Source organism: Achroia grisella, unplaced genomic scaffold (assembly GCF_030625045.1).
Source record: "Achroia grisella isolate CSIRO2021 unplaced genomic scaffold, CSIRO_AGI_Agris_v1 utg544, whole genome shotgun sequence".
NCBI classification, from domain to species: Eukaryota; Metazoa; Arthropoda; class Insecta; order Lepidoptera; family Pyralidae; genus Achroia; species Achroia grisella.
In genome coordinates this window covers 3,297,226-3,577,013 of record NW_026712929.1, presented here as the reverse complement: position 1 = coordinate 3,577,013, position 279,788 = coordinate 3,297,226, and the positions used below count along the sequence as shown (strand labels likewise).

The window sequence follows — 279,788 nt, the reverse complement described above, 5'->3', positions numbered from 1 at the left end:
TTGATCTCCACGCGTTCTCAAAGCTGACTTCAGAATATCTGTCCAACTTTAAAAAAATCACTCTTATTACAGCTTTTATCTTATTAACCAGTACCTAATCTGAAGGAAAATATCGTTCAGGATTTATAGAAATTACCTTTACTTTGTAGTTGCTCAACAAGCTGTATTGTCGAATGCAATTGTGTTGTATTTTGGAGTAGAAAAAAAACAAATATTCTCTCTCACGTGCCTATACTGCCCAACGAGCCAGTCATGATTTATTTGACAGCTCTCCAAGTAATTGACACTGTTAGTCACATCTGTGAGATTCCTTCCTAGTGACAGCACTGATGGACCAGAGTGATACATTATTGGCAATGTGCTCACTATTCCGCATTACTAGTAATCTTCCTCTCGCCCTAATGTTTATAATCAACAACTTCACATACCTTTATATTACTACAGTATACAAGTTGTTACATGCGACTTGCATCTGCGTGGAATTTCAGCTTTTTTTATTGAACTAAAATTTCTTAAATAAAAGTAGCTTACTAGCATAGTTATACTAATTATTGTTGAACATAATTTTAATATTCATGTACTGTTTGTATATTGGTAATAAAGAATATATATCTAAGTCAAAGTTCCGTCAAAATCGGTCCAGCCGTTTCTGAGATTAGCAACAGAAAAAAAATCAATTTCATATGGATTCAGTGAAAAGCGGTTAATTTGAAATTACAGATAGTTGAATTTTATTTATTGGAATAAATTGCTTAACATTCAAAAAAGTTTGAATGTTAAGCAACGGAGTTAAGCGACGGAGTCAGCTTTGTCAGTACTTATATATATATTATACTTTAACTTATTTTTACTCATTAATAAAGGTCGTATTTTTAGACAATTTCAACATATTCGATACCCACCGAAGCTACTTAATTTCTTTCATACATTTTTTGTATATACATATCAATCAAATTCAAATAGTATAGATTGATCCGTATATCAATTATATATATGGATCAATCTATACTAAACGTATATGAAATAAAGGTAAAAGAAATCGTTGATAGTGGACACTACTGGTTCCATTCCTAACAATGTAGGTACCATCATGTCAGGTCGACCTCCACGAAATTTACCATCAGACCCCAATTCAAACTTCATCCTCATCCTGCATTGGTGTCCCCCGCCAACCAGGAGGGGTAACCAAAAATTTAACCATTCCAGATCCATCTAAAAGAAATTGTCGATATCTAGAATTATAAATCGATTTTGACAATTTCTATTTGAATCGAACATTCTATGACAATTTATAAGGTTGTAAAGACAAAAACAATAGTTTGTAACTATCTCTCAAGGAACAAAAATAGTAAAAAAAATTAAAATTATTTCATTTAATCTTTGTTACCATTATAGCTTAGCACTAGCAAATCTGTAATCCAAAAAAAATACACAACTCGTGTTTCCAGAATTTTAAGTAGGTAAATTATATATGTACGTAGGAACTTCCAGATATTTGACAATTATGTAAAGATGTATATATGAGGTATATCTGAACAAGGTAAAATAATAAAACAAGTGTATTTAAAAAATATTTATTTCGTAAAATATTAAATAAAATATAAAATTAAATGAAATTTAATTAAAATAATTGAACACAAGACTTACCTGTAGTTGAAACAACCTTGGCAGATTCAAAGGACCTCGACGTCCCCGTAGTTTGCCATGGAAATAAAAGTAATAATATTAGAAATTAAAATGAAAATAAAAAAGACCCATGTGTTGATTTACAGTAATTTCAATCAAATCTTCCGACATATCCAACAATAGGTAGGAAAGGAAAAAAGAACTAGAACACCTATCCTATGTTCCTAGGACTAACATTTAAACATCGATACTAGGTAATTACAGTCTATTGAAAACGTATGCTTTATGTATAGTAAACAATAATGTCAATTTCGTGTTGTTCATGGCTAAGGAAACCTACCTACCTGAACTATAGGTTGTGATTTGCTATATTTCTTTGGTCAAGTTGAGTGATGAATTGATAAAAATTACTGGAGTAAATTTCATTATAAGAGTACAGGTAAGTAGATGCCTACTTAGATATTGTTTTGTCACAAATTACTGATTAGTCATAATAAATAATTAACTACAGTAACACAATAACTTTACTTTTCCGGTAATAAATATTAGTTGTAATTCTAATTAAACATTACATACAGTAAATATTATACTAAAAGGTTATGGTTTATTAAAAAAAAAACTATATACCTACCTAACTTTTCCGTAGGCATACGTTCTTAAAATCCTGTTTATATTTATGAGATTAAACAACAGCGCACTTGAATGAAATTCATCTTAAGTTACTCATTTCTACCAACAATGTTTATGTTAGTAGGTAGGAGGATATATGTTAAGCATCGAGTTATAAAATTAAAATGAATGATGAATATAGAGAATCTACTATTTTTAACAGGCTGGTCAAAGGGTGGAAAAGGAAGGATGCACAGCGGAATAGGTGTGAGAACAGAAATCCCTATTTAATTAATAGATTTACTTCTCAATTTAAAGCACTCTGTACTACTAGTTGAAAGTTATTTTGGGGAGAAGTGAAAATACGATTAAAATTTATAAAATATCTTCAAATTATAATATTTGATATGTTTTTTTAAACAGAGTTTATCAAGTTCCATAAAAACTTGGGACGATTGAGTGTTTTACATACAGTGTAGTGTATTATAAAAAAATATGCCTATGCAAAGATATCTTGTTATAATTCTGGCACTAAATAAATTTTAACAGGAACCAAGGAGTGATAGGTGTGATTATTTTAAACTGTTTTTGTTCGATTTCATTATTAGAAAAGACGGAAACTGCATATAAACTGAATTGAAGAGGTAATCTTTCTTCCGTATTAGTACATTTAAATTACTTCCATACGCTAAATGGCGATAATACTTAATATAATTTTACGTTCAGAATACAACTATAAAATAAAATCATACCAATTCATTCATTCTATAAAATCTTTTTTCTAGAGAACGCCACACATGCGCAGACGATATGTTTTTAATCGTGCAGTACTACAGCAACAGAAGGAATTGCAATGATCAGCTAAATTGTCTATGGGCAATACTCGTTATAGCCTTGGTCTTTATTAGAATTAATCAGGGTATAATACTATATTTCAATGACCTTTCATTACTGTTATAAATGCAACTGTAATTGTTAACACTTGGCGCTTGTAGTAGATTTGGCATACACGCAGAATTTGGATCAGAGGACATACCATTACTTCTTATGACGCACAATTATGACATGTATTTACATTAAATTACATCATATACATATATGTAGTCAACTTGTAGAATATTAGGTGTAGTTGAAAAACACGGCTTTGTGTATTGAAAAAAAAACTTGTCAAAATCACATATCACGCTGTACACAATACTTTATATTTTTCTAAAAATATGGTAACCCTATAAAGACAGTTTTTTTAATGTCACACGGGAAAGAAAGTACGTGTAAAGGTTACTTTTTTCGATCAATAAAATTATGCTTCTGCCTGCAATAAAGGTATAAGCCGTCGGGGAAATAATGGGCGATGATGTAAATGATGTCAGGACAAGTATTATCAAACCCTAAGAAATTCAGATAAATTAAACATGACATTTCTATTGGAGGTATCTGGTATAACTGCCATCACGTAGCATGTTACAAGTTACGATAAGTGGGTAATATTTGAAACTATTGAACATAATTTTATTTGATATCAGTTTTATTATACTATCTAGATACATTATTTATCCTAGAAAACTAAATTGTGTATTTTGATTTTCCTAGAATGGTGCAGTAAACAGTAACATTGTATTGTGTGTGCCAATAAAATTACTGTTTACCATAGAAAACTAGATTATTCTGTATATCGATAACCACATTTTATTTTTCCTAGTACGGTATAATTGTATTATTTAACAACACTACTATTATTACCGAACCGAAACTTAATTATTCTATACTTCGATGATCCTCTAATTTTCTATAAAGCAACATGTAACAGCACGGTGAAGTTTGAACGCGCATATAGATGGCGTTGACTTAGGGACCGTTATTCCGATGCCCTCGTTTTCTTTCCAGTAGCGTAACTGTTTATTTCCAAATACAGTTGGAGTGTCAAGCATTCTATACTGACACGGTTAGTCACTATTCACGATTGTAAATAATAAAGGTCAAATAATAAAGACGTTAAATACCTATCTAATTTAATTAATTTTAGTAATGTATTCAGTAACATCATGAATATATCATCTAGGAATAGAATATAGTACTACATTTAAAAAAAATAAAGACATTTTTTAAATTACAATAAAATGTTAGCATTCAGTTTATTATTGAATGTTGCAAATTCAATAATCACATTACTGTGTATCACTGATATATTAGAGAGAAGAAAATGAAACAAGGAATATTTACAAAAATCTAAAGAAACAACCCTACTGATTTGTATTAAAATTTATTTTACATTATATTTAAATTTAACCTATAAGTCATAATTCTACACCTACATTCATTAACAGTTATTTGAGAACTTAATACTGAGTAATCTATAGAATTTTTTAATTTAAAGAATGAACAAGTCTAGGTCACACTGATATTAATAAAACTGCTATTTAGTTTAGGGATCACTTACACGAATTATCCTAAGTTGTACTTAATTACTCGTAAACACGAAACTAATTCTCATTTTACATAACTATTTCCTTATTAAGTATGTCAGGTAAGTACCTAAGTACTACAATAAATAGAAGACCAACTTACAATATCAGTACACATTAAAAATACTCTAATCTTTTTCTATAAAGTAAGAGTCGAAAGACTCCAGCTACATGTCTAATGGTTTCCTGACGGCTTCTCCTAGGTGGTCTCGCGTGTGGACCATGAGGTGTGTATCTAGAGTGCTCCGGAGCGTACTGCCTACACTAGCACGGTTAACACTGCTTTACTAGTGTACTTAGCACGAAACCTAGAGATTGAAAAAACCTTTAATAAGTCATGTACAAATAAATACACTAACATAAGGGGCCTACCTGCATAGCATTAATCAACGAACTATCAATGGATAACATAGATATCTATCTCTTCCTAAGCTCAATTAATGCTATGTAGTGCTCAAGGCCTAAATTATTATATCTAAAACTCAAGACAAATAACCATATTTCCTATAATCAACAGGAAGAACAGATATATTAACATTTATAATGACTCATGGAGTAGCTTTGGTGTGAAATAAATGAGTGATGCTGTATTGGAGTGAATAGTGTTGTACTTACATTGTTTAGAATCGACCTCCTCGCCCTTGGCCACCGCCATAGTTTCCACTGCCGTAATTGCCGCTACCGCCTCCACCCCCACCCTGGTTCATGTTGTAAGGAGTAGACCTGTTATTGCTGTATTGCTGATTCCTAGTTGGCCCCCCACTGTATCCCTGTTGATTATAATTTCCAAAATCTTGATTTCCCCAACCCCCACCTCTGGCATTGCCACCTCCATAGCCGCCGCCACCACCACCCCCCTGGTTACCACCCCAACCTCCCTGATTGTTGTCCCATGGATTGGAATTGTTCCAGCCACCCTGATTACCACCATAACCACCTGAAACAGTAAAATTGTTATTATAATATGCTTGATTTTGTGGGTATAAAACAATACCATAAAATTACAAAGTATCTACCTGAATTACCCCAATTATCATTTCTGCCCTGTCGTCCTCCACCTCCTCCTCCTCTTTGCTCAGAGCCATCTTTTGGAAGTGCTTTCTTAACATCCAATTGTTTCCCATTAATTTTATGAGGTACATTCACTGGTGATGAAAATAAATTTATGAACAAATGCAGAAGAAAAATTCTTTGTGAATCAAGTTAACAGTACTTAGTGAAACTTGTATTTTATAAACATTAATTTTTGTTGGATTGGACAATGAAATTAATTGTATAAATTTAAATGTACAATGACTTGCGTACCAAAACTACCATTATATCTAGTAGTATGGTATAGCTAAAGTCAATTAATAATATCCACAGTCAGAGAAGCCAGTTTAGGACACATACTTCCATTCTGGGGCAAAACTGTGGAAACAATTTAGAGTTTAATCAGTTTTAAATTAAATACTTACAACAAACTTTGTCAACAGGGTCATAATCATCAAACTCAACAAAACCAAAGCCACGCTTCTTGCCGGTTGCCTTATCAGTGACAATGCTGACGTTCTGTACATTTCCATAGTTAGAGAAATATTCACGGAGTTGATCCTCATCATGATCATCCTTGATGCCACCAATGAACAGTTTTTTAACTGTAGCACCAGCCTCAGGATTTTTAATATCTTGCCTAGCCACGGCACGTTTGGTTTCAACAACACTGCCAAAAATAATAGTAAATTTAATCACCTAACATTCTAATAATGATATAAATGACAAATATATTTACAAGGAGAATAATTGTTGACGCTGCAGAAAACGCCACGTTTAATGATACGACGAGACATTCACCATAGCAACATCATATGATTTTTGCAGTTGAAAACGATATGAAAATGACTAAAACACTTCCATATAGCTGGACTGCAGTGAATAACGCGATTAATAATTACAGTACAAAGGATGAACTCACCGGCCATCGATGCGATGCGGCCTATTGTTCTGCGCGTCATCCACCATGTGCGCCTTAGAATACGTGATAAAACCAAAACCGCGGGATCTTTTGGTTTTTGGATCCTTCATTACCACAACATCCACAATTTCACCCCATTTTTCAAAATGAGATTTTAAGGAGTCATCAGTAGTACGATAATTTAATCCACCAATGAAAATCTTACGGTGAACTTCTGGCTCATCCTGAAAGGTAAGTAGGACGCAACATGAACAAAATGGCGGATGGCGTGGTGTTTACTAAGAACAAATTTGTATGAATAATGCGTAATAGTGCTATTTAAATTGAAATAACTAATTAAAATTAAATTGAAATTGGTATGTATAAAAATAAGAGATTATAAATAAATAATTAGATTACAAATATTAGGAATCTGGTTTCATATTAATACAGAAAATACTTACGAATTCATCATCACCATTTTGCTGGGGCCTCATTTTGGTAGATATCACTATTAATTACAAATAGAAAAGTAAAGAAAGACCTAATTAAGAATAATTATAAGATTAAAACACTTTCTAGCAGAATGACGTCTGCAAATATACACGACCGTTTCGATGCGACGCCACGCCAAAAAGAAAGAAATAATACGCGATGAAAAGAGAATGGATGAGATATCAGTGTTGCCAACAAAGTACGAACGAATCTTGCTAACAATACACGGAGTAGAACAATATAATCCCAATTCTGAGACATATCAATTACGAAAATACAGTCTAGTTTCATTTTGTTCAACATGAACATATTGACAACATAAGCACATTAATAATAATGTTAAATAAATTTATCATATTACTACAGATAAAAAAAATTGTCTAAATCATTCTTGTTTAAATTTTACTAAGTAGCTGACTAATTATAAAAATAATGAATAAGCTACGGAGTAAATTAAAAGTAATATTAAAACGGATTGGGCAACCTCAATAAGCAGAAAGAAAATAAAATAAATGTGTGACTACAATATAATACATAATTATGATGATGGTATGGTATGTAATGTAAAGGCCATTTCTTAAAAAGTACACAAGTAATCATTTTAAAACCAACCACATACTTTAAAAAGTGAATAGCGTTGGCTACTTTACATAGCAGTTTTGCGCTTAATAGTTCGCAACTGGGATTGCTCAGTTAAGTTTGCTCTATTTCAACGAACGAGCGAACAAAATAGTTCGGTCTCTGCTGATTTGAATAAGACAAATGCGATATTGTGATCAACGTCTAGGCCTATGAGTATTTATATCCGCAAATGGGTATATGTTCTTGTTATTTTAAGATCTGCGAAATACTTCTTAATTGGCAGTTCCCAGTGAGAACGTTCCCGACCTCCACAATCTAATCTGCAATGTTTTTACTGCCAAAGCTTGGCACATTATATCATTACTATTAACGTAATTAAATATTATTTTTAAAAACATTTACATGCTTATTTAATTTCTTATTTATCATTTTTTTGTTTCAAAATGTATTTAATGAAAATTAAATTTTTATTGGCAACGTACCGTTTATGGTTCTTGTTTTTTGTTTGGACTTAATATCGACCTAACCATATTTTTTAAAACTTGATATGGATGGCAAAATTATTTTATTCCTCTGAATATCGTTTCGATGATCTGACTGGACAGGACTGATAACTTTATTGATAGCAATGTACCATGTCAGGTTGACCTCCACGCGGTTCCCCCTGGAAACCATCGTGATAAATTCTTGAATTTGTCACGATGGGCTATCTAACTTGACCTCATGCTCATCTTATCATCTTCCACTGGTGCCCCGCCAGCGTAAACCGTTAGAGCAGGCGGGTGCACCATTCCATTATCATCCATAAAAAAAAATACTCTCCAACGGGTAATCATGACATTTGCGACACGAGAGATATAAAGTTGTTCTGGCAAGCGAGTATTAGCCTCAGGCACTTCCAGTTCATTATTCTTTCAGTTGACCACTTAGACGTAACGGGCCCAACTAATAGGCGAAAACGAACGAAGCTCGGGTGGGTGGTTCACTCCAGCAGTATCATGAGGTAAGGAGCACGAGCATATGCTCGAATCCGATCCATAATCCATAACCAGCGGCGCGTAAAGGCCTGCGGATAACGCAAACTGGAACATCAACTATGTTTTTCTTTTAGTTTGTAGACGACACTCGAAGTTAAGAAAATTGAAGGGAAAATAAAATGATTTGCATCTAGGTTCATAAAATAATGTACATAAAAACTATTCTTCAGTATCATAGACAGAAAATAAAAAATCTTCTGATCTATGCTCTTGATTGACTTTAATAAATACAGTACTATTTAATTCCACTATATATTTTACTGTCTTACTGTATTCTTTCTAATTAATAAGCTTTTATGGTAATTTTAGTCTTTGACTGATTAATGTAAGCGTATCTGAAGGTAGTTGAGCGTCACGTCAAGTATAAAAAACAAAATGAAACCAAGCGGCAGCGGTGACGAATATGTAAGTATAATTTATTATGTACATTTCTTCTACATTTTCTTATAATAAATTAAAAACAGTAAATGATATTTATTAAACACGTTATCTGACATAAATCCCATGGTTTTTAAAAATATTTTTAATAATAATTAACTGTAATTAATTTTTTTATGTTTAGTAAATTGCTTATGAATAAAACATTTCACAGGAGGAACCAGAGCATACGCGTAAGTTGTTCATAGGAGGCCTAGATTACCGCACTAATGATGACTCACTGAAAGAATTTTATGAACAATGGGGTGAAATTGTTGATGTAGTTGTAATGAAAGATCCACAAACTAAGAGGTCAAGAGGATTCGGTTTTATCACTTATTCTAGAGCACACATGGTTGATGATGCCCAGAATAGTAGACCTCATAAAATTGATGGCAGGTAAGTTTACTTTTCGCAATATTTCATCTATGACTGTCTAATTGGTAGGTATTATATATAGATATTCATATTGACTATATAATTGATAGGTTGTCTATGATTACATTATAATTTAATAATTACTATGAAAACTATTTATATCTATACATTTTTTGTTATGGTACCCATAGATTTAATAAAAAAGGTATAGTATTGTAGAAAAAAAATGTTTAGATTGGGAATAAGATTTATATTTGACACTAAAATCAATATACATTTAACTATTGTATGTATTCTGTGTTTAATATGGTATAGGCAAATACTACATTAAAAGATAATTGGTTGTCTTGAGTTAACATAAACTCACTGTCACATTCTAATATTATAATACATTTCTTAATGACTTGATTTGATCCCCCAACCTCTTGGTCTTCTTCTTTTTATTAATAATAATACAGTATTAAAATTAAGAAGAAAAAATATTAATTTAACTCTAGGCATATTTTTCCAAGATTTCTTTACCCTGTATGATGAACTATATTTAACTACATCGACTGTGAAAATTTTATTAAATTTTTTTTTTATTATTATCCTAATTAGCTGTTTTATGTCAAACTTTAACACACTAATAAATAGACTGTTTTTGTCTGGATGTTAAGATTTTATTATATATGAGCAAGTGTGAACTTTAAAATATGTAGTTTTAATATAAATTGTAAATATAGTGATAAAGAACTATGTAATGTAAAATAAAATAAAAATATTAGTTTCATACTACTGAATTAATTAATATTATGGCTACTACTATTAGAATAAAAATTATTAGTATATGAAATTTATAAATAAAAAGTGTATGTACCTTCTTGGGCACACAATGTATTTAAACTGTATCTTACTTTTGTTTTTTCGAATTCATAAATCACAATTCCTGCATTTATGTTACACTGCAATATGTTAAAATATTATGTTTATCTGACTAGAGTTGTAGAACCAAAGAGGGCAGTGCCAAGAGAGGAGATAAATAGACCAGATGCCAGTGCCACAGTAAAAAAACTATTTGTTGGAGGCTTAAAACAAGATATAGAAGAAGAGGACATAAAGAATTACTTTAGTTCTTATGGAAATATTTTATCTGTGACTTTAGTTACCGAAAAGGATACAGGGAAAAAGAGAGGTTTCGGTTTTGTGGAGTTCGACGATTATGACCCTGTTGATAGAATATGTTGTAAGTTTTTGTTATCATTTCTTTATTAAGGCCATTATTTTATACTGTGTGTGGGAATGGGTGTCTTGAGATTCATTATTTAATCTCTTAGATAGATTGAAGAAGACTATTTATAGGTTATTGCTACTTTAAACTTTGTCTGCTTTTTTGAGATTAAAAGTAGCAGCTTATCCTCAGAATGCACCATCTATCTTCATGTAAAATTTTATGGAGATTTATTCTGCTGTTTAATTGTGAAAAAACAGCCAGACATACTTTACTATTATAATATTAGTATAAATTAACAATATTATTAATTAGTGGATTCATATCATTCTGTTCACTGTTTGGCCACAAAACTGCAACTTCACAGTCACACTAAGCTTCCAAGCTATATCCCAACTCCATTCATTGCCTTAAGATGCCTTGGTCAGAGGCAAAACAAATACACAATATGGGTGTAGATACAATAATGGTGGAAATTTAACCCTAATCAATAATGTTGTAATGCTTCCTGTAGCAGTGGTCAGGTTGCACCACTGAATATTAGATATCTCAATGAGTGAGCTAATGGTAGCAGAATTAAATAAAATTATGTAAATCCATTAAGTAATGAAAAGAATACCTGATCTGATAAAATATATTACTATAAGCTGTTATGTTTATTCATATGTAAATATAATATATTTCTTATAAGGACTTAGTCTGATATATTTATATATAATGGAGAATAACATAGTTGCATATTTTTTTTATTTCAAACTTTGATTACCTATTCAAGGCGTGAAACTGGTACATACATTTGCATAGTATACATTTTTACTTACAATTTATTGTCTATGATATTATTCACGTAGCTGGAAGAGGAAGAATGGCGAACCTATGTTCGCTAGGAGTACACATGGTTGTCTTTGGAGAAAGTTTAATACAACAGTGCAGAGATACAGGCTGAGATAGATCATGAATGATGTTTATTAGGAATAGTTTTTATTAACAAAACTGCAGTAAAATCGTTGTAATAAATTAAATTTCAAATTTTATAAATGCAATAACGACATTTCGTTTATTTTAAGTGCAACAGAATCACAAGCTCAATGGCAACCGGCTAGATGTGAAGAAAGCTCTGTCTAAGTCTGAAATGGGCGGTGGCGGTGGAGGTCGCCGCGGTGGCGGACGTGGCGGCGGTGGCGGCGGTGGCGGTGGTGGCGGCGGCTGGGGGCACCGGCAGAACCAGGACTGGGGTAGTTCCGGTACGTATAACTAGTATGAATCTAGCTGCCCTCGATTTCTCTAGCGCGAATTTGATTGCTTGTGTTATTCTGATGTATAAGCTATATAATGTAAAGTTTCATTAAAATCCATTAAAAACTGTTATAATAATAATATCCAGGAATCTGCCCTGCGCCAACTACTAGACAACTGATAGAAATCCTTAATATATTTTGTTACATATATTTATTATGCATAGAAAACACCCAACCCAATACAAATAATCATACTTAGGACTACAATTGTTTGCACCGTGAAAGGAATCGAACTCGTGACTATTGCAAGTAAAGTGTTCTAAACTACTAAACCGCCAAGTCCCAATATTGCTATTCTTGGAACCTATAACTAATAAAAACCAGCAATCACATAAGTATTTACAAATATACCTTTCTTTCTTATTGCACTACATTATTGTCCATTATATATAGATGATGGTGGATATAATTCAGGATATGGACAAGGAGGATGGAGCAACCATAATCCATGGGAGTCCAACAATTCTGGAGGCAACTGGAGCAATCAGGGTTATGGCGATCAGGGTGGCTGGGGCCAGTCATCAAACAATTTTGGAGGTGGCTATCAGCAAGGTTTTGGAGGTGGTCCCATGAGAGGTAACTACAATACCTCAAGGGCCCAACCTTATAATTCAGGTATTATATAAAACAAAGTAATTTGCATTACTACCTACTTAATGCAGCTATGTTTGTAAATTTACTTTTGTCATTATATCTTAATATGTAATTCTGTACCTAAATAAAATATTGTTTCTCATAATATATACAACTCAAAACTGACAAAGAAATGTGAAGTTCTCAGCTTCAACAAATTTAATGCAGATTCCAACTGACAATGGGCCAAGAAATAACTAATTCCAGCCATATTGAAATGAAGTCTTACTTGTTAACTTGTTTTGTTACTTATTTTTTCAAATATGGCATGCAAAATATGATAATATTAAGAACAGTTTTTTTAATAACCCAACCTTCTAACTTATCAATGTATACCATATAATCATAAGATAGATGGATATAGGAGTATACAAAAATTGCAGGTCAATAGGAATTCTGTGCTTTGAAGTTGTATTGAAATAATTGGTTTTATGTTCGATATGGCATAAGTATATTTATGTATAAATAGAAAAAAATAACGTCACTTGTAAGAAAACTAGGTATTAAAAAAAACTGTTCTTGTAGGGGGCGGCGGAGGTGGTGGATATGCAAGCGGCGGCGGCGGTAGCGGTGGTAGTGGTGGCAGCGGAGGCTCCGGCCCTAGCTACAACACTGCGGGCAACCCATCTGGTGGTAGCGGCGGTAACCAGCGCAGATTTTAAAGCAGCACTAACTCCTCTTGTAAGTACTTACACTTTGCTCAAACATACTTATCAAATATACACATTAACACCAACTATTGTTTAGGACATAAATATAAAAAGAAAAATACCGATAATCAATTTAATATTCGGTTGGATGCATTTAAAAAGTTTTCATCTCAAGTATTTGTGATATACACTTGTATTTTTCAATGTGTAGGTCTCAAGTTACGCTTAGTTGAAGCTAGGCAGGCAGGCAGGCAGGCGGTAGTATAGTGATGGGAGGTAGGCCACGCAACAACTAGCTAGTGAGGGCCAAGCGGATTTAGTGAAGCGACCACATTTAAAAGTCATTTAATGTTTTATTTCTCCTTCAAGTAAGGTTTGTTCACAATAAGGTACTGTGTAGGCACTAGAATCGTTTATAATTTTTGCCCATTTCAGCACATCACAGTTTTTACATATTAAACATATTAAGCACACCTGTTATGGTCAGCAGTTTTACTAAAAATACTGAAGAAATATTTTCGTTCTCAATCTATATTGTAAAAGCTGTGGCTTGAAAGCAATACTTATGTTTCTAGTCTGTAAGAATATATATTTTATATATTGTGTTATAAATGTTGGTCACTTTATTTTTTATGAAGCTCAGTTAGCTATATGTAGCTATGACATTCCAAAATAATTTGAAAAGACCTATTGCGGTGAATTTACATAACTTTGTTAAGACTGTTAATCTGATTATTTTTATCTGAACGTCAGTGTATTAATCTAAACCGTATTTATATCAGGTTAAATATTCTAAATGTAGAAATAGATTCCTTAAATAAGTAACAGGTAATGTTATATTCGAAAATTACTCATGTTTGTTCATTATATTATTTTTACTACTTAGTTTAATCGGTGTTAAAGATGTTTGCCTAATTATTTTTATGTTGTAAAATTATTTAAAATGTAAAAGTTATTATAATATAAATTATACTATTGTGTTCCTGTTATATTCACACGATATTTTTGATTTAGTCATATTTTAAAAGTGTGAAGTAAAATGTTTTATTATATTTTGTGTGCATTGAATTAAATGTATAATGTTTTCCATGGACTCTTCTACATGGACGAGACATTCGAGTGGAAAAGGCCATGGTAAGTCGACTTTGCCCAAATAAAAATATTAAATAACGAATATTCTTTTATTTCAACTTGATATCATATATTACAACACTATATATAATATATATTAAAATATCATACATATTTACAATAAATGTTAATGGTAATAATTGATTAAAACTACATAGAAACCTCGGTAGTATTACATTCTACTACTTTGATAATACTGACATTATTAAAATTATTAAATATCTCATAGCGTTTTGATTTATATGTCTGTGTAGGCACATACATTCAGCAACGGAACACAGAAGTAATTCTCTATTTTGTGCATTCGCACTGGAATTGCACACGCCCATGAATAGCAGTAACCCATTAATAACTGGTGTGATTATAATGATCTCAAAACATAAGCATCTGTTCTGAATAGATGCAGATACAGATTCTTTTTAAGATTCAAAAAGAAAAATAATGCAGATGTTTTATAGGGCCTGTTTGCAACTACTGTTCACTGTACTATATTTTAAACCCATTTATTTATACTAAATAGTGAAGTATTTACAATGAGTATTATAAACACTTATAGTAGGATAATTATTAAAATTTTATGCATTTAAACTTAAAGGAAAATCCCTATCTCGACTTATCTACCTCGTTCGAATCTGGCCATCAGAAGAAGAGGAAAAGAGGAACTTTGTGTATCAATATATATTTTGAATTTCCGATAATGGAAACATCAGTAAATAAACCTTACTGCGATATGCTCGCTAAGTCGCTACATGCTGTTGGATTTAAATATGCCCAGCGAAATGTGAGCATACCACCACTACGGGAAGCGTTACGACCTCTATTCGACTCGCATGTCATAGCGCTTCCAGAAGTAGTGGTCAGGTACGGAATATTTGTGGTCTCACACATACTGATGGTAGCGAAATTAAACATAAATCCATTAAGTAATAAATGGAATTTCGCAAAATAACACGTAATTCGATAAAATATATAACAGGTTGACAAGTCACAGTGTCTCTCAATACGCGCTGCTGGTATACATTTCTTAGAGGTACATGATTATTGTTTTATTTAGAAAATTATAACATTACGCTGATTACAATATTTTTTAGTTATAAAGACCATTGGATACAATGGAAATCAGCAAGTTTACATTTAAATATTCTAATAGCGTACTATTATACATTTAAATATCTTACGTAGAGTTTTCTTTGAACCAGAGTGCATATAGTTGACGAAAATGCTAAAGCCGATAATAAACTAAAAAGTTTACTCGAGTAATATATTAAATCTTGTTGACGAATATTTTTTAGTTGATTTCTTATACGGGTACGACTATCGCTTAATTGTCGCTTGTTCACGTTCCGTTACACTCAGTTAGAGCTTGTTGATTATATTATTTGTCTAGCGGTGGCGGCGGCAAGCAAGGACACGGCGGTGGACAGTAAGGAGCACCTAATACTGATGGAAATAAACCCGATGCAGCTGCTAAATGTCTGTAATCAAATAAGTTGTATATATATACACCATCTAATATTAGTAATTGTTTCCTTTATGGCTAGTTCAGTAGGTATATGTGGTACCTGTACTGTTGATCAAGATGAGCCTTCTCTATTCTTTTGTCTTTTGCTCTTCGGTTTTGAAACCAGATTTTAACTTGTGTTTCACTCAGTGATAGAGCTGACGCGAGTTCACACCTATAACAAATTAAATCAAAACATTTTAATCATGTAGGTCTATTACAGGCACTCAAGACAAGTAGAACCACCAGTATGAAATGTAGGTTGACTAAACATAGTACTGAATCTATATTTAACAAGCCTGTTTACTTATTACTTAGTTAAAAGTAATCAAAAAAACAAAAATACTTTTTACGCTTCTCTGAGATAAGCGTACATAAACGGTCTTATTCATTTATATGCGATTTTAAATGATATAAACGTCCCTTAAAATGTGTTACTTTATTTACAATTACAAAAAAAATTGCCTAAATATCTATGACTATAATAGGGTAATTAGAACTGTCTACATTCTAAATGTCGCCTTCTAACATATGAATAAAAATACCTTCTCGCTCTTGCCACATATTCGCCTCTTGCATATTCTAATTCTAGTCTAAGAGTTTGATGTGCCGAGAATGTCGTTCGTTGTCGCCTCGGCCGACTTTCTTTTCGCCTTCGACGAGCCACTATAAACACATAAATTTATATTAAGTAGAGTTACATACATATCATTATTATTTTGATAATGTTTGAAATTATCGATGAGGGAAGTGGTTTCAAAACTTAATTGTATTAAAAAAGCCTACAGAAATTTATTCATAAGTCTTATAGGTATACATACCTACATAGTTCCAAGGTTCAAACACGATCAATGGTTTGAATTAAGAAAAATATTCTAAACCGATGCAAATGGAAAATAAAATAGAAATCCCGGTAGACACATATCAAAACTCAATCGTAAAAATATATATTATATATATATATATCTGTTTGTTACAATTTTATGATCTTATAAAAAGCAGACGAAGTCACGGGAAACAGATAGTAGAATATGAATAATAATAATACCTTTTTACCATCGCCCGGGAATTCATCCCCACAAGCTAGTACCTAAGTTATCTCGGACAGTACGATTTCAGAGGAGCTTTCTACCGCGTACACTTAGATTGTGGAATGAACTACCTGCCCAGTTTTCTCACGAGATTACAACATGGGGTTTTTCAAGAGAAGGGTACCTAAGGTTTTTTAAGGATCGGCAATGCGCACGTAACACCCCTAGTCTTTCAGGCGTAGACTACGGTAACCATTTACCATCAGATGAGTGGTATACTTGTTTGCCATCATAGTAGTATTAAAAAACCTAATATATGCTTATATGTATATGTATTATCATTTTCACTTCGTCCGTTGAACTGTAAAGGCCTCTAAAGATCCACAATATTAGAATAGTTCTAAAAAAACTTTTTCATATTATATTCCAAGGTTCAAATTAATTCTCATTCGATCAACTATAAAAGTTAAACATAAGGTTTCATTGTGGTTCCTGTAGGCATCATTTTGCGATTGAGTCCTGAGAAAATCGGGCTTGTAGGAGCTCGGATTGCACGACATATTGCTACGGAAGTTACTGCCGGGTGAAACCCTAATCGCGCCGGATGGGTTCAGTAGTACGATATGTTAATAATTTCAATAATAACCATTATTCAAGTTATTTATAAACTAGCTGACCCGGCGAACTTCGTAAACCCTGACAGAAGATTCTTTAATTTTTTAGTTTGTTTAATACTTATTCTGCTATTCGGGACGCCGGGATAGCTGGTAAGATAAAAAAAGAAAGTTAATAAGTCAATAATTACCTTATGTTAAAAAATAAAACTTAGGTGTTTTACACCTAAAAATCTTTTAATAGCCATTAAAAATCACATTGAAAATTACAATTTCACATTTTTATGTTAACTTATTCTAAATTAAATTTACATTAGTAGATATTACAGTTTGTAACTCGAGAAATCTTCAAATAATTTTGTAAGCGTAAGAGTATGAATATAGATAGATGTATCTATAAATTTAGATACGGTGTAGGTAGGTCTATTTTATTTCTAATTAATTTAAAAACAATCTTTATTATTGAATAAATCATCTAGAGACATGACATTTATTTTAATATATGGTAATGGTAAATGTACGCTGGTGGGATAACAGTGCGATGGGGATGAAGTCACTTTCCCATATAATATTCGCCACCTCCATATAAAAGATTATAATGAAAAAATACGAAGATATTGAAACTTTTTTATTATGGGAATTGTAAAGCGTCCGTGTAGGCAAAACCGGGGAATATAGCTAGCAATATATTCAACGGAAATAAGAAATCTGTCATGCCAACTGTTACCGGACTCCAGGTCATGTCACATGTATAGACAAGGTAATTGACCGTGGTAGTGTCACTGATGAGATTGAAGCTCTATAACGTATAAGTGCCGACCTGTACCATATGGCGTATCAATGGTGCGGTTTACGTTACGCGACCGGTGAAATACTGATTGAGTTTTTAATTCAGTGCACACCACTCATAGGTACCTACATTAGGTAATTTATTTTTTCAATTTTATTTCGTTTTCGTATACTTTAACATAAAATGGTGATATGCCCACGTCGTTATAAATACCAATTAATAGTGATTGTAATAATTTTTTAATGAATGAATTTGGCATAGCGCCTTCCGGTATACCACGGCGCTTTGCCGTGGTATATTTGCTAGTGGAGGATTATAGGACGAGCATGAATTCAGTTAGTCCTAGTCTATAGGCATGAAGTAGCAAACACCAGCTAATGGTGTCGCCACAAAGAAAGCGACAGATATAACTATAAAAAAATTATTTAGGTATATCTAGGTCGCTATGTATACAAACATTTATTATCTATTCCATTGTAGTCTATAATAATTTGAGATATAATAACATTCCATGCAACCACTAGAAAATAATTTCTTTCTCCATTACAGCTCTGAAAAGGTTATGATTTTCTAAAGGATCACTAATAGAGATGTTCACGAGATCGTTAATGGGGAGCGTTGCGTGCAAGATTGCTTTCATTTTGTTTGTTCTCAATCTAAGAACTGCCTACATATGTTTATTGTACTAGTATGAGGAGACCATTCGCTTAATGATGAAAGTGGAGTCTCTATACAATACCTTTACGATTAGAGATTCCTAACTATATATCAAAACGTTATATAATAACAATGGGATAATAGGTTAATTCTATACTACATTAGATAATTTCCACAAGCCAGTTTGCAATTTTTTAAGCTATGTTGGCGACTAGTCCTGACGAAAATACCTACTTGGTTATATATTCAATCTCTAAGATTAATTTTGTGCATAATTATTTCTATAAATTACTACGTATGCAAATAAACAATTTACATAATCTAACAATAAGTATTATGTAGGTAAATTGTCGATTTTATTTCTATAAATTTAATTAATATTGTTTTAGAAATTGTAATAATAATAATAGTTCTACTTGTTAATAATAATAATATAATCGCCTCGTTGTAATAGACCTGGAAATTCTATTTTTTTTTTAATTAATTAGAATGGCAAACAAGCTTTCAATCGATTTGTGGTAAGTGGTAACCGTCCTCCAAAAGAATATCTACATGAACAGCACTACGGACATCGTTACCACCTTATTAAATACCCCTTATTACATTATACCATATTAAAATCAACTGCGATGTTTAATAGATCTAAGCGAGAGCGGTACAAAAGGTTTACAACATACAGCTTACAAAGCAAGCTGCTAGGCAGCTGAAATAGGTAGACAGAGGTAGATACTAATGCAGGTAACTTTTTACAAAGTGTATCTCGATATTTCAGCTCTACCTACCTACCTCATTTCACAAGTACGTTTGTACTAGTAAATCACATTGTCTATAGACAATCTATTTTGCGCTGAATAAATAAATCTCATTATAATATCATTCTTTGTTTTTATATTTAAACTGATCATGATCAAATTTGCAGGAACTATGAGCCCTATTTACCATACATTATATGTGCATAATACACCCTCAATTGTGAAATCAAGTGTGGACAATCTGCTAGAGATAATGTTATTGGCTTTGACAATGCAAACTTAAAAGGGTGGATGTCGCTTGCGGTGAGATCCGTCAGCTGCGGATACCCTTATATCTGCGTGATGGGTCCATCGTGGGGTCCGAGTACAACTGTTGTCACATATCGTCACGCGCTCAATCGAGTCGAAAGTTGTACTTATTAACAGTTATTTAGTAGGGTTTTAAAAGGATTAAATCTGTCATCGTAATAGCTATTCGATTATTATGGGATTTGGTATGATTGTTAGATTAAAAAAAAGAATACTCGTTAAAAATATATCTGATTAATTGAATATATGTTTACATAGAACTTATATTTAAATTAAATTTTCGTATAGCAAATTTGGTGTAATTAAGTTTTAGTTACTTATTTATTACCTATACCCTCGTTTATTTTCTTTCTTTTTATTATTATTTTGTAAAATGTGTTATATTTGATATAGGTAAAAGTATTGTTTTTAGGTACCAATTAGTTTACATTTTGCAGTTATCCATTCTGGTTTTCTTTTGCTCAAAAACAATCTATTATCTATTATTTCAGAATATGGAGTTAAGCTACTCATTTTTAATTCACCTTTAAACTATCTTCCCTCTATCAAAACTAAAACCCCTTAATATTTTTTTTCTCAAAACTGTACTGATTAATCAATGATCTCACAATACCATAAACGAAGCGAGTACGAGGGTCAGAACCCTTAAATATTCATTAACAAGGATCCCCTAATTACTTACCTACTCGACCATAACAGACCGAGATTGGAGGGACTGCCACACCTGACTTGTTTACTTTTTGTTTTCAATAGGTACAATTCATAGATATTGATATTGCGAAATGCAAGCTTCAATGCGTTTCAATTGAACTTTATAGCTCGGTCTCGAATATGAAAGTATCTTCAGGAAATTGTTCATATTGCTTGGGCACACAAAGAAATTATTATGTAAGTTTCTAATTGTAATTTAGTAATGATAAACGGAAGAGGTAATGTTGAAATGTAGAAATTAATTATTATCTTAATTTTTATAGCTTCCGGACTGTTAATGAAATTGTGTTTTAAATATGAGAGGTATCGGCACACGGCTATACTAGGTCTCATCTACTGTAAGCGGTATATTGAATAACTGTATCTAGATAAAATTTATATTGTTGTAAAGTGCATGATTATTTCACATCGATTAGTATTTTTAGTTCTATTCACTATAATTATATAGAACCGTTCTTCGCCTACCCCGTAAGGAATATGACGTGAACATAGATGAACAGATATACCTAGTATTGTAAGCGATTACAATATAATACTAATTACTAACTACTAATAATCTTAATACCACAGATAAGATAATATTACATCTAATACTATCCATGGTATTACATATCTATATCTATTGAAAATATCATGAATGTGATGTGAAATGAGGATGATACAAATAGCGGATTGCTGCTAATATAAATCAAAATGTTATGTTTCCAGTTAAACGCGCGCAGTACGGATCGTATGCATACGTACACGTGTTATTTCCCACGCGTCATTGTGCAACAAGACCATTATTATTATAGAGATACAATACGGGGTTTAAAAATGCTTCTATAAACTTTGTTTTGTAGATAATTATAGTGTCCCAAATTTCGTAATTCAGTCTCAAAACCAAGAAACAAAAATAACCAGGTATCAGAACAGTGAATGTAATTAGAGGGATAATGTAACTATATTAATATTATTAATTGTAACAATAGTCGGTAAATAATTATGTATAGGACTGACAGTTGCTAATTAAGCAATATGTGATACAAAATGATTTCCTTCCAAGTTGTCTAATGACTTCCTATAAAATTGGCACCCACCTTGAAACGCCAATTACTTGGAGCCAGTTCATGAAGTTGATTATTTTATTTCTTACGCTTGTAATAGTACAACCTGCAAATCCGCACATTTATCTGTCTCATTAATCCAAGTAAGTTTTGTTGAAAAGGGAGGGTAAGATATCCATTTATCTAAATTAGTAAAAGGAAAAGAATAGCAACATATCATTACAAGAATTTAAAATAAAATCAATGACATTTAAAAGCAACTGTAAATAAGTTGTTTAAAGACAATTAGAAATGTGTGGTGTTTTTCCACATACAGATATAAAAATAAAAAATATTAATGGTTTACTACAGCACATGACGGCCGCTGCCTCAGATCGGCTAGTTTATAGCTGTAAATCTCTCGAGAAATGGAATCTTTTTCCTGTCACATGTCTCTACTGGCGTAGGTACTTAATATGCTCGTATATAATATATATTGGAGATTTGATAGAAAAACGAACTATTAGCTCTATTGCTAGCAATATAGGTACCATGTTATGTCGACCTCCATATGGAAACCATCGTAGGTAACTACTAGTGAATTCGCCACGTTGAACTACCTAATTCATGTTTGCCCTCTACTGGTGTACCGCTAGAGACTATCGTTCGTAAAAATAGTATATTTTACCTACTACATAACTAACATACAGTTTTGATCGAGTAAGTAATATCTATCCAAGAAGTTTCCGCTTAACACAACAAAAATTGTATTATCTTTACGAAAATATTTCCATAATTTATTTTAAGCCTATAAATAATTTTCGGCGGTGCAAATAATACCTATTCAGTTAAATGTTTCATGGATTGTTGTTTCGTAATAGTTATTTGAGTTGAACAATGGGCAGATTTTCTAGCGAAGTAGCCGAACAGTGCCGGCAATTTTCACATGAGAACAATTTTGAATGGGCCCCGGTTCGTCGCTATTGCCGACCACTGAGTCGTGGCGTCATAATCGCATCATGCATAGCGGTAGGCGAGCGCCAACAGCCCACGTCACACCACCGCGTACCACCACGCCGCGCCACGCCGCGCCACGCCGCGCCACGCCGCGCCACGCCGCCCGCTTCCAAACGGTTTTTCACCGACGCGACAAACCATTATGATTCTATTTTCATGGCAATAAGAATCCCCACACAGGGAAACGATTTTCACGATAATAAGCTTAAATTTAAACTGTCGAGGTTTTGCCGGTTTGTTGGAATATTCCCTTATGAATATACGTACTTAGATATTAATTTTAATTCTACGTTAATATTCATTTGATATCTCATGAATTCTCAGGTTATTATGATTATATTCTTCGGATATATTTTCTGTTGGGTTCATAGGTTTCGTTTTCAAGAAATAATAGGCTTACAGTTTGACTTCAGGCAATTTTAGGGTTCTGAACCAAAAAGTATATTTGTCCGTCAATTACACCGATAGGTATATACTATAATGCTATTTACTTGAATCTTGATTATAATTTAGGTAAGGTAGGGATTGATCATTAAAATGAATAATTTATAGGCATTACATTTTCAACTGTCAACATTTCAATCACAATATCTCACATTTTATAGTCCTATAAACAGTTTATTATTTTTATCAGTCCCCAATATCCAATGCTGCAAATAAAGAAAACCTTTTTCAAATATTATTTATTGCGTATCAAAACACAGATAAAAGATATCTCGTCTATAGTGTACTCATATCCCTATTATAATATGAACAGATTTTCTATAAAATGTCTACACTACCCGACTATGAAACACACAGCATCTATAGCGTTGGTCGAAGGGATTAAGTGAATGCTCCTCGCAACGGAGCTTATCTACGTGGACAAACTCCATTATATTCAAATATTTTTGTTGCTATATTTTATTTTTATAACCGAGTAAAACGGACCGTATCTACTAAATATCTTTGATCTCTGTTTCCATAGCGAATTGAGGATCTGAAAAGTATTTCAAAAGATTATATTTTTATTAAATTTTAGTACTTGCTTATTTATGGAATACTGAAGCTTTCGTTAAAATTAATTTCATGATAATGAATTTTTATAAGGTATCGTGTAGAATCATTGGTATCTAACGTCAGAGTTAGAATTACTACGGGTTGAAATCATATTTACCTAACCGCAGTACCTACGCGATCTGCGCTATATTGTGACGTAAATGAAAAACTGATTTGAAATAAAATTATGTCAATTTTTTTCTTAAAACTAATTTTTGGACAATAATAATAATATTTGGATTTTTTGTATGACTATCATTTTATAATAATAATAATCCACTGTGAAAAGACCTAAGTAGTAATGTATGTACAGCCATCCTATAATTCCACAACAAGAACGCGTGCTTAAAGTTGTAGGTTGACAGAGAACATGATTATGTCCAAAAAAAAGCATTGATATTGCTGTTTTCTTTATTTTCTTTTTTGACAATTCACGCAGGGCCATCTAGACCCAAGTTAAGCTAGCTAAAGCTTGTATTATGGGTGACTAGATATCTGATACAAATAAATTCTGATAAAAATATACATAGATATATTTTTTCGTAAATAATACATAGAAAACAGTCAGACCGACACAAACAATCATGACTCATGAATACAAATGTTTGTACTGGTTCGAAATTATTATATTGAACGGAATACATAACAATAAATCTCATATATCTTGGTAGATACATTTATGTAATTATATTTTTGATGTTTTAATTGAGGAATTTTATTTATTATTTTATTTCATCATTTGAGTCACCTTGTTATGCACCACCATATGTTATGCATTATGCTATCTGTGGTTATACGTAACATTAAGGAAACGATAAAATACTTAATTTAATTGTTATATTTAATTAACATGAAAAACTTCTATCATCTACCACTGTTGCTCCGTCGTTTTCATAAGCCGGCGCGCTATAAAATAATAATAATAAAGTGCAGCTTTCTATATGTAAAAGAATTTCAAAAATCAGTTGACAAATTTTCTGGCATACCGTATGCTCACATTGTCCCCGTTTTTACAGTATTTTCATTGCTGTTCCGCTCCTATTAGTAAAAGCCTGATGCGTATAGTGTTAGATATAATATAGGCTATTATACCTTTTTTTAATAAATGAGCTATCCAACATTATTGTATCTTTTAAATTTTATGTAGTGATTCAACGAAACGGACAAACCATTTTATTTTTATTTATAAATTAAAGTATTCGAGTCTGTGGGGTTTGCATGTAGATATATGTTTGCAACAAGCTTTCTACGCTTTTGCTTTCTACATTTATTAATTTTTAATTTAATTAAAATAAATTTAGTTAACTTTTATAAATTTATCACTTTTGCATTAAATAAATATTACTCACTCGTTACTATTCATACCATTCTGTTGAATTGTCTGACAGATTGATCTCTATATCTATAAGTCCGGCTTTGCTCACATAGCCTCTAAATTATATTTCTTACTCTATTTTATTTTCTAAGTGCAATAAAGATTTTGTAATAACCAATTTGAAAGAAGGGGGAGGGGCAAAACAAGATAAGATTCCCATGCTTTCACATTACTTCAAGTCTCCGTTTAATGTAAAGGTAGGTAAAATTTATACCGCATCTGCTTATAGGAACGTAGATACTTATCTAGACAGGTGTTAGAAATTTGCAGAACCTATATTATGGATGCTAAACAATTAGTAGTAAATAGTAATACTGAAATATAATTATATTTATAACAAACCTGATAACACACATAAAAAACACCCAGACTAATAAAAACATAGAATACGTCAATATTGTGCTCGTATCGAACCCTCGATCAGAAGTTAAACCGGTATGTCAAGTTAAAACCATCCACTAACGAAGAATTTTGTAAAATCCTACCCTTGCAGAGGAAAATTAGGGTTGAACTATTGCATAGAAAGCCATCGGTTTCATAGTTGTATGCATGAAATTTCTACCCAGATGTTTTAAAATAAATATATATCTAAATACTTTTAGCGTTCTTAAAAATATCGACAAAAATAAGCAAGTTTAATATGATTATACGCGGGGTAGGTACGTCATTTTTATGGTAAGGAAAATGACACAACTTATCAGAAAAATTCAGGTTTTCATTCAACTATACTAAGTAATAACTTACAAAAAAACAGAATTCACTTATTAATGTACACCGCTATATTACATTTTTGCTATTAGGTTACCTATCTGCTGATAAAGTTGGAAGATTCCTATCACGGAGATTATACTCGTACTATACAGTTAACAGTACCCGTAACCATAAGTAAAAACAATCACTACTGAAGGATATTAATGAAATTTCTAGACGACCAACCTGTTAAGAAACATATTAAATCAAATAAAAATATTCTTTTAAAAAATAAAATATTTTTAATTTTTCTAAGTTCTAAGGTCACAAACATGAAAAAAATACAGCTGAATTGAGAGCCTTCCTTTTTATATTTGTTAAAAGACTACGTATTAAGAAACTGTGCGTATAGTAGGTACTGGTAGTTTTTTAACACATCGAGGACGAAAGAAATGCCCTGAAACTTTTATTAGAACGAAATAACAACCTGTAATAGATAAACAAGGGGATGTTAAAAAGACCGTACAATTTCTGTAATACTTTGTTCATAATGTTTATAAGTAGAAATTTTAAATACCTAGTCTTATAAAATTTTAAACGACTATTTAATTTTACGTTAATACCACATTGCGTTTTTACACTCTAGATATTATAAAGAATATTAATTTGATTTGATGTACCTACTTATAATAAATAATTAAATTCTATTAACGTAACTACCAAAGAATCACAAAATTATACGATTTTTACGTACTTATTAATTAAAATAAAAAAAAGCAATTACTTACAAAATGCTGCAAGCCCAGCACCGAATGCTAATTGTTGGTGTGGTAACAGCATCGGACGAGGACAAAGCGGTAGAGGTGGCGGTGGCATCCACAGCGGCGGACTCCTCACCACCGGCCCAACTGCTTCATTATCCCCAATCTCAACGTCTGAAGACGATTCGCTTTCAAATTGTAATCTATCCACTGCTTCATTTGTCTGTTTCGTAACTCCAGACTCCTCCAGATGACCGTAAATACGAGCGAAAAATTTTCGTGGTGAAGACGGCCGCGGGATTTGAATTGGCGTTTGCGGATCTATTTCATTGCTCTCCATTTTATTATCGTTACTCATAATTTTATTAATAAGTTCGTCGTTCTCGTATGGGGTCACTAATTTAAGTACATGTGCTATCCAAACGCAGGGATCACGTGTATTGAAGTCGCGTCAGGTGCGGTGACATCCTTTGAGAATACGGCTCCGCCCCCTAAATAGCGCTTCGACCCTGTCTCATCTCCGAGTGGAAAGGGGTTGGGGAGAACAAATTCGACCAATCCGAGAGTTTATTGCACGCAAAGCCAGCCTTGATAGGCGTATTTAAAGTTTTCCGGCAATGGTATTTCCGAACCGATACGATATTGAAACCTTCAAGAAAAGAGCTTATTCCTTTTTAAAAGGATACTATTGTTACTTATAGATGAATTTGCTTCACGTTCAAAATTTTCCCAAAAATGGTACACATATATATAAGAATGGAACATCATGTAATTATTACATATATAAATAGGTACAATAAGCCTCTTAATGTATGTAATAGCAAAAGAGTTTAATAAGTGCGATTTTCTCTAAACTTTTTTCTCGACTTACCACCTATTTGGGCTGTATATTTTGCGGCAGAATATATAGTTAGTATGTATAGAATAGTATGGTTATTTAACGCAATGCAAAAAAATCATTTACTGTAAAACTGCCATTGAAATAGCGTATTGTATCGAATAATCTATGTGTCGGTCCTACGCGCCGTTCGCGATGACTACTTTACTTGTAGGTAGGTACCACAGATAATATAATATTGTTGAATGCAGACTTGTTGAATGAACATGGAGGTGTATTTAATATATTAAATTTTGTGAAAAACAAATATATTGAGACATAAAAATTACATCACGTCGTCCGTATCTTGTTAACAAATCCTTTAAAATCTAGTTCATATTCCTCGGAATATCTACCAATTCAAACTCAGTACTCAGTCTCACCCTGCCTTAGCATCTCTACATAGTCTGTGGTCTAACCTATTTCAGCCGCCAAGCAGCTTATTTGTAAGCCGTTTATCGATTGGAAGAGTGAGATAAGGCAGTGAAATTACGTAAGTATTAGGTATAAGACGCATGACATCGAACTTCTGCGGAATGGCAACACATGTGGATATAACGCGATGTCCGTAGCGCTGTATGTTGACGACGGTTACCACTTATCATCATCTGGACCGTCGTCAGCTTGTTTACCTTACCCTGCCTTTGTTTGCTTAAGAAGTTTCAAATATATATCAACATCAAATTATGCCTTTACAGTTGATTATTTAAAAAAAGAATGTAAGTAAATTATGTTATAAATCTATACATCTATACATATAAATATAATTGGAGTGTCTGTTTGTAATATTGAAATAACCGTAATAGTACGGTGCATGCATATACCAAAATAACATTTTTTTACAATTTTTGTCTGTCTGTCTGTTTGTTTCGGCTAATCTGTGAAATGGCTGGACCGATTTTGACGGGACTTTTTTTGGCAGGTAGCTGATGTAATAAGGAGTAACTGAGGCTACTTTTATTTTAGAAAAATAAAGTTAAATTCCACGCGGACGAAGTCACGGGAATAGGTAGTCGTTAATAAAAAAATTATTAAAAAGTAAAAAGATTAACGCACACTCACATAACTACGTGAGTACGTACTTAATAAAAAATATATACTTTGACAGCTCTTGCCGGCCAATTATTATTACCTATGTATTTCTTAACACGAAGTAAAATCTCTTTACAATAGTCGTCATCACCGTCAAAATATTAATGTAAATGTTATTAAAATATTTTCTTGACTGTATAATGCAGAAAAACGCCGCTGTATTCACTATCGTGTGTATCTTGTTGTGTTTGGCTTTCAACTATACTTTTCCTCTTCACAGAGGCACCAATATGAAATGGCCAATTACCCGGGTATATAGAAATCGTAAGTACAAAAAGTGAATATATAAAACGTAAGTTACTAAAATTCATAATATTAATACACAGTAATTACTGTTGTCCTAGATAATGTATAGTCAAAAAGATTGTCAACTGTCGATGCCTGCTGAACGCAACACTTGACATGGCGGTTGATAGAAAGACTAAAATTACTTGGTCTTTTGGATATACTTTTTGTCTCCAGTGCGTGCCTCTGATACATGACGCTGGCATAAATGGTCATAAAAATAACGACCGATTGCCATAGAAGAAGAAGAAGAAGATATGTAGATTGTAGATAGATACCTATATTTAATCCAACGTGTCAGTCAACATGAATACTGATATGTTTTTGTTTGTTATTGGTATTTCCATCAACGGAGAGTTAGTTAGTAATATAAATTGAAATACACAACATTTTTGGTGTCAACCAGATTTTAACTGTCACGACTTTTCTGCGTAAGAATTACTGGAAGTGCAAGCACCGTAGCCAAATAATAGATGCTATTTGGCCAAGCCGCTCACACTTAGATACTAAATTTACACACATCTTATTCCATCTACATATGTTTCAAATACCTTAGGCAGTAATAGGATAGGTGTACCCAACTCAGATACTTGGATACTTGTAACTTTTTCTTTATCCACTTTTATAACTCATGTATACAGGATGTGTGTGTTGACTCCAGGATCAGTAGGTACATAATATTTTTTAAATTATCCTTATTAAACCAATGTTCAATATTATACTATTTACAGATTCTCAATTTTGTAAAGCTTTACATCACGTAGACATTGCCGAAAGAACCAAGAAAATGGCAAATAATGTGGAAAATGCAATGAAAAAAATAAAACATTCAGCTAGCGACATTTATTTGAACGGAATAAAAAAGCTCCCTCGCAAATTCAAGCTTAGTGATGATGATTTTCGACAATTCGAATTGTCAGTTCTCATGAAAAAGTATCCCTATTTAGATTTAAAAGAGCTCGAGCAAAAATTGAGCCCATTGTCGAATAAAAATACAAGGCAAACTTATCATGCTCTCCAAGCTGATTTTGGAAACGATCCTAGTCTTTGTGAATCAGAAGAAGACGTTATTAATGTCGAAATATCAAACAGAGGTCTCTCAGGTTTTTCTATACCACCAAAACTTGTTAAAAGTGCTAGTATAGATGAGGGTAAATTGAATTTAAACAATTTCAAAAGAAGGATTGATAAGGATGAAAATCTCCTAGACGTATCGAAGACATCAAAACGGAATGTGTTGAATAGTTTAAAAGATGATATAATGGCATATGAAGAGAAAAAAGAGATAAAGTAGGTTATAATATATATCTATATCTGTTTCTATATTGTAGTTTAATTCCGCATGAGTTTTAGCGCTTGACTTTATATTAGGTACATTTACTAACAACTCACTTTAGACTGAAATAGTTTTGTAAGTATAAATATATCGACTTGTTAGAGTCAGCTGCAAGTCGTGCCTACAACTCAGTTTGTAACGTTGACTATTAGGCAAAGGTTACACGTTCAATAAATATTAGGATCCATAGATTTTGATAATTATTTTTTGAAATAAAAGGTGCCTTAAGTATATCTGTACTGCTCATAAGTACAATCTATTTTTATGTTATATTTCATTGAGAGTCGATCAGTCGTGAATAAATCATAACAAACAGAAAGTCAGACACGCTTTTACATTTATAATATTGCGAACAAATGGATGAGATAACTATTTTCGGATGCACGACATATGTAATCTGAAAAAATGACCGTTTACTTAATCATGATCTTTTATAATGAGAAAATCATTTTCTATTACAAAAAAGTGGGTTTGACCTTGCATCTTAATATGAAATACTATCTCTATCTATTTATACAAATGTGCTTCTGATACTTACATTTATAAAAAAAATAATTAGGTAATATTAAGAATCCGAAATATAGATTATAGATCATTTATTAAAGAAATAATAAGCATCTCATTAACTTCTTCCTGAAATACTTATATTGTAAAAGAAATTTAATATTAAAACAATTATTGATTAGCTGCATACCTATAATTACAAATGAAGCCTAGGATGCTGCTGGACTGAACCAAGTGACACAGTGTACTTTTCGATATCTAAAACATATTCAAAATTAACAAAACACAGCAAATGTATTTAAATGGTTTTAAATACATTTGTTTCTAAATTTATTACATACATTAACCCTTGTTGGTAGGAGTAGAAAAAGACGACGCAGACGACAAGGACAAACTCACAGCCCCGGATGGAGAAGATTGATAAGATAGTATGTAATATTATCTTATCTGTAAGAGGGACCTGTGATCCATTGCTAACATGTGTCCTATTAAGCCGAGCCCCACGCAATCCCTCTGGAGACTGTCGTGGCTAATTCTGGTGGTATCGCTACCATGACCTGACGAACCTGTGTTCATTCTCATCATATCAACCTCTATTGGTCCACCACTAGTATATAACATTAGCTAACTAACGTTCCATTTTCGTCCATAAAAATAGATTCCGAGCATAGATTTATAAATATGTCTATTACAACATCTATACAAATAAAAAAAATTGGTGTCTGTTTGTTTGTTCTTGTTAAACTCCGAACCTTAAACAGCTGCACCGATTGTGACGGGACTTTCCGAATAAAGTAGAGATAGAGATAGAAAGTAGGTAGATAGCTAATGTTATAAGGAGTAATTTTTTTATGGATAATAATGAAATGGTGCACTCGCCTGCGCTAACGGTTTACACTGGTGGGGCACCAGTGGAGGATGATAAGATGAACATGAGGTCAGGGCAGTTAGCCCATCATGACAAATTCTTGGTGAATTTGTCATGATGGACTAACTGACCAGACGTTTCCAGGATCGCGTGGAGGTCAACCTGACATTAGTCCACATTAAATCACACACATAAACAATCCCCTTCGGCCCTAAGGAGTAATTTAATCTTAAGTAGATTAAATTACTCCTTACTCCTTATTTTAGAAATTTTATTAATATAATGAAAAAAAGTTAATTTCCATGTGGATAAAGTCGCGGTTAACAGAATAAGAAAAATAAACATAGATAAAAATATTAAACCAACTATTAAAAACGTGATATAAGTAAACTCGATTCTTATATCATTTATAGCACTTATATTTTAATATATTTTATATAAAAAATAATCTATAGTACCTACTCACATATATTTTTTTTTTAATCTAGATTTATTTTGGGGTTGTTGTTTTTAGACATGTCAACCCCATTATTGCAAACTAATCAGAACAATTCTTAAAAATAATAAACAATCAAATAATTGCCAACTGCGAGGGATCTATTTATTAAGTTGCTTTTATCAGCGCACACAAACGCAGAGCAATATCCGTAGTAGGGGCATGTAGTATGCTCTGAATAGTACCCACATCAAATATTTTGTTGATTTTAAAATCTTTAATAAATAGTTCCCTCTCTACTCTATTCCTATCACATCTACTTATATTTATCGAATGCATAATACGATATTACGAATATAGGGTATTTAGAAACACAAAATGACTTGTAAATAAATAGGGACCGATATCTGACGACCTAAAAGAAGGTCATTCGAATTTAAAATATAACGTAGACGATTTAAAACTAACAATGAGTTATAATCTAATATGAAAAAAGCAGAGCTAATTTGTCGTATCTCTGTCAATCAATACTTTTTATTTTAATCCATACCATTTTGAAATACAGTTGTAGCCTCTCTTTCACACAGTGCTTACTTTTTTTTAGTTTTTCTTACAGTGCTTACTGAAGATAATATAAAGCCGTCATATGAATATCTGTCAAAGTCAAAATGACAAAAATGTCAACTTTAATCCACAGATCATTTAATAAACTTCAATCACATCTTTGAAATTTTCATTTGATTTGGAATAATTCTTAACTACTGAAAGTGACTGATTGTTTGCTATCTTATCAGTTTACCATAAAACCTAAGGTGCGTCTCCGTTGAAAATTGGTAATCCTGTTCTAGTGTAATTACAAAATAAATATAAACGTAATTATTTATAATTAAACATTGCTTCTTTCTTTTTAGCAGTTTCAAGTCAGTTAATATTTTTTATTTCATACAGTAAAATTACTATTAAATGCTAATAATAATAAAAATATATGTTTAGTGTAATATATATGTTTAATGAAATAACTTAATAAATTTTTATTCTCTATTAAATATCTAAATAAGTACCTAATACAAAAATAAGTTAACATTATGATTATAAACACCTACGTACACGTATAGACTTCAAGGAAAATAAACACGTTTATTAAATTACTTATTCCGTGTCTGTGAACAATCTGGTTAGTCTAGATGTTTTTTAACAACACTGTTATTTCTGTTATAATTTCCATTTATTTTTGGTCATGTTATATTAATTTATGTTTATGAATTGTATTTTAAATACATATACCACCAAGATTTCATCAAACCTTTTATTTTACTTGTTGATGTGCTTCTGTGCCCTGAAGTATAAGTGAAATAGTAGTGTAAGTAACCAGAAATTAAATATAAATGAATAAAAGGAAAAGTTTAATAATTATTATTATACATTTTAGTAGGTTAGCTTCTTACTATATTAATTATAGATGTGGTTGCTGATATATAGACAGGTTAAACATTCCACTAACATTGTCACTTGAATGCAAGATTTTTTACTTTAATATCTTTATGTATTTACCAAATAAAACATAGTATAAAAGCACAAAAGATAATGTTTCTGAATGCATATTATTCTACTATGTTAGTAGTCTATTCTATATCATCCTACATTGTTAGAGATCTAATATATGGTCATAGTCAAGTAATGTAAAAATGTATACACTACTTCAACTAGAGCCAAAGTAAGTCAAATTGGAGAGCTGATGCATATACTTCAATATCAAAGTATTTAATATCTGCTTTCTTATTCCAGGTGAAATGGAATTGCAATGCAAGGTACAAAACTATGAATGGGGTAAACAGGGGCTTAACAGTAAAGTTGCCAATTTATTAGCAAGCGCTGACCCTAGTGTAACTATTGAGCCCGATAAACACTATGCAGAGTTGTGGATGGGTACTCACTCAAATGGACCCTCGCTTATTATAGAACGAGGTGTGTTGCTGTCTGAATATATACAGAACAATCATGATGCAATAGGACCTGAAGTAAAAAAGAAGTTTGGTATACAAGTACCATTTTTGCTAAAGGTCTTATCAATAGAAAAAGCATTATCTATACAGGCACATCCAAGTAAAGTAAGTTGGTTTCATTTATATTTTTTGTGTAAGAGAATAAAAGAGTGAGCTTTGGTGAGCACTGGCCACAATGTTAAAAATGTTATGAAATATTTTTACCAGACTAGGGAACTACCATTCCATTACTTCTCTAATATTTCTGAAGAGAAAAATCTGAATTTTTACAGTTAATGAAATGAAATATTGTGTTAGACATATGTTTACATAACATTATACTTAAATAATTTAGACAATATTTCTATTTATTTTTTCTATAATGTATTATTGGCCATACTTTATATCTACTAAAAATAATAATGTATATAATATGGGGGGAGGCAGAGAACTCAGAATTTACAATTTAGTGTCGCACTTAATTTGAAGATAATTTTATAATACTGGTGATAAATTGATAAGGTGTCACGGAATTATCTGCCTATAATAGACCATGACAAACAAGGGATTAACTAAATAGTAAATTGCAATATGTATAAATCACTAAATTTGGAGTTACATAATTCTCCACATATATGGCTAATATTCTAATAAATAAGTATATTAGTATATATATAATAATATGTTTTCAGTCATAGTTTATTGATTTAAATAAGATATTACCTACATTCTCTATTACATAATTCATTACAATAATGTTGATTGTTTTCTGTAATTACTTTGGACATTCACAACATAGTTATAATGTGCCTCTTAATAGTATTATCACATATTTTTTTAACTTAAAATGTAATGTGGAACAAAATTTATTTAAAAGAGCAACACACAAGTTTTTTTTGGTCATTCAAGTTCTTCTTATGGTGACACAACTTTTCAAATGAGTGGTAGAATTTTAAAAATAAAACTTCAAAAGTGTTATATTTTATATTTTTGAGAATAAAGGTTTTTTCTATTCTGTTCTATATAAAAATAAAGAAAAATATTAAGTTATTTATATTATACATTGATGATGTATGTATTGCTTCTAATATTTCAGGAACATGCTGAACAGCTTCATCAGAGTTGTCCTGAAAGGTACACAGATTCAAATCACAAACCTGAGTTGTCAATTGCATTGACACCTTTCGAAGCCTTGTGTGGATTCAGGCTGTTACCTCAAATTCAGTCATATTTATCTAGTAAGTAATTTATTAAAAATAGTGTTGAATTTATTTATTTTATATTATTTATCCTGCTTTGTTTCTGTCCACCTGTACAAAGGAAGACTTATGCAAAAGACCAACTGTGCTATAAAAGTAGCTAATTTCTGGTTTAAATTTGTTTAGGATTTGGTTTTTTATGACAGAAGTAGACTTTTTAAATAATCTGCCTTATACAAGATTATAATACTATTTCGTAAATGTTGTGCAATAGTTACATATATAGAATATAATATTATGCAATAATCTTTTGCTGTTGAATGGAATTAGATATAACCATATATATAACAATATCAATAACTGAAACATTATATGAAATATGTACTACTTACTATATGTTTAGTGTATGAAATAATAATGTAATGTATAATTTTTTTTTGTTTTTAGAATTGCCAGAATTAACTGAAATATTGCCACAAGATGCTGTAAATGCTATATTGGCACATGAGGAACAAGGGAACAGTAATAAAGTCTTAAAACAAGTTGTTCAGGGCTTAATGTTATGTGACAAAACCGCTATAGCAAATAGCTTAAAGAGCTTGGTAACAAGACTAGAAAACGAGGGTAATTCATACAGTTATTTTTTATTTAAGATGTAAAACAAGTCCTTTGATTTATTTGTTTTGAAGTGTTTTCTGACTTTAACATATATAACCACAGCAAATATTTAGATGAAAGTTTTGAAGGTTCTGTTATGTTATTGAGAAATGTACACTAATAACGCTATATACTGTTAATGGAATGAGATGAAGAAATGTTTCACAATTATGTCGGTAATTGGACTCAAAAAATTCTTTTGAGCAATAAGATAGATGCCTTATTAATAGATGTATTAATTTAATATTTAAATGTACCCATTTTTTACTGTATAATGCAAATAGTCTAAGCGTATTCTATCTATCTATGTAATCAGGTCAGATAGATGATCTAGACACGCGGTAGCGTGTGAGTTTCAAGTAAACTGGCAAGCAGCACCGTGTGTATATTTACACGAACCATTTCACAATTAGAAAAACTCTTTCACACAAACCTGTCAAATTTGGTTCATACATTGAGACTTGGATAAATATGTGTTCCAAATTTCAAAAACATTCTCAAACGGTTATTTAGATATTAATGTCCAAAAATCGTCATTTTTATCACTGATCAACTATAGATCAAAATTATAACCCACTTCCAGATGACCTAGGAAGTTCAATGGTCTGTCCTGAAATGTATTTATAACAATATAAAATATCATTTCTTCTTATTTTTATACTGTATAATCTAACTTGCAAATATACGAAATATACTGTAAGCTAAACATGTTATTGTCGGTTCCTATTTTAATATTAGTAGTAACTATCGAAAGTAATAATTGTATATGAGAACTGGCAGGAACTTAGATATATTATCCTAAGTTATAAGAAGAAATGATATATTATATTATTATAAATACATTTCAGGACAGACCATTGAACTTGGCACCCATTTAGTTCTCATCTCTTTTGTCGTAGAAGTCAACAATCAAGGTATATATCATAATATTAAACTCGGCTATCATTAATTTATGTTTTTGATGGGATATATTATTACATGATTTATCTATAAGATTTATCTATTTCTAATTCTATTAAATTCTTTATTTTAATCTGTTCAGATCCAGAGACGCAATCAACGTTACTGTATCCGCTGATACGTCGTCTCCACCAAGACTATCCCGGCGACCTGGGCTGTTTTGCGCCTTATTTCATGAACTATATGCAACTTAGGCCGGGGCAGGCGATATTCCTTAAATCAAATTTACCACATGCTTATATTAGTGGAGGTAATTAATATATATATAATATATAGTTTAATATATTTTTTAAATAGTTGTGAATATAGTCTACAAAGTGTTATTGCCTATGATTTCACGATGGACACAATCATTATAGTAAATTACTTATCCTGTATTCTTTGGAAGCAGCTGTTATTTATTCATCTTTTATTTATATCATTACTAGCTGTGCCCACGGCTTCGCCCGCTTGATATTTTTAGACTATGTGTTATTCTGATGTCTAAGCTACATTATTCTGAAGTTTTAGCAAAATCCGTTCAATACTTTTTATGTGAAAGAGTAACAAACATCCATCCATATCAAACTTTTGTATTTATAATATTAATAAGATACAATAAGTAAAGTTGACTAAAAAAAATTTTGATGTAGTAGATTTAGTATCATCGATTACAGATACCAAGCAGCTTAATTTTTAAACTGTTTTGGTAGTTAAGTGAAATTAGGCAGTGAAATTACAGGACTCTTATCCTGTAATTTCACTGACATGACATCTTAGTCCTCTGTAATGAAAATGCATGAGTAGGATTGAGTATTACATGGAAATGTTATACTCGTATTGCTGTTCATTATATTATACAGAAGATAAGCAATGGTTACCACTTACCATCAGGTGTCTGCTATTCCAATTCCATTACCTACAGAACATTTTTAAACATATCACTTTCCACTGACTGTCTATTCACGTTATATTTTTCTTAATAGTAAATTAACAGCAAGCAGTTGTTTACATATTTTTTATGTATTTTTCAGACTGTGTGGAATGCATGGCTTGTTCCGACAACGTGGTACGTGCCGGTCTCACGCCCAAGCCTATTGATATCGAAACCCTCATAGAGATGTTAGACTACAGCAGCTATGCGCAGGAGCAATTGCTATTCAATCCACATATGGAGGATGTAAACTGCTGCATCTGGAGACCGCCGGTACCTGACTTCGCTATAGTCAAAATTAGGGTAAGTCAATTTTACAATTTATATATTTTTACTAACTTTCCGGTGATGGAAACACTGATAACAAACCAAATTAATCTGAAAGGCAGCAGTAGGATCATACCTTGCCATGTTAATATAAATATAACCATTGAAATGGGTGCATGTCAAATACTGTGTTTATCACAATATCGAAACCTGTTAATATCTGGGATAATAGTTGTGAAGGTATATTAATCACGAGTACTTAAAATTAATTTCTATACCCATTGCTATAAACTAAATTTTATCTTAATCATGCAGGTGGAGAGCGATGGTGATCCTTACAACACCATAATCAGAGCTAGTCCAAGCCTCATTCTCATCATTTCCGGATCCGGAGAAGTATGTGATACATTACCTATCACAGCTAAGCCAGGAGTAGTCGTGTTCTTGAAAGCCAGCCGCCAGTTGACAATAACACCATCCCCAGGGGATCATATCGAAGCTTACCAAGCTATATGCAATGTTTAACATCTTTTTCAATAACACAACCAAATCTATCATATACTAATGTTCTGTACATATCATATACTAATGTACAGAACATTAGTATATGATAGATTTGGTTGAAACTGTAAACAATAATGTCAGTAATTTTGATTATTATTCATTCAGAAATTCTTGCCATAACAATTTTTTTGTCATTTTATTTGTCTACATAGTAGATTTAAATTAGTGGGGCATAGAGAAGCAGTACACTCCACTTAAAAAAACATATACTGCGATACCTAAATATTGTAATGTCCCTCTTAAATGTTTTGATTTCACTTATTATTATAATTGTCTTTATCACATTATTTGGGATCAGCGCAGTATGTCATCTTTCACTGATCTCCATTGTTCGTTATATGTGATATCATCTTTGCTTTTATGCATATCATCTTTAACATATTTCAATCATGTTTAATTAATTACAATGATAGTTGCTAATTTATATGTTATCTTCCATGTATTCAATATGGTCTTAAATCTACATATAAAAATGTTTGTAACTGTAAAGAAAGTCTTAAAGTAAAGAAATCTCAGGACATTTTACTCTATTTACTCAGACCCAAGTTATACTAGCTAAAACTTGTGTTATGGGTACTAGATAACTGATAAAAATACATACATACATATTTTTTTTCGTAAATATATACATATTATACATAGAAAACACCCAGACCGATTCAAGCAATCATTCTTATGTGCACAATTGTTTGTGCCGTGCGCGGCATTGTATCGAACCCGCGACCATCGAAAGTAAGACGGTGTGCTAAACCGCTAGACCACCGAGGTCGTCAAAAACTAAATTTATATAATGAGTATTTTTATTTCTAGGATAATGAAAATTAAATCAATACTTCTATTTTAATGGACATGAATATAGACATTGTAATAAAGCATTTATAATTAAATAACGGTATCAGAAAATAATTATCGCATTTTAAAATTTTATTACATTAAGTGTTTAAAAAGTGCATCTTATGTATTGGTATTTGTATGATCTTGGCTGTTTCATTCTGCCATATAAAGTGTTTTCAGTTATTAATCGTAAGCTTAAGTGTTTTTAATAATTAATATTATTGTTTATGCTTAATAATAAATAATTACTTATATTGCTCGTATAAAGAACTTAAATTACGTAAAGTATTTTTTTTGTGTGGACATGTTTAAATGGAATCTGTAATATATTACGCATTTCTTTAAAGGTTAAGAAACATATTCTACAAAGCATTTCTTTAAAGGTTAAGAAACATATTCTACATTCTTGCAGTCCGTTTTTTCAATGATTGGCTTTCTGATATAGATGATATGATGATATAGATATTAGTTTTATGAATTTAATGTTTTCTGATAAACACCGTCCGCTATTTTTCTTGAGTCTGGACAATAAAAATAAGGAAACATTCTAAACCTTCCGTGTTTTTATTATAATGCGTTCATTTTGTTTTACCGTGGAATGTTTTTGATGGCATTGATTTTATTATTATGAATACAAACAAAATCGCATGAGAATAACAGCAGCAACCTACAAACAATTCAAATTCAAAAATCATTTATTCATGTAGGACATTTTAGCCGCTTATGAACGTCAAGTTTTTACATTATAATTTTTTTTCCCTACTGTCCAGTTCGGTATATAGATCCAATTGAGAAGAACTGGCAAGAAACTCAATTGAATTACTTCTTTTTGAAAGCCAATTTATTTACAATCTATAGGTATTCAGGAGTTCTTTTTATTTTTATTGAAACAACGTAATTTTTGTTTTAAATTATACAATTCAATATTTTTTATGTTCCTTAGTTGATTATAATGAATATGGAAGGTTACAATATGCACTAATCAAATTAGGCATTTTTTTAAGATTATTTTTTATTATTAGCTAATGAAAATGTATATCCTCTGTTTATATAATCTATAACCTACTAACCAGGAATGCCAAGCTTACGAGATTACTCGTACAATTACGAGATTTATACCTACGGGAGTCGGTCGAATAGTACCTAATGTTAGACAGCCAAATTGAGTTGAGATTGAGATTAATACTAGATTTTATCTCTTAGTCGGACGAGGCAGAGTGTTTTAAGGTTGGCAATTCTGCTATAAAAAATTAAACTATAGATTTTATCACTTCTTGTTATGAAATAACATGAATGAAAAAGATAAGCATGCAATACCTGAAATACTTTTCTTACACGTTATAAAGAGGATTGTTAAAGTTTACAGTATCTGGGCTACAAAATATTGCCTTTAATTTTATTAGCTAGTCTAATAAAAATAAAGGCAACATGAAGGCCTTCTGAAATGAAAATTTCGTAAATTTATATAGACATGTAGGTAAATATATCGTAAGGTATAATAAATTGTAGGTACTATACTTTTACAGAATATATTTTTTTAATTGTTATATAGAATTAAAGAAAAGTTCCTATTAAAAAGTGTTGTTTTAATACTCCTGGAGATTTATAGGATTTAAAAGTATCATGTCCTAATTATCAAAATAACTAAGTTGTTGAAAAGAATTGTATGGTAAAAAATAAGCATTAAAATCTTTTACCATCGTAATTTTAGCCACACAGAGTTGTAGTGACCCGAGCTGAGCCAATTTTACCTGCACCATCTCTGCTTCTCGTTATGATTTTAGTGTCTGTTTAGACCGTTTAGATCATTTTTCTGATATGAATATACGCAATATTTGTACAAAATGTAGGTATTTAGATAGAGAATGTGTAAGCACGGAAATAAATAGTTCGGAACGTCTCGCCAGTCTGTTACGCGGTCGAAACTAATCGTGTAATCACATGGCTCCCAAACCATTTGGTTAGCGTTTCTTATTCAATTGTATTTCGATACACGATTCTTGCTTTTTATTGCATGACCCGAACTAACGAATCCAAGATCGAATTTCTTGTTCGTCTGATTTTCTATACTTATTGGCAAATAGATTTTGATACTTTGGATAGTGAAGGAAAGCACCAACTACCATAGGAAATGCTGACAGGTGATTTTATTTTTGAATCATTTAATAATACTATTACTAATTATCTACATTGAATATGAGCAGCAATAACATAGTCTCTCACATGCGATGTATGTAAATTGAGAAAAGTTTTGAGAATAGTTTCTTCTTTCTATTGCTCATTGTTGTATATACATATTAATATATAATAGTCTGTTTTTTTTCTCTGAGGAGAATAATAAAGAATTTTCATTTCATTTCATTTCAAAGTCTTGAAGCTAGCTTCAAACGTTTATATGTAGAGTTGACTACTAGTGGCTTCAAAACTTTCCTGCTCAGTGTAATCAATCTCTAGCTGTGTTACAAGTCTGCACTGTATCCTTTCGCAGTCAGCAGTCAGCAGTGGATTGTCTAATTCATTAGTCGTGGTAAATGTAAAATTATATCATATTTTCTGCAAGTGCTTTGGATGTTTGGTATGCGCTTGCCTTCAGGTGTGTAACACATTTCCATCCCACCACGTTTTTAGAATTGTCTGTTATTTGTGCCATACGTATTGTATTAGGCTTTTCGTAACTTTAGTGTTTACTTAATTCCAATCGGTTCACAAATAAAAAAAAACAAAATCTATTGTTACTCCAAATACGCTTACGACTTCGCGAGCAATTAATTTTATAAATATATATGTACTGAAAGGTGCTATATGTGTTAAGTACATTTATATATATGGACTTCTATAAAATGAGATATTTCTTTATGCTTAAAATTTACTGAAGTAACTCGAGATACCTCGACCAAACAGCCATATTATCGCCGTATAAGTCCATGAACTCATATTAAGTATATTACATAGTAGGTATATGCGATATATGAAGGATAGTAGTGGTGGTTCGCCAAATAGGTAAGTTCGATATTTAAGTGTTTTTCTGCAATGACTAATTATCAGCTAATAACAAGTAATTATAGATACCAATTAGGTATGGCACAATCATAATCGATATGATTGGTAAATAGAAACGGTTAGATTCGAATATTTTCAAATTTGCCACCTTTTTAGCACGCCTATGCCTACTTTAGAAACATTTTATGTTACCTAGTTCACATTTATCTAATAAGGAAAATTATAAACTTGTCTATGTGTATCGCCTGCGTCAAGAGTGTTTCGTTATAGTTGACTAAGCACCAGTGGACTAATGATAGGATGAGGATTAAGTTTTGTAATTAAACCAATCATGGTATATTCCCCAGAAATTCACAACGGTGCAGTGGTTTCCAAGGGAGTCCGCGTGTATCCCCATCCCATGAGCATATAGTGTTGTATTTATTTATATCTTACTAAAAGAATCTAGCCGAGACATTAAACATTTTTAATAAGAGGAAAGGATACTTTTGCCCAGCGGCAGTCTATGGGGTATTGTACTGATGTATACGTCGTAGTTGACGGTCTCGTTGTCTCTATTTATATTCAGAACTAGGTACGATAGATAGTAAAAAAAAAGGAATTTAAGAACATAATATATACATTTTTATTGTCATTGTATATTTACTTATTTCCAAAAAAAAAATTTAATTACTACCTATGCCCGTGACTTTGTCCCCTTGTTATAGTAAAAAATGATCATCCACTTTTTACCAATATTTAGAAAAACTAATTCAAATAGAATTAATTTTAAAAAAATGTTCATTATCCCACAGTGCCTACTTAGGTAGCCAGCTAAGTGTAGTGAATATCAATTTATCGCTAACTGCGCGTGAAATTTGCATTAGATTTGAGTAAGTAGGGCGAGCACAGAGTCACCAAAAATAAATAGGAGGGTTTTGTAAACAGTTTCCTCATTTTAATTCGCACAGATTGTTTCGTTTGGAAACAACGTAACACTAAACTTGCGATTGCGTACCTCTTATCTTGATCGTTGACCGTTGCTAAACCAAAGGTTGATTTAGCTATATTGTTCAGTACAGTCCAAATCGTGGCCCGCGGCCACATGAGGCCCGCGGTTTGAATTGATGCGACCCGCAAATTTTTTTCCTTTACGTATTTATTATTTGTTTTTTTTTGTCATCCCAAATGATTTGATGAGCAAAATATTTTCGCTTCTACTCTTATAAGCTTGCACTGCATCTAGCTACTACCTACATCGATGTTGATGTTGACAGATTTGTAAAAGATAAATCAATGAAAAAGTAATAGAATAATAAAATAATGATATTATGTCTGCATTTTGTTTTTACAAATATTTTGCGACCCCTCAATGGATTTTTTTGTTTTTATTGGCCCTAGATCATATCTAGTTTGGACAGCTCTGATATAGTTCATTTAAGTGTAATACTAACGCTGATATTATTCCTATCAGTGTTATAAAATATACTAAATGATAGTAAGTTAAAATTTTTATACCTATAAGGTGCTACCAATTTATCTGATATAGGGCATGGTGTTTTTTTTTATGGAATGGTGCACCCGCCTACGCTAACGGTTTACGCTTGCGGGGCACCAGTGAAGCATAATAAGATGAGCATAAGGTCAGGCCAGTTAGCCCATCATGGCGAAGTCACAAGGAATTTATCACAATGGTTTCCAGGGGGAACCTCGTGGAGGTTCAACCTGACAAGGTACATTGCTAGTAATGGGGTCATGACTCCACATTACTAACAATCCCCTTCCTCCCAGGCCATCGTGTAAGTCTATGCTGGTATATTATGATAATTAAAAAATATAATGTCTAAGAATACTAAAACTACTCTTGATAGTCTTAAGTTTTTAGAAAAATCACACCTAAATTTTATCACTGCATGTAAATAGATCTTTATATAGATACTAAAACAGTTAATTGATCTCTTATAGTAGCAAAAGTATATTCGGACCGAAACGGCAGCAGGTGTTTTTAAAGGCCAATTTACACAAAATGGAATATTTGCATTTATTATGGATATTTCTTTTGTATGAAACTGAAAATGACACATTACTCAAAATCTAGCATTACAGTAAGGTATAGCTACATTGAATGCTATACCTTGTTGTAGAGAATCCAGATAATTTGGTAACTTTCTATAGCTATATATTTTGAAACGATAAGACATATGGTAATGTTTCCTTGTAAAATTTTTATAGATAACTTCGACACAGGTCATCATAAACATTGTATTACGTTATATGATAAAATTATAACGCTTTTTATTACCATAAAATATTACGACAATGCTTACTTCTACCATGGAATAAGTATTACTAAATATATTTACATTTTACAGTTTACTGAGCAGTAACTAAGTATGGAAGGTAAATCCGGCATCAAAAGGGACGGCAAGCACCGCTATATCTTACTTTATATTTCAGTTGAAAAGTGAGATATAGCCATGATATTACAGGGTACAGAGGCATGGCATCTTACTCTTTCGGAAGAGTAACGCATGAGGGATATAAGAACAACACCATGACGGTTGCTACTTACCTTATTTTTTTATGTAAGTGAAATAGCAAATAAACCTGTTAGGTTAACGGCCTCGGTGGTCTAGCGGTTTAGCACACCACTTTACTTCCAATGGTCGCGAGTTTCATTCCTCACACAGTGCAAACATTTGTATTCATAAGTATGGTTGTTTGTTTCGGTCTGGGTGTTTTCTATGTATATTATGCATCTAATTACAAAAAATATTTAAGTATTTATTTATATCAGTTGTACCTACCCACAAGACAAGTTCTGCTTACCATGGGATTAGATAGCGCTGTGTTAATCCAGGGTTATTTATTTATTTATTTAGTTTAAATAAAAAACTTATTTCAAACTTACCTCAACCCAGATCAACTGAGTGAACTCGGCTGATGGGTTTATTAGCCGCTAAACTCTGCCGTCATAGAACTCGCTGTAATATTAAAATACCATTAACACTGTTTCGATAATTGGCCGTCCATAGCCGACAAAGTAACATTATATAGATACGTGCAAATGAGGATTTGACATAGCTTTCCAACAGTCACGTGACCTACGATCGTTAAGTTTTTGTGTACATAATGTTAGGTATTATATGTAGTTGTGATATGTATTCTAACCTCAAATAAATCATTATCATAGGTACATTTATATTACTTTTGCAGTAGTGTGGGTTCTAAAAAAGGGATGTTGTCAGTTTAATTTGTGTTCTGTGTCGGTCCAGGTCGTCAAAGAAACTTTTATGAAGGAATTTTATTATGTTTGAAATTGAGGTGGTTGTTGATTTACTTTTAATCACTATTTTAATATCTACTTTGAAAATACAAAACTAAACTACAATAAAAAAGGAATCTTATAATAGAGCAATTCACTGAATTGGTTTTCTATAAAGACTTATCTGCCTCTATAAATGTGTTAAGGAATGTGTAATAGCAAATAGCAATCACTGCCCTACCCAAACGTGTGCTTACAGTGCCTAAGGCCACGTTCATATCGGCCAAGTAGTCGATCTATGTCAGGTAGAATCATTATTGGTTCTTTCAATGTGTACGCTAGGTTTCAACCTCTCGAAATCATACAACAGTATGTTGTGATATCGCTCTTATTTTGTTCACAATCTTTATTATCATTCTTGATCTGACTTTCAATTTTGCTACATGCTCAATGTGTCCCTGATTGTAGGTACTTGGTTACCTACATGTTATCGTGGTTGGGTTCATTGAATGCAATTTAAAATAAACTGTCTAACAAACAAAGGAACATGTCTGAGATCTTATGATAGATATAAGTTCGTGAGCTTTACAACTAACAATCGATAAGTTATGTTAACCGTAGGCCAGTAGAAGTATATTTTCACAAGATACAAGCAGAAATGATAGTAAGTAAATAGAATTATAATTTAGGTAATATATAATGTCTATCTTTATAGGCTATTCACACTTATCTGCGTGTTATAGATAGGCCTTTTCTGTCTGATTTTACATATTTCATTAACTCTAGAGGTCAACAAGGTATAAACCTACCTACTTGAACGATGTAATATAATGCACTAGTTACATAATTCGTTGGTCCTTGTTCATATGAAATTAAACAGGTGCGCAATTTATTTATCCGTCATTTAAAATTGGAAAGACAATATAATTTTTCACTATTACTCATTTTATAAAAGAAAATACAGCAAATATATCCAAGAAATAATATATAGATATACTATTTGTAACATTATGCAACATTGAATGATGCTTAAATCGCAACTGTTACATCAGAATGCTTTAAGTTAGCTAAAAGGTTATGTACAAACTGTTGGAATGAAGTATACATACATCACTCCAACACCTCGTGAATTGTAATTTGTTGTCAATAATATAAATAATCATAATTAAAGCATTCTGATGTAACAGTTGCGATTTAAGCATCATTCAATGTTGCATATAATAAAATATTATATCTATATATTAACAAGGTTATATTATATAAAATATTTAATAATCAATGACTTAAACGAAAAATAAATAATTATCATTTACCAATTTTTGGAAATCAACAAAATCAAATAAATTGCGCACACTGTTTAACTTCAGTATGAACAAGTGTACGCAACGAACATACAGTAAATGTCAGACTCATATGATAAACAGAAAATAGACATTATATTAAAACATCGTTCAAATAATTCCTTTTCAAAGTTATTGCATTGTTCATGCCACCAGAGTTAATGATGCTGTAAAATCAGACAGAAATATGTATCTATAACACAGTGGGCAAAATAATTCCTGCTCATCATTTTATTTATTTTCATAAAGATATCTTCTTTTTTGGCATTATATATTCCTCTTGTTTATAATTCTATTTATAAGGACTTACTATCATTTGACTTTTTGCCTTGTATCTTGTGAAAATATTCATCTACTGGCCTACGGTATTTCATGGATGACTTATCGATTGTTTCATTCCTGTAAATGTACTCACGAACTTATATCTATCAAATTAATCTTTTAACAGGTTCATGTTCCTTTGTTTGTTATCCGACATTTATTTTATAATCGATTTTTTATGTTAATTAAACTCTGAAATAACAAATTGCATCATAAATACAAAGTAACCAAGTACGCATACAATCACATTCGTATGCGCACACTTGCCCCAAACCATCAAAATAAAATTGAACCAGAACAAGCAATATTAAAGAATCGTGAACAAAACATTAAACACGGCGATATCACAAAATGTACTGTTGATGGTATAAAGATAATTTCAAAATATAAATATATTACAAAGGAATACGTCTCTCATTTAAGAAAAAATCCAATATTTCATTCTAAAAACAATACTCACATAGGAAACAAAATGGTTCACCGGCGGACATGAAAAAGTTGCACTAAGTATAGCCTGTTGTGCGCTTTGAGGTAGGGCAGTTCGATATAAACCGTTTTTGAAATACTAGTGCGTACATTCCTTAACACATTTATAGACTCTAATTGTTAAAGTTGATACCTTTAAATAAGACGATTATAAATTGCCTTCGTAAATGGATAATGCTTTTGAAATATTGGAAAACAATTGTTGAAGGTTAAAGGGTGAAGTTGCGCGTCACATCGAAAAATATTACAACATCAGAATGAAGTATAAATTTCCTTTGGGAATTAGCACTCCGACGTCAAGAGGCAATAATGTAACGAAGAAGTGGAGATAATAATAGTACTGTGTGAAAGATGATACAGATTTAAATAAAATGATTATCTATGATACAGACCCCAAATCATATAGAATAAAGGAATTGCAATGATTATGATATGCCAAAGGGCCAATTAATATTTTAGGGCCAACAATCCCAATAATAAAGATTTTACAATATAAAAAACACCTATAAAATTGATAAACCTTTAAACAATATCAGCTTATGGTCTGAGGTTTAACATACATATCACAACATTTAACAAGTATAATAAAAAACATTAGTTGTGTTTGTGTAGTTTCTATGTATCAAATTATCTTTAAATATATAAGTCAGTTTTAACTTATAATACAAGCTTAAGCACAGCTTGTATTATAATATGGTCTAGATGGCGCTATTTGGACTATCCTGTGTTATTATTATTAATGTATTTTCATTAGGTAATTGGGATTGCACCATACCGACGGACCACTGTTTGACTACATGGGTTGGAAACAATCAGTTAATGGATTAATTTTAATACATTACAGCGAATTATGAACTATGTAACGTATGCAGGTCGTTGACAATGTAAATACTTGTTATTCATATTTCATATATACAAGATTCTACAAGCACGACAAACATATTAATCATTTTAGAAATGACCGGATATTGCAACAACGGATTATGTGCGAAATACATATGTACCATGGGAAATAAATATACCTAAATACAATGCAATAAAACCGAAAAAATATTACGAACTAATAAATGAATTAACTAATAATGTTGTGTGGTTAACTTATATTCGGAGTGGGAGCGAGACTTATACCAGCGAAATTTCTCTAAATCTTCTAAAAGATTTTACTCTGTCTAGAACTGCAGTAAGTTCTATACTAGAACGCGTATCTATAGATAAATATCTATAGCTGCATTTCAAGCAGGCTTCTACCTGACTTGGCTAGACAGGGAGAGATGCACGACAGGGAGAGATGCACGAGCAGAGAAGGTGAGTGTTGACGTACAAGGGATCCCTTAAACATATGTATACCCAAGTCACAAGATCCGAGAACTACTCGGATCTTCCCTCTCTGCCACACGATGGACTCGGCTCCCGCACGATGAATTTTCAGAATCAATTCACTGTTTATGATGCACATAATCATCTCAGTGTTTATCTCTGTACGAGAAATAAAATATCAAAAGATCTAATATAATATCTACAACTAAATGCATCTAAATAATGTATCTAAAGTATTACTTATTTATTTCACAAGACTTTAATGGTATTGTCATATTATTACCAAATGACAGAATTATTAATGAACCAGTTTAGGACGAGAACAAGGTTGACTTTTAGGAGCAGAGTAATTACCAGATCTTATCCATCATTAAGTGACAGAGGTCGACAGCTTGCACGAGAGAAATATAATAAAGCATAATTAGTAAAGAGAGTACTGCTATAGAGTCATGTGCTGCGGTACTATGAATCGTGTCATCTAACTAACTACTTACAGGTATACCGAAAGGTCTTCTCATTGTTGAACATATCCAAACCAAGAGGAGTTTGACATTGAGTATGATGCTTTTGGTGATAGTGTATAAATGTATAATGGTGTATATGGTGATGAAATTAAGTAGCTTTGTGTCCTGCAATAAATTCCTATAAATTGTATATTATGACCAGAATAAGTAAATAGTCAGAAAATTCAGGCAATCCATAGACTTCATAATTAGCCTTGAATCTGGCATAAGCGACTATACGTTTCGTAGAATCGTTATCTAATAGTAGAACCTTAAAAAGGTTTACAAACTCTACTCGAGAGCGACAACCACAATTACAAATGAGTTGCGGGGAGTTGACAGATGCAGAAGACTTAATTCCTTTATTTCCTATTGGAGTTGAACAGTATTGATGAGAAAAAACAAAGGAAACAAATACTTTTCAGCGTTTAATAACCAGTTCACAAAGACTTGAACTAAGTTTAATTACTGAAAGAAACTAGTTAGTGGTTTACAAAAGATTAGTCAATATATCCAATTTGTCCACACTCGACACTATCTTCTGATCCAACCGGCCATGATATAGATACTTTAAATTTTGACTGCCAATAATTTGATCATGAACAAGTCATGCAAAGATCCTATCGATGACATTTTTGTCAGCTAGTTACGAAACGACGCATTATTTAAGTCAATAAATAAGTCGTATAATTATGAATTAAAATCCAGTTTAGGAGTACTTAGAGGTGCATATCATGTGGACATTGAATAATGCTGCTATAGAGTTAGTTATGAAATGCATACGAAACCAAAACCTAGCGATAGTAAACGTTTATGAAAAGTAATGAGAAAAAGATTTCTAAGAAACGTAGTTGAAACTAGCTGAGCTCGCGGTTTCGTACAAGAATAACCATTTTGTTTGTTTACCGGTTGGCATAAAACAAACACAAAATGTTAAGTAGAAGAAAGAAGAAAGAAGAAGCTTAACACAATAAATTATTGACAAACACAACCAAATCGGCTAAGCGAGTACAAACTGAAAGACAAATTTCTATTGCTATTATAAAATTCCCAAATAATCGTGTTTCCCTTATATGTTCCCTATATATATAGACACCGATCATTTATATTTCTGTTTTATATATAGGTCACATATATAGACATAGATTTTTACCTATAAATGAGAAACACCTTCAGGCAGATAATGTAAACACCTAGTTCAAACTAATTATATTTAAGATCAATACAGTTAATGACTTAAATAAGAGGCTAATGCTGCTAATAATTTTTTATAGCTACCTATTAGCTAAGAGATTATTAAACTTTATTAATTTGTTGTACATACATACAGTATTTATAATTTTTTCGGCCCACGTGATAGAGAATACAATTAATATATACCTACTCGTATACCTATGTAAGATTTTGTAACAGAATAATATTTGTATATTGTTTGTACATTTTTAATATATATTATAATAAAATATAACTTGCATCCATGAACCATTGATATATCTAAATTAAGTTATACATGATATTTAAAATAATTTACACCGATTATCTTTGTATTTAGGGTATAACATAGGTTTTAGGAAAAGTTTTTTATGTCTGAGTTTGCCAAAAAAATCATTACAGTATTATTATTGTATACCTACAATGCCGTTACTATTAGTTTTAAAAAAGAATATCTTTCCAAGATATATAATGACAAATAATGTTTTCTTGTATTTGCGACATTATAACTCACAAACTTTGAGGTCTTAGTCGCGGCTGTAAACCCCTATGATAATATGACATACTCTCATATATTAGTGGTGATAATTTTGATTCGTATATTCGTTAAACCAACTTTGCAACAGTGACCAAGCCGTAGGGATGTGACATTCTGTAAATAAAATCGATTATTTATTAATCAATTGTTTATTATACTAATAAATAGTATAATAAACGATATAAAAATTAACGTTTCTTAAAATAATCGATCAAGAAGTTAAAAACTAAAGATTAAGTTTTCATTTGGTCTTATTTAAAACCGCAGGATTGGTGCGTAATCTTTGGTTTTCCTTAAGCGACTTGGTCGAATAAAAAATATATAATCGTAATAATTGTATTAATAAAATAAAAAATTAACAGTAATCTATTTTTCGATTATTTTTTCACATCCTTAGCAAGCCGAGCTTACAGCGTGACCTGCACTTACGAAACGCCATAAACCGCCCACTGTGCACCGGCGCGGCGGCCGCACCCGCGCACGCCTGTTGACAATCAATTACATGTATTGTTATGTTACACATTCAATCTTAACCATAGCGACATGTGTTCGGTAATTATCAAGGATCTTACGGTCACTTCGATAGCTTCCAACCACTTCGAATTGCTAAATTCTTGTTGCTGAGGGAAATCTATTACAAAGCTGTGAACCTTAAAGAGCAGCTACGGCCAACAACATTAGAGTAGTTCGAAAAAAATAGATTTCATGAATGCGTTTTATACCTGTGTTAGAGTTTAGCATCGCATACCATGCATAGTAAAATTTATGCATAGTAATTATCTAAAGTTATGAGGATTTGTCCATTTATCTATCAACTTGTATAATAACATTTCCTTTACTTTTTTTTATAAAAGTTAGACCTAAGTCTGGGTCTTTCATTAAGTGTTACAATCCTTCTTCAATCTCTTGGGATGTATAATAAAAACTATACACTTTTTAGGAAGATCTATGCATTTATAACCGTCTCTAATGGTTGGATTACTTGATTTTATTCGATATTAAACTCGTCTAAAGCACAAATATGAAAGCAAAAGGTTTCCACACACAAGAGTTTTTATGATATAGTATCCACAACTAACACAAGCTACTGTTGTGGTACTGTCTCTCCTTAAAAGGAGGATATTACATATCTCTCTACATCTTTTCATAATCCGTTGCCATACGGAAATAAACTTATTATGGATATCATGGCCGTTTTAAAGTACGTAAGTTGTCCCAAGTGATAAGGCTCAGATTATGACGGAAATACACGACCCCCTTCCTTGTCATGTAGGTAAGCTAAAAGTATCAGATATGTGAATCATATAAGCAACAAGTAGCTTATGTCCCTGGCGTTATATAAATCACGTATTCTATATACCTATTAAATATAGATGTAGCTATACTTATAAATAGTGTAAAGATTCGTAATACTTGGTAATCAAATTATCTTTATTTACTAAAACTTAATGTAACTAAATATGAAATGTTTCACTGTATTCATGCTAAATATTAGCTTTATTCATTATGTATTACACATATACTAACATACAATTGTATTTGAGAGTAGTGAGGGCAGAGTTTCTTGTTAATTTTTATTGATTGAAGTTTACTTGTAGATTAGATGGTAGATTTGGATACCGGACTAAAAATGTGTCTACATTTTATTATTTACAATTCAAAAGAATGTAGAGAGTCTAATAAAGCCCATGTAGCGAGTTGAATAATGTGTTATATATAATGTAGGACATCAATGATTGACGATGATGTGCACAGCAAGTGGAACAAGGTTACCGATGATATCTTTGTTCGTAAGTGTTCATACATTTCTACGTGATTTAATAATGAGCAGAAACGAGGCGCACAGCGTTGCGTAAAAACTAGACCTACCTCTTATATTATACAATTTTAATATTTATACTCCAATGTAAAAAATAGTTTGTTGCAATTTACCTACGACAAATAAAAAATTGAATAGATATTTTCTTTCGCTTTATGATTTGCCAATAGTAAACTCTTATTATTGTTACATGACTGACTAGATTAGATAACTTTATAGACATTTTATTTTGCGTTCATTTACATTCAGCAATAGTAACCGTGTTTCTTCAGTTTTACGATTTCAAAAGCAAGGTTCACAAATAAATTGTATTTCGGTAAATACAGTATGTACATATACATATATCACTTATTTCATATTTCTACTTTATTGGTGGAGTGATTTTGGTCATGTTTTTTTTGCTCTCGTGTTGGTCTGTCTGTATTTTTTCAGCAAGTGTACAAAATTGTTACCTTTTTTATAAATATTAATATTACCTTTTTTAATAAATTTATTATCATTTATACAGTTTTCAAAACCACAAATAATTTGTTAACCGCAAGTAAATGCAGAGCTTTCTGTAATATTATGAAATAGATCAATCAACTATGAGGTAAACAACTTTGTTTTTTGTCGTAGTTTGTAACTGCTATAGATTACGTTTTTTTTTCTTTCTCGTGCAAATACGGTAACATAGGTAACATGATGTACGAATGTTTTTTTTTATTATGCAAACCACCAGGTTCATATATGTATGGTGATATTTATTATCTTACGTATTCTGTGGTTAAAGCACACAAAATTAATCTTTAATCACTTATATAAAAGTATATATAATTACACCTATTTTTGTACATATGAATAAATTCGATTAATATTTTGTTATTTAAGCTAAGATGTATTGTAAATCAAAACCCAGTATGATTTCAATTTCACTATTGGTTATTTCAAAATAAATAGTGATAACTGATAACAAACAAAAAATGAACATTTAAAATATTAGTAAGGATATATGCAAAATATTATATTAATAAATACACAATGACTCTATTGTTCTTGAAACTTGAAATGTAAAATTTACATAATATATACTCGTTGCTGTAAAATGAAATGCCACCCCGATCGAGACGTGTAGGCGGTAGACACAAGTTTCATATCAGAGCTAGTCAGATCATTTTAATGTCATCCAAAAAATGCATTTTCATTTGTAGATATTTTTTACAAACATTACTTATTACTTACATGTATATTTTTTAAACATACTGCTATATGTTATGTTGAATAAAAAAATATTTTTAAATTCTAAGAAATAAAAAAATAGACGAAATAAATTCGTATAATTCAAACAGCTACACAGTGGTAATAATGGGATCTTGGTGGTTTAGCAGTTTAGCACATTGTTTTACAACCGATGGTCGCGGGTTCGGTTCCTCGCACAAACATTTGTATTCATTCAAGTATAATAGTTTGTATGAGTCTGTATGAAAAATGAATCTAAATATTCACATCAGTTATCTAAAACCTATAACACAAACTATGCTTACCTTGGGACTAGATGGCGTTGTGTGAATTGTCCTGAATAGTTGTTATATTGTCTCTTCCCACTATATACAGTCATATTTTGTGTACTCAGCGATGGTACATTAATAACCTTATTAAGAAAAGATTTGATATTTTAAAAATTAATTATTAACTCACATTACCAATAATAAAATCCATAAAATAATGGACTGCTTTTATGGCATAGTAATTAATGCTCAATAAAATTCAAATAAGATGGCTACGCTACTGAGCGACTACGATATTTAAATTTATGGTTACCCTTGAACTGTGTAGGTATATTTTGTAAGCTGTTGAAGCAGTTGTACAGTTAAATTTTATCATTAGCCGCCAAATATGTTAAAACTATACGTTTTACCTATGTGCAATTTGGGTACACCTTATGTCAGGTATACTTGCTGACAGACAGACACTTAAAAGTGTAAGTGAGTTACCTAAGCAGAAAACTTCAAGTCTCCCTCTGGTAAAAAATAGAGTATTGACATCTGTTTAAAAATATTTACATTATTCTGATACTCTTTTCTTATGTCACTCTTGTTGCGATCTCTCTTGAGCATTGAGTAACAAGAATAGAATAGAATAGAAAATCATTTATTCAAATAAACTTACATTGAAGCACTTTTGAATAGTCATAACATTTTTTTTTTTTTAATCTACGTCATTCGGAATGCTGTCTCATCACAAGAAGAATTCAAGCAAGAAACTTGTGTGTTGCTCTTTTAAATAATTTATTCTTACTTACAATTTAAGTTTAAGTGTGTGAATACAAACCATATTAGCACTAATTCAATTAAATACTCAAAAAGAAAAAAATATATTGAATACATAACCAACTGGTTAAACAATTAATAAGAGGAAATCAGTCATAGTGATTAGATCAGACCAGTCCCTAACAGCACCCGTTCACGAGTTGACGGATGAGCCAGCCATCACTGCGCTCGACCATATTTTAAGCGATGACCCGGCCCACCACGCCACTACAAGTCTGGACATTTTAGTGAGCATGACTACTCAAAACACCAGACCACGTCATGTTACTTTGCCATCTGATGTTTATAGTATTCACATTTCACATAAGAATGCATGCGGCAATTAATACAAAACCCGCTACGCTTTCATATATTCTAAAATAATTGAATAAGAAAGCAATGAGATAAACAAATTATAACGTTGTATGCTAATAAACTAATTATTTACTTGATATGTTGTCGTCTATGAATTCGTCTATCCTGTAATAGGCTTTCTTACAGAAAAATTGTTTAATATAAGATTTGAATTGCCTCTCTGTCAGATTTAGTGCAGATTCTGGCAGTTTATTATAAAATCTTACGCAATTACCATAGAATGAATTACTGACTTTGTGCAGGCGGCATTTAGGTAAAATTTAAGCTTATTTTTATTGCGTAAGTTTCTATTTGTACAGTCTTTAAGTTTTCTAAAACTGTCTAAATTCTTCCGTGTATATATGATATTCTCATAAATGTATTAAGTAACGGTGAGGATATATTGAATCTTTAAAACACTATACGTAAAATTCTCTTGAACCCATACCATAAATAGAACGTATGGCTCTCTTTTGTAAAATAAATATAGTATTTGTATCGGCTGCTTTACCCCACAGTAGTATACCATATGACATAATGCTATGGAAATAACTAAAGTATACAAGTTTAGCCGTCGCCACGTCTGTTAATTGCCTAATTCTTCTAATTGCATATGCAGCTGAACTGAGTCTATTGGCCAATTTTGAAGTATGGGGCCTCTTTTATGTAATTTCGAGTCACTGTTATACCTAAAAAAACTGTATCATTAACAAAATTTAATCATTAAGCAATAACTGTGTATGTATTGGTCTTACATTAGGAAGTGTAAATTTTATACACTTTGTTTTGCTGGAATTTAATAATAGGTTATTACATGTAAACCAAATTAATATAGCAGACATAGCACAATTTACATCGTCTAATTGATTATTTAGACGTCATTTTAAACAGGTAACGAAGATATCATCCGCAAACAGCACTATATCTGCAATTTTCTCTAATAAAGGGATCATTTATGTAAATTAAAAAGAGAAAGGTAAGATTGACCCTTGTGGAACGCCCATCCCAATATTAGCTCCAACTTAGATTTTAATACCGTTAATATCTACAGTTTGATGTTACCTATCCTCTAAATAAAATTCTCATTAATTTTAGATCATTATCTTTTATACCATAATCCATTCGAGTTGTACAAAAGTGTTTTATGATCCACGCAATCAAATGCCTTTGATAGGTCACAAAAAACTTTCCTGTATTCTCCCATGAAAAATATGTGTAAGCGCTACACCTGTCAGTTAGACTTTATACGCGGTGAAACCATATTGTTGACTGTGAAGCAGTCGGTTATCCCTGTGTTGTAACATTTGATTTAAATAAAATATATCTTTTCAAACAATTTACTTTTAAAATAGATATAGGTCATAGTTCCACTGGCTCAAATTTATCTCCTGATTTTAATAGTGGGATTAATTTGCTAAATTTCATTAATTGTGGAAAAGTATTATCAATAGATTTATTAAAAATAGTAGCTATAAGCAACAATATCTATGAAAGAACTAACTACTTTTACAGACATGCCCCAAAGGTCTTCTGTATTTTTTAAATTTAGATGTTTGAATATTTTTATGATATGAACGGGGCTAACATGTGAAATGGACTTAAATTTAAAGCACAACAACCGATATTAGACTCTAGTAATATTTTTGCTCGAGATGGAGATGAGTCCAGAGAAGATGTAATATTAATTTTATTAGTCAAAAAAATCTTCAAAAACATTAACTACATCTTTTGTTGCTGTTATTAATTTATTATCATAATTTAATGCAAATTGATTATAGGCTAATTTAGATCTTCCGGTTTCTTTATTTATAATGCCCCAGATAAATCTTTTTATTTTGTCAGAAGACTGGTTAATTTGTTTATTAATATAATTAGATTTAGCCGTAATACAAACTTTTTTAAAAATTTTTGAATAATTTTTCACATAAGTGGTGAATTTGTCACCAAATCGATATTTTTTTTGATCGTATAAATCAAACAAAATATTTCTACTTTTAAGTATACCTACTATTTCCGTGAATTTAGATTTAAATATTCTTTTAATTTAAAAAAATAATTGTTCATAATTCTCCTGATAGAATAATAATTAGCTCTTGGTAAAGATAATCAGGATTTTACTATATTTGCAAAATTAAAATGTTTATTTTTAATTGCGCTTTGAGTAACATTAATATTGTTTTATTTATTTGTCTTTTTGATTTTTTTAACTTATGACATGCAACGAACTTATTGATCCTTTCACTTAACAACTTGACGATTACACAGTTCTAAGGAAGTTTATTTATTATGAATTTTTAATCTGTATACTCACAGTTACAAAAAACATTGTCAAGACAAGTAGCAGACGTTTTTTACACATAGATATTTTCTATGAAAGACATGACTTAAATCAAATGACTGAAATAAACTAATATTTTTGTATAGTGGGTGTGTTACAAAAGATTTGATATATATTTTGTCTCCATATACAATAATTTTTTTTTATATATTAAAGCAGTTTTTTAAAATATCCTCCATCACCCCTTCAAAAACATTGTAATCACTATTAGGAGGCCTGTACACACATAATAAGGATATAATTTTCTAGTTCTATACAAGATAATTTATACAACACTCAATGAAAATGAAAGTCTAACAATGTCAGCACGTTCCTTTACTTTAATATTATTTCTTGCAATTATCATAGACCCGCCTCTGTTAACTGAATTTCTATATATGAAGCAGCTGACAACGTTATAATTATTTAAATTGAATGATCATATTTTTCTCTTTAAACCAATGTTCTGTGAAACAGACAATATCAATATTATAATTTTCTAAAAATAATTGTATAATGCTTAGTTGATAAAGAACACTTTGTATGTTCTGATGAGGTACAATTATTAATTCTATACTGCTTTCCAACAGTTTGTGTTTGTGAGCAGTTTAAAAACTGCAGTCATAGTATTTATGTCGGTCAAATATTAATAGAATTATTTGTTATGTCTATTTTTATGTTTAAGTTTACCATGTAAACTGTTCATGTAGTCAATATTATAAGCCACTAAAGTGGCTATTTTATTTTTAGATGATTTAGAGAACATTGATCTGCTTGTCAAATAAAAAAATCACTAATAAAACTATTAGTATCAAAAAATGTAAAAATGTCACTATGACGACATGTCAACATATGTAATAAGTTATTCAGGTAATGTACCTTACTGTTAATTTTTTTATGAAGATGTCTATTTGTGTAAGGAAAAGCGCACAATACAATCTTATACACATTTAATTGTAATAACTGTATAATTATCCCGTTCCAGTTGCAAATAGTAAACATATTTTATCGAAAGGTCATGAAAATAAACAAATAAAAATAGGAGACCTGTCCCCCGAAAAATACTTAGTTTATACTCACTTTCACAAATCCATTAATAATATATTCTACTGTAAAGCAATCTATTCTTGCTAATTTATTTGCAAAATTAGAATACTCCACCCATGTAATAAATAACATGGTAACTCAAATATAATAAACTAATTTATTTATCACTTTTATCAGTATGTAGGCATGCAACGAGCACATAATATATGGGCACAACTTACATGCATGTGAAATACATGTTGGTACATATTTTAGTCATTATATCCGAAACTTGTCAGTTTGTAGAATTATTAGCTATTGAAGGAGAGTGGGTTCGATTAGAAGGCTAAATGTTTTAGGACCATACTAAAGTTAATATTTTATACGTATGTAGGTTAGGTAGATAAATTAATATAAGATTAAAGTTAAGTAACTATAAAATGTTTTTTTATAATATTATACATATCCTTTTTTCTAATCTTTTCGCTGATCACATTCGCTGCAATGATAATGATTATTTATATATTTAGTTCATCTGCAGATAAAGGTAACAGATCGGAACTCAAGTTATGAAAGCATAAGTGATTAAAATCCAGTTTTGGCCGCATGCAAAGTTAAGGTCAACATAGCTAATTATTAATGCCACATGTAGACAACTTCGTTCAAGCTCAAATCGTTTCACATATGTATGTCGGTACGTTCAAAGAAACAAGGTTTAAATAACATTTGTAATCTTAAATAACTTTCTTTATATTTATTTTAAAAATTGATTTCAAATTATACTTAGAAATCGTAAGCAAAAATTAAATAAGTAAATTGTTTCCTTTAAATTATTAATTATTGTTGTAACTGGCTAATCCTGTTAATATTTAAGTTTTTAGTTCTGTTAACATTTCATAGTTGACTTTTTGGTAATCCTTCAAATAAATTTATTGCTATTTATTACTTACCTATTTAAAAATTAAACTGCAACATTTATTATAATTGTTATTTACAAAAACTATTACGGATACAAATTCAAATATTGTCGATAAACTCGTAATATGTCTCCTTTTGGGATTTTAATTATGATTGAACTAATGTTACAACAATTACTTTCCCTTAAAGAAACATCGTCATCATCCTTGCTTTTATTCCATTAGTTATTTGTTGTTGGCGTAGTCTGTATATCTTCTTTCACTGATCCCTATCGGCCATCATATCTGAGATTACTCTCTTTTATGTATATCAAGTTTATAGAAACAACTGTATTTATAACTTCAAACCTCTACAATGCATAGTTGTAGGTAATAGCACAGATAATATAATATTACATAGTAGTAGTGACTCTGAGACTTATCTCGGGATTTACAACGAGTTTAGAATAACTCATTGGATTTCATCTCTGCATATATTACATTGATAATCTGAAATTGATCTGAATTAATATGAACTGAGCAAATGCTACATTCGAAATTCAGAGTGATCGCAGACCTATCATTTATATAGATCTCATGGTCATTGGATAAGTAGGTACAAGATATGCATGTTTAAAATAACCACCTTAGTATCTAGATCGTAATATAATAGCGATGTAAGCTAATATAAGAAATTGTATATTTTATACTATTATTTCCAATATTTATTTGAAAACAACTACCTAATAGATTTTAATTTATTTAATTTTCTTTGATGTTACCTAATGCTTTTCAAATTCGAACATAAATTTCAACTCATTTTTCCATAAAGTCTATTATTCAGTTGAACAATATGTGATCCAATGTTTGTACAATTTCGAAGCCCTCAAGCAGCCCTTAAAGTTCGATTAATTTTACTCTTATTTCTTAAAAGTCAGTGTAAAATTTCTGTAGCAAGGATTTATTCTCGTACTTTATACGCGGATCTGAAGGTATCCGAAGGTATCCGAAGGTCGCCTTCTCACTGTATCAGAGAGTAAAAAACGGATGTTAAATAAAATATTGATACTTTGAAATCAATACAATTATATTTTTATAATTGAGATTGACGTTCATAGCCACAGGCCCAGTTGTAAGGTCATTTTATTGCATTTAAATTTATCTCAATGATGACTATAATGTGATAAAATACTATGATCAGATTACATGTAGGTTTAAATGTAGATAAATACAATACATGGCAATAAATAATAAATTATAACCTCTACATTTTTAACATATTATATTCTTAGTACGTATGTTCTACTTTTTGTGTTTTAACTATATCTCACAAGTCGAACTGGTTTTCATCCATTATATTGCCCAATGTTTATAATGGATATTATAATCAAAATGCGTATTTGTAGGCATTCATCAGAAAATTATTGATTAATTGAATTTGTTAAAAATATATTCAACTCCAAAAATAGCTTTACATTCAGTATAATTTTGTTAATTTTAGTCATTTGGTCTAACACTACGCAATTTTAGCATTTAATATGTTAGCAGCGAAATATCTAATTAAAAATTAAGATTTCATGTAAAATTAAAATTTAAGAGTAAATGTTCTTGTCGGCTAATTGTATCTTAGCCGACACGAACATAATTAACTACCTTAAGAAAGATATATAAATCTTATTTATTACCTACATATTAAAATCCAGAACTGTATCATTTGCTTTAAAAATAAAAAAGATATTTTTTGCAGTTTTTATTAAATAACTAGGTGTTCAAGTAACTAAGTAAGTTAACAATTACAAATCATAATAACGAAACGTAGGTAGATATAGTTATCTAATCGGCATACTATGGATATATTCCATAGTATGTAAAAATCTATAAAAATATGGATTTTTAGCATGTGCTAATATTTACTGTGGAACATAATGATGAAATATATTCACTATAATAGTAACAAATAATAATATGATATAATTGCTAAACAATTTAGGAAATCTTGCGATGCAAGTATTGCGTCCAAAATAATTTAATATTTGCAATAATTAAAATGTTTAGTTCTTGTTTTCTGTTGTTATATGAGTTACATTACATATTTTTTTATATTATTTTGGTAATTTGAGTTGTTAATTTAACTCCGTAAGTTAACTGACATGCAACGAACTTCGCTTCATCCTTTCACTCAATAGTTTGAAGAGATCACGATTACAATTTCTAAACAGACAAGTAATGTAGGTTATATCTATAATAATAATAATGTAATCTGTGCACCATGTATCGTCTCTGAATAAACATCAACTTAAAAAGGTTACTGTCAGTCGTTTTTTATACATAGATATTTTTTTTACTTACCCTATTTAGTAAACATAAATATAGCTGTACAGTGTGTAGTATATTTTCAGTGGATATAGTAAACAGTAAGAATTAAAACAAAAGTTTATTTTAATATACATTTTGTCATATCTATATAGGTTTTTCTTTTATAGATTATTTAAAGCAGTTTATTGTGATAAAATGATAAGTTAGGATTGTTAATTAAATACACTATGCTAATTATTAAAAAATGGTGGTGAGATTACAATAACAATAGTCGTATACATGTTGTTTGGCTTATATTTAATATATATTTTTAATGATGAAAATGGTCAAACTGTTACAGTATGCAGGGTGTAAATGTTACTGGTGCTTGTTGTTAGGTTCCTATTACCTTTCGGTACATTATAATTATGAATATATATGTGAACATTTGGATTATAAATATAGATTTGAACATAATGATGCTGTTATTTTTTACTTGTATAAAATTATATTCATTCGAACATAGCTTTGTCTTTCTCGATTATTACCCATTAATTTTAGTAGTTTTTCTTTATCAACTAAGCATTGGGCAATGCTTAGTTGATAAAGAACACATTTATATGTTCAAATGCAGTAGGTACATAAAATAAGAATACATATACTTTTGAGATACGCAACAGTTAAAGTGTGTTTTGTATCGCTTTACAGAAACGTAGCTACTTGTTATTGTTGCGGTCGCCTTTTATTTCCGAATATCTTAGTGACCCTATCTACTTTAGAGGCAGTGTAGACAGTGGCGCTTGTATCATCTTGCATAACAAGTTCGCGTCGCGTCCGTCCCGCTGTAGAGCAGTATTTGTACATTGCGATTTCGTAACCCAGACATGCTCTTACCCAAACTGATTGCCGTAAATCGCCCAATAAAAATAAGTGAAACTGGAAAATCCATGATGACGTACTACTTAATTAATTTTCTAACTCTCGCCATTAGTTACGGCCGATGGATCTATTGTCTAAAGTTGACATGACTTAATTAAAAATGTTTATTGCATCTCTAATTCATAAATTGAAGAGTGTTTCTCAATTAATTTAGCATACTTTAGTAGAATTGCTCTTAGTAAGTAATAACAATCTTATGTAATCTGAATTATAAACTCTTTTACCTTGTCATATTTTTATGTAATAAGCCGGTACGTGAAGATAAGTGATACTGCGATATAGTATTTACACGTTATTGTTTATAATCATTACTGTCCTAAAATAGATTATTGTATCGTAACATAAACAAAAATTATATATAATAATTATGTTATTACGAGAATCATTACTTGTACTAATAATAAAATTATTTATAACCTGTATACGAAAGTACTTTATAAACCATTTTCTATAGGTGTAATATGAATGGAAGCTTAGTCTTCAGTTATTTGTTTATTAAGTAAAGAATTAATAATATATAACAAATGTGCGATCTTGATTGAACGAAACCCAGGAAATAAGCTTGTTCTACGTACATATATATGTCGCTGCAGTAACATTATTCTAGTCGTACTTGAACGCGAGTCAAGTTGCTTCCAGCAGAGTATAGTTCCAATTTATTGGTGAATTAATTTTATGTAATAACATTTAATACTGATGTATAATAAATAAAAAAAATTGATAAAAAAAACTATTTTGAACAAAGAATGGCAGAAAGCAAAAAAATAATAACAGGAACAATCGAACAGGTGAGCGAAGGGAGTTGCTATGCAGGTGCAGCGTGAGATTGCGGCGAGGTCGCACTCGAGCGCGATAGGAATAAAGCCATGTTTAAGCGAGATTTAATATCTATTTTAAAATGCACACAAGACGAGAACTTGCACGAAGCACGTGTGACGTCTGCTTTGTACGTTCAAAAACTTGGAGTAGTTAGGGTCGAATATAACAATAGCATTAATTCAGAGTGTGGTTGAAGTTTTGTTTACTGCATTTTCTTCATGCATCAAATTTGCATTGGTTCCCATTATTATTTTGTATTACGTAGAGCCCGATATCTCACCCATTTCTTGTACCATGGGATTTCTAATTAGAGGCAGTAAATCGTAAAATCAGTAAGTCAATTACGTTCTCTAAGATAAATAAAGTTAAGGATTTTAATATGATAATGTAACATCAACTATTAGTCATTTACGACAATTACTTCAACTTTATTGACAGCAGACTTCTTTGCGAGGCGAGATGCTGTAGGGAATGCACAGTACTTGCCCTAAAATAGTAAATTGGTAGTATTTACTTTTAAAATATGAGAGTAAAATTAAAAATAAGTTTTAAAATAGGTTTACGTATTATTGTTGAATTCGTTTACTTTATAAAATAAATATTACAGAATTAAATATAATTGCAGATTCTAATTAAACCACTACGAATCACATTATTAAATACTGTCTCTCTTACGAGTATCATATCACTCTATCAACAATAATATTTTAATACATTATTCTTTATATAGGTACATACTGAGTATATATATATATTCAGGCATAATTATGTAGGAATAAACTAGATCATGGAATACGAAAAGTAGGTATTTGTTGTAAGTAGGTAACTACGTAGCAAATAATACTAAGGTACTGCCTTATTTATGTGTGTAGGATCTGGAATCCATATAAAGAAGAAATAAAAATAGATAGTGGATTCTATTTTACAATTGAATTTTTCTTCTAAATTCGAAATTTAAGTGGCCAAAAGTTTTTATTAGTGGTCAATATTATCAACAACTCTTTGCTCCAGTAGGCAAGCCGGTGATACAACCTGCTTAGACTATGGAAGTATTTGAAATACGGAACAATGTGACCGGATTAAAAGTAGTTTTGAATTGACTTGCAATGCAATGTTTTTATGGGCTAAGATATAACTATATCTTAGCCCATAAAAACGTGTAATAATAAATAACGTTGATAAGCATATTAAATTCTACTATTTATTTTCTCAAACTAGATATGACACATCATATCTGCAAAAACATTCACAAAACTAGATTTATATGAATTTAATTTAATAATTTAATAATATCAGACCTCTTTATTGCGTACCTACTAAGCTGTAGCAAATTTTATACGAATATACTTTTATATAAGAGGATTTATCGCTAAAAGCAATCTCTAGCTCTATTTGATACGGGAACTAGTGGCTCTATTGCTCGCAATATATCACGTCAGGTTGACCTCCACGAGGTCATCTGTGATAACTATCGTGGTTCATTCCTGATGAGTTTGCCACGTTTGGCCGATTGATCTGACTTCATGCGTATTGTATAATCCTCCATTACCCATTAATAGCGCGACATTGCGGCTATTTTCATCTATAAAATATATCTCTTAAACAGAAGAATAGATTTCCTCAAACCTATCTCATTATCAACTCATCAACAATATCGATTAATTTTCAAATGTTAAAAGAAATTTTACATTGACTGTGAAATAAAATTACAAAATATTGTATTAGTGTTTCATTATTTTACACTTGAATCCTTAAAACAACCTTGCATTTTATAATATTTTTTTGAGTGCTTTGTTGGCGCATTGCGTTACATCTATATAATTACATACCAATAGGTTATCAAATTACGTACTTACATACTGTTGCGGATGTTCTCAAGGTGTACCTGAAGTAAATGTAAATTAAAGCATGTTAAAATCATAATTTGGTAAGTATAATTTATCATTAAGTGCCGTATAAATGCACGTCATATTAAATGATTTAAAGTAGGAAATAAGGTGGGAGAACTTATTTATTTACAAAATTATTTATTTAATTCCTAGTTATAGTTTATTTATCTACTAAAATGTTAAAGTTAAATAAAAATGTTAATGTGAGGTTTTCATATCACTGTTGTTTGCATATATTTTTTTTATCTAATATTCTTTATTATTATTTTTCTCTATTATTCTTTTTTAATAAACTATATCTTTCCAAGTGGAACCATTTTGATAGTATATCTTATTCTAAGGGCATTTGGTACAAGACAATACAAAAAGAACCTCCAATTATGTGAGGGGTACACGATCTTACATTGTAAAAATGCATAGACATAGAAAGATGCATAGAGATGCATGGATATTGTCCATCAGAATCTTTGTCATATCTGATGATGTATGTGTAAGTATGTGGTACAATAGATGATGTAAATCATTTGCTGATGAAGAGTGTCAGGTACGAGAGTCTACGACGTTAGGCCATAATATTGGATGTTGGTGCCATACAAAGCGTTTTAGCCAATCCTTCAAATAGTGCAGCTAAAGCAATTTACTCATTAGTGAAGTAATGTAGTAATTAGTTTTAAAGTAAGAGTACCCAAATTTTATAAGTAATAAAAATAAAAAATCTTTCCAAGTGCAAGAATGCTTTGTCAATCAAAGTGAATAATCAATAATAATAATATAATTCCACTATCAGTATCATCTGATTTTTGTGTGAATTATTTCAGCTTATTGGTCCCTTCATCCAATAAAATACAAGTTAAATAATTAAATTGAATTATCCTTAACACTTAAATGTACGAACAAATCAAAACAAAAAATACCTCCTAATAATAATTTCAAATAGATCAACTTTGACACATTTCTATTACTAATTTATGTTAATTATGTACCGAAACATTGATTGAAAGTCACTGACAACCGTATATTAGCAACATATGATGGACACCCCCCACGTAATGTTTACGCACCTTAATACTTGACTTCAATGACGTGGGTGTTAATTTGTTCGTGCATTAAATCATCGCCGCTAAATCTGTAATTGGTCCAACAAAGAAGGTCAATGTCGACGACATTTGACTAGTAGTACTTATATTAGTGGTTACCTATAATACGGTGTGGTGCAGCCGATAATGCCCTGTATTTGTTTAACACCGCGCAAAAATAACAAGGATTCCGTATATTTTTCCATTTTTTTAAAATACCATAGATTTACTTTTCTTATATCCGTCTATTCCATCTCAATAACAACTCGGATGTCCATTCTCCTTGTATGTCATCAGTCTGTTTGTAATTTAAAAGTTTTTGACAAAATGTCTTAAAAGTATACGGCACTTACATGAAAAAAATTATTGAATAATTTTTTACCTGTCTGTTTGTTTTGGCTAATCTCTGAAACGGCTTCATCGATTTTGACGGGACTTTCACTCGCAGATAGGTAATTTATAAGATTATGTAAGAAAAGTAAAGTAAAAATAGCCTAAATAACTTCTTATATGGAGTAACTTAGACTAGTTTTATTTTATATTTATCTATTTTAATAAAAATAAGTTAAAATCCACGCAGACGAAGTCGCTGGTAACAGATAGTCTTTCATTCAATCCATGTCTTATAATATCCGTTTCAAACAAATGTCATAAATAGGGATTTCTTGAGTTTCACTGACAATATTTGTTCGCTATCACTCACTTTTTATTGCGGCTAAAAATAGAGCTTTTATTTATAAGTTGAAATACTTGCATTTTAAAATAAGTGTACTTATTCTGAACTTGATATTATTAAACTTGTAATAAAGTCAATACTTTATTTCGCGGTTATTTGACGCAACAGTCAATTTGTTTAAAATATAGTTATAATCAGTTGTTTTAAAGAGTCATTTTCAATATATCTCAGGTTAAATTATAAAATTTATATTATTCATATTAAAATGGCCTGACGACGAATGACGACGTATGATATGAATTTGCACTGAAATATTTATTATGCCTTTTTAAAAATAAAAATGTGTGCATACATATCAGATTTTATACACGGACATTATCACTTTTCATACTTACTTTTATTAAGCGCGAAAGTATAGATGGATGGATACATGTTTGTTACTCTTTCACGCAAAAACTACTGAATGGATTTTGATAAAACTTTACAATAATACATATATATGTCAGCTTGTATATCAATATAACACATAGGGCTTTTGTACGTGGACACAGATGTAGACATATGAATATGAATCTAAATAATAAGTATATTGTAATTTATTAACATAACATAAGTTGTTTACTGACATAATATGGAAAAATATCCGAAATATGAATGATATATAATAATGAATAAATAATAATAGGCTACAATTTAAAATATATTATTTAAATTGGGCGAGATAGAACGGTAAATATAAAGTAAGTGTGATGCAGATAAAGTTGCCCCGAGCAACTTCGTCTGCATCAGCTAGTAAAGAATAATAGTGTCATGGATGTTGAAGAAATTATTATTTTTATTATAATTTAGTCATGATACCATGGCTGCGCTTGTATGCTGTCCGCTAATGTTGTTTCTAATAGAACCCTAATGAATGAAAACGGCCACACCCATAACAACTTTATACCAATAACATTTATAACATAAATTGGTAAAAATTTAATTAAATATTGCTTCATTTGAACGCTATTTATTTTAATACTGAGTCATATTATTGTAAATGTATAATTCACACGCCAAAAAAATAAAAATTATGACTTATTAAAACTAAACAGAATGATATTTGAAGTTGTTATTCTAATTTTATCCTTCGTTTGATTTTTATGGCAGTTATTATAGATAGTGCTAAGTTAGATCAGAAATAAGAAAATATTAAATACATTTTGTTTTTTAAATTATTTGGAAAAACCATGTCATGATCTCATATTTAAGCACAAAATTATGTGGAGAATTTTGAAAATTTAATAACAGATAAGGAAAATTTGAATTGAAAGGAAATTAAACTTTTGGCCTTTAGTTCCATGAATCATTAGAAGTTGTTATGGAGGAATGAAAGAAAACGATATTATTTACACACATTTCTATGGGCATCCTTGTATATCATCCTATAGAAATTCAAGTAAAAATCGTTTACCTAATGCATTTACTTGCGCACGAGTAGTCCGGATCCGTTTAGAGCCATTAACATTAGCAGGTTTATGCGACCTTATCAAATTGATTAATGACAATTGGGAGCTCGTGTCCTGGGGCTGGGTTACGACAGACGGTAAGACAAATCAGCTTTTAACGGGCTAGTAGAGTAGAGATCGACCTCGGACTACATTACTGTTCTTGAATCGTGTGTGAGCTATTTGAATTAATACATGCATCGATGAAGGCTACGAATTCTGAAGGACATAAGGATAGATTTGAAAAGGGCCGTCTCTATTGCACAAGGCGATATTGCCGCTAACTACAGATATTAGCATAGCGATAATGTTAAACTATAACTATCTACTCTAAAAAATAATGTTATTTATTATTGTAAATATTTATCCTCATATTAAACAGTAATTGTACTGTTGAGACAAATCTATATGAAAGAAATATAAGAAAAACTATTATTTATCTATGCTTTTGAGTGCGCTGATCCTTAAAATTGCCTAACTGGATTGAATTTGGATGTGGTAATCACTATAATATCTATTTAAAAAAAAAAACTATTTGCTCAGAACACCAAGGGTAAGAAGTAGGGAGCTCAACCAGTATCTTAAATATAACATATAGGATTCAGTTATGGGAATATTATTACTACCTGTATCATGCAACTTTATCTCCGTATTAGGATAACGTAAGTCTCCTAATACGTTACCATAGACAACCTGGATGAAATTAAAATGTAAATAATACGGGAATAAACCGATTGAAAAAAAATATCCTCAAAATTGTTAAATAATTGTCGATGGTAAAAAATTCCATCGAATTTTGTTCACGTCCCTCAAAAAGTCAGTTGAAAAAAATTTTGATTGATTGATGCAATGATAACAGACTTGGCTGTCTAATCATCTAGTACCGACCAGGGTCGAGAGCATCAGGTAACATAGTTACTAGTACCTCCCACACAAATATTTATTGCTCTGACAAATCGTGATGTTCGACCGTTTATTATATCTGTGAAGCAAGTTGTTCGAAATTGATGTTGAAACTACATATGTATGGCAAGAAACAATGCGGTTTAACAACCGAGATGAAGGCATCGATACATTTCATGCATCTCGTCGCTATTGTCTCCGTATCTTTCAATTGTCAAGGTCACTATCTAATAATGACTATAAAAGTTAAATATCACACTTTTCAATTTAGACTAAAAGTCAAGCGACACACTCATGAAACTGAATAACTTTCCCATAGAAGGAAAATTGAAATTTTTAATTTTTAATAATTTACGTGAATTTTTAAAAAATCTGATTTCCACTTTGCAATTACGTGACTTTATCTAGCACTAAGTCTATATCGTAAATTGATAGATTTTAGATATTTATTCTCACAAATAATTCACTTAACATGAGAACTAAAAGCATAAACTTATACAAAATTAAAGATTAGTGGAAATACAAAAGTGTACATATATAATGCGGACGGTGCAGTAACAAAGTCTACGCAGTAACTACCCGCATAAATGATAACATTTATTGGTTGCTTACCGCGCATAGATGGCCTCAGCGGTACTGGGTTCACATGTACACAGATGTATCAGATCATCATGTACTAGATGTGGCATATTAGAGAGTTTATTTTTTTTAATGTTTTTTATTATTTTTTTTTTATTTTTTTTTTAATATTAATTTTTATTTATATTTTATTTATTTATGATATTTACAAATAAAAATAAAACAATTATAAGAAAAACACTATATATATCTATAGCGACATATTTCCTAAGATCACTAATAGTGGTTTATTATATAGTATTTCAATAGTTTTTTAAATGTAGTTATTGATTGCGATTCTTTAATGTCTTTGGGGAGTTTATTATAAATCTGTGCGCCTTCACATACAATGGTTTTTCTGCCAAGTTAGTTCTCGGTGGCCTTAATAAATTTGCGTTTCTCAGTTGCATTTTTTGCACTTGCTGTTTTTTAGTGAAGCTCATGTGCGTATGTATGTCTTTTGTTAATATTTTTCGTAGTGTAATATTTGTATGTTTGTGTAATATTTAATAAATTTGTTTCTCTATATATTTTTTGGGTAGATGTAAGAATTGTAATGAAAAAGTACTTTTAACAGTCTATTTTGTGATTTTTGTATTAAGTTTAAATAATAATAAATTTCTATTAAATAATCGATGTGAGGCTTAACAAGAGAATTGTAAACATAATAACGCACTTTATGAGGAAGACATCGGGTTATACCTCGTAATGCTCCAGTAAGGGAAGTCAATTTGGATTTAACCTTTTGAATGTGTGGTTTCCATGTGAGAGTACTATCAAGAAGAAGGCCAAGATATTTTTCAATTTCAGTTTTATTAATTTTTATATTATTTATCTTTAGGTCTATAGTATCTACAATTTTCTTGTTTTTTGCTTTGAATATGATATAGTTTGTTTTAGATATATTAATAGTTAGAAGATTATATTGAAACCATTTGTTTAGCAAGTTTAGATCGTCTTGTGCATCCACAATTATAGCATCTATTGAATGACCAAAATAGAAAAAGTTGATAAAGTCATGTTACTAAACTAATATAGAAACAATAGTAAACTCTCTTAATTGAAAAAATGCCACATTGCAACTACAACCAACGTAGGTGGGATTTATATAGGTAAATGAGAAACAAACTACTACTAAAATAAATAAATGTAATATAATATATAAAAAAGGAGGTTAAAAGCACAGAATTACGTACAGTATGTATATATATCCAATTAGCGATCGAAAATCGATTCCGAATAAAAATAAATAAAATCAAATTTCGAAGCTTATCAGTTTTAAAGTTGATGTTATTATAATATAATATTATACAGTCATATATAGCTAAAAAGATGGTGTAACTAATCCATACATATTTTATAGTCTGCTGTGGTATGACTACCACCGCTAAACAACCATTTGCTATTATGATTAATGTAATACTAAGAATATCTACTGACATTCAGCAATAAATATGATGACAATCGTTACGATAATATCAACAGCACATTGTCATAAAAGCCGTAAATCAGTCGGATGATCCGCGAGATGGAACAATGAGATGCGGTTGCATAACCTGTAAGTAACAACATATAATTCGCTTGTGAAACTGGTTCACACCAATGATTGTATTGCAAATTAACTTCGTTATCATATTGCAGTCACGATTGATGTATAATTTTTGAGATAGATATGTAAATGTTATTGAACTGATATAAAACTCTGTTCAATTTAATAATTTTTAATGAGTTAGGTGTTTTCGACTGAACAAAAAATTTGCTAATTTTTAAAAATGCTTTCGTGGTGGTTTTTTATTTATCAAATTACATAAGGTGTAGATATATAGGAATATAGAAACATTTCGAATGGAACCTGCCCTGATCTGTCTATATCACCGCTATTAAAATACGATTTGTTCCAGAATAAAACTAAATTTCTTTTAGTTACCCTAACATTGTTTTTGGTTTAATACACATCTAATACTGTACATAACGTTAACATATTTGAGAGAGTATCAAATATATTATCTTTATGTAATAATATAGGTAGACAAAAAACCTACTTTATTTACGCAAAAATCTCACAGTCCGAATCAAAACATTGTATTGCTATAAAGCAATGATTAGAAAATTAGTACTGCTCATTTAAACTTTCTGTGCATAAGTTTTTTGCTCTCAGCACCGAATTATTTTAACAAATGTTTTAGAAATCGGAATAAATAAACAAGCAATAAATTTAGAAGCAGTAAAGATAAAGAAAACCAGGAGCAAATTTTATAGTTGCTTCTGGTTCTCTCAGTCCCCACAATAACACGCCAAGTTAACTCCCTCGCTGTCTAGCCCCCATGGGTCACACAGCATATTAATGAGTTTATATTTATAAATAGAATAAATACATCATTTACATTCGCTTTATTTGAATTTATATAAATAACGAAAACAGTGCTGTTTTAACAGTAAATAATGCAATTACTGTCATCTGTGCAAGGACCAATGTAATGAGACACAATTCATCATAATATTGCAACTAAAACCATTTAATATGTAAATATACATTATACATACTTATGTTAAACAGGTTTTTGATAAACACACATATATACTGTAAGTGTCTGTAATATGACATGTTCATAAAAATTGCAATATAATATAATTACCATAAGTACCTTTTAGTGATATTACTTTTTAATGATAATAATTTATTATATATAAAAATATTATTATTCCTTTTCTTACCGACCAGTTCAGGTTACAGATTTAGCAGAAAAATACTGTCAAGAATATCAAGTGAGCTTATAGTTTTTAAGTTCAATTGTATAGTATTTTTCACCAATTGTACATAATATCTACTAAATATTATGTACAATTACAATCTACTAAACATAATATTTAGTAGACTGTTTTTATTATACGTTTTAGTTAAAACTCATAAAAAGAAATGTATGTTCAGAAAATGTATAAAGTGATTTTTTTCCATCTTGCAAACAGTCGAAGATTATGAGTAGATGTGGTAAGAGTTTCGCCGTAGGTAGAGATAATTCTCAGTAGAATCATCGTCTCTCCACTTGTTCTTGATGGATCATCGCCTTCCAGTAATCGACGTCTTTCTAGAGAACGTACATTTTTAGACATTATTATTTTGTTTGCCAGGACATTGGGATGATTTTCTACCCGTGCCTTATATTTGAAGTTGCAATGAAATTAAAAATTATTAGAAATAAAATCTTTTAAATACTGTAATAAATACCTAAGGTTAATTTATACATTAATATCACGACCGTATAATTATATTTTAGAACAGGTAATTAGCTAGTTTTTTATTTAATTATTAAATATAATTTTTGGAATAATTATATTAAATGTTTCCTAATTGTACAGCAATGATTAATTTATAACCTAATTTAAATGCCATTACCTAAAAATTTGAGTGTTAATTAATTTAGAAAGGAATAGGTACATACGAAACATTTTATATTTTGTGCTACCAAGCTAGATACATAATTTAATTACATCTAGGTATAATAAATAATACCATATAACCTTCTACATTTTAAATTTTTAGGCTAATGGATTTTATTAAAACTATTATATTTTTTTGTACCGAAGTTCAATGATTATTTGCAGTATATATTTAAAAAACTTTTCTTGGTATTGCACTGACACTCTATGCGTTATATACTAGGCATCATACATATATCAATAAGTGTAGGTATTTATTTTGCTATAGGGGAGAATTCTATAGATTGATCGTCAAACTGAGTCCAATTCATTCGCACATGCTAGAATCTAAGTGGTGGTGTGGTGGACAGTACAGTTTCAGAGAAGCTTCCTCTCGTTAACACTCGATTGTGGAATGAACTACCTATCGATGTTTTCTCACGAGACTACAGCATGGGGTTTTTCAGCAAGGGTATATTAAGGTTTCTTAAGGATAGGCAACGCGCACGTGACACCCCTGATGTCTCTAGCGTCCATAGGCTACGGTAATAATTTACCATCAGATGGGCCGTATACTATTATGCCATCATCGTAGTATAAAAAAAAATTAGCTATAAAAGTAATATATTTAGTAGGTATATGTAATGATTAGTATCATTATGTCACTAAAAATGTTATAAATAAAGTGATTGTTCGAATACCACACGTCACATTTTAGAATGTCTTCGGTTGATGAACCACTCGGTATATCGCCAGTATAATACGCCGATAATGACGGCTGTTAACAATGAATGAATAGGTTGAACTTTTTCTATCTTTCATTATGTGAATTATGTTCTAAGGATCTCGATTTACAACTGTTTTTATGTATCACATGACAAACGGAACTTCCCACGTAGGTTGCCGTAATATTACAATTATCTCATTCTACTCAATTCAACAATAATATAACACATAGCGAGGGAGACTGTACAAAGTTGTATGTGTGTGTTCGTCTTGAAAAACAAGCTGCTGAGTTTGTAAGTTATGTTCCGGTATAAAGGGATATGGCAGTCTATCATTGACAGCTACCACGTGAGTGGTCGTCAGCTTTGCCATTCCAAACACTTCTCTTCTCTCTCTCTCTCTCTCTTTCAGCATCTATTAGTCCACTGCTGGACGTATACATCTGGCATAATTTTCTAATTTTTTCGATCTGTGGCGCATCTTATCCAGGTCGGCCCGGCCGTCTACTTGATGTCATCAGACCATCTGGCAGTTGGTCTGCCTACGCTTCTGCTTCCCATCCTAGGTCGCCACATTAGGGATCTGTATGTTAATCTGCGTTGACATATATGAGCGGAACATCACTTAGAAAAGAGATATTGAAAGTTTCCAACTTTAATTACAAGTGTATAGGTGTCCTCTATAAATAAAATAATGAATGCATGATTCAGAAGTTCTATGAAACCTTACCAAACCTATAAGAGTTTTAACGTACCTATTCGTTTAAGTGCACTAAATACAACATAACGTACCTACTCTTAGGTTTTCGAAATCAAAGCTGCTGATAATACAAGTGTTTTATAGGACAGGTATTTCGTAACCTGTGCGTGGCGTATATGCCCGTTCATATAAGTATATTGGTACGTTCATAGTTTGCTTTAATTAGCCGAGCCCGGCAACAGGTTCCCCTTCGCATTCCACTATTGACTAATGTACTACGTACAAAAAGGACTTCTTATTTCGATTGCATTTTATTGCATTGTTTTTTTTAATCTGATTTCTAATTTCAAAAACGTACATAACATACCGTTACGCCTATTGTCCCCGAGTGTAGTCAGAAGCATTGTCAATAGTAGCCATAGTGAACGCAACGCGAACGAACGCACTTGATATGTACCTATACAATACGTGGGGTATATTTTAAACGCGGCAGTTTCTTTTTTATGTTTGTTATCAATGTTTCTTTCCCCGGAGAGTCAGTTATAAATATACATTAACACATAATTGTTTTGCGTCAGTCATATTGGAACTAACGGTATTTTGGGTGTAATTGGGATAGTAAATCGGCAACGACACACTCAAGTCTTAATTCCAATTTTATTAATTATTATAATTTATTTCAAAATCAATAGCTAGCAATATTATGAATGTGAAAGGGAATCAATTTGTTTGTACCTTCATAAAGCCTTAACGGTTCACTTCAAACAATTATTATGAAATTTAAAATACATACCTTTTGGAATGTACGTAAAAGAATTTTATTCTAATCTACAAAATTTACAAGATCATAGGTCAGAAAAGTGAAATAGGAGAAAAAACTAGTCTATAGTAATTATTCTTCTCGCTATAATGGTATAATATTAGCGTGGGTTCGACTTGCGTCTATATTTAGAAACATATTTAATTAAAAAATCTGGGTCTCACTCGATTTCTAACTAAATTATAATTGTAAATATGTACTCATATTTCACGAAAGTAGGTATAATAACATTCCAGGAGCCACTTTAGTTCTTTGTTATATTTACATTATTGACAATGTCATTTTGAAATAATAACTCCCTGTAGAGTGTTACTGTGACAAAGTTCGTATTTTACTGATAACTCTGTCTACATACTTGTATATAGAAATAATATGTGTAAATCGCAGTAGCAGTGGCAAGTAATTACATACCTACCACATTACACATTTAATTTTTATTGAAACGTAGGTATGTAAGTAATTACTGTCTATCGCGTAACGGATATGGCGTGAATATATATATGTAGGTATACTTAACTTCATGCTAACCAAAATCAAGTTACTTTACGATATGTAAAAAAAATGGAAAAAACCTTAACTACATTAGCTCAATATGGATTCCGACCGACATTATCTTTCCGGAGATAGTAATCGCTATGACTACACATAATTGCTTAGATTAACGCCAACAGAGATCCCAATGTGGCCTTCGATTCAACTACATATGACAAAATGTGATTTGTGCTAACCATAGCCAATTGGTATACCTTCCATATAAGAAGTTTTAAGAACCATTATCAACTCCGTGGACATGTGCTAACGGCGCTGAACATATTGGAATTCAACGTGGTTGGAGGTATTATTTTTCATTTTAACTTTCGTCCTTTTATGGTATATTAGTATATTGGCACTATTCTTATAGATGATAATAGAATGGTACACCCGCCAGACCTAACGGTTTATGCTTGCGGGGTACTAGTTGAAGATGAAAAGATGAGAATGAGGTCAGCTCAGTTAACCCACCGTGGTAAATTCGGCATGAATTCATCATGATGATTTCCAGAGGGAACTAGGTGAAGGTCAACCTGACATGGTACAGCGCTAGCAATGGTGTTATTAGACCACATTACTAATCCCCTTTCTCCCTATATTAGCCCTATTAGGCCACTAGTCCTTATTATTAACAGTCCCCTCACCCCACCCTACGTTAATTAAATTATAATTTATTTTTAGAATAGATAAGCTGTTAATATAAGAATAAAGTATTTTTATAGAACCATCAATTAGAGAGGGCTAGCACGTGATGAGCTCGTGAAAGGAACTTCGCATACATAACAGAGAAAGCTCTGATACACAGTTTATTATCTTAAAATTATTTTATAAAGAATCATTCTCCACAGATTATGATATATTGTGAAATATGTTATTTAATTCAATTACATTGGTAGGTAATTATAAAATGTACTAATAAAATAAAACATAATGTCAAAAATGTTATTTCAAAATTATACTTAATAAAATATTCTGTTCTATTCTATATGAATATATACATAAGCAATTAGGTATGGTAGTTATATATATATAAAGTAGTAACTACTGATGGATGCAGGTTTATATCATGATATGTAATTAATTAATTTAGCTTTATACGCCTAGTTTATACCTTTATTTGTATTTTGTATATAACTAAATATCATAGCGAGACTTATATACTATCTATACTTTTTATAACAATTGGTAATTTATGCAAAAGTTACTAAATACTATAAAATAGTGTATATTTATTGATATATGTATAATTAATAAGAAAATCATAATCAGGTTATTGTGCAATGTTTATATGATTTGAACATTTCTGTTAACTTCTTTACTTGCAACGAACAATTTGCATTAACGTTAAATTTATTTTTTAGCGGACGCTTGATGGCATTTCGAAATTGACACAGATAACTGCGTACCGATTTATTTGGCGCAACATCGTTTAGGATGTAACTTGAATAAAAACTCATTGAATCCATTGCATCCAGTATTGCGAAAACGAAATTGTGTGTGCAGAATTTACATAGCTTCATAAAATCCCATATGTACAGATCTTCTTAACTAAAGCCTAATATCGCTTGGCATCACAAAACATACATGCAAAACAAAATTTTATTAAATACAATAATACATAAAAGTAATTCTACGAATGAAGATAATACAAATATCACACTATAACACGTCATTTATATCTGATATTATAGATATACCTTTATAAACACCTTTATGACAACATGTAAGTATTTAACGATCAATTTATGTTATATTTGAATATTCTAGAAAAAAACTCGAACCCGAGTGCTACTCATCAGTAATAAAATCTATCTTAGTGTCTCTTTTATACATAAAAAATAACTTATAGTACACATTATAATTAAATCCTATGTTGCAATTTAGTGTAAATTAATTTTCTATAAATGTTTATACCATATACAGAAGTAATCACTGAAATAAAAACAATACCGTAACAAGAAATATTAGTTGAGAATGGCCTCAATAAAATAACTTAAACACAAAAGGTGATAAAATGTCGCTTAAATATGTTTGAAATTTTATTAATAACCATGTAAGATATATATATGTATGACACACTTTTCTTCTATACTTTAATGCTTAGGTAGTTAATACAGTCTTAAAATTTGTTGTTAAAATATTTTGCACTTATTTGAGATTTTTGCCATAGTGTCATAAAAATTGTTTAACCTCTTTTTTGTTAATACTTTTTATACATTTCAGAACTAGTCAAATAAAATCGATAAATTTAGGGAATGGGGATAATGGGATGTTAGGAATAGGGACAAGTGGTCCTATTACTGTCAATCTACCATGTCTGATTGAGTTTTACTCGTCCAGAAGCATAGTGACTGGTTGTATAATCTCTGGTGAATTTTCCACAATGTTCTAACTAAGATAACGTCATGGTAATCCTATCATCCTAAACTGTTACCCTTCCTAAGTATACCTTTAATCAGATAATAAAAAACATAAATTATATTAATAATAACTGTTATTTAATTGAAGTAATAATTTAGAACCATAGCTTCTATCTAAATAAGTGTTTTAATCGTAGGTTTATTATTTTATTATTCAAACAAATAACACTTACCTCAATATTATAACAAAAATCTTAATATTAGTGATCAAGTAATTATTGATGATTTTTTGCTCGTGCACAGATGTTATACAGAAAGTAAAAACTGTGCATTACTAATATACTAACTTAGACTAATTTTTATTCTAATAGCTCTTTTCATCTTCGTATATTATGCAAATTAAAAGGAATCTCAGCATATTCTGACGTCGTTTCGCTTATGCGGCATTAATATGAATGTGTTTTACTTTCTGAATAACATATGCACCAGAGCACTATCGCCCTGACGTCATACTTATTACGAATACAATACACACCTTTCTCCCGACAGTATACAACTCACATAAATTGACACTTGTTTTCTAATTGCTCGTTAGTAAAAAAAAATATTTCACAAATTTTATTAAAAGATAGGACTTTTATAAACAAAATTTTTATTAAACATAGGTTAAACTACATAAAAATATATAAAGTATATAATATTTTGAATATCTAAACTAATATTATAATTGCAATGTGTCTGTGTATCTGTCTATATTATATTTGGCCCTGTATTTTCTTTCTTTCTTGACTTTTTTCGTACTACTCTAATGCTGTTGGCTGCAGCTGGCCATTACAGCTTCGCCGGACGATAGAGGACGAGAGCAGATAGCACTCGCAACCCGCGAAAGGACTTATGGGGCGACTGAAGGCCAATTTCCGCCTGCCGGATACGATTTTAGTCTGAAGGCATCGCTAGGGAACCTCGGCTCAGGCCGTCGTAATTTCAATTCCCGTTTGAATTGGACGTGGATCGATCAGAGAGGCTCTTGCTTTGGCGTGAAGATAAATTATATCACAAGGATGGACATACTTTTCTTAACAAAAAAACAGATGACGTCGCGGATAATAGATAGTATTACCCGTGATCATGTATATCGTAGTAGTTTATATGATAAATCACAGCGGCAGCTAACAAAACAACCATTATTGGTCGAGTCTTACTTTAAAAGTGAATTCCTAATAATGCGATAATTGAAGACGAGAATGCAGTGAAGTAACTCATATTAACTAGATGTATCATTCCGCTTTCTTCGTCGTAATAATATATGTTTACGATTAAACTCATCTAGATCCGAGTTGCTTGTGAAAAGGTAACAAACAGACAGAAAGACGCACTTTCGAATTTATAATATTAGCATGTATATATGGATACTAGTGATCGTTCAGTGGTCGAAATTCGACCATAATTAATTTAAATTATAACTTTGAACATTATTAAGCTTTTAAGTTCAAAGATACGTATTAATACATATATAGATTACTTTGATTTGACAATTAACAATAAAGGCAAGGGACTCCTTTTAATAATATATTTTAGTTATTTTATTATATTTTTAAGGTTTTTAATTTTAGGTTCTTAGTTGTACAATTAAGTTATGTAAACATTATCATTACAACATATTATCTGTATTAATAATATTAACAATATTGACATTATTAGACATTCACGTTTTGTTATCAGTTATCAGTGTAGAGTTTTTTTTATTATTTTAATAATATAATTTAAAGAACATTTTATAAAAACAATAATATTCTGCAGTCCTTCTCTACGAGTATATAAACTATAAATGTGCTAAACTTCATCGTCCGTGCAATTTACTTATAAAGGGGCAAAGTTTTTGCCTCACGTACTAATGTAACGATGTTGAATTGTTGAAATTCGTATGACATTCGTATATGCATATATATATATACATGTGGATTTCAATAATTCAATTGAAATGTACGTCAACAAATTGACAACCGTATAAAATTAAATGATATAGCCATCAATGGTTCTAACTATACGATGATATGCAACAATTACATGAGATTGTCGACTTCTAATATATGATGAATTGTATGATCTGATGTCATAACCCACATAGTAATGCGGGTTATGACATACGGGAAATCAGTACATTTACTAAAAAAAGAGTCTTGTCTTCTTGGTCGAATAAATTATAGATAACTTTTCAAATTTATTCAATTTTATTTAGTCCAAGTATGTCGTATACTGTCGGATATTCTATATCCGGATATAGAACCCCGGTTCCAACTATTAATTTGAATAATGTGTCACATTTTTTCTGAATACAAAACTTTTAAGTGGCATCGTGATCGCCAGATTCTTACAAGTAACTTCCAATTAGGTAACATTCGTCTTGTAAATGAGGTACCTAAATTGAAATAGCTTAACAGATTACTAGAGTAATTCTTGAGACATGAATGGCCGCCTTGCGTCCAGCGGTCGCCGTCATCTCGATTACTTTCGACGCCGGCGCAGCCTTCGACGCGCCTCCGTCGTCAACAAGCCACAGTGCACACTCCGGCGCACCGCCGTTAGCACGCAAACAAAGCTTCAAAGCCTTAACAAATGACTGTACTAACTTAACCAAACTTATTTGTGTTAGATATTGTGCCCATGCTATTAGTGACCTAGTGAAGATACGACTTGTGATCAGTGAGAAGTGATCTACTATGATGCTATCAAGGTAAAGTACAATAGTTACTTAAAAAATTAATTATTTCTAGAATAGAATAAAAGCTCTACAGTAAATTTATAAAAAATATTTTTCATATTATGCATTCCTTCAAACACTGAAAAAATTATAAGTATTATTTATACATTTAAATTCTATATTATTTTCAATAACTATTACTTATAACTATGCAAGCATAATAACGGTATCATGTAAAATTTTGCAGTATGACTGAAATTAATGATTTCACGTTGATGTCTATTATGAACGCGACGTAGCAGCTACGCGCGTTAGCTACAGCGCACGTCGTAGCAACGTCTACGTTTATATCCTTCGTAACATATATTTTAAGTATCTTTGTATAAAAATACTTGAAATTTTCGGATATTTTTTAATTGTTATAATAAAAAAAATTGAGAAGAAGAATTATTAAGTTATCCAATACAACATATTTTATTTTAGAAATATTTATCCATATTCAAATCCTAATGAATAAGATAAAAGTTATCAATACTAACTAGTATTATATCTCTAAAAAGTCTTAATTAGGTTGCATTTAAACATATTGCTATAAATGAAAAGAAAGTGAATGCAATTTATACTTACAATTCTGTAAATAATATCAAGTATGTAATACTGACTATATCTATATACTAAACCTATATTAAACTAAACTAAGAATCAATTGACCATATCTCAATAATGATATACTTTCACAATTTATAATTCAAATAAACATATTATATCATCCATTAATGGACATAACTCTTATATACGGTAATATGTGTGAATTTAAATGATTAGAAAATTGTATAATGTAGTACAACTAGAAGTTAACTGATGATACCTGATTATAAATCGAACCGGTTTCCTACCACTGTTAAAAGGATTATTAAAAGAAACATTCTTAAATTCACTAATCCATTCACCTATTTTTTACATTCTTCTAACGTCAACATGTTTCTATGTATATAAGATACTGTTTCCTACTATTTCATTTTGCTTAAACTGTCATCCCCTATTTCACCTCCTCCGAGAATATTTTTTGAGATAAAAGATAGCCTATGTATAACCCTATGATAGATTCTATATACATATTAAATTTCTTTAAGACCTGTCCAGTCGTTTATTCCTGAAAAGGCAACGAATAGCCAGACAAAAATACTATATACTTATTTTATATTATACTATATATATTATATTATACTTATCCATATTGATTATTAGTTAAAAGATCCGGGATACAAATAAAATTCTCAATTTATGATAGAAACATTTTTTTTATTGTTGATTATACATTTATTCATTGGCCAATGATCGTTCATTCCCAGAACCTATTGGTATAGCTTCCTAATATCATTCTTAGTGGAGTTGAGTAGCGGTTGTTTTAACTAGGATCGATGTTAAGAAGACGTTATGCTACTTATTTTACCGCTAAATTAATTTGAATAATAATATACCTTCATGGTAGTGAAGCAATGCGTTTATTTTTAGATTTGATGGGATGGGAGAAGTAGAAAGGGAAGTTAAACATGGTGTCTCAAAATAAACCATAAAATAAATTAATATTTTGTTATTTTAGATATCACAGTTTCATAATATGGAAGTTGTTATGCAATTTACGACAGCCGAATTCCGATTAGATTTTTTAATAATGCATTATGTAAACTAATTCGTTTTTATCTCATCATATGGTTCTATACTATATATTACATATATACATAATTGAAATTCAACCATGATAAATATTATAGTGTTAGGGTTAAATTATATAACAAATTAGAATTAAATTACCAAATTTGAAGATATTTAAGATAAGATACTTAAATATCTTCAAATTTGGTAATTTATCAACGTCAGTTTAGTGGCATTGAAAATACACTACTTGTTGTGGTAAGCTTATTAAATTTATATTAAATTTAATTAATATTTATATTATTTATTTAATATTGTTTTATAATTAATATTTATATTAATTAATGATTTATAACACTTCATTACACCAACATATAAAGGATATTATCAATAATTTAAAACATTGAAAATTAATCTAAGTAAAATATTTTATATTATTTCTTCTCCCATAGGAATTGTTACAATTTATCAAAGATGGACTTACAAAGTAGTACATATAAAGTGAATAGGGTAAAGGTAATATTTAACTATTAATTTATCGGTCTATGGAAGTCGATTGCTTATAACTAGTAATGAAAAAAATATAAAGGTAATTTTAAAAGTACAGTTTTAATCGATTGATTAACCCACATTTTATATAAAATTAAATAACGACGCAGCATATATTAGCTACATTAAGAAACGTAAGTACGCGATAAAACGATTTTTTTATATGCATCCGCAATAAATATATCTCGATCTTATTAAGATAGAGTAAGTCCTACCAACACGAATCGGAGAGCTGGAATGCATAAGTTACGTAAGTCGGCAGTCTCGTCCTACTCGTTTAGTCAAGCCAAAAATAGCCGAGAGCAAGTGAAATCAGACATTATTGTAACAATAAATAATAAATAGAAAACTCACAAAATACCGTTATGGTACGCGCACACCAACAACTTCATATTATAATGGACATAGTGTCAGTGTTATAAAATAACAATACATTTTGAATAAATACGTAGGTACAGTTGTATATTTACATATATGTAAATGTTTACCTATATATATTTATGGATATTAAATATACTCAATCTAAAAGAATGATGGCATAAGAACACGTATAATTGAGTTATCGTTTGGTTATTTAATAGTGATTGTAAAAATACAATTTCTGATAAGTGACTGAATTATTTATATACTTAGCTACTTGCCCTAACTTTGCACGGGTGTATATGTATTAGGTATACATATAAACCTTCCCCTTGAATCACCCTATCTATTAAAAAAACCGCTTTAAAATCCGTTGCGTAGTTTTAAAGATTTAAGCATACATAGTCTGTCCCAGACAGCGACAGCAACTTCATTTTATACTATGTAATGACAATGATACACACATATGTTAACAAACTGCTCTCCAGCTTTGAATATTATATTAAATAAATAGAACTTATCTTTTTTAAACAAATAAATAAAAGAAAACCTATAGTAATGTATTAGTCAAATTTGCAAAAAAATGGGAAAGATTTCTTCATATGTAGTTGTTAGACGTTAACTGAATATCGTTCATTTTAACTATAGTAGACTCTTTGTATCAATATTGTATTACTTCTCTCATAGAAAGATATTTTGTACACATATACGTTTATGAGATTACAGTTTGAATTATTTGTTATACGGAGTTTTCTAATTTCTATTCTTATTTTCTTATTTATATTCTCAACATTTAATTTTTTAATAAATGATCTAATCAACTTTTATTAAATATATAACTTGTACACAAATTTTACAACATTGTATGCTTCGTTTAACATTTTCATTATTTGAACAAATCTAACAACACTCATTTACCTATACAAATTATTTTATTACCTTATTAAAAATTCCTGAAATCCTCTCTTCGGACGGTTAAACATAGACTGTGCATTACTTTCACTTTAAACAACATGACAGTTCAAAAATTAATTTCTTTAATCACTTAACACTTTGGTTCTAAATTTACGAATTCAAATGCTAATTAAGCATTAAATAAAAAGAATATGAAGTTAAACTTTCGGTATATACTTACTTAAAATAACTTAATAAGTTTATTTGTAACACTCATGAAAAAATTCAATGTTAAGATGTTGAAGGCTATTGATTATGAAATAGTAGAACTTGTATTTCTACCTATACATGTAGATGGGAAAAATAGATGTTTACTTTAACTCAATCTCTTATTTAGTGTAAAGCGTGCTTACAAAAACACGGCACAAACAGTTAATTTTTTCTTAGGTCTAAATATTCATCTAGAATATTATACTTACTATATAACATACGTCTTAGTTTCTTCTTCTTTGTTTAAATATAATTATATTTGACTATTATTCTTTTTATTTATGTAGTAACTAAAACAATGAACCAAAATAACCTGACTAAAATAGAATGATTAATTAATTTTGTTTACATGGAAATTACCATAGTGAAAGTCAACGTCATAAAGCCAACATAGATGGTATAAATCAAAATTTCACGGCCCAAACATCGTTCTGCTTCGGATTGAGTTAAAAGGTCAATCATTAAGAATAAACATTATTTTATTTTCTTAATTTAGTAAAGCAGGCATATTCAGATTTAAGCTTTAATGTTATCAACATAAGTGTTTCTTTGACACTTGACTTTTTGTAAGTACGTATTTTTGATGTATACAAAATATATAACTTCATAACACAGTTAAGTGAATATTAGATATTTCTAAGATTTTAGGTTTATTCAATTAATCGTCTATGAAAATAGGATGGACACCGTCTATAGAGCGTAAGTCTCTAACTAATCCAATTTGAATAGTTTCATTAAGTTATTGACCTTTATTAATAGCATTATGCTAGCCGAATTTCTTATGTCATATTCAGTGTGCTGTACAAGATAAAGATAGATAATGATTTGACATAATTCTCAGATAATAGCGAGTAGTTGACATGAACTTTAACATCGAATTAAGTGTAGTGAGGGGTGGTGACGTAACAGTAAAGTGCACGGCGCATCGCACTAGTCCGTCGATGGCTACACGTTGCATAATCGACACGACGAGTTCGGTAATAGCCAACAGTATATGGTATACCAGTATTATTTAAAGTTTATGACTCTCTTTTATATCCATATCACGAAATTAAATTTGGTGCAACGTATTATATCTTAATGGATTAAACCATAATAATAAATAGTGAAATCAATGGGAATACGAGTATTAGGTTCTTATATGTTTGTATTCAATCGAATAATAAGATAGTATATTGTACCTGATTTTACTTACTAAACGTTATTCTTTACATGCTCTATATTATATTTTACGACGTAAAGTGTTAAGTTTACTATATTAACTGTCTAAATAACAGAATATAATAATAATAAACGGTGGTACAAAAGACGGACTATTTTGCGAAATAAAATATTATATTATTAGATTTGTTTTATTACTCTGACCTTGCGGTAATAAAATATTTTATATTTTTCTCAATTAATTAAAGTGACATATAAATTATTTAAATTTAAAGAATTTTAAGTTGTTGTGTACAGTAAAAGTTTACTAGCATGTTCTGTGGACGCGATTACCTACATGTTACGTTGCCGTAGTATGGTCACTAGGGCGAGTTACACAATTATAAATACTTATTATTAAAATGAAATTTCCGAAGGTTCATCTTATTGCAAAACAACATATGTGCCGGGTATATACATAGTCATTAAGTATTCAAACAATTACTGAACCAAGAGGCTAGACAGATGTGGAGGTCAAATTTCGTAAAAGGTAATTATATAATTAATATTCGCAACTGCGAAGCATCTGGTGTGAACCTCGATGCCATTCTGTTGCGCTTTGGCACACAATTTACTTAATTACAATTATTCAAAAGCGCTGTGGATATATAATAATGAAAGAATGAACATGAGTGAACTAAAACAACAATTAATTACAGGCCACTATATTCTCGTTGCATAACGTAACACTGATAGTACACAATTTGCCATTGTAAATACTATGAAATCATAGACCGCTTGTTCTGGTGTGTGTGTAATAACAAATTTTATGACTTGAAACCATCCCAGAAACCATTTAAATATGGACACAAAATTTCATCGAAAATTCAATACGCCTTTTAAGAGAATGTGATATCATTCTCTTAAAAGGCGTATTGAATTTCCCACAAACACGTGAAAACTGTTTAAAATTAATTGAGCAATTAGTTAAAAATAATGATTAAAATATTCAGCAAGTGAACAATATACAATGTTACTATCGCAGTGGCATATCTAGATGTTTATCATTTTATTTATAGTTCAATGACTGTCTCCCATTTTGCAACGAAAAGAAAGATAAATAAAATAGAAGAGAATATTTTTATTAAAAAATTTGTATTTTCAAATAATGTTCCAAATTCTTTATTTAACCAGTATAATTTCAAAATAAGTAATTCAACTAGGACAAAATTACTACTTATGAAATACAGAAGTTAACTCTATCGATTGTAATCATGCCTGTTAAGTCGTTCAAAAATATAAAAATATAAAATAACAAAACTATTAATTTTATAACTTCACATGACGTTATACTAAGCTAGTTTGCAATCTTTTTTTACTAAAATATACATTATATTCTTAAAACTTTTAGTGTATTCAAACTAAATCCTAAATTATGTTGTCATATATAAAATCGCTGACATTGACATTTTTGCATGTGACGATGTCACAATAGTAAATGCCCCTAGAATACGACAATACGACAACAATATATTTTGCGAAATATTTTTAAATATTGTCTGAGCTTCACTGCTCGCTATAACAAAACTTATAGAGTATTGAAACTAAATCTTATTTTATGCTGTAATATACAGTTATAAAACGTAACTGACATTGACATTTTTACAGGTGACTATGTCACAGTAATCCAATCAAAAGAAATCAAACAGAATCCTAACAACTATTTCAAATATTCAGATTGTCCGCTCCAGAGACACAGAATATCGTTGCACTGCTGCGGACCCAGTGTTTCTGGACGTGGACACAGATATATGAACTAAACATATATTTTGTGATATATATTAATACTAGCTGTGCCCGGGGTTTCACCCATATGAAATTGATAGCCTATGTATTATTCCAATGTAGAAGTAATATTACTGTAAAGTTTAATGAAAACTTTCATAATATTATTAAGATGGTACGGGATTCACTCTCTGCCATTAAAGTAAACCTATAAATCAACTTATACATCTCTATAATAAAGGTATAATTATGAATTAATAATAGAACTTATTCTTCCCAAATAGGAAGGTTATAATTATGAGATTTTTAGTTGATAATCTCGATTGCGATATTAATCCCTAGTTAAACACATTCGTAAATGCATTTTCCTTAAGCAAAGACGGACATTCCATACAAATGTATGTCTGTGTTCTCTACTTATTTTAAGAGTACCCACTATTATTTAACTAATTAAAATGTAATTGCTACGCAATAGTTTTTATGTGTTTACCTCGATATTTGTTGCTGTTCGTACTTGTAATGTGAACTTGACCAACTTTTTAAATGTTTTTAACTTATACGTTGGTAAGCATATCTTTCTCAATATAAACAAGCTCTCACACTCCTCGTACCAGTGAAAGGATTAATGATAAACTGTCGTTTTTATTAAAGCGAGGTTACCCAGTACTACGTCGTCGCAATTAGCGGAAACAATTATTTCCACATACATACAGGTAGGATTCGTCACCAATATTCTCATTAATTTACTACATAAAAGTCCTGATCGTCCGGCAACATTAATATTGCAAAATAAACTATGATAACCCTTCACTTGTCTTGAAGTTGATAGGATTAAATATATTTAATGTTGTCGTTATTACCACATTCTTAATTAGTAAATACAAATGATTTTTAAAATATTACTTAAAAAAATTTATTATATTACAAGTAATAAATGATATTAATACATTATACATACAGCGTCGAATTATAATTATATTCTCAAAGTTAAATTCTGATAGTTTCTCATTTCTTCTATTTAAATTGAGAATTTACGTAACTATTTGCCTGATTATACCAAACCAAAGTACAACCATGTATGTAAAAAAACAGCAGTACCTAATTAATATACAAATAGACTGACACTATAGCTACCTACAAATTGGAAAATATTAGAGACTATGAGATGATAGTGTATTCCTACTTAGTAGTTTAATAAGTCTAAATTACATGATGATTAAAGAAGTCATTAAAGTTCGAAGAGGTTAAAAACAAAGTCACTCACTTTCACATTTATAAATTAAAAATGCAATCTTAGTTCTCATATTAGATAGTATTTGCACAGGTAAGAGATATTATTAGATATTAAGAATATTTATCATAATTGCGGTAAACAAAAATATCTCTGTGTTTGATTAACAATTAAGAACTTATCTCTATACTCTTCATTCTTATGTTCAAATATGTATATATATATTAATAAATCTTTATTATAATACAAGTACCATTTCAATGGATATTAGATACCTATTGAGTGATATTTTTACTGCTATATTTGAGTTTAAAACTAAGGTAGTGAAGATGAAATGGACATACAGGTAAGAGGTTAAACATCTCTCAATAAGAAAATACCTAATATTCATTAAGTAATATTTTGTAGCACTTGTTAATTCCTCTGATTACTTCATCCGTGATTTTAGTCGTTATGATAATCAGTTATATTTTTCTTTCGTATTTATTAATTTCTAGCTTTCTATGATAGTGAGAATATGCCGGTATCAATCTCTGCAATACTCGAGGCAATTATAAAGGTGTTGTTTATTACCTACATAGACCAGTGGTTTAAAGGTTTCTCGAGTTTCAACTAAATCACTAAGGGCCTTGATTACCTCATATGGCTGTTAGACTTGTGAACCAATAAATAAACTAAAGCACCAATTTTGCAAGTAGAACGTTTTATAATACCCTTTTTAGGAGTAAAAGATTGAGTAATGCAGTGTATATCACCTAATGAAGCTATGTTTAATGATATTTTATCATTTAATTAATTATATCTGTTATCACTATTGTAAACATTATTTATCTAGAATAATTGCACGCTTGTGAAGCTGAGTTATAGAATTAATGATAATGTTAATATAAGAACAGCGAAGCAAATAGGTATATAGATAGCATATTTATTATAAGCTATAACTAATTATAAAAATTATATATACGTCATTGTATTCGTCACGAAAGTAGTTGTAAGAGTAGATAAAAATAAATATTACAGGATAATGTAAAACCACGCTTTACACTATCATTTATATGAATGATTCCTACTGTGTCACATCTCTCTTTTTAGCTTATCCTCTCTTATCGCATATTCAATTATGTTGTAAATGTACGTTTATATTTAGAATTATGTAATATTGTAGTAATGTAGAGTAACTTCATGAAATACACTTAAGTACTATAAAGCTTTGTATTTATGAAATGTCACTTTAGTTCTAAGAGTGCTCTACTTAGTTGGTTACGAATTACGGAATTGTACCTGATATTTTGAAATACATTTTCTGCTACTTATATATGGATTGTTCAAGTGTTTGTTTACGAAAGAAGTACTTATGCATTGAATAGTAGTAAGAATACTGCGTAAATTCTTTGGTAATTACAGAATGATACTAATTTCTGTTATTAAGCTCAAATATTTAGAATTAAAGCAAATATATTTACAACGATTATCCTTATAAATATATTTGCATTATTTTATTATTTCTAAATAAGAAAATCGATCAATTATTTACGTATTCACCTTATTATAATAAATATTATACATTTCACCATTTTAATAAAAGTAAATTGAAGTAGGTATTACCATGTCGGTAATATTTATCAGTGACCTCTTCCAATTTGTTGAAACATATTCTATCTAGTGATTATAATAAAAAAACCACTGATACAATAGTAACTTAGGTATTAATTAATGTATTTTTTCTTTTTAGAGCGCTACTGCTAGCGCTGTGTTGCGCATACGCAACGTCATTGACTCCGCTGTCGGCAGCCGGCGATGACAATGACTGCGCTCTATATCTGAGCGGACCCGGCCGCACATCCGCCTACGACTACAGCCTCAACCTACTCAAGGGCAACTTGTGAGTATGCACCCTGTAATATCACTTCACTGTAACCAAATGGAAATCGAAGTTATAATTGTTATTTTAATCCGCTAAACAGAGAGTTCAATGTACTTAATTTAGGCAATAATGTGTATTAAGCCGCAAAGTGTAAACGTTAATAAAATCTGAACTATATACTATAATAACCTATTGACACATGTCTTTTTAGAATGTGACTAGAATCGCAAACAAACAAAGTGTTGATGCAAAGTTCTTGATAAAACTTTATCCTATATAGATAGATATGTACGATTCGGACGTAATACAATAAATTGTAACTTCTTGTGTGTGCGTATATTCTCATCATCTGGAATTAAAGATATGCTGTGTTTCTGTAGACATCTAATTTCTAAGCTTTATATACTTCAAATTGTGTCAAAACTTGTAAACTAGCTTGGCGACAGAAATGTGACATAGACCAAGACAACGTTATTCTTCTATGTGGTGTCTTCAATATGTTTTAGTCTTATGACTACTGATTTAATTAAGTATACCTTTCATAGTACAAGCCAGATAACAAAAATATGCTGATGCTAAGGATCAGGCAGAAGTAGCAAATTCATAATTTGCAGCTTAAGTCGATTATAATAACTGTTTACGATCGCAAATAGCCTTAAACTTAAAACTTAAACATTTAAAAAATAGCATTCAAATATAGAGAACGCCACGCATGGAGCATTGATATTGTCTTGTTTTACTTTTTATACATTTTATAACTTCTTCTCGAATATTCCTTGGTGTCAATATTAAATTCAATATACAATGGATTCTATCCGTATCTATCCGTAATAAAAATTCAGTACATTATTATAAGAACTTAAATATAATAATACTCCAGCAAACAATAACTTACTGTACTTTTACAAAACATTTAGGTTCTAAATACATAGTCCATTTGAATGTCTCTCGAGTATCGCAGACATAGACGCTAGATGTACAAATTCAACACATTCACTATACAAATGTTTGCTAACATTAGCCATATTATGATAATCACATATTTGAAGAGGGTCAACTTTATACAAACATTAAATTGTAAATAATCGGAAATCTGTAACCCACATTTCCAACACCCTAGGAACTTTTGCAGCTTCACCTTAATATGTACATGTATAACTTCTACACAAACATAGAATCGTATTACAACCGAATATTATAAATTTTAAATATATTAAAACATTTTCAAGATGAGTAGGTTTAAAAGACAATAGACTATTAAGCATTCATCGATGGTTCCTGTACTAACCTTGAGACAAGTCGCGGAAATGCGGCACATTTCAATATATTCGCGACGCGGCGACGTCTTGATTTCCGTTACATCTAGGGTTACCTTTAGTTAATAAATAAATAATAGATAGTAGAGATTTGCGGACATCTATAACCCTACGATATTATTAATATTCTTAATTTGACTGTGATTTTTCTTTTCCAATTATTTATATTTAAGTGACTGTTACACGAAATACAGTCTGCCATTTATTAAATAATTTTAATGTATAATAAGATACTACAAACATTTATATGCCAATGGAGAGTAAATTCATTAATATTTAAACCGCTTTTTGAACGTTGAATTATATAAGTATTACTATCTCAATTTGTAATGTCAATTAAGATACATAATTATCTTGCCATATTATTGAATTAACATCTTGATTTACGGTAATTCTTAATCTGATAATTATAAAAATCTCAGATAATATACCGTGGGTGCGGTAGCCCTAATGTAACGTCCAATGTCAACCGGTCGAGTGCGCGGGAGTATTGGGATCGACGTCTTTCACACTGTCGCCGTTGCGTCACACGCCTGCGCCGCGGCCGCGGCGGTGTGACTCTGCCTAGCCACCTTACCGCTTCAAACTTGACACACTTCCGCGACATACTTTACTCTCACCGACATAGACATCTCTACAATTAATGCCGAGCAGTTTACCTTTTGTTAGTTTATAAACTGCGCATGCTCGGGAATAGTATTGGATGTTGATTCGAATTTCCTAAATATTCCTTGACACGCACATCTCTTGCTGATTCTTGTATCCAATTGTAATGTTAAACTCTTGTTTAACGGTTGCCGGATTGCAAATGACAATTGGTTGCTGTATGCATGAATACAAGTATAGTTTTAGCAGATAGATCAAATATATAAAATCAGATTCCCAAAGCGCAACATTTCAGTTTTTTGCAAAGAAAATATTTATATAATAGTGTAAAAATGCCTAAAATATATAATTTTTACTGATAAAAATAGCTCACAGCTAATCTGGTAGGCATATTTCTGGAAATTTTAAATCAAAGCCAACATACTTCTATCTAATTTTATCTTATTTAGACACAGTAACTTGCATGGGATCTACATCAATCTTAAAGCAGGCTTATATAAAACTATTTGTTAAAAGCTATAATATTTAGGTATGCAATCATAATCCTATGTAGACACGGTACGGAACATTTTAGCGAATACACGACGTTGATACCGTAAAGTAAACGTACACAAAGACGTCGTTAGACGTAATTATATGCACTATGTTAAATAGTTTGCCGTTATAAAACCTACCTACAGATTACATATCTGTAAATATATACGGACAGGTACATACAAATAACCATCTCCAAACCTGTACATATAAACGAATGCTGGCATACATTAACAATCTAATGCGTTTATCTAATTAATTGTGCAATATGTAAATAAAACCCAAACATTCTTCAACACGAAACTTAGATAACAGTGTATTGCACATTACAATAAATATACAAGTCATTAATTACAGAATGATGTTACCGTTGTTTAAAACTTCGTTCCGTGATGATCTTGAATTGTAAATTGAACCGAAATATGTTGTAATACGTTGGCAAGTATCAACAATTGCTTTCGTCTCGAAGCACGCATCGGGTTAAGCAATGGAGGCAACGAGGAATACACGTTCACTTTCAAAAATCCTTTCGCTAGATCATTATTATGATACACTATATCTGTATAAAACAAGTTACAAGTGTTTATTAAAGTGACTACGCATTTACTCCAATTAAAAGCAAAGTAGTTTTTAATTTAAGAGAGAGTATTAACATAGCAAGTTCTATTTGATTTGTTTAATTATTATATCCTATTGCCATTATTCTAGAGTTCTAGCAGTATTATTATTGTATTTACTGGAACAATTGTATGGTATATGATTCGACTAACTGTAGATATTAATTAATAACTATTTTATTATAATAATATAAAGACCTTCCACATTGTAACAAAATTTTTATATTGCAACTAAATAACTGGATAAAAATGCACTGAAAAATGGACCCACAGGTCACATTGATATAAAATAATCCACATAATTCTCAGATCTGGTAAATGAAGTTGTAATTAAGTTACATATCGTATAAATTTTACATTTTTGTGCCTAATCACTTCTTTACACAGAATTAAAGTAAAAGGACCAAGTCCTTTTACTTTAATTCTGTGTTCGACTTTATCATAGAACTGTTTATATCTTTGTCATAAAGCATAAAGACCTATTTATGAAAGCGATTAATGTTGACCATTCATAACATTGATGTCTATGGACTCGACTCGGTCAGAGATATCGAAGTAACGGTGCGACCCTCTATTGGTGCCCAATAGGTGATTCAAACGCCGTGGAAGATACGACCATGACAACTCACGGCCGCATCTTGTGGTCAAAAAATATAATAGAATAATCTGTGGTAAAAATATTGCATTATTATTTTTTTCCAAGGTAGACTTTGTACAAAGTCATCTGAGTGGATTAATTATCTGGAAGTTAAATATATAAATACCTCATAATAGTTAAGTGCGGAATAATTTGTCAAAAGTCAATTTCGCCAATGGAGATCGTAAAAATTCTATGCTATCTACCACTTTCTAGTATTGTTGATGTGGTCAAACCCGATTAATTAAATCGGTCCACTATATCATGCCTCTCTGTACATACTGTTACTTATTTAGTACGTCAATCGAGAGGTATTTACTGTACCTACAATATATTTTGAATTAACTTCCGAAAGGAGAGACTATTTTTGTATGTACGTGACGTAATATTTTTGAAAACCTAACTTCTTTTAACATTGAGTACATTTTATTAGAGCTGGTAATAAGTATTATTAATCAAGCTTTTTGAAATAAATTTAAATTATTGTGCGTTCATCAAAAAATCATGTTAAATAGTCTGGACGAATTAAAATTAATTTTAGTACACAGATAGATCACATCATGTATAGAAATTCAAAACACTAACGCTGAGGCACGGAGTTAAAATACGTGATAGGATTTCAAATTAATGTTATATAATAGAGAAAATTAGACTTTATTGCGAATACTCCAATTGACTGTGGAAAATCGACGATGATTAGATTACACATAAAAAAGGTTTCCGTGCTTCGATGTTCTGATTACAGAAGTACTAATTGTGAGAAACTATACCGGCAGAATCCGGCATCCGGCACCACGTGGGAACTAGTGTTATTCGGTAATCTGTATGACACAACAACAACAAGATTGTATGATAAAATACAAAAATTATTTTTACCGTCTAGTTAATTCGTAGGCTAAACAGACAAATATTTGATGTTTTGTTCTTTAGTAATAATTATCTGAGTAAAACCAGTAGGTACATTTTGCGTATTTTTTAAAATTGTAACGTATTAACTAATCATCATGTAGGCCACCACTATTTATCTCGGTCAATCATTGTCATACGGACGACGTCGTGGGCAAAAGTTAGTACTGCAGTATTCAACCTATTGTCTAAAGAATAGAAGCCGTACTTGGCATCAATCAGTTCAGTTCAGTTGTCGATTGAATTTCTGGGATAAAACTGAAGCATACTTTATTCATATGGAATAAACACAACATAAACACTGATAATTCATTTATTTATAAAGACCTTAATAAGTAGATAGTTTTGTTCTTTTTACAAATAAAAGAGTACATTTTTATCGTAATCTACGCGTATGAGTCCTTTTATGAAATATCTTAGAAAGATCTGCCAAACAAAATGATAAACTACAAAATAATATTCTACAGAACCCTAAAATACTGCATTTAAGGAAAAAACCAATACTTACTAGATGTTTCTTTTTTATGAGGCATTTATGTAAATTAGCCGTAGCCGTCACGTGACTGCATAACCGGAACGTAATTTAAATGGAAACGTATTCAGTTCAGTCGTTGAATTTGTAATGTAAGGATTACAAATCCGCTAATTTAAATCTACACGAAATACATTATAGAATATAAGTGTATGTAAATCATTTGAAATTTAATTGACATTTTCTCAACTTATATATTTTGTTGAGATTTATATAAGAATTTTATTATTATTTTATATATAAAAAGTTTTTTGACATAATTTCTTATATTTTCAACAAAAAAACAACTAGTACACTGGTAAACGATAATATTAAACTAAATTTAATACTGTCCATAGGATAAGGCTGCATTTAACAATATTTAATAGAGTTTAATTAGTTATTGTAGAAGTGTTTCATAGTAGCAGGTTTTGTATGGAGATGGCTCGTGGACATATAACCTTAAAGTAGATTGAATTATTGAAGATAAATGCAAGCAGATTGTCGGCAGTCTTGACAATTTCTCGACGAGTTCGATGACACTTATTAATTTTATGCGCATGATAAAATTATGTAAACATGAGACGACTGAGTATTACAAATTTGAATGAATGACAGGGATAATTTTATGATTCTTTTAAGGAATGAACTACACTCTATAGGTAATTACTAAAAAAATCAAACCTAATTAAAGACCATACTCTAATATGTACATAGAACGTTTAAAAAATATACGAAAACTGGCGTATATATGAACGTCAGTTTTATTTTATTAGTCTTCTCAACCCTACCGTCTAGTTCCAGCATTTAAGTTGATATTGATAATTTATTTTGGTAATTACTTCTAACATCTATTACAATTTCCCAGATTGATGAAACAAATACTAATACACACGGTTTATGTAACCTTGTAATTTAAGTTATTGTGGTACTAAGGATTCGATCAATATAGTGTGTTCAAACAATAATTTAACATTTCTCTGTGAAAAATTTTCAAAATCAAATCAGTACTACTTATCCGATTTTTAAATTTAGTTTGGTTTTAATTTAGAGAATACCTCCAAACAAAGACACAAACTTTACCTCTTTATAATATTATTTATAGATAGTAAACCTTCATATTTACGATATTATTGCGTGGTACAATTAGATGTGATTGTCACTCATGAACCTTTAGCCCGAGATAATAATCCAATGTAGGTCATATCGTGATGTCAATAGGCGTATGTTACTCATAGTCACGAACTTCATAAATACCTTAATTTATAGGGTGTGAAGACATAGAGGACTATTTCAATTCAATTTTGTAAAGTCTGCTATTTTTCTATTCTGATCTAAAGGTAGATTTTGTAAAAAGTTGTCTACGTAGGTCCTCTGTCTACCTAATTCAGCAGCCAAGTGTAGTGTGTATTGTTATTTATATTATTTTTTGGGATGTGTGCATTAACATCAAATAATATCGTTCCGTAGTATAAAATAAAGTAAAATCACAGGGTAAGAGACAATATATTTTATTATATTAATACTCCGAACAGTGGTATCACAGATGGCACATGATGACGTAATGTCATAATACTGTTCATGTATATAGGTGACGTTTACCAACAAGTGGGTCGACAGGTGCTTTGGCATTCTAATTACATAAAAAATTTAATTAATAAAAAAAATATTTAAAAACAATTAAATAATAGGTAAACTATACATGGGAGTAACTTTTGTCTAATTAAGTAAAATTCTTCCGATCATTTTATTAAAATCTTTATAATTGTGTAAAAATAATAGCCTCAGTTTTAAAGGATGTGTGTTGTGCTTTACTTTTTATCTCTCTCTTTCTTTTTATCTCTTATTTAAAAAAACTAATTAGTATAAGTTATTACAGTAATAAACATAATTGTAGTTTTTAAAGGTCTACAGGAGTAAATACCTATGTCAAATTAACGTGATATTGTATGCCGGAACAATTCACGCTTGACCAGTTTTAACACACTTACTTAATACTACAGTATATATTACTTTAGCCCACGGCTATTGTTTTTTTTTTGTTTGTAAACCGATACGAAAAAATAATAAACACTAAATATTTAGTATAGATTTCCACACAGACAAAATTCCAACTCCTTGTTTTTGGTTCTATTACGTTGGTAAAGTTCCCAAATAATAGTTTTTCTCATATATCTTCCGTCGGCCGGTTACATTTAAATTATACATGTGTATAACTAACATAATTGTAATATCTATTTTTGTTTCAGTGGTTATGAAGGACAACACACGTGTATCACCTACGATGCAGTTAATCAAGCATATTTGGAAGCTAGAAACAGAATTGGTTAGTACTCCACTTACTACTATTTATTACCATGTTAGAATTACAAAATTCTTTTTTATAATTATTTTAATTTTTGATTATTTTACAGTGGTAGCTCAACCAAAAGGCGATTGGAAAGCTGAGGACTTTGCAAGCGTCGGCGAACTGTTACTAGATATCTCTATCAACTTAGCAAGAATGTAAGTAGAACATTTTTTTATGTTTACCTAAGAATGAACCAAATAACTCTACTATAACTTAAACATCAGTACATTTATTGTATATAGATAATAGCATAAGTTCGAAAGACATTGAATAGAATATATGAACTAAACCATTGCATTATTTAAAAAATTCAATTGTAATAGGTATGTTAAATTCAGTCAAAAGTCGTTTGGCTAAAGTTAGTAATTCGTTTTATGGCAATTGCGTAAGGTTTTACAATAAAATACCAATATGATAAATCTGCAGAAAAAAGATTTAAATGTCAAATAAAACATAGCAAAAAAGTTACTATAAAATTGAAGAATTATAATAATGTTTTTGTAGAAAAATTTTAAGTACATAGCACTGACAATATTATCTGATTACACTAATAATGAGTGCATAAATGTTAATTTTCTTTATATAAAAAAAAACATATCAAAAAGAGCAACACACAAGTTTTTGCTCATTCTTCTTGTGATGAATCCATTCCGAATGAGTGGTAGAATCAAAATGATATTCAAAAGAAGAGTTTATTTGAATAAAGATTATTTCTATTTCTATTTCTATTTCTAAATATTACAATTGTTTAGTTACCACCCCAATATGATGAGATGGTTAATTTTCACAAATAGTTTTTTTCTAACCTACTGATATGAAGATTAAAATGATTAATTGTACCAGATTATTCAAACACGTGTGTGGCGTTGTACTTATAATTTCTAAGGGGTAAAAAATAATTTTTCACTGGTACATATCTACATTTATGACGAAATATTAATTTATAACTTATTATCTAAAACCTTTTAGATTTTTATTAGATTCTTATTCGTATACAGTAATGTAATATGTAGGTTATTAATGAAATCTTAAATTAACACTTCATATTACGTACCAACTAGGTATCTAACTATTACCTGTCCAATAATACCTAATCTAGAATGCATGTTACAGAAGTTGGGTAATGAAACGCTAAGGCAATTTTAACTTGCACGGTGATAAGATTGCAAACAAGTCATAGCAAACATAACCTAATAACATTTAGTTGAACAATAAACTTTTATAAAACTTTGGTACATATCCGACCTTGCAATACGTGGCGTGTTCTCATTATCCTTTCGGGTTGATATGTACAGATTAACAATGGTTGATCACTTAGAAAGGTTTTCAAGGCTGGCCGGTCATCTGATCACACGAAGCCAAGATCTTTTGTCTTCTCATTTTATTTACGGACAATGAAGTACTCACGACGCGGAAAACTGAACATGAATGAAGATCACGCAACGACTGTGACAGTTTACAAACGGATACCATTATGTAATAATAACTTTATTTGTCTGGCTGTTGACTATGAACAAAGTAGGTATATATAATGTCGCGATCACACGTTTACTAAAATAATTACTTAATTAAGTACAAAGTTAAGGATGGAATGGTTATATAACAATCCTCTGCAAATAAATTGGTTCTTTACATACATACATGTTCACATATCCATAGAGATTCATCGCTTATAGCCATAACTCTTTTCATGCATGAACTCCAATTTTAGAGAATTTTGTCTTATAAATTATAATGCATTCATATGAGATCAGCCTGATTCGTCTGCATTTCAGATCAAAGTCAGTAGCAATTCACTTTCGCAGTCCACTTTCGCATCGTATCTATTTCTTCCATAATTCCATATGTCCGACACACCGTATCATGGCCTTTCTCAATTTTACATCGACACTTTCTTGTTTCTTTCAAACTTTCGCACTCTCTTGCACTTCTATACATATATTACTATATGTATAGAAGTGCAAGATATTCTATACATATACAAAAGTTACGTTAATTATACATATATTGTATAAAAATAACAGTAATATTTTTTAATAATATTGCGGTATTTTGCTGATCTCTATGTTTTTACCGCATCACTCGTATTTCAAGCACACCTTATATATTTTGTTTTATTTTTCATATATTACAATTGAAAATATAGTAAAAAAGTATACATTTTTATGTGTATACAAATACTTATTTTTTAACATTGTACACAAAGAACTACTAATTCCCAAACTGAACAAAACTGTAGGTACTAGGCAACTGTTCATAATTTATGAACCACGTTCTTGTCGGCGGACCTCTGGATATCTTATAGACAAACAGATATGCCCATGAACTGAAATAACAGTAACCGCCTTACACCACCAAGGTCGTTAATGTAGATTTCGTTATTCAATTGTAATAATTAACAATATTATCTGCAACAAGAAAATATCAATATGTTCTTTTCACCTTACCCCACTCGAGCGCCCACATACCCTACAGTGAATGCTAAACACTAGACTTTTTATTCTGCAGTTGGTGTACATGAGCCCTTGATCTTAACATTTGGTATCCGTCACTTATACAGGCTATGTGCACTGACCTTTTTAAGTGAACGGATAACGTAAATGTCATCTCTGTTCACTCATTAGCGCAACTAAAATACCTACTTGTTTCTGAATCAGTCCAGCGCCAATGACTCAGAAGCCGACAGCCGGAAATATGTCAAGAAGTGCATTAAATCGTCAATAGGTCCAGTTCCTTGTCTATTCAGTATAACTATTCATTAAATCTATTCACAAAGTTCATATGCACAACATAAATTACTGTATGTATTTATAAAGCACGTATAGAAAGGACAAAGTCATTAAGGGTAACGATTAACGAAATGATAAATGGTTTTAACAGATGAGGAATTTAAATAAAGATTATATGTAAGGTATACCTCCTAAATAGTGAAGGGCGTGTGGGTCACGGTACGATAGGTTAACACTGATCCAATAATAATAGTTTAGGATACCTACCTTATAGCTACCTTAAAGGCAAAGGTACATAGATACTATCAGTATAAAAATAATCTATTAAACATTGAAGAGTTTTCATGGTGGAAATAATAAATTATACAAAAAATATTTTTTATTCGTCTTATTATAAATTAAACATAACTTTAGAAGAAAAATATAAAATTTAATATTCAACACTTCTTGAGTCGAAATACTTTTATACTGTATCTACCTGATAGTTATTAATGTTAGTTAGATATTAACACAAATTAATTTAGTAACTTCTAAATAAGTATCTAATTGCATAAAACAATATACCTACAATTATTTGAACTATATCTAATAAACGCCCATATTTAGTGAGTTAAAATTACTTTAATTTTAGAAATAAAATTTACAATTCCACAGTAAGCTGGTAGGCTGACTTTTATAAGTGCCTATTACTTCTGGTAATAACTAATTGCCCTAACTATGCAACCTCTGTAATATTCTACATAAATTGCAAATGTCAGCCTATTCAAGGTTAATATTCGTCGTATAATTGTATTAGGTAAGTCTATCATAACTTGAACTATTCAACTAATTTATTTCATGTAGGTATCACGCTTATCGTTGCGTATCATCATGAAGGTCGATAACTCGATACATAGAATTTAATTTAACTTCTGTCTCTACATGATTGACATATCTAGGCCGCGACTACATTGATACTGAGATAGATACATATTGTTTTATTATAACTTGACATACAGCTTCTGAATAATGACAGTAATGTCAATGATACGGGCGTCTAAATTAGCAATACATTCTTATATGCAAATAGTACTCTATATTAACATTCTATATATATACGGCATACGTAACATGTACATATATATTTATTTTGACCGTAAAATATGTCCAACAAGATGTTGTGTGTCTGTTTCTAATATTGAAATAACCGTTTTTTACTACATGCATATGAATATAAATACGATACAAACAAAACACAAAATAACATTTTTTAAAAATTTTGTATGTCTGTTTTTTCCGGCTAATCTCTGAAATGGCTGGACCGATTTTGACGGGACTTTTTTTGGCAGCTGATGTAATAAGAAGTAATTTAGGCTACTTTTATTTTAGAAAAATAAAGCTAAATTCCACGCGGACGAAGTCGCGGAAACACTAGTAGATGAATAAAAGAACAGATCCTTTTTTACCTTTTCTAAAATGTTTGGTCGTTCTGTCTTAAATCGACAATTATTTCCGTATGCGCGAACCGCCATATCAATTTATATATCGACACTCTGCTTTTAAACTATCTCACTCTCGGACAATAATAACAGAACATAACAAATAAAAAGCCAGAACGAATCTTGTAAAGACCAAAAGTCACTAGGTAATCTCGAGTGACTTGCTTCACAAATGACTACGTAATAATATAATGGCAACATTGAAGCACGAGGACTTGTTCGAAATCATCACTTGCGCAATAAGAGTAGTGGAGAGAGGTATCTACCCATCACGTGCTGGGCTATACTTACTACGTGTACTTTTATAAATTTCATATTATCATAATATTCTCGTTTGGATGCATTGGTACATATAAAACAACAATATTGTTGGATTATGGAAAACAACAACTAAAAATGTTGTTGTATAATAATTATGTTACAAGTGCTTTGTAGTCAGCCGACGCTTTCTAAAGTATTCTTGCACAACAAAACAGAACGTTATTAACCCTCTTCTATTCTTTTATGAACCAAATACGGTGTTCAATGGTTGTGTACCTTTTTTAGTCTGTATAGAACATAAATACACTAAAAATATTTTGTAAGCATAAAAATTCTTAAATGACAGCTTAATAAATGTTACGTTTTCTACAGATATGGCTTGACTTATGAGGAAATCGAAAAGGGTCTGCCCCTGATCGATACATCACGTACACTCATCCGCGAAGTGTGCCCACCAATATTCTCCCATGTTGAATGTAGAGCTGGTAAATATAGAAGATTCGATGGACTGTGCACCAACCTTCAACATCCAACTTGGGGTGCTACTATGGCACCTTTCCAAAGGTAAAATTTCATTCATTTTATTTTTAACTAGCTCTAGCAACTTTGTCTAAGTGACTTTTAATTCATACTTTTCTCCTATTGGTCGTAGCACGATGTTATAATTAATTTTCCTTTTTATTCTGAGTAATAGTTATTGAGATTAGTATGTAAAACTAAATGAACTCTTTAGCTTTTTATAATGTTAGTATAGATTTTAGAAGTGAAATAGGTATACAATCTGATTAACCAAGAACGTAGAGGATATCATGATCCCACTGAAGCGTAGCCATTTCTGAAGACTAAGGTATTATGTCTGTGAATTTAGAAACATTTTTCACCTTTCGAACTGAAACAAATAAAATACTCTAAAATATTTGATAGCGTTTGGCAGTTATTTTTTATAACTCTGTAAAGATATCTAGCCTATCCTACAAAAAGCTATTTACAGGACAAACTATGCCTAAGAAGTATTAAATAATTAATTAAATTAAAATTAACTTAACTTAAAATATAAAAAAACATACCAATTATTTTGTAATATGTAAACTAAAGTATAGAAATACAATTCAATGATTTGTTATCAGATTGATCGGCCCACTTTTTTCTGACGGCATCAATGCTCCGCGCATTTCGCACACTGGTCGTGACCTCCCGCTCTCCAGAGTGGTCTCGCGTACCATGCACCCTGATGAAGGTTTCCATGACCATGCTGGTACGGTGATGGTCATCGCCTGGGGACAGTTTATGGATCACGACTATACACTCACGGGCACACCGCTTGGTAAGTTGTATTTTTCATTAAATAATTATAGTACGAAATATATTATTACCGAGTATTTGTTTAATGGAGTTGATGACTTATATGATGTGTTATATTGTATTATATAATGTTCGTGTATAGTAGGAATGTCTACGGAATTCTAGTAATGTTCGGCGCCAATTAGTATAAGAACTGATGGTACGCCTTTTCTGTCCATATATTTGTCACACATAAATAGTGAATATTATCATAAATACTTACTTAACATTTAGAAAGCGCTCTTATGTCGATATAGCCACCGTATTAAAATTCACACCCATTGCAGAAAGTACTTAATATTATAGAAATAGTAATATTATAAGTTACACAGGTGCAAAAGAAACAAAAAAATAAATACTAATTAAGTTTGAAATTCATAAAAGAATTCAATTATAGGATAATATGGGAGCTGCAACTCGTAATCCCTTTGGAATTGCTAAAAAAATACATAAAAATTGGCAGAATTCATGGAGATATCAAGTGCCTAACTAAGAATACCTGCAATTCATTTTCTTACTTTCTAGTTGCACCTAAATAACATCAAATATTAAATAGTTTCACAAGAATTGATAGTAGATGAACGCAACATTAAATACATGAGTAAGCTAAACCTAAATCGATGTAAATATTGCAAATCACTATTCGATCTGCAGATCCAATAAACCGTAATGACCCCGAAGAATGCTGCAAGCGGCCCCAGCATTTGAAGCACCCGTACTGCAATGAGATCCGAGTACCTGACGATGATTATTTCTACCGTCTCTTCGGCGTGAAATGCATTGACTTCGTACGAGGATTCCCTTCGCCGCGTCCCGGATGTAGATTGGGTAAGTCTAGTCTATGAGTCAGATTAAAAGTCAAATATTTTTATTAACCAATTTTTCGATTTACCACGTCACTTTAATTTTATCGCCACTACATTGCATATTGTATTCGAACATCAACTTAATATTGCTCAAATAACCTACCTATTTTTATTTTTTGTGTAATATTTATATTCTCCTTGAGAGATATCTAATATCGTCACAAGTAACGTAATCGATAATATCTATAACTAATTAAACGTATCTAAATGCATGAAACTAAATTCGATGAGCGATTGGTACTCTTCTTTAGTACATATCTATATTTTACTATCATCTATAGAAAAATAGAAGAAAAGAATACTGTACCAAAATTATCTATGTAACTAACATTAATAAAAAAAAGTTGCGCAGTTTCATACAAAAATAGTGTAATTTTAATAGTGTAACTTAAGAATAAATGAGTCTAGTCACTCTTTTCTACTACCGCTTATTGCTGGCAGCTTGCCATTATTTTTATAAATTTTGATATATCTCTCCTTCATGAAATCAATGTACACATATTATTATATCATGTTTTTTCTTCAATAGTATATTCATCTGGCTCCAGTCACACCGCTTTATAATTTTAAAGTGTACAGTAATAAAATTAAATTGTACATACACCGAGGTTTGACCTGTCAACAAACTTTATGTAGAATGGTTGAGCAACCACAGCTGACCACTCTGCGGTTGATTTACGACATTATTATACAAAATTTGAATCTATTATTGATACGTGAAACTTACGTCTGTGCGGTAATTTACACTATGTATTCTATTTTTGCAGACAACTGTACTCATTCATTTTTCTTACCGCTAATAATTTAATAGTTAATTAGAATTTCTGGAAATTTCATTTCATTTCCTGTGTGTTTCCGGCCTATTCATCTCCCAAATGATAATAATTATCCAGGACAATTTACACATGCCATCTAATTCTAAACCACCTAAAAAAATACTGAAACTTTTTTTTATAAATACATGCATATAACACATATAATACATCTATCTATAAACACACCCAGGCTAAAACAAACAATCATAGTTATTTTTAAACTGTCGATTTTGGTACACATTAATAATATAGTTAAACAGGACTATACCATTAACTATACAAATACTATTGTAGGACTACTGGTCCTACAGTAGTATGGTTAATAGTATTTGCTTATTTAACTCGTGACCACGGCTATTGCAACCTAGTCAAAAAGTAGAAACTGATAAATACCCATAGTTTTCATAAAATTATTGAAGTTAAGAAGATTAAATACAAATAATAATTATTATTATAAATACAAATGTTTGTACAGTTCGATAAATCGAACCCGCGACCATTGGAAGTGTAGAATGCGGTGTGCTAAGTCGCTAGACGACATCTGGCGCTGTCCAAAATGCTCTTTGTAGGATAATCAAAGTTTGTCTGGTCCAAATATTTGTTTTAAGTACCTAATTGGGACAAACAATATTATAAATAAACGTAGGTAGCTGTTTAAAATATTTTCTTCGATCGAGTACACAAATGGATATAAGAAAAAATCCGTGGGCGATTGATGCAGTCATCCTAACGGTAAATGGTGTGAAGCGACCATTCAAATAAATACTAGCTGACCCGCGCAACTTCGTCTGCATCACACTAGCTCAATTTACATAATATCTTTTTAGGTTATAGCCTATGTTTTATTCTGATGTATATTTAATTTTATTAAATAATATAAGCTATATTACTGTAAAGTTTCAATAAAATCCGTTAAGTAGTTTTTGCGTGAACGAGTATCAAACACCTATTCCGTGATAATAAACTTTCGCGTTTATAATATTGGTAAGATAAACTGTAACATACGACGTTTTTCGAATAACACACAAACCGGTCACAGAATAGCCGGCCCTCGACCTTTGAACCATCTCCTAAAGAGAGGGAAAGTAAACCGCGCCGGTTACGTACACGTTCCCAGATTGCGTAATCTAGTGCAAAACATTCGCCAAACAACTAGTCGCCACTACTGACTCATGTATTAATTCATGCCTTTCTTTCACACTCAACTTAAAAAATATGAAATTCACATTCCGATGTTAATGAAGCGAATACTTATGGGCGATAAAATTAATGGTATAATAAAGGTACGTGTGAGATTTATCAAACATTGGATACAAATGGTAAATATTATGTAGGTACGAACAGTGACAATAAAAAATAAGACAATTCTAAAAACTGTAAATTTTTTATGTTTTTTGTATTCAAAATTGGTATACCTAATAATAAATATATAAAAATGTGCAAAGTGTTTGCAATAATACCTATTATTTGTTCAATTGACAAGAACTTAAAGTTCTTTACATTATATACATTAAACATTCATTATATAACAATTTATTTTAAATTATATATATTGGAATAGGTACTAACTAAAGACGACGAAGCTAAGACTATTGTCTTTTTAAGTATATGAAAGCTTTTATCTATTGTATTTTGGTTGTTAACTATGAGTCTAGATACTAGAACAGAACTCTGTTAAGTTTAAATAAGAATAAATTCTGAATAATTTTAATTAGTTAAGTATAACATTATGAACCTAATATGCACGAATATTTAACTATGTATAAAATCGAACAGAAACTGTAAAAACATTTATTGATTACATACTAGAATTTAATGTTTTTACCTTTAATATTAATATCGTAATAAATTATAATACTTAGCAAGATACTGAAGACAAACTATACTAATTAGATATGATTACCGTGAAGGCTGTCTTGTCTGTATAATATGCAGTGATTGGTTACATTTTTATAATTAAATACTGAGATACGGAGACAGATTGATGAATGTGACTAAGTATGTAATAGTTTAAAACTTTTAAAAGCTTTATAATTTATTTAAGAACTATAAGATATCGTAAAATAATAAGGTCACGATACCTAATCGGTATGCAAAATGTATGCTATATTAAAATGTTTTTAAATTTTGCACCCATAATAAACATCATAACATCGACACTCGCAGTGATATCAGCATATTACTATAGTAAATTTTAATTATTATAACAACATTAACAATGTTTTATATTTCGAAGGCGTGGTTCAATTATGATTCTTCTTTAATTTTATTATTAATTATAAATTATTAACCGGGTCTTAACACGAAGAATTTTATGGCAAATAAAGGTATGTACCTCTCTCGACGTTTCGACTAGGTTGCACTAGCCGTGGTCACGAACTGACTGGAGTATAGGAGGATTTTAAGGGACCTTTAAAGTAGGTTCCATGTGCATTTGGATGTATAATTAATTCTGTATGTGTAGAAATTCATGCGGGTTGAGATATTAGGTACTAAATATGAGGAAAATAACCTGGAAATGATCACTCAAAACTAACGCGTGATTTGCTATACTAACGGCATCTGTTTGAACACATAATACCACGCTTAAAAGCCTTTTGTGAGAGCGGTTTAATGTTCTCATTATTGAAGATGTTTTTTTCTTGCAGGATCAAGAGTACCATTCAACACATTAACTGGAGTACTTGATGGGAACACTGTATATGGTGTAACAGAGAAATTCGCTAGGTAATGTGTATATTTATAATTACAATTGACTAATCTTGAATACCACCAACAAATTTAGTGGGCATGATGGATCCTTTATTGCCTTATACCTTAATATTTATATATCTCTCAACAATGTTATTTCAGAAAGTTACGTACAGGATTCGGTGGACTTCTACGTATGAATCCAGTTTTCAAGGATTATGGTCTGAAAGACTTGTTGCCACTGAAATTAGACATTCCAGATGAAGGATGCACTCGACCAAACAAGAATATGTACTGCTTTGAAGCTGGTTTGTAATTTTTACTCTTTCCACTACAAACTTATATATGAACAATATTATTAAATGCCTTTTCTCGTAAAAATATTTAAATTATTATTTATTATAATGTTTTCTAAGTCATGAGACAATTTTTGTAAAATGTCTCCTTATCTACTTTTCCAATATAAAATATACTAAGAGAGATAGATATTACGAATGTCACAAAATGTTTTATGAAATAATTTAATAATATTTATAAGTTGTATATTATAGATTATTTAATCTCTATTTAAAGTAAAATGATGCTTGAAACCACTTGATTATAGAAATTTATAATTAAAACCGAGGTGCCGATTCAGAAGACCAGCTATAAAGTCTTTTTATTTTTATAAATTCAGGTGAAATCCGTGTGAATGAACAGTTGGTACTGACTGTGATGCATACACTCATGGCAAGAGAACATAACCGTGTAGCCCGTGGTTTAGCGGAAGTGAACCCACACTGGGACGACGAGACTCTGTTCCAAGAAGCACGCCGTATCAATATCGCTGAAATACAACATATCACTTACAACGAATTCTTGCCTATTCTACTAGGAAAAGATGTTATGGAGAAATTTGGTTTAGTGCTACAGAAAGAGGTAACATTTTGACGTTTTGTAACCATTTATTAATTTTTTATCTGTAATGAAAACCGAACGGTGTACACCGGTGGCCCCGATCGTCCCTCTGATCGATAAATTACGACGGCCTGAGTCGAGATTCAAGCCCCTTACCCCCGTCAGGTAGTTGGCTTACAGCGTCCTTAATTGGGTTTAAAGTAAGCTCACCACTCGCCCCCCATCGTTTGGTGAGGCTGTAATGGCAAACTGCGGCCAACATAAGAATAGTTTGAAAAAAAAACTGTAATTCAGATACTGCAATCGACTTATTCGTTCAGTGTAACGCCTCTAGAGAAAATATATGTTGACTCGAAATGAAATTTTTAATCATTTCATTTCTTCCTGATTACTCCTCGTTAAGTAGGTGATCGCAACAAAGCGTAGGTCATAAATTAATATAATCCATGTCGATATCATATATCGTTGAAATTATCTTAGATACTTAACGATTTGCATATATACATCGTAGCTACAGTAAACAATATTTTACTATGATTATATGATAAACACATAGTATGCATATAAAATAATCTTCAGTCTATAACTAAGTTAATTGAGTTGAGTACATATAGTATATATATAAAATAATTGTAGGGTTATTGGGACGGTTACGATCCCGACGTGAACACCGATGTGATTGATGCTTTTGCCGCCGCCGCATACCGCTTCGGACACTCGCTGTTGCCCACAGCTGTTGAACGATGGTCCAAAGCCCACAAATTCATTGGTAAGTATTAGTTATAATATGAATACAAAAAATAAAATATAAACTCAAACCCATTCTTATAAGTAGAAACTAAAAACTTATGAGTTACTAAAAATAACTTATTGATAAAATGAGAGTAAATGCAATAGCAACACAAAATGGCTTTTGAGGTATTACGAGTTAGTATATGAAACTATGCTTTCTAAAAATGATAATTCAATACTACAATACATAATTTCATATTACAGTAATTGGCAAAGAAAATTCCAATAATCTTTGTTATTATATACTATAAGGTTTTTCTTCTGTCTAATTTACAGATTTTTCTATAATTTTCATATGATTCATTTTTTGTTTCAGCATCAAAGAGATTGTCAGATCTTATTCGACGACCGTACGACTTATACAGAGCTGGTGTCCTCGACGAATACGTAATGGGTTTGATGAACCAAGTAGCTCAAGCTATGGATGACTCCATCACACAAGAAGTTACAAACCACCTGTTTAAGAAAGTAGGCGCCCGATTTGGCATGGACTTAGTCTCGTTCAATATGCAAAGAGGTCGAGAATTCGGTCTACCTGGTTACATGGAGTTCAGAAAGTTCTGCGGTTTATCTGGGGCTGATAGCTTCCAGGATCTCTTTGGCACTATGTCGAATGATACTGTACAGAAATACCAGACAATATTTGAACACCCAATTGATGTAGATCTCTGGTCCGGTGGTGTGTCTGAGAGACCTTTACCAGGTTCCATGTTGGGACCCACGTTTGCTTGCGTTATAGCCACACAATTCTCTTACTCCAGACGAGGTGACAGATTTTGGTGAGTATTCATTATATTATATTAATAATCGATTTATTTTAATACTATAAAAAAAATTAAAACTGTATATTACAAGAATTTTATCGAGGTAAACTTTAATGAGTCGTCTGCGTGGGAATCCCTGTCTACCTATTTTAGCTGCCAAGCGGCTTACTTTATAAGCTATTTTCTTTGAAGGATGAAATAAGGCAGTGTAATTACATAGAAGAGAGAATAGATAAGAATGGTATCCCAGGTGTCGCATGATAGTGTAACGTCATAGTCTTGTTTGTATATATCGACGACTGTAACTACTTACCATCAGGTGGCCTTAACTTTATTTACCGTTTCAATTATATAAATAAATCTATTAGTTTCTATGGGTACATATCTTTATATCTTTGCGACGTCTATTTAGACAATTTTGTTGTATGTAAAATCTTAATATTATAAAATACAAAACAGTACAATCTGCTAGCAGTTAATAAAGTTATTGATAATAAAATTTATGTTTTGTAGGTATGAATTGCCAAACCAACCTTCATCGTTCACACCAGAACAACTAGTAGAAGTAAAGAAGGCTCGTCTTGCTCGCGTCATTTGTGATAACACAGATATCATTGATACTGTCCAGCTTTATCCCATGGTTTTGCCTGACCATGAACTGTAAGTATACTATATATCTCTTTTATAATACTGGAACTGGTCAAGTTATAAATAAGAATTTGATATGAACCATTGAGAACATATCAGAATATTATATCTTATTTAATCGAATGAATATTAATTGAAATATTAATATTGTTTTCTACCTACATATTAATTAAAAATTTCAATAATAAATCGAACATAATTTCCATGTTTTAAAATTTTATTTCGAATATGAAAATAAAATCAACAAATTACGACTAGCTTCATCTTATTTTTCAGAAATCCTCGTGTACCCTGTAGAAGTGGTATAATTCCCTCAATAGACTTCACAAAATGGGCGGAACCCGCGCCATTCCATGGTGCCGCGAAGCAATTCGTGAGTAGCTTCACATACGATCCATATACAGGAAAAAAGTAGTCACTAGCACTTAGACTGTAGTGATCAGAATAAAATGCACCTATATTAGGTATCGGGAGGTTACTATGTAAATATTACGGTACAGAGGCGTCAGTAGTGAATTAAGGGTAACAATCGTTATACAGGTACAAAAAATCCTTATTTGGTATCTAATCTTGTGATACATGTAACTTTTTATTTTAAATGATATATGTAGTTATGTATAAGATATATTCTAGCTTATGATAAATCTGGTTACCCCTGATACACTACTATATGTAGACTAGACATCAAGTCAAAATTTTGTCAATCCGCTAAGTATATACCTTCAAGTCAAACTTATAGTCAAGTCAAGTAAACTTAGAGTCGTGTATAAAGAAAAGTAAATCGGAACTACCTCCAGGGTCGATATTGATTTCACCTAGATTCACTTAACCCAATAGGGTTATATACATATCGTAACAATTTTGCAACATATGTACCTATAAACGTTACAATTTGATTATTCTTAGTGGACTGTCAAATGACTACATAATTAAAAAGTATTAGCTCTCCGATTTTATCCGGTACCATAAAATCGGCATTAGCAAACATCTTGTAATATACTTTAGCTAGTAAGAGTCAAAGTATATTTAGTGCGATTATTAATTATCTTATTTATAAAATAGATTAAGTGACGTGTACAAAATTAATGTAATAAATGGCTTAGCAAAGGCCAATTTGCTTGATTGCCATATATTTGTAGCTGAAATACCTACATATGTAATGTTACTGTTTTTCGGATTGATGCTCATCTCAATATTCTTTTTTAGTCAGGTGACGAGCAACAATACTTTGTGTTCTATTAAATTTAGATAATTATTATACACAGTATCGTAAGAAAACATTTTCATAAAAACTACAATAATCAATATTGAAGGTTGCTAATAGACATTCTTGTAAAGTGTGACCATTTTTTTTATTGATTATAATGGAATAAAGCATCCACCTGCGCTAACTGTTTGCACGGGCTGGATAGAGGATGATAAAATAAGCATGAGGTCAGGTCAGTTTGCCCATCGTGATTATATAACCAAGAATTGACCGAACCGATAATTTCCAAATGCAACGGCAAATGGTATATTGCTAGCAATGGGGACACTAGACCCTATTACTAACAATCCCATTGCCCCCAAAAGTAAACATTTAGTATACTTTTTAAATGTCAAATGTTCATATGCAAATTGCACGTTTGATATTATTACTGAAACCAATTTATTATTATGGTACCTAAGTACATGCCTCACACGCCACAGATGCCATCCATTAGATATGTATATGGCTGAGAGGAATACTATTGGTGACTTGAGAAAAAAACGAGCCAGAACGTTTTACTTCACTGACTGGAGGTTGCTACATAAATATGCTCGAATATTATTATATATACATAATTGTTGAGAGTCAAAATCTCGCAAATCCCGCTCTCTTTTTAGTCGTTGTTTTTGGAGACGGTTGGTTATAGTACTATTACTTCTTGAATTAATATGTAGAATCTGTAAACACCGTTAGTATGTAATATATATATAATAAATAGTTTCAGTAAAAACAAACAAATAAACATAAGTAAATGTTATTTTTTTATACTAAAATGATAATATTTACATACTATTATGTATCACCTCCAGTTTTCGTAGTTTTATTAGACCTATTAGTAGTAGTATCTAGTAGAATCTTGCCTGTTTCAATAGATATAGTCAAATATTCTTGTGTCTGATTAGGTACATAATGTTATATAACTCTGAATCAAATATTAGATACTATCACCATGAAAATTGTGGTTTGTCAAAAACTTAGCAGTATTCTCATACTTCATACTTAGGAACATATTACCTATTTATGATTCAGCATTGCCAACCTTAAAACATTGAGTCTCATACGAGGGAGTAAAAAATCTCGTACGAGGATGACATGTCCTTATACCGATGGTTAAAAATCTCATACCTCTACTTACGAACGTACATTTACGAGAATTTGTATCACTACTATGATTATTACACTATATATTGATCAGTTAATATATTTTGAAGTTTTGTGTGAAAATATTACTGTTTAGTCATATTTTGTAGGTGTTTATTTTTATTTATTTTTAATATAGTCACACTGCACATGTACCTAATTTTAAGGCCTGCATGGTGTGTAGTAGGTACACACGGATATTATGTAGGTAAGTTTATGTAAATACAAGCAACGTAAATAAATATTGGTACCATTAAATTTTGGTTTTATTATCAACTTCACAGCTAAACCCACTATATATACATTTGTAGTTAGAAGTAGATAGTTTTATTGTACACTTTCATAGATGGTGCAAAAAGCAAATAAGCACTAAGGTAGTTTTTTTTGTGGATGATAATGGAATGGTGCACCCGCCTGCGCTAACGGTTTACGCTGGCGGGGCACCAGAAGCACTAAGGTAGTTAGGAGATTGTAGAAATTATAGTCTAATAAATAGCAACGCTATAATTGTATGAATGTATTGATAGCAGAGAATCATATGTAGGTATATCTAAAATTCAAGACAATATTAAAGAAATTTGTTTTAGTTTTAATATTGAAACGACTTAAGTTTTTCATTACATTCACGGAAATTTAGTAGTAATATAGGTACAGATTAAATATATAATAATTAGCTGCCCGTACACTCCATCTACGGCATCACTATATTTTATAGTGATGCAGTTAATAAACGAGTAATCTTATTAATTTCCTTACGTACATTTATCTCGAGATTTCAGCTCATCACAAAACTTTTTTCCATAGATGCTGAAACATCTATCTCTTATAATAATGGCAAGATTTCAAATATACGTGCTACTAAAAATTATCTCCTATATTTACTAACTTGACGTATGTTTGTAGTGCTGTTCACGTGTATAGGCGATGATTGCTATTGTCTGTTACGTTAGAAAATTGAAAATACATAACTTTTAATATATTACATTTGTTAATGGACGTATTTTAATTTAGCTTAACTACTAGTACAGATATAATTAGAAAGAAGAGGTCTAGTGATATCAAAACGGTTATTAGGCAGTAAAATAAAGAAAAGGGAACATCCGGCACGACAAGTTACCGACACAAGATAGAGTGGATGGTGAAATGGTGAACTGAAAAATAGAAATACGAAAACAAAAGAAAAAAATCAGTAAGAGTACGAACCATCAATCTGTGGGAATAAAATGTGATGTAGCGCTAAGAGTTTGACACTAGAATTTATATATCCATTAATACATATAGTTACATACATTAATGAATTTAAAAATGGACCGGCACTAGCTCCACGGTAGTAAAATCTGTTAAAAGTGTAAGTACTGCATGCAAAGCAATTGAACATTATTAATAATAAAATGTATTTTATCTTCATAATAAGGTGAGTGGATCATGGAAAACTATACTCCTTATAGGGCCAATTGTTAATATATATATATACGTTTTTTTATTAATTGGTAGTAGAAATTAATATAATAGTAGTAATATTTTTTCATGCAAATATTATATTTAAAGTTACCAAGCACTTAATACTGAAAAGATTTATGTTAACAATTAATTATGATGAGGAAGATCCGAGATCAAGTTCTGTTCCATATAATATAAAACATCTATATGTAGTAAACAAATTTTACAGATCCAACTTATTATATATTTACAGATTACTGAAGCATACGTGACCACTGACAATAACAAAATTCAAGACACCAATGTTACGACATTACCAACTCAAGATTTTGATTGTATTGAAACTACAGTTTCCAGTAATATTCCTCAATTAGATTCCCATATAAAATTAAACTTAACTATAGCAATTAATACTTCTCCTAAAATTCTTTCTAACCGCACCGCTGAAGATTGTGCAGACAGTGTGGATATTAAAACTGATGGTAAAACTAACAATCTTACGCAAAACTTTATTAAGGCCAATGATACAGTGTTAAAATATGTTTATAAAAAGAATGATGACATTAATTTAATACAAAAACTACAAGGCCATCCAAAAAATAGATTAAAGAGAAGGAAACGTTCAATTAGTAATCAGAATATAACCGAAGATATAAAAGCACATGAAAGTCAAATTACTCCATTAATAGTAAATTATGAAACTTCTCATGATTTACATAATACCCGTACAGAGCCGTTGGAAAATCATGAAACAGGCAACATTATAAAAAATTCTAACTTAGCGGATTTCAATATTGAAACTCTACATGAAAATGCCGACACGCCATTGTTAAACAGCGACAACACCAAAAAAGACCCTAAACAAGAATTTGTAAAAAATAATCATTTACCATTAAATCAAAAAGACAGTGATGAATCTATTGAACGAAATGCTAAAGATACTCGAAATCAGTTTATTGAAAATGATGATAATAGTGAAATAGATAGGTACAAAAATTTTGAACGTCGTCCTCATACGATTGAAAAGTTTAAAAGTAATAAGAAAAGCGAAGAAAGTGAAGAAGATGATACGCAAAATGACGACAGGTATAGAAAAAAAGATTCCTATGAAGACAAAAGCAAAAGTGAAGAAAGTGAAGAAAATTCACAAAAAGATGGCAGGTATATAAAAAAAGGTTCCTATGAAGATAAAAGTAAAAGCGAAGAAAGTGAAGAAGATTCACAAAAGGGCGGTAGATATGAAAAAAAGGATTCCTATGAGGATAAAAGTAAAAACCAAGAAAGTAACGAAGAAGACTCACAGAGGGATGGTAAATATAGAACAAAAGATACTTACGACGACAACAGTAAACAATATAATAAAAATTCTTATGAAAATAAGAATGAACATTATAAAGGAAGCGAGAACAGCAATGAAAGAAAATATTTCAAAAAAAGCAATGATAGAAACGAAAATCAGTCAAGCCATGAGAGTGAAGAACAAAATTCTTCTCGAGATAATCATTCTCCTTATATATCAGGATCTGAAGACAGCAATGAAAGTAAGAAAAAAATATATCCAAACAGCGATAAATTAAGTGATACAAAATCGTATTTAAGGAATGATGATAACGATGAAAAATATTCTTCTAGGTCAAACGAAAAAGAAATTAATGAAAGAAAAGATAAAGATTACTTAGAAAAAGAGGATATTTACAATAATAAAGAATCACAAACAGAAAAAAACAGGCAAAACTTTGAAAATAGTTCAGAAAAAAAATTGAATCTAAATAGATATACTGACGAAACATCTGTGGAGAACAGTAATGAAAGTGAACGAAAATTATTAAACCCAACAATTGACTATAAAAATTATGACCCAATCTATGTTCAGAATAAAAGTACACTGCCTATTATTCAGGACGTTGATTTAAACGACTTCAGCTATGAAAGAATTCAAATAAATAATAAAGGACAAATAGAACCAACCAAAGACATTCACGAATATAATGATGATAGTAATATTTCAAAAGAAGTTTCACAATCAACTACATTTAAACCAGAGTCATTAGAATCAAATGAAAAATATTCAGATACAGGACTGAGTAGTGAAAGTAAAGAAGAGAATAAACAGCCAATACGAATAAATGATGGCGAAATTAAACCGGTTGTGGAAATTACAGTAGAAAACAATAGCGAATCAAGCGAAGCTGAAAGCATTAAAGATACAGAAGACAAAAGCCTTGAAACATTTCTGGGAATTAAAGAAAATAGCGACCATAGCCAAAATGAGAAAATAGTTACACAGAACGAGAAAGAACTGGAAATTGGTGACGTTAAACAACAATTTGAACGAATTCCGTTAAATTACAAACATGATGAAAATAATGTGTCAGAAAATAATGAAAACAATCTTCATGAAACTACAACTATCACTAATAATGAAGACAAAACACAAAACGAAGGTACTTTGGATACTTTGTCAGCTACAGATCCACAATATGATAAACACTTAAACTTTAAATTCGATGAAATTGCAATCAAATTACCTGAAATAAAATTACCAGATGATATTTTAGCATATCCATATGATGAATCTCCATATGGCATTGGAGCTCAAAATAGCAAACAAAAAAAAACACAAGAGAATACAAAAGCAAGGTTTTATGATTACGATGATGACGAAGATAGAGATGAAAATGTAAGCGAAAAAAAGAAAAATCAGGACGTCGATGATTATGGATACCACGGATATTATGGCAAATCTAAAGAAAATGACGAATACAAAAAGGAAAGAAATGAAGAAGAAGAGGAAGATGATGATTACGTGGATTTGTATGAAAAATTTGTTCGAGAACGGTTTGGAAAAAAAGGATCATTTGAAAAACGCTCTCAAAAATTAAAAGATGCAACGCAAATACCGGAAAATACTAAATTGTACCAAACTGTACATGATGTTCTTAAAAAAACACAAGACGTCCAGAAACAGGCAGAACGTAGTGGAGATCCAAATGCAGGATATATGTGGACTCTTGAGTATGGACAAAATTTATAACCACAGCTTAAAGTTGTGAAAAATATTAAATATAGGAAAATTTTATTATTAAATTATTTAAGGCCATACAGTATTTTGAAATCTGGCAAAGCATTCATCAATCTAAAGAATAATTAAGTAGTTACTTGTAGAATTAAGATCATCAAACTAGTCCTAGAACATGATTTCAATTTCATATGTATTGAATTTTTAAGTTCCTTTATCTGTAATTATAAAAATATATGATAGAACACTTCAAACCACTGATGAAAATAAAGATTACCTGCTTTTTAATGTATTAGTGACCTAACTCAGCTTTACACGAATATACAGTGTATATGATACTACATAATTATGATTCTGTAACTATGCGCTAGTATAGACAATTAAATATAAACTTTCCACCAGAATATTCTCAAAAATTATAATATTTATGTCTACAGTCTGCACCCTTTCATTCATTTATAACTCCAAGTAATTTAGATTTAACGTCAGTGTAAAACCAGTCCACATTACGACTTCACGTAAGTGTACACGTTAGTTATAAACTTACGTAACAGCAAATTAAATAATAGTAATAACTGGACACTACAACAACAATCAGGGGGCTCTTTTAAAACAACTTTATAATATCAAAATATCTACCGAATAGATAAATAATGATAGCGCGTCGTGGACTAGTAGTTTATTACCACGACTTAGACCGAAATAGTCGTGAGTTTGAATCTGGCTGAATAGATTTAAAGTAATAGCCACGAGATGATGACTAGTTCAAAACACTTATATATTACCTACGTAGGTAAAATTTTTTACCGTGACTTTTTATAATTTATATTTGTTTAACAATAAACTAATACAATTAGTTATCTATTATCATAACTTATTTTTAGTTATTGCTTTCATATAAATCTAATTAGTTTATATTATATATAATATGTAATCTATTTATTAAAATGTTACCAAACTTAAACTTAGTTTTATTTATTTCGTCAAATATTCTCCGATCTGTAGCACCTATGTAAGTAGCACCTATGTATCTGATAGATACATACTAGAATTTCGTCGACATGTCATCAGAAGGATTTCTTAAAGCCGCCTATCTAGTGAACAGAATCCGAAACCGCCCGCAGAATCTAGTGAACATTTTTATTGTGAAAATTATATCTTCATTCACAATAGATGTTATATTATTGTTTTTCTGAAGATACCTGTCAGTGTATAAAGTTCATACAAAACAGTATCATTATAATAATATAATAATAATAATGTATTTATTATCAGGCTTAATTGCCCACTTTGTTAGTATTACAGATTTCTTATAATTAATGTTAGTACGTACAGACTACAGACACAAAATACACACACAAAAATAATAATAATACAAATAATATCAAAAATTAATATTAAATTAAGTTAAAATATAAATTAAAATACATTCACATATAAATCAGTATAAAAATCAGTATAAAAATCACCGCCATTAGAAATAGTACAGCAGTAATTAACATACGCACAGTCCAGCCTGCCCGCAATCATGCTCAGGATGCTGTTGGTATTGGTACGTACCCTCCGCACCAGGGATGCGCATCTTTTCCGCATTGTAGCATAAAAACAATCCACACGGTACTCCGCGAACATCCCTGATGCACTGCAGCATCGCGACAGCCCCATCAACACCCTGAATGCGTTGTTATACTGAACGCGAAGCCCGCTGTAGGACTTTCGGGTGTATGCAGCCCACAGATTGCAAGTATAAAAGGATGTACAAAATGATCTAAACAGAGAGTGATCTTGACATCCCTAGAGCACCGCGCAAATCTGTGCGCTATCATATTCGCCCTCACCGCCAGCGCTCTCCTTTCTCGTTCAATATCGTCGTCATCTCTAAGGTCAGAGTTCAATAGATGTCCCAAGTATTTAAATTTATACACCCTTTCTAGCACTATGCCATTGAGTTTGACTTCGGGAAAAACATCTGTATTATTGCCTCTGGCCTCGAAGACCACGACTTTACTTTTTATTGCATTATAAACCAGACCGTGCCGACGCGCATATGACTCACAGATAGTCATAAGTCCACATACTGACGCACTCAGAAGCTCCATGTCGTCCGCATAACTTATATTATTTACATTTACACCGTCTATATGACAGCCGACATGAGTGCTACCCAATGCAACTATCAGTTCATTAATATACAGATTGAAAAGTATCGGCGATTATGTATCATTATCTATCATCTAGTATCATTATGTTGTTTAAATATGTAGGGCTTTGTAGTATATTTTAGGATAAACAAAACTTGACTGCTTTTAGTGACATTCCTTTAACAGTCAACCGTGGATAATTTGAACTCGAAATGTTAGAAAGTATAGTAGAGACATCGATTTGAAAACATCGATGTTTATCGAACATCCCTAGTCGAAGATTCACTGAAGTAACAAATTTTTTGGCCAAATGTCTTGTTACCAAACCATAAAAGTATTAAAAAATATATGTAACCTATAATTTCCTTTAATTTTAATGAAACAAGATCTTGAAAAGAAACATTATTAACTGTCTGTCTTCTAAAATATATCATTGAACCAGAATATTTTAAGTATAATGGCGGAGGAAATACAAAGAAAATTACAAAAAGAGTTAGAAGTTTTGAGTGGAGTGCAAAAGGAATATCATAAGGCCATGGCTCAAAAACAACAGTTAGATAGTCAATTGAATGAAAATAAAGCTGTAAAAGAAGAACTGATGTTGCTGAAAAAAGATGCTGAAGTGTTTAAACTCATTGGTCCAGTATTAGTAAAACAAGATTTAGAAGATGCCAGGCAAAATGTTGCAAAGCGCATGGAATACATAAACAAAGAAATCAAAAGAACAGATACTCATATATCGGGACTAGAAAATAAACAAGAGTCATTGCAAGAAAATCTGAACAAATTAAAAAATGATCTCGGGAAACTTAAAATTAAAGCTTAATATCATATTAGTCACTGCTTATTAATAGTATTACAGCCCTATCTATTAAAACTATTTTGTATTTGTTGTATCTAACATAAAATTGATATGAATATGAATGTTATTATTTATGGATACCTAAGTTATGTATGTCTATTTCTAATAATTACATTAATTACATTTGATAGAAATAAATACTGTAATATTTATGTATGTATATAACCATACTGTGCAAAAATAAAAAATTGGATAAAAGTTCTCTCCATACCAATTTTAGCAGTTACCTATTTTGATACTATGAATAATAATAAAATAATCTATATAGGTTTCCTATAAAAATATCTCTGTAGGTACTATCAGTATGGTTTCTACCAGTTTTATCAAAATATATATTAAACATTAAATCAATTGAATGTATTAAATAAAATATTGAGATATAAATTAAATGTTCATTTTAGTTCTTTCAAATACTTCTGTTCAATAAGTCGAAATTTATGATAATGCCACTGCCAGATCACTTGTGTAGACACAAGTGATCTGGCAGTGTATTGTAATATTTCTGGCAATAATCGAGAATCTTACATTAGTACCTCTCCAGATGACAGAATTAAGTTCAGTTTAAGGCAGTCCACATTATGACTCCGCGTCGTATGTATGTGTTAGTAATAAGTCATATAACATGCTATTAAATAAACTTACTAATGTACAATGAATAGTACAATTATGTAGAGATACCTCATTGTATCATAATGCTGTAGTGGTGAGATGTTACCACTGCGCTACATCACTATATTTTTTTAAATATAATTTAGTTTGTGTTATGGTACAGTATAGTATATACATATTTGCATGTTTTTCTTAACAAGAAAAATATTTCATGCATACTACTAATTATCAATTTTTTAAATGCAATGCAAAAAAAAATCATGAGTAAAAAGGCCTTTATGAAAAGAGGTAATTCTTGATTACACTTGTACATTCAATTTAATACAATGTTGTTCAAATATGATTGATAGGAAGGTGATGTTTCCATGAACAACAAAATTACACTGTATCGGCTGTGGATTAAATTATTTATTATCAAATGTATTGTGCTTAGTAATTGATAATGGTTGATTCAGCCACTGTAAAGTATGTTAGTAATAACTTTATCATAGACTGGTAATAGTGCTAAAGTTACAAATAAATTCATAGTCTGATTCCATCTCGATCTTTTAACAGAGACTTTTTTTAATAAAACAAAGTTAATAATTGTAATATAATATATTTTCCCAATTATTACAAAAATATCTGCAATATTTTCATAACTTTATGATAATGGCACATTCATAAGGTAGTGTAGACCAATATCACATATGTATATCACACTATACAAGCCATTAGGCAAGTTCTGAAAAACTTTTAAATACGAAAAGCATGCAGTTTACATTTTTTTAATCTGTATTTATAACAAATAATGTAGTATTAACAATAATATTTTGTGACAATATTAATAATAAATGCATATTAGATGGAATGTTCATTATCATTTAAATTTCTATAAATATAATTAGTCATTTAAAATCACATTAATACAAAAATAGATGCCAATATCATTAAAGCCTACATCAGTATGTCATGGTCCCATAAAGTAATATCATGAATAAATGGCAATTTTTTTATTATTACAAATTTTTCCTATAAGGAAGTAAATTTAAATACAAAACCATCTTCATGACATATCATATTTCTATCGTTTTTTTTATAGCAAAATATTTCTCATTATAACAATATAATTTATAATACAAGAACCGTACAAAACCAACTTCCTTAACGTCTATATAGTTAATAGATAATATCGTAATTGATATAGTTTTAAATGTATAAATATATAAAAAATGTAAATATGTACTTTTCTAATTTTATCAATAACTTCTATAATATATGTGGATATCACTTCTTCTCAACTGATATTCTGCTCTGTACACAAGGTACACTACAAAAAGGCATTTCTTGCTTCACAACGAATCTGCCACTTAACAAACTCTTACCACACATTCGGCCTGAGCATATAAAGCAGTCAGCGTGCCAATGCATGTTACTCCAGGACACCCCTTGTTGCTCAGGTCCAATGACGCCACCGCAAGCACGACAACGCTCTGCATGGAACTGATCATAACAAGAAAGACATATAGGCAGACCAGTCTTATCATCTGGAACATATTTTTGGCCACCAAGTGGTGCATCACAGTGATAGCAGCAAAAGTGCTGCACATGAAAAGCTCTCCCTTCTGCTGCTGTATAGGGTCTCGTAAATATCAATTCATCACAGCCAGCACAACGTGGGATCTGCAAAACATTAGCCAAGTCTCTAGCACAATAGATTTCCCCTTCATAAAAGAAGTATACAAGGTCGGCAAGCAGTTCTCCACACTTGCTACAAGTGAAACATTGCGGGTGCCAAATTGCCTCTTGTCCTGCTCTTTCAGCTTTAACTGCTACTTCACCAGCGAACATGGCCTTTTTACAGCGCTGGCATGGTACTCCTTCATTATAAAGTTTCCTGTTAAATTCCAATTCATCTGGACTTAAGGACATATCACTCAATTGATCGATTACAGGATTTATTTGCTCCACATAACTATTATTATATGGTGAGTCCAAATATGTACCATCAGAAACTTGAATGTTATCAATTGGATTATCCAAAGGTAGAGCGCCAGGATATGTATTATAATTAGGCAATGGTGGAGGTGGTAAATCTTCATCAGAATGGCTTCTCAGGTACTCCCGCAAGGGAGCAGTTTGCTGTGGCTCAACCTGGTTTATTGGTTTAGTGGTAGTAGAATACTGTGGATTAATTTTTGTTGAACAAATGGTTCCGCTGTGTTCAGGGGTGGTCGGCTCATGTTTCCAACTCCAAATCTCTCCATTAGGTGCAAATATTGTTCCTTTCTGAATCCTACTATCCAATAATTTCGCAGTTCCCATAACATTATTATTCGTGGTTGACCATAAGTCAGGCATAATCTGAACTCCTAGAGAATTACTTGCAAACTCATTTGTCTCTTCCTGAAATTGTGGATTTTTATTATATTCCTCACGGAAAAGTTTAATGGGTTGTAAGTATACATCATCTGTAATAGGTATATGCAAGTCATTCAAGTTCTTCAATAGTTTATCATACACTGCTCCGTGTTCTACAGCACTCTTGATTCTGTCAGATTCAATACGCATTATGTGAAGTTTATCTTTGACGGTGCGGCTTAGAATAGGACTTGACTTGTAATCCGGCAAGTTTGCAGCACTGCTTACAATATTTCCTTCGGAGTCAAGTACTAATTTCTTGTCAGAAGCATTCTTAGGCACTATGTTATATTTTACACCTCTAGAGATATTTGATATTTTTAATGGCAATGCATATGATTTAGTTGTTGTATGTGATTTGCTATTTTCCACTGAATAAATTTCACCATTCTGAAGCGGACCAACTCTCACTACATTACCCATTCCAACGACATGGTCTTTTATACGTGTGATGTATTCCTGCAAAAAAAAACATATAACAGTGTAAATTTCATAATAAATGTACTTTATTTATTAAATTTGTATCTGTCATTACGTACATTTATAATTGCGACAGACCAAGAAATTATTCGACGTATTCAACTGTATTCGAGAGCGTACTACTCTGGTAAGATCACATTCAATTCACGCCATAAGATATACATAACAGTACCAAAATTAGACTGTAAACAGTCGTCCACGTGGAGGTAAATATAAAAAATAATAAGAGGTATAACATCTTAGTCCCCTAGAATGGCAACGCATGAGTGAGCATCACAGGTTAAATGATAACCTGATACCCGTAGTGCTGTTCATGTACATAGGTAATGGGTACCGCTTACTATCAGATAGGCCGGCCGCTTATTTGCCATTCTAATTACATAAAATTATATCCCTAATAGGTTGTCCTACCTGAAAATTTTAAAACTATGATAGTGAACCTAGAGCCAATAACCCAAACCAGGGGATTAATTATGTAATGCTGTCTCTATCAAATATCATTTCAAGGTAGTACACGTAGAATTAGTACCCGACTAAAAATATCTCAAACATATTATATTTTATATAGGAATTTTCCAGACTTTTGACGAATTCAAATAGCTACAAACAAATCTAATATTTTATTACATTACATGAGACATTGACACATATATGGGAAGAGGATGCAATACAATGTTTAAAATACAATCCATTTCCTTTTGATTATAATGAGGGATTGTTATTATATCTGACGTCAAGATAACGCCCAATAATTATAATTTGTATGCAAATGGAATGTGGTGTAGCGGTTAATGAAATTCCTTCATTTTTTATGGTGGTGGTTGTTTTAAAAATGTGTGTATTACTATACACACATTTTTATTCCTCAGTACGTCTATGTGGTGGTCTGGGCGCTTTTCTGTATAGATTATGAAAATTAAACATAACACGAACTGTATACTTGAAGAAGCATAGAGTTCTTACGGTTTCTAACTATATACAACCTATTTCAGCAGATATTCGTATTCTGTTGTTTCGTTGGAATATAAGCAGTGAAATGGCCTTTATTTAAATGGCACAATATGTTTTATGGTGTTCACGTCGTAAACAGGGACGACTAAAGATGTAGTATGAAGGTATACGTACGGTGTGTTCGGACTTCTCTTGGTCGGAAGCATGGTGTCGAGCGGCGGGCGCGACGTCGTGCGGCGGCAACTGTGTACGGAGCTGCGCGCGTCGTCGTCGAGCAGCCGCCGAGCCCGACACCGGCGCCAGCGCGCCCAGGCACGACATGTACTCCGAAACCTGTAGTGCGAGAATGCCAGGCATTAGGAGCCATCCAACGAATAAGTCACACGCTGAAGGGCTCGACAAAGTCGGACATTAGCTGCCTATACATGTACGCTCTTTCACGCGAAAAGAGAACGCATATACACAAATACATGCAGTATGCAGTAATTTTTTTGCGACATCACTAATGATTTTATGCGTGCACTTTTCTCCGTTAAATTGGGAATGCTCCTGATCTCTCGTGAAAGTTCGTGTCGCGTAAAGGCAGTTAGTTATGGAACTGACTGTCTCTTAGCGTGAATGTTAGCAATACTTCTAACTTCATCTACTGTGCTATAGTGGCAGATTGCATAGTGGTAGCTAGTCAGGAACTGGTCAATGTGACCAATTTCCTCCCTGTTGAAAACTTCTATAATGGTTAAAATATTATGAGGATCAGTGAACGCCATATGTAGACAATCTGTTAATATAAATAAGGACAGATTTTATAAACTTTAGGAATTATAATGCACAAGGTATACTTAAAAAAAAATGTTTGTGAGGATCCTGTTCCTCAACCCACCCTCGGAACCGCAGCTGACATTCACTAAGATTCATAATAAAACTATTTTAACCATTTTAGAAGCTTTCGATAGAGATTAAATGTTACGAAATTATTTGCGGACTACAGTCAATTTGGTGACATTAAAATAATTAATATTATTATTATATATTATTTTGTGTTTTATTATTTTCTATATATGTTAGTCTTTAAAGTATATTTATACGATGGGGCAAAATTGTTACAATATAAACTCGCCTGAAATAAAAACATATTATTAATATAGAGTAAATTTATTTTTACCACATGATTATGCTAAAAACGTATTATTCAAATTTTATATTATGTAAATAATAATTATATAAATTTGGCATATCAAAACATCCATACTATTAATAAAATATGTGATATTAGGTAACAAATACTGATAAGAAATACAGATTTAATCTCCAGTAAGTTGATTAGATATACACCTAATCCTAGGAAACACAGAGAATAAATAAAAAAATATTTTGATAAACATACAATTTAGATAACCATAATAACAATACTTATTTTGTATCTAGGATATGTACATTGTATGTATAGAATCGATTATGAAGCGGCATACTTCCAACGATATATAGCAATAAATACAATTATTGAAGTCTCTTAACATGGGCTATAAAATTTTGCCTATGATAAGAATTTATTTCTAAATTTCTGACCGAATTTAAATTTGTTTACATTCTTTTCCACTAATCAATTCCATAAGTTGAAGTGTCTATTTGTAATTTGTACTGAAAGTACATACATTAAAAAATCATGTAAAACTAAAATTGTCTGTCTGTCTGTGTGTTCTTACTAATATCTGAAACGGCTGGAACCATTTTGAAGAGACTTTCACTCGCAAATAGCTAATGTTGTAAGGAGTAACTTAGACTACATTAATTTAGGATTTTTTTATATTAAAAATAAGTAAAAGTCCAAGTCGACGAAGTCGCGAGACAGCTAATTGGATTTTTTTTATTTTACTAGCTGTGCCCGCGATTCCGTCCGCGTGGAATTTAACTTTATTTTTCTAAAATAAAATAATTTTTTTAAAACAAAAGTAGCCTAAATTACTCCTTATACGGAACTTTTTTTGCCAAGTAGCTGATGTACAGCTATCTGGCAAAAAAAGTCCCGTCTAAATCGGTTCAGCCATTTCAGAGATAAGCCGGAACAGATAGACAGACAAAAATGTTATATATGTAACGTATTTATATTAATATGCATGTAGTACAAACGGTTATTTCAATATTACAAACAGACATTCCAATTTTATTTATATCTATAGATAAAAATGCTATAACAGTAAAATTTCGTAAATGGAACACGTAAGCATTACAGGAAATATAATATTATATACTTCAACTAGCACAGGCATCATTAAAAATCTTCCACAAACCAAATTATGATTCAAGTTGTTATCTAAAATATTTTCTAAAAACAAATATGATTGAAAATAACTATATTACTAGCACAATAATGATAAGGAAATTATTACCAATTCTGTTGATGCATTTGGAGGAACCCAGTCAAGTTTGACTGGCTTATCAGTTACACCCCGGATTTTGATTAACGGCACTGTGAAACAGAATCACAATTCAGTATCAAAAATACTGCATAATTACATAAATTATATAAAATACATGAAATTTGAAATATTATTGGAAATACCCTAATATTGTATTGCTAAAAATATCAGAAACTTCATAACATGTCTTTAGATGAATAAAGGTCAAAATTTAAGTAATATTAATCATAATAGCACTTTATTTTGACTATATTTTGATTGAAGGAAAAGTCCTTCAATCAAAATATAGTCAAAATAAAGTTTCAATCGAGGGTTTGTTGCCTGCATTATACAAATATTTATATTATACAATTTTATAGTTAATTACAATTATGTATTTATGAACAAATTCAGGTCTATAATTACGGCGGCAGGTCCCGCGATTCTAACTAGCTGTGTCCTCCAGATTAAAATTGTATCCATTAGGCGGGAATTGGCCTTCAGCCGCTCCACAAGTCCTTCACTGTGTTTGGAGTATCATCTACATTCACCCCCTAGCATCCAGAGCAGTTGTAACGGCCAGCTGTGGCCAACATCATTAGAGTAGTCCGAAGAAAAAATAAAGTACTGATAGATATCTGATATCTGATAGATACCTAGATATCTGAGTAGGTAGATATAGATATTTATTTATATCCCAGATTTTACTGTGGTCAATTATGACTACACTGTGGGTAATTATGTTTATATTAACCAACTCACACATAAAACTGACATGAATATATCACAATCATGACCTGTTAAGGGTAAGCAAGTTATGAACTAAACTTCTTTGGGATGGAACAGATAATTACAGAGGGGCTATTGTTACTAGTAAAATTCTCATTAGTTTTTCTTCTTCTCTTTAGAAATCATCAGAAATATCACTTAGTAATGACAATTCGTTATGTAATCTGATTTCATTTAGGATTCATATTTCATTTTTGTACATAAGACAGAATATTTGAGAATAACCAACCATTAATAATTTTGTAAAACATGAAGGGCATCATTTGCACATTGCCTATTTTTCTGGACATGTATATTTAAGCTGATAATACGCAAGTAACAGTAAGTAGTGACTACCTGGTGTATTTGATAATCGGATTAAAAAAAAATTGTGCATCAACATACACTTTTTGTGGAATACTTACATGCGGCCTTTTTAGGTCTAGCAGTGCCAAGTAGTTCAAATTGAGCCCAACCAGACAAGTCATCATCTTGTACATCATGCACATCTTTGCTGCAGTGGCAAGCACGGCACACTTTTCTCCAGAAATGCAAATCCAAACCAGGACAACTAGTCCCTAAAGATGAAGTATTCATTTTAATTAGCATTGCCATAGTTAATAGTATTCAACAAAACATGGATTTGTAAGAAAATGTATCTATTTCTTTAAAATTAATACTCTTTATGAGATAGTTCTCTTCTATAGGCTAACTGTTAAACATACAATTTTAAATGGTATCTCATACAGCAATTTATATATAATAGCTAAAATAGATTCAAAATATCAATATATGTACACAAATTAGGGAATCAGTCTTAATTATAATTATAGTGTATTGTTAAGTATTGGTATTAAAAATACAATATTGGGATAGTATGTACCCGGTTGCATTGCATTGCATTACTTGTACAATGCAAACATTTGTAATTATGAGTGTGACTATTTGGATTAGTCTAGGTATTTTCTGCAAAAAATGTATTTAAATATTTCTATCAGTTGTCTAGCACTTTGTAACACATGCTCTGGTTACCTTGGGATTAAATATGTAAATTGTCCTGGATTATTATTATTATATTATGAATATGTTATTGTTTTATATTTTAAGTTAATCAAAGTTATGGTTCAAATACATTTATTTATGGATAAAGAAAATATTCACAAATTTCGGAATTACTGATTTTATATTAATTTGTTCCATTTGAATACCTTGGTTTGTGTTTACGGAACATTCAAATGTATTCCAAATTCAAACATACCACAAGAGTTACATGGAGCCCCGGCACCACTATCGTGACCGAGCCGTGCTTTGCTCAATTTTTCACGCTGACTCTCAAGTTTTGACAGCCAAGCTGGTGCCTCTGGAGTCTCAACACATGACTGTCCCTTCTGTAATTAATATTAAATATATACTGATGTCGAAGACTAACAAATAAATATTATGTATGTTAGAAGAACAAAAACTGCTTACTTGCTTAGACATCGCAGATGAGTATTAAAAAATGAAAGAACTCAAGGGAATTAAAAAAATCATACAAAGAAATACATTATTGAGTAACAGTTTTTAAAAAGCCGAAATTAAAATCTCAGGACTGCTGTAAAACTCTAGACCAAAAATAACACATTATAAAACGATAAAAATTAAGACGACAAGATGTGAAATACGAAATTAATTATTATCAGCAATTTGTTTTAATAATACACAAAAACAAAAAGTGAAATAAAATTAAATTAAAAACTGATAAAGTGAGCAGAAACAAGACAAGAATGAATCATGAATGAATTAGGGATGTCGCAATTGACGTTTTTACTTTAATTTTAAATTATCGATAAAATCGAATCAGTGATATCAATCATGATGAGATAGGCGAATAAAGTTATACGAAATAAAAAAAACTTGACATCATATCTGTTCTAGAGCTAATAGAAAACATCAATATTTTTTTTTTCTTCCGTTTCTCATTCGATACTCATCGTATTTCGGTATATATACATTAATAACTAATTCGGTGTTTTTCTGTTATCGACATTCCTAGAATGAATGAAGTTTGATTATTGGTATCACATTGACGTAATCAGTAATCACACTATTAAATATGGTATGAAAAGACTTCTAATTTGTCAAGTATAAAATGTAAAAAATTGTATCCATAGTAAATGGAAGTACATAAAACAACTTGTATCCAGAGTCTTAAAAAATAACTTAAAAAAATAATAAATAGGAACCGAATTAAGCAGCATCTGCTATTTTCTTTGCCTATCAAATTTATCTGGATATTTTTTAAAATAACTAGTTAACAACAACAATTTTGTCTATGGCCGTCATCCATCTTTCAATTTCAATACGAATTCTAAAGCTCTCTTTAACTAGATTTTAATTTTTTATAAGTATTCGTTTTCTACTGAGCGTATTCCAATATTAATAAGCTATCCAATTATTTATATCGATAAATTAGTGTATATAGTACCATATAAATTAAAATAGTTGAAAAAAAGGTAAAGTTAGAGTTTGTTATTACCATACGTTCACGTTTCATGACTCATGAGTCGTGTTGAATAAGATTTTATTTTGTAGATGTCTTCAGGAAGACCTATCAAGTGTGTTGTAGTCGGCGACGGTACTGTAGGAAAAACGTGCATGTTAATTTCGTATACAACAGATAGCTTTCCAGGCGAATATGTACCCACAGTGTAAGTTTATTTAATTTAATATTGATAGACTTATATTTGTCTAACTATTAGTAATTCTTTCAATAATGATCAATCTAATTGAAAATATTGTAATCTTTTCTTACAGATTTGATAATTATTCTGCTCCTATGGTGGTTGATGGTGTAGCAGTATCTTTAGGTTTATGGGATACTGCTGGCCAAGAGGACTATGATAGACTAAGACCCTTAAGTTATCCACAAACTGATGTCTTCCTTATATGTTTTAGTGTTACAAGGTATCACCTTTCTACCTCTAATATTTTATTTAAAAATAATTAATTCTAATAAGTAATTCGGATTATTGTGAAGTCACTGCTGATAAACTAGCTGTGGTTTACCAATTAATTGAATTACATATTCACTTATATATATAAATATATATGTAATATTCACACAGCATCATCTAGGATCAAGTCACCAGAGCTTATGCTATGAATACCAAGTATCTGATAGAAATATTTATATATATATATATATATTGTAAGTAATATATACATAGAAACACCCACAGCAATACAAACAATCTCAAACTTATGATTACAAATATTTGTACTATGTGACGATTTGAACCCATGACCATGCCACCTAAGGCAGTATGCTTGTCCATTAGACTAGTGAAACTGTCAAGAATAGGATCAGTTATGTATTATGTTCAGTTATATGTCTATAAATATATATATAATAATGTATAAGACAACAAAAAAAACAAAACTGAACAAATGTAGAAAACAAAAATCACTAATAAGAATTATCTGCCACTTGAAGATTTTCTTTTATTTTGGGGATTTGAAATTATCTGTGTGTGTGTGTATATCAGCTTGGTTATTGAAATTTTATGTATAGTATAGTTAAACTACAGAATTATACTTAACAGCATCCAAAATATTTGTTTTTTGAATAAATTATTTTAAATTAACGATTTCAGTCCTTCGTCTTATGAGAATGTGACTTCCAAATGGTATCCTGAAATAAAACATCACTGCCCTGATGCACCTATTATTCTAGTTGGTAAGTAACCATCAAATTGTATTAATTTCAAACAACAGTAACGATTCACTGATCTCAAATCGATTCATATGCATGCATTTCTCTTGGACAGGGTATTTTGTACTTTGTACTAGTTGACTAATTTCTTATAATAAATAACTGTCAGCAACAACTTCACCTGCTTTTTTTTAAGATAAAAGAAAGCCTATATTTGTCCCTGTGATACAATATATTCATAATTATTGTATCACATATATAAATAGTTATTTTGGGCATTGTATCTTTAATTTTTGTTTATAATCATCATCATCATCATCATCATCGCAGCCCGGAAGACGTCCACTGCTGGACATAGCCTATAGGACATGCCTTAATTGTTTATAATCATTTATAGTTAATTTAAGACTTCATTTAAAATCATTATATGCACTTTGGACCCACTTAACACTTCTTATGGCACACTGTATTGGCTTTACTGAAAGATATCTCTTTTACAGATTTCCTCTTCTTAATATTATTTCTAATGAATATACTTAAATAATATATTGAAAGTGCAATAAAGAATATAGTATATCTACAGTTCAATTATCTTTTTAACATCTATTCAGCATTTTAGTTGTGATAATGTAACTGTAATAGCCAGGCAGTACCAGAAAACTGAGGTAGTCTTTGTAAAAAGTGATTTGGGTGGGAGAATCAGTCTTATCTGTTTGCCAGCCACTAGATTTGTAAGCTATGTTTTGGTTGAAGAGTAAAATTATGGGAATAATTAACATGATAATAAATGTCCATAATGCTAAGGTTTTTGTATGTAGGCGATGGTTACCACTTGTCATAAGGTGGTTCGTCAGCTTGATCTCATTTCAATTACATAAAAAAATAGACTTGCATTTATAACAATGCTATGAATATTTTTTATGTGTTCACAAAGTATACTTCTATATCGTATCTTTACTTAGTTAGAAGCCTACATAATACTTTTCTGTTGTATATTATTTATAGGAACGAAAATTGATTTGAGAGATGATAGAGAAACATTAAGTTTACTCTCAGAACAAGGAATGTCACCATTGAAAAGGGAGCAAGGTCAGAAGTTGGCAAATAAAATAAGAGCAGTCAAATATATGGAATGCTCCGCCTTAACGCAACGGGGTCTCAAACAAGTAAGTGATCCTGTTTACACATGTGACCACACTGTGTGATTATAGTATAATGTGTAGTACATTTTCCTCTTTTGGGGCTATCTACAAATTACGTCACACTACTCTTGTTTTACTTTGTAAAAACTAGTCACATTTTAATTGTGTGTCATTACCAACCATAGGACCCCCTATCAGGAGATGGGAGGAGGGTTATTGTTTAATGTATGATACCCTTTCACATGCATTAAATAAAAGAAACCTTGTTTACGCAGGCTGGGCACCAGTGAAGGATGATTAGATGAATGAGCCTATCTGACAAATTCACTAGGACTTGATCATGATGGATTCCGGGCGGAACCGCGTGAATGTCAACCATGCATGACATGGTACATTACTAGCAATAACTTTTTCAGTCCACATTACTCACAATCCCCTTCTTCCCCTTGGGAGGAGGGGTACTCGGAAAGTTGTCTCATCTGATTTTCTTTTAATTTATTGCAGGTGTTTGATGAAGCAGTCCGTGCAGTATTAAGACCAGAACCTCAGAAGAGGCATCAGAGAAAGTGTTTGATCATGTAAATATAACTTAATGACATAGTTAACAAAAATGACACTCATGCAGGAATCTCAATAAACAGTAATAATGTGTTTCTACACCAAAACTCTGCTCAGTTTACTTTTAGAAATAGAATAATTACCTATTCATTAAAGACTCATACAAATAAAGTCCCATATGTGCCATAAATTCCATTATTACTGCATAGTGCTATTGATACAGATGTCGAAAATCATCACAGTGATATATTCTAGTATTGTTACTTTGTGATCATGTATTAAGCAAACGGAAATGCCAAAGATTATGAGTAGATATAAGTCACAGTATGTTAGAGTTTGTTTTTTATACCCTTTTGTTGGTTAGAAACAAATTGTTACTGTTAGGAATTCACGAGACTACTAATAAAGTTATTTTTATACAGACAACTGAACCTCGAATATTTTGAAATCTGAGATATTATATTCTTATGCAACTTGTGAATAAGGACTGACTGTAGATGCTAGTGTGTACTAATAACATACTCAAAATTATTATATAATTATTTGCGAGTAAATGGCAAGGCATTTATCATGACTATTCAAGAGTAAAATATTTGTTATTGCATTTTATTTAGATGTATAGGATATGCTGATAAAAAGTAGAATACTTGCTAAAAATATTTTTGTAAATCTAGCTAATGATACAATTTATAAAGGGCAATAATACTTTGTAATATATCATACAAATCTTGGAGAAATGTAGACCAATTGCATGTGTATAGGAGCGTCTTCTATCCAAAGCAGTTATAAATAATGAAGGTCCAAATATCCACGTAACTTGGTCTACCATAGAGTTATGGCAGCTGAAATGTATGCTTCAGTGGTGATCATTTATTATTCTAGTTTTATTATTTAATATTGTATTACTAATCTAATATTACTGATTTTTTTGTGTATGACTTAATGTAATGTTTAATTTTGTATAGATTATGTGGTATTAAGGTGTAAAGTGTGTTTATAATGAATCACTATGGCGAAGTATTTTTGTATGTGAAATCTCTAGGGTAAGAATATTAAAACACATTTACAGTGTGATAATACTTAGTAACATAAACTGTTTGACAATATGGTACTTCTGTATTGTTAATATAGCAGTTAAATCTCATTAGGTCTTTACAAATCAATGGTGTTTGATATTCATATAACTTGCCTTTAATATACAAGATTTAGTGGGCGCCTTATTGACATTTAAATATATTTTAATTGCTACTTTTTATTAGAGAATTATATTGTTAAAAGATATATAATAATGTCTCGGGAATGTTTGTCACTTCACTAGGCCATGTTGCTAGTGCTGACCATAAGTAACAGTATGAAATCACAATTTTAAAGGTCTATGGCAGATACCCTAACATGCGTATTTTTTAGTTTCATGAGAGCTAAATATTTTGTATTTAATATGAGTATATCTCATAGATAGTATTGCCATAATAATTTACTAAAATACTAACGAAAATCAAGTAAACAGTTTAATCTTTATTTGAAATCACTAAGATTATAAATGATACTGTACAGCTGCCAGAGTATCACTATCATCAGTAAGAACGAAGTGTATTAAATTAAAGAAAATTCAATTATTTTATTTGCGTTGTATTAATTTGAACAAAACAGATGTACAATATTGTGTCCAAGTTATATTATTTTTCATAGTATCTTAAAAGACGTGTTTTTGAATCTATATGATTGTTAAAGCAATCTTCGTGTCAATTAAACTACATAAAAGTGTATTTTTTTTATTCTAAACACAAGTAAAATCCACAGGTGCCCATCTATTGTGACTATAATTTAAACTAGCCCAATTATGCTGTACATGTGCATGTATATATAAATATATTTTTATGTAGATATCTTGAAGATGGCTCTAACAATTACGCATTAAATTTTTTTTATAGTATTTTGGTATAACGGTCAATATTTTGTGGACAATATGAATTTAAAGAATAGAATAATTCTCTGTAATATTCCACAGAGCAAATCTTGTAAAGAGTTTATTAGCACATTATGAGTTGAGATTGATTCATTGAGTAGATTCTGATGAATTGTTTGACATGATGCCTACGGCTACCTTTTACCATCGCACCGCTCGCCATCGACAGGGTATTCATCCCCACATGCTGGAACCTAAGTGGTCTCGAACAGTGCGGTTTCAGAGGAACTTCCTCCCACGTACATTTAGATTGTGGAATGAACTACCTGTCGAGGTTTTCTCGAGAGACTACAGCATGGGGTTTTTCAAGAAGGGTATATTAAGGTTTCTTTACGGTCGGCAACGCGCATGTGACACCACTGGTGTTTCAGGCGTCCATAGGCTGCGGTAACCGTTTACCATCAGATGCCAGCCGTATGCTTGTTTGCCACCTACGTAGTATAAAAAAAATATACCATGATATGACAGACAGATTTTACTACTCGTGACATAGCAAGAGGATGGAGACTGAAGAACGTGTGGGTTGCGTTGAATTGATTCCTGTTACAGGGTAACGAATATTATAAATTTAAGTGCATTATTTATATTGAGAAGCATACATTATTACCATAATTTTAAAAGAAATGTGTGGGTTAAATGTGTGGAAATTAATCTTTAAAGATTTGCTTGGTGGATTAAAATGATACGCAACAAAGGGCAACAATTTAAAAACGATTAAATAAATCACTTGCGATAAATTATAATTGTCATATAAATAATAATCTTTTAGTGGTGAAATGAAGCGTTCCAATACAAGAGAACCTATAGTGTCTGCGCTTTTTTTTGGATTGTACCTGTATTAAATAATTGTTATTAGGTGTTATAACCAAAGAGATGAGAAAATAAAAGGTGAAGGTTATTTATCTTAAATTGACGCGCGGAGCGGGGATATACAAACCACTTGTAAAATAATTTATCGCAAGGGAAGTACCTGTTTGAAATTATCAAATAACAAAATATAATACTTATAATAAACGGCCGAGAATTCCACACGTCTAGATAAGATGACCGAGGTATAATTTTCACACCGGCAAACGTCAGGTGGATTACCGCCAACACGCCACTGTCTATGGAAAACATGTATAAGTGCGAAAGACTGCACTGAAATTGTCAATAAAATTAAACATTGTCCATTTCACAATTATATGTTTAAAGACTGTTTTTATTTATATTATAAAGCTTCAAAATGTATGTATATATACTTATTCAATTATATGAACAAATGCGCAATTTATTATGAATGAATATTATGTAATAAATACTGCACTTCATAAATTATTGAATTTATCGCAGTTCTTATTTAATTATTCCACCTATGTTGACTTTATTCATATAGGTACTATGAAAAAAAAACAATAGTTTTTCATACAAGTTTTATTTCATATAACACGTTTACATGTCATTGAAACATCAATATATCAACATAATTATGATATTTTTTTGCGTAAATGGCAATCCCATTACAAACTACATATAGGAGTCGACACTAAATACTTGAGACGGTTATCTTCAGTGTGTCATACAATTACACATGCAATATAAATATATATATTATATTATATATTTCCTTCCTAGCTGATATTAATATAATTTTATTACAAAACATCGTTAATATGTTTAGGTAGGTATTATTAATATTCTAAATCATGTTGAATGGATTGATTTGTGTATAATTCTTTTTCTAGAATACATAGATAATGTATCTGAGATTATTATGAGATACCTACGTTAATTACTGACTGGCTAGATAAGATATAAACAAAATTTATATTGTGTGTGTAATTTCATTATTGGAAGAATTCAATTAAACTAATAATTTCAGTCGATTCTGCTAGGAGTTTTCCAACTATATATTATGCATTATTTCCTTATTATTTGGAAGCATAGGTTTGTGTTATCACTTTGCATGGACATCTAACTCAATGACTGAATATCGGTCTAAGTAATTAAATAAAAACATTACATTATTACTGAAGACATATAGAAACGTTGCTCGTTTAAATAGAATTTTAAAGCTTGACATACACGAAACTAAAATCTCAGTTTCAAACTCATAAAAATATTACATAATTAATCGTATATTACGATAATAAGAATATGCCTTATAGTGATACTAAATTATTACGAAATTACATTAAAAAATTATAAAATAAATGCAACACAATAGGAAAACTATATTAAATAAACATTTTATAATTAATCATGCATTAATAAATTCACCATAATAGCAATTCTTACCAATAATATAAATATATTTGATCGTTCCAAACATTATTTAGCCTTAAACAAATATTAATGTCATAAAATTAAATTATAGTCGAAAAGGAACACCAGGTGACACGAGCATCACAAATTCATTTAGTGGTTAAATCATCTTTGGCATCCCGAAATTGACTACACATAGTGCCAATTGTGATGATACATACTTTTACAAAGTATATTTTATTTCCATGGATTAAAATAAAATTAAGTTAGACAGTAAATTAAATGTTCTACAACGCGAATAGTTGCATTAATTAAATGGTTTGTTTTCATTTTGACCGAAATACTGGAAATTGTAGCTCTTTTGCTAGGGTACGAAGGGACGTCCCTCTGGAGGGGGGACTGTCTGTGAAGTTTTCAAACATTCTTCATTGCACTCAGAAAATACAGCAATAAAATAATTTGAAGACAATGTGAGCAAAGATGGACATATCCCTAGAAGAGCTCACTTCCAGTCAAAACAAAACACCACAACAGTAAAAAAAATCGCCTTATACTACGTTACAACATATATGGTATTTCATTCTCATAGGTTGATGCTACGAGACCTTTTTAAAGCCTTATTAACAATACCTTTGTTAAACACTGATGATTTGGATATTTTGAGTGTGCTTATGTTGGATATATTTTTTAATATCAAACACTGATGGATTCGTCGATATCTCGATGGAAGCTGGACTACTTGTAGACTACTTTGAACGCAGTTTTCCAACAAGCTACTGTGATAAATAAGTAGGTAGGTACTTAATAACTATCGATTTATAATCGACATATAGAAGTTTAAAATTATTATTCTATGAAAACACCCGAAGTATTTCTATCACTGTACTCATGTGTTATTATGCAATGAAAATTATTTTATGTTTATAATACGTACCTACCTAAATCAATCAGCCGATATTTCAATATTATTGTTATATTAGATTAATAAATATAATTATCATAACAGGTAGTTTAAATATCGACGACATAAAGTTACACAATTAGGATTTAATCCTGCAAACAACACCCAATTAGACATATTATACAATACTGTGATTACATGTTTCCAACAAATCTATACTACATTTAACATAATAACAAAATATTTTACCAAATGCCTACTCCAATTTCTAGGTATTGTCAAAATCAATATAAAACTGATTACTTTTATGATAAATAGATACTTATATTAAATCAATTAAAATTTGTGCTCTTGGGCAAAATATTTTAATACAATAATGACACTCTTTAACCAGTAACTATGAACAATTTAGTTAATTATAAGTGGCATACAAAAAGCAATTGCATATGCACAAACGATCAAATTTATACACGAGGTGTAAACGTAATAATTAAACTGTTAATTCTTAAAAAATCAATACAATTTATGTCGAAAAACGATCTAACGATATAAAAAAAATAGGACTGGGCGAAGCTCAGACGCCCACCAAGTGTACCAGACATATTGATAATACTGGTATAATATTCAAAATAACAAGTATCTGCAAGAATAATTAATTGAATTCATTGAAAATTAGTTTAATCATATTGTTAGGACTCTAGGACCTTTTATATTTTCATACTGTAATAATATAACAAAATAATATTTTCCACTTGCAACTAATTTGCACCTTTGTCTAACCAAATTTTCATTTATACATTTTATTACCTTTCATAACTGTTCATAAATTATAAAATAGTAAGTTTAATGGCAATCGCGTACACAGTACAGTAGTATCAATAAATTGGTATGAATGGCAGTAATACAGATTACGGTAGATTCAGTAGATAGTGAATGCTGTAGCAAAATAATGTTGCATAATTGATTACTTTTGTAATGTAATATAAACAATAGGTAAAATACCATTTTTCTTTAATATGACAGTAATATTGTCACATTTTTAGCATAAGCTGATATTTTGTTATAAAAAAATAAAGTTTTCAGTACTAAAATATAATCATATTTCTAATAACTTAACACAAAAACTTTGAAGACCCAGCATTCATGCAAGTAGTAAATTACTAATTACATGAAAATAATTTAATATTAAATACATATGACACCAATAACATACATAACTATCAATTTGTAAAATGTTAATAGAGAGTTCAGCGTTGAACTATGACAACAGTCCACCATAGTACATGTATTCATCTGTCTACTCAGTCAGTGAGCTGGGTATTAATTATGTAATGCATTACAAAAAGTTCTTATTTGAAACAGATTGAAATTGAAAGGTCTGCAATTATATTAAATGATTTGGTAGTAACAATTATAGATCTTACAACTTAGTTAATAACTGCACCTGCCAAAACAAGTTTCAAGTCTGAAATGATTTCAAGTGTATTATATAAACAAGTTCTTTGTGTAGTAAACAGATAAACCTCTTTAATGTTTTTAAAATTCCTCTTTAATCTGTCAGATTACATAGTGGACAACATGACAAAGTGAACTGTTTGACTGCCTCATGGACACATACAGATTAAACATATAATTTATTCTTATATTTATACAGCATTTTCCATAAATTCTATCTACTACTACTAATGGATGTATTTTTGTATTTTTCTATATTTTTATTCACATTTATTAAATAAAATAAATCCTTAACATTATTAAAATAAAGACATTTAGTAAAGCCTATGAAGATACAAATTACTACTGATAACATATATTTAAATAAAAAGAAAATATTCTCTGCTTGAGAAAAACTTACAACTTGACACATTGTGGATTCATTCTAAAGATAGAAAGCCCTTAGAAACATTATGTATTCAAACATTACTACGCTCAAACTTTAGCAACATTTTTATGACAGAATTTTTGAGTATACATTTTCAAGGTATGCTTGTACCTTTTAACAAGTCAATTTATGTGCCCTCACTACTTGTCAAATAGTCATCATCCTGATATCACATAGCCCTGTATGGTCCCTGAGACTTTAAATACTGAATCACTAATGAAGGACCAGAAGAAACCACTTCAGGTGGAATAGCAGTTAGAGGGCAATTTTCAATGCTCATTATCTGCAGGCTAACACAAAGAGCTAATTCAAAAGGCAAATTAAACAAATTAGGATTGTCATTTAAATATAAAGATTCAAGATTTTCAAGAGTACCTATTTCTTCTGGAAGATATTGCAAATTATTTTCACCCACACTCAGGAATGTGAGATTAGTTAGATGGCCAATTGATCGTGGTAAAGATGTCAACTGATTAGATTGTACAATTAATTTCTGCAAGTCATGTAAAAACCCAATTTCATTCGGTAAAACCTCCAACTTATTTTCTTCTACATCCAATACTCTCAATTTCTTCAAGCTTCCAATATTAGGTGGAATTCGTTTCAACAAATTGTTTGACAATATCAATACCTCTAAGTTCTGTAAACACTGGATGTCATCTGGTAATTTGGTCAGATGATTAGTTCCCAAATTGAGTTCTACCATATTTGTCCAGGTACCAATATCAAGTGGAAGGGATGCCAATAAGTTCTCTTTCATATTCAATTTAGTAAGATTTTTTGCTCTGGAAAATATGGCATAGGGTATTTTGTCTATCTGATTATGCTCCAGATTAATAGAGTAAGCATTTGTAAACTGTGACGGACCTCCTGAAGGATAACTCATAAATGAATTGCGGGATAAGGTTATGCTTGTTAATTCATTTAAGCTGGCTAGGAGGCCATCAGGTAGTTGAGATATAGAATTACCTTCAACGTTAAATTCATCCATGTGTTTGCAATTACTCAATGTGGATGGTATTCCTGTTAATCTGTTGTATCTTAATCCAATACGAGTTAATGCTTGAAGATTCCCAATAGTTTCAGGAATATCCAATAAATCATTATGTTGTAAATCCAGTGTTGATAAATTAACACAGTTTCCTATCTCTTGAGGCAAATGTTCTAGATGATTGTGTGAAACATCAAAGGTCACTAAATTGATGAGTTTGCCAATTCCTGAAGATAATTCCTTTATTTTGTTTTCTCTCAAACTAAGCATAGTAAGATTAGTGAGATTTGCAATGCCATCTCCAACCACTCTAATTCGGTTAAAACGTAAAAATAGTGTAGTCAATGAAGTTAATTTATAAACAACCTCAGGGATGTCACTCAATTTATTGTGTCGTAAATCTAAGACCTTGAGACATTTCAGGTTAGCAAGTGAGTCTGGTAAGCTCATTAGCGAATTCTCATTTAATGCTAATGTTTGTAAGTTAGTCAAACAACCAAACTCTACAGGAAGCGCCACCAATTTATTACCATACAAATAGAATTCCACTAAGTGCGTCAGATCCCGGACATTCGGCGGCAAAGATGTTATGGAACATTTACTGAGATCTAGACGCCTATCGCCTTCCTCACGACATCTCATGAACTCTTTGATGACATCTAAATCTGCTTGAATCGGTTTATTTTTCTTGGCTGTTGGTTTCGGCTTATTAGATTCGGGATGTTTGACAGTTACGACTTTAGGTCGCGCAGCCTCCGCATTTGCAAGTGGCCGTACTGTATCTGTGTTTGTTATTGTTGCAGATGAAGTTGATGGTTTCTTTTCCCTCATGCTGCTTGAGCTCGCTGTAGAAATGCTAAAATTTTGTTTTTCTTTTGGACTAGGCAGAGCGACGGCGATAACACAATCCCACGATTCAGAACAATCGTCGTCGTCTTTATTACTCATACCGCTCCTGCTTCTATATATCTGTAAATTACTTTTAATCTCTTGTTTATTCAATTTTCTATATATTTGTGAGTTATGAGTTCAGTTAAACACACTTGACATGATTTTGTCATTTCATCTCAAAACAAATCAATACCTGCTCCAGAACAGATATGAAAATAGCCACTTCGGCTTTCGTTCGTCTTTCCTATGTTAACATAGATAAATAAGCACTAATACTAAAAAACTATGCAAATATACACAGGTATTTTAATTTATTGAAATAATTACTATTAGTGAGAAATGAAACTCAGTACTCAGGCTTGTGTGTAAATTTAAGTAAATTGGAAAATTGAATTAGTCGAAGGGAGAGTTGATCGGAATCACCACAGACCAAACCAAAAACTAGGTCTAAGTGAGGAGGCTAGTAAAATATTGTCGATTTTATTTTGTACTCGAATTATCGATATTAATAGTAATATTGCCATCCGATACATTGATGTCTTGATATAAAGTATAATAATTCATCTTTTTTTGCTCTAAGTACTACCATCGTAATCAAATTCAACCATACCATATTCGTTATTAACTAACTGTAAATCTAAAAATATACCTTGAGTTTTCCGTAAGTAATAAATTCTAAAAACTTCATAAACTATTTATGAAGGTTTTAAAAATTATTATACTTGTCCTCTTGGGACAAAACTGATTAGTACTACCACTGACTGTAGGTCAATTCATACAAGAATTACTATATATCTATTATAGATAAATATTTTTTCAAATTCTCACAATACCTCATTATTTATTTTAGAATCTATGAATACACGTACATGATCTAAAATAATTATCGATATTATATACGTCTCTAAAGTGATGTCTACGAATCGAATTTTCTGTATGGTACTCTGTGACAGCGTTTTGAAATATCAGACCACTGACACTGACGTACATACAGAATAAAGAGTAATAAAAACATAGCGCTTCTGCAATACTTACCTGGCGTAGGGGATACCGTGATCATAGCGCTTCTGCTTTGTTTGACAGTTTTCTGTGAATCTATAAATATTATTTACTTGAAATATATTTCCCATTTTAATAAACCATTATCTGTCGTTTTTTTTATTTTTGTGTTTTGAGTTTTGTGTACTAAAACTTGTGAGTTTTCGAGGGTTCATCGAGGGAGTAAAGTTCTCCAAAATTTAAATTTTGTACCTTAATACCTCCCAGTTTTATTCACCGAAACTCAAAATGGATAAGAGTAAAGAGAAAGAGGAGCAGAGTATCATGGATAAGTCCATGAGATCTGTTTTTGGTATGTTTTTATAAACTATCAATTTTTAGATGTAATTTATACATGTCATACCCTTATTTACGAAACCTGTAAAATCTAACCTACAAAGCCAATATTTTATACTAGACTTCTTTTGTACGACGTGGTAGTATATTTCTATTATTTGTTTAGTATCTTTAATACAGAAAAGGATCACTCAATGTGATATGTCCTGACAAGGAGAGACTTGCAATCACTATCTGCCCCAGTGATTTACCAGCTATCCATCTTTTTCCATTCTTTTGACGAGGGTGTGTAACAAACTAAGATACCCACTAACCAACCAAATTACAATAATTTTGCAAATTCAAATTAAAATCCAATATTAAACTCATTTCAGTTGGCAACATACCCTATGAAGCAACAGAGGAAAAATTGAAAGATATATTCAGTGAAGTTGGCCCTGTATCATCCTTTAAATTGGTATTTGATAGAGAAACTGGTAAACCCAAAGGGTATGGGTTTTGTGAGTACAAGGACCAAGAAACTGCTCTTAGTGCAATGAGAAATCTTAATGGGTATGAGATTGGTGGTCGTTCCCTTAGAGTGGACAATGCCTGTACTGAAAAATCGCGGATGGAAATGCAGGCTTTAATGCAGGGGCCACAGGTTTATATAGCTTTCTTATATTCTAATAAAATCTAGACTGTCCATCAAAAGTTGCATTTTGCTATTTGATTTAATTAATATAAAAGAGAAAATTGTTATATGTGTATATTAGAAGATTTGACAGAATATATAATTTTACATTTATTTTTTTCACATATGGATGTGAAAACTGTATCAACTGTATCAATTTTGAACATTGCATCAAAATTAGCAATTATTAATGGTGATTTTGAAATACTATTTACATGTAATGATACCATTTATTGTTTCAATTATTGATTAACAAAATATTCTATTTCTATATATTTTTTTAATGTATGATAATGGACTGGACCGCCTGCGCTAATGACATACACTGGCAGTGCACCAAATGGCGGATGATATGATGAGCATGAGGTCAGGTCAGTTAGCTCATTGTGGCAAATTTACTAGGAATTTATCACAATGGTTTCTAGGGGGAACCGCATGGGTGTCAATCTGACATGGTACATTGCTAGTATTGGGAGCAGACCATATTATGAACAATCCCCTTCCCCTCTATAATTTCTGTATTCTACTTTAACTGTATATAGAACATACAGGATTATATGCAAAATTGCCTTAAATCATAATATCTAATATTATTATGATAGAATTATAATAATTTAAGGGATATAATTTTAAGGTACTAGTGCAAGTAGACAAGTAAAATTCTACAAGACTACAATATAATACTATAGAATTTCACTCAGGTGTACTCTTTCCATTACACCTTATTATATCAAGCACTTGTCATATTGGAACTAGCTGTGTCCATAGTTTCTCATGAAATTAATAGCTTATATCTTATTCTTATGCATAAGCTGTGTTATTGTAAAGTTTCATTAAAATCCATTCAGTAGTTTTTGCATGAAAGTGTACATCCATGTATCTACACTCACTAACTTCCGCTTTTATAACATTAGTGAGATGAAATAGATAGAATTAATTTATTTTGATGTTTGAAAATTTTATTTACAGGTAGAAAATCCATATGGCGATCCAGTGGAGCCAGAGAAGGCTCCAGAAGCCATTAGCAAAGCCGTTGCCACTCTACCACCAGAACAAATGTTTGAACTTATGAAACAGATGAAGCTCTGTGTCCAGGTGTTTAAACTTTATTTGTTATTTTCTTAAATAAATGCAGTAGATTTTTTTAAGTATAAATAGCTTAAAGCTTGTCATATTCTAGGATCTTAAATATTCGATTTAATACAACCTTCCATTCTTTCTTTTCTTTCTTTGAGCTGTCTAATGATACAATATTTGTTTCAGAATAATCCAAATGAAGCCAGAAATATGTTGCTACAAAATCCTCAGTTGGCATATGCATTATTACAGGCGCAAGTTATAATGAGAATTGTTGATCCTGCCACTGCTGTAGTAAGTATAACAATGAAATATTAAAAATAACCACAGATGTATAACTTGTTGAAAAAGGAAATTGATAACTTCTATGAAAACAAATAAAACAATTATGTCTATATGGAATATTTCTTGATGTAATAGTATATATAAATATACTAAATTTATACCTATAATAAATTTATTCTAGATAATGTATTATCTAAAAAAATTGGAACAATTGTTCTCAACTCCTTCCTATGGAAATTGAAATAATTAATAAAACCAGTAAACCATATACATAACAATAAAACTGAATATGGTAAATGTTATGAAGAAAGCCTATGAATCTGTAAAATAACTGCACGGATTTGTACTCACTCCTCATAGACACCAGAAATTGGTGATACTCTCATGCATATGATTGTGGTAATGATAAATCTTAAAAGAATACAGGCATATTTATAGTTATTTATAACATTAAGTCTAATAAGAGACAAATAATTTGATATAAATTATTTTAACTATTCAAATTTATGAGATGCTCCAACTATCAACATGCATATATATTTTTAATAATAATATATTGTCCTTAATAATTAATACCAAATATTATTACTTTGATAATTGTAATTTTTTTTTCTTTCTTTTTTCAGAGCATGTTACATCCAAGTAACCCAGTACCTCCTGTTCTTCAACCAGGCGACAAACCACCACCACAAAATCCTTATATTCCAAACAACCCTCCACCAGGTATGTTGAACAATGACATTAGTATCATCAGCAAATACTACTAGTTCTACTTTGTCAGGCATATTATTACGTATAAAGTCAATTAAGTAATTAACTTACAATGATTTTTATAATGTAAAATGTAAATTTATTTTTTTAGCACCACAGCAGTTACCTTCGCTCCTTAGCAATCCAGTGCCGCCTCCTAATCAATTTGCTCGTGAGTATTATAATTAAAAAAAAATAACAATGACTATGACAATTGATGAGCTACAGTCTCTTTTGGGCTATCCAACCCGTTTTTAGGTCTGGTGCCAAATTATGTCTGTAATGTTCCACAATCTTAGATGTTCTTAGAAGTGCAAACATTTGTTTTCTTGGGTATGATTGTTTGTATCGTTCTGGGTGGTTTCTATGTATGTTATGTATTTACAAAAAAAAATGTCAGTAGTTGTATATCTTGCCTGGTACTATAACACATGCTCTCTTACCACAGTGTGAATAGTCCACTGTATTATTTTCTCGTAATTATTCTTAATATTACGGCTGTGTCAAAGATTGTGGAAAAATACACGTTCTAAAATTATTAAAACTGAAAACATTGGGCAGATATTGTTACAAAAATATATGACAATAGCTCGGCCGACGATGGGTGACGTGGACCTGCGCGGGCAGTCGCGGAACGCTAACGTGGAACGCGGAGCGGCGGCGGCTCCGGCAACGGCCGCGGGGACTCCGCTGCTGGACCAGGACATGCGCAGCCTGCCGCCCATGGTACCGCATCCCGTGCCGCCACCACCCGCGCCCCACGTCCAAGACGCGTATGTACTTGTATAACATATAATTACACTAGTGTCATTACATGATAAATACATACATATGTATTACATATTTTTAAATATAATTTTTTGACCAGTTGATAATAACTCTTGACATATTACACAGGACAGGTATGTCCAAGATATAATACAAATATTTGTGACAGCGGAACTTGGTGGATACTTAAAAAAAATAAAAATTTTGCACATATAACATTTAACAAAGAATATAACTTTGTGAAAATTATTCAGTCTTTTAATTTTGTACTTAGTTTTGCTACTATTCTGCATAAGCAAAATATTGTGAAACCTACTAATATTTAGTGTATTCATAACTCTCTGATAAACTTGACTTTCTGCTTAAGATCTACTCTGGATGTGCAAGATAAGTAAGTTGTGTATTACTTTATGGATTCTATTACATTTTTTAAATTTTTTTTTTATATTTTTATGGATTTCCTCAATATGCATTATTATTATTATATATTCCTAAATATTTCAATAGTTAGGAATATAAAATTACGGTGCTAAAGATATTATATTAAATTCTTTAATTTAAATTGTATTAAGCTTCAAAGGTATAATGAGACTTAGATTTACAAGTTTCTAGGGTCGTCCCCGGATGTATATGTAAGTGATTTTACTTGTATGGACGTCGGTTTTTCACCATCAATTATTGAAATATTTAGGAATACATAATTACGATGCAATCTATTTTGATGTCAAATATTATGGGATTCCAGATATTTTTCTCAATAGAATATTTATGATCTAAAATTTTAATATTTATTTATTGAATTTAATTAGACTTTTGTTTTAATTTATCTATAATATTTCTTACTTATTATTCCGCTATGTTATATTATTAATTTGTTATATATTTAATTTTGTGTTTATAGTGGTTTTCCGCGGGACCCTCGACTGGCCAATATGCCGTTCAACTCGGATCCACGGATGCGAACCAACGATCCAAGGACGCAGGCAAAAGCACCACAACGTGAGTTTACTGTTTTATTTTGAAAATTATGACATTATGTATATAACCCTAAATAAGACATTTATGATAAATCGTTTTTACTCTCATTCAAAGAGCACTTTCAAATCATAAAACCAGGCGAAAAATCCTAGTGACTCTTAGAAATCAATCTAAGCATGTTTTTATTTTAATTAATTGTTTATTTGTATTGCAGAACAATTGCCACCGGGCATGCCGAGTGTCGCGCAGGCTAGGACTATCCAGGGTATACCCTCAGGTGCATCAGATCAGGAAAAGGTAAGTCAGAGTGCTGTTTCTTCTGCTTTATGACGGACACAATTTCGCATAGTGTGTATCTACTTGAGTATTCCATACATGAAATCATTAATAAATACAAATAAATATATGTACAAAAAATAAAATCTTTACTATGTGCTAGTGGTCACGCAGTGGTCTTCGACCATAAAAAAAAACAAAAGATCTTTGAACCCGCAATAATAATTAAATGAAAGAGTGTATATGCGTGTGCGTGTCAAATACACACGGCAGTGTGTGTAATGTTTTGTTTTTATTTATTTAAAAAAAACTTGTGCCTTCGGTACTTCTCTATATAAACTGTAAGTGTGCGAATTTCATCATTTCAATTCCGCCTTCTGCGCACTTTTTGACAAATTCGATTGTCCGACACTGCCCTGCAAAACGTTTGTCGGATAACCGGGGGTCCACTGTATATACTTATATATAAATCTGTTATCAGGCGGCGTTGATAATGCAAGTGCTGCAACTGTCGGACGAACAAATTGCGTTGCTACCACCCGAGCAGCGCGCCAGCATCCTTATGCTCAAGGAACAAATTGCGAAGAGCACCCAGCAACGTTGAATGGAGTATTTAATACGTTTAAACATTCAACCCTCATTGTGAATCTGCTAATCGTTTTTGTAAGCTTTCAACTACATGATTTAATTAAAATAGATTATACGCGATGTTGTATTTTTATTTAAACGCTAGGTGTAACTCACGGCTTCGTCTGTTATACATTTATTACCCCGGCGTACAGCGAAAGGTCGTTACTTCAAAGCTGACTGACAATAAAAACTGTCAATTAATATTTCTGACTGACTCCTCGATGATGAACACACCAATAGCAAACCTAATTAACCAGAGAGAGAGATTAGGTATTCTTTCAAGTATCGTGTCGTTCACAAAGTAGTACAGTTGAGAATGCCTCTGATTACCTCATCTGGTATAATAGGTATATCTATTAATATTATTAAGAAAGTAAACTTTTCTTGTGCTCTGTATTCTGTATATGGCTTCTTTGCGATATAAAATTATTATGTAAAATTACAAAAGTTTTGTATGGTGATAATTAGTCCGTATTAATATGTAATATTGTGTTATTTGTGGTACTACAAAGGCGATTCGGTTGCTCCTTTTGTTGTATTTTTTTTTAATTCCTAGTTAAATCGACAATCTATTGATACAGAGTTATCAAATAATTATAATTGAAATAATTACCTACTTGTTATTATAAATAAACGAACGTGACTGTGTTATCTGTTTAGATTTGTTGGGTCAATCGTTGAGTTAATTTTTTATCGCGTACGTGATGTCTTTATCACGTTCGGACATAGACATGTATTTCAATATAGGTAGATTAATTATAGTTCATGGAGTATCAACACTCCTTTTTTATGGTGCATCAGCGCCGACATAACATGGTACATTGCTAGCAATGGATTTTTATTAATGGTGTCTAGTGTCCCAACAATCCCCTTCTCCTGTTATATTTCATGCAATGGCGCTAACTGTCACCATTACTAACAATTCCATTCCCCCTATCACCACTCATTATTTTCTGCACTTAGAAAACAAGGAAAGACATAGTGAAATCGTAATAAAACCCTATGTTAAAAGTAAAGTAGGTAATTCTTCTCGAATGGAAGAACTCCTCCCCCCGGAATTGTTTGTTATTGTGATGTTTTGATAGTCAACCTACATATAATATAAATGTAGAGGTCGAATCTGTACATAGAAACAAAAACGCAAAAACCAAGGATATTAGAAGTGAAATAGACATATACAGATATTTTCAAATGTGTTTTTTCTTTGTCTGTTTGTACGGGCTAATCGCCGAAATTGTTAGACCGATTTAAATGAAATTTTGTATGGTTAGTACTTAAAAATTAAAGAGTTCCCTTAGGATAGTTGAAAATCTATAATAACTTATACACCTTAGTACACAACCTACTAAAGTCAATTTAACGAAGAACAAAGAGTGAGAACTACATGTCATTTATTAATTCTGGTTCATTATTCCCAGACATAATATACATCGATACATAACACGCAGACGAAGTCGCGGGCATCAGCTAGTAAATAATAGGCACGAGATAATAGGATAATATAAGAGCTATCCATTACTTAAGTCATGGTAATGCTAATTTATTCATGACATAACCATGTAATGTGAATCATTATTTGACAAAGTGAGAACAACTATTTATAGAAGTACTAGGTGTGTGTATAGTGTCTATTAATGTCACATTACATTAATGTTCTGTTTTGTTAAACAGATGCGCTTTAATAGCTTTGATAAGAGAAGAGAAGAGAGAATTTTTAATAAGGTTAGAACTATAGGTACCTATTATACATTAATTATAACGTCATTTTCATTCTTTCTTTCTTTTCATTTTTTCTTTCACTAGTCTGTGCATTACCTGACCTAAAAAAATACAGACGTTTGTTTTTATAAGATCCGGGCCAAATACACTGCTTTCGTAGGTGCCTATATTTAAAATGGGAATGTCGTTTAATAATCTTTTTTATTAACGTTTTTACACGACCGTAATCATTGCAGTGCATTGGAGATGCTCAGGTTTTCTACCGATTCTGCACAAAAATATTTTTAATTGCATGATAGGTAGTTACTTTGTGTTTGAATCTTAAGGATTTTAATTATAAACAAACAGAGTTAATAAGCAGTTTTAGTGGAACAAAATATATCTTCCTGTTTTAAAGCTTGTGATGCTGAATTTTCAATTGTCAATTACTAATACTTACTTAATGTAACCTGGTTTAAGTTCAGTATTCAAAGCCGTGACATTCAACCTTAAACTTGTCCTTATTTATTTACGAATCAGAGGTAACCTATTTACAATTTCACTGTCATGCCGTATTCTACATGCAGATGTGTGTCTAGTAAAACATTTAGTAAAAATCGTCTTACACTATAAAAATATAAGATTCAAATTCAGTTGCTCTGTAAAATTACTAGTCATGAAGTGAAGTTTGCCAAGGTGGATTAATGATAGAAAAATTGTATACAAGATTAGCGAATATAGCTGTTTATTATCTGCTATTCACCGAGCTATTGAGATGCTTGTAATGATATCAACTAAAGTCAATATAGACATTGTTTGCTTCCCTCCGAACTTTGGTGTTGTCGGTTTGTAGTATAAACACACTTGTTACGTAGGAAAGTACAGTCATTCTTGTTTGGCACGAGTCGTGTGGTGGACGTGATAGAAGGTAAGTGTTTCGAATTTGTTCATTTCCGATTATAAATAAACATTGAACAGGGTATTTATTTGGCAAACACTCTTGAATAAGATTATTAGATGCTATTGTTAGTAATAAAATAATTTTCTTTCCATATTTTTAAAACATCTGTCATTGTTTTTGAAAAATACCCACACTAAAACTTCTATTTCATTAATTTCATTTGTTATTTAATAAAATACATCTCAAAGGTACAATATGTACGTACCTACCGTGCATCCTATATTATATGTAGTGATAATTAGCTGATTACTAGTTATACATAATTATGTATAGGTATATACGCTTACATTTAAGGCAAAAAAATCTAAATACCTTGTTATTATTTACTAACGCTATACATACTTATATGTATAGCGTTAGCGTTAACAAGGTATCTAAATTTTTTTTAACATCCTATGGTAACGTGAATATGAAATTACTTAGTCGACTATATAAATATGTAAAGCTTGTTTATCGTATTTACTGCGTATCTATGCCAAATTACACGCAGTGAAAATAAAGTTTTTGACATTTATAAGTAATACAAGAGTACCTAACTATATATAAAATATAACTATAGTAAATAAAATATATCATGAAATATAATAAACGCTACTTTATTTTGAACCGTCTTCAAAAATATTTAGGTGTCATGGTTCTTGAATCGGATGTATTTTATTTTTAAATTTTCGTCAATTCTAAACAGATTCGCCTACTAGATATACCTATACCTACTATTCTTGTGATTGTTCCACCTGATATTATAAAATTATGTTCTTATGAGTTGTCTCTTACAGGATGAAGGTAACAACAATATGTATCGCTTTATGTTTGATGGTTCTCCACATAGAAGGTAAATGGAGACCAGAATATAATGAAGATAAAATAGGAAATAGACGTTACCGTGACGCAGCGAATGAGATTTCAACCCGTCGACCCCATTATAGGGTAGGAGACCCACCAGATCACAACAAGGTGATACCTATGGCGAGATACGTCATGCATAACACCGGTGAGTAATAAACAAATACACCGGACAACACAATGAAAAGAAAATATTTTTTTGAGTTATCTATGCCTAAGTTTAAATAATGCGTTATCGATATATGTAACTCATGTAGGTACTTAGTAATGATTGAGTCTTTGTATGACTGAATATCATCTTTATTCAACTATTCATTGTCTACTACTGGATCCCAGCATGGGTTAGGGGCCATCTATAAATTACGTCACATCAATTTCTGTCTCCCTCCCCCCGCCACCGTCGTCACAGCTGGTCAGACACAAAATCAGTTCTAGGGATAAGATGATAGATTTCACATTTTTTAAACTTAAGTTGGGTATTCTTCCAAGCCCTTGTCATAACTATGTCACACTTTATCGAATCCCTCCCCCTATGACGTAGTTTTTGGATGGCTTCTTAGTCGTAAAGGGTTTACCAAGCTGAAAGTTAGTGATAGTAGGTATTTATAGAACTAAACACATTTAACCCCAAAAAATAAAGTGAATAATTTAAAATAATTATATACTTACTTAAACTGTGCGGTCTTAAGATTAATGAAAAGTAAAAAAAATGTTGGTATATTTCCAAAATGATTCTTGGTGTAGTTAGTGGTTCACATTTGCGACTATTTGGACTTCATTGGACGATACCAAACCTCGAGCATTAGCTCCTTATTCTTAGTGGGATTGATTATCCTTATGTTTTGCCGGGTTTTTTTCGAATACTCTAAAACTATTGGCCGCAGTTGGCTTTTAGAACTTCACCAGTTGGCTTGTAGGGCGATAGGGGCGAAAGGGGGCGAGTGCAGATGGCACTCGAAATCCGCAGAACTTATATAGCGGCTGAAGGCCAACTCCCGCCTAGCGGGTATAACTTTAGTCTTTAGGCTCAGGCCGTCGTAATTTCGATCACTGTTTGAGCTTCGCCGTTTTTAAAGAGATTTATTACACTTTTCATAGTAGACAATATTAGAAAATTTCATTAACTTTTGATTGTCGGAATTATGTAGTATTATATGTACTGCTTTCATAAATACCGTACATATTCATTCATTCTTTATTTAAGATTTTCTATCAGTGGCGTCTCCTTGTTTTCGATATATACCAATAGAAAAAAATATTAGGTTGTTCGGAAAGTAATTTCGGTTTTTCCTCTTCTCCACACACATCGGTCTATTTCTTTCTGGCTTGAACAGCATTTTTGCCCTTTCTGTAGTAAAACAGTAAGATATGACGAAAATGCTGCTTATTCCTCTCCATATTTAAAAGGGTAGAGTCACGTGGGGTAAGTGTGCGCAGCGAGTAAGTGTACGCACTCGAAGTATTTCAAAAACGGTTCATAGGTACGAACTGATAACACCCCTCCTCATTAGCGCACAAAAGGCTATACTTAGTTTTTTTCACTATCCGCCGGTGAACCATTTTGTTTCCGTAAGTGAGTATTGTTTTTTGCTTGAAATATTGCGATTTTTGTCTTAAATGAGAGACTCATTCCTTTGTAATATATTTATATTTTGAAATCATGCTTTATACCATCGAACAGTACATTTTATGTAATATAAGCCGTGTTTAATCTTTTGGTGATGACGATTACGTAATATTGCTCAGTTCTGGTTAAATTTTATTTTGATGGTTTGGGGCAAGTGTGCGCATACGAATGTCGGGTAAGTGTGCGCATGCGAATACTTACCCCGCTCCGCTTTGGCTTTGTATTTATGATGCAATTTGTTATTTCAGAGTTTAATTATACATAAAAAATGCCTCGATTATAAAAGAAATGCCGGATAGAAGTGTTGTCACAGAGGAACAGCTAGAAGCTGTTAAAAGATTAATTTCGGAGGTTGGTAGCAAACGACAGTGTGGCACCCGCAATAATGAGTGTACCTTCGTCTAGGAATGAATATGTACGACTGTCATCCATCCAAGAAATACCGAAGTTGGCCTTAGGCATTTCTTGGTTATTCATCTGGGACTGTGATTCAAAATAGGCGAAAGAAAAAGGCAAAAAGTCAATCATTGATACTGTAAGTCCTTATAAAGTAGAATTGGAAAAAACAAAAAACAAGAGGAAGAATAAATTGCCAAAAAAGAAGATACGACTTGATCTGAAAATAAATAAAATGATGAGCAGGAATTATTTTGCCCACTGTGTGGAGAAAAATACATATTTCCACCGAATGAAGACTGGATCCAATACAGCATCTGTAAGAGCTGGTGGCATGAACAATGCAATAACTTTGAAAAGGAATTATTTGAACTGATGTATTATTAGGTTGAGGATGTCTATTTTCTGGTTTATCATATGAGTCTGACTCTATTTACTGTATGTTACATGTTGCGTACACTTACCCGCACTACTGCGCACACTTACCCCTATACTTGGGTAAGTGTGCGCATTTAAACAGTTTTGATTTTGTTGATTTCCAAAGAATTTGTGTAAATGATAATTATTTATTTTGCGTTTAAGTTGTTGATTATTAAATATTTTATATAATAAACCTTGTTTTGTTCCAGTTAACTTCAAATATTTTATTATATGATACTAAACCTTAAGTGCGCACACTTGCCCCACGTGACTCTACCAACCAAAAACTACTGCGTACAATTAATTGGAATTTTTCACATACAAGCGTTGCTATATGAACTCTCAAAGCATATAAAAATTATACGGCTTAAGTGTGAAGTTGAGTGCAAAAAATACTATTAAGTCCTAAGTTAGGAAAAAACGAAATTACTTTCCGAACAACCTAATATATGCAAAGGCTACACGTGAACGCAACAATAAAGCTATTTAAGAAAACTAAGAGTGTATAATTTGTATTATTTCAGATTGGGCATCAATAGCTACGATATCTATATTACCAGCCATTCAAGGATTCCCATTCTCAAATATCAAGTCGATCGTGGACGGTTCGCTTGCTAATTCGACAGGTGTACCATACTTCTATATGTCACCGCTGGATTTTACCTCCCAAGATTTATCTGTAAGTATCTTCTCTCTCTCTCTCTCTTTTTAAATTCATAAAATATCGTTTAATCAATCCATAGCCGTATATGATAATTTGTGTATATTTCAATGGGTTTCTGGATGAATTGGAAATACAACCAGACCAGATACATAACGCTGGTGTCGGTTTACTAATGTTGTCATTCGAGATTTAAAGTAGAGTAAGAAACATTTCTTCAATTATATTCAACATAAAAACGGCATTCTTTGTTGTATTAGATTTTACAAAATTCACTAGTCCAAATTTCACATTTTTTTAAACAGTTACTTTTTATGTTATACTGTCCCCATTTGACCCTACTATAGCATTTTTATGTGATATAATTTTATTGAAATGTGTATAGTCATATTTTTACACATTTATTGGGAGGATAACTATCATGTTAAATTAATTATCATTTGCCAAGATGGGCTAGCTGATCTAACTTCATGCTCATTTTATCTTCCTCCACTGATGCCGTCTGCACGTACGCTGTACGTGGGTGCATCATTCTATTATCATAAAAAAACTTACTAAGATTAGACAGTGTTTTTCATACAACTTATATTGTATTTCTTTTGTTAGAGAAACAACCGTGCCTCTGTTCTCGTGTCACTTGAACAAACGGACTATTGCATTAAAGAGAAAATTGATGCTGAAGATCCGCGCTGCACCAGACTTATGCTTACTGGGAAAATGAAGAAGGTACGATTTGTATATCCTCACGTTGGTTCCCAAGTGACCCAGAGTGAGGCAAGCAGAGTAATTTTTATAATGTAAATGGAATGACAAACAATTTGACGGCTCACCAATGGTACATGAACAACACATCTAACACCTAACAAATAGGTGACACTGTTAGACTTATGTTCATGGTTTACCTCTGGTACTAACTGCTACGGGTTCCTTAGACAGAGGTGTTACTTTTTAAATTGAACTGGAATGGTATAGAACTGACAGCGCAACTGATAAAAAATAGTAACCATAGTTTGTATACCTACATGAACATCACAATGTGGAGTTAGTCAATTTAAAAGAATACAACTTACAAAGCAAGCTGCTTGGCGACAGAAGCAAGTTATACTAAATAAATGTAAAGCGAAAATCCATCGCTGATATTGTAAAACAAAGTCCCTGCTTCGCCGGTTTCTTTGCGATAATTTAAAAAAGCACAGAGCTAAATTTCATACTTTTTCATCTAATTCTCAATGTTTCAGGTTCGAGAGGGTACTCCAGAATATACATTTGCAAAGGCAGCCCTATTCGAGAGACACCCGGCCATGGCGGATTTCCCAACGGGTTAGTCTGCCTGTTAAAATACTTTGTAAGGTTTATCAGATTCAGATTGACCTCCACGCACACTCCAGGGGGAACCCCTAGAAAGCATCGTGGTAAATTACCATTTACCAAGATGAGTTAACCGGACGGACACTGACTTTTGATTTCATCCTCCATTCTAATATTTAATTAATCAGAAATCACTTTATATATCAAAATTCAATCGTAGTTACGTACATAATTAGTATTGCATTTATCCTTGTTCGCATTCACAAACGAATGAATAATAATTTCTATTGACATTGATATTGTACATACCCGAATAAAATTCATAGACTAAGAATTTTATTAGGTTGCATTTTTACTTACTTTATCTGTAATAAATATAAGTATTAAAACAAATCGGTAGGTAGTGTTTCTGTGGGAAGGTCAGAATCAATTTTCTGATTCGCCCCTATCAATTTAGGTAAGATTGAAGTAGGTTTTTATACAAAGTATAATTTAACGGCTGCTATCCTAAGTCAGGGGAATTGTTAATTGTTGGCGTAACGTACGACGAACATAACATGCCCCCATTTTACGAGATATAAGTAATGAATCCTATGGGAGGTAATGAGCCTTCCGCCGTACTGGGATTAATTTCATTTTCCTTTAAGTGAGCTAGATTTCTCTTGACGGCCTTAAGGATCAAAGCCAGTAGTAAACCACTAGATCACGCCACTTTATATATTAAAACAAAATGTTTTTGCAGATCATAATTGGTTCGTCGCCAAGTTGAAGATAGCTCAGATCGCAATGATCGATTGGTTCGGAGGAGCTAAATACATCCCAGTGAAGGATTACTTGGCATATAACTACACAGGCACAGAAATGATCCAAAGATACAACGAATTATACGGGAAACATGAGTCTTAGTTGTAACATGTTATTTACTAATCAAAACCAGAGATAATGTGTGAATCAAATCAATGTAAATCATTTGTATAGATATAAGTATATTACTAATTACAAGTACGTAAATATACAAGTATAATTTTGTATGTATAAATATTTATTAAAAAATTTAAACTGATATTTTAAAATAACATAGGTATTATCTATAAAGATAGGTAATACGAAATGTGATGTAGAATTAAAGAAACAATTATTATAAACAATACATTTTATTTTTTATGTCCACACTTATTTATAGCATAATACACCATAGACCTTTATAAATTACGTTTAGGAATAGCTAATTACTTGGATCTTGGATAATTAATTAACTTATACCAAAAACAACAACTAAATCTTACTATATAGCACCATATTAATTTCTATAGTATTGGCATGAGAATATTAATTTAACTCTAAACAGGTCTACAACAATAAAATAAATAGAATTACAAATTAAGATACCAAAGTATCTATTGGAATTACCTTTAAACAAACTTAAAACATCAGTTAAATCATATTGATTGAAAAAAGCCTATTACTCACTAAATTATTACTTAAATGACAAACGTGCATGGCAATAGTCGTTCATGCACGGGATTTTCATTTGAAGTTAGACATAGACACTATATCAGTATATATATAAAGTGAATAAAGTTTAGGCTTTAAAAAGAAATCAGTTAATTTTTTGCTAGTTCTTCTCAATTGAATCTGTATACTCAACTGAATGGTAGGGAAAAAATAGTAATACAGAAAACTTGACGTTCCTAAGCGGCTAACATGAATCAATGATATTTTATTTGATTTGAAACTAAATATTCAATTATTGAACATGGCGAATTGATTCCACTTATACTATGGATAACATGACATAAAGTCCATTAAATATTACAGTATTAAGGATTATTTTCTATTATGAGAACTGGTTCTAGCATATCAAGTTTCAGCCATATAATTATCGGGCCATAATATAACATTGATTGTGATCTCTAGATACATGGCGCATATCAGGTCTGTAAATACTTATTACCTAATAATAATAGCTATTTGTAAATATAAAGATTTTTCCTTTGTGTCTTTCAAGACCGTTTTCAGAAAGAATTACTTATTGCCCTAATCATAAAACATACATAAATGTCTATATTAAACCTGTTTTGTCTATGCACTTACTATTTTCGTAATCGGCAATAAACGGCTGTACGAATCTTAATAAAAGATGGACATAGGTTATCTTATTTTTCAAAAAGTAGACCAAGTAGACAGTAACAGTGAGTTTAAAATAATATGACAAGAGATTTTTTTATAGTATTTTGTTTTTATGAATAAAGTGTAATATAAAAACAAAATTTACCGTAAAGAACTATTTTATTTACAAATAAACTAACATATTCCCTTTTTTCTAATATGTATAATATACTTATATATCATATATTTACACTATCCATTATTTACAGTATACTCCACATAGGCACTACTACACTACTACTTTTACTACACTACATATTCTTTATTACATATTGCACTCAGAGAATACAGCAATAAAATAATTTTGTGACAATGTGAGAAAATGTAGATGTAATTACCTCTAGAAGAGGTCTCTTCCACTCAACTTAAAACAGTGGCATAGGTAGTAATGAATAATAATAAATAGAGGTAGTTAGTGCCAATAATAAATACAAAATAAATACTACATAAAAATAATAATTACATATTATACAAAAAATAATCAAATGTACTATATGTAATATACATATACTAAAATACATAAACGTAAACAGCTAATAAACATATTTTACATATATTACATAATTATTCTATCATAAAAGACTAATAAATAATAATGACTCTAAACATTTAACGGCAGATAGTTTACTATCTATCTAACTAGTCATTAAATGATTAAAGTATGGTTTCAATATGGAAGGAATTAGTAGAGTATGTTATATATAAAAGTAACAAAATTATCTTAGAGACAGCGATGGAATGCAGTCCAAAATCATTAAATCATATAGATCACTTACTTCAATTTTTATCACCATACCTACTGTCTAGCGTGATTAGGTACAGATTTCCCATAATAGTTTTATCTCTAGTCTTAAGATTATAATTAGCACAAACGACCTAATGTACAGAATCATATACAAATATGTTTATACATCATTATATTCGAACTATAAACTCGTACATATAATTTTTAAATGCTGTATGTATTCTTAACTCTACTCACTCTCTTACCGTGAAGTCATTTCTGTCATCAACTGGTGAGTTATGATAAAATTTTAGAAACCCGTGAGTGAGAATTTTTTGAATACTGGTGAAATCTACATATACTTCTGAGCAATGTTTTGGAATTCAATTATAACTTTTATTACAACAACATTGGAATTTCAACATTATTAGCAGAAATCTGAATATATTTATTTCAAGATTACATTTACTATGAAAGAGAAGTTAACTAATATTTACAGTATATATATATATATTTTTATTTAACAATATGTATATTTTAAGTCTCTAAGATTATATATTACACCTAATGACAATATAATAAATCCTGATCTCTAAAAATAGACAACAATAACAGACTTCAAATACAATATTCCATTAATATATCCCACATTTATCAAAAGACTGGGTTAACTCAAAAATACTCTCTAAACGTTTTAACTATAGAGTCTAATTTAAATTTTTATTAATTTTTGAGTTAATCCAATATTGTTCTATATGTGGGATGTGTATATGTGATGTGAATTTATAGAAGTTGAACCTTGCCATTGCAGTGCACACACGACGCAACGGCCCGGGCTGTGTTTTCGCTGTTGCTATATGCCAGATTGACCAATGCGTTTACAGGCACCTCATTCACCTTTCTAACTTCTAATGGCATAGCCATGACCTAAAAGGAATAAGTGATTATATTATTATTGACTGTGTATAAACTGACTTTAAAAAAGGGAAGTATAATTTTAAAACGAAATAAATTTGTGCTCTTTGTTGAAATTAGGAATTGCAATTCAAGTGGTTATTTTAGAATAGAATAATTTGACGACTGAATCAAATGTAAGCACATAGTGGATAGACAGAGTACCAGCCAGAAATAAATAGTGCAATAGTGATATTTTTATATTTTCTGTTATTTATGATTAAGGGGTAATTTAGTAATTACCTTCCCAGCAAAGATATGCTCTCACAACCATACTCATTTTTTAACATATTATACTTGTTTTATTGTCATAGACCAAAACCACGGAAAGAAACAAGACATTTAATGAATGTAACTCATAGACTAATATTAATGTTGTTACGATTATTAATAATACCTACCAAAATGAATTATAAAGAATACATAATGAACTTACATTTTCAGCATGCTTTTCTCCATCAGTCATTGATGGCAGGTTATCCAAATGACTGATATCCTGCTTGTCAATTGAAATACTTATATTTTCAGACAATTTCAAGTTAATTGATGCTAAATCTATTATATTAGTAGAATGTGGGGTGGTAGTGTTGAAATTCCAGTTACCTATGGGTCTAGTGTATGCACTACTATTGCCCATGTACTCAGAAATTGTGATATTTTCTAGCTGTTTTTCGTGAAGACTATACAGATTTTTGTATGTACACAACATCATATCTCTTGACCTACACCTCTCATCCAACAATTGTTTTATCACTTGTTGTAGATTGTCAGACTTATCACTCAGCAATTTCTTGCATTGTGCCAGTTCTTCCACCATCAGACTGTAAATGTTCAGTAATGTTTTATTTTTTCTAATTTAAAAGGCAACTACTTGATTGTATACCTAATGATACATTTCAATCTTCACCTACATGTATAAATAAACAGCATTCTATAATAATTATGCTGTACCCACACTTGCATGTTTGGATACCTTTATGGCTTGCCATTCTGGAGTGCAATAAATGGCAGAAATAAATAATAGAGGTTACCCTATGCAAGTAACAGTGTGTCTATAAAAGTGATAAGAAACAGGTAATTGTTTATACTTCATTAAATAAAAATTACATATATTTAAACATACTGGTATCATGTATCAATTATTTGTATTTAAATAAATACCTGCTGGCTAAAAATTTGCTTCTCCATACTTCACACTGCCCTGCCAGCCATTCTGTTTGTTCCTGGTAAAGAGATACATAGATTATGTTGCGATGGACATAATAGTAAATAAAGAGTAATAATTAGGTTTAATACATGCAGTATTATTATATAAATATTACCAAATGAAATAAATTGTTCTCTCGTGATTTATATTGTACTGTACACTTCAGTGAGTGCTTGTGATTTGATACTTTTTGATATTTATAATTTTATTTATTTATTTATTATATTTATATATTTATTGTATACTATTGTTACTATTTTATACAAACTGTATTATTTTCTATCAACACCTTGATTTAGATATTTTTACCTGATGGGTGGAAAGATGTTGTGCAGAATTCAGCAGAGCATTTGCTAAATGCTTTTTGTCTTCATTAAGTGATTGCACTTGAGTCTCCAGGTCTTCCCCCATTGATGCCACTAACATAGTTTTCAATTCTTTATTGACCTGTAACATAATATACATAGTGATAATTAATATTTTACATCTGAAATTGCATACATTTTAAAGTAAACAATACTCACTTGCACTTGTTGCTTTAACTGATCATTCAAGGATTCATTTTCTAGTAGTAGTTGATCTATTTTCTTCTGCTTTTCATCATTCTCTAAGGAATGGTTGTCTGTCTTTGATAATACACTTTTGTCACTACTTGAGAGAAGTTTTGGCCGTGGTTTATATTCATTCAAGTCTGTATTCATTTGTGACATCTGAGTAATTAATGTATTGAGGTCCATATTATTCTTAGATTTTTTAAAATCTTTTTTTAATGACTGAGGTTTGATTGGTTTAATAGCTGCAGTATAAGGCTCATATGGTACAAATTTTGGATTCTTAGAGTGTATGTGGGATTTTTTCTTTTCATTTCTTATTACATTAGTAGGAAACACTTCAATAAGGCGAATAAGAGGTTCATTATACTTGCTTGTGGACGCTTTATTAGCAATGGTTTGATTTTTCCGACCTGGTTCGGTTGCACCATCATCTGATTCCATTCCATCTCCAGCAGTCCTGGTTTTGCTCATTATTTCTAAACATATAAGTAAACATATGTTTATATGTTTATACAATCGTATACGAAACTATATTATAATAGTTATTTATCAACTTACTTGGATATAAATTAGATGACATGTTGTTAATTTTTAATATTGAAACAGAAATCTGTAACCAATACAAAAGTGAAATTTATTTTACAACACAATTTTAATTCATTGGTATTAAATTATTATTAGAAAGGAGATAGAATATAAATAAATTAATTGGAATCTAGTAATAATAATGGATAAAATTACGCTAATATTATGTACACAATATTTATAGTTTTTTTTGTTTTATTTATCCATCCATAAAGGAAAGGCAAAGTGTCTAAGCCCATACAGCCGTTGTCTTTGGTAATATTTATAACTTACAATTACATACTTTTTTTTCCTTTACAGAAAAGGCGACCATGTCTGTATGTTTTTGATAATCTTAATTTTAACTTTTAACAATTGCATACGTTTTATCCATGAAATACTTAATGATAAAACTGAATGTCTAACTAACTGCAAACTGTCGAGTCAAAACTTACGCAAGAACATTCAATCGAGTTTGTATAGATGGCACATTGTATTAGCACAGATAATATAATATTACATAGTATTAGCACAGATAACATAATATTACATACAGATACCCCATCCCATACAAGAAAATGGTTCCTTCCTAACTCGGGCTATTCTTCGGGCTATTTTATTTCGCCACCGTAGCCGGTAGATGTCGCTAGATCTGAAGCAGTTCGGATTACTAGTGGGTGCTTAGTAACAAAGCATGAAAATAGATGGCAGTCAATTCAGTCTACATGACATCTGTTTTGCAAAGATATGTATATAATAGATATGTAGGTAACTGTATCGTGTACCTCATTAGGGACGATTCAAGATTCAATGTAAATGTGTAGGTATAATATCGTTAGCCGACACTCTGCAGATATGGCTTATGTGCCAATGTATATACCTATTATGTTATGGTTTATTTTACATTCCATGCCTATTTTTTTGATATGTTGTAACGCGTCTGCGCTATACGTATAATTTTGATACTTTTATACTCGTACGTATCAAAATCGGGCTATATGATTTTTTATTTCAATCGTTATGTGTAAGAGACTGGTTTTAGCTACAATTAATTTACTGGTATATACCTCATGTATTCTACGATGTACCCCTCTTTTCCCTAATGAGAATTCCGCTATATCTTATATATAAATTTTGTATCACAGTGTTAGTTGCCATATTTCTCCCACATTTTGATGAAATTTGATATGTATACTTGCCAGGTCTGAGGTAGGGTTGTTATCTATTTTTTATACCCCTAAGTCATAGGGGTGGCCTACCCCGAAAAAATATTTTTTTGTATTATGGACAATTTTTTATTTATTTATAATGTTACATTGAAAATACATACACGCCTAAATTTTCACCCGTCTTTCACCAACCCCTATTTTTAATAGCGATATTCTTACAAATATTATAAATGCTAAAGTAACTCAGTCTGTCTGTTTGTCTCGCTTTCACGCCAAAACTACTGAACTGATTTAATTGAAATTTGGTAGACAGATAATGTAGACCCTGAGAAAGGCTACTTTTTAATGCGAAAAAGTATTGAAAGGGGAAATGAAAGGCTATATGAGGATATCGTAATTTTTAAAGTCAGATCTTGTAAGATTAAGTGAACAGGGTTGGTCTAGGTTTTTCATTATTAGAAATGTGTAACGGGGTAACACGTTATTTAGTGCGAAATTGTGTATATTACAATAAAATTTAACGAGAAAATATTATAATGATGTCACTGGGACACTCATTGCCTTACTACTATATCGTCCGTTAGTCGCGAACTTTCTGGAAACACGAGAGGCGCGCTCCTATTGGTTAGTAGATGAGGTAGACGAGTCTCACGGCGCCGCAGCGTAAGTACTTACTATACATACGTAGTATACATATGGGTGTTACAAATGTTTTTATTACGAGTAATATTACTCTGTTATCTAAGCAAGTAATGTGTGCTTATTTTGAACTTGATAACATTCTGAATTACTCGTATATCTTTCAATATCTTTAGCGGTATAAACCAGGTTATGTACTACTACTAGTATTGTTAGTGAGGGATAAAGTTGATGAACAAAAATAAAACAATATTCGTATTAAAAATATATTCATCTAATATTTTTGGCATTATTTTTAAGTTTCTTCCAAATACAAGGGGTCTGACATGGGGTGTTATGTACCTACATTAAAAGATACTTTTTGAAATGTATGAAATGTATGTACCTACATTAAAAGATAATTTTTGAAATGTATGTACCTACATTAAAATATAATTTTTGAAATGTATGAGATGTATGAAAGAAATGTATGTACCTACATAAAAAGTTCATTTTTGAAATGTATGAAATGTATGAAAGAAATGTATGTACCTACATTAGAAGATAATTTTTGAAATGTATGAAATGTATGAAAGAAATGTATGTACCTACATTAAAAGATAATTTTTGACATGTATGAAATGTATGAAAGAAATGTGTGTACCTACATTAAAAGATAATTTTTGACATGTATGGAATGTATGAAAGAAATGTAGTACCTACATTAAAATATAATTTTTTAAATGTATGAAAGTAATGTATGTACCTACATTAATTTTTGACATGTATGAAATGTATGTACCTACATTAAATTATAATTTTTGAAATGTATGAAAGAAATTTTTGAAATGTATGAAAGAAATGTATGTACCTACATTAAAATATAATTTTTGAAATGTATGAGATGTATGAAAGAAATGTATGTACCTACAAGTTCATTTTTGAAATGTATGAAATGTATGAAAGAAATGTATGTATGTACCTACATTAGAAGATAATTTTTGACATGTATGAAATGTATGTACCTACATTAAAATATAATTTTTTAAATGTATGAGATGTATGAAAGAAATGTATGTACCTACATAAAAAGTTCATTTTTGAAATGTATGAAATGTATGAAAGAAATGTATGTACCTACATTAAAAGATAATTTTTGACATGTATGAAATGTATGTACCTACATTAAAATATAATTTTTGAAATGTATGCACCGTACAATAACAATACACGTTAAACATCATACCACAGAGTCATACGCAAGTTAAAAACAAACTGGTATGATATATTAATGAGAAAGGAAAATCAACTTTATGGTATTCGAGTTAGGGTCGATTTCTCTCTTTTTTTTAAATACTATTTTAATCTTACCCAGTCTTAGTTGCCAGTATTCGAAGACAGCTACGATTCGTACTCGATATTTTAAATTATTATGTAATCGATTATTCAGTACAAATGTAAATAACCAACGACACTAATAATGTACTACTATATTCCGTTCTTTGAAACGGAACACTGCTATAATACATAATAATGAAAATTTACTGTTCACAACGACTCATTAAAAGCATCATCGAATAATGCGCTGTAATAAAATCCTGTTATCGATTATTCAAAAAAATCGATAATACATGTATTTATTTTTAATATGACAACACTTCATACATAATTATTATTGGAAATAGTATTACTTGCTTGTTCGGCTATTTTTAATTTACTTAAAAAAAATTTATATGTTTAATTTACAATAATAATATATTAAGTGCTTATTATTGGAAAATATAAAAAAGACATTTAATTAGGCCGATACAAATGACGACAATGCCATCTATGAAAGCATTTTGAAAACATTGAGCCCCATATTAGCACTGATTAAAGTGTAATTAAGTACTGGAAAATAACAAAATGAGTAAATATATGAAAATTACTTTTCTAAACGCATTATTTCATTTTAACATGTATATATAACTTTTTAAAAATTGATTAAACATTTTTGAAAACACAGTTTTGTTTTTTAAAACGTTTGCAAAACTATGAAGAATTCCATCGATACCAATCACGCCATCTATATGCAACTTTTAGCAATAATAATGGCTACTTCCTCATTGAGTGCCACTGGTATTAGAAAGGAACATTATAGTGAGCATAAAACTATAATAAAAATAATGTTTTTTCCAATATGATAAAAGCTACATTAATTAAGATGAATTTGGGAATTTATAATATCTACTATTAGTATAGTTGATATTATAAACAAAATATATAAATATTTTCTAAATCTTATATTGCAAATTACATCTAGGGCAATTTGTATTTATAAACGTTACTCGATTATATGTACATTTTTAAGTAAGTTGGTACTTCCTAAAATATATTCTGTGAGAATATACCATTTGGGTTTGGGATAAAGGTATTTGAAATAAATGCTTATTTGTAGTGACCAAAGGACAATTTATTGCAATAAATAATAATAATGTACCAATAGGTAGATGCTAATCTGATTAATTATGCTTTGAGTGTAGCATCCAAATCTCCACTAGCTTTTAGTTCTTTAATTATATCTAAACCTCCGATTAGTTCCCCTTTAACGTAGAGTTGAGGATATGTTGGCCAATCTGAATACTCCTTCAGACCCTGTCGTACCTCTTCATCCGTCAAGATATCAAATGTATCGTAAGATACTCTGCAATGAAATATTAGATAGGTGACGAGACATATAAATAAGGATAATTAAGGATTCTGACATGATGACCATTAGAAGCAAAAACGAGTTGTTGATATAACAAGTGGCTAAACTAAAATGGTGCCTGTCCCATGACTTATGGAGCAAGTCCTGGAGTGGAGACCCCACAAATCTGAAAGGTGTGTTAGCAGACCACCAGCCACATGACGGAGAGACAAGCCACAGTCCATGCAACATGAAAACGTATTGGAGAGGCATATGCCCAATGGTGGGCCATCCCATGCTAATTAAGAATAAAACTATTCTCAAACTTAATTTCTAAAATATAATATTTGGATATGTGCATTAGCACAGTTTTACTGTCTAGAGCTTGAAATAGATTTAAAAAGAAGTACTTAAATAAATAATAGCAAGTGTAGGTCAGATAGATGCTCTGTGTGTTTACACATATATACACACACACTCACATACACACAGAGCTCTAAAAGAAAATTGGAAAGAATTTTATTTTCCCTATATCATACTTATGCCCATTTTGTTTTCTTTTTTATTTAATAATTATGCTTACAAGACTCTTATAGAATGTTATGTTATATTATGAATTCATACCCTGTTTCGTTCAAGATCTGAATTATTGTTCTGCTGAATCCACAACGAGGTGCATCTCGGTTCCCTTTCATGAATAACATAACATTATGTCTGCTTATTAGAGCCTTTAATCTATCTTCCAGTTTTTGCGGTGACACATTTACATCTTCTTTTTCAGAGACTTCTTTTTCCAGACAATGGGCTTTGATCTTAGTAGTAATCAATTTTGCACTTGCACCATCCAATCTGTCCACTAGTTTACCATTCCTAAATAATAATATTGTTGGAACTGCTTCGACCTGGATTAAGTAATATTATTATTAAATAATTTTATTTATTTAATTAAATATTAAATTTTATGAATGATATAGGAAAATTATTATGCTATATGGTTATAAACCATTGTCTTTAAAATATGGCAGGTATTTAAATATAGAATTTAATTAAAAACTATGGTAAAATGTTAGTACTGTGAAATTTTGTTTTGATTTGTAGAATGAGAGGTAGATTAAAAAAATAAGTATTACTATTCTAAAGTGCTTAAAATTAAGATATCTGCAATAATAATTTCTCAATTCTCTTTTACTATTATTATATTTGTTTCCTGAATAAAACTGACTTAATTTTTATGCCTAAAAAATAAATAATAATGTATAAGTATATTGTAATTTTTATTACCTTATATGTCCAGACTATTTCATCAAGTTTTTCAGCTTCACACTCACCAAATTGGCTTTTGCTAGCTTTTATTTCAGGAATCTTCAGTAATTCTTTTAAGACATCTGATACTACTGTACATTCAACTAACCATTCAGCAGTAAAATGTACTACAGATAATATTGGTGGCCTAGAGATAAAAAATTTATATATACTGACAGTACATAGTTCTTTTTTGCATGGTAAACAGGACTCTGTTTACGAAGCAAAAAAAATGAATTTTTTTCTGAAGGTGAAATGATTGATATTAAAATTGATTAAATTTGTACAGTACAGATATGCACTTATAGTAAAATAATAGAATAGAAATGTTCTATATTATTTTACTATAATTACTATTGTACTATTTGTAGTGATTATGTTAATAGAAATAAACGGAATATACAAAGTTTTGATAGTAATTATGTTTCTTCAGCCTCATTAGAACTTTCCAAAGTGAGGGATTATTTGCATGCATTGTTGAATGCTGTGGCTTAGTACTCTTGAAAGAGATGTAAAATTTTACAAGTATCAGATTTTATATGAAAATGCACAAGTAAATATATATTTAAAACATAGCATAACTTTAAAACTATAAACAAATGTATATTGTCACTTTATTGATTATAAGAAATTCAATTGGTGTATTAGACATTTAACACTTTAAGAATAATAGGTATTATTTTAGGATAAGCATCAGATTCAATTAAAAACAATTGTAATAAATAATTGAGTACAATGATGCAAGAAACAAGGTTATCTTTGGTATTAAAGTACTTAATAGCATAGGCTAATGAGTAACCTTAGGGGCAGTTGTTACAAACAAGTAAACAATATGCTTCAAGTAATAGGCTTGGGTTAACTCATTTAATATCTATATCCTATGCTATTTTCTAATATAAAGATCTATTTGTATACCTTCTAATTTTCTACTTTAAAATTAATAATTTAAAAATGAATGATTAGGAAATACAAATGTCTGGGATTCTATCTTTTAAGGTTTACAATTTTAAATTAACTTACTTTATGAAATTTTCAAATTTCTCACGTGAATCTATATTATACAGTGACATTTTCAGGTTATTTTTAAATCTATAATAAACACAATAATTTATTTTTATTTGTGTTCGAGCTTAAGCAAGAACCAGAGATCAGAAAGACCATTGAGATTATTTTTTTTTTTTCCATATTCGTCCATCTCCTTTTCAGTGAGACCATTGAGATTTTTTTTTCCCCATATTCGTCCATCTCCTTTTCAGTGATGGAACAGGCAAAGATCCTTAGACCGTACAGCCTAGTCTACTTTTAAACTTCTTCATATTTGAACAAGTGATGAGGCCAAAGGCCAATTATTATGTATGCATTGAGATTACTTCTTTTCAACAAGGATTATTTTCTATCTGAGAAATCAGATGGGGTACCACAGGGTTGCCAACCTTAATTTTTTTCCTTTTAATAAATAAATTTGGCTCTCAAACCCCTTAATTAATATATTTCTGTAGATTATAATTTCATGCAAACTTATACGAGGACAATAAAGCAATATCTTTGTTGTCGTTTTACAAAAAAATAATATTTAAGTTTTTACCCGTTGCCTAGTCACCAAAACGTGGACAACTTAACTTGGGACTAGATACCTCTGTGTGAATTGTAATAATAATTGTAGTAATTGCTGTAGTAATAAGGATATACAATTTTAAGTCTGTAAATATGGCAAAGTTTTACCATTATAAATTTTACCTTTCCTGAAACTAACTGTCCACAATCCTAGTACAGACTTTTTGTTAACGATACAATAACATTTCCATTCTAGTACAAAACATTGTACGAGTTTTAGGATATAGGTTGAATGCGAAGATCTCTGAGGTTAGATATCCCGAGTACATACGAGGTTAAATGTTTTAAGGTTGGCAACCTCTATTGTCAGTCGATAAAGTCACTAGTTAGGCAGTCAGTCTATGAATCAGTTCACATCATTATACATGTGAACTTAATGTGTAGTTTTATAATTATTGTGTTAAGATATCATGTCCGAATACTAAAATAACAATTTTATCGTTTATATACTATATATTTAAATTAAAATAAAATAAAATATAGCATGGCTACTATATCCTCAGCGCCAGCTCCAGGCATGCAACAGATCGATTTATCTAAGTTGAATCTTCCTCAGTTGGCTCAATTGAAACAGCAACTGGATCAAGTAAGAATATAATAATTTAAATTTTTATAATCTACAATAAAAACTGACTTACGAGTAACATAATTAATGTAGCCCCGAGACGCGAGAAAATTCTTACGACCGCAAACAAATCAAGTAGCTCACGCGAGTAGTTGGCGCAGAAGTTATTTTTATAAAAATATATATAAAATTAAAAGTTTATTTATCTATTAACAAATAAGTAGGTCTAGTCATTGATACATTTTTAATATTTTATATACAATATTGCATCCCATAAGTGCAGAACTGACGAAACACTGAAGATATTGACGGACTTCAATTGTTACACATTTTGTCTATACTCATGATATATGGTATAGAATATATGTAGAATATATGGTATAGATATATAGTATGAATTTTTTACTTTTCGTCTTTGTGTAATTATAATAACTTGGATTTTTTTCCAATTTAGATTAAAATCTATCTTTTAATATTATTATTATTAAATTACAGGAGCTAAATGTTTTCCAAGATTCTTTGCAAACATTGAAGATGGCTCAAGGTAAATTTGTAGAGTCTGGTGAAAGTGTGGACAAAATAACACCAGAGACTAAAGGGAAAACCATTTTAGTTCCACTTACAGAGTCTATGTATGTTCCTGGAACTATAGCCGATGCTGAAAATGTCATTATAGATATTGGCACTGGGTATTATGCACAGAAAGTGAGTATTCCTAACTGGGTTTCCTCTTTTGTAATTATTTTTGACTTGACTTTTAATATAGTTTTTTCAATGGGTAAATATGGAATGGAAAATACTGCCAGTGCTTGTGGTGTACTATCAATAGTGATGGTTGTCCCATTAAGAATTTTTCTGTGCTGTGGTCAAAACTACTTTTTCTTTTGTCCACCAATAGCATTAAGAAAGTCCAAAAATGGTTTGTTTATATAGAAATATCTTGTCTAAGATGAATAAATACAACAACTGGCAACTCAGAAAGCAGTCAAGTAACAACATAGTTTAGAATGAAATATGCGATTAATTTCTACTGTTTTCATGTGACGTTAGTAAAAGAGTTTGAATGCATTTATTGCAATTTTGTCTTGCCTATATATGTGTGTTATCTACAACCTTTTTTATATGAACTGTGAATTATTTTTTATTTGAAAGATGGTTTAAATACCTGTGGTCTCATTATTTTAATCAAGATTTGATTTGAGACTGGTCATTATAAAATTTTAGTATGTATTATTATTTTAGGATATTGATGGTGCGAGAGATTATTTTAAAAGAAAGGTTCAGTTTGTAACAGAACAGATGGAGAAAATTCAAATGATGGGTATAGAAAAATCTAAAGCAAGAGAAGCAATCTGTATGATTATGGAAATGAAGATACAAGCACAGGCACAGGCACAAGCACAAGCACAGGGACAATCACAATCGCAGAAAGCTACTAGGTCATAACATTAGATTATCCTAATGTATTTCCTAGCTACTGAATGAATATTCAAGCTGAATTCATATAAATAACAGTCTTTATGTTTAAAGAATTTCTATAATTAAAAAATACCATTTTTATATTTTGAATTTACGAAAATCAGTTGTATTTAGCTAACTTACCTTAATACTAATTTTGAAATTTTGAGTCACTTTAAAAATGTGTCTCAGCTTCTCATATCTTATTTTAAATTATAAGATATTGTAATTTAATATTAGTTTGCATTAATAAATTTATTAACAGTGGTTAATGATTCTCATTTACCTATTCTTAACTGAAAATATTCCATTGGTTATTGTCATAGAAATATTTTTTTATACTGTTCAGTTTTATTGGGGTTTTTTATCTTATCTCTAATATACATACAAGTTCTAGAGTGCGATATTGCATGTGTATCTGTTGGTGTAAAGATATTTATCTATATTTTAAAAACCTCTGTTACAAATATGCAAATACTTCAACAGACTCCAATCAAGCAAAGGTCGTCTTTGTCTGTATTTGAACTGCCTGTCAATTGTGTCGCTATGAATATTCTGATATTCATAATATTGTATAATTTATTTTAATGGCTCTATAAAGAGCTTCTGATGAACATACATAGTGATACTTTCTTATCCCAAAAGATTTCAATGTTTCCTTTTCGTAAAAGAATATGTAATCAAATAATATCTTTCTTTCCTTACTTTCTTTCTTTTCATATTTTATTCCATTCTAACCAGAATTGATAACTAAATAGTTTTTAGACAAATATTCATTAATTTATTAATATTCATTAATTATTTTATCATTTGCAAAAAAACATACGTGGTCTACTTTCTCATTTGACGGCCTCGGTGGTCTATTGGCCTAGTACATCGTCTTACTTCCGATTGTCGAGGGGTCGACTCCTTGCACGTGTATAGTGTAATTAAGTGTTTCTGTCCGTTTCCTAGTACCCTTAGCTTGAGATTAGATGACGCTGCGTGGATTATCCAGGGATATTATTATTATTATTATTCTCATGGACATAGGAGTTAGTAAATAAAATAGAATTAAACTTGTGACACCAAAATGATTTATTTTTTTAATAGGCCGAAATGATAGCGCTGATATCTACAATATAATGACTTATTATAAACTATATTAATAATTATCTACAATATTTCTTAGAATCACAAAACAATATTAACTAAATAAGGCAACGACTATTCCTTAAATTTGTAAATAATGTCTAAATAAGTGTCATAAATGAAAATTTTAATTTTAATCGAGTATTTCTTACCATGAACACGTGAAAAGGTGTTTGGATAAAAGGTAATCTTTAAACATTAATAAGGAATTTACATTGATATCAGCTTTAAATAATATTAATAGGTACATTATATTAAAACTGTAGTTAGAATCATAAGCTATTGAAATGTTGCAAAATTCTCAGACTGTAGGTAGCTTCATACATTTAGCAATTTGAACTGTAGTCCTATAATGTAATAATATATGATAAATATATATACATCTGTGTAGCTGAAATTTAAAAAGATTTAGGTACAGTATTACCGAATGAATTGTTTATAAATACATTTTCAAATCTAGTTGCATTAAACTGTATAGGTACTCTAGGATATACATAGATGTAGATAATGAAAAGAAAATAATATGAACGACACATCGTTAGTTAACACTTGTATTTTTAGAATGCACTTATTTCAAATAAGGAAACTAAATGGATATATTTAGATTAAAAAAGCAAATACAAAGAGAAGGAAAATATGTTTTTTCTATCAGCCACAAAAGAATATTCGACATATATGTGTACCAAACATCACTTGATTTATTTAATGTTTCTGATATTTTTCGCGTATACTTAAGAAGGATAAAGAGTCCAACAGATGTGTAAATAAAACTGATGCTCACTGTACCTATATATTTTTCACAATGTGTTTAAATGGTACATTTTTCGTATATCATTTAATATTTCACTCTAATATTGACTGATATCAGCACCCTATATATTAACTCGTTTATGTATTAGTAAAAATATTCATAATTAACTGTAAGAACTAGATAACTATCTATATACAATTAATTACATTATGCCGTATTTAAATGTAAGATTTACCATATCGGTACAAAGATCATTGCCAAACTTATATTATGTCGTCGCTCTTGGGAAACAGTCATTTCTTATAACACCATGAGTCCCACATACACATTTGCGCTATCGAGTGTTACACGAACAGATCGCTTGCCTGCTCGGCAAAGTCCTTATCTCAAATGGTGTAGTATTCAGGTGCGAAGTCATTAGCCAAATTGCTGAGGAAGTGGAAGTCTGAGGAGGAGTTGGAGTTATCGCCGGCGGGAGCGGCATGCGTTGCTTCATAAAACTGTTGGAACGAACCGTACTCGCCACATTCTCCTGCGCTCCCGCCATACGCTTCGCCGGTTGCGCCGCCCTGTGTAGCGCCTGCTCCATATCCGGATGCAGTTGCCCCTTGTTGCGTACCGTACCCACTCGCATCGTAATATGCATTTTTAGCGTACTCAGTGCCATGTGAATTTTTTTGGTTGTCATTACCATAGTAGCTGTGTGAGTGGTCATGTTGACCGTCGTGATAATGGTAACCGTAGTGGTTGTTCGAATATGCCATGTGCTCACCGTAACTTTGAGATTGATCGTATCCTGCATGCCCATATCCCGCTTGGTCCTTTGTGTACGTCGCGTATCCATAATTTTGATACATTTCGTGTGGATAAGTCTGTCTAGATCCAATGCCATTGGCAGGTCTCGCAGGAGAACCTTCTTGTTGCCGTCCATGTTGTTGGTTTCGTACGTAAGTATGTTGGTCAGTGCCTTGTAGGCCTGAAGCATAACTCTCGTAATTTCTATTTCCTTGTGGGTACTGGGACAACTTCCCAACAAATTGTTTTGAATCCATCCGGAAATCTGGATGAGGAATAAACTGGCCAGGCGGCGCATTGCCTCTTATAACATACGGAGGCATTGCATTAGGCACAGCCTGGGGATGAGGTGGACCGGGAGGTCCATTCGGAGGCGATGGCCGAGGATAATGACCAAGTGGACTCTGATGGATACTCGATGGTGTCCCCGGTGTCGACGATGGTGTCAAATTCACAGACGAGAATTTGGCCCCATCTGGTAAACCTGTTATCGGCCCGAGGCCGTCTTTAGATGATGAAGGTGAAACTTTGCAAGAAGCATCTAAGGAAGGGGACCGTTTTCTTGACTCTTGCTTAATTCGCTTTGCTAAATTTCGAGTTGCTGCAGGGACTGTAGAAGACGGAGGATGTGCATCTCTTGAGTCGTCCTCAGCTAATTTATCTAGAGATGATGAAGATGCTACACTGGAAGCACCATCACTAGCAAAACTGTTATTATTTGTTGCGCTAGGTGTATTGTTGTTACGTGTTCGGGATGCAAGCTCAGGTAGGTCTTCGGCTGGCGAACACAATGCCCCCGGCGGTAGTTCGCAGCCCTGACAACTTTTCTTGCCAGATAATGGTCCGTCATCGTCCAGAAATTTGTCTAGTCCCGTCTTTGAACTTTTGCCGCCTTCAGAAGTAGTGGAGTCTTTGTCATCTCCATCTTCACTTTTGCTCAAAGTTTGTCTCTTGTGCTTCATTCTTCTATTTTGAAACCAGACCTTCACCTGTAAAAATGAAATTATATTAGTCAATATTTACTCAAATATCTTTTATTTTTTAGCATTATTATTAGATTGTGGAATTAACTAGGATATTTTCCATTTGATTCGTTCGGTGCGTTCTTCTACATAATAAAAACAAGTAGGTAAGGTACCTATATTATTTTTAAACCGACTTATTATACATAGACACAATATCATAAGTATGTTTAAAAAGAATTTTCGTACATATCTATTAGAAATATTATAGTAGTCACGACTTTCACTCCCTTTCAAATTATTTTTTTAGTTTAAACACACCCTGTGCCCTTCGTCGTGATACCTATAATCTAATATTCATGTTAAATTTCATTAAGATCGTTCCGCCGTTTAGTTGTGGAAAGGTAATAAACATACAAGACGGACAGACACACTTTTGCTGTTATAAAATTAAGATAATTTTATCTATGGTTAGGTACATAGGTACCTAAATAGGTAGGTACCTATAAATATATTGCATCAGTAACTACCTGTCTCTCGGTCAGGTCCAGCGATGCAGCGATCTCGATTCTTCTAGGTCGGCAAAGGTATTTATTGAAATGAAACTCCTTTTCGAGTTCCAAGAGCTGCGTATTGGTATAAGCAGTACGCAGCCTTCGTGGCAGACCATTTTCTGAAAATAATGCAAAATGCACGTTATTGCATCGTTCCTCCTTTACCTATTGAAATAAGTTAAACATATTCTGTAATAACCAAATGGTAGATCATAAGCTACTATTTAAATCGCATGGTGTAGTTCTTAAGGCTAGAGTTACATATAATTAATTTTGTAGAACGCTATTCCTAGAAGCTTTCAATAACAGGGTTGCGAGGCGGTTCGCGGGCGCGCTTTCCTTTAATATAATAACTTGATCGCATGTCAGAGTACCGCCCTTGACGCCATTGTGTCGAAACGGTGCTCTTTTTATTTTACCACAAAATACGAATTGGAATTCGAAATTCAAATTACAAAAGGGCGTCGAATAATGGGGCGATAGCGTTCGCGTGTCGTTTCGGTCGTGCGCGTCCGCAATGTCATCGGGTGCATTTGAAATAATTCTTAGTGCCTAAATAATAAAGACTGTATTCAGCGTATTGCTATTGAATAATGTTTGTGTGGTGGGGTTGGTGGCAGTGGCGGTTGATTGACGTTGCTCGTCAGCTCTCGCTTTCGCCATTGGACAAGGGCAGCTGTCAATCAAACGGAACGCGGCCCTCGGTTACGCGTGGCTCGTTGGCCTCGATCTGCCTACAAAATCAAATTTCAAAATTTCCCTACTGTACTGCGCCCACATTTACTTGAGTTATTCATTTTCATTATATTATAAACCACGTTACTAAAAGTATCTACCTAATATTGTCGACGTCCGTAAATGTAACATTAATAATTATAAAGGAGGTACCTTTATAATTATTAATGTTACATTTTGGTAGATAAGTTCCATGTATCTAACTCTGACTAAACTAACTTGCATACGTTATACGTACTTGAACAACGTTACTAAATTATCAGTTTACTGGAGCCGAAACTTGATAGCCCTTGGTCAGCCACTAAAATTATTATGAATTGTGAGTACAGTCGGTAACAAAATTGAAAGTCGGTGTTTATGCAAATATACACTTAAGTGGCGGTGGCTTAGGTAGTACCTAATCAGGAGTAATGGCTAGCTATGTATCATGTCAGGTTGGCCTCCAGCGTCAACCAACAATAGTTTCCAGGGAAGATCACGTGGTCCATTAGTCGTGGTCCAAATTATTATAATTATCCTATCATACTCTACTGTTGTTTATAGGTTACCTATTTCAGACACTCAGAAATTTGTCCTAGTAATTTTTGCATTAAATTTATAAAAAAAAAATGTCTATGTAGGTACTCTTTAGTAGTCACCATTTTATAAGATATTATTAAATTATTAAAACAACAAAGAGGTGGTGTCACTGCAGGTGTACCATAAAATAATAAAAAACACTTAAAGAGGTAAGGAATTATTAGTACTTAGGTAATAGGGATTTGTAGCTAACATTGCTTGTAACGTACCAGTTTAGGTGCGATCTTCACATGGTCTCCATTAGAAACCACTTATTATTGTTCACCTTGATGAGATAATTTAATCTAACTTTATTTCAACCAATAATTTTTCACTGGTATACCTATCGTACGTAAAGTTAAAGCCCAAACATTTAATCATATAGGACATTTTCGTCAGTTTATGCATTTCATTATTTATTAATACTAAGTAGGTATACCTATCGTCCAGTTCAGTTATTAACATTAGTTAAGAACAACTGACCACAAACACAATTGTTGCAGACGCAGCATATTATTATTAATAAAAGTATATTGCAACTCTGTTTAATTGCTACGACTTGTGTACGCGGTTGTACAGAGGGACGTAACCAAAAGATGCAAGTTGGTAAGTTTTTGCTCCAGATAATAGGCACGATTATGCGGGCTGGAGAGGTGCCGCGTATAATGTTCGCATTATCACGATGTTATACATTTCCCTCCACTGAACAGTGCACACCGAACAACTGAACCGTTCCAGTAGGCTCTTCTGTCTGATGACTTTTGTTTATCATTATATATAAGAAGATCATATATATAAATAATGTTGTTGGTCGTTGCTAGGTACCCTTTACTACTTTTCTGGACGTAGGTGTACCATCTCCGCAAATTGCATATTTTATCAATACTATAATTTGTACTGGTAAAATATGTATTGAGGCCTTATTGTTTCGGTTTATTATTATCAATCTATTTATTACTTTGCTAATCTATTTAATTAGGTACATATATCTACTGTGTTTCAATTGTTAATGTGATACTTCAGTACCGTAAATCATTGATAAAAATAAGAGGCATAAGTAAATTTACGTAAAATAGTTACCTGTTCAGAATATCTGTGCATATTATTAGATATAAAAGATTATTAAATTTAATAGAACATTTTAAGCTAATAAATTTGAAGAGCACGTTTTTCATAATATTACTAGGTACTTTTAAAGTTGAAAGTAAAGGATATAATATACTTATTATATCCGTAAGTAAAGGATATAATATACTTATTATATCCTTTACTTTTAAGCAACCTTAAGGTTGCTAATTATAACGGATCAAAACTAGAAAAATATAATAATTCCAAAATATTTAATAAGTTAACAAGAAGCGACATAACAAAAATACATTTAAAAGTAAAACAGTATCCTAAACATTTTTGTAGACACGTGTAACGAATATATATATTGTTTCTATAGATATGTATGTATAGATGTAGGTATGTGTATCTTTATATTATGCATTTATGTGTACCTATGTATATATAAAAGTAAATTTTAAGCGCTTTAGCTATAGACAAGTATTTTACGAATTTTCTTTCAAATTCCAATATTATAGATATTTATCTATTAATGATTACTTAAAATGCAGACGGTAAAATGAGAGTTGGGTAGTAAATGTTTTTAAAGACGTTATAAATGTTTTGCAGTAAATACGCTGGTAATAAATGATTGTTAAGTTATTTCGACTTGGGTAGGTTACCCTCTTGCGGACGACTCCGGGTATCGGGGTACCTACAGTGACAGAAGATTTACAGTGGATTAGGGTCACTTAGTACATGGCTCGAGTCAAGAGTCAAGTCGTCCGCACATAATTTAATATTGTTACCAGCTATACCCTTGTTTTATTGAATTGTTTCACTATATGCAATAAAATATTAGAAATCGTAGGCTCGTCTGTCTGTATGTTGTCAATAATCTCAAAAGTTTTATGGGGTTATCAAACTCTCTATACATCTATATTAGTTGTTACCCGCGATATCGTTTGCGTGAAGTTTAACTTTCTTTGTTCATAAAATGAATAAAGTTTCTAAAATACAAGTAACCTAAGCTATACATTACCTATCTGCGAGTGAAAGTCTCGTCAAAATCGATCCAGTTGTTTCGAAGATTGACAGAATAAAGGACAGTCAAAAACGTTTTAATTTATTTTTATTCCTAAGTACCGTATATACTTTCGTATGCATTTAGTGAAAGCTTTTAATTAAAAATTATAAACAGATACTTATATATTTGTATATAATATACAATTATAAAAAGTAACTTAGGTATGTCCCTCTCCATTTCAAATATTTTGGGTAAGTATTTTTATGTCAATTAGCTATTAAACAATCAAATACAATTACGTTTGATTATTATAATGTCACGTATGACATGTGGTCCAAAGACACGCTTTGTTAGAGAGAGAAGTTTATATAGAGTTTTGCGCATTCATATAATAAAATATTTGAAGTTAACTGGAACAAAACAAGGTTTATTATATAAAATATTTAATAATCAACAACTTAAACGCATATAATTATCATTTACACAAATTCTTTGGAAATCAACAAAATCAAAACTGCATTTAGTAAAAGCTTTTAATTAAAAATTATAAACAGATACTTATATATTTGTATATAATATACAATTATAAAAAGTAACTTAGGTATGTCCCTTTCTCCACAGTGGGCAAAATAATTCCTGCTTTCAGATCAAGTCGTATCTTCTTTTTTGGCAATTTATTTGTTTTTTGTTTTTCCAATATTTTGGGGTATCAATGATTGACTTTTTATGTCAATTATCCAAGCTATTAAACAATCAAATACAATTACGTTTGATTATTATAATAATCGTCATTTTTTATGTATAATTAAACTCTGAAATAACAAATTGCATCATAAATACAAAGTAAGAACTGACTATGACATGTGTAATCGTCATCACCAAAAGATTAAACACGGCTTATATTACATAAAATGACACGATGCTGATTTCAAAATATAAATATATTACAAAGGAATGAGTCTCTCATTTAAGACAAAAATCCAATATTTCAAGCAAAAAACAATACTCACTTACGGATGTGTTCAGAGAGAGAAGTATAGCCTTTTGTGCGCTAGAGGAGGGGTTTCGTACCTATAAACCGTTTTTGAAATACTTCTAAATATATGTAGTTTACGAATTTTTATCACAATTATGTAACTTGATAAAAAATTTGTTTGAACGAGTGTTTTACTTCCAACATTCTGGAAAATATTAATCAAAGTTTATTCCATCTTTAAAAATATATGAGTGTGACGAAATAACGGAGTCTGCAGGTAATGAATTATCGACTAATTGACCATAGCTGTGTCTAACATTTTTGATTAGCAACTAAAGTTATTTCGGTGGCGTAGTAAACAATTTGCAAGGATACGTGTCGAGAGAAGCCCCTCGGGTAACTTTAAATAATTAATCAAGAGGCGGTAAAGGATTAATGCGGTGGCCAGTTGGCGGTTGGATGCCATTAGAGAACGTTCGATGCCCCTACACTAAATGTTGCGGTCACATTATTTGTGTCGGCATTCGGCATATGGTACCGACTTTGAGAGAAACTACACAGTTTACACATATAAAATTTGTTGCTTGAACAATTTAATTTCGAGTATGTGCTTACCCAATATTTAGCTTAGACAGTAGATATTTGTAGTGACAAAAACCCAAAGCAAGCGTATTTTTGGATTATTAGAATATTATGTAAAAGTTAGTTGTGAAGAACTACACAAAATGTTACTTTCATAAGAATCCTAATAGGTTTTTAATAATATATCTAGATTTAGGATTCGATAGGCACGAATAGGCACAGTACTTATAAGTTATGAAGTTTTATCAAGTAATTATTATTTTATACAAAATCTGTCAATAACTTAAATTGTATTGTTATTCATTATTGCAATAACTCCATACCAAGCTTTGTATTACCTAGAGTCTGGAAGAAACAGCTACTTCTATGGGTAAAATAGTATCTACTCGTATCTATTACGGCAAATTTGCCACAACGCTGTTTTTGATCTCTTGTATGTATGGGGCCCGCTAAGTGTTTATTATTGCAAAGTTCTACTATTATCTCATTCATTTTTAATAAATATTTTTTATTGAAGAGTTTTAATAGAATTGTGTAATAGGTAACGAACGTTCCACTATTGTGTACTTATTTAATTTTAGTAATGTAAGTTTATTTCAGACTTACTTTGAAATACTGCTAGTATGAATAGGTATACGAAAGGGTGCCACAATCTGACTTCGAGTTGATAAAACACCAAACATTTATTTTGTATGTTACCGCTGCAACGGAAAAGTTAGCAAAGGGAGGAAGTTGCCGCGGAGAAATATTACGTTATGAGGTGTGAAAGGCATAAATGTAAAAATTCAATATTTCAAAGACGAAAAAGTAAATTTTTCCGCAATTTCATGTCGGCAGCAATGTCGTTACGAGCGATCACAGCGTTCTACGCTTTGTTGATTTTCTTACAAGCCTATGAGGGTAGGTAGGTTACTAATTTAAGTGCTTGTGCAAATAAAGAAATTTGTTAAATTAGTGCGACACTTTTTTGTTGTTCAATTATTTAAATTTGACAGATTATCATTAATAAAAAGCTCGGCATCTGTCAAAACAAATCAATAACAATTGACTTCTTTATCAATTTGCACTCGGGCAGTGCACAGTAGTGAACAATCGATCATTGGGATGGATTTGTATTTTTCCGATTAGCTGTATCTGGGGCGTATTTGACATTGTCGCATCAATTATAAGCGTGGATTACCAGGAGACAGATGTAAGACGGTTCAATTTCGTTTGGGTTCGGGGAAGCTGGGCCTAGCGGAGCTACGAGGGGTTGCGTATCAGGAAGTGACTTGAGATCACCTTATCAGCGCTTGATGAAGGCTCGTTCCCATTATACACAGATCAGTTTACGGTAACAGATATCCATATAACGGGTTTCAAGGATAAGTCTATGTAATCATTGTGTAGAAAATATTGTCTGTAATTACAATCAGATTTTTCTTTGCTTAAGTATCTTAAATATCTACTTATCGGATTTAATATAAAATTTCGGATTTAATATAAAAATCGGATTTAATATAAAATCTTAATAAAAAAATCTTAGAAATGGCTGCCCATTTCTAAGATTTTTTTATTAAGATTGTTCGCTAAATCTTAGTAATTTGGTAAGTATTTTATTAAACGAGTTAAAAAAAGAACATTTTTAATTTGGATGTAAAGTTTGGTAGTTAATTAGGTAGGTATTTATTTTCAAACGATAGCTTTTACACCTTTTGATAGTATTCAGCCCAGTCATTTGATAAAACTAAATTTTATATAACCTATTTGGTGAGGCATACTCTCTGTAATTACCTAAGTTAGGTACCCGCTCAATACGCACTGTTGATACGATACAATTTATAAGGGATAGATTTACTTGTCTGTAATTTATTAATGGCAAAGTTTGTTTCCGCGTTTAAGTTAGTTGAAAACGTAACGAGTGTCATTCGGTGCCGGGTCCCAAATCCATTTGGATGGCATCTACCGTACTGTGAGTTATTAAAAGTTGTCGCAACCAGCGTGCAGGCGGCGTGTTCAGAGTTTGACAGTCCGTCCCAAGGGGATACGCTTCGATTCCGTTAACGGGGAAATTTCATTAATCCCATATTAAAAAGTTCTCCACCCTACTGTTTTTGCTAATTTTGTATATAATACCTATTATTGATAACTGTTTAGGTACGTATATTTTGTGACGATGATTCTCATACATAAACATTATTTACGAGATGCAAAGATGTCATTACTCCATTTTATCTTCTTTTTAGCTTCATATATTATAAACTTATCTTCATAAAAGGTAATTTAGAAATAAAATTTTAACTTCAACTTGTGAAGGAAGATGACAGTGTCAAACTTAACATATTTTTTAATAAAATATTAATAGTCGTTAGTAGGAAATATACCTTAAGATACTTAGTATAATTTATTAACTAAGTAGTAAAATATAAGACTACAGTAACGAGAGATACCTATTGTCAGGGTTAAACATCACCTTACCTTTTAGCCTAGCTTTACAGCAGTAAATAATTATCAGTACAATAAACAAAGCTTAAAAATTCACTGTCGTACTCTGAGAAAAGTCAAAGAAACGACATTTCTCCTGTACCTACTTTATGCGAACGACCTTTACTATCTTTATTAGCGATTCCTCGGAATATGCAAAGCGCTTAAGACTGGCGGTATTTAATTGCCCTTGAAAGGGGGCGACAAAAAATTCACTGCCAGGGCATAAATAACCGTGCACTTTTCATAATCGCAATTGTCGCCCGGAGAATATTTAGTGCGCAGTAAAAATGTCCCGATTGCTGTCTCGAGGGGACGCGGGCGTGTAGCTCTGGAGGCGTTATGTATCTATTATAGTGGAGGACGCAGTCTTGAAACGGAACTGTGATAAGGATTGGCTCACTCACGTCACCATTTGATTCTGCATTTGTTAGTTCTTTTGAAACATAAATTGATGTTGGGTTTTTACAGTCTTTGATAAGAGTTTCAAAAAGTACGAAAGGGGAAATTTTGTGCATCATTTGTAATGAATATTACATTAGATACAGATGATTCTTAAACATGTGTATGTTAGCAGTTTAGTGTTCGTTACATTCAGAATATATTTGCAATATTGTTCAAATACTTAAATAAAAATTCTTGGCGAATCTATATATATATATATAGGTATATATATATTAAAACTTTTGAACATTTGTCCAGACCTGCTTACTAAGTTTAACTTGTCATTCGTGTTATTCACGTTTCTACTACAAATATAGGTATATAGATATAAATAAATATATATAGACATAAAACATACACATCCTAGTCATTTTTTAAGGTTCGTCAAATTGACCAACTATGTGTTGATCAGTAATTTGATTGCCTAAGAAAGACAATTTTTTTTTAAATTTATCTGTGATAGTCAGTCGGTTTGTCGGGCTGGGTATCATCTTTTACGCTATTTTTGACTAAGTACATTTTTATATCCGTTCAGTGGTTTTTGCGTGAAAGTGTAATAAACATCCATCCATACTCACAAACTTTTGCGTTTATAATATTACTAGCCCGTACCCACGGTGTCACCCGATGAAATTTATAGCCTATATGTTATTCTGATGTACCTATGTAGGTATAAGCTGTATTACTGTAAAGATTTCATCAAAATCCGTTCAGTAATTTTTGCGTGAAAGAGTAACAAACATACACACAAGTATTTGTTTTTTTTTAATAATAATTTTATATTTAAATCATTGCATTGAAATGTAAGGTTGATATGTACCTACTTGATATTTTTGAAAAGTTGACGTCTTAAAGTGGTACCTAACTGTCGCCTGTTGAATATAGCCTTAAACAGATTATTGCCTGTATAAGGATATACCAGTAGGTAGTTATATATCCTTAAAATTGTAATCTCTCGTTTTCTAATAGAATTCAAATTACCTAACCGTATAATCGATTACCATTACGAAATAAGACATTTTATATAAACAGCTTTAAACAAAGAATATCGTTTATAGGAAGTAGAATACCACAAAGAAGCAAGAAAGGCATGGCGTCGAGGAATAAATTTTATTTATCAAATAAAAAGGATGGCGTGCTCGTTTTTCACCGCGCGGGGACATTATCGCTTCTTTTAATTATTATCCCGCCGATATTTTATGCGCAGTTCGAGCCTAGGTTACATTGGATTCACAACAGTTTTATAGGGTTCCGTATAACATTGTAAACTGTGCAATGTTGTACTATTTGTAACAGAAATGGCAATGCTGCATGCAAAGGAAACTGATGTCACGTGTTACTAATTACTTACATTTTATTGTACATATTATGAAGACTATTTGTATGTTGTCCAATAGCATGTCCAAATAATATGACAAATAAAATAAGTCATATTATTTGTCACAAAGTATTATATAGGTAGTGGATGCACAATTATTCTATATAGATTTATAAAGAAAATAAGAACTGTTGTTTGTATTTTTGAACTATAATTAAAAATAAAAATCTTAGACATAATAATATATATAATTCAAACAAATTTTAATTTACTTTCTAAAAGGCATGATAATAATAATGGATTACATTAGCTTATATTGTTTTAAACTAAATATTGTAACCTTAAATAAGCTAATGTATTCATAACTAACTGTAGCACAAAGATTTCTATATTGTCTATGTTATGGCCGTGATTCCAATTTCAATTTCTATTCTCAGTGAAACTATGAATCAAGATAGTGCATCACAAAAACTTTATTCAGTTCACATAGTTATTTTATAATCTCCCATTTACCAGATAGGTATCACGTTAAAATTATGTATGTATCCACAATCTGATTCGCGCTCGTTAAATACACGCAATGTGATATTTACTAAATTACTAAATAAGACTTTAGTTGCTGCCATTATTACTGCTAAACAATCACAGTTCCTTATGTTTACATTAACAAAAATAAAAACATTTTCTTCCATAAAGTCGAATTCTGGCAGTATATTAGTTCATATAATTATATAAAAACAAACGTTTTAATTCTTGGTTACGAAGGGACGCGCCCTAGCCACGCGGCCTTAAGGAAATGAAGGAAAAAAGCGGCGGAAGCTGTGGCCCCTGCCTCCCCTACCCTGCCACCTCCGCAACAGCCCCGCTTGTGGCTTTTTAAATGGAAATTTATTGTTAAACACTTCGTCAATGCAAGTAGCGCTTAAAAATTTTTACCTAGTTCCAATCTTCGTTGTTCTACTTCGTGGTTCTTTGTTCTCGTCTATTTAAATGAGACTATAAAAACTTATTATGCTTTCTTTCATTCATAAATAATCTATTTAAATTTACAAAATTATATTCTATATTATATTTGGTAGATTCATCCGAAATGTATATTATTTTATTTGTTCTGTTATTTAAATCTCAATTGGGGCAAGCGAACTCATTCAAAAGTCAAAACTCTTTAGGAGTTCATAAAATTCACTCCGACCGAAAAGCTGGCCGCGTTCCCCACAATTGAAAAGCGCAAGGGAGCCGGCGAGCTGATAGGGCACTTACTGTAAAAGTTAAAGCTAATTGCCCTTAAGACATATTTTTAATTTCATTGCCCATTCCTTCTTTCCTAGTGTTTGCCGGAGTTCACTAACTCGCGGTCGCAAATGCAAGGGTAGCGATTAATTGCCATTTTTACGAGATAAGGTCACAACTTTTGAATGTCGAACATATTTTATGTGCCACTTGGGTTTGTTGTTTAAGTAATATTTTTATTTTATTCGCGTTTCTCCATCTGACCAATAAAAAGTCACGATCTTTAGATATTAAATAACACATTTTTTACTTTTACTATATACTAGCAATCTAATGGCTCGGAATGGGTGATTTAGAATTTTTAGAATTTTTCGGTCTTGTTCTATATTGTAATAAACATGTATCATACATACGAACCTTCCTCTTGAATCACTCTACTTATCGCTGAAAACTACATTAAAATCCATTGCGTAATTTAAAAGATATCTATAAGCGAACAGATAGCGGCGGCTACTTTGTTTCATACTATGTATGGAAAGTAAAGTAAATATTAATCTAAAATAGATTAATATAATTAAATATAGACTGTACCTACTCAGAAATGTTTTATTGTTCATTGAGTCCTTCCTTGCATTAAATATCCTTTAATAATAGTAATATTTAAATTTAATAATTAAGAAAAACTTAAAAGCTAATGTCACGCTTCCGCTTGTTGGACATAAAACTCCTTTGTTATATTGACATATATTTTTTGTATATAAAAAGAGAAAACATATGAATAAAAAAGACGACTGCGAATAAAATGGTTTTTCCTTATTTGACCTCTGCATAAATAAAATCCCAATAGCACGCTTCCACTGCGCAGGCCACGAATTATGATGAAATAAAAGTAAATATAATAAAATAACTAAATTGAAATAAAAATGGAAAAATTGTTGCCGATCCAGCGGGAGGGCGATTCCTTCGTCGATTGGAAATTCAGACTAACGATGCTTTCAGAAGAAAAAGAAGTTATTCATACAATTGACAAAAATTATAATGGTGAGAATGACAAATATTTTAAAAAGAGTAACAATACAGCAAAATTTTTAATTGTGCAGTGTATATCCGATAAATATTTAGAAATTATAAGAAACTGTAGTACCACATTAGAAATGATTACCTCTTTGGAAAGACAATTTGAAAGGAAAAGTATTTTTAATAAATTACATTTAAAAAGAAAACTTATCACATTAAAATGTACATCAGATACAAAATTGCAAGATTTCTTCATAACATTCGATAGATTAATAACAGAACTAAACAGAATAGGCAGTACTGTACAAGAAGAAGATAAGATATGTTACCTATTATCCGCTATGCCTTCGAATTATGACACAATTATTACTTCAATAGAAACAATGTCATTAGAAATTAAAATAAACATAGATTTCGTCAAAGCAAGATTACTAGATGCAGAAATTAAGTACAAAACTAAAGAACAGACAGATATACTTTCAGAACAAATCTTCTGCTGCTATACATGTGGAAAAAGAGGCCATAAGTCATTTCAATGTAAGAAAAATCAACAGAACAGTATAATAAAGAAGACATATAAAGATATGGACAAGGACGAGGTCGATCCTGGCACGGAGCAGGTCGAATTAATATGAGGGGGCGAGGCCATGGCAAGGAAGATCAATAATGAGAGGACGAGAAAAGTACACCTCTAACAGAGCAACATGTGCTATGGATGAAGATCATGACAGAACAGTGGCTATTTACAGCTTTCGGTGAGAAGGAACAGGTAACATATGGTGAAAATAGTAACAATAATACAATAAAATTTATTATTTGGTGCAGCGCTGATTTTAGTGGAATTTTAACTAAATCTTTTATATTTTCTTTATCATATGAATATCAAATAATAAGACATCGAAAATGGCATTTTCTATGTCTTATTTTATTCATACTTAGAATTTCTTTATAATATATGTAATTTCTTTTTCTCCAGGCTTTTTCTTTTTTATTATTTTTTCTTTATAATTTGTCCATAACATACCAATTTGAGGTACTTAGTTGCAGGCGATACTTCTGCCTAGCCTTCCTCAAATATAGGAAGGTTTATTTACTTCTTTGTGGTTCAATTTTCTTGTTCATGCATCACCGAATTAGTTTAATCAAATCGACTGAAAACTGTCTGTTTTTCTCCAACTGCAAAATCATATGCATATTTTATAATCATATTTCTTTATTTTTTCTTTTAATTTAATTAACTTTAATATTATTAACTTTAGATTATTAATGTTATTCATTTAAAGCAGTTTTTATTTTTGCCGTTACATCACATCCGTTTCTATTAAAATTAAAAAAAAATAAAGCTACTGACGGCGGGGCCACTGGAGGTTCTGTAAGGTGATACATTAGAACTAATATAACTTGTTTCATACAACATTTCAAATTTATCTGTAATTTAGAAGATGAAAATTATCTTTGATCTGTTGTCCAGTGAACACAAAAAGGTTCTAAATCTATTTTTACAAGCGGCTCCGAGTTTAACCAAAGAAATCCCTAGAGATGCGTGGGAGCACGTGACACAAAGCGGCGGCCAGTAGCCGCCTTTCTTTGTGCTCCGATCTTCACATTCATTCAATCTGTCATTTCATTTTCATAAATGAATCATTCTTCATTTGAATCCGCGCCGTTGAGGTTTTTTCCTTGGCCGATGCTGACCTGCCCACCGCGGGGGTCGCCGCATGACTGATGATATTTTAATGGTTTATTTTTCTTTAACATTCTCATCACTATTGTAGTTGCCAGTCACCGTGTTGCCATGTATAAAAAAGTTTTTTGTCATGGTAACTTATTAGGTGGTAAGTAAATATTTATAGATTTTTTGTTACACTCTGATAACTGTTTAATTGCTAAAAACACTTTGTATTTTAAGTTATCTATATTACCAAAAATATGCTAATTATGAATTAAATTCAAAAGATTTTTGCATAAGGCATGTCAGTCAGAACATCGTGAATTGTCATTCAACTTTCATTTAGATGCAGATTGTACCTACTTACTATTTTTTAATAAAATTTTACTCAAAAACTATGGTAAAGTTATGGAAGGTAATTTAGTATTATATTCTATAGTATGAAGGAAGTTAATAATAGACAATAATTTACCAGAAATATTCAGTTATTAAGAAAACGCTTTTGTGTATCCGTATGCTATTGGGCAGCGTGACACAGAAGCCGTCGAATGTTGCTGACAGTTCTGATGAATGAGCACGACCGTTATATGCGCTTGCGCATCGCTCATTAGCTCCATTCAGAGACCAAAGAAACAATTCGAACGGTGTTCGAAGACAACGTAACGGAAGTCCATACAAGCATCGGCATGCAACTTTTATCTATTTTTCTATACGTCTATATGGAGACGAATAGTTATATTTTATTTTTAATTTATCTATAAGATAATAAAAAAGAAGATTTTATGTAAACACAATCATAAAATACATTTTTTAATTGTCATTAGAATTTAAAAAATCTACCGTTTTACCTAATGATAAGCTATAACTTTCGCTTATATACTATTGCTACTCTTCTATAGCGATTAGACTGTGAAATCACAGGATAAGAGGCTAATCGAACTCTACAACTGAATCACAGCTTTTAAAGCAAGCTGCTTAGTGCTAAAAGTGAGTGGTACAAATATAAAATAACTACATTAAATAGTCTGTTTCGATAAAATTTTATGTAATTTCACTCCATTTAATAAAACTATTCTGTACTCGTGTTCTAAACTAAAATAGTTCTAACAAAAAAATTGTGTGCATCTAAAATAGGGACATTTGTCTTCACCCGAGCGACAATGTCGAATTGTTTGTGTTTTGTCTATAGGAGAAGCTATTTTAGTTTGGTTGTCACGGCAAGGTGTCGATAGATATCTTTGAGAACTCTTCTGTGGGTGTTTAGTGTATTTTTGCACTGAATTTGTTAAAAATACCTAAGTATTTATTAATTCATATTTAGTGTAGTCATAAGATTACATATAAGCCTGCTTATATGTAATCTAGGAAAACATCTTTAATGTTTTCTGTAACTTAAAAAAGTTCCATGAAAAGTTTAATAATTTAGAAGTTATTAATGAATCAATGTACTAATTTATCGATTTAAGCGTTTACAATATATTATATACACGTAATTTGGGACTAAGTTTTTTTAGTACATACATTAAGAGATGATTTTTTGTCTGATGATTATTTGTGACTAATAAATCTAAAAATGATAACTTATATAGGTATTTATGTATTTGTTAATATAACAGTATAAGAGAATATTTGTACTTACAGTAAAAAAAAACTCAACGAAGATATCAGATAAAATTTTATACATATTTTTTATTGAAAATTTTGGAAATGATGACTATATCACGCTTTAGTAAAAACGAACATGCTTTATGCTCGTTGCAAAAAACTACTAAACGGTTCTTAACGGGATTTTCATATTTAGAATGTAAAGCTATGATTTATTTTTAGTGGGTAAAGATTCCGCGTTTGTGAGGTCAAAAGAAGTAAATAACCGGTTAATAAATTGTAGGTAACGGCAATTTGTATATACAAGAAGCAATTTATATATATATACAAGAGCAATGATGGTAAACTGTTGTTATATAAGGTAAACCAGATTAACTTAATTTGAAAAATTATTGATATCGAAAATAACAAACTTTTATTGAATATAGTTAGTATAGTTAATATAGTTAATTTCTTTCTATGTATAATACATTCACATGCAATATTGAGAAAACACGCTCACCATGAATGACCGATTCCAAATTCGAATGTAATATATCGTTTATTTTTAATTATAGTAATAACTAATAGTATTTATGGCCAGACCATCAGTTGACAGTTCTATTCTTTATATACTAATTAACTCTGTAACTTTCATTCAATTTTGTAACTGAAGTAAGCTATTTAAGTTTGATTTATTTTTGTTTTATTATCGTAAACGAGCAACATTTAAACTCACATGTGTATTGGATGATCACTGCTATCAGCATGTATGTGACAAGTTTTTATTTGTTTAGATGTGTAAAGAGCCGGGCGTAGCGACATATCCGCCAAAATGTCGCTTTGGACGCAGCGACGAGTGACGCGGCCGACAACGGCCTGTCATACGAGCGACAACATGCCGTCTGAACTCGACTGGTTTTTGTGGTTTCTAGTTTCATTGGGAAACTAATGTAGTAATGGAGTCTACATAATTACATATTTTTGAATATTGTTTTTATAAATATCGAAATTATAAAATTCTATTAATATAAGTAGGTATTTCTCTTTATTAGGATATTCTCTAACTTCTCCGAAACGGCATGACCGATTCTTATTAATTTATATTTAGTTCATAATGATATACATTAATATTTAATATAAATATTTTGTCGTATATAATTGTAATCGTATATTCGTCTGTCTATGATAATAGAGCAATACATTTAGTGTAAAGATGTAAAATTTGTTATTAATAATAATAAGATTACATAGCAAATAATACTAACAATGTCGGCCAATGTGAGGGAACACGATTATCACACCAAATGTCCTTTCACCCTCAGTTATGGGAGAAAGTTTTTATTGCTGCAAATAATAGGATTCATATTCACAGTTGGATCGTCTACGTTCCTTTGTCGCTACCATGGCAACACGAATAGACTGTGAAAACTTTTCGAAATATCAACAAGACTAGATCTCAAAAAAACTTTGCTATCCTACATATATGTATAAATAGTAAGTACCTACTAATTATTAATAGTTAGTAGTCTAACTCGTACAATAACACGAACATAGTCAAACAATAAGAATTCCCTTCAATTTGTGTTAGAATAATTAAAATATGTTACAAAAAAAGATAGAAAGAGGAGAAAATCACGTACATAGACGTAGGTATACACAAATTCGAGATTAATATTTCGAAATACTTACATGTACCTACCTAAATAACTATGAATGGTAATGACATTTATTATCATTGTCTTTACTTTATAAGGGACTATAATCCCTAGTTAGTATGACTACTGACCGTCACATCAAAGCATAGTTTATAATGGTGAAACTTCAAACTATTAAGTGGAGTCACAACATTTAAGTGGCCATCAAAACGAGCTTATATCGCGATAACTTAGCGTATCGCCACAAACTTGGGGCAGCTTCATTAAGGGGACAATGCATGCAGCCTGACGTCCTGTGACAAAACTCTGCCCGTTCCATGCAAGTGTCGCTGGTCCCTACATTGTATGGACTGCGGACTCGGGCCAACTGTGGCAACTTTCCTCTTGAATATTCCTGTCTCGCAACGTCTACTTGTTTATGGAGGTGCCGGCAGTTTTAGCCCGTTTTGTGGTCGCAAGTTTCACGCGAACGTTGAGTTTACTGTCCTTTGATAAGATTTACTGAGTAAAGGGTGCGAATATAAAAGTTGAATGTTTTATATATCTACCAATGTAATGTAATAGATCATTAGAAATCTTATGAAAATTCAAATGAACATCTACCTATAGCTAATGAATAAATATATACATTATTCTAAACGTAAGACCACCGAGGTCGTTAACTAATGTACCTACAAGTACTCGCAATCAGTTATAACATAACTAAAATAGCAAAATTTAATGAATTATTCTGACGAACTTAAATTGTAAACGTTAACAATTTAAATGTAAAAAGTACTGTCTGTAAAAAATAGCAGTTACTGTCTATCTATTCATATAGATATATTCTAATGTAATATACTAACTGTGCACGCGAATTAACCAGCTTGAAATTTATAGCCTATGTATTATTCCGATGTATAAGCTATATTACTGTAAAGTTTCATAAAAATCCGTTTAGAAGTTTTTACGCTAGAGAGATAAACATCCATCTATCCATACTCACATACTTTCGCGTTTATAATATTAATAGAATTAGTAGGATGTAAAAATTGGATCATTTGTACTTCTTCACATTTTTAGCTGGAAGGATTGATTAAAATTTGGTACACAATGGATGTATAGGGTACTAGAGTAATATAATACATAAGACACACTTATGAAAATCAAAGCCGGCGGCGCTGCGTAAGAATAAATACCTAATATAAACATGCGATTTTTTTATCTATACCATTAAGTAATTTTTTAAAAGTATCAGACTGCTCATAGTAATCATAAACAGACATGCATTTGATCATTGATTTTACAAGCTATTTACATTAATTCCCACACTTAAGTAAGATTATGAGTTCTTATTGTTAGGACCGACAATATTTGTTAGGCAAACAGTGGCGGTGGCTTAGGGGAGCGCTAGTTGCCCATAACATCGCGACGGGCACAAAGGGAGCTATCTGCAAGTCATTCGTATCAATACCAGCGTGGCTCGGGGCATCGGTTTTGTTTCGGGTTTACGTAACTTGCGCCAGTAACTTTCAAGTGAAATTTACAAATCGGTTGAACTGTTTTCGGAACAATAAAATTATGTATCTTTATGTTCGATAATAAAATTCATTTATTTCATGGATGAATGGAGATAGAAGTGAATTTGTATGATTGATGATCTAAATGAACCTTAACGTTTTTTTCAGACCTGATGTTATATACAAATATAACTTAAATATAAATAAGGATAGACTTAGAATAAACTGCATGGATGCTGTGTCGGTTAAACTAACAAATAAAGATTAAGTTTAATAAATATCTTATAGTGTTAAATTGAACATTTTTTATTATGCAAAGAATCCTATTCGTATATGTTTTTTTCTTTATTGCCACGTTCTAGATGACTTATATCAATTATTTATATTAGGTATATGTATTTCTGTCTACATCACATAACTGCAACAAAAGTACTGATAACCATTTTATAATTTATTTCATAAGTTTTGTATATAGAGTTACTTGTGTTGGCCAGCGGCTAGTTTTTGTTGTGCATTTTTGCATTACTCAATTATATTATATTTATTATGGAAATATAAAATCTGATTATGTATAAATTTCAAGGTTATTTGTTAACTATTCACAAATAACCATAAATCCACAAATTTCGTTTAGATTTTCATAAAAGGTACAAAACTAAAGAAATAATAATTTTATTCAGCATTGACTCATTATTTATAGAATAAAGATATCAGTTGAAGTTCAATACAAAGGGACACGACTGAGGTAGCGTTATTTCTTTACGTTATAGTGTTCCCAGCTGTCGCGTGTATCAGAGAATGGTAGAAGGTAGGGTCGTCTGTTTTACATCGACGCGAGAGGCATTTCCCGGAAAAGTATCGGTGAATGTTTGTCTGATTGCAATTTGCGAATGCGCCCTCGTAGCGGTGACTGGGCCGACCGTTACATTTGCATCGAGGTACAGTTAGCACCATAGAGCTGTAACTGTAGATAGATTTATATATATTTTAAAATAATATGACTGATCATTACCTGGCACAGTTTTGAGTAAACGAGGTCTTGGATCCGAATCTTGGTCAGACATTAGGAAAGCATAGGGCGTGGGAGTTGTTGTTTTAAATTATTCGTTGTTTAACACGATACAATGCCATCTTCTGTGATTTTGGATATATTATACCGCAATGCTGTTTATTGAAAAGAGACTATAGTTATATAATTTATTACTGTGATTATGGTATATGCGTGTAGTGATATGGTGATATGGATATTACATTATTGCACTTCGCCAAGGTAATGAAATATTTATTAAAATATTGATTTTGTAGCCTACGTTGTAACCATTTTTATTTTCTTTTATGAGCAATAATGATGATGCTATGATGCTGTAAGTTGTTTGTAATTTTGTAGAGACCATTTATTGATCATACTTAATCATGCGACAAAAATAAGTGAAGCATTTATTAAGTATTTATGTTGTATTATTATTTTACATTGATCGATATATATCTATATGATAATGTGTGATAAATTTATCGGAATTATGATGAAATTATCATGCATTCATTCATTTTTAAGTGAAACATTAACACGGAAACAGACAGTCGGCGTTTCGTCACAATTTTATCTTTATATTAAGTAAGTAAAGGTTATGAATTTATACAGGCAAAAGTAGAGACTCACACAATTCAGTGGCACATTAATGAGTTGTCATGTGTTATTTTTACTACTCATACATACATAATTCGACTTGGTTTTATCTGCTAGCACTAGCTCTGCACTTTCCTGTAATGTTCTCTTTGTTTTCAAGGTGTAATTCGTTCTTGATAGACAGGCTACTTACCGATCTGTCATTGTCTTTCTGTTTTGTCGTCGTACTTTACTTTTACTACTATCTATATCGTATAGCATATTCCTATCTATTTTTGTATCTTCTTTTAAACCTAGTCCCACTTCTATTGTTTACATATCAACTTTCTACGAAGAGAAACGAACAAAACAGCATACCAGATGATGTTCTGTGATCTGTGATGTGATGATGTTCTACATTGTAATTAAAATATAACTGAAATGCATTATTTCTTAAATTAAATAATCGGGACGTTCCCTAAATCGAAAAAGAGATAACAACAAACATTATTACGTTGCATGCAGACTTTACTCCGATCACAGTGAGCTTGCACATTTGCCCCCATATCTCATTCTACCATACCATATATCGTTTTGCTGATCTTTGTTTGCAAAAAAAAAATACAATCGTGATTTCACTTCATAATAATAACAGCTATGAATCAATAACTATGCAATATATAGTATGCTCAGATTATTAATACAGTAAAATAATTTTATGGTAAATATGGTTGCACTAGTCGTGGTAAACTTGACTTCATTTCCTGACCACAGCTAGTGCGATCTAGTCGAAACGTCGAGATAGGACTTTATTTACCATAAAATTAATCGTATTATGATTCAATTAACTATATCAATAATTGTAAGCTCTTTTTTGTATATTTCATTTCATCATTTTAAATCAATATTATAAACGAAAATTATGGCTCCATCTTTACTGCATGTATACTGCACAAAAAGAAGTTCTGCAGTGTATTCAGGAATGAAATAAACCAACAAAACAACGTTGAAACAATTACGCGTTTGATTAACGTCCTCCATATTTTCATTTTATGACTTATGTCTGCGACTGCCAGCTTTTAATTTTGCCCAGAGAACGATTTCGATTTTCCTGCAGTTTAAAAAGTTACTTATCAGTTAAACAATGCGGGACAGAGATATGCCATAACTGGGGCAAGAAAGGGATGTCTGATTGCAAAAGAGGGAATGAAAAATAAAACAGGGGAAGAAAGTTAAGCGTCCGTGACTTTTCAAGATTTTTTCGGCGTTTATTTTTTAAAGTTTACGCTCGACGCCCCGTCCTGTAGCGAGTATATAAAAGCAAGCGATTTCCGATTTGTCTTTTGTTTTCCTCTTTTACTTATTCCGTTCCATTTCTTTTTATAGGAACAATAGATACGCGTATTATTTACAAGAACAAAATAATACTGTTAAGATATTACAATTGGATATTTCTTAAATGTTAGGTTTATAGAAGATTATTATTATCTTTATAAGTTTATGTACCTACTTACAACTATTAAATACTGTAATTTAGATTGACAATTACATTCCTCTGGGTAATTCTTCTTATAAAAAATAACCATATAGGCAGACATGTACCTAGGTACTTCGGATATTGTATGTCAAAAGTTGAGGTGGTGGGTGTGTATATAAGGATGAAGTCTCCCACGCTCTAAGAAATAAGTTTAAAACGATAGCAAATGAAATCTATATTAGAAACAGTAATAGGTTCATAAGCAATAATGAAAGTAAACTTACGAACCCTCTAATTACGGTGGAACGGACGAAGGTAAATAGTAAGAAGGCGCCGTTCGATCATCCATCACCGATAGAGAGCAGGCCTTTGTGGCCACCGACCAATTACTGGCATGAAAATTAAATTCACGAAATCTAATTAAGAACAAATTGTTTTATTTATTATGATGCGTCGAGGTCATTTGTACATGTCGCGATGCGGCGGCGGCGGCGCCCGGGGCGGGACCACTCGCTGCCCATCAAAACTACACATCAGTTTTTTGGGGCGCGATCTCATGCCTGAGGAGAGACACTCCGTACTACCAATGTGACGCAATCGAACGCCTGATCGGCCATTGACCTTGGATATAGTCATTACAGGAGTACATTGTAACTATACAGATAAATAATACGGCACGAATTTATATAAATATTGAAAGCAAAAAGTTGATTTATTTCGTAGGTGTAACTTTGATGTGTAACATGGTAAATGTTTATAATATAAAGTATATCAGAGTGGCTATACTATAAAGTATATGCCTATATTTGAATACTTTTAATACTTATATCTAAGTGGATAATAAACAAATAATAGAGACATTTCACAGAAACGTAACACAGCGTCATATATTTGTATGTGATCAATGATTGAGTAACGACATACATGTATTCTATACAGAGAAAACACTCAGACCTATACAGTGTACATAGTAAACGACTTGTGAATATAAATGATCGTATTCTGTAGAGATCGAATCCGCAATACATTTTATCAGTAGGTTTTAGAGGTTTTACAAGGCGCTACACCGCCTAGATTACTGAGATACGTGTAAAAAGTATTATTATAAATAAATAGATAATACTTATTTAATAAGATCTAGTCTGACATGTGTGTGCTAGTATGACGTATGAGGTCCGAGCATGGGACACAAGGGCACGCCGCGCCAGACCACTCGTAATGCGTCCTCATTTGTTATGTTTGCGAAATGGGCATATTACGGTGCTGCCGACAGCCGACACAAAGACTGACAACGTTTTATTGTCGAGATTGCCTACAAATGGATCACATAATATCGTGTGTTCGGCCCCGCGTCGGTGCCCTCTCGTATATCTGTTCTCATACGTAGTACATATCTATGTACCTACTCTTCGTTCCGTGATGGAATGAATTATGTTGTCTCGAGTAATGTTACCAAGTTTGTTAACGTACTTCCTACTATTATTATTCTCTTTATCCAATGTATTGTTTTGTTTTTAAAGTTGCGATATAACATTATAATTAAAGTTTACAGTACTGAATTATAAAAAATACATATTAGTACATAAAATTTAGCTTAACTAATTGAAGAAAGGACAAATCATAGATAAGGGTACCTATATTATAGGTACTTACTACAAGTAATGGAAAAGTTTACAGTATCTACTTATATATATATATTAAAAGCCTGATAATCGTTGCTATGTACTGGTATACCTATTAGGTCTGGCGTCTGTCTGGCTATTCATTATGGACGTACCTCCTAGGTGATTCTAAGGTGCATATTACATTTATATAGTAATTATTCAAATTACACGGAATGAGAATGAGAATTTACGGTGATTGCAGTGCATTTGTGTAGGTAAAACATTTTTTGACTTTGAGTTATTTTTTATGTAATTTATATAAACGTTGTACCTAAATGTAAAAATATATAAACAATGTTGGCCTGAAAATATAAATAAACAAACGGATCTCGAGTAGATAAAGGTATAAGCTCATATTTTATCAAGTGATTTACGAACAATATAATTATCTATTACTAATCAATATTGGACAGTAGCCGAAATCCTGCTGTGTGGTAATGGAGGTGTTTGTCGACGGTAACGCCGTGCGGTCTCACAGTTACGTCATTCATCACGCGCGAGATAATCCCTGACCGGTCAGCCGGTCATGACTCGTGATTGTAAGACCTCTGCGGTCACAGTGCTAATATTTTTTTTGTATAATAATTAAGATAAACATGCATATAGTCTGATGGTAAATAATTACTAATATTCTATGGGTGTATCCGTAGATAAAAGAATAATGTAGGTATTCCAGAACAACAATTCTCACTCTTACTTGCAAGTGGCTGATTTAGAATACTCTTTACGACCGTATCTATTATATTCTTAAAACATCTAATGTGTGAAAGCACAATTGTTGTTGGGCCTGGACTGCACTAAAGTTTTGGTAAGTGAATCGATTAAAGTTAGAAAGGTCTATGTTACAGCATATCTCCGGGTAACGACATTTGAGTCAATGATAACAATAATTTATTTAATCTGATATGCACACAATTTTGAAAATTTCTACAAAAAAATAATAATTAAAATGTACAACACAACAAGGTAACAGTGTTACTGACACATACGTACGAAAGTTGAGTCAGTGGAATCAGCAAGGTACAGTCATTTAAATCAATTTAAATTACATTCTTATACAAGATTTTTTTAAAGTTCTTTTTCAATTTATTTGACAATTTCCTGTCAAAGGTAACTTAATCATTACTAATATTATTAATACTTAAATCTGAGTAGGTGACCTATTCTGTTCATGTTTATCAACTTATTTTTCATATATACTATTTATTAGGTATATATATATATATATATTACATATATACCTAATAAATATATAATGTTAAAATGTAACGATCCACTTATAGCTACAAATATGTAATGTTACTGAAACGACATTTAAGTGACAGGTAGGTAACAATAAGTAAAATAAGAATAGATAATTGTAGCGTATGTACTATCTAGCTATTATAATAATTTACAACGGCGGATGCGAGTTGCCCGCCATCCATCAACTGTGCCCGGGGATGGTCTGGGTCAGCAAAACCCAGATCTAAAGATACCTTCGTAATTCACCGTAGCGACTGTTATTAGGTATACTACACCCCAATTTACATGTGTCGTGTTCATAGCTTATTACAGAGCTTAGAAAGCATCATTTTTAAATATATTGTATATTATATTAATTATGTGAAAGAAAATATTCGATAGAGTATACTCTATTTGTAACATAATCGTACAGTACCTAAAGAAACCTTTTTTAGATATACAATATATTAAAGAACACATGTATTATTGTGAGTAAATCATATGAACATAGTGACATGATTGTTGTTATTTTTCTGTGAATCTTATTATTTAAGCTACTTTCCGGACTTGTCTTGTGTAGTTGTCCAAGAAATTATATTAACCACAAATTATGATCCGGTGTAATGAAAACTACAATAAAAACAATATCTCACTCACTACATTGACCCAATTCAGTACGAAATTATTCTAAGATTGGAACAGTGGCCGGGCCCGATGTCGTGTTCAAGTTCTGCATTGGACAGTTCATTTTTAATAATAAATGAGACGAAATCAAGACATGACGAATAAATGAATCCAGAACTTGACGAATAAATGAATATGGAATATGATAAATGGAAGGCTCGGATCCCTCGCGAAGATTTTTTCTTTGGCTCCGACCGAACGGAAGGAGCTGGCTTTTTCCTTTTGTAGCGGGACAAGTTAAGCGTTTTTTGGACGATCCTGGATGGCGGTGTGATATTTATCATTTTATAATAAAAGTTGGATCTCCAATTGTGTTTCTATTTTAATTTCGGACACTGGGCTTATTTTATTTATTTTTATTTTCGGTACTTTTATTCGGGTGCCGTCAAAGGTGGTATATTTATTTGTCTTCGTCAAAGTTGATACGACTACGTAACTTGTTATACATCTGCATATATATATATACACAATTGTATATAGAGTATTATTATTAATAATATTTTATTCTATTTGAGACTAGGTACCACTATTGAATGTATTAGAAATGTAATTAGACATGAATATCAATATTCAATGTAACACTTGGTTGTAATTTCCTTTCAAAAAGGTTACATAACAAAAGTCGTTGCTGAAATATATTACTTCGCACGGGTTATATATTATTATATATATAAACATTCTTCTTGAATCACTCTAAAAAAAACTGCTTCAAAATCCGTTACGTAGTTTTAAAGATTTAAGCATACATAGTGACGGACAGAGACTTTACTTTTATACCTACTATGTAATAATAATGATAAAGTGATACAAAGTGTAATTTTAGTTGTTGTCGCCTACTTAGTTGTCTTGCCGTCGTCAGTTATTATTTTTAAATACTTGAATCGGAAAAACAATGCGATTTATGTAATGGGTGCAGGCAGACGCGTGACGGGAACGACCTCGGAGTGCCGATTTAATCCGGACCGGGTAATCCATGGCTCCATTGCACTAGTCACTGCCACGTGGTTCAATGATAAAGTGCCTGAGCAGATTATGCAAATTCTTAAAATTCAATCTCTATCCTTTTCCTCCACGTGTGCATGCATATTATTTATCCTTCTTGTTCAGTATTCACCCTTAGTGACGGGCGCAGCGTCTGATGGATGATGCGTTATTCCAATAACAATTTGGTTAGTATATGTTGAATATTTAAATATTAGATGGTTAAATATGTCTTCACAACTTTTTCTATTTTCTTTGCCAAATTTACAAACGACAAACAATACAAAAGTAGTTACAAAATTAATGAATCAAAGGTAAAATCGTTATAAAAACTGGTTCTAAATGTCGAATTAAAAATTTAAGTGTAGTTATTTTATTTTTAATCATTTACGTACATCTTATGTTATATCATAAAGAATATATGAGCCCAAAAATATATAAGACATATCTAATACCAGAGATAACATAATTAGCTAAACGATTATTTTGTTTAATGAGATTATGCTGTAATAACTAATTTAATAGCAGTAACTGTGTAGAGAAAACGGCATACCAATTATAAGCTAGTGTTATACGTGTGCATATGAATGGCAGGAACATTATTATGAGATTATACTTAATGTGGTGTGAAGATAGATAAATTTTATAGCCGCTAAAATTTTAAAGCAACGATTCTATGAAGTTTAAACTTATTCCTCTTAAAATTTATTCTTTTAACTAAGAATGTTTTAATTGTTAAGTATTATGTAAAATTACTTGCCACTCTGGTACAGGATAAATAGTAAAGAAAAGGTAGTAAAGAAATTTATTGAAAAACTTACCTCTAGAAGAAAATTGTTAATTGCAGGAAATAGTTATAACGTAAATAGATTTATATTAGTAACTTGTCTTTAAATAGAAGAGTATAATGTTAAAACATTGGAAGTTGGCTCATTAAGTGCCCACTGCCAAGAAAATAAACATTGGATCATATATTATGTTTAGTAGGCGACTCTACTTCGAATTTTAAGTTGACCTAAAGATAATATGTTACACTATTATATATACCTACTGGTTTATACCCGCGGCTTCGCTCGCATTGAATACAAAATATCTGTTTTGTTTTTTTTATTTATTTTTCATTACCTCCAAGAACATGTGTCCAAAATTTCATGATGATCGATCCAGTAGTTTTTGCTTGAAAGCGTAACATACATCCCTACTTTCACATTTATAATATTATTAGCTAACCACCCCGGCTTTGCACGAGTGTTCGTGTATTATACATATAAACCTACCTCTAGAATCACTTTACTTATAAAAAAAACCGCCTCAAAATCCGTTGCATAGTTTTAAAGATTTAAGCATAACATTTAAGTTTTAAGCCTACATAGGGACGGACAGACAGCGACAGCGAATTGGCTTTATACTATGTATTATGTACTGTGTAAGTCATACATATTTTAAAATTGATGTAATACCTGAAAATATACATTACGTGAATTGGAGTGGAGTGAACGATTGACATAGCAATAAGTATTTTAGTTTGTTATTTCCATCACTGGAAAGTCAGAAGAATAATTTGATACACAACCTTTTTTTGGTATCTTTTAGCACATGACGTAAGTCGAGGCCGTAACCACTAACCAAGTACGTTCTTTCAAATACATGTAAATATATAGGTAGTACATAATAATTGAATGTATATATGTTCAGTTATTGCTAATATATACACATATGGTAACCAGCAGCTCGACTTGTCCATCGAGATTTGACACCGGGTCGATGAGTCAGCAATTCGCGAAAGACTTGCCGTAACATATGCATGCCGGGCCGTGACTTGGCGAAAATTGCGACAACCTTTTTAATTGGTCGCTGGTTACAGCTCAATAATGTATTTAACGACGTAACAATTAAATAAATGTATGTATAAAGGAAACAAGTGTTAATGATATATTATTCTTTAGCTGTGAGTGATTAATCTCAATCACTTTAGTAATTGCATTAATATACAAATTGTTATATTCAACCCATACAATTGTAACCTATACCAATATTATAAATTCTAAAGTGTGTCTGTTTGTTTGTATTAACATCAAATGGCTGAACGGATCTTGAATCGAACATGGGCTATCTTTTATGAAATAAAATACCGACTAAGCCGCAGGTAACAGCTAGTATTAATTATTTATTCATATAACGAGAAGGACGATAGATACACTGATTTAACTCAACAGTTGATAAGGGTTTACAATAGTTTATACGATTGCTCTTCAGAGGGAAAAATAGCCTATGGATAAATACCAAATTCTGCAGTTCTTAAAATAAATACTGAGCTATCCATTTTTTTCACTTTTTTTTTAATTGTATTCTAAACAAAAACATAATTTATTCGTACATTAGCAAGTACATTATACGCATACGATTAAAACAAGAAAACGAATCACAAATTGCACAATTTATAAACGACTATTCCTCCTCCCACAATACTGCAAAAATTTGCAGCGCGTTTACTTACATTGTAGCACGTAACCCAATATAAGTAAAGTAACCGCAGTTCTGTAACTCTGTCTGTCAAAAGAAAATAGTGCACGTCGGAGTAATAACTAAAAAAACAAACCTCAGAGTGGCTGTGTGTGTTGCTGGAGTGTGGGTAGGCAGCCTGCTAAACGCAATATAAAGTGTGGTTGTCGTGGTGCCATGTGTAGTTATAGGTAGGTAGAGTCCTCTCCCCGCGCGGTCATTAGTACCGCGAACCCCGCACGCCTCGTGGAGAAAGTATGATTTTACTCCTATAAAGCCGTATTTCTACTCCATACAGGAATTCGAATGCGAGGAGTCCCCGGGCTCCGGCGAAGGACATGTGGCGTGGTTGCCTGTACATAATTTCAAAGTTTAAACAATCTCAATATGGCGGGGAGCGCGTTAATTTTCTCATGCCTGATGGAATGTTACGAATGTCTAAGAATAACCTTTTATACGCTACTAAGATATAATATTAAACTGTATATTTATATAAAAATATGTAGCAAGCCCTGCAATTTATTAATCACTTATTAAATGAACGTTACAAGTAACAAATTAATCGTTTGTACCTTACAAGAAATTTATTATTAGGCGATCGTGTATATAAAATTATAGAGTTACGTGATGATTATAAATATAAATATAATACAAGTACCCAATACGCTATGTTAGAAAAGCATACAGAGTGCATTTTTATTTGAAGTGGAAAACTCAGAGTATAATATTGTGGCATCCCAGCTGAGCAATTAGTGACCACCACGTGGCCGGGGGGAATAACCGACGACGAACGAAAAAACCGTACGCCTTCAACTGACGAAATTATACGAGCAGTGTAGTGTGATCAAATGTATATGTAAAGGTATACATGATATATACTTATATAATAAATTGTAGATCTTCATACATATTATTATGCACGTTTCGATGTACCTATAGCGTGGAGTGGGTATGTGGTTATTTGGATCGGTGTATGATGGAATAGTAGGTAAGTGATAAATCTTCGGGGGTGTGTTCTCAATACTTATACTCAATTACTTATATTCAACGGAAATATGGACGTTCAACTGTTTGCTACATGATTAGGCTTTATTTTAATATTTTTATAACATTGTCCATATATCTAGTCTACTTATCTATATGATACCTAGCTATGTAAGTAACAGTACTCATTTAATTTTGGATAATGTAACCTTTTCTGTTATTATCATTTTCTTTTTAATATTCTAATCGTATGAATGTGAGTTTATATTTTCTACAAGCTAAAATGTAGAGTAATTTTAGATTCCGGAAATTAAGTGGGGTTCGTATAAAGTAATGGTAGGTTTCATTTATTTCGGTTTAATGTATAACAAAATTCAGAGGATATATGTGAGGAAATCAGGAGGCGAATATTATATATTAGAATTATAAAACTGCTACCGTGTATCTTTAAAATCAACAAGTCATCGCAAAAAATTGCTAGATATCGTACTACATTTTTTTGTATGAACCGCTACATACATTGTTTTTATAACTTTACAATTGAACATTGAATACGTTTTTTATAAGATGTTTCACCATACGTATCTTGGTTCAAATAATTTTTGCAATATTTTCACTTAAAAATCAAGTTTATAAAAGTATTGTACAAACTGTGTCTTTACCAGAATTGCTTAGCCAATATACAAATACTTAACGAGTAACAGAACTAACAAAATCCATGATAGTAGCTTGTTCAGAATTAGACATAACAGCTGTTTTTAATAAAACTGCCATAGTTATAAAACATTCTTTTTATCTATTCTGTTCATCGGTGCTATTGTTTCGTCGAAAATTCAATAGTAGTAATAGTTTTTTATTTTTGTATAATTAAATGTTAATAAGAAGCATAATGCTATAAAAACACGTATAAAATGACTATACCAAAAAATTAAATTGAAAAAAAATAGCTGAAAAGTGCATAGAGCACATAGCGCGTGAGTTGGATGCGTTGTACTCGAGGGTGAGAGGTCGTTGCCGTATTGATTTTCGATTTGTTCTGGGTGCACTAGAAGTGGGTCAAGTGCTAGCACACTGGGATCATCTCACGGAACTGTTGAAATTTTGAAGCTACAATAGGTTTTACTGCCGCGATTTAAAATAATATAAATGGAAGAGAGTTCGTTGCAGGCTGATACGAAAACATGCGCAAAAGCGTGAGAATATATAGTTTTCAATTCATACTCGAATATAGATTTTTAGTGAAATTTTCTGTGTTACCTAATTTCTTTTCTGTAATTATCATCATTGATTGTAGATGCATAGATCTTTATATATATATAATAATAGATACCTCGGGCTTCAAATACTGTAGTAGCATTAATTTTGTAAGTTGCCACGAACGTAGACTAAATAAATATTTATTTTTTATTTTAAATTCATATCAAAGCATAAACAAAATTTTAAAATAAATAATACAGATATGTTATGACTTTGGAGAAATAGAAAAGTTATTGATACAGAAATGAAGAGTTTTCAACTTTTCATTAGGGTGCGATCGAAGCAGTTAGAGCCCTTTTATTATCTGCTCGCCTCTAAATTGCCGAAAAGAAATTCCTCCCCTGGAAAAAAGGGGGACCGAGGACAAAAACCTTGTCCTCAACTTAGCTACCAATGGCGCACCGTTATTTAAAAATCGAATACGATAAGAACCGGAGTGTTTTTATTTTTGTAAATGGAAAGAATTTATGTCTCCTTTTTAAAGTATATATTGCAATCGATGGCAATTCTCAATGGCGAGGACTCGATAACGTTTTATTGGCTTTGGGGACAGTTAGGAATGGTTTCGGACTATGCGCACCTAATGTAGCTTTCGATTTTCAGTAATGGTCAGCTGATAAGCAAATGATGTCATTATTGAGTCTGCCTTAGTTTGTATCGTTTTCATTTCATTTCACTTTCTTGCAGCAATAAATATCAATGTAAAGTGTGAGTGTGTATTATTTATTGAAGGTACAATAAACTTTATGACGTAATAAAATGTTAGTATAGGTACTTTAAAATAATAAATGAAGATAATCAGATAGCTTTCGTCAAGTTATACATTACAGTGAACAGTGGTCGGGGGTGAATCCGAGCAAATATAGAGATACTCCCCCACCGGGCTGATAAAGAATTGAGGGTATTAAACGATTACAAATGCTTCGCGGTTCAATAAACAACCCACTGGAGAAAACCACGTTTTAGATGAATTACTTAAACAACTTACCTATGTGTAGGTATACACACATATAATACTGTCTATAATAGCATTTTTGCATAGTTATTTAATGAGTTTAGAAAAATAATATTATTATTTTAATAGAATATAAATATTTAATAAAACTTATTTACTTTGACTTATTTTAGTAGTTTTATACTTGCTTCAATGGGACATAGTTTTACAGATTTTTCATATAGCATACATTATAATAAAAAGTACATTTTAAAGTTTTTTCAGATTTGGAATTAATTTACTTTGTATTTTAGATGATGCTTAGTAAAAATACACTGCGTAATAGTATCTATAAAAAATTAAAAATTCATGAAATGTACCTTTTCGTATCATAGATAACAACACTTCACCACAAAGCAATTCGCAGGTTTCAACTACGACAAAAGTAAGAAAGTGAAACGACAAACCTTTCAAGATAAGCGAGGGCACCTTCATCCAGTCTTATTTATGTAGCACAGCATCCGATTGAGAGCTCGTCGAGTGAGGACCGTATTCGCACGCGTTCACTTATCTACACCACGCGCCCCGGGAGCCTACATTTATTTCCGTACCGCGCTTCCTACACTGATTGTGACTTGCCCACCTTTCTTCCCAACCATTGTGCTACAAGCTTGCAACTCAATACCGATAACGACCTACTGTAATCCATAGATAAATAAATGTATCGTAAAAGGAGGACAACGAAGACAATAAAATCGAATCGGGCTAATATTTAAAGAGGAATTTTTGAGCAGGGAGATTCGTAAAGTTAAATGAGTTTGTTGGCACCGGGTAATAGCGGCTTTTGTTGCGTAACTGGATCAGATAAAATTTTCCGATACGCTTCGTAGGATGGTATACCTAGTTACATATATACATATATAAACATTAAGCATATTTGTTCTGATGATTATATAACTTTGAATGAAAATTTATTTGTTCTATTGCTATATTAGAAAATACTTTAATGCTTAAATTGATGTTCAAATGAAGAAATTATTATCTAACAATTATTGGAATTTAAATGGAGTAAAATAATATTATTTGTTTTGTGCACTTGTAAACAATATTGATTTAGTAAAGGCACAGATAACATAATATTACATACGTAACACCCCTAAATATTAAAACCGTATGTAAAATACAACATCAGTATGTACAGGTATTGTTTTACATATTGACAACATTTAATTGATTATGATTGTAAATAAAAAAAGCGTCTTGATGGTACATGCGACACAAAAGAAAACTAATAATCTTAAGTGTTTTATATTTAAACAGCATTTGAAACCCTCTGTAACTTTTTTCCTGACGATTTTTACACTTCCGTGTTCCTATAGATAAGCAAATACGGGGACGCGTGTGATGGATATTAAGGGCACACCTTACATCATTTGCGTTATTACCTACTGCGGCGCGCGGGGTGGCAAGACGCGCTCCTTATATCTAGATGTTACACCCCCCTTAATATGCTAAAATCAAATTAGTTCCAAGGCGGAGTGATTCCCTCGTGCCAATCGATCGCCCACTCTCGATATTACGGACCGGGGGGCGAGAGCCGTTATATTTGAATGGCATGCGTGTTTAATTAAACAGTTTTTTATGGTACAATTACTTGCCGCGCTGTCATCGTTAGTTCGCAAAATAATCACGATTTGGACGTCAATTTCCTGTGAGATCCTTGCGAGCGTTTATCGGATCGGGGATCTGCGAGACGTCAGCGGTAAGTCGCAGCTTTCATTAGCACGTTGGGGTCTTAGCAAATTAACGCCCTCGTGACGAGACCGAACCCCTGAGCCTAGCGGCCGCGTACCCACTCACTGCGGACAACGTGTCACATTATTGCTATTGTTAATGATCCTACAGGAGCATTAATGAATTTGTTATATTTGTCAAAATTCTATTCTTTTTTTTTGTTAGTTAAGAATAAGCACACGTTGTAGAAGCCTCTTAATCTATAAAATAGGCAGACGAAAGATAGTTATTCTGATGTTATCATCTGATAGAAAACATTGCGCGGACCGCATATAAAAGAGCGGAGGAATTATAATTATAATGATATAACAGATAGTAATCTTTCACATCAGGAAATGGCATATATGGCTAAAATTGCTGTACTACCACTTATTTCATGCAAATAACTAAATCTTTTAAAGTTATCTAGTTAAAATGAGTTATATCTTATAAAAGTACGAAAAGAACGCACCACCGATTCTTTATAAGACGTATGTGAGACAGCATAAGAGCCCTCCGAGACGATGTAGTTGTTTATGCAGGAGCGGGCCCCGGTGGCTAAACGTTGCGCTGACGGTGACTAATGACGGATGCACTAATAGTTGTGTCGCACTCGCCACGCCGCCGCTCCGCACCATATATCATGCGAGGGTAATGGAGAGAAAACGCTCCTATCATTCCCGGACGTGATAAGGTCAAGAATCGTTTGTCTGAACTGCTAGCCAAATATCTCAGGACACATTTCTTCATCGTATGTACTAAGTTATCAAACATTTCATTTTAAGTTATGGTTGATATTTATTGTTCTTGGTATATCTACCTATAAATATAAAACTTTCTATGTTTGTTACTAAATCAAGCTTAAATGACTGACAGATTTAAATGAAATTGTTTATATATGTAGAGAGGTTCTACTCTAGGTTTTCTCACTGTTAATAGGATTCTTGTCTAAGTAGAAATGTGATAAGCCAGAATATTTGGTAATAAAATTACCGACACATATTCTTGTCATCGTTCTCTCTTCTTTTTACTAGAATATTTTTTTACATAACCTAAAAAATATAAATATACATATATTTTAGTAAGTCATTCTTGCTTAGTATTAACAAATATTTATTCAATATATTGTAACGTTCGTTGATAAATAATTGATCAATAAACACCGAGAGTAAATGGCTGTACAACATGCCATGTATAACGCGGAGAATATACCGAAGTATCTACTATAACACAAAATGATGTGACAATACGAAAGCATTTAAAACAATAGACTTTAGTACCAATTACGTAAGTTAATTTTCACGCACTCTTGTCAAATAAAATTGATAAAATAAAGAATTTAAACACGAACAGCATATTAAAATAACGACACGCATCATATAAATGACATTCGTGTCTGCCCAAGTCAGCGCTTACATTAGCATTAACATAAATAAAGCTGTTTTGTGTGCGTGCACTTTTGTATCCTTTCAGGAAAAAAGATTTTTTTTCCCCGAATTGAAATCTTCGCCTACTGACGCTCGGTAAGCTTTGAAATATATTTGAATTGTTTTTAACTTATTTATATTAACAGCACTTTATACTATTATAGTAATTTAGTTGAGACGTAGAGTCCCTTTATACCTATTGTAGGAGAAACTATATCTCAGCAAATTTGTATTTTCTAATCCTCAAATCCATTGAATGGTTAGCTTCTCAGTTTTAATGTAAATTGCATTTAATGTTTTTTGTATTTTTATGTAAATGTTATGCAAATTTAATGTAAAATGCAATTTTAATGTAAAATAATTCGTATATGATATTATAACATAACTATTAAAAAAAAAAGGAAATTGTTTACAATGTATGAACCGGAGTTGTCATATAATGAACGCGCACCGACACCCCCAGTTGCTACGGGCGTAGAGCTACGGTCGTCTCAAGATTAATACATCGTAGAGGCCGTGTTAGTGGTGCAACAATTTGTCTCTATAAATGTTGACTCAGCAAGCGTTGGTTTGCGGCCGCGACGCGCGATTAGCCCCACTAAATTTATTGTTTAATTTCAAAGCCGTTATTAATAACAGGCAAGATGATTAAATGGATTTCGCGGCTTAGCTTTAAGATGTTCGCTTTTGATTTATACATTCACGTTTAATATGCGGTATGAAGCATGTAGACGTATGATGAAATATTTTATATTGCAACATGTCATTTATTACATTTTAGATTTCGACAACCGATGGTTCAAAAGTGAATGTAACGTTCTAGCGAGCTGCATACTAAACATAGCAGTATTAATAACCGTTACGTATCCCAAATAATGCTGAAAGTTAGTTAATTACCGGAGAGCAGGCGAACTCGTGTCCGGAAACCGGACAACACGATACATCGGGTCCCACCCTCGTCTCAGACAAGCTTCTGTGTGTCGACCATCACGACATTTGTTTCTAAGCTGTAACCATATTATTCTGCACTTGAAAATTGTTTGTATGTATCTGCCGGTTAGGTATAAAATCGTTACGAGGAACCGTTAGTAGATAGGGCGTTGTGCATCTGGGTGTATGGAAAATATGATCTCACTACGTTAGCCAAATATGTGCCCCAAGTTTTAGTGCATATTGTTGAAAATGTTTTGTTGGGGCCGGGGATACTTGTGGCCGCGATATGGGGTTTATGCGTGTAAGATGATGCTTGTTTGGCGAACTCTCTGATATGATAAATCAGTTTACAGCCGCCAAACATCTCACTTGAGAGTTGTGGAGGGGTGCGAATGCAAACAATCTACCGTTAAATGAGCAAATTGTTTATGTTTGGTTTCGTTAACTGGCAACCGTGGGTGATAAATGAATGTATGCCACTTGTCGACTGTTACGGATTGAAATAGCAGTTTTGCAATCTATTAGGTAGGCCTATCATACTTTAGTTATAAAAAATAGAAACAACAAGATTCATATTTTATATCTACGAAGGTAAAGAACTCCAATACTGTTAAACATTGGTCAGTACCAAAAATTAATCCCGAAACACGTTTCAAAATCGCTATCTCATCATTCAAAGGTATTACGCGAATACTGTGAGCAACAATGCTCCTTGTCTCATGACCGCCCACGCCGATACGTTCATCTCTTTCACACGCCTAATAGGATTACCACAGACCATGGCAGGTAAGTGTCTCTAATTGCTGTAAAAATCGGCGGCTACAATAGAATGGACAAAAGCCGACGGCGCCCAGAGCGCGGCTACCCTTAGTGAAAGTGATTTATTGATTGGTTTCTTACGTCAGCTTAGGCGGCGGATTACGCTTTGTTTGTTTGTATGTTAGCAGGTGAGCGGCTTCTGTCTGTAACCGCTATTAGCATTCAAACAGAAATTAGTGTCTATTCAAAGTTACAATGCCTGTTGTTAAAGTACAGCGATGTTGTTTTTGAAAAATAGACTAGACTAAAAATCTAGAGCAAGTAAATATGCTTTCTACATATGCGTGCATAATATTTATTTTATATATTTTTTTATTCAATGAATTCTTGTATCTATACTAGTAAATAAATTATGTTTATTATAAATACTATTCTGTAAGAGATTGCTTTGAGCGATAAGGCCCGCTTTTGTTAGCGAATTTATTTGTATTTTTTTAAATTTATTACTAAAATTTAATAATTAAAAAAAATTACATTATTTACAAAAATTTTATTTATCATTATTATTAAAATTAAAAAAAGGATTTATTAACAATTGCCAAATTTAGTGAAGTTTTACTTTCATAAGCGAGGTTAGTAGAATACAGCGATAGGTAGATATTAGAAGAAGTCTAAAGTGTAGCTACAATAAAACATTGTAGTAGAGTTAATACGTTATCCTTCCTAGGGTGGGGTGTATTATTTGAAATCGCCGATAAAGGTCCACAGAAGGGCAGTTGTCGTTCGCTTCGTACTGATTTATGTCTTGCCAGTAGGGTTGTCTCCAAAATATAATCTATAGATACAAAATGGTATGTAGTATAAAGTGAGAGCGATTTAGCTATTAAGAAAGTAACATACCTCATGATTTTTATGGTATAAAGTAAAATATATACATAGATCGTAATATTTATTCATTTTACACACACACTACACGTAAGTAAATAGACTTAGATACTATTTTTGTGACAGTGTGACTAAATACGTGAGCAATAGTGTTAATATCTGTTGAATTTTATTATAATCGATATTAATTCATAAACAAAATATATTTTTGAGCTTGTATTTAAGAAGTAAAATTATTATTATTAAAACTATACTTTATTGCTTTCTTTTTAGGTAGTTAGAACTTGTGTTTCATTATTTTAATGACAATAGTAAATAGATGTTTCTTTTATTTAAATACGAGTATGATATCGACAACCCTATTGCAAGAATGATATAGAGGAAGGAGGTGAAAGTGTTACCTCGGGCCGTGGCGGGTCTCCGCGTAAATCATAACTGCGGCTGTATTGACAGCCAATGAATACCGTAGAAATTATTGTGTTTGCTACCGTAACGATTGTCGGGACTTAACTTCAGATAATTATGTGACCGTTAAGTTACCTAATATATCTTTATTATACTATAATATTTTATTACATTCTCCTCGTTCTTCTTGTGATGAAACAGCTTTCCGAATGAGCGGTAGATTAAAAGAATGATAACTATGATTATTCAAAAGTGCTTAAATTAAGTTTATTTAAATAAATGACTTTCTTTTGTCCTTTATTTTATTTTGAGAATGTTAAATCCTAGTTTACTAGGTTTACTACGTTCATTTATAAGATTCCAAGGTCGTGAGTTCGATCTGACCAGAATTCATAATTTTGTTTAAATTACAACAAAGTAACATTATTAATATAGTACATTTGTACATAATGTACAATATGGGAGTTAAGAAATGTCATTTTTATGTGACGAATAATTAAATATATAAGTACCTATATGCTATATCTGAACTAAATTTATATGTTAAATTAAGTATTAATATAGACAATTATTTCCTATTCGTTTCGGCGATGTCTTAGAACAATTTGAAGGCCAATAAATAGGATATAATAGGTGAGAGGCCTCGTATAATCGCTGACCAGTGAACCGCCCTTCGGATGTAGCCTCAACCTCAAATTTACGGTCATTTTTCACATAAATCAAAGACAGCCCGCCATAAGATTTATTACTATCTCTGGTCTTTTCGGTGTCCATAGAGAAAGGTCTACCTGAGCTATTTCGTTTTACATTTTTTTTTCAAATAGCACAAAATTGCAACGATTTACGACTTATTTTTAAAATTGAAAGTGTAAACAGTAGGTTATTATAATAGATATTTTTTTCAAGTTTATTATTGACGTAGGATATACTATTATTTATGCCGGTGACTTCAAGTATCTTCAAGACCTGTTGCAATTAGTAGAAAATATTTTTTGTATCAGGTATACATATACTTATTGTTTACTTACGAGTAACATTTCTAATTACAGTTTTTTTATGGTCATCTGAGGTTACATAGAATACATTAAGGAATTTACGCATTTTACAACAATATTACAAAACTTAATTGTATTCATTAGCTATATCAGTTACTATTATTAATAGCATGCAACCGATCAAACCAAAGGGATATGATAGCCTCCAATATACAGTTATAGGACGTATTACAAAATGACGTGTCGTCATATAGAAACAGTCACAGAATGACAAAGTTCTCATGCCATTATCATTATATTTAATGGATTCATATTATATAGAATGTTTCAGTTGTTTAGTTACAGAATAAAATAGCGCACGCGACTTCACAGGGGCTGTTTCTGCGGAATACTTGTGTCGTTTTGTTTTTTGTTTTAGGGTTGATTTATCGTGTTTGAAGGTAAACAACTTGACTACGTATCTTACTTATATTTCAGTTATAAATTCCAGCGTTATAGAGAATTATTAACTATTATGGAGAGTTTTAAGCAGATAGCTATAGCAATTGAGTATCTAATTGTATTAATTTTAGTGTTGTAATTAGGCTTGTTACAGTTTAATTGTCTTTAGCTTTGAATGGAATTGCGAATGAAGAATTGATGGTGAAGGTGATGGTGGTGCTGGTAAATAGGAGAGGTGAAGCGACAATAACGTTTTTTTAATCACATTATGTAGCAAAAATGGCACCGCTTTATAAAGCAACAACATTAAGTTCAGAATCAATTTAGATAAGGCCCGTATTCTGTGCTGAATGGACTCATATTATTGTGACAGATTATAATTATAACATTGATAAACAGACATGCTAGCTATAAAATAATTATTTTTATTTTATACTATTACAAAAAGAACGTACTAACTTCATTAAATCCCTATATATAGTTATAAAATATGTAGATTCTTCAAAAAAGTCTTATTTTTTTAATAAGAGGGTTCTCAATTTAAGCACATTTTTGCTCTTTCTACACCGATGGTAGTATTTTTCTAACATCTACATATGACGTATAAGATTACATTTCAGGAGAAATTGAAGAAATTACATTAGATTTTTGAATCCATACAATGTTAATCCACAACAATGAAGGTTACATTTTGCATCACATATCAGTCAAGCATGGCATTCTCAGCAAATTGAGACAGTGCAGAAATAATACGGGATTATATTAAAGAATCGGAATGATCGATCGTGTCAGGGCGTTCATTTTAATTTCGATCTCCGGAGATAGCCTGGAGGCGTGGTCGGCGAACAATTTGTTTCTTGTCCCTAATAGGAGTACCTACTATTCTACCACACCGCACCGGTAGATATCTATCTATATGTATCTATAATAGGAAGTACGTAATACACGCTGTTAATGCAAGCGGATACTGTTTAATTTATGGATACACATGTAAGTATGCTCTTGTTATCTTAATTTTAATGCTCGCCAGTTCTGTTACTTGAACTTGGCTTGACACGCTACCGCGTATCTAGATTCAATATGTTCCAAATTCCAAACACTATATCCAATAAATTAATATATGATATTTATACAATATCTCAAATTTATATTTGAATTAGAAGTTATATGGACTTGGCGCCATTTAAAAAAGAAATATGAATATATTGTAGGTTTAATTTAGACAGAGGCTACCTTTAACCAAAGCCAAGACATACCTTTAGGTATAGATGGCAAGTCATACTGTTTCCTAAATTATTACATAAAAAAGCATGTCAGTCGTGTGCACTGATTGAGTATTGATTAATATTTTGATGACATCAAGTAAATTTTGCGCTTAAGCAATTTTTTCTGTTATTTATAAGTAATAATATCTATTTTATTATGACCATTTGCAACTCTGGTCTTCAAATGGACTACATGGTATAAGAACTTTTAGAAAAAAATTTTTTCATTGATTTTTGAGTTAACTATTTTAATAAAATTTATAAAATGAATACAAGTATACAATTGGATATCCAAAGAGGAAACGTCAAAATAGACGTTGCCGTCACTTAAGAGAATCAGTCAAAACTTGGTAAACCCAATATCTAAGTTTAGAACGGCGAGGCGCGGCTGATCCGAGCTGCATGGAGCGGCGGCGGGCGTGCATCGCTCGATATCTGTGACTCTGTGACAGTGACGGATTACCCCGGCAGCGCCGGTTCACGGACACCCTTGCGTCTACACTATCATCTCGCAAGTTCGTTTCGGATGGAGATGCGAATCAAAAAGCGAATGCCAGCGTTATGTTCGCAGACTGCTTATAAAATATAAAATAAACATGAGAAACATGTGGCCGTGTCTGCCAGTAATGACATTGTTTCTGTCATGAACTACCATGAGAATGACTAAATCATACATATTACTAAATTTGAATAAAAATAAAATTATAATATGATCCAAACTATTATCATAAAGGCGAACGAGCTTGTTAGTGGAGAAACTCAAAAAATTATACATCAGGTAGTCAGGTATTGATATCACTTAAATATATTCGGTAGGTTTATAGGGCCGCAATTAATTAATACACTTAGGTAATACGATTTATAGTCGATTCCGAGATCGTTTTAACACGTTGTTCAACGTACATTTTGTCGTGACCCCCGCAGCGACCAGCGGGGGGCAGCTTCTGTTAGCCAACGAGCGTTAATCGCGCTAGAGTATGAAAACACAATATTATTTATAATATTGTATTTTCATACGCGATTACGTTGTAGGAAAAAATCAAAAGTGATATGGAACTTCAGAAGCATTAATTTATGCATAATTTTACGTATCTTTAATTGGATATTGGTTGTACCTATATACTCGATACTTTATAAGTATATAAATTAGAAATAAACATATGTAGAATTTATGAATGTTTCATAGCACTCACCTATAGATTTTATTTGGAATTTTTAATTGAGATAATGTTACAAATTGTGGCATATCTAGAAAATGATATATTGGTTCACCAGGTGAGGCCATGTTCCCACAGGCGGGCGACAGATGATGATGGATCATCCAGTTCGCTCATTGTTCTGCACCACTCAGCATTCTGTCCCGCCGACAAATTTGGGGTCATCTTGTCTTTTAGTTAGCTATATTACAATGCTTGATTGTGCGAAATATTTTTTGTAAGAGGCAGTAAACAATGAATAACAGTATTTTATAAAAATAAGTGCATCGATTAAGCTGTAGTAAGCTATGATCTTCATACATAATACATACTGACGTCAAAATTTGATACTAAGGTGGGAAAAAAACTTCAATTCAAATAAACTTATGTTGTCAGCATATAAAAATCATATTTTAAAATGTTCTCACTTATAATTTGTGGTTATAGTGCATGTCGAGTATTCCGTTCCGTTACACGGCATGTTGGAGGCGGGTCGGTGGCTCGAATAATACCTCTACGAGGCCTCGCAGCTCACAGATATTACAAGCCACTATCTTGTACTGCCGCAACTATACCACTCCCATAGCGGCCGACTACAACAGTTACGGACACAAAACGTCGTCGCGGCATACAATTCAATATATTTTGGAGTAATTTGATGTTCATTAAAGAAACTCTGGGACCGTGAACCAGAACACAATGGTTGAATGGCCATTTGTTGTTGCCGTTGAAAGGCACAATAATAATTCCGAAGTAGATTCACGAGGCAGTTAGGCGCACTTACGAAACGAAATTTGTCGTCGTTTTTGATGGACGAGCTATTTTCTTATTAGAGATCGCTACCTTTGCGATAACCTGAGTTGATAAGTAGTTTTAATGCTGCGAGTGGTGGTAGTAGAATATATTTGTATGACTGTAATCTGTAAGCCAAAGGTTCCTTTGCATATAGAGTAAAACTTACCTTGTTGGCTGCTTTTTCTTGTCGTTTTTTTCTCTTTCATCCAAGGGTATTCAGGTACGTTCAGCCCACCGCCCGGCGAAGGAAGGTCAGGCGCATACCCGGGCGGTGTGTGCTGAGGACTCAGCTCGCCCGTTCCTAACTGCGGAAGTGCAGTCATGAACTCCGCCATGGAAGGTTGACTGTTTATGAAGCCGGTTTCTGTACATGTTTCTAGCATCGGGTGTGGTGCTCCAGCGGCTGTCACTGCTGCCAACCAGAAGCCGTTACCACCGTGCTCCATGCGTGGGTGCTCCTGTCCCGGCGCCGGCCCCATTGGTGGCGTATTCCTTGTCTTCACGGCGAAGTCCTCTTCCATTTCATCGCGCACCCCCATGCCAACTCTCGCGGATTGTTTCCCTCTGATGGCAGGGTACTCTTCGCATTTTATTTTGCGTACTAAAGGGCTAGTGTCGAGCGGCAGGGCAGCGGTATTGCATATTTCTTGCATCGCTGCCGATGTGCGCGCTCTCTGTTCTTGGAATCATTCACGGGATGTATTTGTTTTTCGTTTGGAGACATATGTCAACATTTTGTTATGAGCCTTGGAAGTTTTGATAAATACGATTTTCACTGGAAGTTGACTTGGCCGTCATACTATCTGAAAAGAAAATATATTTTACGATTTATAAATTGTTATGTTCTTGGATAGATACTCATATATCTGTTTTGCTAAGGTAGTTGTCTGCTAGACTGACTTTGTCACCTATTTCAGCAGCTTTGTAAGCTGCATTTCGGTTCGAAGAGTGAAAAATTGCAGAGTATAGAGGTATTACTTCGTAGTTTGAAATGGTAAATTATAAGGGCTCCACAGGCGTCAAATGACGACAGTTGCAAATAGCACGTACAAAGTTACGTTAAAAAATATGTAATTTATATATGGACCATATTGTATTCTTAATTCTGTAAAAGACTAGACTAGAAATATTGAGATTAATTAGTGAACAATGGTGTAGACCGAAGGCCTGTCTAATCACTTTCAATTTTGCGTCAAATCGAGTGGCGCCAAATTTAATGTAACGGGAGAAGGTTGTCTCGTGGTTATTTCGCAATTACTCGCGGACGTTTGACATTACCGCGGTTTTGTGTTGAATAATTTGAATGCCTAACGTCGTGATGAACCCGCGAATAATGAGCGCTCCAAATTGTTTATTGTAATTTAGCGAGTGTTATTAAGTGGATGGCACGTGATGTGGACACAACAATAAACTTATTAAAATTGTCATGTACTACGAATAAAAATAATGTAGGTATTAATTTATTAATTTATTAAGAAGTAAACAATAGCAATGTGGTCGAATCAATTACAAATTAACATAGTAACGAGCTGAGATATTGTTTATGTCGCACCATAATTTAGAAAGTATTAGTAATTTTATTGTTTCTATCAAGTTGCTCTTGTACCTTATTGTAAATAATGTTAAGCATAATCACATTATAATTTAGAAAAAGAATTGTATTTGACTAGTTACTTACGAAAAACTTTCTAATTGTAGTAAAAAAGAAACAATATCGAAATAGGTATATTTATTGCACTTGTACCCTTAAATAAGCAACAGTGTTGTAAAAAATATGATTCAATATTGTTATTTTCCGAGATATTAAGCATATAATATATAGTACACTATTAAAATGATAAAGTAGGATACGCACGAAGTTGGTTTGTGTAAGCAACATTGTAGGTATCTCCCTACATAGCTCTCATATTTGTTGTGTTAACTATCGTGTTACGCACCATTAATTAAAAATGGTAAAGTCAATAATCATGTAACCTGAAACGGAACGTCAGAGGCCAGAGCCAAAGTAATCTATGTGACATTGACAAGTGGATGACGGACGATTGAACGGAGGCAGCGGGAGTTTTGGAGCGAAAGTGTTGATATTATTATAAAAACAAATAAGAGATAGATAATTGTAATATTGTAGGCATTGAGGTGTTTCTCTCCCTGACTAACCGGCATTACGCCTAAGTCGTCAGGATACTAGTGATTTTAAAAGTTCAGAAGCGGTACCAATCCCGCCTACAAATTCGACTGTAAGGTAATTCTGACTAGAAGTTGTGGTAAGTGAATTTACGTTAATAACACGCATACCATTAAACGCAGTTTCTCACTTGTTTTATTGAACTTTTGGATGAATTGCTTTCTACATATTAAATAGATTTAGTATGTACGATAACTTGCGAGAATAATGACATGACATGTAGCACGATATTGAGTTATACAATATGCCTAAGAAAGAAGTATTATGAATACATTAAGTATAGAACAACGTGGCTATCTAATTAGTTTAAAATACAGAGTAACTATTGTTATGTTATTAATGCCTATGATAGAGTATGATAGGATATCAACAGATTAGAAACAGTTACATTAACTATGTTGACATACAGGTTGAACATGAGAACACATACCATGTTATACATATAAACAGTGTAATGGTATTGCTGAGTTTGTTGCTAATTCACAGTAAATTAGTCAAACTTACTGTTCAGTTTTGTGTGTTTGTTCTACGTGAATTGAATTGAAGAATTGTTATTATTTCTTTACATAGGTACACATATATGTTTGATGATCCCATTTCAGATAAATGACAATCACAGGCATAGTCCAGGTATATGTCTTGATGGTGGTTATATTCCCAAATTGAGACACTGTCATATGTATATATATTATATTGGTTGATACTTTGATATGTGTTTATTAATGAATTAATAAAGCATATTAATATAGATAGACACAGTGTATTGTTGAAATAAACTGATACCAGCAACATAACATGTTATATTTCATAATATTAGATATTAAAGACATTTTAGATGCTATCTCATGATTAGCTGTGAAGCTCTCAGTGAAAATACTACTTAACTCTGATAGTACAATTATTATATTTATTTCTTGCTGTGTTTTGAATTATATATATATAGCAATGGCTAACAATTGGTAGTAAACTCCAATGTTAAAAAAAAACCAAATAACTGTAAACTATTATTATTAATAGTTCCTTATTTAATCATTATTTAGTATAAAATCCAATTGAGATCTATTAGGATCCTCAAGGTTATCATAATCATATGATATTGATTATTAATGAGTTGAAAAAGCACCTAGAAATGATATCCAATTCCTCAAAGGTGTCATATTATGCTGGAATTATATATTATATGTATGCTCAGATTGAATGTATTATATGTTTGAGCAATTGGTTCACTTCTTTGATGCTTCTCTTGAAATTCATTAGAATGGCCCTTAGCAGCCATTGTTGATCAATAAAGGTACTTAAAGGTCCTGTGCAGGTACCTGTAGCTATGTACATTTGTCATTTGAGACAATGTTTAGTAAGTGAGTGTTGGAATTTATAAGCACCACATTAATATGTGACATGTTAGAAAGTGATAGATTACAGGTAAGACTATTCTTACATGGTTCAGTTTTATAATTTATGAAGTTGTCTGTTAACCTAAAGAAAAGCTTTTGGTAACTCCAGAAATGAATGTTGTTGGCTCTTGATTGTATTATTGATTGTACAAGAAACCTGTTGAATTTTCTAAACAATACTTGAGCAACAAGCTTGTCTTTAAATTTACTATTAGTGTTATGAATATGAATAAAAGTTTTTGGAAATAAGTTAATATTTGTGTACATACAGAATGTTTGGATATATATATTGAGTCGCAACAGTGAGAGTATTTGCCTTTTGATGAGTTATAACTCTCCAAACAGTAAATTGCACAAAATGTCATGATTTTATAATATGAATATGTACAACATACGACAATTGTTATCACAATAATGAAAATAGACTATTGTAATATATTGCAATGTATTGCTATATTGTCCAATCTTGTGTAGTGCATAAGCTAATGAACTGAAGATTTGCTGCAAGGATCTGAGCTTAAGTTATCCATTGAGTTTTATTATTTAGTGTCATTTGTAGAATGACAGTACTAAGAAACTATAAAGTGGACAGATTCATTGTTAAATCTGTATTGGAATTGAAATGTGAACCAAGGAGGAAATCATTGTTTAAATTCAAATTGTATTATATATTTGTGAAGTACAAATAATAAAAAAAAAACAAGTAGAATATATTATTGAATATTAATATAAATAAATGTATATCAGAAGATAATAACTGATTTAAAGCATTCATGAGTTAATAATGAACTCATCTTGAAGTTAGCACATGGATTGTGTCAAACAGTGTGGTCTAGAATTGTGAAATTTGGATAATAAACTTTATAATTCAGATATTATGGCAGGAAAATGGAAATAAATGAGTGCATAGCACTCTTTTGTTGTATATAGGTATGGACAGATGGGAGAGAATTAAGTGAATACATGTAAACTGTGATATGGTGAAATAGAGGAGAAAGGAAAAATTGGATACTATTTTTAAATGGTTTATGTAACTTACCTTCTATGTATTTGTAGACTACAGGATTATAAAATATTTTATGATTTGACTAATGAAGTTTCTGTATATTAATTAGTTATTATTAAATAGTCTCTGTGGGAGGCAATGTTAAGATATTCAAAGTACATAAGCTTTAAAATTATTATAGAGGAAAATTATGAGACACAGACAGACAAGATTGTTAGGAAAGTAAAGAGATATGGATATTCTAGAAAACTTTGCTGATGACCTTGGTAATGTGGTTATTAATAGGCTGCATAATTGTCCATGCATGGAAATTCGTTCCCATTCTATACAACCGTTATATATTTATGAGAATTCCTGATTGTTGGTGTTTTATGCTATGCTTTTATAAGCATGTGGTTTGTTTTATTTAATATAACTTTGTTACCAAAGAGGATGAGACTGAAGTTAGTCGGTTTTATGAAGATAGCACTTCTATACTGTGGCAAGCTTCCAATTATCTTCTGTGAATCTACTGTACTGTAGAGGACAGTGCATGGTGATTTCGGTATAGCTATGACAGGAATATATAAAAAAAAAAAGAATAGGAAAAATCCTCAATATCTTGTGAACACAAGTTAATCACTGCAAATGTAACTTAGATTGAAAGTGAGATGTTGGTATCCGTTGGGATGAACAGTGATTCACAAGCACAGTATCAGTATAATTTATAGAAAAAAAAAAATATATAAATAGTAATGATTCAAAAGAAAATTGTATCATATGTACAGGTATAAATACATATAGTAATGCCTATTTAACATTTAAATAGTATTGTGATTGATTGGATTGTAGGACGCCATATAATGAAATGAAAAATTTATAAGCCATATATATATATATATAAGAAAATGGCAGAGACGACAGACAAAAGAAACGTAGGACAGCAAAAAAAAAAAAAAAGATAAGCAGATGACATAAGAAAAAAAAGGAAACAGCAGGAGAAGACTGTATGCAAACTTCCATAGAGAGAGACATGGATAGTCAGTATGGACGAGCTGGTTTATGAATATGGATACTGGCGTAATTTATGAGATTTTTATATGGTTTACTGATGGATAATAAACTACTTTATGAATAGCATATATGTAGAATGAAAAATAAATACTGCATGTTCTAAGTTGTAAGGTTTACATGTTATAGAGAATTATTTGTTGAGAAAATGTTTGCGAGCTGAGCCATTGTTCTTTAATTATAATGGTATTATAGTGAATACAAATTTAAGAAGCACAGGTAGTTAAAAGAAAAACAAAAACAAAAGGACAATTGATTGTTGTTAAATGTATGAGCATTAAAGTTTTGAAAAGTGTACATGGGTATACTAGATTTAAGTTGAAAGGATCCTATTGAACCTATAACTGTTTTAAGAGACCTTTATATCCAATGCAAATAAAATGAGAGACAATATAAGTTGTGGAAGTAAGGCTATATCTGTCAATTTAATCCCAGGAATATATAAGAAAAGTTACTAGAGGATATAACTGAAAGTTAAGATATAAGAAAGTTAAATATTGTTAACAATAGATTACAGTTTACAGTTATAAATTACTGTTGTAGATGGTTTTGCCAATTTTATTAATTTCTAGTTAACCTTTGTAAAATCTTGAGATATTGTATCTATTAAGATTTTAATTGGTTGAAAAAAAAAAAGAGTATAATCGAAGCGTATAATGCTAAATTAACGAGCATGTAAGAATTGTTGGTATACATGTTGACTCAATTGACTGGAATATGAGATTGGATGTGTTGTATTTAGACCATTGTCACTTTTGACATAACTGTTGAGTTGAAGTAAAATAAAAGTGTTAACTAAGGCTTTTAATAGTAAACTCATCAACATATAAGAATTGATGTTGTCACTTGCATAGCATACGAGAACGGATGTATTAAATAAGTGAGGGTGTTTTAATGTTGAATTGTACAAAATTACAGGTGTAGAGATATTGGAAGTTTATAATAATAACGGTGATGTTGTTTTCAAATATTTGGTTGATATTGATCAGATAAATAAGATTGAATTAAATTTAAAGCGTTGTCTTTGACGACGACGGAAGTTAAAATTTTTATAAGTAATGATCAACGCAATCAAATGCTGGGCATTTGATTCCATAGATTAGTCTGAGCACCTATATGCACTTGTATGTGTGGCTGAACGCCCTTTGGAGAAATCGGATTGACTATTGTACTAACTAAATAGTTTAAATTGAAATTAATCCTTTCAGAATTGATTTTATGTGTCTGTTGTAATTAATGGGAAATTAGAAGAGGTGCTAATTTATAGAACCCAGACACCGTATACAGACACTTTAGAAATATTATGAATAAAGCGCTCGAGGTGTACAAGATAGTTACACTGCAAGATTGTAGTAAGGACGATCACAAGGTAAAATTTGATACATCTCTATGGAAAATAGTCGGTAAATATACGCGGTGAAGAGTTGTACATGAACGAATAGATCTGAAAGATTAAGGAATGTTAGTGATACAATGATGAGTTACAATCGATGACAAGCTGAATTATGAGCAAAATGGCTAAAAAAACGGGCGGTTGATATGATAATGAAAAATGATTTGCAATACTTTAATGAAATTATGAGATTAATATAATAATCATATGACTATGAATACGATTTATGGATTTTAAGGTAAATGATGGTGATTTAGATTTGATGATATACTGATGAGATGATTGCGCTGAGATCGCGGCTGATGGTTCCGTATACGTTAGTTCACGGAGAAAATGGGGATCCGCTTGTGCTCAATGCGACGTACAACGAACGACTCGCTTTTTGTTGATGCTACTCAAGATTTGGTAGATAATAATAGGAGTAGGGTATGTGGTAGTAATATATTGCATGTTCGTTCAGAAATTGGTAGATACTAGATATATATCAACCAGATATATAATTCGAATTTGGTACATAATTAAATTGAATTAACTTATGATTAAATGTTATAAAGTCGTTTAAAGCGTTGGAGAAATAGTAAAATGGAACCAGGAAATCCAGTTCTTAAAGATATGTAATAGAATAAAAAGTAATAGTAAATTTTGATGGGAGTGCATATAACCCATAGTTGAGTTGCAATGTAGAGCACTTGAGGCTGAAGTAAAAATAGCATAGTACCATAAAGAATATGACTAGTTGGAGGCCGTAACTCCTTGCGTGCGCAAGCGGTGAATGCCTCATTGAGAAAATGACCAGTTGTAAAATATTTGATGTGTTTCAGTTGGAGGCCGTAGTTCCTTGTGGCGGCAAGCAGTGGCTGAGTCTAATGAGAATCTGACCAGTTTGAGGCCGTAGCTCCTTGTGTGGGCAAGCGGTGGCTGAGTCTAATGAGAATTTGACCAGTTTGAGGCCGTAGCTCCTTGTGCGGGCAAGCGGTGGCTGAGTCTAATAAAATCCAGATCTGTTGAGACCGTAGTCATAGTGGGCAAGCGGTGGCATTTTTTTAATGTTTTGTTTTAACAGGTATTTCACTAATTAGCTAGGCAGCCGTGTTTGCAGAGATGCTGACTAGTACATGGTGTGAAAAATTAAGTGATACAACTTAAGGCGGAAAAATATAACAAAGACTGAATTCATGATGTTGAAATGTAATGTGTAGTTGTCAGTGGCAACTTTCATATTTTAAGTATGTAAAGTATCTCAAACTAAATTTTATATGATTTTAATTTTATTATATTACCCGATGTTAACTGTTATGATAATATCGAATGAGGCCCTTCGATAACGTTGGATGGCCGAAGTGGCTACGAATACCATCGTTTAAATATAAAGTGAATAGTAGGCTTACTAAACTCACGTTCGTTTGACGAAAGTTAGTAATTCGTTTTATGGAAATTGCGCAAGGTTTTACAACAAACTCCCAGAGTCTGTACTCAATTTGCCAGAAAAAGAAATCAAATGTGTCATAAAATATTTTCTTTGTAAAAAAAAAAACAGCTTATTATAAAATTGAAAATTTATAAATGTCATCATTTATAAATCAGTGTTTTTTTTAGAAAATATCTAACTTGAAATTCATAGCGCTGTCAATGTTGTCTGATTGAACGGAGATTAAGTGCGTAGCGGTTTTTATGTTGATTGCCGCACGCCTAATCCTTGTTGTTAATTAAATATAAGTAAATCAATATTTATTTAAAAGAGCAACACACGGGTTTCTTGTTTATTCTTCTTGTGATGGATCTGCGTTCCGAATGGGCGATAGATTCAAAAATCTTGACTACTCAAAAGTGCTTATATTAAGTTTGTTTGAGTAAAGATTATTTCTATTTCACATTAATCTGGAACAGTGGGTTTTGGTTTATGTTAAACTGGTGTTGTAAAGAAAATTGAGATCAGTATCTACAATCATTTATAGTTCCCTAAATGTACAGGGTTCAAAGGGTGCAATAGATTACTTGACCAGTGAGCTGATGGTATTGTTAAGTAAATCATAACTGAAATTCAATGAATTATGTTATATTAAAATAATTCTCTGGTAAATCAAGAGTATCGTCGAAGTAAAATAGTAGTAGTAGTATTGAGGGTATTAGAACCACTTGAATAATATTGACCTGTTATTTCTATTGGTGAGGTGAAGGCAGGCAGCGATTTTGTTCTAATTTTATGTCACGAGAATATTACTTTCTCTTTATATTTTTTTCTCTATATATGTAGGTAATTAAGTTTTACCTTTTGTAATGTGATATGTTAAATTTATCCGTTAAAATATTCATGATGAGAAATGTCAAGTTCTATTTTGGAGGTATAAAAAAAATGCAATGTTCATAAGATCGGAAACTTACATTGTGATGGTGATATGTTACAGTCTGACTCATAGAAGTCAATCACCGCCAAATAATTGTTTGTTACTCTAAAAGGTTGTTCATGTTTTTGGGTGATTTGGATTATGTAAATTAATATATGTTATGTTATATTTTGTGCATTCTGAATGCATGCCGAAACTTAGCTCTGTTAGTATTGATTTTAGATTGTAAACCTTTGACAGTATACTAAGATAGTCAATGTTATGAAAGTAATGTGTATCTTTAGTTTATTTAGTTAAGTATTTGTTATATGTGTAGACACTATATCCTTTGATAAGCATGACTACGCTCATCAGTTACCTATGTGTCTGGGCCAGACACTATTGCAGGATATGACTGTTAACTATCGTGTTACGCACCATTAATTAAAAATGGTAAAGTCAATAATCATGTAACCTGAAACGGAACGTCAGAGGCCAGAGCCAAAGTAATCTATGTGACATTGACAAGTGGATGACGGACGATTGAACGGAGGCAGCGGGAGTTTTGGAGCGAAAGTGTTGATATTATTATAAAAACAAATAAGAGATAGATAATTGTAATATTGTAGGCATTGAGGTGTTTCTCTCCCTGACTAACCGGCATTACGCCTAAGTCGTCAGGATACTAGTGATTTTAAAAGTTGTTTAAAATGTACCTTTTTCGCATACATTCAAGCTGAGTATATGCTTGACTGACACTCTAAAGTAGTCACAACCAGAGTGGCATTTACAAAACAAATTTAACTGAAAAAGGTTGCAATTTTTTAACTTATGAAGGCACCATAAATGCCTTCCTATGATGCTATTCCACAACTGGCGGGCGATCAGAGAACCCCCAAACCGAACGCGATGTAAACTTGAAAATGTTCACGATATCTCACCGACTAGCGCCCGGCAGTTCTGCGTTGACTGAATGTCAATTAAAATTCAAACCGCGTTCCAAATACGATTTTTTCCACCGGAATTCGCGGCGCGCCCGAGAGAAATGGCGGGAACGCGCCTTTTTGTTTTATTTTATTTTCGAAAATGGAACGGCTGGCGGTTAAACCTATTTTAATGTGTATGGGTTGCTCTGTGTTTTGAATTAAAATTTTCCGTCTGCTGTCCGTCGCGGCATGTGAGCGGAGAATGAAATGTAATTTATGTAATTTCCTCTACTGTACTATGGGATTGTTTTTATATTTACATGTAGGCACTTATTTTATGGAATAAATATAATGCTGATTTTAACAGAGACATTAACGTAATTGTATCCCTCTAGTAAGTACCGACTCATCTCTACCTCGTCTAATTTTAATTTTGATTTTTAATGAATAATTAGATTAATGTATCTATTAGTCACTATTTATCCACCTACAACAAAACATATGGCTAATAACATCGTTTTCGTTTGCATTTCAATCGACTGAGATAGATTTAAAATTGACTAAATTTATACAAAACATGCGTTTTCCCCTTGGTTTCCCGCAGAGCGTAAGTTTACGCCACGTTTCACTTTACATCCCGTAAGGGGAGCACCTCAAAAACCCATAAAAACGAACTGGGTCTACTTATGAATTTGTTTATTGCCATTTAAAGCACACATCCCATTTTAAGGAGACATCTCTAAAATCACGTAGCTTACGAAATAACAATAAAACTAATTTAATGGTACCAACACTTAACTTAGGAAAGGGGATTGTTAGTAATGTAGACTAATAAACCCATTGCTAGCAATGTCCCATGTCAGTTTGACCTCCACGCAGTTCTCCCTGGAAAACATCGTGCTAAATTTCCATTTGCCAAGATGGGCTAACAGATCTGACTTCATGTTCATTTTATAATCCTCGTGGTGCCTCGCCACTGTAAACCGTTAACGCAGGCGGGTGCATCATTCCATTATCATTAATAAAAAAATAACTTGGTTTATAGGGGATGGGCTAGTTAGTAAAGAGGAGTATACCTAGTAGAGTATCATGTTAGGTTGACTGCAACATGGAAACCGTCGTAGTCGATTCCTTGCAATGAATTTGCCATGACAGGTTATTGAACTCACATAATTCTCATCTTATCATGTTTCACTGACCTGCCCTGCCGCCGTATAGCACACTGCTTCATATTTATCCATTAAAAATTTTAGTTTACTTATATTACGACTAAATACCTATTGAGTAATAAAAATGTATATAGGTATGTATGTAAGTGAGTTTTTGACATTATTAATAATATAATCTAGTTTAGATGTTGGTATGTTTACACTTATTTTTATATATTTTCTTCCTATATTAGAACAGAAATAGCACTTAAGTCAGGTAATCCAAACATTTAGTTACTCTATATTATGATGTTTGACTAATTTCCTTCTTGGATGAAACTACCTACTTTCTTTGTGATTTGGGTTCAAACTAAAAATAAATCTGACATAGACCCTGAAATGTCTATGTCTAACAATATATATTTTTAATTAACGAATTATTTCCCGATTTAAAAATCATGAATGGTCGAATACTATTAGTCCTAAAATCACCCTATGGGTACTTTACGTTAACATAGCGAATTAAAAAATACAATGAATTTATAACAAGACGACTTTAATATAGCTACCATACCTACTCGTACATCCACACGGTAATTGGAATGCATAATTACAAAATGGCGTATTATTGCATACACTGGCCACTTAGATTATATAGTGGCCAGTAAATAATAAAACATCTGCGTGTAGGAGCCGGTCGTCGCTCAAACTAGTGGTTAGGGCACAATTTGTTCGTCGTAACGATTTCCTCTTCTGGGAACCGAATGGCGTGCGCCCGGATGCCGCCCACCAAGTACCTCCATAGCCATACATATGTACGCGGCTTTAGGAAAAAATTGGATTTATTGTGTGTTCATTTTACTTATTGGGGCTGTTTTATGCTGAGTAAGGTATATTTAGAGAGAATATTGGAAAATTACAATTCTTAAGTTTAACTTTAAAACAGAGTGGTTTTGGATAGCAACAAAAGCTTTTTTTAAAGCAGATAAATATTCTAGCACAATAAAACTTTTCAATGTTGCACCTACTCAAAAATGGACCGATCTACCAAACAAACTTAGCTATATAAGATATATAAACAAAAAAAAACAGACATGCTAAAGTACATAATGAGATGACTTTCTACAAATTTTTGGTTATTTTCAGATATATATCTATAAAAAGGTTAATGTTCCTTACTTTAAATTTACAGAGCATAAATAATCATTATTCGAATAAACTGCACTCTTCTGCGTGGGTTGTAAGTAGCGATAGAAGGGTGAAATAAGGCAGTGAAATTCGAGGATGATATCTTAGTCCCCTGCACCACGTTTACTTATGATTACCGCTTAGGTAACCATCGCATAAACATATGTACCTATATATACTAGGCTTGAACAGCACTACTGATATCAAGTCATCACAGCACGTGGCATTCTTCATGTTTGCCATTCCAATTTTTGGACCGTCGGCTTGATGGTCATTCCAATTACCTACGTAAAAAAGTATAAGCATGAAGTACCAGACAGCTAAGAGACTAAGTCACTGATAGCTTTCTGGGAGAGATTGTTAGTCATAGGGACTGGTGGCATCATTGCCAGCAATACTAGCACCTATAATGTCAGGTTAATGTCCAAAAGTACCCTTCTGAAAATCATCTTTGTCAATTTCTGGTCAAATCCTCATGACACGCTGAGCCGACTTCATTCTTTTGCTATCATGTTACACTGATGCTCTGTCCGGTATAGCAGTATCAAATTAAATTGTCCATTTTGATTGATCAATAAACAAAAACACAAAATACACTAAAAGCGACTATTGATATTAGTTTTTACAAAATGAAAACATAACGTTGTAAAGCGTTAGAACAACGTATGTGATATAAATAATAACACCAGTCTAAACACTTTATTTAGGATTCCATTTTGAATCAACTGATGTTTAACACCTAATATAGTCTCTAAATAACGTATAGTAGACACAAACAACTCGACATTCATGTTATTGTCCATTATTAGACCACTCTCACGCGATGTGTACGCGTAACCTGCCCAGAGACAATGCCTCCAGTTACGAACAATTAACTCGCAAATACTATATTTTGGTGGATCACATTAGTTGTTATTCTGTTTTGAGGCAGACTGTAAAAACTTGTTTGTATGGTACTTTAGTGTTACTTATGTCAGTCTTAGTGGGTACTTTGTAATCTCTATATTGAGATTATGGGATAAGAGACATGAAATGTTATCGTCCGTAGTGCTGTTCGTGTAATAGATGATGGTAAGAACTTACTATAAAGTGATCCGTCTGGTTTTTGCTATTTCAATTAAATTATATTAAAATATTAATGGTATGGTATCCCTGGACATATCTCATAGCGTCAATTAGCCTCAAGCTAAGCAGAATTTACGTTATAGGTACTAGACAATTGATAGATACACATTTTATTGTAAATAAATACATAATATTAGCTGTGCCCGCGATTTCCCTCACGTAAAATTTATAGCCTATGTGTTATTTAGTCTGATGTATAAGCTATATAATATATAAGTTTTTAAGATAAGGAGAATTATGTTTCAGCATAATATTTATAAAATTTTAGAAAAGAACTTAAAGAATCCTTTGTTGTAGATAACAAGCAGAATAGGTTAAAATAAGTTTATTTTATTAGGTACTGTATTTTTTTATTGTTTAGCCCACAGATACCAAAATCCAAAATAAATGTTATTTATAAAGAAATTATTAAATATTTGATTCCTCAGAGACATAATATTACCTACCTAGTATTAGGTATATCAACTATTAATGTACTAAGTACAATTATTTAATTCGTTAATAGCCCTTGTAGCCATTAAATACTGAAATATTTATAATATGGATTGGAAATATTGGAACAGTGCTCTTAGCAAAATTACTTTTGTGTAGTTATTACACAGAATGAATATTACATATGATCTATTAGTCGATTGCTTCAGTATTTACTAATAATTCCATACTGAAATTGATCCCATGCGTAAAGTAAGAATTGTGGTAAGCGTGAATCGAATATACATATTTACTTGCTTTCTATGCTGATGATGCTATGAAACTATGAAACAGATTATAAATAATAAACAAAATTATATCAGGCAGGAAATATCTATTAGGTATACCTACTGATGGATATAGGCAGTATATTTCAATCATATTTTAGAAAGTGTAACCACCCTCCAGAAATGATAATATAATTATTTTAAAGTATCTACTTATTTTTAATAAAAAAAAAGACTGTTGTTTCTAGTTTGGAGAGACAAAATTCATTAGAAATATGTAAAAAAATATTTCTGTAGTAATTGATATAGATATGTATACCTATATGTAAATTTTTTGGTAAAGATCCGATTCAAACAGCAAACTTTTAAACATACAAATAAAATTGCAAAACTTTGTTGTAACTAATCGTGCCCTTAAACCAACAGATGAAAACTGAGCTGGAACTTTTGAAACTTCAACTTTCAAACACGATCAGGACAGAAACGAGCATATAAATTTTCGGTGGCAAACAGTGGCGCGGCTTGTGACAAAGTGTCGTAAGGTCGTGTAAGTCGGAAAGTATACGTCATAATTCGGGTCGTAAACGTCAACACACGACGTCGGCCCCGGCGGAGAGCACTGATTCCTGATGGATCACCCGGGGGTGAGGACCCGAGGTGTTCATCTAGAAGACAACTCTTGTAAGGATTTTATGGGCTGTCAATTATTGTGTATTAGTATTATCCCATATGTCATTGCAAAACGGAAGTAAGTACATATGTATAAAAGTCGGTTTTTAATGTTAATCAGATTAACCGATATAGAGAAACTTGCAAGGGTTAAATTGTTTATAATAATATAAAATGCCGAGGGTTTTATCGAGGTTTTTCAGAAGGGGAAGGGTTAAGAGCTAGTAACGAGCACGTGATACCCCTGGTGTTTAAGGAATCTGTAGGCCGTGGTAATCGTTTATAATAGAGTCTACAGCCTGGGGTTTTTCAGATGGCTATAATTTTTTTTCTATTGTGTCTATCCTGCAATCAGTCGAAGACTATAAACAGATGTGGTAAAGGTTACGCCGCGGGTAGAGTTTGATTCCCTGCAGAATCATCATCCCTTTTGGTGGTCCTGATTAATAATCGGGTTCCAGTAGCCTACGCCTTTTAAGACGACGTATGTTGTCAGGGACTAAAAGAAGGGTAAGGATATGGTCTTTTAAGGGTGAGGTCAACGAGCACGTGATACCTCTGGTGTTTCAGTCACCTGTAGACTATGGTAACCATTTATCATCAAATAAGCGCTATGCTTTCTCTTAAAAGTATAGTATGAAATAAAACCGACCGCTATTTATCTATTGCCGAGAAACTATTTTAGAAAGAATATTAATAATAATAGAAATAAACCGAAAGAATATTATATAGAATCAAATCTCTAATTTCTGTATATAAAACTAGGAGTAAATATAAAACTAGAAATCTAAACTTTTAAAAAAAGTATATATGTTTAGATCTATTAAGAAAAGCACAGAACTGAAGAATTTAGGTGAGAATATATATTTCATTCAAAAAACACAGATTATAAATTAACACAAATATTATATTTTTGGATTTATAGAGTTACTATTTCAGTTGAGAATTCCATGCACGCTGTTATAATAGATATTAGTGAACACACACACACACACACACACACACACACACACACACACACACACACACACACACACAGACATGCTCTGTAAGTCACATTAAGCACATTTCTTTTAAAGATTCCCATATTTTTCTTCTATAGCTTAATATTAATTATTTCGTATAATTTATAAACTGCAACAGTTGTAGCTATAAAGGGACGCCAACCGTATAGAGATCCTCGTATAAATGCAAGATTTTTGGTCGATGCGATGGTACGACAACGAAATTTTCACTCTAATACAAGTTTATATGAGATTTTGACTTACGAAAATCGGTCAAAATACTATGTGATGTACTAGATTAGAGAGCAAAAATTAAACTAATGTACGATGTTAATATATTTTGTAACTTCGTACAAGGCTAAGTGTTATAAGGTTGGTAACCCTGTAGCTACATGTAGTACCTACTCATAATAGAAACTTGTGTGGGTCGTTTAGTAGAGCATAAATTCGTGACATGTGGCATGGTATTACATAATGTATGAGCGTTTCTTAGCTGTAGCTTTATTACGTTTTATTTAGTAGATATAAGTACTGTGAATCCATGTAAGTGTTAATAAAATTATAACATAGTGGCCTTGTGGTTTAACAACCCGGAATTCGGATTAAAGGCTCTTCTGTAGCCGTAATTTCAATTTAGTAAGACACAACTCGACAATTCACACAGTGCCATCTAGTACCAAGCTAAGCTATTACTGTTAGGTATGGGTAGTAATCAACTGATACAAATATTTTTTTGTAAATAATATATAGGACTTATTCAGACTAATACAGACAATCATACTCATGAATAAAATGTTTGTACTGTGCCAGGAATTGAAACCGCGACTATCGGAAGTAAGGCGGTGTGCAGAACCGCTAGGTCACCGATAAAACGTCAATTTAAAAACAGACTTATTGTTGTGAAATGATGGTGGTACAGATTTATTATTTTAATAGTTACTTAAATAGTTGATAGCATATATCTGACTGAATTTGCTTTATCAGTTTATTTCAGCAAAGCAGAAAAAAGTAGTAGTATAGTAGTAGTCTACCTATTAGAATACTTATATATCTAGTATTTTTATGTTTATTATTATAATAAATACATGTACCTTGGTATGCATGGAACTACCTACTACTATATACCTATACCTAAATCATATGGTAATATTACCTACGATAAAATTACCTGCTCCTACCTAAAAATAGGTAGCGTTGATAAAAATATTATTATATAATATAATATAATAGCATAACAATGTTAGATAGGTAGGTACCTACTGTGTATAATATACATTAGAAGTTAATAAAGATATAAGAAACAAACCTCATATAGTAATATAACTATTTAAACTCATTTCTATCTATTACGAAATCAAACATTAATCATTTAAAAAGTTTAATTGATTCATTAATCATTTAATAATCAAGTCTCATAGAATGCACCTTCGCAAGATATTATTAGGACCAATTCTCATTTAATATAGGTTAAAATTACTTATATTATATCTTAGCGAAAATGGTTACTTCAGAACTAGCTATTTTAAACGCTGTTTTTATTGAATTTTACTCATATACAGATGCCAGTTTCTCAAAGTAAACTAAACAAAATTTCGCATTCATACCGCCAGCCAACGGCATTTAGTAGTCTATAAGACGGTCTCACACATTCGCAGTATATGACATTATATGGCACAGCATATAGAAGTTAGAATGGGCGTGTCCGCCGCTTCAGGCTGAAGCGACCGCCCAGCGACGGGAGGGCGGGCCGTAGCCTTGATGTATCACTAGATAGTTGAATATTGAAACTTTAGGAATTTCAATACCTAACACTGAAGTAGGTAAGTGCTTATATACCGTGTTTAATACATATATATTTTGGCTTTTCTCCAGACAATGTCCAAGAACTGTATGGAAAGGGACTTTTAAATTTGGTACAAAATTAAATAATTCTTTGCAACCATATCTACCTAATAATCATTTTAACAATGGGAACGTAGAAACTCTATGTTTTGTAAAACAAAGTAGATTCAACTTAAATACCTATGCGTAGAATATTAAATTTATCGTAACGTAAAATTTTCTTTGAAATTTCCTTACTCATGAAATAAAAGTGGCAGGGATAGAATCATATCGTAGAATTGAAAGTATACCCTAGTTACGTCTTAAATAATCATTCTGACATATTTTAAAAAAGTTTTGTTTTATCCATTTCAAGTCACTAATACCTACCTATATAAATTACAATTGTACTTTTATATAGACTGGTATGATGTCTCCGTGATGGTTAATTATTACTTTAATACCCTAAGTGGTACTCTTTAACCTTTAACCTGAATAAGCAATATCAGGGTGCATCTCATTTCACTGTCATCGAACACGTTTCAAATTAGAACCTAATTCCCTGCTTTCCATTCTTAGGAGTGACATCCTACATTGGCTTGTAGAATAAAGGATGACTACTATTCTATTCTATTCTATTAGATTCTTTGTTTTTTTTAGATATTTATTTTTATTACTTTGTCTTTTTAGATGTATTGCAGGTAAATATAAAATATGTATCTAAGTGTGTAATTAATTTAGAAGCCAAGATGGAGCAAACCTAATATACACGAGAGTAACCTAATCCTAAAAAAATTAAGAGAAAAAAAAATGTTTGTTCTACTCTGGAAGCGAACCTACGATCTATAAAATATAATTAAATATTTATCAGTTAAAGAACAAGACTTCTAGGAATATTACGATATAAATATATTTTTTTATAATAATTAATTTATTTTTAAGCAGTAGTTCATTATTATTTTTTAAGACTCTACATGACAACTGGCAAAATTAAAAGCAAACAAGAAGAGGTAACAAAACTGATAAGATATCATTACAATTAGGCATTTAATAAAATATAAGTGTTTCAGATTTTTTTCAGGTACCTACCTACTTATACTGTGGTGGACAAACAGTGGAGGTTAATAGGACGGGATGAAGTCAGTTCAGTTATCCCTTAGTGTTTAATTTATGACAATGGCATCTCTATAGATATAGTTTATTATTAACAATCCGTTTACTCTCATGTTTAAAGAGTAATAAGGCCGCCTGTTTTTAGCATATTTATAATAAGTTCTTTTTTTGTAAATATTTTTTCTACGGACAATAAAAAGTTATATTATGATTATTACAGTTATTATAAGAAGCTATAGTTTACCAGTGGAAAAGAAGAAATGCTTGAAATTAGTAGTACGTATTTGATAATAGGCTGATATCTTCTTTTTATAGGGAGAGTTGTGCCCTGCAGTTCGATGTACATGGGTTGTTATGGTTTGGTATGGTGTAGATATATAGATATATACTACGAGGTAGAGATATACTATAGTACCTATTTATATAGGTGGATAAAATATCCAGATACCTATATAGAAAGGTTGAAAATTAAAAAATCTTCGAAGACAACCAATTAAAATTTTCAATATAAGGTAGGTACCTATTATGGATTACATAGAATTTTGATAATAAGTTTAGTATCTATATTAATATATTCTGCAAGTACCTAGCTTCAAAGAGATCCAATTCCAGGTTTGCAGATTTTAAGAAACTAATATTACTAAATTATTGTTAACTTTAGTACATACTTACTTAAATAAACACAGTCAGTTTTCATAGACAGTCAGCAACACAAATTTTAGTCATTATCTATAAATATAAAGCACCACAACACATCACTATAACACTTGAACTAAATATGTCTGTAAAATAAAAGAACAGTTTCACACAGTTCGGTTCAGTCCATTCAAACGTCGATCACTAAGCACAGAATTATTATTCAGAACGGTCAGCAAAAAAATCATCAATAGAAAAATTGTTATCAGTGCTACTATCGGAATGTCAGTGTGGCGTGGCGACTGTCAACTGTCTACTAAACGAATCGTCACTGCTCGTTTACCGCCATGCCCACTTCTATGCCACGCCATCAACGGAAGGCCGTAACTCACAAATATAAAAAACTAAATCCACCTCCGCTCCTATGGATTTGATCACGATGTTTCTTGAACAGCGTCCGCCTCTTAGAACCTTTTGTACAAACTGAGCTTCTACTAAATATATTGTCGATGCTCTTCTCGCTGCAGTAAATATGAATATTCCATCCCTGTCACTTGACATTTGTAAGTTTGAGATTTAAATTGGTGAATTGTTTTTATACTATTGTTTATATTTCTTCATGTTTAAAAAATATATTACTAGATGTAAACCTTTAATATATATTTTATATTATTTTTAAACTATATCTTAAAACTTGTTTTGATACTGTATCCGAGTCGTAGTATATCGCCATCTCACTTACTCGTGTATATCTTGTTTGTTTCACGTTGCACGATTGGGCCAATAGCATTTACGGAGCAACCCACCTTACGGCATATAAACTACAGTGGAATATTGTGCTCTATCGCTTGTGAATAAAGTTTAACTTTTTAACATTTAATTTGAAGTTACCGGCGTTTGTCACGCAAGAGTTCTAATTTTAAATCAAGTGTAGGCGGAGCTCTCATGTCGGAGCTTTTATATTGAAAAACGAAATGTCTTTAAAGAAAACTTGTTTTGAGTAACTTAAGCCTTTTAAGTACAAAGGTTTTAAGTTTAGCTTCGGCTACGACATAGAACCTTTCGAAATTGGCAGAAAGCACTCATTGGAATAAAGTAAAAAAGTTTAGTAACCGGCTTGTCGGTATTTTTCTTTTGTTGCTTGATTTTTGTTTTGTGAACGGGACATTGCATGAGAAATGCAATGCAACAGTATGGCGGCGTATTCTTCTGTGTATGCAATTTTGAAAGTTTATTGAGCATTGAATGTTATAGGTAGGTACTATCATATCATAGTAACAGCTACTTTTGAGTTAAGATCTTTTATGGTACACCTATGGTGTATGTAGTTATGATTATAACTATAAGATTGAAGGGTAGTCATCTCACATAACATGTTACATAGTGTCTACCCTACTAGCGTCGCCGGGTTGGTATCTATGAAGCGTCTCCGAGTCGGGTGAACTCATTAGGGCTGTCGGTCAAGGCCTCGAGGTCGCTGCGGTAGGTGGTCGCCTTAATTACACCCTACGCCGATTTGGGACTTCTTTCTCTCGTGTTCCACTTCCACAAACGGCTCGTTGCATCTTCTGAAGTAGTTGCGGTATTGACGTTGAATAAGTTTATATTTACTAAGAATTTAGTTGCAATGTTTAATATTTTCTTGTATTTGTAAGACAGATAGTGTGATAGTAGCTAACTAAGTATTGCTACAGGTATTTTTGATGGAATAAATAAAAAAAGATATTATACTTAATAGAGAATGTTCTAGGTACTATCTTTATAATTGGGCAATGCTTTTAAAACCGGGTGGTAACGTCATTGACGTACGTACCTAGCTGATGTTTTTTTTTATATACCTATTTAATCTGCCTATGTCATATTTATATTTCATACTGCAAACATGTTTGTTGATGGGAGGGGGTTATTAGTTATGGGGATATCCTAATACTATCAATGTATCTTATGTTTTTTATATCTACTTACTGCACTAGCCCAATCAGAAAAGTGGTAGATAATTAGTCATAAAACAAGAACAATAGATCAAATATAGATGTATTAAGCATAGTACTTTTTATAACAGGATGTATTTTCTGTTATATTACAGGTATGAAAACATACATAGACACAAGCTATTAAGAGTTAGGTACTTTAGTCGGCTAATAATTATTGAACGGAATTAACTTACTTAATGTTAGTGACTCTATACCTACCTATATGTAGGGTAACTACCTATTACTTATAGGTAATTTAAACACGCTTCAAATAAACTAGGACAAATTTCTAAAATTGGGGACAATTATTAATAGACCTATCGATTCACTAATCTCCAATTAAATATATATATAGGTACCTATTGTCCCCGGTACCTTTTTTGGGTGAATAGAGAATGCAACTTTGGCTATAATTACCTGCATAGTTAAAGTGCACCTATACTTTATCTATAAAGGCAATTATAGGTAGAGTTGCATTCTCTATTCACTCAAGAAAAGGTACCGGGGACAATGTGTGTTAATGGTATAACGCTTGAGGGGACCAATTCAGGAAGATAGGATGTGGAAAATATCTGGCCTTATCCTATAGAGATAAACTTAGCAGAAATTGACCACCATAGTTTCCATGGATGGTGTTTCCATGGTTCCAGTGTATGGTGTGTAGAGGTCGAATTGACTTGGTAAATAGATACTAGGACTAGTTCATTCATTCATAATTTAAGAGCTACGCTCTTGTCGGTGGAGCTCTTGCCACTTTAGTAGGACTAGTAGCCACATTAACATCAATGCTGTCGTTTGTTGATATTCTATTAGCCTCATAATGTTTCTGGATAAAGTATAACTGTAATGCTAATGTTCTGTTGTAGTAGCCTCCATCCAGGCTTTGTGTATCGCTGAATATTCACGAGGAGACTTAAATGAATTAAAACTTATTTAAGTATTCCGCCGCGGTGGTCTGTGCCCATCAGCTATTCAAAACCGGTTTTACTCATTAGCTGAATAATAGAATGCGACCGAAATAAGAATAAGTAATATAGAAACGTTTTGGATATCAAATTAATTAACTATATATCTAAGTAGTATCTACTAAGTTTCCCTAAGTTGACTTTGAATAAAGTCGTCTACATTCTCTCTTAGAAAAACTCCAGTTATGATTATGGCTAATTTCTAATGCTAATTCCAGTGCTGATTAATGGCAAAACTAGATAGGTACCTATAGGTACAGGATTATTTGTAAATAGTAAGCTGAAAATCCAGTGATTAATACTGGTAGAACTGAACAACATTCCAAAGAAGCAAAGTGGAAAATAAATTTTAGAACCTTCTCACTAACTGCGCGCTTTCGTGTTAGATAAGAACCTAATCAATTTAGTATCTAGGTAAAATACTTTTTTCATTAAATTTTCCATTTTATTTCTATATGAAAGTGGTTTAGTTTCATCAGTTTCACTTTATATGATTTCCAACTTAGTATAGGTACCTTATATTTTTTTTCGGAATTTATGAGGAATAGTGTTTTATAATAGGCATTAGTAAGTAACCCCGTATGTAGGATAGGCATGATGATATCAGAATAAAGAATTTTACTGCCCATGCGCCGCTGGCTTTTAGGCAGGCTTCTAACCCGTAGTACCTAAGTACTGAAACAAATAATAAAATATTCATACTGCAAACATATTATTTATTTCTATTGAAACAAGCAATTACAACGCTGAAGTGGATCAAAATAAAAAGCGTTAATATCATAGAGCATTTACAGTAATTGTATGAAGCATAGTATTTGAGTCTCCATAATCATAGTGCGTAGGTACTGTGATTAATGTTGGTGTGGCGATGCGAACTGTTAATTAACGGTTATCACTCGTTAATACGCTATAATTATTGCTACATGGCGTGCCTGAGCTAATATAGATAGAAAAGTTTGCTTAGGTAAAGTATGCTAAAGATTTTGCCTATATTTCATTTCTAATATATCTAGTTAACTAGGTATCATACTTGAGTAGAGTCCTACCTAGGATAGTATTTTTGAGAAATAGTATCCATCTGTTGTCTATAGGAGGGCAGTGGTATCTGAGGTAATAGCCTAGTTTGGCCTAGTTGGCCTAGTTTAAAGAATACTGCCCTGGACTTAGTGTTAAATAGTTTCACTTTGTTAAGAATTACTTACATTATATAGATACATACTGGGTATAAAAACTTAGTGAAGTCCATTTTGTAAAAGGTTTAATGTATACTAAACATAGTATTATTGTTATATAGTTTCATGTATGAATCAAGATATTATGAGAAGCGAAAAGGAGAGGCAATGTCGCCTCTAGTCCTCCATTATTAAAGTCACAACTTTTGATAAAAATAAAAAGGTATTCACTGAGTATGTTGTCTGTAATCATCAGTCAACAGTATATTTTTCTGATTAACTCTCCGGTAATAGAAATAGAAATCAAATCTATAAAAACAAATCTATTAATTAATCCATGATACTTCGGTGGTCTTTACCTCTGCCATTGGACATTCACCACGAAATTGATAGTTTACAATTGTTTATTTTAACAGTCCTTCATTTAAAATTTGATCACTTATAGTGAAGGTCATAACGCGTCCAGTAGCAGTAGTCAGGTTTCTGCACAGAATATTTATGGTCAGTCACACATGGTAATGGTAGCGGGATTAAATAAAATAATATAAATCTATTAAATAATGAAATAGATTTCCGCAAAATAACACCTAATTGAATAAAACTGTAATGGAAGTATCATCACTTGTCAGTGAAATGAAAATCTATCGATGAAGACTGGTTGAATGAGATCTAGAAACCTTTACAAATATCTTAAGAATATTATTAACGTAGTAGTATGGAAGTTTATGAGTGTAGATGGATATAGATATACTCAATTACTTATTTAATGAAACTTTACAATATACTATATAATATAGCTCATACATCAGAATAACACACAGCCTATAAATTTCATACGGGTGAAACCGCGGGCACAGCTAGTAATAAACCATATGGCAAACAGAAAAGGAACAATGAAATTTTCTCATCTTCCTTATGAACCAACTGTTCACTGCAGATACCTACCTAAGGCCTATTTGTATCGTTGTGGTCCAATAAACCTCGTGGGATTACAAAAAACACTTTCAACGGCAATATTCAACACTTCCTTGGTTAGGTTACAAAATAAAATGGTTTGACACTGCATGGCCATGTGATAAGGTATAATTTGGCGTCATATTACGCGACATGTGCAGCAGTGAGAGGGTTAAGGCTCATTAGCGCTGCGCTGGACGTTGATCACTTGGCAGCAGGGATGCCAACCGTACAAGAATCCTCGTACAAATACGAGTTTTTAGCCGTTGGTACGACAACATTTTTTTATTTATTTCAGGCTACTTGGCCCATATTATAAATGGCGTCATGGCGCTAATATCGTCGTATTTTTATGGATATTATTACCCTTCGATACCCATCAAGATACGACGATGTCAGCGACAAAGCAAAGTACGAAATTTTATCAAATTTTTTTCTATGTACATGGCTAAATGGATTAATTTTGGTAACCCTGTTCGCAGCCGTCTGTCAACTGATAATCAGTTGGAGAATGCCAAAATGTGTTGAAGTCATATACTTATCTACATATTTATTCTCTTTTTTGTCTACATTTAATGCCGAAGCTGTCAATGTGGACAAAAAAGAGTAGCAGTGTATAACAATGTAGTGCAATGGTGTTCACTGTTAGCATTCAATGGTCCCAGTTTCAATCCCCGTGACCAAAGTAAACATTTTTATGATTGATACGAGTACCTGTATGTTTTCAATGTATATTGTTCATGTATAGGCAACGGTGATTTTTAGAGGCGGTGATTAATTTTCTGGGAATTTAATGAGTTTTAAAATTTACTAAAAATTTTCAGACAATTCATCATTATATAGATATCCGTGATAATTGTCAAGATGGATTTAGATTTAAAAATCTAAAAAATCAGAACAAATGCTCTCAGAATTATCCTACGGCTTCGGTGATCTAGCGGTTTAGAACACTGTTTCACTTCAGATGGTTGTGGGTTCGATTCTTCGTACGGTATAGACACTCGTATTCATGAGTATGATTATTTGTATTGGTCTGGGTGTATTCTATGTATTTATGTTATGTGTGTATTAATTATCATTTATGTATATTTATATTTAAGTATTTATATCAGTTGTCCAGTAACCATAACACAAGCTCTTCTTAGCTTGGGACTAGATGGCGCTATGTGAATTGTTCTGAGATTATATATAATCATCTTATTAAACTCGAAAGTTTTTTAGTATGGATGAATGTTTGTAACTCTTTCACGCAAACATTAGTGACCGGATTTTGATGAAACAATAATATAGCTTATACATTAGAATAACATGGAGGTTAAATTTCATATGGGTGAAACTGTAGGTATAGCTAGTTATAAGTATAAATTGAAAGAGTATATGAACTAACGAGGACTGGCTATGTTACCCTCCAGGCTGAAACATGAATGTATGTTACATACGTTGTTGATTCATGACAGAAATTAATAAGACAGTGAGCCACTTGGTAAATACAACTACACAGGGCTTAGTCACTTACTAGCACCCAACAAATCACCAGATCAGATATAGATACGAGAAACATAATTATTATTTTAAAAACAATTGTTACTAAATGACACAGTTTTATAATAAAACTGGTTGTTTTCATTCTACAGTCGTATAACATTACTAAAATGGGAAACAACCTTGGTTTGATTGAAAGTAATAAAATAAGATTTCAAGACAGATATGATTCAACATTGTGGTTACAATACGTGAAATTCCTGAAGACTAAGATTTTGTGCATCAGTATCTACCTAGTGAATAACTTAAATGTTATTTTTCACCATTAATCATAAAATACAAATGTTGAAATACATGAAACGGTAAATTAGACCTCGGGTATTGGTATATTTTTTGAGTAAAAAGGCAAGAAATTCAGTAAATATATAAGTATGGTAGTGTTGTGCCGCTATCTTTCATTGGACAATCTAGAGACGGTATTTGAAAAAACTGCTGCCACTTATCGACATTAATATAGCTGTATTTATCTACTCCAGTCAGATCTACTCCGTAACTGCACAGCTAGTGCATCCTAGTTGAAATGTAAATACTATATGTGATACATATTTACTAGAAAATTATTCGTATTAAGGGCTGATTAACTATATTAATAACAGTAACATATATATGTTTTTCTTATGGATGATACTGGAATCATTCAACCAAACCGCCTGCTCTGACGGTTAAGGCTGGAAGGGCACCACTGGAGGATGATAAGGTGATCATGAGGTCAGGTCAGTTAATGCATCGTGGAAAATTGACCATGAATTTATCACGATGGTATCCAGGGCGAACCCCGTGGAGGTCAATCTGATATGGTACATTGCTAGCAATGGGGTTATCAGTCCACATAACTAACAATCCCTTTCCCCCTAGTAACATAATGTTATATAAAAGAAAACATAATGGATATCGAAATTCCTTTTTGAAGTCTGTAGAAAATTAAAAGATTAAGTTACCTCCACAAGGCAAAGTAGAAGGCTGTTTAATAATGAAATGAACGGTACATTTGTTTCATTTATAATTCCGTTTGATATTTCCTCGTGGTCGAAGCGGACGGAAGGCACCACTAATTAGCCGCTGTTTCCTGTAGATTTGCGCCCACCTGTCGGCCCTCAGTCTGTACCTGTGACTGACGCACCTATCGGCGCCTCGCTACTAAAATTAATTACACAAATTGATTAATACTCGCGCCAGACCAAACTTAATTACGTTTGGGAATTATTTGCAACTTTTTGTGTGAAAGGTGCTTAGACTGTAGTGCAATTTAAATGGCCTGAGAATTGATACAGTAGACAGACGAAATATTATTACTTAACTATCTTATTCACCTGCGTTGTTTTGTAATCCATGTGTTTTTTTCAACTTTTATTGCAAACTTTACTGTTTATAACAAAAAGTTGCAAAAGTCACATTTGTGATGGGTCCTCTTTTTTTATATACCTAATTAAAATGGCAAATAAGTAGCCAGACCACCGCGGTAAGCGGTTTACGGATAGAACTGCGGACATCACTTTATCATATGACAACTGTGTTATGATGTGATGAATCAAGTGGTATGACATCGTTACTCACTGTCTGGCCCATATAGAATTTGTTAACTACATAATGTGCCCTGTCAGTGGGTAACGAAATTTCATAGTAATAGTAATAATCCCATTTGAAATTTAGTCCAAGTAGCATTTATGAAAAAGCTTTATATTCTTAATGTTAAATGTTTCTTAATTAATCTTCAGTTTGTTAAACAGAGTTATCGGTTGTGAGTTCTAATTCAGAAACATCTACAATTAAATTGCAACAGTCTATAAAATTAATGTAACTATTTTTATATAATTTATATTAAGAATATTTCTGTCCGTGTATAATAAAAATATGTAATTACCTACCTACTATTCGTATGTAAGTTTCATGATAAGCATACAAGCAAGTACTCAGGGCCAGTTCATTGCATCGCGGTTGCACTCGACCACTTTTTGTGTCGACTGGAGCCAACTAACCTGCTTATTTGCCATCATTAATCATTATTTCGGCCCAGCGTTGGACCGTGAGCTTCACAATTTGAGAAAATAACCCTTTTTTTGTTTAACTAATACACCAGTGTCGGTTCGCGAGATTTGCGCTCTCCGAGCGTGTCCATGGCATGTGCACTGCGATATTTAAATTGCGCATTTTTAGGGTTCTCAAACATTACAATACACTGTTGTACACTACTACTCTTTGTTGTCTATATATGACGACTTCTATTTACTTCGGCATTCTCCAACTATTTATCAGTTGACAGACGGCTGCTAAGCAGGGTTACCAACATAAACCTAGTTAGCCTTGTATGTGTCGATGGCATGTACACTGCGATATTTTAATTGCGAATTTTTAGGGTTCGTAATAATATTTGAGAACCCTAAAAATGCATTGCATATCTAATAATACCCGTAATGGTTTATTAGTTTTTGTTTTTCGCGACGACTCTTTTTGTTACTCCATGTAATCACAATCAACATAACGATGTTACGGAAACTACTGATGCTATCGAAATTAAATTTGGAATTGTTTCCTTTTTCAGAAGATTTCAAACGCGTCACCTTGTCATAAACTAAGCAGAGCTTATACTTTGGGTAATAAACAATGCCAACCAATCACAAATAATCATACTCATAAATACGAATGTTTGTATGCGAGGAATCAAACCAGCCAAGAAATAACGCTACGTGTGGTAAACCGCTAAACCAGCGAGGACGAACATGACGCTGCCTTTTTAGATACTTTATTCGTACACATACACTGGAAATAGTAGATACATATAGACAAATATTTCTACTTTCTTCACAAGGAAGTAGAATTTCTAGATATACCTACTAGTATATTAGTTAAATTATCATATACATGGGTATAGACATAGTATAAACATCATTTGTTCGGAACCCTTGGTGTTCCAGTATAACGCTTACTTCACCTGTTTTATACCTTTTATTAGTGCGAGATTGATATCTGAAGTGTTGCTTGAGATGTTCGCGAAGCGAGATCTTAAGATATGTTCCATGCAGCAAGTGATTTAACTTTAAACATCGGGAGCATTTGAAATTGCAATCATGAGTAAGTATGATTCATTATGAAAAGTGTTTTAATTTAAACTCTTTTAATGTGAGTGTACTAAAAGTAAGTTTAATAAAATGAAATAGTTTTTTGTATTTATTATATGATTTTTTGTTGTTGTATTTGTAAGACTTAGGTATAATAATATCATATCTATATAAGTATGATAATCGATCTGGTATGTCTATTAGTCTCATAAATCTCTATAACAATACATAAATCTACAATATGAGAGTGTCGTGACTTACTGGCAATAGGCAATACAGGCAAGGGTAGTAAACCAGTAGGTTTACTACCCTGACTTGCCTATCTTGAATCTAAGGAGTTTTTTTTTTATTTTTTACATTTTTTAATAATGTTTTTATTATAAGTGAACAATCAATGGGTGTTTAATTGAAGATTTCTGTTCATGTAGATACATGTAGGTATACAATTACTTGTATAGTTGTCGTGTATCGTAGGTAAATACTATAATACCTAAGAAATAGTATCTTTACGTGAACGAAGTACAAAGTTAAGAATAAACTAAGATAGTTAAAGAAACATACCATGTCATAGTGACGAGAAGTGAATAAGTTTCAGGTGAATTTCAAGTAACATACGTGGCGCGGGGGGCAGACGCGCGGGGCGCGACGGTAACAGATGCGCTGCATTGCCGTCTCGCTAACTCCAGTTGACGGGCAGGGCCGCATTCAGAATTGCAATCTTATTTTCTTTGTTCTTACTTATTTTTTCTGTTTTCATATATAATTTAAAAGTAAGTAGAGTAATAACTATGAATAAAAATTGAAAACAGGTTTAGTTTTTTTCTAATTAATCTATGGATTCTGATTGGTTTACTTAGCATATCTTATTTCTCATTATACATCTACAAGTCTTCTAGAGCTGCTGTCTAAGAAACTCGTTTTTCTTTTATTAATACATATAACATTGTTGTAGGTACTTCTAATGTTGCCTTATAGGTTTACATAAGAAAATCTAATTCCTGTATCTACTCAGAATGATACCAGTAAGGTATTCCTTCAATATAAATATATGCAATGGTGTATAAAATGTTAACTTCGTTTCTCCATTAATATAACATTTACAATATACATATTAATAAATTTCATTGTATAATATATAATTAATAAGAAAATATTGGGTATTAATATTCAAAACTTAAAATCAAGACAAACAAAGAAATTCCACATAAGATTATATAAAATTATAACACCTGTCACATTATGGCGTCCTGCTAATGTAGGTAAATAAGTTACTAATCCTAATATTAAATAATGTTAAAATATATAGAACCTACATACAACCATATACATAGAGTCACGTGGGGCAAGTGTAAATTAACTGGAACAAAACAAGGTATTATATAAAATATTTAATAATCAACAACTTAAACGCAAAATAAATAATTATCATTTACACAAATTCTTTGGAAATCAACAAAATCAAAACTGTTTAAATGCGTACACTTACCCAAGTATAGGGGTAAGTGTGCGCATAGTAGTGCGGGTAAGTGTACCTGTAACATACAGTAAATAGAGTAAATATGATAAACCAGAAAATTCCTCCACTAATAATACATAAGTTCAAATATTTCCTTTTCAAAGTATTAAATAATGTTAAAATATATAGAAAATAATTCCTACATCATTTTATTTATTTTCAGATCAAGTCGTATCTTCTTTTTTGGCAATCATATACATGATTGACTATATACAATCGAAATGTATATCTACATTAGATTATATATTTCCAATTTAATGAACAGGCATTGTTAAATACAAGCCAGCGGAGCGGGGTCGGTATATCTACTTAGATCATATATTTCCAATTTATGAAGGCATTGTTTAGATTGTTAAAACAGAGAACAAGCCCTAAAAGGCCCTTGAATTCATCCCTGCAGTAAAAAAACAGGGGCGCACCGATGACAAAATACAAATTTTATTTTATTAAATTCAAAAAAGCCTACAAAGATTGATAGGAGCGCGCCCTCTGTCGCGGCCGCCATAACTGCATAACTCTTGCTACTCAATAAAATGGATCATTGATTCCGTTTCTTTTATATTGGTGTCACTGACAGATGAATTAGACCCCACAATGCTACTGTTATACAAATACAAACAAGATACTTTGGATTTCCGTATTTTATAGTAAATGAATGAATGAAAAAATGTTATTAATCGCAATTGATTATATAAACCTAATACAATACATTTATAAATAACAAAATAAACATTTTAGAAAATTAATCCTAAAGTCTTAACTTTAAAATTTAATACCATAAGTTAATATTTTTGAATTAATTCAGTATTGTATTTGTCGTGCGATTTTAAACTAACTGATAACAGTGAATTCATCTACCTTTTTTTATATAGTAGTTTTGTATGTAGTAGGTATCCTATGTCAGCCTTCGTGTCGTAGGTAATATCAATTTTAACATGACAATTGTCAAATTTCATTAAAATATTAAATAAATAGAGATGCAAACATACTTTCTGCTAAAAGCATTTAGATATATTATTATTTTAATTAATGCAATTTAATATTATTTATATAACAATATAAGTCCATATTATTCTTACAGACTAGTATACATATAAAATAATTGTATCTAAATCTACATATATATGTAACCGAAAGAAAATGTTAAGTTTGTCTCTATGGTCATGACACTCACACAGTAGCGCCGATACCCTACTCCATTATTAGTTTGTATCTATATGATGTTCCTCCCTAACGTCATTGTCCACTTCATAGATGTAATAGTAGGTAGTAAACGTTGTAGAATGTATGTAGAATGAAAAGAAACTTACCTGAATTGGATACCAATCTATTCTTTTTCTACAAAATATTAAAAATCTTATTTTAATTTGTTACTGTAACATCATCCTATTGCAAAGTATATCAAATCAAATCAATACTTATATATTTATTAATGTGTACGTCTGTAATAGACGTACACATGAATAAAGTGACTAAAGTAACTCTTATATGATATGTCAAATCGTTAAATCCGAGTGCTTTCGAGTTAAGAAGAACTGACAAGAAATTCAGCTCTTATTCTTTTCAAATGAGGCTTGTACATGATTAAAGAAATAAAGATTCATTTTTAAATTCAATTAGGGACAATGTCGTGACCACCAGCATAAACTATTGGACTTCTGTCAAAAGGAAATAATCTAATCAGTGGCTGTAACTCGAACAGACCAGTCTCCATAATCAGCACCCGTTCACAAGTATAACTTAATGTACTTATATATATCAAAGAAACGGCCATAGTCCTTTGGAGAAACAATAACGAATATTTTATAGAGCACTTGGCAGGCTTAATGTGGGTGAGCTGACCGCGCCAAGATATATCAGCGACAAGTGCCCACGACTTGTTTACAAGAACATGACATAATGGCCCCCGTATAAAATATCGTGTTGTTCCACACCTGGTTACGTATTTTGCTCCTCTTACATATACCTACATCTTTTTTATAAGTTCTCTAATTTCTCTAACATGCTTATAAATGTATTTTAATTACGTATAATTTTATTTTTATGTATAAATAAATTAATTATACTCGATATTAAGGTTAACCGAAAATTGTAACAAAATAATTTCGTGCGCTGTTTGTGCGAAAATTTGGAAGAAATGATCGATTCAGTGAAAGGTTCAAATATTTGGATATTGATTATACTCCTAGGCAAAGCTTTGTCAAGCGGGTTCAGTATTAACTCGCGATTCCAGCTTAGATGCTTGTGTGATTTGAACCAAAATTATGCTCTTATTTTTCGATAAAACAAATATATTGCTTGTCTTAGATTATTCAGTATCTACTATTTTGATTACTTTTGTTCTTCATATACCTACATAATTTCAATATGGACGAAGTTATAAGAAACAAATAACAACAACATAAAAATTAGATAATATAATGGAATTTGTAAAGGGGTTCGATCCAAGAGACACAATTAGAACGTATCTATCACCTCGGGCTCTCCGTTCGGTCCCAGCACCGGTCCGGGGCAGCGTCCTCTCCTAGGGATGCTTTACGCAGTTAATTTAAAATTCTCATTCGTATAAATAAGGAGGGTAACGTTTGCGTTTTATGGCTTACAATGTGCGAATGCAATGTTTGTGACGCTCCTTTGCGGTTGAGGACGTATTTTAATATCGTTAATTAGGTGTTACGAGCTTTTACGGTATTCGTAGCTGACTAAATGCTATGCTTTTTGAATAATGTTTATGAGTTATAGGTGATTATGGTATGTTATTTAGAAGTGTATTAAAACGTTACCTACAAATATATGCAAGTATACATTGTAAATACATATTTGAGTTTCATAAACTTAAATGACGGCCTTTGTGGTTTAGCGGTTTAGCACACCGGTTCAGTTCCGATGGTCGGGGGTTCAATTCCTCGCACCATCACCTCGCCATCTAGTCCCACGGTAAGCAGAGCTCATGTTATGACTACTAGACAACTGATATAAATACTTAGATTTTTTTAGTATTTACTATAAATAATATACATAGAAAACACCCAGATTGATACAAACATTCATACTCACGAAAACAAATGTTTGCACCGTGCGAGGAATCGAACCCGCGACCATCGGATGTGTAGCGGTGTGCTAAACCGATAGACCACCGAGGCCACCGAGGCCATCGAACATTTAATATTAAATGTATTAAAGATTGTATTTATAGAAATATTTAAGAAAATGTTGTAATAGTCAATTTTCTAATTGGAAAACTGTTGTAGCATCTAATTTACTTGCCAGTAAAAACAAAAATCCGAGACACGGTGACAAACAAAGGTGACGCTTGGAAATCGAGCGAAACTTTCTTACTAATTAATTTAATCCCTTTGAGCCCTACCCCATTAACCTAATTGAACTGCGGTGTACATGTCAATTCTTTGGTTTTACTCCACCAACGGGGACGATTGATTATGCACCTTCTGCAGATGTAACAGATCCCATTTCAGTGTGTGTAATGGATATTAAAGTTTCTACAATGTTAATGATATGAGGAACATCTACTTTGTTCCGTTTTGCATAAGTGTTGCCGTTGCGGAAACCTATTAATTTTATTAATAGAGTGCTTTGTAAATGCAAAAATGTACAGAAAATGAATATATGTATATTTTTTATTTCTTATCAACGATTTTTCGTGTCAATTTTGTGTGTGTGTAATGATTATAATAATGTAACATTTTATTATAAAACACTTGACTGTGTTTCTTTCTATAAAATAAGTTAGAACCAAGTGATTTGTTATAATACTTTATAAGATTATTTTTAAGTAATGTTATAAATGTAGAGCACGTTGTTTTGATTACTTAAGCGATTTCTGCACAAATTTTGACCAGTTTCTCTGATCAGATATGAAAAAAATTGTAATTTTGTTAAAATATTTATATAGTCTTAAATTATTTATACAATTTAGTGGCTAATGGGTTAATCGATAAGTTGTGTTTTGCATTAATGCTTTTACAGGTAATCACAGGCAAAACTATTGATATATAAACTAATTTACAAGAAAAGAAAATGAAGACATTAGTGTTCCGATAATGTTTACTGACTGTAAATGACATGTTATTGACAATGAACAAACACACCGCTTCAATATGATTGTAGAGTAGCTCAAACAAACAGACGATTATCTTAATACATAGAGTGGGTGGAGGAAGTTTCCTAAGTAAGTTATTTTTCGGTACTATCTATGGTAATATTTACTTTTTGTTTTGTATTAGTAGGTTAGACAATTATGTAATAAATTATTAATATTATAACTTATAATAGAAGTCAGTCTTAATAATCCTTATTTTAATATTATAACTTATAATGCGAAAATAACTCTAATTTTTAATCCTGTCTGTAAAGGCCAAAACTACTGAACTGATTTAAATGAAATTTGGTACATTTTTTAGATAGTCTCGAGAATTTTCATTATATATCTACTAATTTTTAATTCGCGAAAATTGTAAGTGGCTGAAAGGGGAGATGTTAAAAATTGATGAAGTCGTTATTTTTAAAGAAAAAGCTTAAGAAAAAGATTTGTGTTAGATATATTGTGAAACTTAAGCATTTACCTAATTATATTGGAGATTATAGTTTATATCAATGCTTTCTGTGGCATTTGATAAATACGAGGGAAATATAAAGCATGAACTTTGCATCTCTATATCTTTATCATAAATTTTATACACCAGAAATAAAATAATTTATTTCTTTACCCATTTATTATTATACCACAAACACAAAACATAACATCTAAGATCGAATAAAATTATATTTTCCCAATTTTTAATTTTAATTAATAGACACTCTTTTATTATATGTAATTAGAACGGAGTTTATTTAATCAGAAATAAATTAAAAGTAAAAAGTAAACTTTTTGTAAATTTGTAACGTCATTATAAAAGTCTTCTTTTAATCTTACTTAAATCTTAAAAATATAAATTTATGTAATATTTTCTGATCAGTGCTTAAAATAAGTATTCTTGAATATTTCCAAACACATCTATATTATATCTACACAATTAATCTTGTCTAACTGCCTTATAATTATCTGGAAATAAAATACTTAGGTATATCGATACCAAACAAATTTAATGACCTGTCACTGTAGTGGTGTTTGAGGGTACGTTTAGTTTGTCCTCACTGAGCGGGCCCGAATTAAATGATCAGCGTTCGTCAATACCGGCCCGTAAATATGTTCTTTGTTTGCCTTCGTTCAACAAACATGATGCTGACACGCATAACCTTTTCATGGCTCCCGACGTAGTTTGAACAAAGGATGCTTTATATTTCATAGCTTCAAATTTTCCGCCCGAGTCTTACAGTGCTTTGAAAGGACTGGCCTTAATTTTCAAGGACATATCTTAATGGATTTTTACAGTTTGCTTTTTAGATACGATAATGTGTACCTATTCATATCAACATTAATTTTTGTTTGTAATTAGCTGACCCGGCGTATTCCGTTCCGCTTCGGAATTAAATAATGTGTCAAAGTTCAATAACTAAAAAAAACTACTAATATTGTTTATTTAATACGTAGTAGGAATTTATGTACTTTATTGTATGTAATAGAATGTTCGCTGTTTTTATTATGTTGTAAGTACTTTACTTTATTTAATTTACTTACTAACTTTTAAAAACATGCAAAAATAAGTATTACTAACCTTTGGTTAATGTTTTCCAAACAAAAATAATACCTCATTTGTGTACTAAAATAACATAGTTCAGTAAAATCTATGTACCTATAGATAAGAAATCTTACAAATGTCCTGAAAACAATATGTTGTTACTACTTTTGAAAAACGCTAATAGTTTTTTTTATATTTTATGTAAACGTATTAATGTCATAATATTAATACTAATTTAAAAAATATTATTAAAGTAATTTATAATTTATTATTACATTAATTATTTTGTATATAAACTAATGCTTTACCCCGGCTTCTTCCGTGTGCTCATAACTTTGTAAGTATTGTATAATTATATATTGTAACATTGTAATGGTATATTGATACAATATTATCTATGTCACTATGAATAATCTGCAATTCAAACAGTAAAATAATTTCTGATCTGAAAGATCATAACAAAATATCTATACCTATTTAATATTAGACTTAGACTAGCTAAAAAGTCTAAACGTTTTAATAATGTTGATTCTATTTTTGTTTAGATTCGACCTAACATTTTAACAGCGGCAAAGTAAGCGGCATAACAAAGTTCCGTGAAATAGGGTAAAACTAATTTTGTTACGGACAGCCAACTCGCCATGTGTCGGTCCGGGTTCGATTCCCGTGGGGGTCACCGACGACTCTAATGTTACGCCTATTATTCGTCGATATATCTTTTGTTGACGTAAATATTTTTATTTCCCTGGATTCTTGTTCATTTTGTAATTCATTGAGGTCTAATTTTCTTATTTCTAATGAGATATTTAGGGGTTGAAATAATGGAGAACAGGTTATTTGTTTCACAAGATCTATTGATTATTTCATTATATTTAAATTGAAAAATATTGGCCAAAATTGTAATAAGTAAATTCAAGGGATAGCAGAATGTCAACTATCTACGAAATAACAGAAATGCTTTTAATTTTAGTAAATAACAATAGATAACCAACAATCAAAACATAATAAAAATATATATTTAACTATGGTAGATGTTAACTGCGATATCTTATATTTTGAGATGTGAAGATAACTAAAATTCATAGACATGTATTTATGTATGTATTAATCATTCGAATATTTATGACCTTACAACCCAAATAGTAAGTCATCGAAACGTAGGGTTGGTATGACATTATGATCCAGTCATTTTCCGATATTTGTAGATCCGGTAGCTCATGCATCACTCAGCCTCCTAAAAGGGACTCCAGACAATCTTATAAAGTATCCCGACTATCACACGTCAGGTCCCACGCCCGTCGGTCATCCTTTATTCAAATAAACCCTATTTTTATGGAAAACTTGCCCTTTCCACATCAATATCAATTTCCCAGCGATTGTTGCAGAAATAAAGGGATGACCCTTCAGGGAACGCGGCCCTGGGCGGCTATTCACTATATTAGAGGATATTTTGAGAGGTAAAGATTTTTAGCCCTTTTTGTATTTTTTTAGTTTATATTTCGTTTATATAAAGCTGCCAAATCCTTATTGTACCACATTATTTATAGCGACACCAGTAAAATGTCTACTATGTTGAAATCGTTACATTAATATTGTAGACTTCAGATTTGTATTGTTTTTTTTTTGTTTCGATAATTTGACAACAAACAAACCTAGATACCTAAATATAAATTCATCTATATTCAGGCCAGATATATTTAGGGTAGACAGACTAAACTGAGTGCCAAACAAAATTACCTACTTAGATATTCCTATACATAAACCTATTTTTATTTTTGAACTGTCATCCATTTCTCGCAAGATATATTTATATTCATACTATATACTAAAAAAAATGTGATGAAGCACTGTAAAATTTGTTAAAATGTCTTTCATGTACTATTATTTAGTTTTTTGGAATAAGAAAAACAATATTTATAATAGACTAGGTGATCTTGAATAAAAGGTTTTATTATTATCATCATATATCGGACGCAACAAAGTTGATATTTCTATATCTGTGCCGCAGAACCACATTACTGACGAACAAGAAACAAGAAGCACCGTGGCAAGTTGCCGTCTTACGGACCGGCTCCCAGGCTATGATTACAACCGATTACTGCGTCACCATCTTATTCGGTCCCCACTTAATATAATAAGCTGAGTCCAGGATCGAAATCGATGCTATTATGTGTCTGGTCCCATTTATAATCAGCATATTACAAGTTGAGGCGAGTCGACCGATCGTGCCGCCTCCGGGGCTGGTAATCGGTCAATTATCTATAATTTTCTTCCATCAGTCTTTACCCGCAGCTAGATCCTGCAGCCCTAGTAATGGCCTGCTGGATATTGATCTAATTGGTAAATTGTATAGAGACGCCGAGTTCGTTTCTAGTTGTTTTATATTATATAAAACAACTAGAAAACGGTGACAATAATAAATAACATATAATTTAATCGTTTAACAGTATCATTCATATATATGCCTATTATTTGTATATGTATGTACGTACCTATATATAATTATAATTTAATTTCTGCGACATTGGTCCCTAAAAGATGAAGTTACACTGTATATGATGTCCAGTTATAAGTAGGTAGGTATACCTACATAAGTAAAAGCAAAAGAAGAAATTTTATGTTGGAAATGAAATAATTTATGTGTCACAAACATCATATTCTTATATCATATTCAATGCAATGACTGACGTTAAAGCATTAACAAAGACATTATTAGAATCCTATAAACAATATTAGTCTCACATTGCTTTATGTTAATGTTACTATTAAACTTCATATTCCTATCAATGTTTAATCCATTTTATAAAACAAAACCACTTGATATAGCAGATGTAAATCGAGATTCTGTAATAACTTTTTTAACAAAAAAAAGCTTAAAGTTAAAATCGAGTGGTTGAGAACGCCCATAGCGGCTGCATGCGCTCGCGTCTCTTTTTATTACCTTTTTTATCATCTTACATTATTAAACTTTTTCCTATTGGACAAGAAATTACATTGTTTTTTATCTTAAGACAAAATAAAATTTATAGGCAGGTGGAATTTATCCGATTATGTTATATATCGATCGAAATCGGCTATCGATCGCTATGATTGGTCGAATGTAATCCAATCGGATGGTAGACCGATACGGTAGATATAATAACATAAATAGAGTTCTATTATGTCAAAATAATCTAGAGATAAATATATATATATATAGGTATATACAGATTACTTATCGACGCGCCGTCTGTTTAATTAAACCATAGATATGAAATAAATATATCCTAAGCATTAAGTGTATGTAATAGATAAAAACTATAAATATCAGTATTATAAATTCTGTGATAATAAGAAAGTATAAGTATAAAAAAGTTGATTTAAAAAGTAGTAGTCATCAAAAGTACCTACCTACCTATAATATATAATATAGAATGTACTTTCAGAAGGCTATAGATGCTTTACCGCGTGCTTTTGTACAAATATAAATATATTTCTATGTTGCCGTGTAACTAAAGAAACTATTTTATCGCTTTTTTGTTAGGCTACGTATTTTCGGTATGTTGTTTGCTTCCAAACGCGATCTCGCGTGACTGGGGGTGTGGCGTACGATTACAATTAAAACATTGTGTTCGGTGTTCCGACCGAACGAACCTATACGGAATTCGATCGAAATCTACTTGTTTCCTCCACGACCCCTGCACTCCCTTAATTATTATGCGTAAATTCACGGAAAGTTCTAATAAGATATGGCGTTTGTTAGATTGCCGAGTTGATAGTGTTTCTTGTTGGTTCCTAAATATAACGTGGTAACAATGCTAAGTATTTTATATAAGAAAATCGGAAAATGTTGGTATCACAAAAAAGTAAATATGGTAAGTCTATGCTAATAATATAAAGTGAGAGAGTGGATTTTGTTATGAGGACAGTACAGAATTCGGAAATCGTTGCACCGATGTAAAGACACCTTCACTGTGTGTGACATACATAATCCAGAGAGACATTATTATATTAAATTTCTATTCCATTAGGCATATATTCTTCAATTTCTCAATGTTTTGAGAACCAGCAGACTTTGAATAGGAATGTCTACCAGTACCTAGTCTTATTGGTAGAAATACAAATTCGAATTTTAACGAAAAGAATAAAGTCAATAATATAAGTAATTTTTATAATTCTACCATAACACTTGTAAATTTAGAAAAGAAGTATAGGCAAGAAATTTAGCAGTAATCTTTTTACAAACAAAATTATATATGCACCTACCTACTTATATCCGGTGAAGCTGTAAAGGCCATCAACAACATTAGGTACAATAGTTAAAAAAACTACCGATAATTATTCAAGATTTAGGTGTTGTGTGAATAATACAATTTACCGCACAGCAAAATACTTTAAGTAACAAAACGCAAACGTTTTTCATAATAAAACCATATTAATAAATAGGTATGTGTATCTGTGTTGTATACAGGTAAGATTAACGTTCCAGTTCACGCATCAACAGCAACATTATTGTTTTAACACATTACGTGTCAGCTAAAATGTCCGTGACTGACGTACGGTTAAAGGACATCAAAGCTGTGCCGGTTAGTTAATTTTGTTAGAAACGAATTAATGGAGCCATTAATACACGTCGCCATGTAAATGTGATTCGTGACAAAATATTGACACGACGCGCGTCCGACTGTCCGCGAGAACAGATGATAAAAACCATAAATTAAATGGAATATAATAAAACGAAAAAAACGTGGAATGTCATGCGAGTTGCGACGCATTTGTCTGTCGACCGGTACTAACTTGATTAGTCCATATCTAGCATTTTTGGGTTCCTTTTTGTATTCTACAAATATTTACAGCCTTGTTTAAAAGCTAAGATACATTCTCTAAGGGGTATTAATACAAATATATCTATACAATTGTTATTAAAAAAAATAACGTTTGTTATTATGCTTGAATAGAGAAAGAAGTACTTAACTGGTAACTGGTCCTGGCTTCAAAAGAATTCTTGTAGAGATTTTATTCATTCTACGGTAATTGCGTAAGATTTTATAATAAACTGCCAGAATCTGCATTAAATCTGACAGAGAGTCAATTCAAATCTTATATTAAACAATTTTTATGTAAGAAAGCCTATTACAGGATAGACGAATTCATAGATGATAACATATCAAGTAAATAATTAGTTTATTAGCATACAACGTTATAATTTAATTTTCTCATTGCTTTCTTGATTTAATTGATTGATTTTAGAAATATGAAAACATAGCGGTTTTTGTATTGATTGCCGCATGCATTCTCATGTAAAATGTGAATACTATAACTACCAGATGGCAATTGTAAGTAGCTTTGACGTGGTCTAGTGTTTTGAGTAGTAGTAGGAGTATGCTCACTAAAATGTCCAGACTTGTGGCGGCTTGGTGGGCCGGGTCATTGGGCTCCCTAAAATATGGTCGAGCGCAGTGATGGCTGGCTCATCCGTCATAGTCGTGAACGGGTGCTGCTTGTAGGGACTGTTCTGCTCTAATCACTATGACTGATTTCCTCTTATTAATTGTTTAACCAGTTGGTTATATATTCAATACTTTTTTTATTTGAGTATTTAATTGAATTAGTGCTGATTGGTGGTTTGTATTCGCACACTTAAACTTAAAAATATAAAGTAATAATAAAATTATTTAAAAGAGCAACACGCAAGTTTCTTGCTCGTTCTTTTTGTGATGAGACAGCTTTCCGAACGAGCGGTAGATTAAAAAAATGTAATGACTATTTAAAAGTGCTTCAATGTAAGTTTATTTGAATATATGATTCTCTATTATTCTATTAAAACAATAAAATGTGTCCAATAGAAAATTTCAAAAACTTTCTGTTCTTCCTTTTCCTAACATTCATTTAATAAAAAAAACAATTAAGTTAGAATTAAGTAACAAAGTTAATAAACAGAATAGTATGAGTGGTGTATAATACGCACATTATACACCACTCATACTATTCTGATAAATATATACTAGATTGCATTATGTGTTCGTATATATTAAAGTAAATTAATATAATTAGTCTAAATGACAGCTATGTAATTGCAACGGTATTTACTGTAAACATTAATCAATGTTGATATGATAAATGCTTAGTAATGGTATTTAAGTTACTATTATATTGTTAGTAGGTATTAAATATAAAATTAATAGGTTTATGTGTTTAATGGAATGGTAAACATGCTGAGGGCTTAATGGTAAGTGGTAACCATCGTTTACAGAGGGAAAGGACTGTTACCAATGTATCATGTTAGGTAGATCGCCACGCAATTTCCTCTGGAAACCATACTGATAAATACCTCTCGAATTAGCCATGAGATGACCTGACTATATAGTCATCCTATCATCCTCCACTGCCCCGCCAGCGTAAACCATTATCTTATGTCTTCAACCGGCATTATCATTAGGCATCACGGCGAGTACGTCTTTAATTGATAGATATTTTATAATATTATCATTCTAAAGTATAAAAATGTTATAGGTAGATATTTTTATTTTATGACTTATTTCACCCTTCAACGGAACGCATCTTTAATTGCAAGCTGCTTGCCTGCAAGTATGTGAGAACACAGAACAACTGTTCTGTATTAGAGAAAATGTTAAAATGTATACAAAGGTAAGATGATAAAATAATGATGATTAGGTAGTTTTTTGGTTTAGCACACCGATTTAGGTACTATCAACTTACGATGGTCGCGGGTTTGATTCCTCGCACGGTATAAATATTTACACGTGTTTTCTCTACCTATCAGTTAGTTGTCTAATACCCATAATAAAAGTTCCACTTATGGACTAGGTAACAGTGGGAATGTGTGTGTTATTATCACTATGAATTACTATGAATTTAAAACTATGTTTTGGGGTTTCTACAATATTATAAGGAACCACCATAAAAATGATTGTTTTTTTATTTGTACAAATCGCGGATGTGGCGTCACGCACAGATACATTCGTTACGTTGTCTTATACTCGATTTATTTCATAAAGCGTAAAAGACGACTCGTATATGTACTTACCTACATAAACGTAAATATGTTATATGACACTTGATTATTTTGCATATACATTAATTTGCAATTATAAATTTACGTATGTATTTTTCAAGTTTTTATAATCTTTACACCTATATTATTTCTCTGTTAATTTCTCTGTTAACCTTTGATAGCAAAATTAATAATTAATTATGTGACTGTTTACAATATTGCCTATTGTCATTTTTGGTGGCAAATGTGCCCGCGGTTTCACTCGCGTGAAAATAGTATGTCTTAGTTTGCTGTATATATAATATAATAATATAATATGCCTATATTATTGTAAAGTTTAAATAAAATTAATTCAGTAGATTTTGCGGGAAAGAGTAACAAACATCCATCCACACTCTCAAACATTCGCGTTTATAATATTAGCAAGATAAGATTACTCAAATAATATAGGTATGTCGTACTATGAATGTTTTATTTGTTGTTGTTTGTAATGTAGGTACACAAAAACGAAGTTGCGGTTACTGCTTATCTGTACTACCAGTAATAAAAACATTAAAAATATCTGCCTACTTATTTGATATATAATTTTTAATTCGATCGCTTCGATAAATTAATGCGATATATTTGTCAAAATTACACACCACAGTGTCTGTTGCATCGGCGTCGCCACGAAGCTCGTAAGCAGGTATCAGACCGGTACAGGCTGGAGGGGCGATGACGTATGCTGATCATCAATACGCGTCGCGTAGCCGCGAGCATTAACCCTCTCTAATGAGGTCGGACAGTGCTTAATAGAATTAAACGTTTCGACACACTGCCACGGTAGGGTTACATGCTTCTATCCTCTACTGTACCACGACGATTTGATTTTATATTATTGGTTATTCCCGCGGTGGTACTCGCGTGAAATACAGACTATGTTACTAGCTACTTATCTTAGGGTGAAATATTTTTTAAAATTGGTCAAGTATATTTTACAAATAAATAATTAAAGAAACATTTAAACAATAAAAAATATGAAATTAGTATGGTTTTGTTATCTGTGGTAGAGGTATGGTAAGTAAGTTTTTGTTAAAAACTAAGAGAGTCATTCTCTATTTATAAAGAAAAATATTGATTGATTGATTTCGCAAAATGGTAGGATATAAATAAAATAAATTTTAGTGTTTTACGAGTATACAGAATAAATTATTACAATTACCTTAAAATATGCTTGGTTACATACTACTAAGTATTGTATTTTTTAATAATAAGCAAATGTAAATAGGTTACTCTATACTTTGGTATATTATTTATATATAATATAATACATAAAACTGTATAAATAATATTTATTGTCTTCGATTGACTCCGATTTTCTTAATTCAAGAACGAATTAGAAAAAAAAATATATGCAGTTGCAGGTTTATCGTGAGAAAACCATCATTAACAATAAAGCAAGATCATTTCTTCAATATCATTATAGACGAGTCGCTGATTCAGTTGAATGAGCTCCAACACTCTACTGATTCTATTTGGATTGCGCTTGTTTCGATATACTGAAGTAGACTTTATTTCTGCCACCAAGTAAGAAGTATATCGATTGAAGAGTGGGATTTGGCATTGAAATTACAGGATACGAAGATATGACATCTTAGTCATCCAGAATGGTAAGAAAGAGGTATCATGTCATATCATCATATCATAGTATCTACATGATGACTTTTTTATACTACGTAGGGGGCAAACATAGCATACGGCCCATCTGATGGTAAACGTTTACCGTAATTATGGACGCCTGAAACACCAGGGCTATCATGTGCGCGTTGCCGAACTACTGACTACAAGGGGACCCGTCTTTTAGCTTATTCGCCAGTTACATACAAAAACACTTGAATATATGGGTGACTCTTGGAGTTCAGTATCTATGTATAAACAATGAATGTGATACGTGACTATCAGACAAATCTAATTCTATATTGCTCGAATTCTGGGTCAATTACCTCTTATAGTTATATTGTAAGCACGCATTGACGTCATCTCATAAACTATATATACCTACCTATGGCCGGTCCCGGATTCGGACGTGTATAAAACTAAAATTATTAATTTTATTACACACATGTGTATGTATTTCATACTATTTACGGTATCTTTAAAACTGTAGTATATCATTTTGCTCTATTGTCAACATTTTCCATAACGTACATCGCGTACGATATGGATGTTTTTACAAGTGTTATCGAAATTTTTGTATGAATCCTTAATGTTTTTTAATATATTATATGACCTATGTCTATCAGGGATAATGTAAGTCTAATATTATAAGAATTTTTCAAATCGGCACCAGCAGCTTCGGACCTTATTCAATGTAAACAAACATACAAACTATCAAATCGAACCTCTTTGCAACATCAGTATACATAGATATTTATATTCAGTAATTGAGAATGAGTTGCCAAATCTCATATATTCTACATTTATTGGTAATAATACTAGAGACAAGATAATATTACATTGTAATACCATGGTATAGGTAATCTAACGGCTTAAAAACGTCCTAAGCGACACCGGTCCACCTTGAAGATTTCCATGATTACAACAACTGCGAGTTTCCCAGAATGCTGGCCTATGATCGTGACCACAGCAATGTTATGCGGTCAGGTGGGAGTGAGGTCAGGTGCGGCGTGGGGGAGGGTGGGTAACATCGCCGACGCGGGCGGTACTCGTCGTTCTCACGCCTCTGAGGTCACGCCTCACTTTGACCATCGCCGCTCATATAAAACTTACCCATCACCAATAATGGTATGGTAACGGTATTCAGTTTCTCCTACACTGTCGGTTTTGTTCGTTGGAATTCTTTATAATCTTTCGCAGGCTCCATTTGAAAGCGCTTTGCAATACCTACTCTACTTATTGCTTTTCTTGCTTATTTCATTTTAATACCAGGTATAACACGCGACGCAGTCTGGGTAAAGTATGATACAGTCACGAGTATTATTCCTCCCAAATGGCGTAGTCAAAGGGTCTACCTATTATCGATGTTGTGGTGAAGGTGAACACTTCACATACCTTTTACATGTATTTTTGAATCCAACGCAGCAAAGATCATCCTATCGCTATTCTATCACCCATTTTTACCAGCGTTTCCTTTACTGGAAAATTAATGAGTAATATTCACAGATTTAACTGATGACTTTCTGGGTTGCATTTTAACGTCGACTGAGATGTATTTATGAACCAAATGTAAATTGAATTTGACACAACACACTCATATTTATAATATTACAAGAATCTTATAAGTATTTCCAATAAGATATAATCTGTATTAGACTCATTAGATTTTTAGAACATATTTTTCTCAGTGACAACTAAATGTCCAACACCAAAAGGATTTAAATCGCTGGTTACTGAAAAACAAAACTCTCTTTACAGAAAATATACTTTCCTTTCTACTATACTAAATTGATATCGGTGACGTTACTATCTCAGTTTACAGAGTATTAATATTTACATCAAAATTATGAAGAATATTGAACACAGTCATTACGCTGAGTACGTTTACAATTAGGTGGGAAGTTCATTTCCTGCATCGGTTCGATAGGGCAAATATGAAGTCGAACATTCTCTAGACGTCTAACAAAACAGTGACACCCCATTTATCAGTGTTAGTTAAACTTTATCCAAGAAGAAGACATTTGCGTCATAGTAAGTAATAAGTAGGTATATAGAAGAATTTTTTCTGAGTGTTCAAAATATCATTATTTCAGGTATTGCATAAGACTTGCTTACAATACTTTAATATAATTTTCGTCAGTAGTCATAAAGTATAACTTTATCATTCATAAAGGGCGTTCAAGCATGCGTAATAGAAACGGCATACGAAATCAACATCAGAGCTTGATCACAAAGCCTACATTATCCCAGTTGAGCGCAGGCATTGTCAGTTGTCGACTGACAATAGGTACAGACGTACAGATAAAACTAATGTCTAAACATAGTATAAAGCTTGATACAGTCTGTAGGTAGTAGTGGTACTACTTACGAAAGATTCAAAATATTTTATTTTTATATTTGTCTTATAATATAAAATGTTAAGTTCGCTTTCCCTTTAAATTGTTCTGCGTGAGAGGTTACTCTAGTTAAGGTTATTTAATATAACAAAATAAAAATAAGGGATAAATAAAATAATAAGTAGAAGTACAAAAAATAGATTTGATTATAATTTTAAAGGCATATAATTTAGGTTTTTCCACAGCATTTATGTTTAGTTAAACAAATTTGCTAGCCCAGATTTTGGTTGAAGAATAGCAAAGATGCAAGATAATATCATTTGTAAGGGTCCTCCGCCGTAGAACGGGCGCCCACGCTGACACCAGCCGTGACGTGGCAGAAAATAACACCTTCCCAGCCCCGATTCACACCAAAGTGCAAAGCCTCGTTGAAACGATTCAAATCAGAGATTTCAGGACGATATCCGATTGTATTATTCCGGTTTCCTAACCAAAAATCCAATTGTGACCGAGATCCCTTTAGCGAAAATTCGGATTCCCGCTGAGATTGCCTGAATCGAACGGCCCATGGGAATGAATAACCGCAAATAATACGTTGTCATCCGCCATTATTATCTCGCCATGATACAGTGCTTTTGCGATAAAAATCTCTAATAACAATCGGGAAACTAGCTCTGTACATTGTTGTAATGTTGTTTTAAATAAAAGAAGATATCATGACAATTTTATATAATTGTGGTCCATTTAAAACAATTATTTCAATGTCTTTATTATTGGTGCCTGTTTTGACGATGTGATGTCATCCGTAAAACATTAGATGAAATCACCGGAATTGGAAATAACTTTATTCAAATATCTTTTGTTAGTATCATATAACAATTTATCCGGTTATTTAAATGTTATTATTCCATGCATCGGGTAATAAAGCAAGGACATAATAGTTTGTACCCAGTTATAATATATATTCATGTTAATATATTCCTAATTTAACTGAATATTCCTATTTCTTTAAAGACCGTAGACTCCAAAGATTATGAATTTAATCTGTACGACACCAAGAAGTTTTATATATGCTGGCAGGATTAATATCGGACAAATTATACCTGTAATTATTATACCTATTTATAAAATGATCTTATTCGTGACGTTTTTATTTTCTTTAGTTATCTGTACGAACGCTGTCTCGTGTCTGGTGGCCCCGATGAAAATCAGAGCTGTGATATAACTTGGTAATACTACAGTATAAAAGCTGATAATTATGTTATGTGTGGTGGTAGTCACTAAGAGTAGGTTTTAACTTTGAAGCTAAATATAAATAGTACAAATATTTATTGTAAACCCTACAGATACTGATGTAGGATAGATATATGCGACATGCCAAGTATTGCTTTCACCATTATAATAGGTGTCACTGTTTCAGACTTGTTTTTCTTTGATGGTAAGGATATTAAATATTAAAATGACAGAATTTATGTATATATATATATATGGATGTATTAATTATTTTCTGGGGAAATAAATTGTATATATAAATATATCGTCAGTCGTATATATATATATAAGATTGATTGTTGATTATTATTGAAGATAAAAGCGCAAAAAACAATAGATTAGTTTAAAAAATAAGGACAAAATATTGTTAGCAATAGTTCAGTAGACTGTCTATAATTCTATAAAAATCAGTAAGATAAACATTAAGAGTAATAAAAAAAAACTTTTTAAATTATTCTTTAAAATAATTTTAAATTAATAAAAAATATGAAAAATAAAATAAGCAAATACGATTTGCAAAACATTTATTTGACAATCAGATCTTAATTCAAACCACTCTATGAAATAATAGGATAAGAGACAACATCTTAGCCCTGTGGAATGACAATGCATGAGTGGTATCACATGATAATGTAATGTCCGTAGTGCTCTTCATGTATATAAGGGATAGTTACCGTTTACTCACACACACACACTCACACCGTTTGGCTGTCAGCGTGCTGCCCATTACAAATACATAAAAAAATTATCCAAACGTAGTGCATACACGACAAGCAGCGAGTGTTCCCGCACACAGACATCGCATACTTGTAGTAGTGTACCTCTCGTAAACCATTTCCAGGCATTTTCGATCTGGTGACAGGACTGCGTGATAAATTATGCCACTGCTTACGTACGATGACATCTACTGGGTTCTGTAAATATTGGTACATTATGAATATTATTTAATTAAATTTCGTGTAAAAACCTAGACTATTTGCTAAGTATTCGTTTTAAATTACAATTCACGCGAAGGTTGACCTTATTTTTTTAATCAACAACGGGGATTTGTATCGTCTACATATATTGTTAACAATCGCCCTTGCATATTTGTGATATACGCAAAAAATCTGGATTAAAATTCTGGATAATGCCTTGACAGTATGCTTGTACGACACATAATATCTTTGGTATGAAAAGTATCTGTATGTTCTATGAAAATAATTGAACCAATGCGTTGAAATGCGACTACACTTCGAAGACAAAACAATGTCAATTGAGCTGGAAATGAGATGATGACGTCACTAAACGTCACTCAAGCCCCTCGCAGCAGCACCTCGCGTCGTCAAAGACAAAGGTAACGAGCCCCAGATTTGTATACAGGAAATTTATGTTCCCAATAGAAATTTTCAGGTGACGGACGGAGCAATGACGACGCGGAATTTGAGAAATCGTGAAAATTAAATGTCTTGTACGATGCACTCTTACAAGCCATCTAATTTTCACGATTTCTCAAATTCGTAGAAAATAATACGATCTTCATAGAAATAAAATTTGTTTAACTAGTAATTATGAAAGTGTCTATCTGGAACTTAAGGAAATTTTATATGAAGACATGTATATTGTATCTACGGGAGGACGGCGATGGGTTATTTCAAAAAAGCAAGAGTCATCTGTTACCGGTTTGTTCTTAATAAAAGACTTAATTAAAAAAAACATGATACAAACTAATATTATATATTTATAATATGTATCGATCGTATGTATGTTTTTCGGTCTATCTATTTATTAAAGTTTTAAGCCTTCATAAGGATATTAATGAAATTTGACATCAAAATAGACCATGATTACGAGGAGGTTTATAAGCTAGCTTATATAAAAATCAATCTGGGAAGGAGTGAGTAATGTTTGTACAGACCAAGAAGCTGGTAATGACTAGTATCAAAAATGTGTGTCTGGCTGTTTGTCTGTCTATTTGTTATTTTTTCGTAACTAAAGTACGGAACTTAATATTTTCGTAATTTGGCGTGACTATAGATTTTATCATCAGGATGGATATAGTCTGTTTTTATATAAAATAACTAGACAAAACCAAGGGCACAATTTAGTAAAAATTATTTCCCCACAGATACAGATACTTATCTAACAGATTAATCTGTGGGAAAATAATAATATGATAGTTACATATGTATATGTAGGTATAGATGTGTATATTGGTTTACGGATGTATGCCCATATCTCGATAGGTCCTTCTATTGGATGAGGAACGGGAAGACGCGATGACGTCACGTTCGTTATCAGCCGTTGATTGCTCGTAAACCCGTCGTGACGCTTCGCTGATAACAGCGCTTCGCCCTATACTCCGTGGATACTTACCGTGTCTTAATAAGGGTATTTTCGTATGGCGATAGTGACCTATACGAGTTGTATATATAGGTATTAATAATATTACAAGAGGTTAATATCTGTACTTTAAAGATACTGTAAACAAATACATCCGTCAGTATCAATATCTGTCATACTCGGGTACTGATAATGGCCACTAATTGGACTACTTCCTTTTTGTCAAAATTGCTATAGCATATGCTGGTGGTCACTCTATTCTGGTTAATTTTGAATTTATTTATTGTACCTATTTACCGGTGAGACCACCTTCTGCACTTGCTTTTATTATCTTCATCAATCTTTTGTTTTTTCTTGCATCTTTGAAATTTTAGAAGAGTTGGTGCAAATCACATGTAGCCTTTGTTGAAAGTATAATGGTGGCCATCATAGAATGAATTGTTTGTACGTTTTTATAGAATATGTCACTTTATATCTCAGAAATTTTTCTTATGTCAACGTGTAAACTTTATCATTTTAATATATAATCTACCTACTGCTGATTTCTCTTAATTCCAAAAGCCTTTCTATCAATGATACTAAAAGACTATATACTTTTACAAAGATAGAGAGACTTTATACAAAGTGATGGGTGTACCACTATCATCAGTCTCTGCCACCAGGAGTTTGTGTTTAATACTTCACTTTGTAGTGAAATTATAGGGTATAGAGGCATATAACATTAGTCCTCAGGATTAGCCATTCTTGAGGTGACGTCATAAACTTTGTGGAGATTGTTATACAAAAAAGTACTTGTTGATCCTAATAGTATCTAATTTTATTGTATACTTACTCAATTTAATCAGTTTGGTGCAAGAAGGCTAGTACAAAGGTCCATATCATAGGGATATGACAGATGCTTTATTTAGCTATTCAGTACCTATAGGTACGCTTTTTGTCCAGTAATTGGTGATAGCAATATATAGGTACTCTGTGCTGAGGGCAGTCTTGTAGGTACTGGTTCCATTCTTCGCTCCCCACAATGAGTTGCGTGCTCTGCTTTTCCCGAATTGCCCTATCTTTTTCATTGTTTTAATTTCACTCGGATCACTAATTGCGAGGGTAGACGCATTTCAAATACCCCCGCCAATGTTTTTTAACAACCACCTCATTGCATTTTAAAAGAAAGGATTATAATTTCTTTCACCCTTTTTTGGGTGGGCGGAGATTTTGCTTTTATTAATTCGCTTGTTTGAAGACTTTTTACGTAAATGCGGTTCTTGAATGAAGTTTAATTCTATTTTATAATTAAGTTGGCAGTTCTGGAGGCAACAACGTTCGGGTACTAAGTATAAATCCCACCAATTTGTCTGAAATTTAATACTGTAATCCAGATTTCGTAACTATATAGAAATATACGAAGTCGCCAGGGATTTTGACATTTATAGAGCGACCGAATGATGTTGATACGTAAAAAACAATTATTTTTATTTTGTAATAACGTTAAACATGTTTAAAATATACATTAGTAAGTATTTGTTGTGCGTATGTCTTTACATATATATACCACCGATAATTTCTTTTGTTTGTATAAACCATTTATATTCCATTTTCATTAAAGTATCAGGAAATCCATTACATTTCCTGAAACTCCCACAGCAACTACATATATCTATGTTTACTTGTTATGTAGATATATTTGAACACCCATATAAAAAAGTAACGTCTGCAATTGCAGGTTTCTAGTCGTAGTAATAATAGATATAGTACCTATTAGATTTTAAACTAAATATATTCCTGTATTTAGTCTAAAACAAAAATGTAAAACAACACGAATGTACCTCCCAGGTAAAGTTCGATCGGCCAGAAACTAATAGCAACAGTATAAATAAATTAAAAAAATAATGATAACGTGCAAGACCGTTCGTTGATAGTACCTACGGTGGATGGCGTATGCGACTGTAGGCTGTATGAACACCAAGGTGCGCGCCGTTTTTGTGTCCAAATTGCTAAATAATGACAGGCGTACGCTGCCGCCGCCAAGCCTCACCGCTCCGGGTTTTACCACGTACTCCCCATGTTAATGCCGAACATGAATATTTATAACATTTGTACAAAAAAAAACAATAACACAAGAAAAAAACACAAAATTTTGTATAATAAATAATAACAATTTTTTTGGAATACAAAAGTGTGTTTATTTTTAAAACTATTTTATATAAAATTATATAATAAGTTAATATCGCAGTATTTTAAGTTACAATTAATATTTAAAATAGGACGTTCACTCTGTCCATTTATGACTTTTCATGGTTATAATTTGGATGGGTATAATTAGTATTTACTTACTTAATTAATTACAACTAAACTTTGAAAATGGTAAAAAGATACTTAAAATCAATTAGTAGAAAATATAACAGAGAAACAATCAAAGTGAAAACAAAGTTAAAATCATCAATCGATACTAGACTAATCTTTTATATATATATATTAATCTTATATATATATATTATATATATATATTAATAGAGGCTATCATCCTCCACTGATGCGTCAGCGTAAACCGTGAACGAATGAACATGCAGTCAGATCAGTTAGTAGCCCAACAGGACAATTCACCGGGAATTTATCACGATGGTTTCCAGGGAACCCCGTGGAGGTCAGTCTGATATGGTACATTGCTAGCAATGGGGTTATTAGTCCACATAACTAAGAATCCCTTTCCCCCTAGTAACATAATGTTATATAACAGAAAACATAACGGATATTGAAAGTCCTTTTTGAAGTCTGTAGAAAATTAAATGATTAAGTTATCTCTACAAGGCAAAGAAGAAGGTTGTTCATTAGTCCACATTACTAACAATCCCCTTCCCCTCAGGTACATTACATTACGAAGACGGATATAGACTATCTTATTATTCTTATTTTTAGGTCAAAAATTAATCCGGATTTGGATGAAATAGAATGAAAGTACAGACGAAGTCGTGGGTAGCAGTTAGTTGTTTTTGTCAATGTGGTCTAAGTAGGTAAGTTCAAAAATCACAAGACTATGTTCGACGTTAATATAAATCCTAATTTGAGTGTTGCGTGAAGGTCGAACAAAGTTTGTATCTAAGATTGTGGATTTGCGTTCTTGATAGTGGAAAGGTTATTTCTTCCACTTCGTACTTCCATAAAGTTTGCTCATAACTATATCTTTCTTTATAGTTGCTGTATATAACTAAAATAAATAAAAATATGGAACTGCGGTTTGAGGTTGACTAATCAAGTAGTCGATATTAACGAGTTTTTGGGTACATGTACTCGTGCCTTTGTCTGTGCGGGTAAAACCCATTACTGCTGTTCCTGTGGGATTTTTCCAATATTTCGAAAATAAAAGGATATCTTACAGACATCTAAGTTGCCTAAGGAATAATTGCGTCTTTCAAATTTTCAGATATACCTAGTAGAGATGTGTTTTCTCAGAATTTTAGCTTCTCTCATATTACATTTATAGACAATACTAGCTGTGCCCGCGGTTTCACCTGCGTGCAATTTATAGCCCATGCATTATTCTTATGTATAAGCTACATTACTGTAAAGTTTCAACAAAATCCGTTCAGTATTTTTTCATGAAAGAGTAATAAACATCCGTATTCACAAACTTTCGCGTGTATAATATTATTAAGATTTGATATCGAATAGGTAAAAAAATATGTAAAACAAGCAAAGCGATTTAAAGCAATACTAAGTCCAACTATTTGCATAACATGATTGACATATACTTTATTGTATACTTTTGTACTTTGTCACGATAACACCATTGAGGTAGTATACTAATCTCACTATGACAAAGTATTAAATTATTAACCAATCAGTGCACGTGACTGTAAGTTGCACAAATTTCTCTAAATAATATTCTAATCGGAGCACACTGTCGTTAAATTCGTGTAGATATTACGGTAGAGAATACGCATAATATGATAATGCTGTTGAGATACTTATTAAATATTTTGTGCTCAATCCCTATTGTGTTACGGTGTAGTAAAAGAGAAGGGTGGAGGATTTCCTAGCATTTAAATTTAAATTGCACCTTCACTATCTAAGAAGTGCCACTCAAGCGATCCGAGCCTGATCGATTGCTGATTGTATCGAAATAAATACACTCTAATATGGACGTGTACCTTCTGTATAATTGGTATTCATAGAATTGCAGAATATTCGAAATTTATAAATTTTATAATATAAAATTTATTAATTTTTATGTTAGCGGCTATAAAGTTTATTGCTTTACATTGACGTTACCTCCAAATGCATTGAGGAAATAACTAGTACGCTGTATCAGTCGGAACTGACCTTATGAGATCAAAACCAACCAAAAGAGCCTTTGAAACGAACTTATTTGCTGTATCTTTTTTATTGGAGAGTATATATTTGAATATGAATTTGGTTTCAAGAATTGATAAATAGCATCCCCAAAATGTAAGTACTACGGCAAGTAACTTAAAAATACTTTGTACAATGTTAGCACAGAATTAAACCTTATGTTTTGAAAAGGACCTAAGTTGCTTAAAAATTTGCAATAAATATCTAAAAGTTAACGGTTTAAAAACTTGCCTTTGCAGTATCATTTATCTACATTAAACATCAAAAAGTAACTTGTATATTATATAAAATTATTATTAGACCCTTTATCAACACATTAAATAATCAATAATGTTAAAAATATTGCACAAATAAAATTTATAAAAACACAGAAGAAAAATAAAAACACAATTTTAAATGCACATAATTTGAACGGCAAGCCGCGAGATAGCTAACAGACGGAAAATATTAAAGGGAACTTTACCTACATTTTTAAAAGAAGTTTTCTTTATCCGTCGAATAAATCGAAGGTGGGAGGGAGAAGTTACCCGGCGGAAGTAGAAATCTGTTGTTTTATTCATGAAAAAATAAAGAAGGGAAAAATGTGGAATGCTAAACAGTTACTACGTTCTCTAAAACTTAAATAAACATTCAACTAGCAAATACACGTCACGCGATTCGCTGAAACAAGCAACACAGCGGAATACGTGGCAGACTTAAACAGAAAATGTTCTCATTACACTGTGATGTTTCTATGCAAAACTGGAAGGGAACAATCAATCAAATTCAGGAGAGAATGGCATCGTGAACTAAGCAAGTGAAGTTCGTGACAAATCCTCACGCAGAGTATCCATTAAATAATGCAAATTTGTTGTAATCCCCACTCCGCGAAACATTTCGAAGCCGCTCCGAGTGAAATATTTAATTTTCATAAAGTATACATTAGAGGAACAAGTCTGCACAGTGGGGGCGAGCGACGAACTCCATAGCGCTCTCTACACTCGCCGCAGAATCACTGCGAGACTGCCATTTGTGGTTACTGTGCGAAGTTTCATATTTAAATAAGCCTTTTATATATTATACGTATTTACACTACATTTTCTTATATGGTATCATTAATTCATATAATTTAAAAATCAAGTAAAAAATATTAATTAAATGACATCTCTATAGTTTTAATAAAATATTTTTAATCGATTTGTTTTTACTTTACTTGTTTTTAACAGAGGTGGTAATAGTATTAATTGCATGTTATTACAAAGTTACTGATATTTCTATATTGTCGAATATACAGGATTCGACTCTTTTGTATCTAGGTATTTTTTAACACACTTCATCATATTTGTTTGATGAGTCTTATTGTGTTGTTTACTATTGACATATTACAGTACTTAACAATATTTTTATCGCGTAGGTACCCAATTACGTTTTTATTAAAACAGTAGGTAAAAAGCAAACAATTTAAAAGTGTATGTCGGCTATTGTCTATAGGAGTTCGACGCGAACCCGACAGCAAATTTGCATATCACCGATATTATATCGTCACGCGAAAAACGTATCCCTTACGCCTGTGTACACATGAATGACGCGTGATGCTGCCGACCTTCCCTGACGTCATCCATCATTCGACGTGGCGCCTGCACCTAGACTCGTGACAGCCTCGGGTGGTATACCAACACCAAAGCAATACCGAGCTTACGTACCAAATGAATTGAGTTCATTTTGTTTTGTTGCCGATTAGTGAAAGGTGGCACTCCACCTCCCCGCGGGCTAGGGAGGATCCCTGTCAAACTGGCGAAGAGTTTGACAGACGCGGGGCGCGGAGTATTTGACATGAAGGGGCTTGTTTGATACGGGGGCGGCTGACAGCGGGGAGGGGGGTAAATTCTGCCCGGTCATGAATAGGCAATGGGCTCGCTTTATTTATAAAGATTGTTAGCCGAACACGGGCTCAGTGAACTTCTGTTTGAAAATAAACACATCGTCACTATCCTTGTATGAGAAAATTAACACAAATAACATAGAAATGTTTTTTTCTAATAGGAAAAATTACATGTATACTTAAAAAATAAGAAATTCTAATAAGATTCTGTACTAGCATCTGTCTTAATAAATAGACAACTCTAACGCATCAGAACCAATAATTAAAGTCCAAATATAAATCAGAACTGATAACAGATATTCGTACTTTTAATTTACGACGCATCTTTAACTTTTTATGGCAAGTACAGAGTGCATGGGTGTTTATCAATGACAGTTTAATTCAAGTAACCGCGACATAACCCTCGAGCATCTTGTTAGGGGGAATAAAATCCATAAAAGACATGACAGAGTGGAAGTCGGAGGCACCGTGGAGTACAAAATTTGATTATTCCGCGAGGTTGGACTATCGCCAGCGTTCGACTATTTATCAAGCGCTCTCAGCGCTCGACGGTTTACAAGGATACTAATCATCGATGCGGGATACTCACAGAGTTGTTACTAGTGTGTTTGTGAGATGTTTTAATGTACCTTTCGTTTATTTTCATTATTCTTAATTCTACTGTCAAGGTATAGTATTACACATGAATAGTAGGACCCATTTAACGGTAACAGGAATAAGACATTTCATGTATATTTATTATCATGTATCTACAAAATGACCAAGTTTCTTATGTGTTATATTCAAATAAAAATCTAAATGATAAGATAACAGTGATAATTAGTTTAGAGTTGTATGACCGTAACAGTATGATTTTAATGAATAATATAATTTCTTCTAGATTTTTTTTATTATGTCGCTGAGTAATAGATTATATAAATATTAAAACACAAATCTTATAGCCGTATTATCTACCAATATTTTTTTCATAAAGATTTTCTATTATTATCTTAATATTATAAATGTAATACGATGTGCGTTTAAATAAACAAAGGACAAATATCACAAAAAACCAGTATAACTATAGATATGACTAGTAATCATAAAATTTTCAAAGCTATTATATTAAATATAGAACCTAAAGTTTGTGAATTTTGAGAGCGTTTTCAATTTAAAACTGAATTCAGTTAAAACTACAAGTGTCACTAGTAATGTAAAATATATAAAAAATATAAAATATATAAAAGCGTATTTACTACTCTTATTGTATCTAGTTGCTATATAAAATATCGAATTCCTACGTATATCTAACTTTATAAAATGTACCTACAGTAAATCAACGCTAAAATTTTCGTAAATTGTTATTATTTGTTTTACCCTTTAATTTCTATTCTGCTTCTCAGTAATATGAGAAATAGAAACGAAATTTGAATATACTATTATATTATCTATTGACATGGAAAGTGTAGTAGTTACTTCAATTATGGAAATTTAAGTGTATAATAATTATTTTAATTACTGTAAAATGGAACTGGGATAATTTCTCATTGGAGTTTAGTCCTCCGTACAGATTATGTGTTTGAAGGTCAATGGCGATTTGATTAGTCTGTAGGTATAAATACGAATAAACGGCTGAATGATTTTAAAAATTTGGCACTATTTTATTGTGTTGTATAATAGATAGATTGTTTAGTTCGTTTAGGCGTTATATAAAACGGCTAGTATCTATTTAT

At 31.6% G+C, this 279,788-nt stretch overlaps 18 protein-coding genes across 19 annotated transcripts; 10 read left to right on the top strand and 8 right to left on the bottom strand.

The window, feature by feature from the left end:
• Positions 1 to 4,479: 4,479 nt before the first annotated feature.
• On the bottom strand, positions 4,480 to 7,276 carry LOC131847828 (heterogeneous nuclear ribonucleoprotein 87F-like). Its single transcript, XM_059197489.1, has 6 exons — positions 7,095 to 7,276; positions 6,652 to 6,875; positions 6,155 to 6,399; positions 5,714 to 5,842; positions 5,313 to 5,634; positions 4,480 to 5,005 (listed from the first exon to the last, which is right to left on the bottom strand). The coding sequence occupies exons 1-5, from the start codon at positions 7,125 to 7,127 to the stop codon at positions 5,318 to 5,320; spliced, it is 948 nt and encodes a 315-aa protein (XP_059053472.1). The 5' UTR covers positions 7,128 to 7,276; the 3' UTR covers positions 4,480 to 5,005; positions 5,313 to 5,317.
• Positions 7,277 to 8,923: 1,647 nt separating this feature from the next.
• LOC131847849 (heterogeneous nuclear ribonucleoprotein A1, A2/B1 homolog) lies at positions 8,924 to 13,832 on the top strand. The gene is made up of 7 exons (XM_059197520.1): positions 8,924 to 9,149; positions 9,337 to 9,560; positions 10,520 to 10,764; positions 11,817 to 11,993; positions 12,441 to 12,662; positions 13,206 to 13,361; positions 13,542 to 13,832. Exons 1-6 carry the CDS (start codon positions 9,120 to 9,122, stop codon positions 13,340 to 13,342), a joined length of 1,035 nt encoding a protein of 344 aa, XP_059053503.1. The 5' UTR covers positions 8,924 to 9,119; the 3' UTR covers positions 13,343 to 13,361; positions 13,542 to 13,832.
• Positions 13,833 to 14,355: 523 nt separating this feature from the next.
• Positions 14,356 to 27,072, bottom strand: LOC131847969 (homeobox protein rough). Its single transcript, XM_059197699.1, has 4 exons — positions 26,760 to 27,072; positions 16,508 to 16,628; positions 16,024 to 16,137; positions 14,356 to 15,936 (listed from the first exon to the last, which is right to left on the bottom strand). The coding sequence occupies exons 1-4, from the start codon at positions 27,070 to 27,072 to the stop codon at positions 15,837 to 15,839; spliced, it is 648 nt and encodes a 215-aa protein (XP_059053682.1). The 3' UTR covers positions 14,356 to 15,836.
• A 1,662-nt stretch (positions 27,073 to 28,734) lies between these two features.
• Positions 28,735 to 30,280, top strand: LOC131847904 (uncharacterized). The gene is made up of 2 exons (XM_059197608.1): positions 28,735 to 28,965; positions 29,718 to 30,280. The coding sequence occupies exons 1-2, from the start codon at positions 28,812 to 28,814 to the stop codon at positions 30,278 to 30,280; spliced, it is 717 nt and encodes a 238-aa protein (XP_059053591.1). The 5' UTR covers positions 28,735 to 28,811.
• A 2,925-nt stretch (positions 30,281 to 33,205) lies between these two features.
• Positions 33,206 to 38,659, top strand: LOC131847820 (mannose-6-phosphate isomerase). 2 transcript variants are annotated; one of them, XM_059197476.1, is made up of 7 exons: positions 33,206 to 33,304; positions 33,916 to 34,238; positions 35,209 to 35,350; positions 35,759 to 35,935; positions 37,011 to 37,178; positions 37,942 to 38,144; positions 38,424 to 38,659. In XM_059197476.1, the coding sequence occupies exons 2-7, from the start codon at positions 33,921 to 33,923 to the stop codon at positions 38,631 to 38,633; spliced, it is 1,218 nt and encodes a 405-aa protein (XP_059053459.1). In that variant the 5' UTR covers positions 33,206 to 33,304; positions 33,916 to 33,920; the 3' UTR covers positions 38,634 to 38,659. The 2 variants fall into 2 exon arrangements, with proteins under 2 accessions (XP_059053459.1, XP_059053458.1); XM_059197475.1 differs by lacking the exon at positions 33,206 to 33,304 and adding an exon at positions 33,318 to 33,490.
• A 43,341-nt stretch (positions 38,660 to 82,000) lies between these two features.
• Positions 82,001 to 113,364, top strand: LOC131847984 (peroxidase). Its single transcript, XM_059197717.1, has 14 exons — positions 82,001 to 82,156; positions 91,741 to 91,890; positions 99,249 to 99,325; positions 99,414 to 99,504; positions 104,190 to 104,381; positions 104,945 to 105,141; positions 105,813 to 105,986; positions 109,488 to 109,566; positions 109,693 to 109,838; positions 110,207 to 110,448; positions 111,064 to 111,196; positions 111,536 to 111,998; positions 112,497 to 112,643; positions 112,908 to 113,364. Exons 1-14 carry the CDS (start codon positions 82,143 to 82,145, stop codon positions 113,044 to 113,046), a joined length of 2,244 nt encoding a protein of 747 aa, XP_059053700.1. The 5' UTR covers positions 82,001 to 82,142; the 3' UTR covers positions 113,047 to 113,364.
• Positions 113,365 to 116,616: 3,252 nt separating this feature from the next.
• On the top strand, positions 116,617 to 119,494 carry LOC131847968 (putative uncharacterized protein DDB_G0282133). Its single transcript, XM_059197698.1, has 4 exons — positions 116,617 to 116,637; positions 116,714 to 116,942; positions 117,192 to 118,092; positions 118,234 to 119,494. Exons 1-4 carry the CDS (start codon positions 116,617 to 116,619, stop codon positions 119,492 to 119,494), a joined length of 2,412 nt encoding a protein of 803 aa, XP_059053681.1.
• Positions 119,495 to 119,607: 113 nt separating this feature from the next.
• On the bottom strand, positions 119,608 to 121,692 carry LOC131847967 (uncharacterized; the record flags this gene model as incomplete). Its single annotated transcript, XM_059197696.1, has 3 exons — positions 119,608 to 119,697; positions 121,040 to 121,192; positions 121,240 to 121,692. Coding segments are annotated over 3 exons (696 nt in total), but the record flags the coding sequence as incomplete, so codon positions are not given.
• Positions 121,693 to 121,908: 216 nt separating this feature from the next.
• Positions 121,909 to 122,464, top strand: LOC131847986 (prefoldin subunit 6). Its single transcript, XM_059197719.1, has one exon. It carries the CDS (start codon positions 122,078 to 122,080, stop codon positions 122,444 to 122,446), a length of 369 nt encoding a protein of 122 aa, XP_059053702.1. The 5' UTR covers positions 121,909 to 122,077; the 3' UTR covers positions 122,447 to 122,464.
• A 713-nt stretch (positions 122,465 to 123,177) lies between these two features.
• Positions 123,178 to 131,846, bottom strand: LOC131847985 (testin). Its single transcript, XM_059197718.1, has 6 exons — positions 131,557 to 131,846; positions 131,345 to 131,474; positions 130,512 to 130,664; positions 129,310 to 129,389; positions 127,097 to 127,255; positions 123,178 to 125,950 (listed from the first exon to the last, which is right to left on the bottom strand). Exons 1-6 carry the CDS (start codon positions 131,566 to 131,568, stop codon positions 124,358 to 124,360), a joined length of 2,127 nt encoding a protein of 708 aa, XP_059053701.1. The 5' UTR covers positions 131,569 to 131,846; the 3' UTR covers positions 123,178 to 124,357.
• Positions 131,847 to 132,414: 568 nt separating this feature from the next.
• Positions 132,415 to 136,908, top strand: LOC131847935 (ras-related C3 botulinum toxin substrate 1). Its single transcript, XM_059197662.1, has 6 exons — positions 132,415 to 132,581; positions 132,661 to 132,776; positions 132,883 to 133,032; positions 133,722 to 133,804; positions 134,786 to 134,946; positions 135,427 to 136,908. Exons 2-6 carry the CDS (start codon positions 132,661 to 132,663, stop codon positions 135,502 to 135,504), a joined length of 588 nt encoding a protein of 195 aa, XP_059053645.1. The 5' UTR covers positions 132,415 to 132,581; the 3' UTR covers positions 135,505 to 136,908.
• A 4,606-nt stretch (positions 136,909 to 141,514) lies between these two features.
• Positions 141,515 to 144,773, bottom strand: LOC131847817 (leucine-rich repeat protein soc-2 homolog). The gene has a single exon (XM_059197472.1). The coding sequence runs from the start codon at positions 144,410 to 144,412 to the stop codon at positions 142,643 to 142,645; it is 1,770 nt and encodes a 589-aa protein (XP_059053455.1). The 5' UTR covers positions 144,413 to 144,773; the 3' UTR covers positions 141,515 to 142,642.
• An 801-nt stretch (positions 144,774 to 145,574) lies between these two features.
• Positions 145,575 to 151,199, top strand: LOC131847818 (cleavage stimulation factor subunit 2). The gene is made up of 10 exons (XM_059197473.1): positions 145,575 to 145,706; positions 146,065 to 146,333; positions 147,333 to 147,458; positions 147,627 to 147,734; positions 148,352 to 148,448; positions 148,588 to 148,647; positions 149,065 to 149,248; positions 150,145 to 150,242; positions 150,436 to 150,518; positions 150,979 to 151,199. The coding sequence occupies exons 1-10, from the start codon at positions 145,643 to 145,645 to the stop codon at positions 151,099 to 151,101; spliced, it is 1,212 nt and encodes a 403-aa protein (XP_059053456.1). The 5' UTR covers positions 145,575 to 145,642; the 3' UTR covers positions 151,102 to 151,199.
• A 2,332-nt stretch (positions 151,200 to 153,531) lies between these two features.
• On the top strand, positions 153,532 to 161,694 carry LOC131847833 (protein CREG1). The gene is made up of 6 exons (XM_059197497.1): positions 153,532 to 153,753; positions 154,563 to 154,777; positions 157,597 to 157,751; positions 158,340 to 158,459; positions 158,972 to 159,053; positions 159,784 to 161,694. Exons 2-6 carry the CDS (start codon positions 154,564 to 154,566, stop codon positions 159,945 to 159,947), a joined length of 735 nt encoding a protein of 244 aa, XP_059053480.1. The 5' UTR covers positions 153,532 to 153,753; position 154,563; the 3' UTR covers positions 159,948 to 161,694.
• A 1,023-nt stretch (positions 161,695 to 162,717) lies between these two features.
• On the bottom strand, positions 162,718 to 165,458 carry LOC131847887 (golgin-45). Its single transcript, XM_059197578.1, has 6 exons — positions 165,208 to 165,458; positions 164,620 to 165,125; positions 164,405 to 164,542; positions 164,050 to 164,111; positions 163,325 to 163,709; positions 162,718 to 162,861 (listed from the first exon to the last, which is right to left on the bottom strand). The coding sequence occupies exons 1-6, from the start codon at positions 165,227 to 165,229 to the stop codon at positions 162,718 to 162,720; spliced, it is 1,257 nt and encodes a 418-aa protein (XP_059053561.1). The 5' UTR covers positions 165,230 to 165,458.
• A 3,985-nt stretch (positions 165,459 to 169,443) lies between these two features.
• LOC131847880 (glutaredoxin 3) lies at positions 169,444 to 172,165 on the bottom strand. Its single transcript, XM_059197571.1, has 4 exons — positions 171,991 to 172,165; positions 170,950 to 171,118; positions 170,293 to 170,570; positions 169,444 to 169,683 (listed from the first exon to the last, which is right to left on the bottom strand). The coding sequence occupies exons 1-4, from the start codon at positions 172,038 to 172,040 to the stop codon at positions 169,506 to 169,508; spliced, it is 675 nt and encodes a 224-aa protein (XP_059053554.1). The 5' UTR covers positions 172,041 to 172,165; the 3' UTR covers positions 169,444 to 169,505.
• Positions 172,166 to 172,922: 757 nt separating this feature from the next.
• LOC131847884 (prefoldin subunit 5) lies at positions 172,923 to 174,871 on the top strand. The gene is made up of 3 exons (XM_059197573.1): positions 172,923 to 173,170; positions 173,645 to 173,854; positions 174,392 to 174,871. The coding sequence occupies exons 1-3, from the start codon at positions 173,069 to 173,071 to the stop codon at positions 174,593 to 174,595; spliced, it is 516 nt and encodes a 171-aa protein (XP_059053556.1). The 5' UTR covers positions 172,923 to 173,068; the 3' UTR covers positions 174,596 to 174,871.
• A 910-nt stretch (positions 174,872 to 175,781) lies between these two features.
• On the bottom strand, positions 175,782 to 240,748 carry LOC131847867 (homeotic protein proboscipedia). The gene is made up of 4 exons (XM_059197556.1): positions 240,511 to 240,748; positions 220,961 to 221,597; positions 178,777 to 178,919; positions 175,782 to 178,273 (listed from the first exon to the last, which is right to left on the bottom strand). Exons 2-4 carry the CDS (start codon positions 221,445 to 221,447, stop codon positions 176,876 to 176,878), a joined length of 2,028 nt encoding a protein of 675 aa, XP_059053539.1. The 5' UTR covers positions 221,448 to 221,597; positions 240,511 to 240,748; the 3' UTR covers positions 175,782 to 176,875.
• Positions 240,749 to 279,788: the final 39,040 nt, after the last annotated feature.

What these genes read in the sequence shown, in the direction of transcription:
- LOC131847828 (XM_059197489.1), bottom strand. Translation starts at nt 7,127, where the DNA reads ATGAGGCCCCAGCAAAATGGTGATGATGAATTC. An exon ending in CCGCATCGCATCGATGGCCG is followed by an intron (nt 6,400 to 6,651) that starts GTGAGTTCATCC and finishes TATTTTTGGCAG; the next exon opens with TGTTGTTGAAACCAAACGTG. An exon ending in CCCTGTTGACAAAGTTTGTT is followed by an intron (nt 5,843 to 6,154) that starts GTAAGTATTTAA and finishes TTTCATCACCAG; the next exon opens with TGAATGTACCTCATAAAATT.
- LOC131847935 (XM_059197662.1), top strand. Translation starts at nt 132,661, where the DNA reads ATGTCTTCAGGAAGACCTATCAAGTGTGTTGTAGTCGGCGACGGTACT. An exon ending in GGCGAATATGTACCCACAGT is followed by an intron (nt 132,777 to 132,882) that starts GTAAGTTTATTT and finishes CTTTTCTTACAG; the next exon opens with ATTTGATAATTATTCTGCTC. An exon ending in CGCAACGGGGTCTCAAACAA is followed by an intron (nt 134,947 to 135,426) that starts GTAAGTGATCCT and finishes AATTTATTGCAG; the next exon opens with GTGTTTGATGAAGCAGTCCG.
- LOC131847820 (XM_059197476.1), top strand. Translation starts at nt 33,921, where the DNA reads ATGGAATTGCAATGCAAGGTACAAAACTATGAATGGGGTAAACAGGGG. An exon ending in ACATGCTTATATTAGTGGAG is followed by an intron (nt 37,179 to 37,941) that starts GTAATTAATATA and finishes TGTATTTTTCAG; the next exon opens with ACTGTGTGGAATGCATGGCT. An exon ending in TCGCTATAGTCAAAATTAGG is followed by an intron (nt 38,145 to 38,423) that starts GTAAGTCAATTT and finishes TTAATCATGCAG; the next exon opens with GTGGAGAGCGATGGTGATCC.
- LOC131847884 (XM_059197573.1), top strand. Translation starts at nt 173,069, where the DNA reads ATGGCTACTATATCCTCAGCGCCAGCTCCAGGCATGCAACAGATCGAT. An exon ending in TGAAACAGCAACTGGATCAA is followed by an intron (nt 173,171 to 173,644) that starts GTAAGAATATAA and finishes ATTAAATTACAG; the next exon opens with GAGCTAAATGTTTTCCAAGA. An exon ending in CTGGGTATTATGCACAGAAA is followed by an intron (nt 173,855 to 174,391) that starts GTGAGTATTCCT and finishes TTATTATTTTAG; the next exon opens with GATATTGATGGTGCGAGAGA.
- LOC131847968 (XM_059197698.1), top strand. Translation starts at nt 116,617, where the DNA reads ATGAGGAAGATCCGAGATCAA. An exon ending in TGTGGATATTAAAACTGATG is followed by an intron (nt 116,943 to 117,191) that starts GTAAAACTAACA and finishes ATACCCGTACAG; the next exon opens with AGCCGTTGGAAAATCATGAA. An exon ending in GATGAAAAATATTCTTCTAG is followed by an intron (nt 118,093 to 118,233) that starts GTCAAACGAAAA and finishes GAATCTAAATAG; the next exon opens with ATATACTGACGAAACATCTG.
- LOC131847969 (XM_059197699.1), bottom strand. Translation starts at nt 27,072, where the DNA reads ATGGAGAGCAATGAAATAGATCCGCAAACGCCAATTCAAATCCCGCGG. An exon ending in TGCTGGGCTTGCAGCATTTT is followed by an intron (nt 16,629 to 26,759) that starts GTAAGTAATTGC and finishes ATGTGTTTATAG; the next exon opens with TGGCTCGTCGAAGGCGAAAA. An exon ending in TATGTGGCAAGAGCGAGAAG is followed by an intron (nt 16,138 to 16,507) that starts GTATTTTTATTC and finishes AATTTGTTATAG; the next exon opens with GTGTGAACTCGCGTCAGCTC.
- LOC131847880 (XM_059197571.1), bottom strand. Translation starts at nt 172,040, where the DNA reads ATGTCACTGTATAATATAGATTCACGTGAGAAATTTGAAAATTTCATA. An exon ending in AAATAGTCTGGACATATAAG is followed by an intron (nt 170,571 to 170,949) that starts GTAATAAAAATT and finishes TACTTAATCCAG; the next exon opens with GTCGAAGCAGTTCCAACAAT. An exon ending in CAGATCTTGAACGAAACAGG is followed by an intron (nt 169,684 to 170,292) that starts GTATGAATTCAT and finishes ATTTCATTGCAG; the next exon opens with AGTATCTTACGATACATTTG.
- LOC131847833 (XM_059197497.1), top strand. Translation starts at nt 154,564, where the DNA reads ATGAAGGTAACAACAATATGTATCGCTTTATGTTTGATGGTTCTCCAC. An exon ending in TTACCTCCCAAGATTTATCT is followed by an intron (nt 157,752 to 158,339) that starts GTAAGTATCTTC and finishes TTCTTTTGTTAG; the next exon opens with AGAAACAACCGTGCCTCTGT. An exon ending in CATGGCGGATTTCCCAACGG is followed by an intron (nt 159,054 to 159,783) that starts GTTAGTCTGCCT and finishes ATGTTTTTGCAG; the next exon opens with ATCATAATTGGTTCGTCGCC.
- LOC131847849 (XM_059197520.1), top strand. Translation starts at nt 9,120, where the DNA reads ATGAAACCAAGCGGCAGCGGTGACGAATAT. An exon ending in CCTCATAAAATTGATGGCAG is followed by an intron (nt 9,561 to 10,519) that starts GTAAGTTTACTT and finishes TTATCTGACTAG; the next exon opens with AGTTGTAGAACCAAAGAGGG. An exon ending in CCCTGTTGATAGAATATGTT is followed by an intron (nt 10,765 to 11,816) that starts GTAAGTTTTTGT and finishes GTTTATTTTAAG; the next exon opens with TGCAACAGAATCACAAGCTC.
- LOC131847904 (XM_059197608.1), top strand. Translation starts at nt 28,812, where the DNA reads ATGTTATTAAAATATTTTCTTGACTGTATAATGCAGAAAAACGCCGCT. An exon ending in TACCCGGGTATATAGAAATC is followed by an intron (nt 28,966 to 29,717) that starts GTAAGTACAAAA and finishes TACTATTTACAG; the next exon opens with ATTCTCAATTTTGTAAAGCT.
- LOC131847887 (XM_059197578.1), bottom strand. Translation starts at nt 165,229, where the DNA reads ATGTCATCTAATTTATATCCAA. An exon ending in AGTTAAAGCAACAAGTGCAA is followed by an intron (nt 164,543 to 164,619) that starts GTGAGTATTGTT and finishes ATTATGTTACAG; the next exon opens with GTCAATAAAGAATTGAAAAC. An exon ending in GAGAAAAGCATGCTGAAAAT is followed by an intron (nt 162,862 to 163,324) that starts GTAAGTTCATTA and finishes TATTCCTTTTAG; the next exon opens with GTCATGGCTATGCCATTAGA.
- LOC131847817 (XM_059197472.1), bottom strand. Translation starts at nt 144,412, where the DNA reads ATGAGTAATAAAGACGACGACGATTGTTCTGAATCGTGGGATTGTGTT.
- LOC131847985 (XM_059197718.1), bottom strand. An exon ending in TAGACCTAAAAAGGCCGCAT is followed by an intron (nt 129,390 to 130,511) that starts GTAAGTATTCCA and finishes TCTGTTTCACAG; the next exon opens with TGCCGTTAATCAAAATCCGG. An exon ending in CAAATGCATCAACAGAATTG is followed by an intron (nt 127,256 to 129,309) that starts GTAATAATTTCC and finishes CTCGCACTACAG; the next exon opens with GTTTCGGAGTACATGTCGTG.
- LOC131847984 (XM_059197717.1), top strand. An exon ending in GGAAGCTAGAAACAGAATTG is followed by an intron (nt 99,326 to 99,413) that starts GTTAGTACTCCA and finishes ATTATTTTACAG; the next exon opens with TGGTAGCTCAACCAAAAGGC. An exon ending in GTTTTGCCTGACCATGAACT is followed by an intron (nt 112,644 to 112,907) that starts GTAAGTATACTA and finishes CTTATTTTTCAG; the next exon opens with AAATCCTCGTGTACCCTGTA.
- LOC131847867 (XM_059197556.1), bottom strand. Translation starts at nt 221,447, where the DNA reads ATGCAAGAAATATGCAATACCGCTGCCCTGCCGCTCGACACTAGCCCT. An exon ending in AAGAAAAAGCAGCCAACAAG is followed by an intron (nt 178,920 to 220,960) that starts GTAAGTTTTACT and finishes CATTATTTTCAG; the next exon opens with AAAATGGTCTGCCACGAAGG. An exon ending in TGGACCTGACCGAGAGACAG is followed by an intron (nt 178,274 to 178,776) that starts GTAGTTACTGAT and finishes TCATTTTTACAG; the next exon opens with GTGAAGGTCTGGTTTCAAAA.
- LOC131847986 (XM_059197719.1), top strand. Translation starts at nt 122,078, where the DNA reads ATGGCGGAGGAAATACAAAGAAAATTACAAAAAGAGTTAGAAGTTTTG.
- LOC131847818 (XM_059197473.1), top strand. Translation starts at nt 145,643, where the DNA reads ATGGATAAGAGTAAAGAGAAAGAGGAGCAGAGTATCATGGATAAGTCC. An exon ending in AGATGAAGCTCTGTGTCCAG is followed by an intron (nt 147,459 to 147,626) that starts GTGTTTAAACTT and finishes TATTTGTTTCAG; the next exon opens with AATAATCCAAATGAAGCCAG. An exon ending in TCCAAACAACCCTCCACCAG is followed by an intron (nt 148,449 to 148,587) that starts GTATGTTGAACA and finishes TTATTTTTTTAG; the next exon opens with CACCACAGCAGTTACCTTCG.